At 51.0% G+C, this 271,528-nt stretch overlaps 73 protein-coding genes across 73 annotated transcripts; 40 read left to right on the forward strand and 33 right to left on the reverse strand.

Annotated features, from left to right (window-relative positions):
* Window positions 1-7,991: 7,991 nt before the first annotated feature.
* Window positions 7,992-10,112, forward strand: ALTATR162_LOCUS3610 (uncharacterized protein; the record flags this gene model as incomplete). Its single annotated transcript, XM_043311218.1, has 1 exon — window positions 7,992-10,112. One exon carries the CDS (start codon window positions 7,992-7,994, stop codon window positions 10,110-10,112), a length of 2,121 nt encoding a protein of 706 aa, XP_043167153.1.
* A 213-nt stretch (window positions 10,113-10,325) lies between these two features.
* On the reverse strand, window positions 10,326-11,767 carry ALTATR162_LOCUS3611 (uncharacterized protein; the record flags this gene model as incomplete). The annotated part of the gene is made up of 3 exons (XM_043311219.1): window positions 10,326-10,897; window positions 10,947-11,325; window positions 11,372-11,767. 3 exons carry the CDS (start codon window positions 11,765-11,767, stop codon window positions 10,326-10,328), a joined length of 1,347 nt encoding a protein of 448 aa, XP_043167154.1.
* Window positions 11,768-13,172: 1,405 nt separating this feature from the next.
* Window positions 13,173-14,727, reverse strand: ALTATR162_LOCUS3612 (uncharacterized protein; the record flags this gene model as incomplete). The annotated part of the gene is made up of 2 exons (XM_043311220.1): window positions 13,173-14,018; window positions 14,188-14,727. 2 exons carry the CDS (start codon window positions 14,725-14,727, stop codon window positions 13,173-13,175), a joined length of 1,386 nt encoding a protein of 461 aa, XP_043167155.1.
* Window positions 14,728-35,071: 20,344 nt separating this feature from the next.
* Window positions 35,072-37,790, reverse strand: ALTATR162_LOCUS3613 (uncharacterized protein; the record flags this gene model as incomplete). Its single annotated transcript, XM_043311221.1, has 6 exons — window positions 35,072-36,233; window positions 36,279-36,379; window positions 36,446-37,229; window positions 37,282-37,451; window positions 37,497-37,711; window positions 37,763-37,790. The coding sequence occupies 6 exons, from the start codon at window positions 37,788-37,790 to the stop codon at window positions 35,072-35,074; spliced, it is 2,460 nt and encodes an 819-aa protein (XP_043167156.1).
* An 11,993-nt stretch (window positions 37,791-49,783) lies between these two features.
* ALTATR162_LOCUS3614 (uncharacterized protein) lies at window positions 49,784-50,374 on the forward strand (the record flags this gene model as incomplete). The annotated part of the gene is made up of 2 exons (XM_043311222.1): window positions 49,784-50,124; window positions 50,248-50,374. The coding sequence occupies 2 exons, from the start codon at window positions 49,784-49,786 to the stop codon at window positions 50,372-50,374; spliced, it is 468 nt and encodes a 155-aa protein (XP_043167157.1).
* An 11,252-nt stretch (window positions 50,375-61,626) lies between these two features.
* ALTATR162_LOCUS3615 (uncharacterized protein) lies at window positions 61,627-62,096 on the forward strand (the record flags this gene model as incomplete). Its single annotated transcript, XM_043311223.1, has 2 exons — window positions 61,627-61,701; window positions 61,758-62,096. The coding sequence occupies 2 exons, from the start codon at window positions 61,627-61,629 to the stop codon at window positions 62,094-62,096; spliced, it is 414 nt and encodes a 137-aa protein (XP_043167158.1).
* A 620-nt stretch (window positions 62,097-62,716) lies between these two features.
* ALTATR162_LOCUS3616 (uncharacterized protein) lies at window positions 62,717-64,383 on the reverse strand (the record flags this gene model as incomplete). Its single annotated transcript, XM_043311224.1, has 3 exons — window positions 62,717-62,888; window positions 62,934-63,535; window positions 63,607-64,383. 3 exons carry the CDS (start codon window positions 64,381-64,383, stop codon window positions 62,717-62,719), a joined length of 1,551 nt encoding a protein of 516 aa, XP_043167159.1.
* Window positions 64,384-64,808: 425 nt separating this feature from the next.
* On the forward strand, window positions 64,809-65,248 carry ALTATR162_LOCUS3617 (uncharacterized protein; the record flags this gene model as incomplete). The annotated part of the gene is made up of 2 exons (XM_043311225.1): window positions 64,809-65,072; window positions 65,132-65,248. The coding sequence occupies 2 exons, from the start codon at window positions 64,809-64,811 to the stop codon at window positions 65,246-65,248; spliced, it is 381 nt and encodes a 126-aa protein (XP_043167160.1).
* A 1,432-nt stretch (window positions 65,249-66,680) lies between these two features.
* Window positions 66,681-68,272, forward strand: ALTATR162_LOCUS3618 (uncharacterized protein; the record flags this gene model as incomplete). The annotated part of the gene is made up of 10 exons (XM_043311226.1): window positions 66,681-66,833; window positions 66,880-66,929; window positions 66,977-67,078; window positions 67,126-67,155; window positions 67,220-67,286; window positions 67,339-67,379; window positions 67,429-67,638; window positions 67,695-68,031; window positions 68,097-68,179; window positions 68,236-68,272. The coding sequence occupies 10 exons, from the start codon at window positions 66,681-66,683 to the stop codon at window positions 68,270-68,272; spliced, it is 1,110 nt and encodes a 369-aa protein (XP_043167161.1).
* A 678-nt stretch (window positions 68,273-68,950) lies between these two features.
* ALTATR162_LOCUS3619 (uncharacterized protein) lies at window positions 68,951-69,163 on the forward strand (the record flags this gene model as incomplete). Its single annotated transcript, XM_043311227.1, has 1 exon — window positions 68,951-69,163. One exon carries the CDS (start codon window positions 68,951-68,953, stop codon window positions 69,161-69,163), a length of 213 nt encoding a protein of 70 aa, XP_043167162.1.
* Window positions 69,164-69,592: 429 nt separating this feature from the next.
* Window positions 69,593-76,414, reverse strand: ALTATR162_LOCUS3620 (uncharacterized protein; the record flags this gene model as incomplete). Its single annotated transcript, XM_043311228.1, has 5 exons — window positions 69,593-70,425; window positions 70,483-71,018; window positions 71,554-74,346; window positions 75,053-75,855; window positions 75,905-76,414. The coding sequence occupies 5 exons, from the start codon at window positions 76,412-76,414 to the stop codon at window positions 69,593-69,595; spliced, it is 5,475 nt and encodes a 1,824-aa protein (XP_043167163.1).
* A 365-nt stretch (window positions 76,415-76,779) lies between these two features.
* ALTATR162_LOCUS3621 (uncharacterized protein) lies at window positions 76,780-77,604 on the reverse strand (the record flags this gene model as incomplete). Its single annotated transcript, XM_043311229.1, has 2 exons — window positions 76,780-77,471; window positions 77,520-77,604. 2 exons carry the CDS (start codon window positions 77,602-77,604, stop codon window positions 76,780-76,782), a joined length of 777 nt encoding a protein of 258 aa, XP_043167164.1.
* Window positions 77,605-78,153: 549 nt separating this feature from the next.
* Window positions 78,154-79,404, forward strand: ALTATR162_LOCUS3622 (uncharacterized protein; the record flags this gene model as incomplete). The annotated part of the gene is made up of 1 exon (XM_043311230.1): window positions 78,154-79,404. The coding sequence occupies one exon, from the start codon at window positions 78,154-78,156 to the stop codon at window positions 79,402-79,404; it is 1,251 nt and encodes a 416-aa protein (XP_043167165.1).
* Window positions 79,405-80,497: 1,093 nt separating this feature from the next.
* On the forward strand, window positions 80,498-85,220 carry ALTATR162_LOCUS3623 (uncharacterized protein; the record flags this gene model as incomplete). Its single annotated transcript, XM_043311231.1, has 3 exons — window positions 80,498-80,522; window positions 80,876-81,413; window positions 81,458-85,220. 3 exons carry the CDS (start codon window positions 80,498-80,500, stop codon window positions 85,218-85,220), a joined length of 4,326 nt encoding a protein of 1,441 aa, XP_043167166.1.
* A 2,111-nt stretch (window positions 85,221-87,331) lies between these two features.
* On the forward strand, window positions 87,332-89,311 carry ALTATR162_LOCUS3624 (uncharacterized protein; the record flags this gene model as incomplete). Its single annotated transcript, XM_043311232.1, has 2 exons — window positions 87,332-87,660; window positions 87,715-89,311. The coding sequence occupies 2 exons, from the start codon at window positions 87,332-87,334 to the stop codon at window positions 89,309-89,311; spliced, it is 1,926 nt and encodes a 641-aa protein (XP_043167167.1).
* A 681-nt stretch (window positions 89,312-89,992) lies between these two features.
* Window positions 89,993-90,886, forward strand: ALTATR162_LOCUS3625 (uncharacterized protein; the record flags this gene model as incomplete). The annotated part of the gene is made up of 1 exon (XM_043311233.1): window positions 89,993-90,886. The coding sequence occupies one exon, from the start codon at window positions 89,993-89,995 to the stop codon at window positions 90,884-90,886; it is 894 nt and encodes a 297-aa protein (XP_043167168.1).
* A 1,035-nt stretch (window positions 90,887-91,921) lies between these two features.
* ALTATR162_LOCUS3626 (uncharacterized protein) lies at window positions 91,922-93,149 on the forward strand (the record flags this gene model as incomplete). The annotated part of the gene is made up of 2 exons (XM_043311234.1): window positions 91,922-92,215; window positions 92,448-93,149. 2 exons carry the CDS (start codon window positions 91,922-91,924, stop codon window positions 93,147-93,149), a joined length of 996 nt encoding a protein of 331 aa, XP_043167169.1.
* A 1,252-nt stretch (window positions 93,150-94,401) lies between these two features.
* ALTATR162_LOCUS3627 (uncharacterized protein) lies at window positions 94,402-97,806 on the reverse strand (the record flags this gene model as incomplete). Its single annotated transcript, XM_043311235.1, has 3 exons — window positions 94,402-94,756; window positions 94,814-97,597; window positions 97,646-97,806. 3 exons carry the CDS (start codon window positions 97,804-97,806, stop codon window positions 94,402-94,404), a joined length of 3,300 nt encoding a protein of 1,099 aa, XP_043167170.1.
* A 281-nt stretch (window positions 97,807-98,087) lies between these two features.
* Window positions 98,088-98,880, forward strand: ALTATR162_LOCUS3628 (uncharacterized protein; the record flags this gene model as incomplete). Its single annotated transcript, XM_043311236.1, has 2 exons — window positions 98,088-98,163; window positions 98,213-98,880. 2 exons carry the CDS (start codon window positions 98,088-98,090, stop codon window positions 98,878-98,880), a joined length of 744 nt encoding a protein of 247 aa, XP_043167171.1.
* A 310-nt stretch (window positions 98,881-99,190) lies between these two features.
* On the reverse strand, window positions 99,191-100,958 carry ALTATR162_LOCUS3629 (uncharacterized protein; the record flags this gene model as incomplete). The annotated part of the gene is made up of 2 exons (XM_043311237.1): window positions 99,191-100,796; window positions 100,861-100,958. The coding sequence occupies 2 exons, from the start codon at window positions 100,956-100,958 to the stop codon at window positions 99,191-99,193; spliced, it is 1,704 nt and encodes a 567-aa protein (XP_043167172.1).
* Window positions 100,959-101,424: 466 nt separating this feature from the next.
* On the reverse strand, window positions 101,425-102,953 carry ALTATR162_LOCUS3630 (uncharacterized protein; the record flags this gene model as incomplete). The annotated part of the gene is made up of 2 exons (XM_043311238.1): window positions 101,425-102,842; window positions 102,923-102,953. 2 exons carry the CDS (start codon window positions 102,951-102,953, stop codon window positions 101,425-101,427), a joined length of 1,449 nt encoding a protein of 482 aa, XP_043167173.1.
* Window positions 102,954-104,587: 1,634 nt separating this feature from the next.
* On the forward strand, window positions 104,588-105,583 carry ALTATR162_LOCUS3631 (uncharacterized protein; the record flags this gene model as incomplete). The annotated part of the gene is made up of 1 exon (XM_043311239.1): window positions 104,588-105,583. The coding sequence occupies one exon, from the start codon at window positions 104,588-104,590 to the stop codon at window positions 105,581-105,583; it is 996 nt and encodes a 331-aa protein (XP_043167174.1).
* A 2,994-nt stretch (window positions 105,584-108,577) lies between these two features.
* On the reverse strand, window positions 108,578-109,529 carry ALTATR162_LOCUS3632 (uncharacterized protein; the record flags this gene model as incomplete). The annotated part of the gene is made up of 2 exons (XM_043311240.1): window positions 108,578-108,897; window positions 108,977-109,529. The coding sequence occupies 2 exons, from the start codon at window positions 109,527-109,529 to the stop codon at window positions 108,578-108,580; spliced, it is 873 nt and encodes a 290-aa protein (XP_043167175.1).
* A 1,485-nt stretch (window positions 109,530-111,014) lies between these two features.
* ALTATR162_LOCUS3633 (uncharacterized protein) lies at window positions 111,015-113,282 on the reverse strand (the record flags this gene model as incomplete). The annotated part of the gene is made up of 7 exons (XM_043311241.1): window positions 111,015-111,579; window positions 111,664-112,077; window positions 112,172-112,506; window positions 112,571-112,683; window positions 112,734-112,887; window positions 112,944-113,150; window positions 113,199-113,282. The coding sequence occupies 7 exons, from the start codon at window positions 113,280-113,282 to the stop codon at window positions 111,015-111,017; spliced, it is 1,872 nt and encodes a 623-aa protein (XP_043167176.1).
* Window positions 113,283-113,584: 302 nt separating this feature from the next.
* On the forward strand, window positions 113,585-114,340 carry ALTATR162_LOCUS3634 (uncharacterized protein; the record flags this gene model as incomplete). Its single annotated transcript, XM_043311242.1, has 1 exon — window positions 113,585-114,340. One exon carries the CDS (start codon window positions 113,585-113,587, stop codon window positions 114,338-114,340), a length of 756 nt encoding a protein of 251 aa, XP_043167177.1.
* Window positions 114,341-114,563: 223 nt separating this feature from the next.
* Window positions 114,564-115,854, reverse strand: ALTATR162_LOCUS3635 (uncharacterized protein; the record flags this gene model as incomplete). The annotated part of the gene is made up of 4 exons (XM_043311243.1): window positions 114,564-114,745; window positions 114,798-115,185; window positions 115,247-115,478; window positions 115,688-115,854. 4 exons carry the CDS (start codon window positions 115,852-115,854, stop codon window positions 114,564-114,566), a joined length of 969 nt encoding a protein of 322 aa, XP_043167178.1.
* A 383-nt stretch (window positions 115,855-116,237) lies between these two features.
* On the forward strand, window positions 116,238-116,869 carry ALTATR162_LOCUS3636 (uncharacterized protein; the record flags this gene model as incomplete). Its single annotated transcript, XM_043311244.1, has 2 exons — window positions 116,238-116,546; window positions 116,603-116,869. The coding sequence occupies 2 exons, from the start codon at window positions 116,238-116,240 to the stop codon at window positions 116,867-116,869; spliced, it is 576 nt and encodes a 191-aa protein (XP_043167179.1).
* Window positions 116,870-120,565: 3,696 nt separating this feature from the next.
* Window positions 120,566-121,905, forward strand: ALTATR162_LOCUS3637 (uncharacterized protein; the record flags this gene model as incomplete). Its single annotated transcript, XM_043311245.1, has 2 exons — window positions 120,566-120,596; window positions 120,650-121,905. 2 exons carry the CDS (start codon window positions 120,566-120,568, stop codon window positions 121,903-121,905), a joined length of 1,287 nt encoding a protein of 428 aa, XP_043167180.1.
* A 412-nt stretch (window positions 121,906-122,317) lies between these two features.
* Window positions 122,318-124,509, reverse strand: ALTATR162_LOCUS3638 (uncharacterized protein; the record flags this gene model as incomplete). Its single annotated transcript, XM_043311246.1, has 2 exons — window positions 122,318-122,532; window positions 123,915-124,509. 2 exons carry the CDS (start codon window positions 124,507-124,509, stop codon window positions 122,318-122,320), a joined length of 810 nt encoding a protein of 269 aa, XP_043167181.1.
* Window positions 124,510-125,341: 832 nt separating this feature from the next.
* Window positions 125,342-126,493, reverse strand: ALTATR162_LOCUS3639 (uncharacterized protein; the record flags this gene model as incomplete). The annotated part of the gene is made up of 1 exon (XM_043311247.1): window positions 125,342-126,493. One exon carries the CDS (start codon window positions 126,491-126,493, stop codon window positions 125,342-125,344), a length of 1,152 nt encoding a protein of 383 aa, XP_043167182.1.
* Window positions 126,494-128,041: 1,548 nt separating this feature from the next.
* ALTATR162_LOCUS3640 (uncharacterized protein) lies at window positions 128,042-129,027 on the forward strand (the record flags this gene model as incomplete). The annotated part of the gene is made up of 2 exons (XM_043311248.1): window positions 128,042-128,078; window positions 128,192-129,027. 2 exons carry the CDS (start codon window positions 128,042-128,044, stop codon window positions 129,025-129,027), a joined length of 873 nt encoding a protein of 290 aa, XP_043167183.1.
* A 2,130-nt stretch (window positions 129,028-131,157) lies between these two features.
* Window positions 131,158-131,839, reverse strand: ALTATR162_LOCUS3641 (uncharacterized protein; the record flags this gene model as incomplete). Its single annotated transcript, XM_043311249.1, has 2 exons — window positions 131,158-131,748; window positions 131,807-131,839. The coding sequence occupies 2 exons, from the start codon at window positions 131,837-131,839 to the stop codon at window positions 131,158-131,160; spliced, it is 624 nt and encodes a 207-aa protein (XP_043167184.1).
* A 2,687-nt stretch (window positions 131,840-134,526) lies between these two features.
* ALTATR162_LOCUS3642 (uncharacterized protein) lies at window positions 134,527-136,104 on the reverse strand (the record flags this gene model as incomplete). Its single annotated transcript, XM_043311250.1, has 3 exons — window positions 134,527-134,704; window positions 134,764-135,829; window positions 135,897-136,104. The coding sequence occupies 3 exons, from the start codon at window positions 136,102-136,104 to the stop codon at window positions 134,527-134,529; spliced, it is 1,452 nt and encodes a 483-aa protein (XP_043167185.1).
* A 2,086-nt stretch (window positions 136,105-138,190) lies between these two features.
* On the reverse strand, window positions 138,191-139,179 carry ALTATR162_LOCUS3643 (uncharacterized protein; the record flags this gene model as incomplete). Its single annotated transcript, XM_043311251.1, has 2 exons — window positions 138,191-139,056; window positions 139,104-139,179. 2 exons carry the CDS (start codon window positions 139,177-139,179, stop codon window positions 138,191-138,193), a joined length of 942 nt encoding a protein of 313 aa, XP_043167186.1.
* A 3,707-nt stretch (window positions 139,180-142,886) lies between these two features.
* Window positions 142,887-144,068, forward strand: ALTATR162_LOCUS3644 (uncharacterized protein; the record flags this gene model as incomplete). The annotated part of the gene is made up of 1 exon (XM_043311252.1): window positions 142,887-144,068. One exon carries the CDS (start codon window positions 142,887-142,889, stop codon window positions 144,066-144,068), a length of 1,182 nt encoding a protein of 393 aa, XP_043167187.1.
* A 1,392-nt stretch (window positions 144,069-145,460) lies between these two features.
* On the forward strand, window positions 145,461-147,443 carry ALTATR162_LOCUS3645 (uncharacterized protein; the record flags this gene model as incomplete). Its single annotated transcript, XM_043311253.1, has 5 exons — window positions 145,461-145,485; window positions 145,541-145,738; window positions 145,790-146,911; window positions 146,961-147,071; window positions 147,121-147,443. The coding sequence occupies 5 exons, from the start codon at window positions 145,461-145,463 to the stop codon at window positions 147,441-147,443; spliced, it is 1,779 nt and encodes a 592-aa protein (XP_043167188.1).
* A 369-nt stretch (window positions 147,444-147,812) lies between these two features.
* On the forward strand, window positions 147,813-149,072 carry ALTATR162_LOCUS3646 (uncharacterized protein; the record flags this gene model as incomplete). Its single annotated transcript, XM_043311254.1, has 2 exons — window positions 147,813-148,234; window positions 148,901-149,072. The coding sequence occupies 2 exons, from the start codon at window positions 147,813-147,815 to the stop codon at window positions 149,070-149,072; spliced, it is 594 nt and encodes a 197-aa protein (XP_043167189.1).
* Window positions 149,073-149,425: 353 nt separating this feature from the next.
* On the forward strand, window positions 149,426-154,900 carry ALTATR162_LOCUS3647 (uncharacterized protein; the record flags this gene model as incomplete). Its single annotated transcript, XM_043311255.1, has 1 exon — window positions 149,426-154,900. The coding sequence occupies one exon, from the start codon at window positions 149,426-149,428 to the stop codon at window positions 154,898-154,900; it is 5,475 nt and encodes a 1,824-aa protein (XP_043167190.1).
* A 275-nt stretch (window positions 154,901-155,175) lies between these two features.
* ALTATR162_LOCUS3648 (uncharacterized protein) lies at window positions 155,176-156,570 on the forward strand (the record flags this gene model as incomplete). Its single annotated transcript, XM_043311256.1, has 2 exons — window positions 155,176-155,418; window positions 155,479-156,570. The coding sequence occupies 2 exons, from the start codon at window positions 155,176-155,178 to the stop codon at window positions 156,568-156,570; spliced, it is 1,335 nt and encodes a 444-aa protein (XP_043167191.1).
* A 785-nt stretch (window positions 156,571-157,355) lies between these two features.
* Window positions 157,356-158,672, forward strand: ALTATR162_LOCUS3649 (uncharacterized protein; the record flags this gene model as incomplete). Its single annotated transcript, XM_043311257.1, has 4 exons — window positions 157,356-157,625; window positions 157,683-157,741; window positions 157,795-158,419; window positions 158,466-158,672. 4 exons carry the CDS (start codon window positions 157,356-157,358, stop codon window positions 158,670-158,672), a joined length of 1,161 nt encoding a protein of 386 aa, XP_043167192.1.
* Window positions 158,673-158,796: 124 nt separating this feature from the next.
* Window positions 158,797-159,345, reverse strand: ALTATR162_LOCUS3650 (uncharacterized protein; the record flags this gene model as incomplete). The annotated part of the gene is made up of 2 exons (XM_043311258.1): window positions 158,797-159,264; window positions 159,313-159,345. The coding sequence occupies 2 exons, from the start codon at window positions 159,343-159,345 to the stop codon at window positions 158,797-158,799; spliced, it is 501 nt and encodes a 166-aa protein (XP_043167193.1).
* Window positions 159,346-159,536: 191 nt separating this feature from the next.
* Window positions 159,537-161,110, forward strand: ALTATR162_LOCUS3651 (uncharacterized protein; the record flags this gene model as incomplete). Its single annotated transcript, XM_043311259.1, has 2 exons — window positions 159,537-159,906; window positions 160,035-161,110. 2 exons carry the CDS (start codon window positions 159,537-159,539, stop codon window positions 161,108-161,110), a joined length of 1,446 nt encoding a protein of 481 aa, XP_043167194.1.
* A 1,838-nt stretch (window positions 161,111-162,948) lies between these two features.
* On the forward strand, window positions 162,949-163,437 carry ALTATR162_LOCUS3652 (uncharacterized protein; the record flags this gene model as incomplete). Its single annotated transcript, XM_043311260.1, has 1 exon — window positions 162,949-163,437. The coding sequence occupies one exon, from the start codon at window positions 162,949-162,951 to the stop codon at window positions 163,435-163,437; it is 489 nt and encodes a 162-aa protein (XP_043167195.1).
* A 1,073-nt stretch (window positions 163,438-164,510) lies between these two features.
* Window positions 164,511-165,937, reverse strand: ALTATR162_LOCUS3653 (uncharacterized protein; the record flags this gene model as incomplete). The annotated part of the gene is made up of 4 exons (XM_043311261.1): window positions 164,511-164,682; window positions 164,873-164,997; window positions 165,050-165,720; window positions 165,775-165,937. The coding sequence occupies 4 exons, from the start codon at window positions 165,935-165,937 to the stop codon at window positions 164,511-164,513; spliced, it is 1,131 nt and encodes a 376-aa protein (XP_043167196.1).
* Window positions 165,938-168,959: 3,022 nt separating this feature from the next.
* On the reverse strand, window positions 168,960-170,869 carry ALTATR162_LOCUS3654 (uncharacterized protein; the record flags this gene model as incomplete). The annotated part of the gene is made up of 2 exons (XM_043311262.1): window positions 168,960-169,881; window positions 169,956-170,869. The coding sequence occupies 2 exons, from the start codon at window positions 170,867-170,869 to the stop codon at window positions 168,960-168,962; spliced, it is 1,836 nt and encodes a 611-aa protein (XP_043167197.1).
* Window positions 170,870-172,081: 1,212 nt separating this feature from the next.
* ALTATR162_LOCUS3655 (uncharacterized protein) lies at window positions 172,082-173,326 on the reverse strand (the record flags this gene model as incomplete). The annotated part of the gene is made up of 1 exon (XM_043311263.1): window positions 172,082-173,326. The coding sequence occupies one exon, from the start codon at window positions 173,324-173,326 to the stop codon at window positions 172,082-172,084; it is 1,245 nt and encodes a 414-aa protein (XP_043167198.1).
* Window positions 173,327-175,667: 2,341 nt separating this feature from the next.
* Window positions 175,668-176,618, forward strand: ALTATR162_LOCUS3656 (uncharacterized protein; the record flags this gene model as incomplete). The annotated part of the gene is made up of 3 exons (XM_043311264.1): window positions 175,668-175,694; window positions 175,740-175,822; window positions 176,243-176,618. The coding sequence occupies 3 exons, from the start codon at window positions 175,668-175,670 to the stop codon at window positions 176,616-176,618; spliced, it is 486 nt and encodes a 161-aa protein (XP_043167199.1).
* A 236-nt stretch (window positions 176,619-176,854) lies between these two features.
* On the reverse strand, window positions 176,855-178,114 carry ALTATR162_LOCUS3657 (uncharacterized protein; the record flags this gene model as incomplete). Its single annotated transcript, XM_043311265.1, has 1 exon — window positions 176,855-178,114. The coding sequence occupies one exon, from the start codon at window positions 178,112-178,114 to the stop codon at window positions 176,855-176,857; it is 1,260 nt and encodes a 419-aa protein (XP_043167200.1).
* Window positions 178,115-179,085: 971 nt separating this feature from the next.
* ALTATR162_LOCUS3658 (uncharacterized protein) lies at window positions 179,086-179,583 on the reverse strand (the record flags this gene model as incomplete). The annotated part of the gene is made up of 1 exon (XM_043311266.1): window positions 179,086-179,583. One exon carries the CDS (start codon window positions 179,581-179,583, stop codon window positions 179,086-179,088), a length of 498 nt encoding a protein of 165 aa, XP_043167201.1.
* Window positions 179,584-180,320: 737 nt separating this feature from the next.
* ALTATR162_LOCUS3659 (uncharacterized protein) lies at window positions 180,321-181,915 on the forward strand (the record flags this gene model as incomplete). The annotated part of the gene is made up of 4 exons (XM_043311267.1): window positions 180,321-180,458; window positions 180,505-180,982; window positions 181,037-181,417; window positions 181,551-181,915. The coding sequence occupies 4 exons, from the start codon at window positions 180,321-180,323 to the stop codon at window positions 181,913-181,915; spliced, it is 1,362 nt and encodes a 453-aa protein (XP_043167202.1).
* Window positions 181,916-182,184: 269 nt separating this feature from the next.
* ALTATR162_LOCUS3660 (uncharacterized protein) lies at window positions 182,185-182,958 on the reverse strand (the record flags this gene model as incomplete). Its single annotated transcript, XM_043311268.1, has 1 exon — window positions 182,185-182,958. The coding sequence occupies one exon, from the start codon at window positions 182,956-182,958 to the stop codon at window positions 182,185-182,187; it is 774 nt and encodes a 257-aa protein (XP_043167203.1).
* Window positions 182,959-184,201: 1,243 nt separating this feature from the next.
* ALTATR162_LOCUS3661 (uncharacterized protein) lies at window positions 184,202-185,278 on the reverse strand (the record flags this gene model as incomplete). The annotated part of the gene is made up of 1 exon (XM_043311269.1): window positions 184,202-185,278. The coding sequence occupies one exon, from the start codon at window positions 185,276-185,278 to the stop codon at window positions 184,202-184,204; it is 1,077 nt and encodes a 358-aa protein (XP_043167204.1).
* Window positions 185,279-186,455: 1,177 nt separating this feature from the next.
* On the reverse strand, window positions 186,456-198,540 carry ALTATR162_LOCUS3662 (uncharacterized protein; the record flags this gene model as incomplete). The annotated part of the gene is made up of 4 exons (XM_043311270.1): window positions 186,456-186,550; window positions 186,611-190,948; window positions 191,003-198,443; window positions 198,496-198,540. The coding sequence occupies 4 exons, from the start codon at window positions 198,538-198,540 to the stop codon at window positions 186,456-186,458; spliced, it is 11,919 nt and encodes a 3,972-aa protein (XP_043167205.1).
* Window positions 198,541-201,049: 2,509 nt separating this feature from the next.
* ALTATR162_LOCUS3663 (uncharacterized protein) lies at window positions 201,050-201,805 on the reverse strand (the record flags this gene model as incomplete). Its single annotated transcript, XM_043311271.1, has 1 exon — window positions 201,050-201,805. One exon carries the CDS (start codon window positions 201,803-201,805, stop codon window positions 201,050-201,052), a length of 756 nt encoding a protein of 251 aa, XP_043167206.1.
* Window positions 201,806-206,362: 4,557 nt separating this feature from the next.
* ALTATR162_LOCUS3664 (uncharacterized protein) lies at window positions 206,363-207,397 on the reverse strand (the record flags this gene model as incomplete). Its single annotated transcript, XM_043311272.1, has 1 exon — window positions 206,363-207,397. The coding sequence occupies one exon, from the start codon at window positions 207,395-207,397 to the stop codon at window positions 206,363-206,365; it is 1,035 nt and encodes a 344-aa protein (XP_043167207.1).
* A 3,439-nt stretch (window positions 207,398-210,836) lies between these two features.
* ALTATR162_LOCUS3665 (uncharacterized protein) lies at window positions 210,837-213,137 on the forward strand (the record flags this gene model as incomplete). The annotated part of the gene is made up of 1 exon (XM_043311273.1): window positions 210,837-213,137. One exon carries the CDS (start codon window positions 210,837-210,839, stop codon window positions 213,135-213,137), a length of 2,301 nt encoding a protein of 766 aa, XP_043167208.1.
* A 1,842-nt stretch (window positions 213,138-214,979) lies between these two features.
* Window positions 214,980-218,019, forward strand: ALTATR162_LOCUS3666 (uncharacterized protein; the record flags this gene model as incomplete). The annotated part of the gene is made up of 4 exons (XM_043311274.1): window positions 214,980-215,061; window positions 215,109-217,526; window positions 217,579-217,687; window positions 217,752-218,019. The coding sequence occupies 4 exons, from the start codon at window positions 214,980-214,982 to the stop codon at window positions 218,017-218,019; spliced, it is 2,877 nt and encodes a 958-aa protein (XP_043167209.1).
* A 440-nt stretch (window positions 218,020-218,459) lies between these two features.
* On the reverse strand, window positions 218,460-218,711 carry ALTATR162_LOCUS3667 (uncharacterized protein; the record flags this gene model as incomplete). The annotated part of the gene is made up of 1 exon (XM_043311275.1): window positions 218,460-218,711. One exon carries the CDS (start codon window positions 218,709-218,711, stop codon window positions 218,460-218,462), a length of 252 nt encoding a protein of 83 aa, XP_043167210.1.
* Window positions 218,712-219,169: 458 nt separating this feature from the next.
* Window positions 219,170-224,653, forward strand: ALTATR162_LOCUS3668 (uncharacterized protein; the record flags this gene model as incomplete). Its single annotated transcript, XM_043311276.1, has 3 exons — window positions 219,170-221,222; window positions 223,009-223,857; window positions 223,911-224,653. The coding sequence occupies 3 exons, from the start codon at window positions 219,170-219,172 to the stop codon at window positions 224,651-224,653; spliced, it is 3,645 nt and encodes a 1,214-aa protein (XP_043167211.1).
* Window positions 224,654-229,031: 4,378 nt separating this feature from the next.
* ALTATR162_LOCUS3669 (uncharacterized protein) lies at window positions 229,032-229,428 on the forward strand (the record flags this gene model as incomplete). The annotated part of the gene is made up of 2 exons (XM_043311277.1): window positions 229,032-229,039; window positions 229,113-229,428. The coding sequence occupies 2 exons, from the start codon at window positions 229,032-229,034 to the stop codon at window positions 229,426-229,428; spliced, it is 324 nt and encodes a 107-aa protein (XP_043167212.1).
* Window positions 229,429-230,226: 798 nt separating this feature from the next.
* Window positions 230,227-230,979, forward strand: ALTATR162_LOCUS3670 (uncharacterized protein; the record flags this gene model as incomplete). Its single annotated transcript, XM_043311278.1, has 2 exons — window positions 230,227-230,298; window positions 230,356-230,979. The coding sequence occupies 2 exons, from the start codon at window positions 230,227-230,229 to the stop codon at window positions 230,977-230,979; spliced, it is 696 nt and encodes a 231-aa protein (XP_043167213.1).
* A 126-nt stretch (window positions 230,980-231,105) lies between these two features.
* ALTATR162_LOCUS3671 (uncharacterized protein) lies at window positions 231,106-232,858 on the reverse strand (the record flags this gene model as incomplete). Its single annotated transcript, XM_043311279.1, has 3 exons — window positions 231,106-231,648; window positions 231,696-232,562; window positions 232,616-232,858. 3 exons carry the CDS (start codon window positions 232,856-232,858, stop codon window positions 231,106-231,108), a joined length of 1,653 nt encoding a protein of 550 aa, XP_043167214.1.
* A 957-nt stretch (window positions 232,859-233,815) lies between these two features.
* Window positions 233,816-235,076, forward strand: ALTATR162_LOCUS3672 (uncharacterized protein; the record flags this gene model as incomplete). The annotated part of the gene is made up of 3 exons (XM_043311280.1): window positions 233,816-234,016; window positions 234,078-234,624; window positions 234,676-235,076. The coding sequence occupies 3 exons, from the start codon at window positions 233,816-233,818 to the stop codon at window positions 235,074-235,076; spliced, it is 1,149 nt and encodes a 382-aa protein (XP_043167215.1).
* Window positions 235,077-235,310: 234 nt separating this feature from the next.
* Window positions 235,311-237,912, reverse strand: ALTATR162_LOCUS3673 (uncharacterized protein; the record flags this gene model as incomplete). The annotated part of the gene is made up of 3 exons (XM_043311281.1): window positions 235,311-235,771; window positions 235,846-237,118; window positions 237,172-237,912. 3 exons carry the CDS (start codon window positions 237,910-237,912, stop codon window positions 235,311-235,313), a joined length of 2,475 nt encoding a protein of 824 aa, XP_043167216.1.
* Window positions 237,913-238,937: 1,025 nt separating this feature from the next.
* ALTATR162_LOCUS3674 (uncharacterized protein) lies at window positions 238,938-239,996 on the forward strand (the record flags this gene model as incomplete). The annotated part of the gene is made up of 2 exons (XM_043311282.1): window positions 238,938-239,005; window positions 239,054-239,996. 2 exons carry the CDS (start codon window positions 238,938-238,940, stop codon window positions 239,994-239,996), a joined length of 1,011 nt encoding a protein of 336 aa, XP_043167217.1.
* Window positions 239,997-240,974: 978 nt separating this feature from the next.
* ALTATR162_LOCUS3675 (uncharacterized protein) lies at window positions 240,975-242,353 on the forward strand (the record flags this gene model as incomplete). The annotated part of the gene is made up of 2 exons (XM_043311283.1): window positions 240,975-241,065; window positions 241,119-242,353. 2 exons carry the CDS (start codon window positions 240,975-240,977, stop codon window positions 242,351-242,353), a joined length of 1,326 nt encoding a protein of 441 aa, XP_043167218.1.
* A 987-nt stretch (window positions 242,354-243,340) lies between these two features.
* On the forward strand, window positions 243,341-245,707 carry ALTATR162_LOCUS3676 (uncharacterized protein; the record flags this gene model as incomplete). Its single annotated transcript, XM_043311284.1, has 1 exon — window positions 243,341-245,707. The coding sequence occupies one exon, from the start codon at window positions 243,341-243,343 to the stop codon at window positions 245,705-245,707; it is 2,367 nt and encodes a 788-aa protein (XP_043167219.1).
* Window positions 245,708-246,145: 438 nt separating this feature from the next.
* ALTATR162_LOCUS3677 (uncharacterized protein) lies at window positions 246,146-249,550 on the forward strand (the record flags this gene model as incomplete). The annotated part of the gene is made up of 6 exons (XM_043311285.1): window positions 246,146-246,417; window positions 246,469-247,519; window positions 247,570-248,242; window positions 248,305-248,820; window positions 248,887-249,135; window positions 249,189-249,550. 6 exons carry the CDS (start codon window positions 246,146-246,148, stop codon window positions 249,548-249,550), a joined length of 3,123 nt encoding a protein of 1,040 aa, XP_043167220.1.
* Window positions 249,551-250,789: 1,239 nt separating this feature from the next.
* ALTATR162_LOCUS3678 (uncharacterized protein) lies at window positions 250,790-252,163 on the forward strand (the record flags this gene model as incomplete). The annotated part of the gene is made up of 2 exons (XM_043311286.1): window positions 250,790-251,838; window positions 251,890-252,163. The coding sequence occupies 2 exons, from the start codon at window positions 250,790-250,792 to the stop codon at window positions 252,161-252,163; spliced, it is 1,323 nt and encodes a 440-aa protein (XP_043167221.1).
* A 1,178-nt stretch (window positions 252,164-253,341) lies between these two features.
* Window positions 253,342-254,132, reverse strand: ALTATR162_LOCUS3679 (uncharacterized protein; the record flags this gene model as incomplete). Its single annotated transcript, XM_043311287.1, has 3 exons — window positions 253,342-253,521; window positions 253,575-253,727; window positions 253,779-254,132. 3 exons carry the CDS (start codon window positions 254,130-254,132, stop codon window positions 253,342-253,344), a joined length of 687 nt encoding a protein of 228 aa, XP_043167222.1.
* A 1,033-nt stretch (window positions 254,133-255,165) lies between these two features.
* Window positions 255,166-256,768, reverse strand: ALTATR162_LOCUS3680 (uncharacterized protein; the record flags this gene model as incomplete). Its single annotated transcript, XM_043311288.1, has 2 exons — window positions 255,166-256,694; window positions 256,747-256,768. 2 exons carry the CDS (start codon window positions 256,766-256,768, stop codon window positions 255,166-255,168), a joined length of 1,551 nt encoding a protein of 516 aa, XP_043167223.1.
* Window positions 256,769-257,320: 552 nt separating this feature from the next.
* Window positions 257,321-259,296, forward strand: ALTATR162_LOCUS3681 (uncharacterized protein; the record flags this gene model as incomplete). The annotated part of the gene is made up of 4 exons (XM_043311289.1): window positions 257,321-257,381; window positions 257,441-257,509; window positions 257,569-258,902; window positions 258,964-259,296. The coding sequence occupies 4 exons, from the start codon at window positions 257,321-257,323 to the stop codon at window positions 259,294-259,296; spliced, it is 1,797 nt and encodes a 598-aa protein (XP_043167224.1).
* A 6,828-nt stretch (window positions 259,297-266,124) lies between these two features.
* Window positions 266,125-267,027, forward strand: ALTATR162_LOCUS3682 (uncharacterized protein; the record flags this gene model as incomplete). Its single annotated transcript, XM_043311290.1, has 2 exons — window positions 266,125-266,329; window positions 266,375-267,027. 2 exons carry the CDS (start codon window positions 266,125-266,127, stop codon window positions 267,025-267,027), a joined length of 858 nt encoding a protein of 285 aa, XP_043167225.1.
* Between the last annotated feature and the right edge of the window lie 4,501 nt (window positions 267,028-271,528).

Consider the following 271,528-nt stretch of genomic DNA (forward strand, 5'->3'; position numbering starts at 1 on the left):
AAGCAACACACGCCTGAAACTCCGACCCCGCAGCCGGGACTAAGCGGCGACGAGATCAGGGATGATGACTGGTACGACCGTCGAGGCATCCTCTGGGTCAAAACCTGGGTAGACAGGACAAAAGCCTACCTTGACAAGTGCATCGCCGACGCACTAGATCTGGCTGGCCTCCCTGAGGAGGCTACCTACCGCCTTGTGGCAGCGGTATTTAACGGAGACCCTCAGCGTGCCGCAGTGCCTCTGTACAAGGGCCGCTCTCTCCCTGATGGGGAGGAGAGTCTACTAGAATCCCACCTGGCAGACGATGAACTAGATCCTGAAGAACTGAAGCACGTCCTGAGCAAGCTACATCACAGATGGCTAGCCTTCAGCAAGCGGCAGACACGCATGGTCCGCCTGAACAGCGAATACGATCACGCGATAAAGATTGAGGAGGGGAAGAAGATCCTAAACCTCCTGATATATAACCTCTCTGGCAGGGAGCTGGAGATACTACGGGAATACCTCGCCGCGGCGCAGGAGAAGGGATGGATCAGACCTAGCAAGTCGCCGGTCGGAGCACCTATCCTCTTCGTCCTAAAGTTAGATGGCATAATGCGATTGTGCGTCGACTATCGTGGCCTTAACAAGGTCACGATTAAGGACTGGTACCCTATCCCGCTCGTTAGCGAGATGTTAGACTGGTTGTTGAAAGCTGCCATCTACACTAAGCTGGATCTTCGCGACGCCTATTATAGGCTCTGGATCTGGGAGGGGGATGAATGGAAGACAGCTTTTAAAACCCAATACGGGCATTACGAGTACAACGTAATGCCGTTCGGTCTGGCGAACGCCCTAGCAACGTTCCAGTCCTATGTCCACCGAGCCCTTGGAGGCCTGGTTGACCGTACCTGCGTGGTATACCTGGACGACATCCTTATCTACTCCGGAAATGAGGCGGAACACGACCGGCACGTCGAAGAGGTGCTGGATCGACTGGTCCAATGGGGGTTGTTTTGCAAGGCGAGCAAGTGCGCCTTCTCAACGAAGTCAGTGGAGTTCTTGGGCTTCATTGTCACCCCAGGCGGCGTCGTGATGGACCTAGCGAGAGTGCAGACAATACAAGAATGGCCAGAACTAACAGGATATAAAGACATCTAAGTCTTCCTGGGGTTCTGCAACTTCTACAGACGGTTTATCTATAATTACTCCGCTATTGTCCGCCCGCTGGTGGACCTCATGACACGCGCCTAATTACTGCCGACGCCCTGTACTAATCCCGAAGCGGGAGAAGTTCGGAAGAAAAAGGCGAAGAGTCGCAAAGGGCCAACCAAATGGTACCTCCCTTGGTTATGGCCCGAGGACGCCTAAGAGGCTTTCAGAACACTGCGACAGAAGTTCACGGAGGCCCTTGTACTCTAACACTTCGACCTAACTAAGCTAGTGATGGTGCTAACTGACGCATCTGACTTCGCTATAGCAGCGATCCTCCTCCAACCCACGGACACAGATGTCCCTACGGAGAAGCACTAGAAACCGGTGGCCTTCTGGAGCAAGAAGTTTACCGGCCCGTTACTGAGGTGGCACACCCACGACAAAGAACTATCTGCGATAGTTGAGTCGTTTAAGACGTGGCGGCACTACCTCGAACATGCCCTGTCTACGATCCGGGTACTCTCTGATCACAACAACCTGAGGTACTTTATGACTACGAAGGAACTCTCCCCTAAGCAAGCGCGCTGGGCGGAAGAACTGGCTAGGTTCGATTTCGAAATTGAATACAAACCTGGGGCCGACAACCCTGCGGACGGCCTATTAAGGAGACCTGACTACGCGCAAGGCCTCTGGGTTGGTGAGCAAAAAGCACTGCAAGATGCTATGCTGCTAACCCTCCAGCAAAAGCTTCGAATATGGACTATCTGGATGTCTATGGCTTCTAGTACTATTCTGGAAGTACGGGGCAGCGAACCCCCTGATGGAGGACCAGAGCGGTCCCGTTAACTATCCGGAACACTCGCTCCGGAGCTGGAATTCCCTGACACGTTGTTAGACCCCGGCGATGAGTCGCCCGTCCTACCTCGCACTTAACCTACAGGCAAAGAATGCTAGTGCGAGGAGGAAACCTACGAAGCTAGGGGAGAGAAATTTGATGTAGCCTAAGGCCTCCTCTAAAGCCTTGACAGCAAATACCTCTCGCTAAACAGCCTGGCGCATGAAGCCGCGCAAGGCGATGACGCCTTCGCACTGGAACCCCTAGACCTCCTACTCTAACACATTAGACTGGTTCAGGAACGTGATTGGGCCTATTACGGGAATGAAGCGCTGACGCGTCGAGCGGAGGGCGAGGCGAATAAGACAGCTAATATGTGGGAAGTTGACCCCACTGGCATCTTGCGCAGGAACGGGAAAGTGTGGATACCCGAAGACGCAGCACTCCGCGCGAACCTCCTTATAAGGAATCACGATGATCCTATGGGCGGACACTACGGCGTCGATAAGACGGTCGCTGTCCTTAAAATGAAGTACTGGTGGCCACATGCGAAGCGCGACGTTAGTGAATACATCCGGCGGTGCGCCGCCTGTTAGCTGAACAAGATCCGCAGGCATAAGCTATGGGGGCAACTTGTCCCTCTACTAGTGCTAGATACCGCATGGCGGCATTACTCCTTGGACTTCGTCACTGACCTGCTGAAGTCACAAGATGATTAAGGAAACACTTTTGATGCAATCCTTGTCTTGGTGGACAGGTTCTCGAAATACGTCCGTTACCTCCCCGTAGCAAAGACGATAACTGCCTAGGGCGTCGCCGACATCCTACTACGGCAATGTTTCCTGAAGATGGGTCCGCCCGACACACTGGTGTCGGACAGAGGCTCAGTCTTCACCAGCCAGTTCTGGTTAGACATATGCTTCTACCTGAAGATAGACTACCGCCTGAGCACTGCGTTCCACCCTTAGACAGACGGGCAGACTGAACGACAGAATTAGGAACTGGAAACCTACCTCCGCATCTACATGGGATACTGGCAGGACGACTGGGTCGGCCTGCTGCCCTACGCGGAGTACGCATACAACTCGAAGGAACACTCTGCACACGGGCAATCGCCCATAAGAGTAGCCTTCGGAACAAACCCTAAGGGGTTTGATGGAGTACCTGATGAGCATTGGTTGCGAAAACCACCTACATTATGGGCAGAAGGCGGGCTAACACTGGAACTGCGACGGCAGGTTAGCTACTGACTTACTGAGTGGGCGGACATAAGCAGCGCAGCTAAATCTAGTTTGGAAAAAGCCTAGCGTACGAACGCGAAATGGTACAACACGTCTAGACTACCGCTCTACTTCGCGGAAGGCGACTCAGTCTTGCTTCGATTAAAGAACATTACCACGAGCTGACCCTCTAAGAAGATGGATGCTAGGTACCTGGGACTATTCACGGTCACTAAGAAGATCGGTAAGCTGGCATACAGGCTCGACCTCCCTCCGTCGATGGCCCGTATACACCCCGTCTTCAACATCGCACTCCTAGAACCCTGGAACGAACCCTTTGAGTTTACTAAGTTTAAACTAGGACCGATCTAGATACTAGAAGATGTCTCCGCAGGAGACAGATACGAGGTAGAAGGCATCCTGGAACACAGGGAGACTACGGCAAGAGGCTGGGAATACAAGGTCAAGTGGCTGGGATGGCTAACCTAGGATTGCACCTGGGAACCGGAAGACCACTTGGACAACTGCGAGCAAATCCTCGCAGAATACATGGCCAACCCAAGGGACGTATCACGGGCACGCGGCGGGAGCCGTACGGCCTAAGGACGGCCCATGGCCACGCCAACAACTCGTCGCCAGACCTGAGGGTCTGAGAGAGGGAGGGGACGCAAGGGGAAGCTGTGAGCAACCCTATGTTATGCGCAAAGTAGAAAGCATTACTAGGACAACAAAACTAAGTTCTTAGAAGAAGATGTCATTCTACAAATACACTACGAACCGCAGAAGAACTACTAGAGACCTCAGTTACCCTCGGGGAAGTTACTAGCTCCTCCCATCAGGGTATTAGAGGAACGACGTTTGGAGTTGTAACGGCGCTTAGTCGGGGAGCTGCCGGCCTCACTCACATTCAGATATGGCGCCTGAACCTTATGACCGCCCGGAACCTCACGACCATAGTAGTACCAGCGCTTCTCTTGTTCTGACGCGGTACCATCCTTGGAGAATGAAGCCCTCTCAAGGCTAGCGTCCACCACAACATTAGAAGGCGCGTTTAAACCCTGAGAACCTAAGCTAGCAGTATAGCGCTCAAGGTTGAAGGTGCGGGAGACTTGACGCGCCTTGGCCTACTTAACGTCGGACATCTTGGAGCGGGTAATCTCACGCTTGACCTGGGCGGCATGTTCGGAGAACGCGGTACGGAGCTCCTTCGCGTAGTCGAAGGCCCGCTTCTAGTACTCGCGGATGTTCTCGTCGGCGTCGAACATCTCCTGCTCTTGTCCCTCCGAGTAGCTACCATCCCTTATGGCGTTGATGCTCTTGCGGGTAGCGTAATCGACGAGGTACATGGGCAGGTTGACGGCGCGGCGGAAGGGAGGATCAACCTGTAAGACATTAGCAAGGACTATTGCGATGGCAACTAGCACTTACAGGAGAACAACCCGACTTATGAGCCTTACGACAACTACTGCAGACACTATAGGAGCTGTTGCGCTTGCAGAACTCGTCCTCCATGAAGGCCCGGGCAATCCCTTCACAGTCCCGTCGCTGACCCGGGCTTGCTGACGGTAACCAGCGCCACAAGGCAAGACTGGCAGGCGAACCTCACTAGCTGAGGCTGGGCTTGCAGGTGCTGAGGCAGGTTATAGATGTGGGACGGGATGCTGCTCGAAGGGACGGCGCCGGAGATGGTGCTGGCGTGGATGGTCATTGTGGTGTTGATGCGGTAGACTGTTGTTGTCGTTGTGATGAAGGTTGGATGCAGAAAAGATTCCAAAACACTGCAACTTATACCCTATCACCTCGCGCTCTTACATGCCCGAGGGGTCTCCGTAGTCGCAGCGGTGCCTCACCGCTTGCCTCACTATGGGGTCGCAAACACAGCAAAATGCGCTCAACACCCTAACAACACTACGCAAACACTGAGCTACGTGCTGGACAGTTACAAGACAAACAGGCTAAACACCCCATTATTCACCGCGGTGAAGCTGGGAGATAGCTAGGTAATGTGGCTGCGGCTATGGCAACCCGAAGTGCGCGGAGCATAGTAAGATTTTTTCCTTATAGAGGTTTTTTACATGCCCCTAGCGTTTGGGTCGCGGGATGACAACGGGCAGTGATCGGACCAACGCCGACAGCGACACGGTGACGTGAAGCGCGGACGGGCTCTAAGCGTAAAAGTATTGCGCTGACATTGCAAAGACCGTTGTGAGAGTCGGGACGACTCTCAAGAAGGGGGGGGGCTATTGTCACGATGTTCTATCACCACAGGATTCCAGCCACAGACTGGTGAGCTACTGGGAACCCTTCGGGGCACCGTCGGATCACACCAGCCACAATCACGTGACGTAGGTATATATCATCCCTCTGAGAGGCTTGATAGCTCCTTAAGGATTCGTCTCAATACAAGCCTATACCGATATCTTAGTGCCTGTCCAACTACTCCTCACACCCGCTGTACAGACCCCCTGCGCCTCTACTCTATCCCCTTAAGCTACTACTAAAGCTTGTACAGATAACCTAGCGAGACCGCCTACGCCTATTACTGCCCTACATTCTAGAACCGCTAGCCTTAGCAAGAAAATACCTAACCTAAAGGAATTTAATAGAACTTAAGACGACCTTTAGCGCTTTGTCTAGCAGATCTATAGTAAGATAACTGCTAACGCTAACCGCTTCCCTCTAGCTATAAATTAGATAACTGTAAGGGGCTACGCCTAAGTACCACAAGAGGCTACGCCAAAGAATTTCCCGCTTATCTATCTTTGTATTAGCGTACGGAGGATAAATACCGTACAAGGAGGACGCTACTCTTCTTTTCCTTATCCTTCTTCTTCTGTACATAGGAGCAAATGCATACTCGTTAGCAGGCCTCTTTCCGCCCATAACAGTAGGTAAGTTACTCAAGAAAACTAGGTGTTTTCCTACCTTAACGTCCTCTACCCAGCTTAATTGCAGCCCTGTTTTCCCTTTATGTTACGATGTTCTATTACTACAGGATTCTAGCCACAGACTAGTAAGCTACCGGGAACCCTTCGGGGCACCGTCGGATCACACCAGCCACAATCACGTGACGTAGGTATATATCATCCCTCTAAGAGGCTTGATAGCTCCTTAAGGATTCGTCTTAATACAAGCCTATACCGATATCTTAGTGCCTACCCAACTACTCCTTACACTTTATAAATAAGCGCTAGAGGTAGGGCTTGTGATGGGCTGGAGCCCAGTTGGTGAGTCCTCGATGATATCTCGGTCACGTGCGCGAGGCGCACTGTCCACAGATTCCGGGTGCCCCCCCTGAGCACCCGGATTCTGCGTAAGCGAGCCCGGCAGAAGGTTATCCCGAGCCGCCGCCCCCTGAACGACCTTCAGAACCCTAGCTACCTGTAGTTCTCTTCTCTATCGAATACAACTCCAGTATACCTGTGCGATAGCTCCCCGAGCGTAGCCCCTTACATTGCTACTCTATTAGCACTAACACAAGCTAGGACTGTTATCTATTCCTTAGAGCTATCTTGCAGCGCAGCAGTAACCTCTTTTCTAGCCTATATTGCCTTAGAAAAGACTCTTTTGGAGCGTCCTGTAATGCTAATAAGGAACCCCTTTTCATCTATATTATACTCGTTGTAACACGGGATAACAGAGGCTGAACGAGGGGGACGATTATGGTCTCAACATGTTTGCTTTTCTCGTAATCGCCTTGGCCTCCAAACCTGCTTATAAGCTGCGCCCCGCGCGTTAGCAGAGGGGCAAGAATTATTCTCACGACCTCCCCACCTAGTGTAGTAATACAGAGCTTTCCCCCACTATTCTCTTGTAGTGTGAAGCAAATACTATTGCCTATAACTACCCCTCACACTCGTTCTCTAGCTCAACTTCGTACTCCAGCATCTTTTAATAGAGCAGATTAAAGTATAAGCTATACTTGTACTTTGAATTAGCTTTGTGGCGTACCTAGTCTATCCTAGTAGTCTATTTTAATGTAAGGTGGGTGTAAGGGGCTACGCTCAGGGAGCTATCGCACAGGTATACTGGAGTTGTATTCGATAGAGAGCTAAGCTCTAGGCTACGTAGCTATCTATATATACTTAGGTGTAGAGCTGGAAGAACTATTGGCCGATAACGTCCGAGCGCCTATCGGGCCGAAGAAGGAGAAAACCGAGGTCATAGACGAGGATAAGAGAGCAAAGGGCTCTAGCCCGTCACAGTGGGCATGATTTCTTTTTAGAAACCTTGAAACCCAGCAGTGCCCCACCTTCTTTTTCGCCACTATACCAGCGAAATTTTGTATTATCTCCCTTGTAGGGGGTAGCCCTCGCTTTGTTAGAGCTTCTATATATTTTACAAGCTCAGATTCTTGTTCCTGGTTGAGTTTTCGGCGTTGTTGAGCTTCCCCTGCATTTGAGCGCGTTACTCCTTGATGCTGGCGAGATAGCGTTGCGCGGCTAATATTGAACTGTTCTGCGACTTTTCTGTATGAAAAAGATGCACCAGGAGCGCGCGATTCGATTGCTTCAATCGCAGCTTGAATTGGGTCCATATTGGTGGAGTTATGGTGGGCTGGAGGGAGGGTGAATGGATTTGTGATTATGGTGGGGCGGCTCATCGGGTGAGCCGGCTCATCGGCTGATCATGCATAGTACCGTCGAGCTGAACGCGACGGGCCAAGGCAACTGCTAGTTCTCATCCATCACAAACACGAACGATCCAGACTCATCAATGGTCCTTAGAAGTCGCGAGCCGACCTTGTAAGAACGAGGACTTCCTTTGAAGTTTTGCAATCACAGTCGTGTGCCACCTTCAACATGTGTTGGAAAGTTCAAGCTGAAGCCGAGGCGTTGCCTTTCATCCCTGCTGCGAACAGAGTGGGTTCCGTTGCGACAGCCCCGCTTCCCAGATCCACCACCGCGGCAGCCCGGCCTACCATATCCAACACCGCGACGAACGCTGCCATTCCATTTCAGTCCTGCCGCCGCTGTTCAGACCGATTTGCCTTCATCTGCGAGGATGGCCGACGCGTCCATATCATCGTGGGACTGCCCAGGGCATTGCGGTCCAAGGGCTTATCCGCAAGCGCACGCCAACACGACGCGGGTTACAAGGCGATCTCATATGTCTGGGGACAAACAACCAAGCTACAAATGTATTGCGCCAAATGTAAATCCTCGTTCCTGACGCCGATGCAGGACGCCCAGAAGTTTCGCGAGATAATGAGCCTCGCCAGGACAGACGAGCACATCTGGCTAGACGCTATGTCAATCAACCAAGACGACGAAAACGACAAAAAGCAGCAAATATCACAAATGGGCCGACTATACGGCGAAGCCAATGCCGTTGCAGTGCTTTTCCCCAAGTCCGATGAGGGGGCGTTTGAGCTGCTCACATCCATGGCAAACAGGGCCGATGTCATAAATCTGCATAAAGAGGCTTTTATCAAGAACGAGGATTCTTTACCAGGAAATCAGCTATCAAAATGCTGCCAAGAACTCTACTCCCTCATCGAAGAATTTGAGCAAACCCTTCCGGCCTCGACATACTTTCGTCGTGCTTGGACGTTCCAAGAATGGGCAATGGCTGTTACGCTGGACGTTAGCCTTGAAGGCAGCTCGACTATTCTACACGACGTCAAATACTCCGTAATACATGCGGTGACTCTGTCTACCATATACAAGCACAGCCAAGGCGCATTCGCGGCTATAAAGCTTGGCTTCTCACGGGGCGAGTTACCGCGCAAGTTCAACTTGGTGAAGCGACTCTTTCCCGACGAGCTTGCATTTGTGTCGCCAGACGAGAAGCTTGAGGATGACTCCAGCCTTTCCTTCCAGACTCTCTTTCCGTCCCTTGGTGGGGACCGTGTCTTTGGGCTCAGGACAAATCCTGCTCAATCAATACCCGAAGTCTTGCAGAAGAAGACGCCTGTACATGAACAGTTTCAACTGCGCACACCACGACCAAACAACTCACCTGCTGCCTTCAAAAACCGCCTGAGTGTGATGTTGAATGCGTTTACGACGTCAACACGTGAGGCTTACTTTGAGGCTGATCGCGTTGCTTGCTGGGCGTCTATGTGCAACATCAGCTATGCATACGACAAGAACGATAGCTATGCTGTAGCATTGCAAAAGGTGCTGGCTCAGATCCGCTTCGCGTCAGAAAACAACGTGCGCCTGTTCACCTTCCAGGCAAATACCAACTCGCTGCTGAACTCCGTTGACCTGGATTTCTTGGAGTACGCTTCGTCGCACACTCAAAGCAACGCGCGGCACGGTGCTGATTTTACCGGAACGCCCCTGTTTTCTGGACGAGCTGACACTTTACGACACGTCAAAATCTGCTTGCGCCAGCCGAACACCCATGTTCAGCTCGCTGGCGACCCTGCGCTCGTGCAGCAAGTTGATGGCATAGTGTCGGTGGAAGCAGCACAGATGAACGATATTGAAAAAACCCTAGAACTGTGGGCCCCCACAATCACTGGATGGCACGATGGGATGACTGTCTATAATATCGTTGACAAAATCGGTGAGCTACTGAGGGACACCCCCACCACGGAGTTGGCGTCTAAAGCACTCATCCTCGTAACGATCAATACAACCTCCATTGACACCAATGAGCCGCGCAAATGCGCCCTGTGGACAATTATGCCTTATGACCGTGAGCACGGTCAAACTATGGTTGGCCGCGAGGTTGTCAATGGGCAGCTTGTGCTCATTGTGCGGCGCGAAGATTGCTGCGATATCGTCGGTTATCTCGCACTTACCGACCAACAGTCGGGCACACACTTAGCCTGGTGCCAGGATGATGGCACCTGGGCTAAGAAACTAGACGTCCCACAACGGGCTGATATCATCGATGCACGTATTGCCTATAACGATGTCTGGTGGGCGGGCAAATACGCAGTGGGTCAAGACGTGATAAGCGTTCGTTAACTCCAACGGCGTGACGATTGCGACTGTGGCCTTTAACCTGTTTCTATTCCTGATCTAGAGGACGTTCTGGATTTTAGGAGGATTAAGCAAATTCCAGTCGTGTTTAAGAAGGTATGATAAACACAAAACCGGAGGCAAAGCGGTCGTGAACCGCATAGCGCATCTTACTACCTTGCGCGTTATGTCGGGTATAGCGGGAATTGATGTGAGAGCTTATGCCTTCCTCACTATCCACACCTGCGCTAGGTATGCATATCTCGTCAACGCTCTCTGGTTGAATCCGTATTCCGCTTCTTTGCTCCGAACCTTCTTGCCTTCGAATGTCAGCTCGCCGCACTTATTACCCAAATCTTCGAACTCGAAACCCATCTCCTCTACAACATCGATAATCTCCGAAAGGCTCAGTTGCACAAAGGGCCCAGTACCGTAGAGAAGTGGACCGAAGTTAATCCACCTACCACCAGGCTTCAAAAGCCTTTGTATGGTATCAAAATACGCCATGAGGTTACGAGCTGTGTCGATGAAGAAATGAGTGATGATAATGTCAAAGTGGCCTGGTTGATCTTTGAATGCGGTGTTGAAATCACCCTCGACGAGGAGTACGTCAGGATTGGGCGCAACATCGGGTACCGCAACGCTTCGTATCATATCAGCTCTCGTGGCGTGGTGCGACATTCTGTCGATAAAAGGATGTATGGTAACCGCGTTCGCATCCTTTTGCGCTTCCATGTAATGATAGCCAACGTTCATGAACATTGACCATTCATTGATCGTCACCTCGAAGCCTGCGTTAACGTCAACAGTGGTTCTGCGAACTGTGCTGAGCATGCGTACCACCAAGATTAGCTACGTCATGACCTAGCCTACCGACACCAGAGCCTGGAAGTAGTACTTTGAGAGATGCGGTCTCTGATGACTGCACCTTGATGTCGCTCAAAGTGCTCAAGATGCATGGAAAAGCCTCGTTCCTCTCCTTCAGACCTTCGTCGGCCCAGTCTCGTACGTAATGCTTAAGCGTTTGCGCCCTGGCGTATGTGTCAGGTTGCCTCTTGTCTTTCTCGGCCTGCTTTATGTGTTCATCCAGCTCCGCATGATGGATACCATAGAACTTCATAGCGTGAACAGCCATGCTCTTAGAGACGGCTGCATTCACAAGGATAAGTTCCTCAACCTCATCAAGCCTCTTTGTGTAGCCAACTACCTTTTCTAACGTCTGTTCCAGTCAGCGATTATCGTGACGACATTCATGCTCAGCCGACCTTCTTCTGCTGCTTGCCGACGCTCTTGTACAAGCTTCGCCATCGGTCCAGCTCAGCCATGTGACTTTCGCGATATTTGGTATACGCCCACAACGCTTCGAGGAGCCTGTAACGCGGATGGCTCGTTCCCCATCTGCCGCTCTTCTTATCCATTCTTTTCAGTAGCTGTAGCTTCTCCCGTCGATGGCGAGACGCGTCATCAACATCGCTTGGGGGCATCGCACCCATCGTCAAGGGATCCTGCGCGACCTGCGCGTTGTCAATGGCGATGTTGACTTCACCGATGTTTGGTATGCTGTCCGCGGCATGGGCTTGGCTTTCTCCCGTTGCGGTTCCGATGTTGGCCAAAGCTACTGAGCTGAAACCTGCGAGGAAAAGCAGCAAACATGACTTCATCGTGTAGGCGCCTAGAGAACCAAGCTGTTCCGAAATGTAAGAGAGGCAATTCAGGCTTCGGTTGGTAAAGCATTTGAGAGCTGTGCGGAGGTCTTGTCGAAGAGAGATATGGATGAAGAGGCGTAAGCCTGCGCCTTTGAAACAAACCCTGCATCGAAGGTAGCTCTTAACTATGTGACTTATATTGTAGTCGATGAACATATAATGGATGCGTCAAGGCTCTTGGTGTACGGCGTCCTACTGCTGCAGCACGCCTGAACCACCACGAACTATGGGATAGTATAGCAGGGCTTCAACAGCTGTCTAAGCTAGTCGGCGAGCGGTTGTGAATAACTAGTGAGTATCTTAGCACCCACTGACCTATTTCCACATGGGAAGGCTTACACGGCCCCTTGGCAATGTGCTTCGGGCATTGGAATCTGTGTGTATTGTAAATAAAGAAGGGAACTTGGTTGCGCGATGCAACGGTGCCGTAGCCGGCGATTCGGCAAGAGTGATTCAGTAGACCGTTCTTGGCAGCTAGCTGTTTAAGAATGCCTGGCCGCACGTCCGCACAAAAACAACTGGCACGAACCAGGAACTCAAGCAACTCCGCACCTGCAACAACAACACGAATTGTCGAGAGCTAGATTGGGCTTTACCCTAGACGCGGGAACGGCCACTGTTTTGGATCCGGTGGCGGTTGGGGTTGTAGGTGTTGTGATCCCATGCCATTGGGACGCTTTGTTGTCTGTTGCTTATGGCCGGCGACCATGGTGTCCACCATGAAGCCTATACCAGTGGCAGCGTTTTCATGCCATTGCCGCTTCCATCTCACTGCCCGACCATGATCCCACGCAAGCGCTTGCTCAGCGGGTTCTACGCTCCATAAGCATTAGACCCGGATATAGTAGCTTTCAGCGTCGTTGGGTATTGCAGACCAGGGCTAACGTAATCCGCCTAAGACCACCATCAGGCGAGAGAATCGACAGCCGCGAATACAAAAGAACATACAGTGACCTGAAAAACTGTAAGTCTAATCATGTATAATATACCGGTTCCAGTCCTGCAGCCTGTACTTCTTCGCAACGAGCTCTTTGCAGTGCCTCTCAAAGGCCTTCACATGTTGTTGTGGTGGCTCATCGTAAACAGTACCGAGGGTGAGTCTCTTGTACGCGCAAGACTTGAAGGCATCGTGCAAATTATGTTCACTGTCTGGCGGCCGGAATTCCATGCGATTCCAATCGGACGTTCCCAGTATGTTGCTAACTGCTCTCGACCGTGAAAGTAGCGCCGCACTGGTATTCGAAAAGCAAACAGACATGAGATTGAGCTGACGTTAAATTACATCGGTATGTCCAGAGTGACGGGACGTAGCAGACGTAGGAGTATTGAGCGGCAGACTCCAAAACTAGTCTCAATACCTCTATCGATCCGTCCTCGATACAATCGCCAAAGTCTGCCTCATGAACCTCCTCTTCGCATCCCTCCTCTTCTCTACTAAGTCCCTACTTTGCGTCTGCAACTGCTCAATCTGCTTGTCGATGTCGTTGATTTGATCCGTGAGGTTCCGATCCTCAGTAAGTACTTGAGAGACTATCTCGGCGAGGTCTTCGAACTCTGCATCCTCGGCGGTGCGTTTTGTGCCTCGCAATTCTGGAGCATCGACGGCGTTGGAGGGATTATTCAGTTGCTCCGCGTGAGCAATTGACGGGTGCGGATGAGCGATTCTAGATGTGATGGGCGATGATAAAGGATTGGGTGTAACCTCAGCGAGTGTGAATTGGATATGACTTTCATCGGTGGTTGGGCTTACCTCTTCCGATGTAGTCTTAGGCTCAGTTTGCCGTTCGTACCCAACGAGGGGTGCTCTGACGGATGCAGCCCCCATCCGCTTAGCAATGTATTCAAGCGCGCTCCGCAAGCGCTCAGGATAAGCCTTCGTTTCTCTGAGCACACAATCCTTTGCTATTCCGACTGCAATGAAGTACCACTTTACCATAAGTGTGAGTCGGGCTTTCTCGTCTTGGCCGATGGTGTGAGTACCTTTTGGGAAGGTTTTGTCAAATGGGTGTAGGATACGCTGTTTAGCGACGTCTTCAGAGCGGATGGCTGTCTTTGAAGGTGCGCGCTTATCTTCGATATAGAATTCGATCTTGTGGAATTTGCGTAACTTTCGCATATACGCATAGATGTCGTTGCCGTGTTCTTTATGGTGGCCTATAAAGGGCTTTCTTGGCTGGGCATCGAGAAACAAGTCCTGGTTCACGAACTGAACATCGTCTGGGTCGGGTAGGTTTTTTCAGCAAGTAAAGCGCGCCATGTGAATCCAAGTAAATGTGCAGCTTGTCCAGATCAGAATGCTCATTGTCGCTCGTGCTGACGAACGGGCTTTTTACTGGGCTTTTTACTGGGGTAACAAGCTATCCGGTTATCCCTACCTCTATACCAGGATGGCCGCGGTGACCTGAACGTTGATCTTGCGCGCCCCTAGGTTCTTCAGGTTCTGGCCTTTCAGATTCCTTCTCAGCACGTTTCTCTGCATCAATTTTCTCCAGTGCGTTGTAGAGTCGCCGACAATACATGACATAGTCAATTTCGGGCTCGATTTTGCCCATGAAGTACCATTGAATGACGATATCGAAGTTGCTCTTCCCCGGCTCAGAGGTGTCGGCGCTGTACCTGAACGGCACATTGAGTGGCAATTTCACCACCTCGTCTAGCGTAAGAAGTTGTGCTGTGGATGCATTGAGCCGACGATTGGCTGGCTTGAAGCAATATTGCACCTTGCGTGGGCTGCCGCCGAAGCTTTTCATGAAGGCAAGGATGTCGCGTCCGTCGTAGGTACCAATCACAAGCGCTGTCGGCGGTGTTGCTGCAGGATGAAGTACCCAACTCATCAAATTGTGGGCCGGCAGTGCGGCGATCAGATCGTCTCCGCCATAATAGGCGATGCGCTGCTTAATGATGCTGAGCGCCATGACTGTAGGTCGTGCACGAAACAATGCAGCTGAGAAAGCACAGGAGGTGTGACCCTAAGTAGTCCAAGAGTAACGGGGAGAATCGATGCGTTGCCAACAGTAGTGCTGCTCCAATAGACGAAGTGCGAAAGTTGTATGGTATAATGATGAGGAAGAGTGAGGTTGTCAACAGTCTTTGCGCCTGAGCCGAACATCCAAAAGTCTGGGCGACCGAAAGCTCGGACCACCAACGGCCAATGCGAAAACTAGTGAAGGGGTAGGGCAACACCGCAGGGTTGACAGACTAAGAAGCAATGGGGCTCGCCTACGTAAACGACGAGTTTTCGAAATAGTTCTGCCCCATCGCGCCTGAGTTTCTACAGAAGAAGCCGTGGTAAAGACTAGGATAAATGGTGAAGAAGGGTGCATATGTGATATTGCGGGACACGCGACGCGACATGCGACGCGGCATACGACGCGATATGCCACGCGATACGCTACGCGATATAAGTGGCTAGAAATCAAACAACAGGGGGCCTTGGGAGCACGGAGCAACGTAAACCAGAAAGGCTTATCTGATTTAGCCATAACGGTCAGAGTGGGAGCGCGCTTGAAACCACTTAGCGAGCTGCTTGAGGCGCTACACGAGCTCAGAAGCTCCATTCAGATTACAACTTCTTCAACGTTAGCTGGTGCGTCCCTAGTATAGATTGTGCGCTGAAAAGATTTGAGGGCACAAAGGCTGATTGGCGTTAGCGAGACTCACTGACACACACTTCCATGGAACACGACGGATTGTAGATACGCGCCTCAGCGTCATCCGAATGAGGTATAAGGGTTTGTCGGTCAGCCTTCAAGCTTATTCTCATAGCCTTGATGTATTTCGAATGATCATCGGGGGCCAAAATAAGACTTACTGTCCCTTGCGGACCTCGAGGATCTTTATTTAGCTTGACAGAGGTAGGATTGTAGGGCGAAGGTTGTCATTCACAGGATCGTAGATGTCTATTGCCTAGTGTTTGGGCTGACTTTCCCGCTACTCCAACCTTGGAGGTATCGAACGATAGTTTCAAGTCATGTTTTAGCCGCTTATCGACGCTTTGGGAAGTGTGAATGAGTGGCACACGTTTAGGCGGCGAGTGTTCTAGATCGTAAAATGTCAGCGTAACAGCAAGCGGCTACTCTGGCAAGCTCTGAGGGTAATCCACGGCGCGATCGACCTTTGAACGTCGCTATACTTACATGCAATAAACGGAGTGATCGCTTACTTGACTGTCAATAGTCGCGGAAGTTTCGTCGGGTCTGTGTTTGAAACACAATAGAACTGATCCCTGTAAAGCTTGGATCAGCAGAAATCAAGTTGCAAAAACGAGGTCAATGCCTCCACGCTCTGCTTGAGCACAGTCCCGCAAAGAGATATACAGCCTCATGGATCGCTCACCTGGGTAGAGAGCAATAAGCGCTCTTGATCGATATTTCGGGTACGCTGCACTGCTATCAGTATGGTCACCTGTATCCCAACAACGGAAGCAAGACCGTAGTCCGGAGCACGACGCAGCGACGCACGACGGAGTCGTCGTGATTGGTATTTTGTTAAGGTTATAGACACAACGGGGTTAACTGAGGCCTGATCAGTATTTAGTACAAATAGTGGTGGCAAAGGTACTTACTCTTACCTCGTAGGGTGGCGGCCATGTAGATAAGCTCAGAGCAGAAGAAGCGACCGGAAAAGGGGCTTCAAGTGCCTGTTTAGCTATAGCGCTCGAGGAGGACTAGCCTGTTACAACTCTAATTGTGAACAAGTATAACAAGCGCACGGGGAAGACTAGGGACCATGGCGTTGACCTATGACTATAGTCAGTCGTAGAACATTGATACTGTGAAGCCCGCCTAGCATTCGGTCATGGAGCTTTTTCGTGCCACCGTTTGAGCTGACCTAAAGGACAGTTTTTTTCTTAAGAGCAGTCTTTTCTTTAGCAATGGGCGCTGAAGCATAGGTATAGAGCTGATAAAGGCAAACGAGCCGCTCGCTCTTTAGGATCGAGACTTACGTAGAGTAGACGATCATAGAGAATATCGTAAAGGTACGGGCAAGCTACCAACGACTCGAGCGACTCAAGTAATCTCCTCGATATTGTCAGTGATTTCTGGAGGAGATCTTTGTTCAAATGCACCACTAAGACTGTGCGACGCGTTAGCACTAATTGCAATAAGTAGGTTAAGAACGGGCTAGCAGTTTCGGAGTGTAAGTTAGCTACACAGTTGTTGCACAGGAAGTGTGGATGCTGGTTAGGAAAACCGGGTAGTTCACTAAAACTTAATTCCATAATTCGTATATGCGTATTAAGTTGCCCTAAGAGAGGTCAGCAAAGATCGTTGAGGTAACGTTATAGGGAACAGCAGTTACTAGAGATTGTACAAGCCCGTAGGATGATACCTCCTAGCTTGGCCATAATGATCCGCGCTCGCAGCCGACGCGACCGTGTGCATACCACGATTTTTAGATGTATAAACTATACAAGATAGCTGTCGAGGAAGATAGGCTTCGGCTCTCAAAGGGCCTCCATAAAGCTCTCATGCCTCGTAAAGCAGCCTAAGAAACACTACAGACCTAGGCCTCAAGAGCACAATTCGGCGCTAAGCGGCGCCGACCGTACTAGCATGTTAGTTCTATGCAAAATGAAGGCCACAGGATACTCACTGTCTAGACAGAGCAGGATGTAGATGCAGAGTTAAGCGCGGAACTACTAGAAATGCGGAACTAGACGCGGAACTAAACACGCGAGGCTTTCCCTAATATTAGCTAGCGCAGTACATGCCTTCTCGCTAGTGTCTTAACAAAAGACATAGTAGCCAACTAGCGCTACTAACACGTTGCAGCTCAGCCGTTCAGCACAAGAACGTTGTTTGTCTAGTTACTAGCCGTTACACCTAGCTTGAAATAGGAGGATAGGGACAGCAGTCGTAGTCCTCCAGGATGCAGCTAAGGTTAGTCGCCTGTTGCATCGCAGATCCCCGCCAGAAATAAGTCTTAAGTGTAGCGATGTATAATCACAGACGAGGTTTCCAAACATGTCGCACCGACACCTTTATAGTCACTGACCCACAGTACGCTTATGCTAATAGAAGGCTATCTGTAAAGCAAGTGCCAACAATCTGCACTACAGTGTCAGCCTACATTACAGTACTTACTATCCGCTGTGTCGAGAATTCAGCCTTGTTAAGTGATCAACTTTAAAAGTATGATGTATGTCCTTGGTGATAAGCAGGAGAATAGCATAATGCTAGCTGCTAGCATAACGACGATCGGGGTTGACTTTGACACATTTACCATCGCTGACATGGTAGCGTAAGGTGGTCAGAGATAGGCACGACGGTAATACTGCTGACCGTATTTATGGAGGTAAGCAATTGTTATCGAAACTATGGCTGTGGCAGTGCTGTTCGCTCCAAGTAGTCTCTGCTTATCACGCATCTTGATATGCCGAGATTCGTCTCGCTGACCCCGCAGCAAGCCGAACGGTTCGTGCGACTCCGGGTGTCTACGTTCCGAATGACAACTCTAATAACGACAATGAGCAGCAACATCACTGTGCCACATGTGAACGAGAACTACCAGGGTCGCAAAGGACGGCCTTGACGCTCTTCTCATCGTTCAATGTCAGTCACGCAGGTTAACAAGCTTAGCAAGACAGTGCGCGCCGCGGGACGAATCGTGTACGGTACCGGCCACGAAGTGTATCATGGAGCATGGAATCCACCAGTCATTACCAACCACGCCTAACGATGCCTGCGTTGACAGGTTAGCCATGTAGATAAAATGCTGGCGGTCATCGACGTAGTGTTAAGATGACCATAATCGATATGCTACCAACGGGTAATGTAATCGCAATAACGTTACCAGCGTAACACGCTATGATGCGCCACATGTGATGACCGCCAGCACCAGGTGCGAGGCGTGCCACAGTAGACAAGTACTGACCATGTAGTCTGACTAGGTAAGCGTCAACACCCTCGTGCTGCCTGTCATTGCACGATCGGAACGCTACAGGTCAAGCATTGAAGGAATCGATGAACTGCATCTGCACCTCGCTCGTACTTGGCTGTGCCTTGGGTATCGTATGCCCACTGTGTCGGTCTTAAGAAGACTTGACAAGGCTACACTCACGTAATGAAACGAAGGAGACTAAATCATACTTGAATGGGAACGTGGTTCTTTACATCGTAAGCACTATGGCGGAATTACAGGAGACCAAAGTCTTCGTCTGTTAGTTGGCTAGTTGGTTAATTCCTACTCGGTTTCAGCCGCAAAGTCCGCAGCTATGATTGATTGATTTGATTGATTTGATTTGATTAGATCCTACACGGTTGCAGCCGCGAAAAGCAGCTATGCCCGGCTGACAGGCTTGGCAGACAGCCGACGCGGTGCGGACGTTGATCCGCGCCGCCCCACTTCATTCCAAAGAACCATCTGTCCCCAGAGGCCTGCCGTTTCCCTCCCACCACTATCTACATTTGCCTGTCCGCTCATCTAGATAATGGCTCTACTAACTGAACACTGTACTTCTAGGCTCGTAGAGGCACGGTTGCCTCGTGTTCTGCGTCTGCAATACCTTCAGTCTCCCCCCAGCGCTCAGCTATCGTCTTCGCGCCTGCGATCCCCATTTTGCCCAAGGATCTGCGTCTGCTCTACATACTCGATGGCTTTGGTGGCTAGCTGTGGCGTGCCTAGGATGGTCCGGATGTTGTCTCGTCCGGACAGGTTGGCGAAGATACGGTCCCGGAGATGCCTGTGCTTGCTGCAGTGGAGAAGGATATGTGCGACCGTCTGTCGTCTCGCTCCGCAGTCGCAGCGCGGGCTGGTGACGTCTGGCACTCTTCGGGCGAAGAGAAAGTCGTTGAGTCCGATCTTCTCTGTCCGCAGCTGCACCAGCAGCGCGCTCTCCCGCTTAGTGAGCCCCTCGTGGAGCCGGAGTACTTTCTTGGTGGGCGTTGGAGTGTGTCTGTAGGTTGCTCGGCCCTTGGTGTCCTTGCGCCACTTTGCTATCCATGCCCGTTCGGCTTGTATGCTGCACCATCTTTTACAGTCGACCTTATAGTGAACAGCTGGGGAGGCGCGTCTGCCGGCAAGCTTCTGCGGCCGTCTTCTCTCCATCCGGTGGCTTCCTTGGCCGCTTTATCGACGGCCTCGTTCCCGGTATGCCGACGTGGGCCGGTATCCATCGGACGATCACTGTCCGTCCGTTGTCTTGGAGCTCCTGACCTGTCGCGCGATGTCCGCGAGGATGTAGGCGCCTGATCGTCCCTCCGCCTTGGCGATGGACCAGACGGCGGCCTGGTTGTCTGTGTATATGGCGACGTCTCGTCGCGCACCGTTTCGGCTCGCATACTCTTGAGCGATCTGCAGTGCTAAGCTGATGCCTTGTAGTTCTGCTGCATATACCGTCGACTCTATGTCTGAACCCATGTGTACGGATCGCGCCTGTTGTGTGAGCGGACACAGTGCCGCAGAGCCTATTTCGCCTTCGATGCCGCTGCCATCTGTGTAGATGCTAAGGCTGTCTTCCTTTACGTGTTCTTTGTCGTGTCGCGCCCGTGCTTCCTCAGCGGTCGCATCAATGTAGTGGTTGGGCCCTGTCTCCAGGGGCGTGAGGAAGCACGGAATCTGCTCTTGCCTGTCGAAGTCTTGGGTTCGCATGCTCGTTATGTCGTTGTAAACCTTCTGCCAGGAGCTGGTATGTCTGCGAGTCTTGTCTGGGACTGTCGGCTGTGCTGTGTTTGTCTGAAATCCTGAGGTGGCTGCGATGTTCTTGCTCGAGAGTAGGCGGACGACAGTGTATGAGTTGTGCTTCCATATTTGCTGCTCGATGGGAAGGAGAAATGTCTCTACGTCTAGTGCCGCTCTTGATGTAGCTTTGTATGCCCCGCTGATGACCCTGGCTGCTCTTGCTTGTATGCTCTGCAGTGTGTTGAGCATCCTCTTAGTGTAGAGTTTTCCTTTATGCTAGCGTTTGACCACACTGAGCATGCATACATCATCTGCGGGAGCACTGTGCCTTCGTATATTCGCCGCAGGTCGTGGAGGCTAGCGCCCCAGTTGGATCCTCCCAGACAGCTGAGCGCATTCACTGTCTTCGTCGCTTTCCGCCTGATCTCCTCGGTGTGTTGCTTCCAGTGCAGTTTCGCGTCCATCGTTAAGCCTAGGTATTTGCATGTTGTTTCGGGCCGTATCTCGCCCCACGCGGTATGAATTAAGGCCTCTGTGTTAATGCGCTTGCGTGATCTTGTAAAGTGGGTGAGTTGGAACTTGTTTGGGGCGAAGACCGATGCGTGTGTGCTGGCCCATCGTTGTGCTTTCTCAAGGATTTTGCCCAGTGTCTCACATGTCTGCTCTGTCGTCTGGCCCCACGCAAGGATGCCGACGTCGTCAATGTAGCCTGTGGACATGGCGTCTGGCGCTTGGTTGCATTCATCTATCAGATCGGCGTTGTAGAAGAGGTAGAGGATAGGCGATAGCGGCGAGCCCTGGGGTATACCCGTGTTGATCTGGTATGCTATCGACCGGAAGCCGTCGATTGCGATGCTGGTGTGTCTGTTGCTGAGGAAGCTTGCGATCCACTTTACTGTTTTCTCGTCTACTCGTCTCTTCCGCAGATCGTGAAGCAGGCGTGTGTGTGAGACGTTATCGAAGGCTCCGGAGACATCGAGCAGCAAGAGACTCGCCACCCGTCCAGTGTTGTGGCTCCATGCTTCGTATATCTTATGGGTCACGGCGTGAAGAGCGTGCTCAGTCGAGCGCATCTTCCTGCCGCCCATGTGTGTCGGCGGTAGGACGTGATAGGTCTCGGCTAGGTAGCTGAGTCGCCGTGCTATGACTGCGTCCATGATTTTGCCTGTGGTGTTCATCAATGCGATGGGCCTGTACGACTTCGGTGCCGTGTAGTCGTCTTTGCCCGGCTTGCGTAAGACGACCGTAGTCGACTCGCGAAAGTGGGCCGGGCAGTATCCTAGGTGCAGGCTCTGGTTGAAGATCCTCGTCAGGTGAGTTGCAAGCTGGGCTAATCCCGCCTGCAGGGCTTTGTTGATGATGCCATCCGGACCTGGTGCTTTGAGTGGTGATGCTGCCCGTATGGCATCTCTCACCTCTTTCTCTGTCACTGGCGGCATGTCCACCTGATTGTCGTAGTGTGCGTTTCTTATGTCCTCCAGATCTGCCCCCGGTGGTACTGGGAAGAAGGTATCTCGGAAGATGTCTGCTTTCTTCGCCGGATCTGTTACCTCCTGCTGTGTCTCTGGGTGTTGGATGGCAGGTGTGACCACGGGGCCGGGTTCTCTCGTCTTCGCCCATTTGACGAGTCTCCACAGTGCTTCTGGCGACTTCGCGGCCTGCTCTACCTGTTCTCTGTGAGCGTTTCTTAGTGCTTTCTTGATCGTTCTCGCTTTGTGGTTTCTTGCCGCACGATAGGCCTCCACGACTCGCCTGTGTGACGCTGGCTGTGTACTCTCTGAGTCTCTTTGCTTCTGCGAGCACTGCTCTGCACTCTTCCGACCAGCCTTCCCTGATGCGGTCTGACGGCCTAAGTATGGTATTGCTTTGTCAATGGCCCCTTGAATTGCCCCAACGATCTCTTGGACATACGTGTCAAGCGCTGTCTTATTTGCGGGTCTGCGAAGTGGCGGCAGGGCTTGTTTTAACGCTTTGTTATAGACGGCCTCATCTAATCGTTTCCAGTCTCGCTTTGGTGTTGCATCGAGTTGCTGTATCCTCATATCTATCACAGTGCTGATAGGCAGGTGGTCGGAGTCGTGATCGAGGTCCCGGTCGACCTGGCTTCGAACCACCTGATCGACCAACCCCACGGTCACCAGACAAAGATCAATGGTTGTGCGTGAGGTTCTTTCTTCGTACGTGATGGTTCCAGGTGGTAGTGTGCTACCCAGGTTGAAGTCCTCCATGATCGCCAGTAGGTCTGCAGACTCATGGTCGATGTGCCTCACGCCTGTGCCTCCCCACATGGGTGGTGCAAGTTAAAGTCGCCGAGCAGGATCTGCTCGCTGGATTGATTGTCGGCAGTATTGTGCGGACATCCACTAGTACGGTACTGTCGCCTCGCTGCGCCTCGCTGGGTTATAGACGTTGTGTATGATCACGTTTTGCTCCTCCTGTTGATCGTCGCCAAACTCTACTGTGAGCGAGCAAATGTCTCTGCTGTGCTCCTTAAACTGCCACTTCTTGTGGTCTAGTCTCTTGTTGATGAAAAGCATACCCGGGCGGGTCCTGCCTCGTTTCCTGCTGGGCAGCAAAGGTGGAAGACGCGTTTCGCTGGATGGTGTGTCGTCGCCGCGAAGGGGTTTCTCCATGGCTCCTGGATGGCCAGTATGTCGTACTCATGGATCCTGGGGTCCCGTAGCATGCTCGCCATCACCATGTTTCTTGATTTGTGCACGTTGTACTGTAGTATGCTTAGTGTGTTGTGCTTATTCATGCATCATCGTCGGAGTCGATCTCCATGTGGTGACTGCTGTTGTTCTGCATCGCCCGGGTGTTGAGTCTAGTCGATTCTAGAGCTCTCCTGCTAGGTATGATCTGTCGATGCGGTCTTTGGCTCGCGTTTGCTTGCGTTGATGGATTTTCCTGATCCAACGGGTCGATAGTGGTTCCAGCGTTGGTTCTCTTCTGTCCTCGTCCGGTTTGCGATCGGTTCCTGGTAGCTGCATCGGCTGCGTAGCTGCCACTGGTTGACTAGTCCTTCTCCTTTGAATCGTAGACGTCGGGATATCAGTCTGCACGTTTTGTCCGGCTGTTTGCGAAACGGGGTGGTAGCGCGGTCGCATCTCGTACGCGGTCCTTGCCTTGGCTATCTCGTCTTTCCTGGTCGGGCACTGGCGGCTCCACGCTTCGTGCTCGCCGCGGCAGGCGGCACATTTCCTGGTCACGGCTTGTCCGGCCCTCGATGGGCAGTCTCGGGTGTCGTGCTCCTGCGCACAGTGGCCACATGCTGTTGCTGCCTTGCACTTGGTTCCTATGTGGCCGTATCTTTGGCACTTGAAGCACTGCTTCACTCGGCACTGTCGCTCGTATCGCTCGCACTGGAAAACCTCACCTTGCCAGATCAGACCCTCGTCGATGATCTTGTTGGCGTCTTCTGGTTTGGTGAACTCGATGGTGATAGTTGTCGCCGTCTTGGTGGTAGCATCTCTAGTAAGCCAGCCTATGTGTCTTATCTCCGCCTGGGGTATGAACGGTCGGTTGTCCTGCAGTATCTGCGCTCTGATCTCGTCGAGCTTGCTCATGTCCATCGTGCTCGTGCGTATGCCGTGTGCGAGGACGCCGAACGTCGGGATCTGCACTGTAGTTCCACTGCCTATGCGGTGGGCCCAGTCGTCCGCGAACTGTCGTAGCGCCTCGACTTCCCTGCTGCTTGCTGTCTTGATGCTCAGGTCTCCGCTCTTCAGCTGGTTAGATGAGACGATCTTCACGTTGACTATGTTTTCATTGCCACTTTGCTCGATGGCACGCTGGACATGCATTTTGAGGTTGCTAGGATTCATAGTCCTCAGGCTCTGTACGGTAAGGGGTCTCTAATATTCATGATGACCTCACGCTGCGTCTGCGCAGATGGCTGTTTGACACTTTGTGCATTGTATGTACCTGCTAACGGACTCCCTGGCTGCCGCCGCAGCGTAGCTCATTGGTCCGTTCGCCTGCTCTTGTGGTCTCTTGTTCCTGATCTCTCGCGCAATCTCCAGCGTCGCTTTACCCACCTCTGTGGCGTCCTTGGCTGCCGCCCTCGCCTCTTCTGCCATGTTGCCATTTTGTTGTATCTTTGTTGCGGACTGTTGTACGAGTTCTACGGTGGACTTGAGTTCTTGTTTGATTTGGTCGAGGGTTCGCGCCGTGCTTTCTGCTGTCGCTCTTGCCTCGGTCCGCGCGACGTTGAGCGCGTCGCTGAGACCACCGAGGTCAGGGGAGTGCTGCGTCTTCAGTACGAACGTCAATGCGCCGCGAATGATGTCGCCAACGATGTCTGCCGGCAGAGGCTGCTGGCCTCCGTTGCGCTCGATCAAGGATAGCACCTCGCGAAGGAAAGCGCTGAGGTTGGTAGCATGCTCGTCTATTGGGATCGGCCAGGTCGACCTTCGGGGCCACGGTGTCGCCATGGCGCCTCAGCAGCAGTGGGCGCTACTTCTGAGTGCTGGCTAGTCGAAAGCCGTCTCTAGCGGACGTTTTGCGCGCGTTGTACTACGTTAATTCCAAAAAGTGAAATTCTCGCTGTTGTCGTGTTTTCAGTCCGCAGCTATGCCCGGTTGGCAGGCGTGGCAGACAGCCGACGCGGTGCGGACGTTAATCCGCGCCGCCCCACTTCATTCTAACGAACCAGCTGCCTGCCGTCTCCCTCTCACCACTATCTACATGTGCCTGCATGCTCATCTAGACAATGGCTCTACTAACTGAACACTGTACTTCTAGGCTCGTAGAGGCACGGTTGCCTCGTGCTTTGCGGCTGCAATACCTTCAGTCTCCCCCCAGCGCTCGACTGTCGTCTACACGTCTACGATCCCCATTTTGCCCAAGGATCTGCGTCTGCTCTACATACTCGACGGCTTTGGTGGCTAGCTGTGGCGTGCTTAGAATGGTCCGGAGGTTGTCCTGTCCGGAAAGGCTGCTGAAGACGCGATTCCGGAGATCCCGATACTTGCTGCAGTGGATAAGGATATGAGCGACGGTCTGTCGTCTCGCTCCGCAGCCGCAGCGGGGGCTGGTGAAGTCTGGGACTCTTCGGTTGAAGAGGAAGTAGGTACCTTCTTGGTAGGCGTTTGCGTGTGTCTGTAGGTTGCTCGGCCCTTGGTTTCTTTGCGCCAACTCGCTATCCATGCCTGTTCCGTTTGTGCTTTGCACCATCTTCTCACCGTTGATCTTATGGTGTATAGCTTTGGAGGCGCGCCTGCTGGCATGCGTCTGCGACCATCTTCCCTCCATCCGGTAGCTCTGCTGCGTATACTGTGGATGCTGTGTCTGGTCCCATGTGAACGCATTGTCAGCGCACAGGCCCTAAGAGCTGAGAGTGCCGTTGTGATCCGTGCGCAAGCTCGGCGCTCGCTCTTGCCGATGGCTCACGTGCGAAATCAAAAGATCAGCCTCGACTTAATTACTCTGCGTAAATGTAACCCTTCCACACAAGACAGCATACAAGACCAACACTGATGAACATCTCTAAATAATGACGAATCCTGTACGTGTGTCTTTGAATTCGCCTGAACATTCCGATTGTCAAAGTCATCTTCCTTTTGCTATTCTAGATGTTCCAAGGCGGTGCTTGGCCTTGCAAATATCTCTGACCGTTTGTCGCAGGCCAAGCGCTGGCGGGAACATGAACCTCATTACTAATAACGCCGTGCGATGACCTCGATATAAGCTGAGCTAGGATGCTACAAACAATACAACACATACACTCTCTTCTAACTATTCTGTCTACAATACCCGCACCCAGCCGTGCGATATCTTCTCTCTATCGAAGTCGGACTCTTCAAGTAATTTCCAGGTAGAAAGCTTCTCGATTGGTGTAGGGTGCTGAGGTCCCTGGGGGCACGGGGCAAGCTAGCACACACGACAGCTAAACGCTAGGGGGAGACAGAAGGTATTGCAGTCGCAACACACGAGGCAACGCGCTTCTACGAGCCTTGAAACAATGTTATACACACGAGGCTTCGAGTACTGCATACACACAGGTATAACAATTCGAGGAACACAAACACAGGCAAACACGTCACTTCCTAAGGCGAAATGCAAATAGTCGTAGATAGAAGCCAGACCACGCATGGGCGAGGGGACAGCTGTCCGCCAACCCTTTGCATCTAGGCATAGCTGCGGACTTTGCGGCTGAAACCGAGTAGGAATTAACCGACCAACCAACCAACCAACCAACCAACCAACCAACCAACCAACCAACCAACCAACCAACCAACCAACCAACCAACCGACCAACCATGGGCATCACGCGCACAGACACGGTATACACCCCCACCTGACGCGCCTTTGTATGCGCGTCAAAGTGCTTCAACCACTCGAGACCGAGCGCATTGTTTGTCCAGCCGTTCTCTGAGACTGAAATCTTCCAATTAATTGGTATATCTGCCTCTTCGTACCACGCAGAGATGTGGACGCGTCCTTTGTAGATAATAAATGGTGGGGTTGCGTACCCAGCAGCGCAGATGCTCTAGATGACAGTAACCCATTCGCGATCGCCTAGCTAGACGATATCAGGCCTCGTACGCCTCTCTGAGCCTGTAACAACCTTCATTGACCCAATAACGCCCATCTGAAAGCCAGTCTCGTTAAAATTGTGTACGTCGTCATGGACGCCGTACTTAGCTTTGGTGTCCTCCACCAGCTTGAACCACGCGCTAATTATCTCTGGATCCTCTTGGAGTATTCTCTGGCGATCCTTTGCTCGATTGAACGCCATCTTGAGCTGATCCGAACGCGTTACGAATCTCTCAGCCCAGTGCCGGCCAACTGGCTCACCACCGCGCACACCCAGCACTTTATTAGCCATATCTTCCACCTCGCATAGCCGGGGCGCAAATCCTCGCGAATCCAGGTCGAGAATAAATTGGTTGATCGTCTGCTCTTCATTCGCAGTAAGCTTCTGTCGGCCGTTGCGTCTTTTAAGGATGTGCGTAATTCCGTTGTATCGGCTAGTTAATGTTGAATGGGGTACGTTGAACGCCTTAGCAGCGCGTCGGAGGCTTTGAAATTGACGTGCAGTGTAGGCAGAAAGGGCAAGCTGGATTCTGCCCTCTCTGTTAGATAGTTGCGCGTTTTATTATTGAGACATATCGCGTTGATGATGGAGTTCGTGCTCTTGGCAGAAACTGACCAGGGTGATGGTTGACCAGGGTGATGGTGGAATACGTTATATATATACATCTGGTTTATCTCTTCTTCTACTTGTTATCTCGGGATGTTTCTTATAGTGGAGGAGCACTTGCACATAATACTCATCTTACGCATAGTGGCACTTAGTGGTAAGGAAAGACTAGTTGTATTTATTCTGTATAAGGAGTGATAAAAGTACATAAATGATGTTGCTTGTTGCTGTTTCTAGGCTCCTCCAAGGATATGAAGGAAGATACTTAGTCGTTCTTACATGTTTTTCAGGTGCTTGCCTCCTCTTCTTTATACGTGTTTTTGATCTTTTGTGGTGTGCCGGGAAGGAAACTACAAAAGGAATGTTCTTCTCTCTTAAGTCAATCGGTTATATAACGGGCGTTTCACTTGGTGCACTTCTTGTCCTTGTTGCATTTCCACCCCACGGGGCACTTATCTCCGCATTTTGAACAGTCTTTGTCCGTACCCCAGGCCGTGCTCTTGCATTCTCCGCCGCAGAGTTCCTTTCCAGGAGGGCACTTCGGTTTGCACTGCTTATCCTTGCATTCTTCTCCAACCTTGCACTTGTGTCCACATTTTGAGCAGTCCGTTTCCGTACCCCAGGCTGTGCTCTTGCATTCTCCGCCGCAGAGTTCCTTTCCAGGAGGACACTTTGGTTTGCACCGCTTATCCTTGCATTCTTCTCCAACCTTGCACTTTCAGTCCCATAGTGTTAGTATGTAATGGTTCCTATTCGGTATCATACACTTACCTCTACACAAATGCCACCACACGGTGTCTTCTTATGCCCAGGAGGGGCCGAGGGGCCGCATTCATAGCAAGGCCCTCCCTTCTTAGCAGCGAGCGAAGTGCAATCCTTTCCTGCATTTGGGAAATAATCTGCACACCATTTTGCACAAGCGCTGTTTCCATTCGTTTGTGGTTCGGGAAATGCAAAGACAGAGCAAGCTACATCCGGAGAAGGTCAGTAAGAATTGCAAAGAAACTTGCCGTTGCATCTGGAACACTAACCAAGAAGGAGTAGGGCGAACACACTAAGTCTGAGCATTCTGAATCGTGTTTGGTATAGATTGAGGTTTGGTATAAAGCTATCGTTCTGTATGCTCAGAGCCAGAACGCGAGAATCTCTATCCATTTATACCTACGCTCGCCATGCACGTTAGAAAGAGGAGTCGAGATCCAGAACGATCTTTGGGGTCTTGTCAATGAGCTGTCCTCAGCTGCAAAACTGCTTCGTGGTACCATATCACATCATATCTAACCCATCGGGTGTGGTATCCTCATTTCTCTGCGCTGGATCTGATTTGTCTGTGCTTGATTGGTAGGGACTTGACGCCCCCAATATTAGCGAAGAACCGTGCAGCGCATTAGGTTCTAGGCACAGTTGGAAACGTAATCAGAAATATCGAATTTGGTTCGCAAGAGATTGCCAAGAGCTTTCTATACTAGCCATATCAATAAGGGTTGGGATCTCTTAACACCGTAGCGCGCCACATGGGGGTAACGATATGGGCAGCGAAGGACGTCAAGGGTGGTCATACATGTGAAAAGATATCGAGGTGGCTATTTAGGTAGGATACCATCTCATCTCCGTTATGCTAACAACCCTCGTAGTTGTTTCACCCCTAACAAATTACTAAACTCGACATCCTTAGGGGGTCGTGTTAATAATGTTAGTGCTTCATAGACGTCCTCCTAACGTCTTCAGCTAGCTGTAGTTAGAGGATTGTATCCTCAGCATCCTTGGTAGTGGCTAGGGAAAGTAAGTGGCCACATTGTTAGCTTGCAACTCATCCCACACAGTGCAAAGTGGAAACAATATGTAAAGGGAGTGCAAGAGCGTAAAAGCTCACCGCTGAGTGCCTCTACTGTCCGAGTGTTAGTAGTAATAGTAGTGCAGGTGCAGCTGCCTCTTGCTTCTGTCCCAAACCTTGTCATCTGATCTTGCTCGTCATTAATAGGAAAGGCTGTCAAAACTCCATCAACCCTGACATTCCATCGATCTCACCATACGTTTCGCGATCAATCCAACCTCTGACATCTTCTGAAGTTCGAAATCGCGTCGGAATTCTCTCTTGTCGCAATTATTACCTCGCTGGGACGCGCTACGGCATCAAGGCTATCTGTGAGAGGGATGCTTTACATAGCGCTAATGCATTGAAGATCAGGTTCATAACAGTTCGTACGTTCGTAGTAAGGCTTGAGCTACGAGGCTGATCCTATTTTGAGGCTGACCTCCTAGTAGCAGCTGGGGCTGAAGAGAAGGCGATGACCTATGATGTTTGTGATATATTCGTTTAGCTAGCGCCTACCAGAATCACTGCACTTTCGGTTCCAGCTATTACATTCCGCGGATCTCATACCCCGCAGTGACCTCTGCCGCGTTGAACATTAGGTTCCGCTATTCAAGCTGTAACTCACTACGGCAAGTTCTTAGCGCTGAGTGACGAAGGAAACGAGTTAAACCGTCAACGCCTGCGAGCTATACAAATGGAAAAGCCCCACACATTACTAATCCTTAATATTAGCTGTTGAAAGCTAACTCTACGTCCCCATAACGTACTCCACAAGCGAGTGGCCAGGATTTGCTAAGACCCCACTAAACCTCTACTTCTATCGCGATGCCGCTAACGTACTCCACAAGCGAGTGACGCACCCAAGCGAGTGGCGCACTTTTGCCAAGACCTCACCAAAACCACAACTACACACGACTGTACAGCACCGTTAACAATAGTAATTAGAAATCGTAATACACTATTCTACTCAGAATCTACTTCTGCATCCTGCTTACATGTGCGCGAGTTGTGTCCTACCTCGCCGCAGCGTCCACAGCGTCTTTGAGACGATTCGCCTACTTCAACGCGCGCCTTCTTCTTTGCCTTCTTCCCATCGCTGCGCGCGCCAAACTCCTTTAGAGTCGTTAGTGGAAGACCTTTCTCTACTACAAGGGTCCCCTCCTTCTGTACTCGCTTTCTTTTATACGATTTACGTCGCGTAGCGGCCTCGTTAGCTGCTTCAAGCTCAGCGATACGCTTTTGCGACAACACTAAAGCATGCGCCATTATCTCTGCGCCTTTAGAAAGGCTTTTCACCGCCTCAACCATCGAAGTAGGCGAGCTATCTACATGCCTCTGAAACCTCTCGAGAACTAGCTTCGTTTGAAACCCTAGTTCTACGGTATTGCTTGGGGTTCGCGACTGCCAGGGACCGTCCTCGACGGTGGGTAACGGTGGAGTACGCAGGCGGACGTCGAGCATCGATATAACAGCCTCTGGATCGAATGGAACTAAGCCAGCGCCTCGAAAGCCTCCTAGGATATTGCTCTTTGTAATAGAGGCCTTGTAGGCGGCAATAAAGCACGGTAAGAACTCTGTTTTCGTGATGTGGGTGATCTTGTTGCGCATCAGCTTCTCGGCTTGGCACCCATACGCCTTCTTTAGCGGCGCAAAACAGCCAACGTCAAGCGGCTGCAGTAGGTGCGAGGAGTGTGGAGGCATGCAGAGGGTGATAATCTTCTTCTCCTCGCAGAGCTGGTGGAAATCGATCGAGCCGTGGCTCTCGTGACCGTCGAGAACTAGCAGGCGGTGGCTGCCAACAGCCCTCCCCTTTGTATACCTGTCAAAGTGCTCTAGCCACTCGATACCAAGCTTGTTTGTCGTCCAGCCGTTCTCAGAGACTGCAATTACCCAGTCTCAAGGCAGGCTCTCCTCCTTATACCAGACAGAGAGGTAGTGCTTGCCTTAGAAGATGATGAAGGGTGGAATCGCCCACCCCGTCGCGTTCATGCCCTAGATAGCTGTGACCCACTCCCGGTTGCCCTGCTGCACTGTCTTTGGCCGTCCTCGACGGTCTGCTGCTGTGACTACCGCGCCAGTCGATATCACGCCCATCATGAAGCCAGTCTCATCAAAGTTGTACGTGTCTTCGTCCTGGATGCCGTACTTAGCCTTCGTATTCTGTACTAGGCGGAACCAGCCTTGTATAACCTCAGGATCCTCGCAGAGGGCTCTACTATAGTCGTACTTTCGATTGAACTTGACTTTAAGCTCAGGGCGACGCTTTACGAAGTTTGCAGCCCACTTCTTGCCAACTGGCTTCTGATTGCGGATCTCAAGCAAAGAATTGGCCATCTCTTCAACGTCAGCAAGCCTAGACGGATATCCTTGCTCTACTAGCTTGAGAACATGCCTAACAATCGCTACCTCTTCAGATCCTCGAAGAGCCATTGAGTTAGGCGCGCGATCGCGTCGTTGAGGCGTCCCAGCGAGTCGCCTTCGTAGTGTTGCGTCAGAGACGCTATAGATAGCTCCAGCGCGTCGCGTCGTCAGTGTCGCGTCTCTTTGGATAGCCTGTATCGCAAGCTGTATATCCGCTTCGTTTGAGATCATTTTCACGCTGTTGCGTTGAGGCATTACGACTTGATTGAAGTTTGGTGAGGTCTTGGCAAAAGTGCGTCACTCGCTTGGGTGCGTCACTCACTTGTGAACCACGTTAGGCTTTAATTAATATATATAACGTGGTTCACAACCGAGTCGGCCACCCAACCGAGCCGGCCACTTTACCCCACTAAAATGCCTACGCAACAACAACGCGTCATGTCTCAACAACGCAACGTGCAAAAGACCTATACTGAAGGAGATATACATATTGCTATCTCTGATATCGCATCTAAGCAGATTCAAAGCGTAAGACGCGCTGCAGCAGTCTACCGAGTCCCTCGATCCACGCTCCAAGACCGACGCGCTGGGACACGCCCTCGACGCGACTGCGAGCCAAACACAAAGCGCCTTACAAAGCTAGAAGAGGAGGCGATTGTACAGCGTATACTTGAAGAGAGTCTACGTGGTATACCGCCCTCGAAGGCACACGTACGAGATATGGCTGATAGACTGCTGAGAGGGCGTGGTGGAAAGCCTACAGGCAAGAACTGGGTTGATAACTTCATTAAGCGTAGACCTGAGCTGCGAACGCGATGGAGCCGTCCGTACGATCACCCGCGAGCTGTCTGTGAGGACCCAGCGGTTATCAGGCCATGGTTCACTCTTGTTCAATCAATAAAGGCGAAGTATGGTATCACAGATGAGGATACCTGGAACTTTGATGAGTCTGGCTTTATAATGGGCAAGATATCCTCTCAGCTTGTTGTTATAGGCTTAGAGAAACCTGGGAAACAGAAGAAACTACAGCCTGGCGATCGCGAGTGGGTAACTCTAGGACAAGGCGTCTCTGCGATAGGGCGCGTTATCCCGCCCTTCCTCATCTTTGCAGGGAAGGTCCTCATTACCTCCTGGTTCGCAGATCTACCCCGCGATTAGATTATTACTGTCTCTCCTACTAGCTGGATCAACAACAACCTCGCGCTCGCGTGGCTTAAGCACTTCGATGCTCATACGAAGGCGTCCTCTACTAGGGCATATAGGCTGCTTATCATTGACGGCCATGAAAGCCACTGCTCAGTAGATTTCCAGGACTACTGCAAGGAGAACAAGATTATCGCTCTCTGCATGCCACCTCACTTATCGCACCTCCTGTAGCCTCTTAACGTTGTCCCCCACTCGCTGTTAAAGCACCACTACGGCAATAGGATCTCGCTCTTGGCACGCAGCCGCATCTACTATGTTAACAAGGAAACCTTCCTACTAGCCTTTAAAGAAGCTTACAAGAAGACGTTCACACCAGAGAACGTTCGCGCAGGCTTTCTAGGTGCTAGACTAGTCCCATATAACCCAGAGGCTGTGTTATCGAAGCTAGATATACAGCTGCGTACGCCGACGCCGCCTGCACCAGGCACAGTCGCCTAGGAGGCGCAAACACCGCGCAGCGCCCGCGAGATAGAGGCGCAATCTACGCTGATTCGAGATCGCATGCAACACTACCAAGGGTCACCAGCAAGCTCATTGGACGAGCAGGTTAAGCAGCTAAGTAAAGGCGCTTAGCAGATCGCTTATAATATGGTGTTAGTGCAGGAGGAAATAGGCCGCCTTCAAGACGCTGTTAATACGCTTACAAAGCGCAAGACTCGCAAAAGGCGGTACGTACGCGCAGAGGAGACTCTAACAGTTGGTGAGGTATCTGACTTAATTGCTAAAATGGAGGGTGGTAGGCGTGAGGACAGCGAGACGCCTGCGAAGAGGGTGCGCGCAGAGAGGCGCTGCGGCCGTTGCAGCGAGGTTGGGCATAACTCTCGCACCTGTAAAGTAGAAATAGAGGATGTAGATGATAGCGAAGCTTCTGAATAATACTACACTGTCGCGATAGTACAAATATATGTTGTGGTAATGTACTGCATTGCTGCTTAGGCGTTTTAGTAGGGTAAAGTGGCCGGCTCGGTTGGGTGGCCGACTCGGTTGTGAACCACATTATAGCTATTGATATCGTGTAGAAGGCGTGATGTTGCGGCTACGCCGTGACCTGAGAGCTGGTGCGCCTGCAACAGCACCTTGAGGCTCTCCATCACCTGTCGGCCTCGCGATAGATCTCTTTTTTATAGTAACTCTTATAGGAGCCTTGAGGCTGTGTTTCTTACGTTGTTGTGAGGTTTTAAGAGCTTGTTTGAGTCGTATTGCAGTCCTGCGAGCAGCTGCCCTAGAGGCCTGTTCAGCAGCTTTCTCAGCCTTCTCCTTCTCTCTCACCAACCTGGCTGCAGCCCTCGCCTGACGCCTCCTCTCCTTCTCCCTTGCCTTTGTCTGCCTTGCTTCCTCATGAAGCCTATTTGTCTCAGCTTTTTGGTGTTGTGCCTGCTCCTCCTCGCGCTCCTGGACCTGCTGGCGATCATGTGCCTCCTTTACCTTCCTTGGAGACTAGAATACAGCTCCACCGTGATACTCCTCAGGCTCCTTAAGTAGGAGGGGCTTGCCTCGCTTCCTGCGATAAAACCTACACCTGCCTCGAAGCGTAGTAGGTAAGTCACCATAGCCGAAGCACGTTGCAAGCAGATAAATTTGTAGTATTCAGCATGCAGAGGAAGAGGTCACGAAAGGATGAGCATACCTTGATGAGGCGAGGGCGACAGGGTAAGCCCAGACCAGCACGAAACATGTGAACCAATTAGAGCCAGAAGAATTGGAGTGAGGGCTGAATGGATTTAGCCATGTATCTCTAAGATTGCCAATCGAATTAACGGACACGGTTTAGGGGGTCTACCAGTTTTTTGTGTCAAGTTGTCGCTTTTTACGACCTTAACTGATTTCTCTAAGATATGCAAATCAGTAATACCCCTGTCGTTCAAAACGCTTGGACTCCCGGGAAATCCGCAAGACCATTGGGCTGTGGCTGCCTCGCACCAGAGACGCGAGCGCAAGGCGATATGCATACGCCGCATATACAGCCGCCCCGCATAAAGGAAGATAACGTTATCACAAATCGTCAGAAACCGGTGAAGCTAGTCATAGTGATTTGCATGATAACAAGGTTTTGGTTTTCCCCGTATCAATGTCGCGACAGGCCAGCTTCATAATCTAGATCATTGCTGCACTACCACTTGACGCGAAGTCCCTCAAAACTTTTCGGCATAGGTGGGAATTCGGCTGCAAGACCGTCCTCGCCGATGTACTGCTCTTTGAGCAAGAAGCAGGTTGCGCAAAGGCGTTCGCCGATTGCATGGCCGCTTATCCAGTTTCGTCCTTGAGCACTATAAAGCAGGGTAGCTATATCGATGAATATGTTGGGGTTTGGTTGGCTCTGAAGGGATGAAGTGCTAAAGAGATGCGGTTGTGCGTCGAAGAATTCTTCATCAATGTCCGACTCGTCTCCGTTATGATCGTCGTGACACGCGCCAGCGTAGTCCGGAAGTTCAGCTGGTATTTCGTTGTCTTTGTAGATGCTTTGGCATACACAATCAGAGTTGTGACCGGTTTTAACACACTCCGTGACGGCAATGCGTGCAGGTTCAATGAGACTGCATGCAAGCGGACCATAGTCATCTCTGCAGCGCGTACAGACCTGTTGGTGAAGATTCTGGTGGTTTGTACTGTAGAAGGCGGTATCAGTGGATGACAGTGCACTGATGAGATCATCTCGCGTCCAGCCAAGTTGCCGCATACACAAGTCCAACTCTTGTCGCATATAATCCTCCACTTTTTCGACAGCATCAAGCACTGCATGGCACCATGCTGCATAGAGATTGGGTTGTGCTTGCAGGAATTGTCTGTGTGGCATGTAGTCTTCGATCCAGTCAAACCCTTTCATCTGGAGGAACGATCCCACATGCACCACCATAGGTAGTAGTACCCGTCCGCTGACGCGAAGAGCTATCCAGTACCCCAGCGCGTCTACGTGTCTTTGGCTGATGTTCCTGTGTTTGCCCTTCGAAAGTTCGAGGATACGCTCCAGATATCTGCTATGACGCTCGTGGTTGAGAACGGACCTTACGGCGTGTTGTAAGGCGGACCAGATGTTGCGCGGGCTGCACTCGACATACTCTTCGTTCGCTGTCATGTGGAGAAGCCAAGTGATGCTGTTTTGTGATACCGGAACCTTTTCTCTCGCATAGGCTCTCTTCAACCAGTCATGAACATTCCAACCATCGCTCTCAGGACTAGCTAGGTCAATGCAGTCACAGAACATCCTGAGCATCGCTATTTTAGTCTCAGCATGCATGTCAGTCGAGCACGCAACAAAGAGTGAGATGGGAGACCTGACGACGTTAGCGCGCGTGTTCGTTCTGCGACGCAAAACTTACAAGATAGACTCGGAAGGCCCTTCGTAGACCAGAGCAGACTTATCTGCACCTGCTCGGATCAGCATAGCGCATAGGTCAACATGGCCCGCGGCGGCAGCAAACTAGTAAATCCGTGAGTGAGAATGCGGCTATATCGAGCGTATCAAGCCTGGAATCGGGTTTCTTACGTGTAGAGGTTTCCATCCTTTTGGACTTGTGTCCACCACACTTGCCAGTCTCTTAGTTAAGAGAGTTTCCACAGCACGAGTCTGCCCGGTCCGACAAAGTTCGAATATAAGGGAGTCATCAGGTACGGCGCAAGTCACTGTCAACCTGCAATTGAAAAGCCAACTCCGGCCAGCAGAAGCCGCAACGGCCTCCAGCCCATTTCGAACACCTAACCACTTTAACCACGCTGTAGGGTAGAAGACAAAAGAGGTGACTGTCTGAAGCTTCCCGGCCGCATCTTCGGGATCGTTGGCGAGGTATATGGTAGTCGTGCGTACCCACACGCATCCAAGCGCAGTTCGAAAGCTTGATGCGTGGTGACGGATGCGATATCGTAAATTCTCCGCATAAACAAAAGTCTTCGACCGTAGTTGTCCACATTCGTCAATCATGTAACCGTCTTGAGCGAAGATTTCCAAGGAAGTTGAATCGAATGTCGTTATTGCTGTTTGCGCAATCGCATGTAGCATAAGCTCTTGAACCTGGAACTTCGCCATCAATTGCTCAGGAACAGCTTTCTTGAAGTGCATCAGTGTATTCGTAGCCAATAAATCATTCGTCATCGGTATATGGTGGAGAGATCGTTGACCCACAAACTTGGAGGGACTACTATGTACTTGAGCCCAAGCAGGTGTCCCTGCCCCTGGCAACGCGTGTTGAAATTTTTCTGTGATATAGTTCTGATGCAAGCCTTCGAACACGTTCACGCTTGTTAAGAAGCTACTAGCATGCGCTTGTACAACACTGTAGAAGTAAGTATAAAATTAAGAATAAGCTTGCCTCGCTTCTCTTGTACCTTTCATGAACCATGGCGAGCGTCAACGTTGCTTTGGTCTCATTCAAAGAGTCACGAAACCTTTGGACATGCTTGCTATGAGTGGCGGCTTTGAAAGCTGTCCATACTCGTTTCTTCCGGGACAATGACTGGAAACCGATATTAAACTCTTCGACAATCGACATCAATTCCTAGGCCATCAGTGTGCAAACCGTAGCATGCCTCATGATACATACCGCAACTTTGACGCGACAATGGTGTACCCCTTCCGCTATACAATGGCCTGAGGTGTTCTCGTTGGATTCAACCCTCTTGAATACAGAGATGAGGTATTGCAAGTCTTCTTTGATTGCAGCGATCTCATGCGGAGCATCTTCAACGGATTCCCAAAACCTGTAAAGCTTGACGCAGGTTTCAGTGAGCTGGAAAGCAACGGAAATAATGGCGAGACCTAGGTTCAGTTAGCGGATGCAGTAACGAAAGGACTCGAAAGTAGTCGTACCATTTGCTGCAACGGAAAGAGGCTCCATGGTTTTGATGCACTTTGTCTCGTCCTAAGAGAGGTTTTGACGTAGACTTGTACCCCTATGAACCATACTGAGGTACAAATAAGGGCCAAAGTTCACCTACACCCAAGCTCATGTGGCTGCGCTAATGCAAGACTAATGGTCCTCTTGCAGGTTGCATCGTGTGCGCCACGGACGCCATGTTAATTGCTGCTTAGCGAGGTCGGTATCCTCTGCGCAGTTTCCAGGTGTGTCGCCTTGATGCCTTGAATGTCATGTTTTGTAGCTCCGGTTTGTTTTACGATGCTAATTCGATTGTTTTCAGAGAATGCATCTTTGCTGAATGTGGATGAACTGTTGGTGCTATTAAAACCCTCAAGGCTGAGGTGATCGGCAGCTTATTGCGGGATTAGCTTTAGCCCCTAAACCACCCAGGGACGGGTGAAGCCACGGAACAGTATTTGAAGACGCTTTGACATGTTTCAGGATGTTCTGGAGGAGGGGATCGACGAAAATGCAGTTTTACGCACGCGCACTTTCGCAAGTCGACGAGGGAGAAATGAGGCTCGGCATAAGCACTAAATCTTAGAGACGCTTCGAGCAGCGATCCTACCAGGCAGCCGCCTGCGTGGAAATCAGGGAGCTAGAAGCTCAAACAACGCTAATTGTAAAGAGGATAAGGGACCACAAGAGTTCTTCCCCTCATTCTATTATTGAGATGGTTTTACAGGTCAAAAAGGGGTCAACTTTGAAGGTCTACTCACATGCGTTGCTTGAAGCTAGGATAGCCAATCTTGAGGAGGCAAACCAGGCAGCGTCTGAACGTAAAAAGCGTAAGAAAAAGCGGATTCAGAAAGGAGGGAGTCTATCGCAGGTAGAGGCAGAGGATAGAGTAGCGCAGAAGGATGTTGAGGCCCAGTTTGAGGTAGAAAGTCGTGAGGAGAGGGTGCGAACAGGTGCTAGTAGAGGGGGTATTAGACACTGTAAGAGATGCGGCGAGACAGGGCACAATATGCGCACGTGTAAGAAAGGCGAAGTAGAATTAGGGGATTAATTTAACGTATTATGCACTGCAGTACGATGTTGTAGTGGTGAGTTATTAATATGTTGGGGTAGATAGCTGCATTTAGTGTGCAGCTCAGTTGCCGCCGCTTACGTTAACGTGAACGGCAAGCGAACCGGCCAGGCAAGCGAACCGACCACCCCACTAAGGTTGCGCACCTTTGTATATAGATAACCTAACGCCACAACAAGCTACTGTATTGTAAAAGACATCAAATTACTACTCAGTATCTACAGTATTTTCTTGCACGTGCGCGAGTTGTGCCCTACCTCCCTACAGCTTTTGCAGTGCCTTTTTCCGCCTCTGCCTGCACCTGTTCGAGACCTACCCTCGCGCGTTTCCCCCTCCAGTTGTGCCTCAACGTCCTTTTCAGCAACTAATTCATCTGCCTCCGCCTTTGATAGGCCTCCGCCCTTCTGTATCCGCTTCCTTTTGTGTTGTTTGCGCTCAGATGCAGCCTTGTTTGCCTTCTCAAGACGTGCGACCTGACCTGCCAGCAACGCCTGTGAATGCACCATCATCTGGGCGCTTTTCTTCAGCTGATCAAGCATCTCAATAATAGAAGCAGGCGAAGGGCTCTTGTGCTGTCGAATCCGATCGCGAATAAGCGTTGATTGAGCTTCTATCTCACGGGCGTTGCTTGGTGTTTTAGGATTCCATTTAACAGCCCCTAGTAAAGGTGGTGTCGGCGTTCGAGGCTCTACTTCAAGCTTCGATAACACAACCTCTGGGCTGTGTGGAACTAAACCAGTTGCTTGGAAGCTTGACTGGATATTCTTCTTTGAAAACGAGCTGCTAAATACCTCCTTAAAGGAGGCTAAAAATGCCTTCTTGTCGATATGGTCGATGTGACTGGTTGCCAAGCCTCTGATCTCTTTCCCATACGCCCGCTTCAACGGCGAAAAACACCCCACATCAAGCGGTTGCAGGATGCGCGACGAGTGTGGAAGCATGCAGAGGGTAATAATCTTGCTTTTCTCGCAAAGATCTTGGAACGCAAGCGACCTGTGGCTCTCGTGGCCATCAATAATAAGCAGCCGATGGCTACCCACCGTACAGGCCTCTGTATGCTGGACAAAGTGCTGTAGCCAGGCTAAACCAAGCTCATTTGTTGTCCAGCCGTTGTCGCTAACCCCAACACGCCAGTCTTTTGGTATATCATGGTACCAGGACCGGTCGTGGTTCTTTGCTTTGAAGATAAAGAAGGGCGGGATAGCCCAGCCCTTCGCGTTGACTCCTGCGATCAACGTAACCCACTCACGATTGCCAGTTTGAACGCCTATAGGCCGATTGCGTCTCTCTGAAGCAGTAACAACCTTCACGCTTCCTGCGACACCTATAGTGAAGCCAGTCTCGTCAAAGTTGTACTATCTTTCTAGGATGCCGTACTTCCTCTTTGTGTTCTGTACGAGGTCAAACCAGGGGCTAATAACCGCTGGATCGCTGCACAAGTCTCTCTGGCGATCGCGCTGTCGAGTTAATCGAGATTTGAGCTCAGGCTTGCGACGGACGAGATTGCTGGCCCATTTCTCGCCAACCTGGCCACCATCGCGTACAGCAAGCAGTTGATTAGCCATTTCGCGCACATAACCGAGCGTAGGCGCAAAACCTCGCACATCTAGCTTTCTTATGCATTGAACAAGCGTGTCCTCTTCGTACTTCGTAAGCCTTAATGAGTTGGCTTGGGAATCGCGTCGTGATGTCGTTCCGGCGTGTCGGTCATGGAGGGTGCTTCGACGAACGTTGTAGATTGCTGCAGCGCGTCGCTCACTTAAGGACGCGTCTTCTTTTATTGCTTGAGTAGCTAGGATGACTCTATCCTCATAAGGGAGTATTTCTCCGTTGTGTTGTTGAGACATTGCAGCTGAAAGTAGAGAGTTGCGCAATCTTGGTGGGGTGGCCGGTTCGCTTGCCGTTTACGTTACGCAATTTCTCAAGCGGAAGAGACAGAGCAGTACTCCGCACAGAGGCGCTGGGCAGAAGGACAAGACAGTGTGGAAGCACTCACGGCAACGGCTGCCATACGAGCCTACCAAGGACGATCATAGCCATGAGATCTTCTACTGTGCAGGTGACAACTGCGAGTGGAAAGGCTCATCAGGAAATGCTACTGCGCACCTCCGGAAACATGCTATCTTTGTTGGAAGATATTCAGCAGCCCCTTCTACTATTGCACAAGCCAACAGCCTGCAGCAAGGGCTTCACAAAATGGCTACGAAAAAGGCTGAGTTTAGGCATGATCAAACTGTAACGATCCTTCGCAATGCTGCTCAGAAGCAAGACTTCCGGAATGCCCTTGCTCGCTTCGTCACAGCATGCAGTCTATCACATAACCCAGTGGTTTCTAAGGAATTCCAGGAGCTTATTCTCACCGTTAACCCTGAAGCGGATCATGTATTACTGCGCTCGAGTAGCTCACTAGTGTCGCGCATCGTTCGGAACTTCCGCGCTTAGCAAGAGGAGGTTATCAGATATCTCTGCGACGATACAATCAGCTGCTTCCATATCAGCACTGATACATGGAAGGCAATGCATGGCCACAAACATTTCCAAGCTGTAAATGCCCAGTTCGTCGACCAGCATGGACAGCTTATTCAACTGCTTCTTGACCTTGTTGAAGTTGACGGCAAAGAGAGCAAGACTGGAGCTTATCTTTCTACCAGACTTGTCAACAATCAAGCGGCTTGCAAGCGCTTGATTGACAGCTTGATAACTATCAATCCCATCAAGTCAAGCTCGCCTATATTTATTTTTTTAGCAATCCAAGCTGAGGTGGCTTAGCTTGATTGTTCAGCTTGATAGGCTTGATTAAGGTAGCACGCGAGGTTGCTCGTTTTGCAGCAGGAGCGATCTCACGATAGGTTTTTGGTGTTGTAGTTGTCGCAGTACTAGTACGTAATCAGCCTAACTTCTGCAACACTATACTCCCTCCACCAGCCACCTAAACAACCCTCTATCGCGTCCTTGTTTTGCTCCCGTCGCCCTCATCATATTGCTATCGCTATGCCTCCTACGAAACGCGCCTCTGATGACCTTACTCGCCCGAAGAAACGCGTCAAATCCTCTACCGCCCGCGGCACTGTTAGCCAGCCTATAGCCGTCGATAGTCAGCTATCGCCATCGCCGTCGCGTCTGTCGCCTCGCAGAGCTCTCGTAGAGGCGTCCCAGGCTTCAACTTTTGAGTCGCAACTACGCGAGTCGCGGCCTGAAGACGCTATTATCGCGCCTACTGAGTGCAGCGAGAAGGTAACAGCAGCCTCGTCGCCAGCAGCCCTAGATAATAAGACCTTGCAAGAGGCGCTGGACGCAGGCCTTATAGATAACTTTGAGGGAGTTGATTGGGGGCGTTTACGCAAGTATATAAAGCCGCTCTCGTCGCCGAAGTCGCGCAAGAGCTGGATCTATCGCTATGGCTACCGCGTTGCGCTGCTAAAGGACCTAAGTAAGCTATACTTCGTGTGCTGTTACTGCTACGAGCATAAGTATATAGATACCGGCGTCGGGATATATGAGACGACGCTCTCAACGTCCTCAGCGCAGCGACACTTAGAGCTGCCTAAACGCAGCTATAGCCACAGCAAGTCGGCTGTCGCTGCAAAACCTACCTGGCTATAACACCTGCTTAAAGATAGTAATAACAGCGTGTCGTAGATAGTAGCTAATAAGCTCGCTAGCTTTAATACCTAACGCTTCTGGCTAGCAGCTGTTAGCTGGCTTGTTAAGAACAATTACCCTCTCTCTAAGTTTGAAACACTAGCTTTTTAACGCCTCCTTAAAGCTTCTAACCTACTAGTAGAACGAGCGCTTTAGACGTCTTATGTAAGCGTCTTGTAAGGAGTAGTTGGGCAGGCACTGAGATATCGGTATAGGCTTGTATTGAGACGAATCCTTGAGGAGCTATCAAGCCTCTCAGAGGGATGATATATACCTACGTCACGTGATTGTGGCTGGTGTGATCCGACGGTGCCCTGAAGGGTTCCTAGTAGCTTACTAGTCTGTGGCTGGAATCCTGTGGTAATAGAACATCGTAATAATAGCCCCCCTTCTTAAGAGTTATCCTAACTCTTATAATAGTCTTTGTAATGTTAGCGCAATACTTTTACGCTTAGAGCCCGTCCGCGCTTTACGTTACTGTGTCGCTGTCGGCGTTGGTCTGATTACTGCCCGTTGTTATCCTGCGACCTAAACGCTAGGGGCATGTGAAAAACTTCTATAAGGAAAAAATCTTACTATGCTCCGCGCACTTTGGGTTGCTATAGCCGCAGCCACATTACCTAGCTATCTCCTAGCTTTACCGCGGTGAATGATAGGGTGTTTAGCCTGTTTGTCTTGTAACTGTCTAGCACGTAGCTTAGTGTTTGCGTAGTATTATTAGGGTGTTAAGCGCATTTTGCTGTGTTTGCGACCCTATAGTAAGGTAAGCGGTAAGGCACCGCTGCGACTATAGAGACCCCTTAGGTATGTAAGAGCGCAAGGTAATAGGGTATAAGTTATAGTGTTTTAGAATCTTTTCTGCATCTAACCTTTATTATAACGATAACAACAGTCTACTGTATTAACACTATAATAACTATCTACGCCAGCACTATCTCTAGCGCCGTCCCTTTAAGCAGCATCCCGTCCTATATCTATAACCTGCCTTAGCACCTATAAGCCTAGCCTTAGCTAGTAAGGTTTGCCTACTAGTCTTGCCTTGTAGCGCTAGTTACTGTTAGTAAGCCTAGGGTTAGCGACGGGACTGTAAAAGGATTTGCTCGGGCCTTTATAGAGGACGAGTTCTGTAAGCGCAACAGCTCCTATAGTGTCTGTAGTAGTTATTGTAAGGCTTATAAGTTAGGTTATTCTCTTATAAGTGCTAGTTGCTATTGTAATAGTCCTTGCTAATGTCTTATAGGTTAATCCTCCCTTCCGCCGCGCTGTTAACCTGCTTATATACCTTGTTAATTACGCTACCTGCAAGAGCATTAACGCTATAAGTGTGAGGAGTAGTTGGACAGGCACTGAGATATCGGTATAGGCTTGTATTGAGACGAATCCTTGAGGAGCTATCAAGCCTCTCAGAGGGATGATATATACCTACGTCACGTGATTGTGGCTGGTGTGATCCGACGGTGCCCCGAAGGGTTCCCGGTGGCTCACCAGTCTGTGGCTGGAATCCTGTGGTGATGGAACATCGTGACAGCGGGGCTTACAGCAGTAGCAAGGTAAGATTTCTCGATCTTAAGCTAGGTAATCTGCTTCTAGTCGGCGGCGAGTTGCTCCTTCTAGTAGCGGATAATTCTATCGCGCTCGATAACAGAGGTCTAGAGCTCTTGCTTAGTAGTGCGCGCGTCGCTTAGGGAGCCCTTAAGGCTCTGCAGGTACTAGTAGTTATTGCGCAGGTACAGCAGCTAAGCATTAGGGTCTCTCTGCACCTTAGCTATAAGGGCTTTAGCTAAGTCTAGGGTTGCAGGAGGTTTAGGGCGATCTATAGCAGGCCTCGCGGGGACGGGCACCTATAGATAGGAGCTACGTAATGTTACGGGGTTAGCAGGCAGGGAAGGTAGGTGCACGTAATTAGTATATTTACTACGATATCGCTAATAGTACGGGGTCAGGCTAAGACAAGGACGTAGCTTAAGGAGCGTACGACAGGGCGCGTTCGCGCAGGAATTTCAGCGATCGCGCAGCTGCTCGCTTAGCAGCTTAGCGCGCTCTAATAGGCTATCTAGGTCAGCGCCGTAACAAAAGCAATATTATTACTCTCTGCATGCCTCTACACTTATTGCACATCCTACAGCTACTTAATGTAGGTTGTTTTGCCCCGCTAAAGCAGGCGTACAAGAAGGAACTTAGGGGCTTAGCAGACAGCTACATCTACTACATCGACAAGAAAGCCTTCCTAGCTGCCTTTAAGCTAATATTTAACAAGGCGTTCTTAAAGAACAATATCTTATTAAGCTTCTAAGCAACTAGCTTAGTCCTACATAACCTAGATGTAGTGTTATCTAGGCTTAAAGTACAGCCTCGTACGCTAACACTACCTGCACTAGGGCCTACCCCTTAGCAACCTAAAACACTAAGCAACGCCTAGGAGATAGAGGCTTAAACGACGCTAATTGTCAAGAGGATAACAGACTACAAGGAATTATTACCTAATTCTATTATTAAGATAGTGCTGCAGGTTAAAAAGGGATTAACTTTAAAGGTGCACTTACACACGTTGCTTGAGGCTAGAATAGCTAACCTTAAGGAGGCAAACTAGGCAGCATCTAAACGTAAAAAGCGTAAGAAAAAGCGAATCCAGAAGGGAGGGACCCTATCGCAGGCAGAGGCAGAGGATATAGTTAAGCAAAGGGATGTTAAGATCTAGTTAGAGGTAGAGAGGTGTCACGATGTTCTACGACCACAGGTTCCAGCCACAGCGTGGCGAGCCACCGGGGACCCTTCGGGACACCGTCGGCCCACACTAGCCACGATCACGTGACGTAGATATATATTATCCCTCCGAGAGGCTTGATAGCTCCTTAAGGATTCGTCTTAATACAAGCCTATACCGATATCTCAGTGCCTGCCCAACTACTCCTCACAAGAGGCGTCAGGAGAGGGTGCGCGCAGGTAGTAGTGCAGGAGGTATTCGACGCTGCAAGAACTGCGGCGAGGCAGGACATAACAAGCGCACATACAAGAAAGATGCAGTAGAAGTAGAGGATTAATTCTAGCTATTGTACGCCTTTATTGCATGTTGTAGTAGAGTGTTATTAATGTGCAAAGGTAGTTTTATGTAGAGGTGCGCCATTTTAGTAGTGTGCGCCATTCAGCGGTAGGCACGTTAAGCTATCAAATACTTGCAAGTATACTTGCTTGTTAGCAACTATGCTCGATTGCCATCTTGGATCAAAGACCTTCTGATTCCGGATTCTGGAGAGACTCTAGAGAAGATTCTCTTTGACCGTGACTGGACTCCTATCATGAAGCCCTTGTCATCCATATTGTACATAAATCTCGCGTCTGCTGTAGCCAAGGAGGAGGTTAGTGAAAGCTGGGTTACCCGCTACATCAACAGAAACCAGGTCTATCTCATCTCACAATAGCAACTGGAGTAGACCGCAACCGCCACCAGGCTCATTCAGAGGAGAAATACAAGCTTTATTTCAACCTCCTACATGGCAATATCAACCACTATAACGTTAAGGAGCGCTACACATACAATATAGATGAGAAGGGCTTCTTAATTGGCATCTCTAGCAGGTCAAAGAGAGTATTTAGAAGGGAAATGTGGGAGAGAAAGGAGGTTAGGGCGGCCCTTCAGGATAGCTCCCGGGAGTTGGTTACACTCCTAGCTTGTGTTTGTGCAGATAGATCAGCTTTACCACCAAGCCTTAGATACCAGGCTGCCTTAGGAGCCATGCAATCAAGCTGGGTTGAGGATGTTGAGGCAGGAGAGCACTCAGTCTTCATCACCTCATCCGCTTCTAGCTGGTCAAACAATAATATTGGCCTTGCCTGGCTTGAACAGGTGTCCAAGCGCTACACCAAGCCTAAAGCACGCTCATTTTACCGCTTACTCATCCTTGATGGCCATTGTTCTCACTTTACGAAGGATTTTATTAGATACTGTAATAAACACAAGATCCTCCTTGCTGTATTTCCCCCTCACTCAAATCAAACTCTTCGGCCACTTAATGTGGTGATGTTCAAGCCTTTCTCCTCCGATTACTCCAAGGAGCTTACCAAGTACCTCCACAAGAGCCAAGGCCTGCTTTCAACCAAGAAGGGAGACCTCTTCTCTTTGTTCTGGCCTGCCTAGCTCAACTCCTTCACCAAAGACACAATCTTAAAGACTTTTCAAGCAACTAGAATCTAGCAATAGACAGTGAAGTTATACCGTTGGTGGGTGTTCAAACTCGAACATGTTCAAAACGCGCACGGACACGGTAGCAGGCTACCCGCAGAGATTACTGCTACAATATCTCAATTGAAAAGGGGCCGCCCTTAATAGTCTAGATCAACATGCTTGAATATACTCGTAGCATACTAGTGTCACCTGTGTGTAATGTTCCACCCCATGCTACTAAAGGTAGGATGGTCTGTTGCGTGGGAAGGTTTGGTTAGAGAATCCACTCTTTCACTTGGGTACTTATATAGCTGTTCCATTTCTTAATTTTGCTATCCTCACAATCTTCTACTACTCCAACAAAACACTTCGTTTCAGAAGTTGATCGAGTATCGGCCACAGTCCAGCTCTTTTTCAACAGCCTCTTGATCTTCCATTGCTCTCCCCGTTTCCTTCTGCCGATCACAGCAGTCACCCTTTCTGCTTTCTGTCGCTCTATACATATCCGTTTTAACCCGACCACCTGAATGAGGATCGTGTATCGACCCGTGACTGTCAAGGAACCGTAGTCCTGACATATCTCGACACATTCCGTCAAATCTATCGTCGCAACCCAATACCAGAGGGTTCACAGATCCGGATAGAATAAAGTTAGTGATATGCTTATATTTACGCAGGTGTGTAGTAAAACTCAACCATAATTTGTTTCCTGCGACTGGGGCTTCTCCTTGCCAACTAGAGAATCAACACCGTAGGTGATATCAACATCTTCGTAAACGTCAGAGCCCTCAGACTCATTCAGAGAAGCGTAAAGCTCGTTTCCTGGTAGAGCCTCTTCTTTGCTGTCGTGGAACATTGACACAGCCATCATTGAATGTAGCAGCAACATGTTTGATCGAGGGTGTTGCAGAGGAGGGCCAAACGCCGTAGGTCATCCTGTGTCTGACTTGAGGTGACGCGCAATTTGTTGGAGGTGACAGCAACAATATGCCACAGCTCGTTCATGCTCGTTGACGTGGTGCCCATAGTAGAAGATAACATAAGCAACCGTGCTTCCTATACCAAGATTGGCGGGAAGTAACAACGTACTCAAGAAGCTGTATAATAGTGGAGTTTCTTCTAATAGGGAATCTTCGCGGTTTATATCCCTTCATGGTTCCCATTAGTAGAACTAATCATGAAGTACATCTCTGTCCTTTAGGCCACAGGAAGTCGCATCGTTCTTAACCGCAGTGACGAAAAAAATGTCCGTGATGCCTCTCACACTCTTAGGTCGAACGATGCTCACGTTATGTCGGCAGCTTCCGCAGCTTCTAGTGGCTGTTAGGGCATGTGTGCGCTTCTCTACCAGACTTTGTCACACGAGCCGGCACTCCCCTAACTCTAAACAAATTCTCACATGCCTCGTCTCGAATGTAGTTCTAGATGATCGCCATAGATAGAAGTCTAGACCACGCCACAGCCGCCGAAGGAATTTCGGCGATTAGGTGTTAGCTCACAAGCATACGAAAGCTTCGTTACCACTGCGGTGCAATGTCCTTGTAAATAATAAGCCAAAGCTCAGCTACTTCAAACAATATAAAGATGGCTCTAAGATCCCGTTTAATAACAATCGGGCAGAACTAGACTGTGTGTTCGTAACTGTCAAAATTACAAACGGGGACAGAAGCGCGTGGCCCACCATTAGCGGTAATGTCTGTAATAGTTTGTGCTCAACATCTTGTAAGCCGCCACGCGACAGTCTCCACCTACACTAGTTATGCCTAATACCATAGTACGAAGATCAAAGTGACCCCATAAGTTGGAAATACGGCGATAACGTCATGGTGTCCATTAGTGGACCATCCGGCGAGGCGTTCATAGTAGAGACGTCATCTCCCTTGTTATACAATGATTTCGCGTCAACAAGGTTGTTCACTGCCTACGACGCAATAGCACACAAACCCAACCCAACGCAAGATAACAGCATCTCCTCAGCTTAATTCCAGATTGTATCACAGGTGAGTCGGGGACAAGCTCACGCAGTCGTCGATATGAATACGCATTAGTGCCCCTGACCAGTTATTAGTCTTGCAAACGCAAAGGCGTGACGGATGCGCCATTATAGATGAGTTTTCAGGTTAGAGCCAGCGCACCTTTGATTCGTGGACGTCGGTGTCATTAACCAGGTCGAGTGCGACAAAGAACTGCTATAGGTGGTTTGCAAAACACCTGTCGCACTATCGGTATCTCAGTCTAGCAGGTATAGTTTTCGCGGCCAATGCAAGCTACATGTTTGTTAATCCCTTTGCACTTAGTCTCAACAAGCTTTCACGGTATAAGCTTTTCGTTTCCGATGTCATCTAGCTGACCTAATGCATCCATCTCTAAGATCCTTAGATATTTGTCTAGTAGCGGCCTAGCATGATGCTAGCATTGCATGCACTGTATCAATAGGCGCAATGTAGTAGAGGGTACGAGTAACAAGACGCCATCTCAACACACGGACTTTTTCGAAACATGTTTCTGAAAAAGTCTTACTAATATTTACGACTGTTTGTCTACAGTAGCGAGACCTCCCGGTCACATCTAGCGCAAAGGACGGTGCCTCCGCATCTCAAGTCATATCCAGACCTTGTATTTGTAGACGTATCTCGAAGCCAATCATAGCCGTCAGCACATATTCTTTCTTCTTTCGATTCTCCTTGCTATTGTGTTTAATTAGCAAACATGCTAGTTCAGCATTTAAAGCATTCGGCGTTTCTTCTGCCAGATACCCCCGGAAGCGCGTTGCTTTTGCTTCGTCAATAAGAAGTGTCTCCTCAAAGCCAGATCGGGCAATAATGGGTTCCGCGGGGAAATCTGTACGGCGATCTCTCTTTCTATGTTCCTGCGTAGGTAGCGGGGTGAAATATACCCAGGTGATGGAAGGGCTTTTCTCGTTAAAGCTTATAAAAATCGTGACGCGAATGTGAAGGGCTCTTTGTGCATGGACTTACGTCTAGTCTGAAATGCGATAGATATAAGAAGGGTACAAAGGTACCTTCATTGATCTTCATCAAACAACAGCTTCCTCACCTAGCAGTCAATCAATCCATCATCTACACAGTCGTTCCATCACATCCGCTTCTCTCACCAACAACCTCTGTACATACCAAAATGCGTTTTACTACCCTCGCTTTCCTCCTCATCACCGCCGGTGGTCTCACTAACGCCGCACCTCTCGAATCCCGCCAGGACAACTGTCCAGTCACTACTACTGGCGATTGGACTTGGAAGATCACCAAGTTCACTGGGCGTCGCCCCGAGGGGAACTACTACAGCGTGCTCTCCTTCCATATCACGGCCACTAACGAGGGCGGTTGGCTTGACTTCAATTGCTCGGCCAGTGCCGCTTGGCTTCAAGACGACGTGTTCTTGACATGTGGTCCTAACAGCGGTATAAGCTTTGCGTTCCAGAGCCGATATAACGGTCTAATCGTGAGGCACGGAAACACCCTGTAAGCTACTCCGATTTATCAGCCTGAGCACGTGACCCTTCTCGATGAGAATGATGTGCATTAACAATTTATGCGCGAAGGGAGGGGTTACGAGGGACAAGAGTGTGCTAACGATCCTTATAGCAATCCTAAGATCGGTACCGCTACTATTCCGACTGTTTGTCGCGCTAGTGGGGACGGCCCTAATGATCAGGTCTGTGAAGGTGTCGCGGACAGATATGTCTCGCTCGTCGACCTTCCCAACCTTTGAGAACATGTGATTAATAGAGAGTAAGCGGCTCCCAACTGTATGCAGTTAGCTTAGCTACAGTACTACCGTGTATGTGCGGGTATCGTGCCTAAACGGATGTTGTCGCACGGTTAGGTGCGGGTATTGTAGACAGAATAATTAGAAGAATGTTTGTGTTACAGTCACTAGCGATTGTATTGGATGTAGCATCCTAACAGACCTTATATGAAGGCCATCGCACGGCGTTATTAGTAACAAGGTTCCCGACAGCGCTTAGCCTGCGACACCATGTGACAATAAAATTGTGGAGCGCTCTTCCTACAGGATCTAGATTTTGCTGCTTTTTAGGCTTATCTGCTAAGCATTCAAGCCTATCAGGGGTCCAAAAGATGCCCAAGAAGGATAAGGCGGGATACCTAAACGCGGGCACCGAGCGCATACTCGGTCCGCACGTGTGCCTTCGCACTACTGTAATCAATCACTCACATCTGTCGCAATCGAGCTTGGTTATAACAGAAAAATTAAAGAGGACTAAGGCGATCGCATTGTACGAGATTGCGGGTAGCGAGGCGCGTCGTACTTTTATCTTTCTTACAGAAACCGACAGATTCTCCTATCACATCATACCTTGACCGTTTCCCCTATAGCGGCATGGCCGCTAAAGATCAGTCTCTTCCGCTGCAAATACTTTACTAGTATAGCTAGAGCAAACGTTATGATAACGCAACTAGCATAAGACGTTCTTACGCTTACGAAAGTGGTCTAAGCTCAGGCGCCTTTCGGACACGCAAGCCCAGCTATTGATACCCTAGCCTACTGTTCTGAACATATTGCAGAGCTCGATTACAGTCTAGCAGACGCACCCTACAGAGGCAGACGAACACTCTCTTCGTTGTTTCCAAAGCGCGGTGTGTTTTCAAGTCTACAAGCTAGTACGCTATGGCGGCAGTAGAAATAGCTGCGTGTTTTTACTTCTTGCTTCTTGCGCCTACCCTGCATGGAAGATTCACGAAAAGATCAACAACCGTAATCTCTACTCGATAACGAGGTCATTAAACTTCTTCTGCCTCGTCCTCCCCTGTGCATACCTGATCCTTTCGTTTTCCTCCTGCAACGCATCCTTCTCTTTCTCGACTCTTCCGATGTGATCAACAGCGGCCGCTATCACTACGGCTTTGCTTGGCTTATGCTGTCCTATGGCATCACTCTCGCCGCTTTGTGGCAAGGTCGACACCGCTTGTCGTAACCTCTCGAGCTCTAAGTTCAGGCCCTCGCGGTACTTACGTTCGACATAGTTGTGCGGCATTCGACTACGGCGTTGCTTGCACGACCTTCCCGAAGATGTTGAGAAGGGTTCAGCCTCGTCGCTGCAATGGAGGGGCGGGCGTCCCTGCTTGCGCCGTGGGCGTTTTGACGTAGGTTCCTATTTGTGCTCGATTGATAGCGGAAATGGTTGACGCTTCAAGACACGTGGCGAGACTGTTGCCTCCGTTGCATCGCTGCAGGGGGAAGGGATGCATAAGCAGTCATTGTCTGGTAAGATGCAGGCTAATTCACTCAGAGGATCGGTCGAGCGTCCGCAAGAGATCTGATCGAGCAGTCCGAACGGAGTGAGGTTGGGGGCTTGCTGTAAGGCACATTTGGCAGTCGCGGTAGTGTTTGGCGCAGTAATGCTGGTTGCCGGCAATGTTAGATCGAAGCAGCTCTGTGTCTTAGGTAGCAAGTCTAAAGCCACCTCGAGCGATGCCGTTGTCTTGCCAAAGAACGAGTCGGTGTCTAAGAAGTTGGACAGTGAGTGATCGTGAGGCGTGTTGGAAGCGTCTGGAAGGTGAGCGTACGTGCAGTAGGCTTCTTTAGAATCATTTGGACGAAACGGCTCTTGGGGATAGGCCAGACAGCTAGCACAGACTACACTAGGATGACCTAGGAAGTCCATTATGCGATCGTAGAGGTTGGCTGATGCTCGTGAGCTGTAGATATGGGAGAGTTTATAACTCCAGAAAGTGGCCCTTACGCTGCAGTCAGAGGAAGACGTATTGATTTGGAACCAAGAAATGAGCAGCGTATATATACCAACAAGCTTTTAGCTAGTTAGGGCCATGGTTTACAGGCGATTTTAACACAGTTATGAACGACTGCTTGCGACCGCGAGGAATCGCTTGCAACCAGGGACATGAAATCTATGCGTATGTGCGAGCAGGTGGGCCACCTCTGTGGCGAGGCGGCCAGCCTGTGCTGCTTGCGTTGCTAGGGCCCCGCAGCGACCGTTGCACCGGGTCGGCTGACGGTAATGATGTCGTCTTTCCGGCTGCATGTTATCGAGATGACGAGATAAGCGCGAGCAGATCGGGTTCGCCGTTAGTGGTTCAGCCTAGCCATGCTAATGCAAGCTTTAGCCTTTGTCAGCTCTAGCTTGAGGTGATCCCCAAGAAGGATTGAAGCTATCCTTCAACACGATTGGGATCTGAGAATCGACCCTAGCGTCAACCAAGTAACTTGCTTAGTTGATAGACACACTGCAAGTGCCTATTGTGTCGACTCTTCTCTAACTGCATTAGTCTAAGATTCAGCCACTCTGACCTGTTTATAGACAGACCGGTCCGACTACCGCCTTGAGAAATCCTTAGATCAGACCAAGGTCAAGTCGGACTAGACCATTCCAATCACTGCTGAAACGTGAGTAAGAATTGCGCTCATTTTCAGATGCTTCGCAGCTCATTACTCTCCTTTCTCTAGTCTAAGTCAAATCCCACAGATCCCAGCTTAAACAACTTCGATACCCCGATCTAGGGCGCGAATCTACTCGAAGGTATTTGACCATGCCGAATGTCCTTGTGCTCTCCCTCGAAGGTTTCTCCTTCTCCGCACGCCAACTTCACCCACATCTCCTCCCTAAACTTCTTTCCCGATCAATCGTCCACGAGTCCCTCACAATCAAGGACGCGCTCAACTATATCGACTCGGGATGGCCCAGCATCGTTCTAGTCTCCGACCCGGTGATCACAGCATATACGGAGGAGAGCCGAAAGCTACTGTCTGCAGTGACAGAGTTCACGAAACGCGGAGGCACAACGGTGCTGATGAGTCTGTTTGCCACGATTGTAGAAATTGATAAGCTGAATTATATGTTCAAGAGGTATTTTGATCTGCGTTGGAGGGCCGCTTGGAGGACGGGGGAGTCTACGAGATACGAGACGAGGTTGATGCCGATTGATCAGTGTATGATTCGGACTGAAAGTCTAGTGCCGGTCTTTTACGCGGCAGCTGTATATCTGGGACAGGTTCCTGTTGCTCAAACGGTCTATGCAGTAAGTTGTGCCTATCCTGAATGCAAGCCCACACTTTTCTGCGGAACATAGCCAGCGACGATACGTGAGCTGGGCTTGAGTTCTTCTGGGTATTGGCGGTCGTAGATGGTGTGTGGATAACTGGAACTCATACTTATACAATTACCGCTTCTAGGCGACTATAGAAGCTACAAATACCGCTTACGCAGCATATGCAAGAGTCGGTCTAGGAAAACTCGGCTACATCGGGGACATTGCGTTTGGTGAAGAGGCAGAAAAATTGATTCTTGCTATGTGCCATTTGGATCGACCAGAAGACTCGCTACGAGAAGGAGACGAGACCCGCTGAAGATATCGGTGCCTGCGAAAACATATGGACCCCCCCGGATCTGGGAGAGATCGTCAAGGTGACGTTCTGGGATTAGTATTAGAGTAGTATAGGGGTATATAGAGGTCAAGGATCGGGATTTTGAGCTGTAAATTACATCTTGTTCACTTGTAAACCTCTTGTTATGGGTCGAAAGCTTGAAGCAGGCCTTTTGCAGACTGTTCTCCTTGATCTTTCTTATCAACGTCCATTCAAATGGATCGCTAGGAACCGTAGTGTTGGCCGCAATACAGTGAAGCGTATTGAGCTCAGTCTTGACCTATACGGAAGCCCTTATCCTCCTAATTCAACCGTTCAAGGGAGGCCTCGATTGATGGTGAAGGCTCAGGAGAATGTATGAGGAGAGACGACGACTGCAAACCAGCGTACTAATGCTACAAGATAGGCCCTGCTAGAGTACCTCCGTGAGAAGCCGACGGCCTATTTGGACGAGATGGTTGAGTTCCTATTCGACGAGTACAACCTTGTTATCGCCGAGCGTACCGTCTTTGATTACCTCTGCCGGGCCCAATGGAGTCGAAAAGTAGCTTCAAAGCACACCAAGGACCGTAATGAGCTGCTACGAGAGGTTTTCTACCTATCAACGAGAGGATGGGATCCTATTCAGATTGTAGCACTTGATGAGAGTGCAGCAAATGAGCGAACTGCTGACAGGAAAAGAGCCTGGGCGCCCTTGGGAACTGCCGCAATTGCTCCATACTTTGGCAATCGAACAAGGAGAGTTTCGGTGATACTAGCAATGGACGTGAATGGTTACTTTGCGTGGGAAATACTGCAGGGAGGGCTAACAAAGCAGCTCTTTGAAGCGTTCATGGAGCACCAAGTTCTCCCTTTGTGCAACCCCTGGCCTGGCCCGCGATCGATTATTATTATGGACAACGCTTTAAGCCACCGGTCTCCTTGAGTACACGCTCTCTGTGATGCAGCAGGCGTTCGACTTGTCCTGTTGCCTCCTTACTTACCTGATTACAACCCTATTGAGCAGTCTTTTCGGGTGCTAAAGAGCTGGGTACGGAGGAACTACGGCATTATGGAGTCGTTTAAGAGCTTTGAGGAGTTTCTAGAGTACGGTATATACCGCTGCTGCGTTAATACTAACTTTTCTGGCATGTATAAGCGTTGTGGGTACCAAAAGGAGGGGGATGGGTAAGCCGGATGATTGCCTCCTAAAGTTTAAAAGTTCTGCCCTGCAGTGCTTAATTCTGTACCTTTACTACAGCAGATATTTGTGTTTAAGAGGTAGAGCTAATTAAATCGTACCTGCTAAGAAAGCTCCTGCTCTTAGAATTAAAAAAAAATTGCGTAGTCGTAAAGTTGTAGAGAAAAACGGAGGGGTATTTAGAGCAGCTGGGCCGAACGCTATCGTAGGCCTAAGCGTTAAGCTAGCTGTGACCTCGTCATTGCGACTCCGCGTCAAGACCCCTGAGAAACTCCGCAACCATCCAAGCCACCTAATTCACCCGCCTGACGGCCTATACCTCTACAACCACGTTGAACCCTGTATATCTAACAGCGCTATCTTTTTCGCTATACCTAAATCTACAACACTTTAACTTAGTTTTAATATATACAGCGTAATAGTAGAGCTGCAGTAAGGATTAAGAGAAGAGCGGCAAGGAGCCCCTGTGTCACGGCGCTGACCTAGATAGCCTATTAGAGCGCGCTAAGCTGCTAAGCGAGCAGCTGCGCGATCGCTGAAATTCCTGTGCGAACTCGCCCTGTCGTACGCTCCTTGAGCTACGTCCTTGTCTTAGCCTGACCCCGTACTGTTAGCGATATCGTAGTGAATATACTGATCACGTGCACCTATCTTCCCTGCCTGCCGACCCCGTAACACCCTGCATTAGGCTTCCTACAAGTTTACCTCTGCGACGGCATACATCTCTACAACTACATACAAATATATAATTCTAAGACAGGGATCTTGTTTAGCGTATGCTATATACTAATTCTAGAGGCAGAAACAAAAAGAAAGGCATAAAATAAGGGTTGCAAACTAACGCCTTGGCGGGTACTTCGACCCCTTAACAGTATCTAATCGCTTCTAAAGTCGGGATTCTTTACAAGGAATATGTTATCACTTAGCGCCTTAAATCTAGGACTAAAATCTCAAGATTTGCATAAGTAGAATGCGTAAAACTAACGCTATTTTGCGAGAAAAGCCCCTAAACTTTATGTTAAGTCTAAAATAAAGAGACTAGCTTCCTGGGCAAGCTGCTCTAACACCTCAGGCTCAAATACACTATAATCCTAGCCTCTAGCATCGTTTATATACGTCTCCTACAGCGGTTCCTTAACAAAGACCTCTAATTGCTGCCTTATTCGAAGGAGACACGCTAGGGGTTGCTGGAACTTGCGATTCCAGTCCCTCACAGTTAACCTACGGAGGTCGTTAACTGAGATCTTCTCCTCTACAGCTCGGTTTCCAATCAAAGCGATACGGTCTTTAATATCCTCCTTCTCCTCACAGTCGTACTACTACTGGAAGAAGGCCTGGGCAACGCGAAGAGGGAAATGAGAGCCTCCAAACGGTACGTATTTAGCTGGTGGAGCAGCGGCAGTAAGGTCTGCCTGGGCTTTAGCGCCGTAGAGTCTCGTAAGCTCTCTTAATGTTGAACTTACTTCACTTAGGATCTCCGTGTTGTTGTTATTATCTCTCCTTCTACTTCTTCGACGCTCTCTCTCTTGACGGAGGAGAGTCCTAAGGTTCTCTGACGGGTCTTGTGCTGTAGAAACACCTCTTCGAATCTCCCGATTCTATATATTAAGTACTCCTTTGGGTACTGGGTAATGGTTCTCTACTCTTCTAGGGCCTCTTTCATTGGGTTTAAGACTAGCAACCTAGTAAGTATAGGGATAATTCGAACAGCTCTAATGCTCACATCTCCACATCGCAATTACCTCTGTAACCTGCCCTTCTGTAGTAAGAAGCTTAGCTGCAGTAGTTGGTAATTAAAGCAGCTGACGCTTAGTTGGGTTGCGGCTAGTACTAAAGAGATTACCTTGACGCCCTACGCCGAAGCTGCGGTCTGCTGGCTCTACGTGCAGGTTAAAGTCAACCCATATCGCCTTTGGAGATCCCTTAGCTTGGTCTCTCTCCTCTCTCTTCTTGTGCAGAAGCTCTAGGAACTGGTTAAACGCATGGTTGTCTCCTTTGCTAAGAGATTGTACCTAGTACGATTGCTTTTGTTGCTTCTGGAAGTATATTGATGCGGTGAGTCTCGTAATTGTATACACTAGTGGTAGCTGCTCCGCGATTCGAGCTTCTGCCTAGCTTATAATGGTGGCTAAGGTAACCTTCTTAGAGTGCTGCGCTGAAGTCTCCTGGCGGCCGAGAGCCTCCCTTCTAGTAAATACACGCTAACGACTCATGTAATTCACTCTAGGAGCGTTCTGGGCGTCCTGTATAGCTGGGCTTGAGCGATCTCTGACAAAGATACCTCTAGAAAAGCTGCTAAGAGCTGAGTCTTCCCGGTTATCGTCGTCGTGGATCTCCTCATCAGCTACAGTATCGCTTCCGCTGTCTTTATCTACTAGCTGAGCTCTAGCACCTAGCTGGGAGAGGTTTGGATACGGCTGTGAAGGAGTAGAGGGCGTCGCTGAACGTTCACTGCTTATATCGGAGATCTCCATGATCCTACGACGTCTCTCATTACGCTTCTGACGTCTTTCCTGCTCCTCACGAGCTTTCTGGGTAAGCGTACGACGCCGCGACGACGTAGCGGGCATATTGACTATTATATATAAGCGTAATTCGTCTCCCTGATGATTCAAATTGATCCCACACCTTCACCGCTGCCGAGATTGACTTCGATTAACGCCTCGTCGCTGCTGTAGGGAGAGAAAGAGCAGGTAGAATGTGGATGGATACTGAGAAATGTGGGTGGGTACTGCAAAACAGTATATACCCAGCGATTTAGCTTTCCTCCCATGTCTCTGGCACATCTGGAGACTCCTACATGCCCTAGATTCACCCTAGTACGCTGCTTTAGGACCGATTATCTTATCAAGAACCCCTGTAAGCTTACACGCCGTCCTAAACCTTCACCACCCCGCCTCTACCTACCCCTACCCCTAAGGTATCTTACACCTGTTACAACCTCCTAAACGCCCACTAATACGCTCTACTACCTCCCAAAAGCTCACCACTACACTATATTTACCCATACGGGTCTCTAAAAAGTCTCCAAAACGTCTACTTGAAGCCCTACATGCTACTATACCCTAACCATGACCAATCGTGAACATTCACTCTGCTTTTTGGTAACAATTACTACTGGTAATCGACTGGGATATTCACGTGATTTAACAAGGGGGTCCATATGTTTCCGCAACGATAATATTTTGACTATCGTCAGGGGTTAATCCTTCACACCGCTACCACCTCAAACTATCAAGCACTCAATTGGGATTTCGAATGTCGCTGTAGTACACTCCCTTCAATGTTATCTTAACAAGCTGTTGCCGGATGGTGTATAGGATTTCAAGAGAAAGACAGAAAGTCCAAAAAGCAAGGAAGAGCAGCAAAAAGCAACAAATTAAGCCCAGCAAACTATGCCAATCACAAACAACGGGAAGTGCTCGCTTACATCTACCGCATTTGAACGATAATGATAACTAAGACGGTGGAATCGTTCGGGATGTTCTAGACTAGAGTTGTCAACAACTAAGTGATTGACAAGTTGATTAACGTGGTTCACCAGTGAGCGCCCCACGAAACACCAGCACAGCGCCTGCGCAACGGTGCAGCGCAACACCACAACAAATTATTATACTACAGGGAATAGTATAGTATTATTTAGAAGCGTCGCTATCAACTATATCCTCCATTTCTACCTTGCAGGTGCGGGAGTTATGCCCAGTTTCGCCGCAACGGCCGCGGCGTCTCTCTACGCGCACCCTCTTCGCAGACGTCTCGATAGCGTTTCCCGTCGCGTCGCCGCTGTATCGTCCGTCGGGGCACGCCGTAGATTAACTCAGCGCGTCGCAGAGTCTTTATCTGCTTATTTTGAATATCAGAGATAGCAAGCTGTATATCAGCTTCAGTAGAGGTTCTAAGAGCTTGGTGTTGTTGTGACATTACCGTGTCTGTGCTCGCACTGCGCATGCGCCGCAACGCGCGCCTCGGCATAATAACAGTACCTTTTCTACCCACTATATCTCAACGCGACGATGTCTGTAAAGAAGCTGTTGCAGAGGGACGTGCTAATCATCATTGCGATGGTTTTAAGTATACTAAGATAGCCAAAACACATGGTGTAACGCGCTCAACTTTAACGCGACAACTAAACGGGGAATGCGCGTCAAAAGAAGACCAGGCACTCAAGCAGCGATTGATGCACCCACGTGATGAGGCAGAGCTAGTGCACTACATTAGAGGACTTACAGAGTGACGCCTTATGCCTACAAGGCAAATGCTAAAGAATTTTGCAACACCAGTCATTGGAAGAGAGCCTAGCGATTCCGGGGTTACTAACTTCCTCAACCGCAATAAAGATACCCTCATCACGGCGTGGACCACCCCAATGGCGAAGGATCGTCACAAGGCCGATTTTGGTGAGAAGTACCGCTTATACTTCGAGCTTCTGCACCGTGAGCTCGCCCAGTATGACCCAGAGCCTGCTCACACGTACAATATAGATGACAAAGGCTTCGCTATTGGTGTCACAGGCAGAAGCAAAAGGATCTTTGATAAGGTACTATGTGGCAAGAAGCACTTTAAGCAGTCTTTGCACGATGGCAACAGGGAGGGGGTGACGCTTCTAGTATGCATATGCGCGAATGGATCTACTCTTCCTTCAGGTATCATCTACGCGGCCACCGGCCGGGCAGTTCAGGCGTCCTGGGTGGTTTCAATTGACAAGAAAGAGCACTAGGTGCACTTCACCACCTCCCCCAATGACTGGACGAACAACGATCTTAGGTTAACTTGGCTTGAACAGGTGTTTGACCCCTACATTAAGGGCAAAGCGCGGAGAAAGTGGCGGCTGTTGACAATAGATGGCCACGGCAGCCATGTAACAAGAGATTTCATCACATACTATGATAACAACAAGATACTTTTCCTTATACTTCCCCCACACGCCACCTATACGTTGCAGCCTTTAGATGTAGTCTGCTTTGAGCTCCTTGCTGGTAACTACACTAAGGAGCTCGATTTTCGCACTCAGAAATCTTAGGGATGGCTGCCAGTCAAGAAGGGAGACTTCTTCCCTCTTTTTTTTTGGAGGACCTCGACGTCTACCTTCACTGAAAAGTTGGTGCAGAAGGCCTTGCCGGTAGTGTCAATCCACATGGCGATGACACCTAGACTAGCGTAAGTGTTTGGCGAAATCCAGAGGTCAAAGTAGATAGAGATTCTACTGCGTGAGTGCTGGAGATCCTCTCTGAGCCGTTGCCTCTTCAACAGAAACGCATCCATAACCCAACTTCGAGTGGTTTCCGCTCCCTTTGGGAGGTGGTTGAGAAGCGCCGGATTCAAAAAGAAGAGTAATTCCCTGGAATACTGATTCTCTAATTGAAATTAATACGACACCTCTTACATCCCACACATTTTGACAGACGAGTGATACCTGGTCAAAGTGCGCGGCGATGTGCCGTAGTATGCAGCGGATATGGTCAAGGCAGCTGGGAGTCTGATGTTTTCTTTGATCTTCATTGTTTGCAAATCTAAAAGCTTAGCGTTCCGTACAATTCCAATCCAACTCTGCACCACTGACACACACGTCATGTAGTAATTGTCGGTCTACTGTCTGTGATGTCTTCACTGAATGGGGAGAGGAGATCGTGTAGCTAGCATTGCTTTCACCGTGCCTGGCTCGACACATTGCCACTACGTCACACGTAGTACGTACAGTGGTTCAAGATGTGCATTGCATACATGTAAATTTACCTCAACTGCCCTAAGTGGCTGACGAGCAAACTAAGCAAGCTTGCGTGTCCTCTCGCGGCCCTGTTTTCTAACTTGCTTAACTCGTCAAGTGATTGACCGACGTGCCTTCCTTGCACATACCCGCTACACATAGTCCGCATACTCAGCAGCGATTGAATCGAGCTTCGCAGAACAGCATGAGGTTGGAACTCTGACTGGCGAACAATCTGCCGTCTCGGAACCAGACAATACCGCGCAAAGCTCCTCACGCTTCCCTTGAAGCCTCAAAGAAGCCGGAAACGCGGGTAGCTACAATACGAAAGGTCTCGCTGCACCCAAAACGTGCCGTTGGAAGCCGCTCTTGGAACCGAATGGAGCTGGATCAAGGTCAATAGCGCAACTGATGCAGTGCGGATCTATGCATAGCTCGCTGCTCACGAACGGGCTGCTTTGAGCTTCGATAAGACCTGCACACCAGTAACCGCGTCGATGGTACTAGTTCGGTCTCTTCCTGTATGCTAGAATTGGTTTGGGTGTCTCTATGCTTACACATCAGCATTCGAGCCCATTTCAGCCATTCTGCTCACGCTGGGGATGCGAGACACAGGATACATAAGACAGACCATATGACACAGACCGGAACACATGATCGCCGAACAGTCACACGCGCGCTTCAACTGTTTCTAGCAACAGTTCTCTTCAGCTGAGTCCCACCGACCACCACGTCATGCAGATCAAGCCAGAGCAGCCCACGGAAGAAACGGTCCCAGACTGCGACATCTCTGATCTCGACCTAGAACAGGTAAGTAGCAGCTGTCCAAGCGCGAGTCAGTGGTCCTATCAACTTACAGCAACAAGACATGCGACACATCAGAGACAGACTCCGAGTCTGACGTCGAGCATGCGCTCTCCAGGTGTCTATCGTATTGCAGCAGGCAGAGTGACGAATCCGACAGCTCAGAGGACGCTTGGGACTCTGATGATCACTCGAACTTGGCATCTTCCTACAGCAAGGAGTCTGACGCATCTGATGTGTCTGAGGAGTCTAACAGCAGCAGCGGTATCATCGGTGCGGAAGAGGCTAGCCATACCTCAGATTCTGACGAACATGACGACGGCGTGTTGCTCTGGGACATGCAGCCTCAATGCACGTGGCAATGTGCTGTGCACGCGCCTGAGATGAGAGCGATGATCTAATGCATCTGAAGTCCCATATCGGCGATGAGCCGGAAATGGGAGATGCTGTAGCTACAAGTCATTCTAAGCATGATTCTTGAGCTGAAGGACGAAGCCAAGGTAGTGACGCGCTGGAGGACGGGAAGCAGGATCTATAGCATACACACGGTAGAATTATGTGAGTTCACTAGGCATATGTAAGGTAGACTTCACGCGCAGAAGAGCGAACTGGTTGAGTAGAAGCTTGTATTCGGAGTAGAGAAAATAGCAGACGCAGAGCCAGAAGAGGCAGAGTGTACGCGTACTTATATAGCCTGGAGAGAGAAGCTACGCAAAGGCGCAGTAGGCCATAGAAGGTCTAGTAGTTTGCGCCTTCGTAGTAAGAAGTAACCCTTCACTCCCTAGCTATAAATCTCATAGTAAGTAGTAGCTAAGGAGAGGCTATGTTCTTACACTGACTATCTATGGTCATATGAGACAAGCTTATAAACAGAAAGATCGTTTCCTCGTGGTAGAACCCGTCATCACCGCGGGTGTTAAGATATCACACAACCACGTCTCGCTTTGACAGTTTTTATAGCCCGTACGCCAACTGACAGGCATCAAATCATCTTCCTTCTGTAACTCTTGTCCCCGCGTCTTTATTCCTTCAAATCCTGCTCAATAACATGAAACTTGACAGCATCTATCGGCCGATGACTAGCAAAGAAATCATCATATAACAGATCGTATTCACTTAATTCATTCCCTTTCAAGTGCTTGAACCTTCGGAAAATTGACCCCAAGGTCACGTACATCTCACAAAGAGCAAGCCTATGCAATCAGCTTCGTTCCGAGGGATCAGTGCAGTGAACTTACGGCATCCCGACACACATCCTACCTCCCTTTCCAAACGGCACAAACGCCTTCCACATCTTTTGTTTGTCGCTGGTTAGCGCCCATCGCTCAGGAATGAACTCGTGTGCAAAGGGAAAGTAGTCTTCGTTCCGATGCAGGACCCAAGAGGACATAGAAACGGTGGAGCCGGCGGGGATGATGTAGCCCTCAAACTGGGCGCCGCCTTCCGGGACAATGCGCGGGAGGCGGGAAATGACGCCGAAGGAGAGGCGGAGAGATTCGTTTACGACGCCAGACAGATATGGCAGGCGTTCCAAAACGGCAAGTTCCATCTTGGCGCTTGGATCTGGAAATGCATTCTCTAATTCTGCCGTGAGCTTTGCGTAGATGTTGGGATTCTTGATCACCTCGTATACTCCTGTCGTCAACCCATTGCCCGTTGTATCTGCTGCTGCTGCTAAGATACCGTAGGTTTCGTATTTGATCTGATCTGGAGTTGGTGGGACCCAGCCTTCTTCGGGGTTTGGCGTCAGCAGTTCGTGGAAGATTGTTTTGCAGGTGTCCTTGCTGACTCGGCCGGCGTCGAGATCGGCTTTGGTGACGAGGATCTGTTGTTTGGCTTGCTATGATTCCTGTCAGAAAATGGATCTCTAGGAGAGATCCGGGAGGAGTGCGGCTTGGGGGAAAGACATACTTCTTGCAGGTCCAGGATGTGCGCAAGAGGCGGACTCATCTTTTTCAACATCCATTGGGGAAGACGGTTCATGATGCTCAGCTCCGGCCACTGCTGGAAAACCCACAGTGCAGGGCCAATGCCTCTGACCAGCTCGAAGAAATTGGTGCCTAGATCCGGGGCATCGAGAAGAGCATAGGACGTGTTGAACATATACTGGGTAATAACATCAACCGACAAAGCGCGGCATCCGTGATGAATATCCAGCATTTCGCCCGCCTTTGAATTCCTCGTTATCAGATCACATAGCTTGTCGGCCTTCTCTTGCACAATGTTCTGCAATGACAGCACCGCGGCCCGCGAAAAGAATTTGTTCAATGGCCCGCGACGGAGACGGTGCAGCTCGTTGGGGCAGGAGGTGAAGGAGGCATATTCCATGCCGAATGCATCGTAGAATCTTGGATCCTTTGTGTATCTCGACCGCACATAGTATATCGCCTCGTAGTTCTCGGGGTTGCTCAAGGAGACTTCGTTGGGGGTGATGCGCACGATAGGGCCGTACTTCTCGTGCAGGAGGCCGACCTGCTTGTAGAAGCGACTGCCATCTTTGAAGCTGTAGGAAGTCTGGTAGAGGAAGGTGAGAGCTGCGAGCTTGGGGCCTGGGATTTGCGCGAGGGGGTGAAAGAAGAGGCGGTAGACGACGATGTAAGCGACGAAGGAGGTGATGAGCCCTGCGATGTAGATCGCTGCCTTGGAGCCGCTAGGATAGCTCTCGAGTCCAAGCTCCAACCCCACCATCGTGATGGACCTCGGGATACTATTTGATCCCTTGGGGTCCAGTGCCCGACGCTGTTCCACAGCGCTGGGTCAGCAAAGGCGTCTTAGTTGGTGGGTATATGTACAAAGGGGGTCTACGAACACACCCTTTGTATCTGTCACGTTGCATAAAGCGGTGGAATGGCTGGGCGCAGCTTTTTAATTTCTAGGATGCAGCTAAGCCTACCACCATGTTGAACCTGGCTTACTCGGCCAATCACTATTAAGCTCGGGCGACTATAACGTTAGTTCGTGTTGAGGATGCAGCTCGGCTTACAGAGGTGGCTTTCAAAAGTAATTGCTAGCGCGGTTGGTATTCGGCCCGATATTTCTTGGCATCCTTAGAGTTTTTTTGAAGCTGGAGATAGCAGTAAACTCGCTTTCTTTGGTGTTTCTTTACTGTTACAATGGCTCCTCGTTATACAGATATCTCTACACGTGCCGCTATTCTCACTTTAAAGTCCCGCTTTGTGGGTAGATCAACGAGTCAGATTAGTGAGATCCTAGGCATCTCCCCACGCACTATCAACTCTATCTATAGCCGTGCCTGCCAGCGAGGCTTTGAGCCAAATGGACCAACCTTAAAGATTCTTCCTGAATATGTTGAGGATGCTCCTCGCTCAGGCCGCCCACGCAAGCAAGAGGCTATCCATGAAGCTACTGTTGAGAAAGTACGCCGTGACCGTTATGGACGAGAGAAGAGCTGTGCTGACATAGCTGGTGATCTTAGTCTCTACGGTCACGACGTCTCTTCTACCACGGTGTGGAGAGTCCTCAAGGCAGCAGGATACAAGAAGACCAAGCCGACGAGGAAGCCTGGGTTGACGAAGAAGATGAGACAAGATAGACTTGACTGGTGTCTCGCTCATCAGCACTGGACTCTTGAGGACTAGAAGAACGTTATCTGGTCGGACGAGACCTCTGTTGTGCTGAACCACCGCCGTGGTGGGTATCGAGTGTGGAGAAAGGCAGATGAGGCTTTTACAAGATCTGTGATACGAGAGAGGTGGAAGGGATACTCTGAGTTCATGTTCTAGGGCTGCTTTACGTATGATTACAAAGGTCCCTCCCATGTATGGAGGCCAGAGACAGCTCAGGAGAAGAGAGATGCAGCTCTTAAGATTGATGAGATAAATAAGATTCTAGAGCCTATCATGAGAGAGGAGTGGGAGCTTACTACGGGCATGAAGAGGATAGGCTTAAGAAATAAGCCTGGTAGAGCTCCTCAATGGAGATGGACTAAGGAGAACGGGAAGCTCACTCGTGGTAGTGATAAAGGTGGTATTAATTGGTGGCGGTATCAAACTGGGGTCCTTTTCCCAAAGCTTATCCCCTTCGCTAAGAAGTGTATGAGAGAGAGAGACCAGGTACTCTTGTTCAAGAAGATAAGGCTCCCTCTCATGCTCACCATGCCCAGAATCTCGTCTACCAACGAGAGGGTGTAGAGAAGCTCTTCTGGTGTGGTAACTCACCTGATCTTAACGCTATTGAGCCAGCGTGGTCATGGTTGAAGAGAAGAACTACTAAGAAAGGCGCTCTGATGAATAGAGGAGAGGCTACAAAAGCATGGCAGCAGGCCTGGAGTGATCTTCCACAGTCACAGATCCAGGCATGGATAGAGAGGATTCCTATCCATGTTCAAAAGATCATTGAACTTGATGGTGGGAATGAGTATAAGGAAGGCAGAGGTCTGCCAAGAGAACGTTGAGACTGATCTATCTCTGTTTCGGTAGTATTTCGGCTAAATTCAAGACACCCCTGTCAGCAATTACTTTTGAAAGCCACCTCTGTACTATACGTACTAATGCATACCCCTCAGGTCGCCAGGTCGCTCGCGACAACGACCTCTTCAACCTAGATTGTCTTGATCACTAGGACTGATTTTAAAAAAACCCGAAAGCAAAGGTAAAATCGCCTGAATTCCTTATTGTACCACATGGAAAGTTGGCATTAAAATCACCGAGGTTAGGAATGCCAAAACATGAGGAGCCGCGCCAAGCCATGCCACCGATTTTGGCACGTGCCAAAGCAGGTTTCTCCACCCTGGTGGGGTAGGCAAGGATAGATGCGGCAAGCTGGCTCGCTGGCCGAGCTGTCACAACCGGGCAACCCCCATGGCATCTTCCGCGCTCCCGCAGTCTTTAGCATTCTGGTGGATGTAACCCCACTGTAGCACGGGTGAATCTTTGGCATACGACCGAAGGACACCGGAGATCGCAATATTGCGGTGCATCGTCTCAGAAACTCGCTAAGTATTCGTATACCCTTCTGGTCGAAATATGAGCCTCAAAATCAAAGAAGGGGCGTCTCCGACAGCAGAGGATCCCCCAACGCCGCCCGCAAACCCTACCCCGACAACTGCCGTGGAAGACATAGCTGCCGCGGTTGACGAAACTGCCGGGACGACCTCAGCGGGAGGGACCATCTCCATCGTGAGTATTCATTTGTCAGAAGTTGTCAAGCTGACCAGGGATCAAGGACCCATTGGAAGAGGATGCTGAGACAGACTCCGCGTATGGAGAGGATAAGTAAGGCTACACCCTTTGCGGAACGGACAAAACGTTGATGATCGCAGTGCGAGCTCTACGTCCTCGATCGCAAGTAATATCCGGAAGTACCGTGAGTTGCATGGACGGACGTATCATAACTTCAACACGGAAAGCTCCTCAGAGTACTGGTGAGTCAAGTCTGCAATGGACAAAACATGCGGCTGACTTTTGTCAGGGGCCCAAATGATGAAAAGATGAATGAGCAGTTGGATATTGGGCATGCGCCTTCCGTTCCCCGGATCAAAAAAAAATGGCTAATGAGCTCGTAGACATCATATGCTAACGCTCATGCTGGGTGGAAAGCTCTTCCTTGCACCAATCGGTCCAAATCCACAGGTAAATTTGCGTCGTCAGACAATAGAGACACGAAAGCTAATAAGGTATTTAGAAAGTATTGGATGTCGGGACTGGAACTGGAATATGGGCGATGTATCTAGTCCGCCCTCCGCATCTATCAACATCTATTGACAGCAACCAGTGACTTCGCAGACCAATTCCCATCAGCAGAGGTGATCGGTGTAGATATCTCCCCCAATCAGCCCAGTTTCACCCCTCCAAATCTCAAGTTCGAGCTCGACGACGTTCAGCTTGAGTGGACTTACCAACCAAACAGTTTCGATTACATCCACGTGCGCTGCATGCTTGGCGCAATTCAAGACTGGGCACACCTCTACCGTGAGATCTACAAGTAAGTTTGCCCTCAGAAGATCCAAAACCACGCGTGTGCTCATGGAAAGTATCTAGATGCACCAAACCCGGGGGATATATCGAGCATCTCGAAATTTCAATTATGTTCAAATCCGAAGACGGCACCGTGACGGAAGACCACTTTATGGCGCAATGGTCTAAGACACTCCTTTATGCGGCCGAGCAGATCGGCAAAACCTTCGCCATCTACGACTTCAATCGTGAGATGATCACGCAGGCAGGCTTCGTCGATGTCGTGGAGAAGAAGTTCAAGGTCCCCGTTGGCACATGGCCGAGGGATCCGAAGATGAAGGAGTTGGGCCAGTGGAATATGCTGTTTTGTCTTGAGGGACTGGAGAGCTGGAGTTTGTATTTACTGAGTATGATTTTGAAGGTATGTGGTGTCCGAAATTTTGAAAGGAAGATGTTATAATGGGACGGTGGGCTAACGAGAAGCAGTGGTCGTACGAGGAAATCCAGGTGTATATCGCGACGATGCGCAGCCAGCTTTTGAACCGGAAGAATCACGCCTATTATGATATGTACGTTCTGTCCTTGTAGCTCCTCCCCATGCTGCGGACTCACTAACGCGTAGCAGCAATGTTGTCTATGGACGGAAACCGGGGGAGCCTTGAGATATGACTGGCGATTGAAGACAAGTCGTTGCTTCATGAATAGTGGCCTGGTGTCGCGCAAAGTGAGTTGTCTGGTGTTTTGGTGTTCGGCGATCGTTACGCGACTCCCATCGTTACGCGCACAGGCACATTACCTGCGCATTTCGTTTGCCAGCTACGTTATCGCTTGTGATCATTCAGCATTTGGTAGGCTAGTAATGGCAAAGACAAGTGGTTAACCTACCTGCCCAATTTGTGGCTGGCCTTGGAAGTCGGAAATAGCACACGTGCCAGCCAAGTAGCAGCCATATCGGCCCCAGCTCTTGGCAAAACACGGCATGAAGCGAATTTACCACGCGCCCCCGCCCCCTGCCTAACCGAAAGCGTCAGCAATACATTCCAGCCGATGCACGCATCAACGCTATATGCAGTAAACAAGTCTGGGCGCAAGGATCAGAGGGCATGAATTTATGTTGGTCTTGCAGCCCCGTCTAGGCATGCAGGGACTATTTAAAAAGCTTCTGTGTAATTGATGTGCAGTCCCTTACACTGGTTCACATCGCAAAGGCAAAAGTCACCAAATTACATTGATCTTGACGAGCACACGCACATTGTTCCTGATCCATTACCCTACCAAAAGCGCAGAAGCTCACACTCAAAGCTCGCATCTCTCAGTCAGGGGACGAAGCACAAAGCGCCATGTCCATCCCTGGCCCATCCAAATCCGCAGCTGTCTTTGCGAATATTCTCAACCTTGTCCTGGCCCTGACTCAAATCGGCATTCTCGTCGTGCTCGCCCTCATATTCAAGGAGCTGAAGAAGATTATCACGGGCAACAACAGCATCAATGTAAACACGTATACGAATGGTGGCTATTCTTCGGATCCGTGGTATGTGAAAGTTGTGGAGTAGATTTGGGGTCTTCTGTTTGGTGAGAATATAGGGTAGAATACAAACAAGTAGGATTATTGATAAGGAAATTGGCGTGTACGAGACCTTGCAGGATGAAGTCTGCTTGTTTATAGTCAGGTACGGCTAGTTTCGCGAGTGTCGTCTTATTATAGCCATTTTCTCGGGACAGCTTACCTAGTTGTAGATATTACAGATTCGATATTAAGAGATTGTAAGGACATAGCCTCTCCTTAGCTACTACTTACTACGAGGTTTATAGCTAAGGAGTAAAAGGCTACGTCTTACTACGAAGGCGCAAACTACTAGACCTTCGAAGGCCTAAACTATTAGACCTTCGGAGGCCTAGTACGCCTTCGCTTCGCTTCTCTCTCTAGGCTATATAAGTACACATACGTCCTGCCTCTACTCTAAATACAAGCTTCTACTTAACTAGTTGGCAACTGGTATAGGGCGAATGCGGAGCTGGTCTCCAGCGTTGCCGTTCGGAGAAGTGTCGCAAGATGGTGCATCTGAAAAAGGGTTGACCGGGACGGTAGCAACACGGCCTCTTTCACCTCGTGGGACGGGATACATCTCTTGGTTGTTCCCTAGCTCCGAATCGTCTGCCATGCGGTGGTGGTGAACCCCGGCATGGCCGAGCTTGCTATTGCACTCATCGCAGCGACGTTTACGACAGCAGCAGCAGAGATGGCGAGACAGCCACGATGGCGGCATCTTGGCATCCTCGCCATGAATGAAGCGACCAGGGTGGACAATATTCCACACGAGAATGGCCAACCACATTGGTGTCGACTCCAGGACGTATAGGAGAGGCTCATTACTCGGAAGGGGGTTGCTTGCGCCCAGACCGGCAGAGAACTCGGCGAGGCGATAGATGATGCGAATGGTGATAGTCAGCAAGCATCCGTAGAGCGCCCAAATCAACCACTTCCAGCCATCAATCTTGTTCGCAGTCAAGCGTCCAACTTGTTCTTCCTGAAGCTGATCCCGATGGAACTTGATAACCAAGCCCAAGAACACAACAATAAAGGCCTCCTGCATGCCAATACCACCCATGTATATGTTCAAGCCCTTCTTTTGTGACTCAGCGCTTGAGCCTGGACCGGCCATTCCACCCCCGACAAGCTGAATGACAAAAGAGATGATATCGAGGGTGACAAAGATGAGAGCAAGGATGGAAGGCGAAAGAAACCAGACTTTGCGAGTGGGCGAGTAGAAGTGAACGATGCGGGCGAACACCATGTATGCGAAGGCGTTGACCCCTGCGAAGACGATGTTAGAGGGTTATAAGAGATTTTTTTTTCCAGCGTGACACTCACAGATGGGAGCTACTAATACCAAGATCTGAGAAACAGTTGCAATGCCGGAGGATTGCTGGTCCTTTGAACCAAGAGCGCGGAAAGCATAGGCACCTGTCTCCCAAAGAGAGGCCATGATAATGACCCAGCAGAAACCGTTGCGGTACAGAACTGCTTGGGCCAGGTGTGCAATTGTGAGGATGCCGAACAGAATCGAGAAAGCTACTGCGGCGGCGAATTTTGGGAAGTACAACCACAGCGCATTACAAGCCTCCGCAGGAACGTAGCCGTCGAGGCCGGGAGTTGCGTATGAGCTAAAGCCAGGTGTGCAGGTCAAGGGTGGGAGGTCAAGTGAGAGAGATGGTATGGACGGCTTTGCGATTGATATCGTAGGGAGGTTTAATGAGAGAGGTGGAATACTTGGCTCGAATTTGTCATCGCGGCGAGATGGCGGAGCCGTAGGGGAAGGCGGCGGGGTGATGGCAACTCGAGCGGAGAGAACTAGAGAGGGGACGGAGGTGGGTAAAGCGGCGGAGAGAAGGGGCAGCAGCAAGGCGCTGAAGAACGGAAGTGAGAATCGCATTGCATGAATGGCACAGCAAACAAATGTGAATATGTGTATGTGTGGTATGTGAGTGGTGAGCCGATGTGGAATTCGATCCATCTATATGAAGAGAAAAAGAGATTGCTGTTGATAGAAACGTGAGCAGTACTGTTGTAGGTGTCGTGGACAGTGAGGCTGAGTGCCAGGATACGACAGAATGCAAACTGAGTCTCCTGGAGCGGCGTACGCATCGCATGAAGCTTTTTGCCTATACCAGTCCTTAACGGTTCGAAAGTAGCCTTAGTGGTGAGCAACCCGCGTGAGAAGGATGCGTTTGCAGTCGCGAAGGTTGACGCAGCACCATATAGGTAAACCTTGCGAGCCAAGACGCGGGTAATCATCACTCGCTGAAACTTTTAGAGCTGCGCGCCTTACAAGCGCAAGGTACAGGCGGCTGCAGCCGAGACAGCTCTTCGCGGACAGCAGGTGTGCAGGGATCACGATCCTTTGGCCCCCATCACGCACACAATCACTACCATGCAGCGTACTTCACTGCGAAACCAGCCGACTCAACGACGTCCCAATCCTCACCGCGCTCCTCATCACCGAAGATGCGCAGGGCTATAACCCTCATTCGGTACGAGCCCTCATCGAGCACCGTACCGTCCGCCATCAACCCATTGAAGTATGCGCGCACTTCCGTCCTCGCGACGTAGGTTTGTGGGAACCCAGCCAACGCTCCCAGTACCTTGTCGCCTTGTAGTACCTCTACACGCAACAACGGGGAGCCAATCGAAGGATAAATGTACACGTTCGGCGTGGCCATCATGTCACCGCGGTCAGTCATCGGCGGGTTCTTGGGGTTCGGTCGTGGGATAATATACGATGCATTCGCGGGAGCAGGTGTGTATCCCTGCGCTAGGTATACGGTCTCAGGTGTGAAGACGGGTGCGGCGCGCATGCTGCCTTCGACGCCGAGGTATGGAAGAACAAGCTTGTCGCTCAAGGTAACGAAGCCGCTGTACACGGGCAGTAGGGTGGCATTGAGGCCCACTGGCGCTGTAAATTCAACAGTCACGTTGACAGATTGTTTAGCAGGAACATTGATGCGGTAGGAGGAGAAGGAAACGGTTGCCCACGACTCTACGATGGCATTGGGGAATACGCCTACTCGCAAGACATGAGCTTTAGGATCCATCGTATACATCGTGACGGCTTTGCGATGGCCCAGATCGAGGACTTCGTCAGTAGAGCCAGTGTTCGTGACGCTGAAGGTGTGGGTGCCAACGAAGTGTTCCGTGTCATTGAGCATCAGACTGTCGACATCGATCTCCAGGGCGGTATGCGCCGCGTTCCAGGCTTGCACGATTCCGGCGCCTTGCTGTGCTACAGGAGCGAGAATGTCGGGATGCGCAGTCTTTCCATCGTGCCAGGCGAGCGGCTTGGAGGTGTGCGTGAGGATTCTGCGGAGGCGCTTTGGTTCCAGTTTGCCATATACTTCACCGAGTAATGCGTAGACACCTGCAACCAGCGGTGTCGCCATGCTCGTGCCAGTCATGACACGGTAACTACCCAAAGCCGTCGGGTAGGTGCTCAGGATGTTCTCTCCGGGGGATACGACCTGTGGTGTCATACTCAGCTCCCAGCTTGGGCCCCAGCTGGTCAGCTCTCCTGCGACATAGCCGCCACGCTCGTTGTTCTCAAACATCTCGAGGTGTGTCTGAGAGTCGTTGGCAGGTATCGTCACAGAAACGGTAGCACCCTGTGAAAGGAGAGAAAGCCAGTGCTCAGCGGCGTATGGTACGGCTTTAACCACTCCCTCGATGCCTTCTGCGTAGACATAAGGCTCATCGCGCATTGTCAGGTTGTTACGCTCATAGTATACCATGAATCGCGCGCCCTTGGCTGCGAGGTTGGCACCCTGGTCTTGCGGGTAGCAATGTGTTACTCGTGAGTCCTTGAACTCCAAGAGCACGATGCGCTGGCTCAGATCTGGCGTGTCATCGGGCAATGGCTTGCAGGCATCGTCCACATCAGCAGCAGACCACAGCGGAAGTGTCGTATCGACAGCGAATTTGGGAACACCCATCAAGAAGCCAAAGTCAGTCGTATTATTGGTGGTAGCGTTGGAACCGGTCTTATATGAGCCTCGCTCGAGGAACGTAGGGAATTGCGTATTGGATACCGCTCCTGTGCCCGTGATACTGCCTCCCGTTGCTGGCGTGGAGGCGTAGAAAAGTCCCTGGCCGCCGTCGTTACCCTCAGATACCACGACGGGGATACCAGAGTCAACAATGCGAGAGATAATGGTGGCGCGCACGTCCTGCGCCCAGCCTGAGGCGTCGCCATTCGAGTACGAAATGATATCCGCTCTATCCTCGACAGCACGAGCGAACGCCATGAGCTCAATCTCATTCGTAGATGTCGATGCGCAACCCCACATCCGGTATGCACCAAGCTTTGCTCCAGGGGCAGAACCTGTGAAACCGTACTTGTTGCCCTCAAGCTGAGCGGCAATGGTGCCTGCAACGTGGGTGCCATGACCAGCGCAGTTGTCCATGGGATCTTTATCGGGCTTCAACGGGAACGTTCCGGGGTTGTAGTCATCGCCCGTAAAGTCATATCCAACTTCAACGAGACAGCCTGGGCCGAAACAGCCGCCAAGCGCTGGATGGGTGTAGTCGACGCCGCTGTCAATAATAGCGATACGGAAGCCTTTGCCCGTCACACCCTCTGCATGTAGCTTGTCAACCTGCGTCATGACATGGGGAGAGAAGGTGTCCTCCGATGTAGTCTGGCGCTTGACGTGTGTCTGTTGTGCAGGTATTGCAACACGTTCCTCGCTCGAACGTGTCGTGATGCGGGATGGCCATATGTTCTCGACCTGTGGTTGTGCCTTCATCCGGCGCAAGAAGTCCCAATCACTTGAGTTTGAACTTGAGCTCTTGAGCTGGAATGAGACGCCTTTGAAGAAGCGAAAGCTAAGATCCATGCGAGGTTCGACCTGTACTCCATTGGCCGCAAGGGACGCATAGAAGCTCTCCGGTGTTTCATCGTCGTTTGCGAATTCGACAATGTAGGCGCCGGGGAGAATGCCGCTTGCCGCTGGCATGTCGTCCGCCACTCGTTGTACAATTGCATTCACGTGAAGTAGGGGATGTACCGGGGTTGAGATGGCGACTTGCGCACCCAGAACAAGGGCCGCAACGGCACAAGAGAGCTTTCCCATCGCTAGGAACATGAACGAGTGTGTGAAGACGCGCGTGCGGAATTGCAGCCATGATGTCCATGGTACTTGTACGAACACCAAGCCCGTAGCGTGGGCGCGGATGCCGTGGAAGCTTTCGACACATGTCGATTATCATACTGCTCAATTCGTATAGAACGGTCGGGTTGCCCCATGTGCTCCGTGTGTGTGTACAGAATAGAAACACCAGCATGGAGATCGTGGATAGTTTCCACTTTCCAATATTAATCCTCGGCCCCTTTGCCAGTTCGGGACTACGACCGGGGAATTAGTGCTGCACGCGGACCGAGCCCTCAACGTTGTGAGTTCGCAGGAACATGCACAATCTCCAGACTGGCATCGTATTCCGGGCAGGCTATCTATTGCGCATGCTCAATACAATTGCTTGTGATGAAAGAAGGATCAGGTACGGTTAGCACTGTCACCTCCATGGATCCCCTTGTAAATTTTGAGCCGTCTATCATACAGCGCATGCGGGATCAAGGTAATGGCGATGGGTGCATTTGCTTGTCGTGAGAAGTTCAAGATGTTGAGAGGATGTGAGATCTGTATGGAGGAACGGTTGTTGGGTGTTTGCAAAGTGCCGGCGGTTGAACGCCAAGCACAACAAAGCCCCGCTGTTTGAGCGGCGGCCCCAAAACACCGTTAAGATCACCTATTCGGCCTACGACATCGTCACGTTCGCAGCCTTCCTGAACAAAAAGCTGATCATCGCTCTACCAGGCACACTTGTGCTCGCAGTCCCGTCGCTACCCACCGTCACCATCGCCGCACTCATGTCATGAGTATTGTCTGTGTACCATGCCCTCACATCCGGATACCCAGTCAGCGCAACACCCACAATTTGTGAACTCGTAGCAGAATTAATGACCACGATCGCGACACTTCCGTCCGTGTTGACAAAGGCGCCAGACTTGAGATTCGACCCGCCACTAGCATCCACTCTCACGGCGCCCGGTCTTACGATGCGAAACTGCGCGAAAGCCCAAAGACGCTTGCTGACTTGATAGTTCTGGCCATCGACCAGGATAAGTTTCTCGTTGTTGTTATTGTTCGTTGCGCGGTCTTGGACAGCTTCCCAGAAGATATAGGCGGACAAGTTGGAGTTGACGATGCCATTAAAAACGGTGTTCGCCCACGTGAAGCCATCACCAGATCCGCCGTTGGAATACCATGCCGTGCTCCAGCCACCGTTCAGGTCGGAGTATTCGGTTTGCCAGACGCGTGCAGCAGTGCGCATCGTCCCGCTAATGCGCGAAGTATATTCATGCGAGGTGATAGCATAGAGAAGGCCTTCAGCGCCAGCAGATGCGATTTGCTGTGCATGTTGCGTTGCGACGTTCCACCCTGTCGCTTCGCAGCAGTTGATACCCACAGAGGTCAGATTCGCACGGTCGAGTGTAGGACGAAGAATCTTGATGAATTCAGCGGCCTGAGTACCAGAGGACTGCATCGAGGCGTACGAAGTGGATAGGTCGGGCTCGTTGAGGAAGCCAAGGTGTGTGATCTTAACGCCAGCCAACGCGTAAAAGTTTATGTAGGCGACAAGGTAATTCGCGTAGGCTTGCTTCCAGTCTCCCGAGCGACAACTGGTACCAGAAACCTAGATCAGATCAAAAAATGCAATTGAACGATACGAGTGAGAGACGTACACCACAGAGTTGACCACCATTGATATCTTGATTGTTTGTTTTCATGCATCCAGGAGCACTCCATGCATTCGCATAGAAGGTGTTGACCCCATAATCTTGCGCTCTTTGGCTAAGGAATAGCTGCCCGCTATCTTTACCGTCCCAGACATACCCACTGTAATTGATAGTGACTTCCGCAGGTGTACTTGGGCACTTTGGCAGAATTGTGTTCATGTAATCATTGTTACTATTTGGCGTGGAGCCAACACCGTTGCGCACGATCGAGAAGCCAGCACCGGTAGTCAAGTTGAAGAGTAGGTCAAGAACCTCGCGCTGTTTAGGCTGCTGAAGATTGACAATCAGGTTCGCGCGCTGGAATGCACCCGAAATACCGAAGCCATCGATCGTTTGGTATCTTTTTGTGAAGTCGATTGTGACTTTTTGCTGCGCTTGACGACGTTCCAAAGAAGCTGCTGAAGCAAAAAGAGATAGGGCTCCGAAGAAGACAAGCGGTGATATCATGATGTACATGATGAGGACGATGAGGACGATGAGGACGATGGTGAGGGTAGCGACGGGAAGTATGAAAACATCTTGATGATGTATACATTTGGGAAGAGCATGTGGGACTTGCACAGGCTGATCATCGTATCGTTCAGATTGCAGCAGGCGCAAACCATACCCTACGTCCTATGGTAGTGTGCAGATCGTATATTGATGCGTCGTTTCCGAATTAGAACACTATATGCACGCCATAGCGGAAATTCCAAGGAGTATTACCCCACGATTCCCTTGTACCGAAAGGGCTGGAAGTAGATTTAACCGGTACGTCGGTCCCCACAAGTATCCATGCGAAAGTCAACGACAGATCGTTAACCGACGTGAAGTGACAAACTTCATGGAAGTTTCACTCCGGAGAATTCGGCGCAGATCTCTATCAGCTCATCCTGCGCCTTCTCATCCTCTGTTGCTTTGTGGGGGGTTCCCTCTCGCTTGCTTGGATGGAAATAGCTTCCGCTCTTCTTAGCCTTCTCTTCCTCTCCTTCGGCAAGCATAACGTAGCTCTCGACAGCCGCATCAACGCTGCCAGATGCCGAACTGCCACCCATTTTTGTAGCCACCCAGCCCGGGTCCAACGCGTTGCTCTTCACCTCAGGCCATCTGCGGGCGAAAGCCTTGGCGAGCAGGACGTTATACAGCTTGCTCGCGCAGTAGGCGGCGTTTGCGGTGTATTCACTCTCAGCGCGTTTGGTCCAGAGAACGTCATCCAAGCTGGGAGAGCCCATCTGATGCATCTCGGAAGACATAAAGACCAAACGCTTGGGGCGATCGATCAACGCAGTGAGTACATACGGTGCAACCGTATTGACAGCCGCAAGCGCCGGGATGCCTTCGCTTGTCTTGCGGAAAGGGCCCTGATATAGACCGGCGTTGTGAACCACACAGTCGAATGCACCAAGCTTGTTCACTTCGTCTGCCATGCTCTTGGTTTCGGAAAGGCTGGACAGGTCGCCCATGACAACCTTTTCAGCGCCAGGACATGCGGATTCGGCATCTTTCGCACGTTGCGCGTTGCGCGCATGGAGGACTTGTTGTGTCAGCAAGTTGACAGGTCCTGATTAGAGCTGTTACATACTGACAGAGTGTCCGTTTGCGACAAGCTTTTTGGCAGCGGCTAAACCGAGACCATCAGAAGAGCCCGTGATGAGGATTCGCGCCATTGAGGAGACCGTGTAAGTAGACCAGTCTTCGGATGATAATATGGAGGCCGATTTTGCTTTGACGTGGAAGACTGGTTATTGTAATGGGCTTTATGGCATATCAGCATCGTCACCAACTGCGATGACCTCGGAAGGTACGGAGGTCCGTACCTCAATACGTGGGCAGTGGTGGGGCAAAGCGAGATGGCTCCTGCGACTCCAAACCACCGATCCAACTGCCTCTTTCCAGGCAGCACTCTTTCTTCTATTCTATTCTATTGGAACACGAACATCGCATTAAATACCATGCCGGTGCGCTGCATTAGCCAGTGCCTATTTGCGATAAACTCGTTGAGCTAAGCAGGCATCATTTGGATGCGTGTGCCATCATGCTCGGGTTTGACGCATCTCGGGCCAGACACGCTCGGGTCAGGCGTCCTCTCCAGCCAACCAAGCCAGTGATATGGACGCCTTGAATGCAAGACCACCACAATCTTGAAGTATATAACCAACATCAATCACCTCCACGATATGCCCCGAACACTCATAAGCAATCACTTTGTCAGAAAAATGTCTTTCACTAAAGCTCCCCAGCTCAAAGTCCTCATCAACGGCGCTGGCATCGCAGGATCAACTCTTGCCTATTGGCTAGCCAGGACACGTCTCAACGCGTCCATCACTGTCCTTGAGCGCTCCCCATTTCCTCGGCCAACTGGCCAGTCCATCGAGATTCGCGGTGCAGCCATCTCCATTGTTGAAAAGATGGGGCTGTTGCCACGTGTGCTCGCACGCAACACCACAGAAGAGGGCACGCGCTTAGTTAACGCCTCCAACAAGATTGTCGCCGAGTTCGGGAAAGGCGAAAATAGTTTCACATCCGAGTATGAGATTCTGCGAGCCGATCTATGTGGATTGTTTCTGGATGCGACAAAGAGCATGGCGAACGTAAAGTACGTGTACGGCGACTACGTTACATCAGTGGAACAAACAGACAAGACAGTTAGTGTGACCTTTGATAGTGGAAAGAAAGACAGCTTCGACCTTGTTGTTGGTGCAGATGGCTCAACTTCACGGATCCGATCTCTGATCTTGGACGAAGAAGCGCGGAAGGGCAGCTACAACTTCATCGGCCAATACATCGCATACTTCAGCATTCCACGAGAAGAATCGGACACGAAACATTGGTACTGGTACAATGCGCCCAAAGGCTTAGGCCTCATGACACGACCGCATCGTAATGGAAAGACCATTGGATGTTATATGTGCATCACCACGCCAGCACATGGACATCGCGATCCCCTCGCCGAACAAGCGATGGAAGGTGGACCTGAAAAGCAGAAACAGTTACTACATGCATACTTCAAAAATGCAGGATGGCAAGCTAAGAGGATGTTAGCCGGAGTGGGTGGATGCGACGATTTCTACATGAGCCGTGCAGCGTACGTCAAGCTTCCTACATGGACGAATAACCGCGCTGTGCTTCTCGGTGATGCAGCGCACGCGACATTCGGCGTCGGAACCACACTCGCAGTCGAGGGCGCATACTTCTTAGCAGGTGAGCTTGGCAAGATGCAAAGCAGCGACGACGTTCCGGCAGCGCTTAAGAGCTTCGAAGAGGCTTTCCGCAAGATCCAAGGAAAAGACGAGGATCTGCCGCCTGGCTTTCCTCAGATCGCTTTCCCACAAACAGCCTGGGGAATCAAAGTGCGCGACTCGCTTGCGTGGACTATTTGGAAGACAAAAGCGTACAAGCTGCTGCCAAACGATCGTGACCAGCCGGACGAGTCGACGCTGCCGGCGTACGAGTGGGTTACTGTATGAGAACTCTATGATTGTCGCTGTTTGAGTTTCTCTACATCACGTCAACAACACTAAGCTCGGTTGCTTTATACTCACTACACTGTTCTTAGTAGGGTGCGCCGCTCGCTTGCCATATACGTTATACAACCGATTCTTTCGAGATCATGCCTAGCTCGCTGCTCTATCTCTTGGTAGCCTTAGGTTCCAAGTCTCAGGCTGTGCGTACCCTGCTTCTGGCCCGTGCTGTATTGCGGCCGGCAGCCGCTCACGTGCAAGCAACGACTAATGTCGAGGTACTAACGCCAATGTGCCACAATTCATAGAGGCATACACATAGCTATTCATTGTTCCCTACGCGAACGCTCGTTGGGAACAGCGAACGATTGTATCGGACGGCCCATCAATCCCTCGTGTGTCTACTCCGTTCTGGACCGATGCACCATGAGATGGCTGCCACAACACTTGGCGGACCAGCCATCAACCCAGCCTTGTTGGTAGGCTCATAGTTCCAGAAGTATTGCATCAGCTCTGCATGAGCATCGCCCTGTGCCGATCCATCAATCTTCAGCCGCAGCTAACTTCCGTTCTTACAATCCTCAGCCGCAGCCAACTCCCTCTCGATAATTCTCAGCCGTAATCACCTTGCTATCTTAGCGTTGATTTGAAACTACAGCTTTGTCAAATCCCACTCCAGGCTGTCGCGTTTCGTCCGTAGAGGCTGTGGCCATTCAATTCTACTAGGACAACTACTCCTACGCTGTGGATGGCCCTGTAATTATATGTTAACCTCTTCTAACGACACAGCCTTTATACTTCCAGTCCCTTTTTTACGATACTTTGCGCAAACATCACGGGCGTCGAGCGATAAGGCTCCAAAAGCATACTTCGAACGCGAGCCTTGAGTGATCTCTTGGCCCCAAATCACTTTAGCTTGACGCCACCACTTGCGCCTCGGGAGGCTACCATATATAACTCCGTTGCCCGCTTTTCATTTCTTTGCTCCTATTTCGTTTCGTTGTCCTTCCCTCCAAGGCTGAGGATTGCTGATCCGTCCACGCTGCCCCCAGCCTTGTCCACTTCGACCTTCCGTCCTTCGGTTCATGCTGCTACCAAAATGGCTTCCACAACCTCTTTGCAAGGTATATGTGGGGATCCGCGATGCGACGATAGGAACGATCAAAAAAGACAACTGTTCTTTTGTGCGGACTGCAAGAGCTGTCTATGCGATAGATGCTGGCCTCTCCAACCTACACATGTATACTCGGAGCACGAGCCGCTAAAATACCAAGCGTATTTACAATGCATACGCCTCAAAACGATCTTGAACACGCCAACATCAGAGGAAGATCTTGAAGAGCTCCATAGCCAAGATAGAAACACAACGTGGTTCGGTGAGTCTTTAAAACTCTTGAAAACTGCATAACATGACTCCCAATCTCTTATCCTAATCACACGAATGCAAGAAATGACAAAAGTGCTGACCGCTTCCCAGGGATTGACAGGTATCAGGACGAACGACCATTCCTGCAGGACTTTGACACCTTCAAACAACTAATAAAAAACTCCCCGAACCCAGATCAGATAAGGTACCCACAACTCGTGTCCTTTATTGGCGAGACCAGTGCCGGCAAGAGCACGTTGATCAAGATGTTGATCGAGTACGACCAGGCCAAATACGAAGCCAACAAGTCCAACTTCCGAGCACCCGTCCCAGGAAGTCCGCTCCACGATTCCACACCTACATCCGCAGACGTTCATTTATACGTTGACCCTGCTACATGGGAAGAAGAAAGGCCAATATTTTACGCGGACTGTGAGGGCCTCAATGCAGGAGAACGCATTCCTATTGGAGCTCATTCCCGGAGACAGATGAAAATGGACAGTTCCCGGAAACTGGGTCTGCGGGCACGTTCACTAGAATGGGCAACGTCAGACCAGACACGGACCCGTCAATATGCTGTCACCCAGCTCTATCCTCGCCTCCTTTACACCTTCTCCGATGTGGTAGTTTTCGTATTGAACAATCCAAAGTGAGTCTGCCGTAAGCTAAGAGACGCCATGGCTGACAACTTAGGACATTCGAACATGGAGTGCTCCCGAAACTGCTCGACTGGGCGTCGTCCTCGCTCGAAGCTAGTACCAATCAAGGTACACTACCTCACGCAATTATCGCCCTCAATTTTACAAACATACGTATCAAATCCCGTCTCTGGACGGTTCAAGATGCAACAAACGATCTGCTGGAGGTTAATGACCACTTGATAAACCCATCATACAGCAGCTCTCAAGTGACGAAGCTCGTGGAGAAATGGAGGAAAAGGAACAGATCCATAAAGAGTCTTCGCGATCTTCTTCATTGCTACTACGCTTCGTTCCAGGTGGTCCGTCTTCCGGAAGCCAAAGACCTCCCTCGTCTTTCAAGACAAGTATCACAACTCCACGACACCATTGTAGAAACATGCAAGAAATCGTATCTGAACAAGCAGAAAGTCGGTCTGTTGTCCTCAGCCGAAGATCTGAGCTTCTACATCCAACAAGCGTTCACACATTTCTCGAAAAATCTGGACCACCCATTCGACTTCAAGAGTTGTTCCTTGATTCGGAATCCAATACCCCAGAACTTGGGTGGCCACATTCTCCGCGTTGCTATTCTGATGCAGCGTCAGTATCCAAACAAACCAGGAGACTGGATATTCGAAAATCTGAGTTTCATGGTGGCTTCTTGCTTTCTCTATGATTGTACAACTTACAGAAAAGGGAAACCACACGACCTGTTCGCAGATTATCAGCCGAACTTCCAAGATGCCCTCGTTGAGTTTTGCTCCTCGCATTGGCCTTGCGAGTTCTCACACCCTAAAAAGGGGCGGTGTGTCAATGTAAGCAAGCGTCATGAAAAGGGTCACCAGAACGAGCGAGGCAAGGTAACGGATGGTCGCTACATTTCCAGCTTTACTGCGGACGATTACAAGAAGACCTGGTTGAACTCGCTCAAGACCAGATTGCGAGATGCACAGGAGGATCTACAGCATGAGGAAGACGGCTCCGAGGCGACTGGTCCATTGGGCCCTATTCGGAGAGTACATGCCCGTAACATATCGAGTTTCTACCGTCACGTCGGCGGCGCACCAAAGTTCAATAGTCACGTTACGTGTCTATGTTGTCTCATGCGGCCTCCTGAACAAGTGCTTCGATGTGGTCACGTGCTCTGCACTGAGTGTGTCAAAGCATTTGGCACGGTCAAGAATTGCACAATAGAGATGAAGGAATGCCCCTTACATATCGAAGATTGCAATTGGAGGAGCCCTTGGCGAATTCGGATGAAGCCTGATTTTGCAGGTGTCCGTATCCTTTCTCTTGATGGGGGAGGTATTCGTGGTGTTGCAGAGCTTGAGGTTCTCAATCAGATCCAAAAGAAGCTGGGCGTTCAGATTCCAATCAGTGCTTTCTTTGATCTGATTGTTGGAACAAGTACTGGAGGAATCATTGCGTTGGCTCTTGCTGTAAAGCAATGGTCCGTCATCAAATGCATTGATGAATTCAAGCGCCTCTGCAAGACGGCGTTCTCGCCTCGGGAATTCCATGGCATCGCCCCTCTTCAATACATCGCCACTGCTAGTCACGGAAGCACTTGGAAGACTACGCCGCTTCATGAGGCCTTGTTCGAGTCACTTGGAGACGAATACCTATTTGGCGGGCCCCAGCGCTCGGATAATGTAGCCCGGGTAGCCGTGACCACAACCGACGAAGTAGCCACCAAAGGGATTGTTATCGCGAATTACTGCCGAAAAAATCCCAAGGACGACAATAAGACCTATAAATTTCTTAGGCCTAGCGAGCCGTATGCCGAGATGAGGATATGGCATGCTGGTGCAGCAACTGCTGCCGCTACGCCATTCTTCAAGCCATTCGTTCATCCAGTCACCGAAGAAACATATCTCAATGGGGCGTTTCACAATAACAATCCAGCATGGGTGGGAAATCGAGAGCGGCAATTACTGTGGCCAGATGTACAAGACAATCATCCAGACTTACTGCTATCGATCGGCACATCACAGCACCAGCAGGCTGTGGCCGACAAGTTCCGCTCTGAGAGGTTCGAGACGCAGCGCAAGATGCCCTCGCCTATCAGTCACGGCAAAGCCAAACTAAAGGCGACCAGCAAGGTCAAGCATTTTGCTGGAATGTTTCAATATGGAAAGGCAGCGATTAACAAGTTGGAAGATTCAATAAACTGCGAGCGTCAGTGGGAACAATTCTTGGACGGAACGGAGCGAGGTGCCGCTCACCGTGAGGATTCGCGCCGCTATATTCGTGTAAACCCAGATATCGGTCGAACCCCGCCACATCTTGATGCTGTAGGCGAGGTCGAACGACTTCAGTCAGATGTTGCCCGATATTTGAAGGAGCCTGAGGCTATGACTAAGCTTGAGGACATTGTCTTCCGCTTAGTTGCAAGCAGCTTCTATTTCGAGCGGACACACGCGACAAGAGATATGTCCCGAGGAACCGCGAAGGTGAGAGGGAAGCTACAATGTCGCTTCGAAGAATCTTCAGAGTGGGCAAAAGAGATGGGTTTATTCTTTAAAAAGCATCAAAGGGCGGACTTTCAGCCTCATTTTGATACTTGGGACGGCGTTCAACAGCATAGCAGGGACAAGATTAACCTCGACTCTTCGCGCATTGAAAGAATGGCCAGCCATGGTGAACTTGACGCTCAAGAAATTGAGCTGACGGTAGCAACATCCGGGAGAGATGCAGAGATCAGGCTTCATCTCCACACTTCATCTGGCAGGACCAAAGGCTATCCGATCAGCGGCTTCCCTCGCGACTTTTTCAAGGAGATTGATCGTGTCGAAGTAGACACCGAAGAGATAGAAGAACCGCCTAAGGACAGGGTATTAAGATCTATAAATCTCCCAGGCATTCCAACGATCAACGTGCTTAGTGGGAAGGGAACGGCAATGCTAAGACCTGGAGCGTCGGGGAGCATCTCGGAGCAGAATCTCAGCACACAACCACATGGTTTGAACGAAGACGCTCGGCGCAAATCAGACTTTGCGGCTCGAGCTACGCCAGAAAAGGCCTCTCGGGCACTGAGCCTAAAGGCGAAATTCTCAAAACTCAGTCTGCACAACGAGGCAAAGTCGCCACAACAGCCAGAGAGGCGATCTCGCTCAATGGAGATACCATCCAGGGGCATACGGCGTGACAGTTGTCTTGTTACCCATGAATATGAGCAACAAGAATCGCGCAGTTCATCGCGGCATCGCACGAGTCTCGGCACGGACTCGCCGCCTGAACAGCCGCAAAGAGAACGCGAAATGGCTAGTCTTCCTATGACGTCGTACGAAGCAGCTCAGCAAAAAGGGGACCAGCACACACCATATATAGCTCCAGACACGAATCCGTGCTCTTTCTCGCCCAATCCTATCCCACGAATGAGCATGCCACAGTCGAGCCCGACACCTTTGCCATCAGGCTTCACCAGTACCGCGGCCCCCTCAAGTACCTACGAGTTCTACTGCACCGAAAACGTCTACTTGTCGCCCCATACCACGGCCACCCAACCGCGGACTCAGCATACTACTTCCACCTTCGACGATACCCTTCGCGCTCCTGCTCAGCCAGGGCATATAGCTACTCGATCCCCACCTTTGAACAACCCTTGCTATGAGCGGCCGCCGTATGAAGCTAATGAGAAGGTGGATTTGGAACTAGAGTTTGCAGTGCAGATTAGTCTTGCGGATCAAGACGAAGAACAGCGAGAGGAGCAGAGAAGATTAACGAGAGCGTTAGAGGAGAGTCGAAGAGATGCGTATTGGTATCAAGCGTTTTAGTGTTAAGGCAATAAGAGTAGGAGCAGGAAGGTAAGTAAAGAAGACAACGAGCAAACTATGTATGTTAGGCAATGGTGCACACGGTCTTGTAGTTCAAGGTGCCGTTCTATTTCATGAATCCTTCCAGTATCAAGATCCGCCGTGCTAGGTTTTGATACAAGCAAGTTGTCTTGCATCATGGCATGACTGAATATTCACGTCATCTAGTCTCGCCCGAGGCTGTGACTTGAATGGCACTGTTCGAGGTTAGCAGCGGAAAGCTGAAAACAGATCCTAATGTTCCTGTCCCCCGCCCTACCAGTGATTATCAATCCTCCAGTCCATCAGTGGTGCTCTCCTCGTCACTCCAGTATCAATCTCATTATCCACGACACGTCCACGCATTCCCAAGATGCCCATCTATTCACTAAAATACATGGGGAAGAAGGTCAAGAGACACCCACCTGAAGCCGTCGCCTTGGCGATATGATTGAGGAAGTATGGAGTCGACTCATATGACAATAAAGCCTGTTATGCTAACTTGTGTCATAGAAGTCCATGGCGATGAGAAGAAGAAGACAGCTAAGAGATCAACTTCCATCTCGAAACTGACAGCGAGAACGAAGACGATGACGATGACACTCCTGATGAATCTTACGTACCGCCCGGGCATGATAAGGATAACGCAAGCACCGTCATGTCGGTTGACAAGCATGGCTTTGAGCAAGAATTAGAGGAACCTATTAACAAAGAAGGACTGTTGATTACGTCTTGCGTTGGCAAGAAAAACTAGGAATTGGTTAAGGAAGAGGTCAAGGAGTACGCAGAGTATGCAGAGGCCAGCAAATACGCGGAAAACCAATTAGGAGCTATCCTCACAGAGCTTGTACGTTACGCCTTCCAGGCTTCTCCCTTGGGGTAATACACAATACTGATATGTGTACAGAAGGCTGAAGTAGATGTCACCGTGAAGGATACAAGGGCTGCAACTGTTGACTGTGACCTACAAGGCCCGGACTTCTTTCTTCGACAAGTCTCCACAAATGCGGGTCATGGAGTCGAGTCAGATGGTTCGACGGCCTAAGTACGGTATATTTGCGGACGTAGATTCCAAACCCAACTCGCCAGACGTCAGAACGCGCTCGCGCGAGGACGGACCGCGGATACGAAAGACTCCGAGTAGATAGATGCTGGGCGACTGGCGACGCCGGATGATGGAAAGGCCTCTATCCGTGATCATAATCAGTCTAAGTTTAGATCCGGAAGCGGCAAGCGGCTTCGTGTTCTCGACTTTTGACTTACTCATCAGGAAAGAAGGTCTCGGTACTATTCAGAAATGGCTAACCCTCGATCGACCTCGGATCGGCCCTTCCCATAGCCTCACTCTGTACGTATACCTATACGGCCCTGGAGGGCAACTTTGAACGTTGCGTGATATGTCTACTGTATACTAATCACACCAACGGCTATCTACGGGAGGATAATCATATTTGTAGACTATGCTCTCGAATCGAAGCCCTTCCATTTCGACAATCGAGTCATGTCCTTTTGATACAAGCGGCTTGTCTTGATGGGCGAGATTCACTTGTTAAAGAAGAGCCAAGATTTTAGCAACGAGCTGTCTCATGCCTGTGTGTGCAACTAGAAATGACGTGGACAGACTACAAATTCCGACTACAAGCTGTCGGCACGGGAGTTGCGGCTTGTCCTCAGCCTCGACCATATCTAAATGGGACCTGTATGTCAAATAGTACTATCAGCTGTGGATCGACATAGTAGCTGCCGACCTACGATAGGCGAGCTTGTAAAGGACCCTTGTTGTATGGAAAGAGATGCTATCATAGTTCCCGGTATGACCTAGCTCAACTCGAATTTCTGGGTCTAAATTACGTGGGGTATAGTTTCTCTTGTTATGTCGATACTCTTGACAAGGAACAGACGGAAGGATTGATTTCCGTTTCCGAGTCAGAGAAGGGAACGTACTTTATACATCAAGTGCAACCGCGCTGCTTCTTTGTTCTACAGGCTTCAAGTCTTCTTAATACACTTACTCGAATCATAATCGAAACATCGATCCTTCATAACAACATTCTCCGACTGTTCCCTACAATCGGAATTCATCTATTATCACGATGGAATCATCTTATCACGTGGAAGATGTTAGTGAAGCAGTGCTTAACAAATACGCGGAGGAGCGGAACAAACGCCTCAAGCAGCCTGGCGTTATTCAATATGTCGATATTCGTTCGAAGGGTCTCGAAACCCTTGGTAAGGACCCTTGGGTGGACTATGAAGATCCGCGAGTTAAAAACCCTCCTCTCCAAGACGGCGATCACATCAAATACCTCATCACTGGTGCTGGTATCAATGGTGTTGTCTTTGCAGGACGACTGGTTGAGGCTGGTGCCAGTAGCAATGAAGTTGTGTGTGTTGATATTGCAGGAGGTTTTGGTGGCACATGGTATGTGCATCTTGGTTATTCTCGATCAAAAGTGTTTACTAACAGATTTCAAAGGTACTATAATCGCTACCCAGGAGTCATGTGTGATGTCGAAGGCTATTGCTATATCCCATTTCTCGAGGAAACGGGCTATCAACCTCGGCATAAATATTCATACGGTCATGAGATCAGACGCCAGATTGAGCGAAGTGCCGATCACTTCGGTATTCGAGGTCAATTTTGCACCAGCATCGATTCAGAGGTTTGGGATGAGGAGAAGAAAGTTTGGGTCGTCACCATGACCCGTACTGTTGGCGAGCCATCGACATCAACAACATTCACTATATACTCGGAATTCGTCCTGATGTCCAGCGCTCCTTTCATATTGCCAAAGATTCCGCAACTTCCGGGGTGGGAAGAGCTTTCCCGGAAGAAACATGTGTTCCATTCCTCTCGATGGGACTATGAGTATACTGGTGGTACTCCCGAGAAACCTGATCTCACAAAACTCCAAGGAAAGCGTGTCGCGATTATTGGTACTGGGGCGACTGCTATCCAGATTGTACCCGAGCTGGCCAGGTGGGCTGAACATGTATATGTCGTTCAAAGGACACCAACGCATGTAGGACCTCGCAACCAAGCCGAGACCGACCCCGAGCATTGGGCCGATATCACGAGCAAGAAAGGATGGCAGAAGAAGCGAAGATTGGCATTTGATGCATACGTTAGTAACAGCAAGGGATACGGCCTCGATCTGGTAAATGACGACTGGACGCATACCCCGGCCGGGTCTGGCTTCCTCGGCTCCAATTCGAAGATTGTCGCTCCTGACAAGGTCGAAGAGCACATTAAGGAACTCCATGCGCTAGACTTTCCGCGTACCGAATTACTGAGAAAGCACGTCGATGAGATTGTCAGAGACAAAAGTACTGCTGAAAAGTTGAAAGCATGGTATGGAAGCTGGTGTAAGCGCCCTTCCTTCCACGACGAATACCTCAAGACCTTCAACAAACCAAACGTCACGCTAGTTGATACGGATGGGAAAGGCCTCGATCGGTACACGGAAAATGGTATCGAGTACAACGGCATTGAATATAAGATTGATGTTCTTATCCTCGCCACCGGGTTTACGCTTGACCCCGCCCTAGACCCCTCAGAGAAGATGCGCGCTAGTATTCAGGGACGCGATGGCATTACGATGAAAGACTATTGGCATTCCCCGGACGCTGGGACACTCTTGGGCGTCGCAATGCCTGGCTTCCCTAACCTTTTTGGCTTTTTCAATCGTGGCTCATCAGCTACGTGGAATCATACGTCTAGTGTGGACACAGAGGCTACGCTCGTCACGAGTATTGTAACGCAGGCGCAAAAGCAGGCGGGACAAAGTCAACGAATCATCATCGAAGCGTCGGAGGAGGGTGAGAAAGAGTATGGTCTTGAAGTTGCTAAGAGAGCAGCTTGGTACAGCGTCATGCCCACATGCACGCCCGGCTACTTCAACGGCGAAGGCGCCGCTTCCTTCCAAAAGCAGGAACAGAAGACCAAGGAACAGCTTCTCCAAGAAGGGAAGAAAGTGTCATGGGGCAGCGGGCCGGTAGACTATAGAGAAATGGCTGAGGATTACGCTGCCAACAAGAACCTTAGAGGGTTTACGGTCGAGATCGTTGCATAGCAGGCATGAATGACATAGTGTCAAGCAAGGCTGTAATGGATGCGGAGGTCGTAGATAAGGTGCCTGGCTTTCTCGGGCTAGTATGGTCAAACCAATATCATCCGTATTATCTGGTTCGTGGTTTATCGTGTGAGTTGTCCGGCGGGCGCCGAGGCGCACCAGGATGACGAAGAGAGTGAAAGTGGCAGGACAAGCGCTTGCTCGGTAGGGTAAAGTGTCGCCCCGCCATTTCGTGTACCCTGCATTTGCGTTTGCTCGACGTCAACGATCCAGTTTGCAAACCGCATTCAAGCTTGCGTCCCACTCTCTTTGCGCCGGACTCTCTTTCTTGCGGCCACTTCCGGCCTTGCTTTCCCATACCCACTTCTCACGCGCTTCTTTGACTTGAATATTCTACTCATCAGTACCCCGCACCTGAGATATTGTCATCATCATCATCATCATCATCATCATCACCATCACACAGCGCAACCACCGTTCGAGTTCGTCGGTGCGGCGGTGACCAAGATCTGATCATCACGTGCGTCAGTGTTCTTGGTGTTGTCCGATCCAACGCTCGGAAGTTGGTCGCGCGCCAGCCCAGGCACGGCTTGTAGTCTGACATTCAACCTGGTCCCCGCTTACAGTCTCCACTGTTCCACCCACCCTTCACACGATCAGCGCTGCGCTCACGTTTCCACCATGGAAAACAACCTTTCCGCCGCCCGAGCATCTCGGCGCTACCTCGACGAGCGACTTCGCAACGACTGGGAGTATCCCGACGTGCCCGCAGTATGGTCAGCCTCAGACGAAGAAGTGCGCGACGCTGCCGATTTTCGCGAACGCTACTACGGCGAGTCTGAATCTGGCGACTCGGATCAAGAAGATGAGGGCGCCGGCCCGTATAGATTCGACAATCCAGAGAGCATCGGCGATGCAGTAGCAAACACCAGAGAGGCCCGCAGAAGGCGTCGCAAAGAGAGACTGGAGCGCGAGATGAAAGATAACGAGGGATTGAGAATCTGGGTCGAACGACGAGATGTGTGGACGGGCGCAGCGAGCGTCAAGAAGTACGGCACGAACAGACAAAGGCACGCGAATCGACCAACTTCTGCAGCGGGCTACTCTTCCGAAGAGCACGCCGTCACGCCCACCGGCTCTGAATCGCACTCAATCACAAGTGCAACGCCAGACACGTTTGACCTGGTCCCCGTTGCTGCGCGAATCCTCGCCGACAACCCAATCCGGGCTTCGATTGCCCCCAAAGCATACAAGGATATCTTCCAGAAGATCGTAGTTTCGTCGCGCACGCCCTCTGTTCCCATCAATCTCGCAGACATGACCAAGGCGTTGGTACAGGGCTGGAAGGACACAGACGAATGGCCTCCAAGGGTTGGAGCGCCCGATCCTCTTGCCGGTAAGAAGCGTTCCGTCACTGGAACTGCGTCCAACGGACATCAAGGAGGCTTCATTGCGCGACATCCTCATCTAGAGAAGAGCGTAGACGGTATGAAACGGATTCTACATCTCAATGGACATCACGAGCACGGGCATGATCATGACAAGGAGCACGTGCATGGTGGAAAAGAGGGCTGAACCAACGTTTGGATTGAGTCAGTGCTTGTTCTTCACAACGCTGATGCATATCATTCCAGGCAATTCCCTCTTCTGCGGCCACCCCGGAATTAACGAAGCCGTACCTACGCCTATGGATCGCATGAACCTGTTGCGTCCTTCAACGCCCTCCATCGATGCGGCCAGAAGCAATCTATGGTCGACGGGATAGGAATCTGATGCTTATGCATGGTCCCGATGAGGCTAGGGCATTCCAGGCGTCCAGACTGTAGCAGAGCTGAGGCTGGCGTCAGCATCTTCACTCCATGATAGGGAATTCAAGGTTAAAGAATGGGCCGAGCTGCGAACGGTGAAGGCTACCGCTCTCGATAAGCTCGCATGTAACTAGGACTTCTTGTTCGCTGCGAGAGACCGGAGATTTGTCATTGCTAGATACCCCTCAGACATAATCCAAGCTTTCACTATCTATTGCTTATATTAAACCGGCAGAATCGCCTGACCGTTCAATGTTTGCCTTGCAGCTTGAATATCGGGAGCACTAAAAAACGCGGTACCCGCTCGCGGGATCGACGTCAATGATTCGGCCGATAGCGTGACATCGGGCTGTCGGCCGTCAACGCGAGCGAACCCACGACTAGGTAGTCATTTTACGCCCCCCTCGTGCGGGGTTGTCGAAGCCCTATGTCCAACGCTGAGTGGATCGTGCCCTGGACAGCAACGACAGTCTAATACGTATCGATTGCAGCGCTCCATCTATCTCGCGCTCTCGGGGTTGTCGGCGACCGAATTTGGACTGCCACTACCCACCATGTAGGCAGGTGAGACTGTTGGGGTGTTTATGCAGTACGTAAACGCTGGGATGCGCGAACGCTGGCGGGTGATGATCCTCTGTGCGAAAGTACACCGGTGTATGGGAGGGTTAGGAAGAGACTAATTCCGCGAGCGCATAAGTGTTTGGGATAGCCTCCTCTTTTCTTGATTCCTCTGCCTTATCCCTCTTACGACCGACTTCTTCTTCCTCGCTGTTAATAAAGATCCATACAATTCTCAACCATTATGCCAGGCACACTTCAGGCACCACAGCCCAATGGCGACGTACCTTCGCGCCGTGGAGTCTACCTCCTCACACACCCTCGCTCGGCATCCAATCTCTTCCAGACCATGATGGCCAAGCAGCCTGAGTACCAGAACTCTGGCTACAAACTTTTTGAGGCTGGTTTCGCTACCTTGACAGAACTTGAGAAGGGGAAGCTGAGCGAGTGGCCGGAGGAAGAGCGAGAGAAGTTGTATGAGAGTTTCTGTACGGCGTTTGGCAAGTTGGAGGATGAGTTGGACGATTGTGCGAAGAATGTAAGTTACGCATCTCTACTTAAGGAAGGGACAAAGCAGAGAAGAGAAAAGAAGACGGATGAGGTCGGAGGTAGTGGGGAATCGGAGATATAAACTGCGCCACAACCGCACGTTGTCGCGATCCTGCTGCGGGATGGCGTGCTCGGGTCGGCCCATCTATGGAACTTGCAATATCACCAACTCCCCAACCCCAAAATAGAAAAAACATCTGACTAACAATCAACAAAAAAAGGGTAAACAAGCCTTCGTAAAAGAGCACACCATCTTCCTCTCCGCCCCCGACAAAATCTTCTCCTCCGTCTATCCAGAGGATAACCCGCCTTCTCTAACCGTCCACCAACGCGGTAGTGACCCTCACAATGGCATCCACACAAACCCCACATCTGTCCCGGACTCCGTCCTCCTCTCCCTCCAACCCATCTTCCAGATCCGCCACCCCATCCTAATGTTCCCCTCGATGCTCCGCGCGCAAAAAGATTGGAAGTCCGACGCCCGCCCCCGCTCTCTCTACTGCCAGACCACCCTCACACTCAAGCACTCCCGCGCCCTGTACGACTGGTACGCCAAGCACGGATCCAAAGCTGGCATTACCCCTCGCGTCATCGACGCCGACGACATCATGTCTAACCCTGCTGCCGTCAGGCAGTTGTGCGAGCAGACGGGGTTGAGTGCAGATGCTGTGCAGTATGAGTGGGAAGAGAGAAAAGTTGAAGATCCGCTCATGGCGAGGTTCCTAAGCACAATTAATGCTAGTAAGGGGATTAAACCGGGGTTGGGCGCCAAGGGCAAGACTTTGGAGGTGGAGAAGGCCAAGTGGGTGGAAGAGTTTGGGGAAGAGGATGCGGAGGATCTCGCGAGGTTTGTGAGGGATGCGACCGAGGACTATAAGTACCTACATAGCCGGAGGACTGTGGGTGATGGCGTGGAGGCGTAAATTTGTGGTAGGCTTGGTGGCTTGTATGTTATGGGGTTGTGAGTGATGTAATAGCTGCTTATATGTTGTTCGTTCTTCCGAGTCGGAATTGTTATTGCGGATACTGTACCAGACTGAGGGATCGCCGATCGAATCAATACTTGGACGTTTGATATGATACAGGCGGGGCGTTGGACACGCAAGGCTCGAGTGTGCTTTTAGACCTATTCGCAGTATACGTATGAACTTTCGAACTGACCATACTGTTACAAGATACAGAGTCACGCCCTCTTCCTTCCCAAACTCTCCATCCAACTACCATGCCCCACCCCCTCGCCCACTTAATCCCTAAAACAACTCCAGTCGTACTCGCCATTGTAGCACAGCGCATACGCCCCGCCACCATACTGATTCACGCACGCCCTCGGCGTATCTATACTACGCGGCGTGGCTTCACCCGCAGTATACGCACACCTCCAGGCGTTGCACCCGCCTCCTGCAAGTGACACGTAGCCGACCCAGTTGCCCCCATACTGGTCCCTGCAGGCGCGGTTCATGTCGATGCCGCCGAGGCGGCCAGCGGCTGCGAGTGTGGGGATGATGAGGGCGGCGTAGATGCTTAAATGCATGGTTGGTGGCTTGGCTATGGTGTGTGTGTGTGTGTGTGTGTGTGTGTGTGTGTGTGTGTGTGTGTGTGTGTGTGTGTGTGTGTGTGTGTGTGTGCGAGGAGGGCGAGTAGAGGATTGTACGAGTTGTTTACGTACTTGGTGAGGACAGGTACGAGTAAGTAGGTAGATAGGGATGTTGAGTGTTGGTAGAGCACGAGGTGAGACGGGTGATGAAAAAAAAAGGACTCGGAACTTGGATTTTATAGTCATACGGGCTAGGTGCGCTTGTCTTGTTTGATTAATTATAAGCTCGCTAAACTGCACCGTACAGAAGCATACATGATCTAGTGTCTGTTATAAACCTGGGGGCTTTAGTGAGTTGCTCGAGTCTAGTACAATATTACGCCCCGCATACACGACCTCGTATGTAGAGCTTATTAGCACATTAGCCTATAGATGTTTGATCTGGCCGAAGAATTCGCTTGGGGTTAATATACAGATTTACGTATAGTTAAACTAAGTACACTGGCTTTGTAGATACGCCGGGAAGTACACCATTTCCTCCTATCAACCAGTCCACCTCACGATGAACCTATCCATGTTGTACAATGCTCATATCCCTATACGCTTGAATCCCTCCTTACCATCTTACCATCGTCCGCAGCTCACTTCTTCTTCCCTTTAGGCGCCGCCTTAGCCTTGCCCTTACCCTTCGGCTTCACTTCCTCCTCTTCATCCTCGTCATTATCATCCTCCTCCTCTTCCTCCTTCTTCTTCTTCCCTCCCTTCTTAGCTGCGGCTTTCTTGGGCGCAGCCTTCTTCTTCGGCTGCTTCACGTACTTGTCCTTCGATAGGTCTACATCGTCGTCCTCTTCATCTTTGACTTCCTCCACAACCTCGCCATCATCCGATTCATCAATCGCTTCCTCAAGATCCGGTTTCTCTTTGGCTTGTTTGCCTTTCGGCTGTGTAACAGATGATGCTTTCATGAAGGGAAGGGGATGGGACTGTTGATTGTAGCTGTAGATTTTGTTAGTACTGGGCCCTATTATAAGGAGGAGTAGAGTAATGGCTTACAGTCGTGTAAAGGTAGATTTAGTCTGCGACTCAATCTTAACTTTCTCTTGATCCATCGGCCCAACACCCAACTCCATGATCGCATCAAAGTCATCTTTTGTAAGATAATAACTATCCATCAGTTCGATCACAGCCGGAACAGCATCTTTACCCTCCTTCTGCAGCTTGTGTACCAAGTCGTGCCAGAGAAGAGGTACATATTGCTGCCGAACCTCGTGGCGGTCACCAGAAGAACGTAACCGCATATGGGCTTGAATCTCCTTGATCATGCGACTAAGCTTGTTGGTCGTGCTGTTCTTTCCTAGCCACGATGTGAAGCGCGTCCCATTTCCGGCTGTGCTACCAGAAACGAAGCTGGCGGGTCGGACGAAGCTGAAGACGGCGTGTGCAGGCATCAGACTCCACTGTTGTTGAGAGCCGTGAATCATGCGATCGACGAGATCACCGTCGCTGATACTGTCGGCTGCTTGCGATACCAACTCAAGATTCTTCAAGTTCTTCTCCTTGCCGGAATAAGGCCCAGACAAGATAGGGTTTGTGCCGAGGTAGTTCTCCTGCAGCATCAACGGACTAAACTCGTGGTCGTTAAAGTAGAGTTCAATCTTCTCATTGAGCGTGGCTTTGCTGCTCGACGCAAACATGCCACCACCAAGGATTTTCTGTGTAATGTCCCACGGCTTCAAGATGACATGCTTCTCCCAGTTCTTTGACATCGTCTTGCCCTTGTCGAAATCCATGGCGTCCTGGTCGAGTTTGGCGGTGGAGATCATGTTAACGACTTGACGAATGTCAGAGTGGCTGCCTTCGATAAGTGCGTTGACAACTGTCGGAGGCAGCTTCAAGCCTTCTCGGAAAGCAATAGTCATGACGCGTGAGCGTACCTGGTCGACAGTGGGACGTCTGAAGGGCAAGTCATAGGTAACGTAGTCGAACGGCTTCATCTTCGGCAGCTTCCTGTCGTTACAGATGAGAATCATGGGTACCTCTGTCTTCTTGCATACTGCTGCGAGTGCACCGACACCACCGCGGTCACCCGCAGACATGCCGTCGACTTCGTCCATGATGAGAACGAGCTTCTTCTTTGAACCCTCGACCTGCTTTCCATCTCCAGCAAAGTACCCGTGGAGTGAGTTGGTGCTGAGGACGCCGCGTAGACCATCTTCGATTAGCTTCTTACTTCGGGTATCACTGGCGTTCCTCTCCACAATGTCGTAGCCTTCGAGCTTTGCGACAAGATGCGCTGCGGTAGTCTTGCCTATACCAGGTGGTCCATGCAGGATGATGGCGCGGAACACTCCACTACCATCTTTACCAGCCAACTTGAAACCAGTCTTGAGATTCTTCGGGAAGGCTTGCAGCCAGCGTTGTATCTTCTCGACTGTTGCTTTGTTGCCGCATATCTGACCAAGCGATGTGGGCGCATACTTGGTGGTCCATAATCGCGAGTCAACAGCAGGGCCTGCACTGGGAGCAGTAGCGGGAACTGCTGAACCCATCTTCTTACTGGCTGCCGCAGCTGCCGCCGCCTGCTCTTTTTGACGCTTCTTCTCCTCCTGTTCAAGCTCGGCAGCTTGCTTCTCAATCTTTTCCTGCTCCTTGCGTTGCTTCTCAGCATACTCGGCTTGGGCCTTACTGTCCCCCTTGTTGCCGGCTGCTGTCAGTTTCTCAATGAGCTGTGTCAGTCCATCTTCATCGATGGTCTTGATGTTCATATCTCGGATCTTCTGCAGTTTGCTAGGGCCAGCATCTGTGCCTAGTACAACATAGCTGGTCTTCTTACTTGGAGCGCCAGTGACCTTTCCGCCGTGTCGTTTGACCAGCTCTTGGCCTTCTGTCCGACCCCATCTTTGTAGTACACCAGTAAAGACGAATGTGAGACCAGCAAGACATGTATCCGAGCCCTGTGGCATGTCACCGGATGAACCTCCAGTAGGCGCGGCGTCGCCACGACCTGCGTTTGCTTGCCAGTTGAACTTGGCGTTGTCATCCTTGAGTGGAGGTGTGGGCGCACGCACTGTAGGAATGCTGTCGTAAATGGCCTGGATATCTGCGCTGTCTTCGACATCTTCCTTCTTCGCCTTTTTTTTTGCTGGCGATTTCGCTGGAGCGGCTTTCTTCTGTGCTTTCTTCTTTGGCTTCTCGTCCTCCTCTTCTTCCTCTTCATCTGATATGGGTGACTTCCGCTTCTTGCCTGCAGTCGATGTCTTCTTTGGCTTACTCTTAAGCGCTTGCTCATCTTCGTCAGGCTCAACAAAGTCGTCTTCTGCATCTATATCCTTCATGTCGACATCTTCGTCTTCTGGATCGAAATCGTCTTCGTCTTTGATTGTCTTTTGCTGCTTAGCGGGCGCTTTCGGTGTTCCGCGATGTGGCAGCTGTATAGGGGTATCGTCATCGCTCTCCGGCTCTTCCTTGTAATCGTCCTTGCCCTTGCCCTTGATGTTGTCTTCGAAGATGTCGTCTGCGTCGTCTAGGTCATCGTCCGGGAACTCATCTTCGTCGTCCCGCTCGGCATAGGATGTGACGGGCTTCTTTGCGCGACCAGATGTTTTCGCATTGGATGCCGGAGTAGCCGTCTTTGGCGCTTTTCCGTTTGCCTTTGCAGGCGCCTTCTTTGGTGTTGTAGCAGGCTTGTCCGCAGCTTTCTTGACTGGTTCGGTTCGCTTGGGCTTATTCGAGCTGCCAAAGAAGTCGGATGTGGTGGTTTCTTCGAGTACTGGTTCTGGTGTGGGTTCGCGCTTGACTTTCTTCGTGGCTGGCTTCTTTGGTGTCGCTTTCTTCGGCCTATGTATTGTCAGCTTTGATGTCACCAAGAGAATGAGAATCATTTACTTTGCCTCTTCCTCATCATCGTCAGAGTCTTCTACGACTCGACTTGCGCGTCCCTTCTTCTTGGGTGCGGCCTTCTTCGGCGCAGGCTCCTCCTTCTTCTGCGAGCCCTGACTACCCTTTGGGGGACCGCCGCCAAAGAAGCTACGGATGTCGGCAGGCATCTTGATGATACAAAACGCGTCCAATTAGTAACTTGGATTGTGTCGCGTTCGTATACAAGTGTCGAGCCTGACAATGGGTGGGAATGAGGTTTGGATAGGTTGATGAACGCCAGGCGCCGTTGACGTGCACGACGCGACTTCGCGCGGTCATTAGGCACTTAGGCAGGCGCATGAACGCCACGTCCCGCATGCGCCACAGCAGCCACAGCCAGATCTTGGCATCAGAACTTCAACACCAAAGTTACCAAGCAGTTGCAAGACCGACATCACATCACAACGCCATGCCGCCACCAAGGATACCACAAAGCCTACTGGCTCAATTCGGCCGATTGAACATCACTACATCGCGGCCAACACGTGCGACGCCCAGATCTCACTCACAGCAACTTGAACTAATACCATACAGTACTCCAACAAACATGCCTCCCTAAACCCCAATCCACAATCCTCCCCTCTGTTCGCCTCTTCTCTTCCACTCCCACTCGTTTCAACTACCTCGCTCCCAAAGCTGGAGAATCCCGCAAATCAAGAAAAGGCCGCTGTCGCGTCCCCACCGGCGGCTCCATGCGCGGCACAACCGTCGTCTGGGGCGACTACGGCATACGCATGCGCGACCACGACCGACGCATATCTGCCCAACAACTCCGCATCGCCGAAGAAACCATCCGCAAAAGGCTGCGTGGCATGAAATTCCGACTCTACATGCGCATCGCAGCCAACATTGGTGTGTATACGTCTGGCAACGACGTGCGTATGGGAAAGGGCAAAGGAAGTTTTGATCGCTGGACGGCGAGGGTAGCGGTTAGCAAGATTATTTTTGAGATTCAGGGCGACTTGCACGAGCAGGTTGTTCGGGATGCGTTTAGGCTTGCGGGCAACAAACTTCCTGGTTTGTATGAATTCGTGAAGAAGGGCGATGCGCCTGTCATGGGTCTCACAAAGGTCGGGTTGAACGGAATCACAGAGGAGGATCTCAGGAGGCCGAGGAGGAAGGAGCCGCTTGAACAGACGGCGGCGAGGTTGCCTGATGCTTCTTCATCTGCGCCGGCAAATGGACCGAGGGTGGAGATGTAGATGGAGGATACAGAGGGCATGTATTAAACTGTACAATCATGAGATTACAAATCGGACAGGATGATGAATCTCGAGCTCAGAGTTCTTTTACGAGCATTCCATATGCATTGCTTATTTACTGAGCCTAAAGGGTAAGGTATAGCCTCTTTACTATGTGTTATACTGTGTAGTGGTAATTTGCTTGTGCATCGACTTCAGTCACTTCATCCCGGATGTCGACTTCAAAAAATGTACAATCTGATAATTGATGGGTATGTAGTCTCCTCCTAAACAGCCCGCCCCTTGCAGGCTCCGCTCCATTTGTACTCCCTCACGCCTTGTAAAGCGTATCCAAAAACCCCTTTGCCAAATCCACAACAACACTCTTGTTAGGCAAGCTTCCTGCTACACCATACAACGCCGCGGTATCGCCCTTGACGGCGCCCTTTGCGCCTTTTCCTTCGGCAATACGCTTCCGCTCCGCATCCCTAACCTCCTCTGTAACCTCCACAAGATCCTCAATCAATTTATCAACAACGGCAACAATCGGCAGCGTGACAGCCACATGAATAGCTGGCGGACTCTGCAGGGCATTCAAATGCCACCCCTTTGCACTCATCCCATCCGCAATATCATAGATATCCAACGTGTTAGACAAGAACGCAACGACGGAGACTTTAGGCTGCCCAATTATTTTCAAATCGGGGGATAACTGAGGGTTCTCCCGTATAGCAGTTTCAATCTTCTTCATGCCACCAACGATCTTGTGGCACGCGTCTAGATACCCGTTGGCACCTTGCTTGACGAGACTGGCCCAACATCCTGCAATCAGCGCACCTGGGCGGGAGCCGGCGATAGAAGGGGATGCGTAGACGCCGCCGGACCAGTCGGGTGAGATGAAGTATTGGTACTTGCGGTAGACATCCGATCGATAAAGCACCGTTGAGTTTCCTTTGGGCGCGAAACCGTATTTGTGCGTGTCGCAAGATATGCTGGTTACGCCGGGTAGACGGAAGTCAAAGGGCTCAAAGTCGAAGCCCGCTTTGGGTAGCATAGGTATGATGAAGGATCCTAGGCAGCAGTCTACGTGGAGGGGAATCTTCTTCTTGACGGCGAGCTTGCTAAGGCCGGAGATGTCATCAATGATGCCGTGGGGGAAGTTGGGCGCAGAACCGACAAGCAAGACGGTGTTTGGGTTGATAAGGCGGGAGACGGAGGGGAGGTGGACCTTGTAGCTCGGTGCCTTGCAGGCTACGAGGTGCATCTTGATCTTGAAGTATTCGCATGCTTTGCGGAACGCTGTGTGTGCGGTTTCGGGGAGGATCATCTCGGGTTGTGTGACGCCACGCTCGTGATACGCTTTGTTGCGGGCGGATAGACAGGCCATAAGGATGGATTCTGTGCCGCCGGATGTCGTTACACCAGCTGCGTCTTCGGGTGCGTTGAAGAGGGAGAGCACCATGGCTACGATCTCAGCCTCCATCTTCCTCACACCAGGGAATACATCAGGATGGATAGGGTTCGCCACAGTGAACTTGCCAAACGCCTCCGTTTGTAGTCTGATCAACTCGTCCCCACCATGGTAGACCGCACCACTGACTCGGCCATCTTCCCATCGGGTATGTTCCATGTCGGCCAGTTCACCCAGCTTCTTGCGCACCTCTTCCTCACTCCATCCTTCGCTGGGTAGACTGGTGATGCGCTCGACGCCGGGCCCGCTCGGAACAAGCTTGCGTTCGAGTTTCAGGAGCGATTCAGACACTTGTGCCTGTACTTTGTCGCGCACACCGGGAAGTCGAAGGAAGATGCCGTAGAGGTAGCGCCGGATACTGATGTAGGCATCGCTGATGGAGCCGAAGATACCGCGACCTTTGAGTTGGTAGAAGGTGATGCGTGCCCAGCGGAGAAGGAAGAGAACAAAGATGATATTGCGCAGACTAGATACATCATATTAGTATGCCACGCATTCAGTCATCGCCATCACAAGGGAGGGTCGCATACACATCGATGTTCAGGGCCACGAGCTGGCCGTTAGCGGAGCTCTTCCGCGCATTGAAGGTATCGCGTAGACTGACGGGCAGTCGCGAGGAGCCAGGCATCGTGGGCTAATTGTGATCAGAGTCTCACGTCGACGCTCAGAACATAATAGTAGGAATGCGAAGTCTAGGTCGCCGGGTTGGCGCACTGATTAAGCATTGCGAGAGGGTTTGCCATGTACGTCAAGCGCCGTCTATCACATGTCGCATGCTCTCGGAACGCCGAGGAAGCCGCCTCCGATGCATTAGCGGGGCAATGCCGCTTTGGGAAGCAACACCTACATAACAGTAACTTGGAAGTGTGATGAAAGCGATAATAGGTGGACTATAACTTGTGGCAAACATGATTCGACGTTTGTTAATCTATCACGGTGGAGGAGTGATGATGCCGAGGCAGGGCAACATGACGCGGCCGAACAACTGGACGCCATGATCTTAATGCAGATGTATTCCCAAACATCCTGTATTCGCTGTATGCAGTTGTAGCAATTAGTAAAACGCTCTCTCCATTCTTCAATCTATTGACCAACTACATCTGTGCATGCCAGCGATAATGCGCACCCATGGCAAAGGTTGGCATTTTTGCTCCACAAGCCTCGCACCGGAACGAATCATCATCAACCACATCTTCATCCTCAGATTCCCAGACATCGGTAACGAGGGACTCTACACCTTGCGACGATGTGGGGATATCCTCAGAGCCATGTCTTTCCAGAACTTGTTGCCCTTGTGCAAGTTCTCGTTTCCGTTCTTTCAGCCAAGGCTCCTCCGCCATGTATTCGTCTTCTTGTGTTTGATCCGGCTCTTCCATCATCAAAACCCTTTGCTCAAACATCACAGGCTGTTCCATCGCCCATTCTCCTTGTTCAGCTTGATTTTGAGCCGGTTCTTCTTCTTCTACCCTCCACTGCCTAAGCACCTCATCCTGCCTTTTAAACATCTTGCCAATATCTCTCCCAACGCCGCCCTTCTCACTCGCCGCATCTGCCATGTTCGTCGCAGCGACGTTAACCAGACTTAGATTCCAACCTCGTTTCTCCGGGTGGAGTTTGCGAAACAAAGGGAGTAATGTCTCGTGGATCAGCTTATCAACAATCGTACCCATATCTTCCTTGAAGCTAAACACGAATGTGGGCATGGATGCAGATTTGGAGATCCGAGCAAAGGACCTATTACGGCTACCATCCGGATTCTGAGGCGGGCGCGGCCGGGTTGATAAGCGGATTGTCTTGGGGTGAGCAAGCCAGCGCTTCATGGGTTGTGAGGTTTCAGACCCTGTATGTTGATCGTTGACATCATCATCTTCTTCTACTAGGTCTGCGTGCATCCGCTCAAGCAATCTCCTTGCGAGCATCCGCAGCTCCTTGATCACCGCTTCCAAAGTATCCAAGCGCATGTAACTATCCTCGATACTAATCTGCCGAGGAATCTCGCGAGCCTGGCCGACTTCTGTATCGTCACATCCGTTTAGTAGACCCCATACTTTGGTTCCCGTACCATGCGGTACACCCGGACCGCCGAGTATTCGCTCGAGCTTCTCTGGACCGATGCCGGGATACTTTCTTACATCGCGTACGAGAACTACTTCTTTGGTACCACCGTACACAAGCCCAGCATCAAAGTCCGCTGGCCTTTGTAGTACGTGAGCACGAAGTTTCTGTGCTGTTTTGAACCCTATGCCGGGTATCTTGCCAACTTCGTGGTCATCGATAAAAGCAGTTACATTGTCGACACTCTCATCGTCTCCGTCACAGGTATACCGTGGGATCAATGTAGTTTGGGCATTGGGCTTATATGTGTTGCCAACGAGCTTTGCCAGGAGTTTGTTAGTAGAAATGCCTACAGTGGCCGTGTACCCCTTCTCTTCCTCGAGTTTGGTTCGTAGGTAGTGTGCAAGATGACTTCCTAGGGCCAATCGGAGATGTAGCAGATCAGGTGAGGTGGTTCCTGTAAGCAATTAGTTCTACAAGCTTTCGGCTATGCATAGCATCTCCTAGCGCATACGATGTGATCTCGTATAGTCGAACTGTATACTATTGGTGGCAGATCCATAAGCATGGTCGCTGGTCTCAGTAGCCGCAAGGAGTCAGCAAGGGAACCGTCAGCCTTGCGGCTTGCGATCCAGACAGCTCTGCTACGCCACATCGTATACGCCATACGGCCGCCGTATGCAGCTTACCTAAGTTTTGAGTCGCCGTTTTGGGATATAGATGACCCGTCAGCCGCGTCGCATCAAACAGAAATCCTGCGGTGGGGTTATCCTTGGCAAGACAAAAGAAGGCGTTGGTAAGATGGTTGGAGTTGAGGATGCTGACATTGTAATCGATAATGTCGGTGACATCTAAAAACACCTGGTCCGCGACTTAGCATGACTCGTCGTATAGAGACGGTGAGAGATTTAGAAATTAAGGCAAGAAAAACGACATGGACAAACGTGGCGGTGTTGAGACACGAGGGACACGGAAGACGAACCTCATCAAAGCCTAGTCTTTCACAACGCGAGTTCCATGAAAAGGATCGCAGGAAAGCATACAGTTCTTTGGAAGCATTCCGGAAGCGGGTGAGATCTTCGCCGAGGACAATGACTACATCTGGACAGACTTTCTTCGCTTCGTGGATCAGCTGCAATTTGTGCAGGCCCTGCAAGTGTCAATAAGGCGGGTGATGGCAAGACAGGCGCATGGAAGGTCTAGGATGGCGTACCCGTCGGCGGGCCTCATAGTTGCATGTGACGACTATCTGTTTCTGCTGCACAGCCAATGGCAAGCTTCGTAACGCTGGGTTCTCATGTTCAAATACGCTGGCGTAGAAGCAGTCCTGTGGAGATGGGCAAACGGAATACGTTAGTCAATTGCGCAAACTTGGCCGCACGCGGTTAACAAGTACGTACGTAGTCCTAGAAGGATACGAGAGTTGAGTTAGCATGTGTGGAGGAGGGCCGTAACATTCCGACAGCACCGATGTTGGTGAGGCCGAGTTTAGGGCGACCAAGGCGTGAAGGCTGAGCCTGGTGCTTACGAACAAAGTGGACTATGACGGAGTCGAGCTGTCGTTTCAGTTTCTTCATGGGAACAGAGGGCAGAAGAAGCGCCGATGGACGTGAAGCAGCAGCAGCAGAGATGTTTCAGCAGCGTGCAGTGGAGATGCAGCAGGTGGAAATGCAGCCGAGTGATGAAGCGCGCGTGAAGCCCCGACGTGTGTGGACGGCTTCGAAACGCCCACACATGTGCCAAGCGGCAACAAGGAGGCTGCCCAATCACGACATGCACTCTCGTGCTGCAGATCGTGCGCGCTAGCCGTGGGAACCCGGAACCCTGCTCGTCCACGCCTTTGCCACCCTGCATCTATCTTTGGATCGGCCTAGTGTGTATTTTGGGAGCAGCCCCAGCCAGGCGCTTCGTGTTCAAGTGCACCTCCGCGCGTTGGGATGCGCGCCGCTGCGGATCCACCACGACGGACGGTTGGTGGCATGCAGCACCCAAGTTTGGTTAATAGGGACAGGCCCCTCATCGAACTCGGCGTGTTTTGCCTTTGTTGCGTATTCACTGATAGTAAATAAGTCGACCCGGCTCCCCCTCGCCCACAGCACTGGCAGTATCAGCAGCATCATCTGCCTTCCCAACCGGCACACGCCTATACCACGCCACACGCCCATACACACGCGCCTCCCCACGCGTCACCCTATACACATGATGCTGTCCACTCTGCAGCCATCACACCCTTCGATGACGCCGTCGTACTCGCAATCATCTGCCATGTCCAGTATGACTGCACAGCTGCCTATAATACCCCCGCGCCAGGCCCCGCCACGGCCCAAACTCTCCATCAACACTGAGCAACCACGCATTCTGGGCAAAGGAGCCAGTCTTCGTCTCGAGACTCTCAGTGCAGTATCGCCAACCGTCCGCAACACCTTTTCCAACGCCTATGAACGCCCAGCCACTGCCCCCGCCCTCCAACGCCCGCAGAGACCCCAGCTCTCGATTGAGAGTGACCAACCCGCCTTCACCAGCGCCTCTATCAGTGCATCCACACCGAGCTCAGCATCCACCCTCTCATCGACACTCACATCCGCCTCCAACGACTCGGCCACCATCTCAATACCCTACAAGCAGCCCCACAACCTCGCCTCAATCCTCTCCAACAGCCCCGCCCGCTCAATAATACCACGCAAGATGGCCTCGAACCGGCCCATGTTCCCCGCTGAGAAGCGCGTCTCCTTCCGCACACCACTGGAAGAGGAAATCACAACCACCAAATACACCCTCGCCCATTCCGACCTCGACTCGTCCAGCTCAACTCTCTCCTCCCTCACATCCACCACGTCCAACTCAACTACAACAAGCGACTCTGACGCTTCAGCCTCATCCACAGCCTCAAAACCAACTTTGAGTCTAAAGGCTAGCACGATTTCCAACACCAGCATATCGCCTCTTCAACTCTCCCTCAAGTCTCTCAACAGTTCATCGTCTGCCGAGAACTCACCGCGACCCAAATCCCCCCGCACAGGCGAGAAGAGGGATTCCTCGTCTTCAGAAGACGACAGCGATTCTGCTCCCGAAACACCCGTCGCTGGACGACGGAAGCGGACGAGGGACTGGCGGTGGACGCTTGGTCCGCTGCCATCTGACAACAAATCGTCGCTATCGTCTGTGAGCGACGCCACGATTAGTGAGGATAGTAGTTGATGGGTTGGACGCATGATTACGAACTGTACAGAGCGGGAACGAAGATGACGGGGCGTTACATTTACATGGGCATAGGCATTTCTCGGTGTTTTTGTTCGATTTCTATGATACCACTTGCATACCATTACCATTGTCCTGGGCGACAATATTTGCATAGCATCGATATACTATTATCACCACCACCACCACCACCATTACTACTATACTACGCAATACATACATATTATTACTCACACTCTTCTTCGTCAACGGAGTCGTAGTGATATTACATTCTTATCTCGCATATCAACATGGCACTCTGTACTAAACACTACAAATTGCACTTTGCTCATATACAAGTCGTATGATGTAGATGTGGACATCGCTTCTGCGATCATCGCCGTGACTTGACCATGTGACAGGATCGTCTGTCGATCAAAACCCACAGCCACATACCACACATGACAAAGACTTATGGACGTTGCTGATCTTGCAGCGTTGTGCAGGTGCACGCGAGAAAGCCCACTAACGCGCATGTATATCAAGCATTGGAGCGGGATAGCCCAAACGCCTCTGCCACGCTCTTGCTTCGCCTCCCGTCCAATCACGCCGCATCGACTATGACATCATCATCATCACCGCCAAACTCCCATGTACTCCCAAAAACGTTTGGTTGCAATTTAGCCAGAGTCCATGCCGTAAAAGGATACAAGATCCGAACACGAGCCCAAGTAAGATCAACCAGTAACCAGGATGAACACGATGATGCTGCAGGGTATGACGTGGCGGGGAGCGAGAGAAAAACCACCGAGATCTCGAGATACGAAAGGGTAAGCAACCGTATCGGGCAGTCAGCAACAGTACGGTGGTTCTTTTTATTGCCGGCTCACGTACCCCCTACCTCGGTAGCAGTATCAATGGGTGGGTAACCGAAAGCTGCAACACACCCAAGGTCCATTTCTTCAAGCAATAGCGACCGGGTCAGCACGAGGATGGGTGCGCAACAACAAAGTGGGACTCCGGGAAGTTGGAAACGTTGTAACAGAAGCAACTTTCCCCCAAACAGATGTTTGTCGCATGTGTTTTTTGTTTTGGTTTCACGTTTCACCTCATCTTTCAACCCCCGACTGTGTTTTGTCCGCGACTCGAAGCATCTTCGTAGCGAGAAAGCAAGCCACAGTAGTGATTTAAACTGTTTTTGGCAAAAACATGAGGGTCTGACACCTGTCACATTAAATTGTTGTTACAAAAATACAACAAACTGCTCCAAGGTCCAAACAATATCCTTCTCCACAACAGACACCAGGAAACGACTTTATCCATGGAATTCGTGTTCGTGTTCGTGTGTCTCCATCTTTTCCAACTCTAGCGCAACTTCATTCCTGCCCAAAAAAAAAAAAAATAGCCCGTGGAAAACACATTTCCCTTCATATGTTCGTACCTGCAGCGCTTGCTCCAGCACCCTTACCGATATCACTATCCGGCAAAAGCTCGAGCCCGCTAGCAAACGCGAACTACAGAAAACTCATGCGCGTGCATAGCGTCGTCATCGTACATGAGGCGCATTTGCGGCAAATTGCACCTGGGGGGCATTGCGCTGATGCGATCAGCAAGTCAAGTCGAAAGAAATGGGGTTTTCTCGGGAGTGCTAATGATGCAGTTTGCCGGGAACAGTTTGGGCAAGGGTTCACTAATTTGACGTTCTGGACTTTCTTTCCTTTCTTTTGTAGTTTGATTGCTAAGAATAGGGAAGACACTAGCAGCCCGTTTATTATTATTTTTTTCTTTCTCTTCTTCTGGTCATCGCGATGCACATGGTGCTGGAGAATGGCAAGTTTGTCTACCTTTATTTCCTTTTCTTGCTTTTTTTTCTACCGGAAATTAGGGTCAGATGTAGTAGCACGAGCGAAAGATAGGCGCAACATAGCTCACAGACTCTGGACCATTCACCTCTCATCCCTTTCAAAGTATCATCCCGCGGGACATGAATTCTTCGTCAACATCGATAGCGGGTTGTCATTTGCTTTTGGATGGTTCTACACACTAATCCTACCCTAGCGAAATGAGGATCTTCAGGTACCACAACCACGCGAACACGGTCTGGAGCGGGCTGGTTCATAGGTGCCTCAGTAGTGTGTAAGACTAGAGGGACGGAGCGGAGTAGGAGTGACCAGCGGGGCGGAAAGCACGGAACCTCGGAGATGAGGGTGTGATGGCGTTGATGGTTCACGCTGTTGGGTATGCGGGTGCGAGGATCAAGGTTTAAAATGGTCGGAGATAAGACATTGTCAACAGTCAGTTCCAATAGAGGTAAGCGAATGTTAGGATAAGACCTGTTTCGGTATACGGGGATGCGATGCGATGCGATAGTTTGAGTAATGGTAAGGGAAGTTAGTGAACGTCGATTCTACAGTGTCAAGAAGCGTTGATGAAGCGAGTAGTGAGGACTTCGAAATGATCGGCTTACATAGCGTCCTCGATAAAGCGTACCAGTAATGCATGCCGTGTTACATTATTCACATGGCGGTTTTTCCCATCCCAGCACTGCTAACACAAAAAGACCAAAGATTACAAGTACCACTACTGCTGACACCCCCAGCCGCAGGTGGAATGGTTGAGCATAAGTTATCGTTGTCGGCGCTGAAAATAAGCAGTTAGGGGTATGAACCTTGGTACTGGGATATTCCAGGCACGATGAGCGCCGGTCCGGTCTTGTAAACTTCAGGAACGCCAAGTCAGCAAGACTGCAGAAAACAACCTGGTCGCTTAGTAGATTTTCGGGGCGGGAGGTTATAGAATCCATTGGGCATATAGCTACGGACAAGGATAAGCTACTACGAAGTACCCATGTGCTTTTCAGACCTCAGTATCTCCCATGTGTCCTTTCCCGTTACCCAAAGATACCCAATACTGAGTAGCGATGTAGACTCGTCAAGATCAAAGTCTGACTTTCATCCCTGCCCCACGCCTCCAGATGACCGTCCCCATTCTCCTAAGAACTAACAAGACCAGTTTCTAATACCCCTCCCCAGCCCCTGGTGTCCAATCAAACTTATGCATCACCATAGCCCAAAGTAAGACACCCAGCAACGGCCCAAACACAAACACCATACCCAGCACAAATACGATGCTATGCCTCTTCTTCCTATTACCCCAGGACCTCCTTACCCAACCTCTCTTAGCAATATGTACTGCTGCGGCAGCTCCAGTAGTAGCTTCAGCCTTGGCCCTAGTGACCTTCTCAGCCCTGCGCTCCGCTTTCTCGTCTTCGGAGACGAGAGAACGCGGGCGGCCGAGGGGATGCTTGTGCGTGAAGCGTTTGGAGTAAAGACCGTCTGTTGCGGTTAGAAGATAGCAAAAGTCAGCATACATATACATTATGCCACGACCGTTTCCACACATCTCAAAACTTACCCATGCGAGCGTCTTTCTGGTTCTTAATAGCAGCAGTAGTACCGGTGTCCTGGGCTCTTGCATTCCTCTTCTTAGCCTCGACGTGCTTGCGCCACGCGACATACCGCCTGTCTAAATGACCAGTCCGGCTCCACTGGGCGATTTCATTGATTCGCTCATTGAGAGCATCGCCAGTGAGTATGGTGGTGAGCTCAAAGTAGAGTTTTGTGTCGATTTTTCTAACGTCGACGTTGGATTTGCGGAGGTTGGTAATGATATCTATCCAGGAGTTGAGGGAATTGGGTGGGTCGCCAGATACGTTCGCTGGGTTGCGAATCAATAACCACGTCTGTGCCATGTCTACAAACCTTTTCAGCGAAACTGGGGTTTGTTGGGGGCCGTTGGCTGCAGTGTGTTCGTACAAGATGAGGGAGTCGTTGCGCGTGGCTAGGCCTTGGGGGTACCAGTTTCCAGTACGCTGGCGGGCGGAGGGGGAACTGCGAAGGGAGTGTAAGATGGCCATAAGAGAGAGGTCAAGGGAAGTGTATGTGTGTGAGCTGTCCGGAGAGATCATCTTAGCGGAGGGTATGGAAGGTGTGTGGCAGAGCGAATCTTCAGTTACAGATGCGAGGCGCGTAAGCACGTTGCGGGTGCCGAGTACTAACATTGCAAAATCAGCATCAGTGACTTGACTCCAAGGTTCGTCAGTTGTAGCGAGCGTCTCAATACTCACGATAAGGAACCGCATCACTAATTCGACACAAATTCAACCCCCGATACTCGGCAACAACATCAAACATTGGTTTCTCGTTTGGAGCTGGTACCACGAGGCAGCCCTCTCCACCAGTAGTCAACCCACACGTCTTGGGGTTATCTCTTCGTGGAGAAGATGAACCAGACACGTACGCGTCGTGCTTAATCGGACGCACAGTATACACAGACGAGGTCTCGGATTCGTAGCCCCCGTTGCTTCCGGGCTCGAGACGGTAATCGCGACGCGGCGTGGCAGTATAGGTCTTTTGTGGGATAGATATCCTAGTGGCGGAGGTTGGTGGGGATGGGAAGGGGGGAATTGGTGTAGATATGGAGGGGACTGCTGTGGACGTAGCGGTCGGTAGAAGGGAAACATCTGGTCTGGTGGTAGAATCTGATGATGCAGACGATGTCGAAGACCTCTTAGACATGAAGGTATCAGCAATTGGTGCACGTGTACCGTAGTTACTGCCACCTTGTCTTTTATAGTCCGCTGTGACATTGATAGTAGGGGCTTGTTGTTGTGTACATGTCGATGAGCCGTTTGAGACGAAGGTGTTCTGCCGGGAAAGATTCAATGGGTGTAACAGTGTGACATGGTGAGCAGTTCTGCGTACCTTGATGTTCCGTCCTTGGAGACTATCGCTTCGACATCGTGACATCGTTGCCATTGCGGATGAATGGCTCATCAATGATGTGACGGATGGGGGAGGAAGGGAGGGAAGGTACTCAGTCCACCAAAACAAGATGGACAAGGGATAACGAAATCCAGGCAAGACGGAGGCCACACACGTAGAAGCGAGCTTGGGGGAGATGAGGGTATATATGAATTTGGCTTGTCGGCCATTGCGTTGTGGCATTACACCTTCACGAAAGCCAGACCCTCGCTATCAGACCCCTTCACACATTCCCATCCTCGTTGACAGTCGTATTAGGGCAAGGGATCGACGTCTTTGATATGTGTAGTGGTTGTTGTGGATCACGACCCTGGATTCGTCATGATATCGCCCAACAACCACTGCCTGTACGACCCCTCACGTTGATCCTGCCGAACACAGCTTTGTATCCAGTATTTTCAAGCACATGTCCCTGAATGTTGTTTGTTTGTTGGTATTTGGATATCTAGATATGTGTGCAGGTCGTAATATGGTCGGTTTACAGGCTGCGACTGTCTTCAAGTTCAAGGACGGCCGAACGTGGGAGAACGGATCGCTCACTCACCTAGGACCTGAGAGACATCCACCACCTCCCCCGCCCGCCATCTCCGACTACCGTTTTATTTCCATTCCACCTCAACAATCCTCAACTATCCCTCATTCAGCGCCTTAGCATCCTCCACAACAACTCTCGCAATCTTCTTCAGAGCTGACTTGAAATCCGCCTCCCTGAACTTCTCCCACCGATCCAGCCCTTCACTCGCATCAATCGACAGCGTCTCGTACCCCTGCTTAATAACCTGCCCAACTTCCTGCGGGCTAAGATGCTTCCTCCCCTTTTCATTGAGTAGGGATTGGTAATGACTCGACACATTGATAAGTGTCTGCATGCTGTCCGATTGACCCTTGAGCCCAAAGGCATCTCTAAACTTGATGAGTGTATCCCCGCTTTCGACGAGCTTGTAAAAGAGGTCATCGTAGGCCGCGGGGTCCGGTAAAAAGTTTTCTCCACTGGAAAGTGCAAACGCTAGCAGATTGACCAGAATATTGATCATACCGCTTGATTTGTAGTTTGACTTGATGTCGCTTTCGTAGGTAGTAAGGAAGCGGACAAAGGAGAGTAAGGTGCGCCAGAGTTCGGACCAGTGGTATGTGATGCGCGTTTTGGTTCGACCGAGGTGGGAGAGTAGACGTAGCAAGACACCGAGACAGAGGCTTGTAAAAAGGTGTTAGCTGAGCAATCTTCGTAGTTTTGAGACATATCCACCACGATCTGCCAGCTTGTGGACGTAGACTTACATGTAAAAGTCGACGTCTAACCGCCGACGCAAGTTGTGGCTGATGGCGTCGGACATCATGTCTAGGATGACAGCCGCAGGGACACGTTCGCCCCTCACTACAGGCAGATAAGGTTGTCTCTGGCGACACAAGCGTACCGAAAGCTTCGACTCGTCACTGCATAACCGTTTGGCGAGAATCTGGTCCTCGACGAGAATTTGCAGCACAAAGAGGCTAAGGTATGTGTACAGTGCAGCCCTCGCCGACCGATGCGCATGCTGGAACATGTAGGAGGTCAAGGAAAGGTATGCGCTGAGGGAGGATGGCTGCTCGCTCTTGTCCGCTGAGACAGATTTGACCAGATTGAAGCAGAAGACTTTGTTGGCGTTCGCGAAGTCGTATGTGGAGAGTAGAACGCCGACTTCTGGCCCGGGTCTGGAAATGCATGTTAGCTGTGAGAATTGTACAAAGACACTGCTCGAAGGCAATACCCACGTCCTCAGGTTGAATAGTAAAAGCAAGCACTTACAGCCCAGCAAAAAGGCTCTTCGCCTCTTCAGGAGCCGGTACAGGTGTCGTCGGCCTGGAATTCGGCGCAAGAGCACCCAGCCCTATATAACTCAACGTACTCCCCAGCGACCATCCCTCGGGCATATCGTCCTGCACAGCTACATAAGCGTCCCTCAGCTTCGTACACGTATCCCCAAAGCAAGCCACCATATCCTGTATAATGGCATCATTGACAAAGTCGTCCAGCCGCAGTCTATACGGATTCTGAAACTCGAACTTATTGTAGTTGGTAAGGAGGCCAAGGAGGTAGAGCGCGGGGAGTACTTGGGTGCTCGAGTCGCAGTCTTGGATGTACTACAAATTGTAAGTACAAGTTGACCGTGATGCGCAGTTGAAGGGTTCGCTAGGGTTGGTGTACCTTCATGAGCGAGGGGAAGAGGTCGCGGTGTGTAAAGTAACTCGGAAGCGCTGTCTGAAAGCCAGCGGCGGTTATAGAAAGAGTTGCCCGGACGGCCCTCAGGCGCAAAGGAACTGATTTCAGTCAGCACAGGCTCTCCTAAATAGCGTCTCTCTACACATACTATCTCTCCCGCCCCGTATAGCCGTATCCAGCGTCGCCACAAAATCCGTCATAACAGCATCCGCATCGTTCAGACCAGTGAGGACAGATATGATATCGGAGCTAGGATTCGTGTATTTCTTGGTAAGAGCGGCATCGAGGAAGACTGTCAAGGTCTAAGCGGTAAGCGCATGGAGATGGATGTGTGCGTGGGCGGTGGGCAAATGGGTACCTCGAGGGCGATTTCGTCGGCGGGCGCTTTGGCTTGCTTGACGCGGTCGATGGCCTGGCGGAAGAGTTGCTGCGAATGCGCTTGTTGGTGGAGCATCTCTTCTGGCGCTATCGAGGCCAGTATGCGTTTCAGGCCGCTGGAATCAGGTCGGTGGAGGAAGAATTCTTGCCAGAAACCGGCTGATAGCTCGACATCTTCGTCGTCTTCCTGGGCTTGATTAGTAGCGGATGGCGCAAGTGGACCAAGAGGACACACCTTGAACAACGTTTCGTAGAGGTGGATGATTTTGGGTTGGAATACCTCGGGCCGCGAGTCCTGGGTCAGAGGCGACGGCTCCATGGTATGGGTATGTCCGACTTTGGAGATTATGGTGGTGGGAAATGCAGGGTCTAGCTTCAGATGAAGGCAGTTGCAGTCGCGTCGCGCAACATGGGGGAACTAGCGGGCCGTTGGGCGATCAGACGCCGATAAGCCCCACCATTCGCACGTGTAAGAGTAGATTTACGAGGAATGTTCGTATAATATAGATAGTTCCTGGAGATATCGTCATCGCAAACCGCCAAGTCATCTTCCCAAGTCAGGCACGTCAACCAGAAAGCGCGTGTGCGTGGTGAAGACCTCTCCGCGCCCGCACCAGCACCATGCCACCACCACCCCTCCTAATCGGCATATCAGGCCCCTCCTCCTCCGGAAAAACAACTCTCTCCCGCCTCCTCCGCGACATATTCCCCCCTTCGAAGCTCTTCATCCTCCATCTCGATGACTTCTACCTCACCGACGCCGAAATCCCACTCAGGAATGGAGTCCAAGATTGGGACTGTATAGAATCGCTCAATCTACCTGCCTTGAAAACAGCACTACAACACATCAAACAGCACGGCACCAGCCCAGATTGGTTAGTCAGCCAGGAAGACCAGAATAGCGTTGGCGAACACGGTGTACCAGAGGCTGAGATCAAAAGATTGAGGGATGATGTATCGACGTGGCTGGATAGTAGTAGTAGTAGTACAGAGTGGAAGGACCGACGCATTTGCATCGTTGATGGCTTCCTCCTCTTCTCGGAAGATATGAAGGAGATTCGTGACTTGTTTGACGTCAGACTTTTTCTACGCACAAGCTACGAGACTGCGAAGCGGAGGCGAGAGGCGAGGAGTGGGTATGTGACGCTGGAGGGCTTCTGGAAGGATCCGCCGGGGTATGTAGATGATATTGTGTGGCCGAATTATGTAAAAGATCATAAATTTCTGTTCAAAGATGGGGATGTGGATGGAGAGTTGGATGAGAAGGTTTGTGAGAGTGTGGGGATATGTGGTATGCCGAGGGAAGCGGAGGGGGATATGACGGAGTGCTTGCGCTGGGCTACTGGAGTATTGGAGGACGTGATCAAGGGAACATGAAGGCGGCTTCGAAGTTTGTATTATTATGCTTGTATCCGTATCACTTTGGAGCTCCGTTCATCCAAGATACAATGTACCTTGATTCCGAACTAAAATGTTGATACCCGTCAACGCCAATGCGCCGTAAGACAATGCCTCCAAACCTACCAACCATGCAGAAGTGATGATACACAAATGTCAAAGCGAAACGGTCGACCCGTCAAAACTGAAATCACCCATCCTCCTACGAGCTGGACTTGACCTTGTCGATATAGGCCTGCCCTGGGCTCTCGTAGGTAGGTACAAAGAATGTGTTGATCTGAGCTTCCTTGGAGAGCCAGGTCGTCATCTGGCTGAGCTCCTCGCGCAAGCGCGTGACAGCCTGGTGGTCCATGTTGGTCTGCGCGATGAGCTCGGGCATGGTGACTGGGAAATTCACGTCAGTCATGTTCGAATCTAACAAGTCGCAAACACGTACCTAGAAGACGCAAAAGGTGCTCGCCGCCATAGATGTCAGCCAGCGGCTTTCCCGCAAGTTCATCAGTCGGTTGTTGAATGCGCGACCAAATCTCGTAAAACTGCTCTCGCTCGAAGCGGTACAGAAGAAGGCGGCCGACACTTTTATTGAAGTACTCTTTTAGTCCTGCTATAACTTCCTCGAGAATGTCGCGCTCGATACTAGTGCGGTTGCTGTTGTCGTTGACATGCTTCATGTACTCATCTAGTATGACGCCTGCAGGGTAAGCTGAAGGCAGCTGTACTAGCTGCAAGTTCTTGGTGATGTTCTCCCAATCGTCGACTAGGAGGCTCTTCAGCCTGTCTGGCATGTAAATCCTCACAGCCAGCTTGTTCTGGAACGCTTCTTCCTGGGAAGTGTGAGAAAATGGGTTACGAAGCTTTCGTGGGTTCAGACGCTGGGATACATACCTTCTCTAGGTCGTTGTCACGCACCCTCTTCTGACCACGCGGTGCAGCAGTGACGGAAGTTTGGCGCTCTTCGCTACCACGTGCCGAACCTTGCGCCTTCTTCTTCGCAGGTGCGGGTTGGGCTCTTGCGGCACGTTGGGCAGCCAGCATCTCGTGCCTGAGGTTGTTGGCCAACTCCCGGTTCTCGGGAGACAGCTTGCGAAGCCGGTCTTCAGGAACCCAGTCGTCCCAGCTACGAGGCGTTAGCAATCGATTTCGATGTTAAGCCACGAGATGCTGCATGTTTAGAGCGGGAGTTTGACGTGTTACGCAGTGAAACGACGGTGGTATAGCGGACAGATGAGGAATTTGAAGTGTATATGCAGACAAACGTGACTTCTGCAGTGCAAGGCAGAGAGACGAGCAAGCAGAGGCAAACTCAAACAAATCAAAGATACGTACGTGTTCTTCCAGCCCTTGTAGTGCACCCTATATTCGAAGCCGTTCTTTTTGTCTTCCTCTACTGGTCGCGCTTCAAGTATCTTGGCCTCGTACAGCAACTCATGATGAAAACAAAAGACCTTCTCGTCTTTCTTAAAAGCAGCCTCCGGAGCTGCTGCAGGTGCCATGATTGCGATGAAATGCGATGGATGTGATGTTGATGGGTTTGGTACTTAGAAAGGAAGCGGTAAGGGTGCTGGAGATTGCACGATCCACGTAGCGCGTTCTTGTGAGAGCGATTCGACCAGACGAAGAGACTCAGCGGCGCAAACTGGAGTTTTGTCGCCTAATTACCGCAAGCAAGTCGATGAGCCTGGTAAAAGATGGTTCAGTCGACGTTTGCTTGGAGTCGCCGAATGCACGTCTCACGGGAGTTTTCTGGGCACGGGCCAGGCACGCGTCGCGCTTTCCGATGAGCCTCCCTCCGTGGGCGATCCCACCACGATCACTGCCTTACCAGTCACCTGGATGAGCTCTACTCGGTCTGAATCTGGCGCCCACTATCACAATCATGCCGTCCCAAGAGGCCAAGATCCTAGGTGACTTCCTCCTCGCCTCTGCTCCCTTGCGCGACTTCATCACCCTACGCGACTTCACCGACATCTTCCCCCGCGCCCATCGGTCCAACCCCGCTGTACAGGAGATATATCGCGAGCTCCAGAGGATACGCGACAAGGATGTCGAGCTCGTTCGTCAAGACATCATCGACGAGGTCAAACGGTCAAAGCAGCTAAGGCGCGAGTATGCACGGGAACGACGCCAAGTAGACGATGCCACTGTCGCCGGACTAGATCCGAATACGCTTCAAATGGAAGAAGAGGTATCTCATTAATCAACTCAAAAGACTGCTACGGGTCGTGCTAACATGATGACTAGCTCTCCGGCCAGAGTCGTAAGAAGCCGCACACTCTACGCACCGTCCACTCCGACATCGAAGAAGCATGCCAAAGCCTTGAGGCTCAGATCGCAGAAATGGAGCAAGAGAACAGAAGAGCCTTGGCAGAAGTCCAAGACGTTGTGGGCGCGCTCAGTGAACTGCGGCATGGCCGGTTCGCCCCTTCATCCAGCGGTGAGGGGATTGGGGAGGAGGTCATGGCTACGCTCAAGCGGCTCGAGACCGTATGCGATAAACCGGGAGGATGAAGATGGGACGCTCCTGCAGATCGTTTGCACGTACAACACGTTGTACAAACACGAACAACCGGCTAGTGGTCGAGCAGTTCAGTCCTTGACTTGGACGACGGACTCTGCATACGTAGACTGACGCACCAGCGCTTCTATGGCTCAAGCGGTAGATTATCCTGCCATAGTATGCTTGCGCGTTGCTTGTGCTCTTCAGGCAAGCAGTATCCTGTAAGAGGTACTCGTCAGCTTTGTCACTATGCCGAGTAGACATGGTTCCCCAGTCGGCGAGTGGAATGCCTCTAGTCGGGAGATGGAAGCCGAAAAGTCTTCTGTGACTTTGGGTTATACATTCGCTCGTAGAGAATCGCAGCACGTTGCAGAACGTCCAGTCCGGACACACGCCCTGATTGTCCTCACTACGCGATCGCAAGATTGGACATTTTAAACGATAACTCTGACTTCTTTAATAAGAGCGATAGGCACAAGTTGGACAATTCGTATCTCATAGTATGCACTAGACATGACGTTCCTGGAATAAAAGGCTGACTTCTGGCTTTCCGGGAAAGAGTATCGAATCTTGGGTCGTAAGAGTGATCCAATCGAAATATCAGAATAGGACGAAGAACAAGAACAAGAACAAGACGTGGTCGCAATGTTATATGCACTTCCGCTCTCATAAATCAAGAATTCGTATCCTTTCGTTCTATGTGGCAATGTTTGAAAGACTTCTCGCTGGCTTCCCTTATAACGACTTCCTCCCACGTTCATCCACACCCGTTGCTTTCTTGTCACTAAGCCCTACAATCCTCCACACTCATATCCCCGCATCCCCTTTCCGAACGCTCTTATCCCTATATCCCCTCGCTTTTATTCTTGTTTTCCGTCTTTGTTTCACAAGCCCTAAATCCTATCAACCTTCCGCACCACATCCTTTACTCTTGCAGCCTGCGCGGTAGTCGCTCAGCCCCATTGTCCCGCTTTTACCATCTAGGAAACCCGACATTCTGCTGCTCGACGAAAATAGAGATTCTCAGTCGTCCAACGGTAGGTTACTCGCAGCTATGTCCTCTCGATGCGCACTAGCACTGTAAATCGTTGTTAATGCGGGATGGCGTGCGCAGTTCTTTTGCTTGTTGGGCAAAGAAGGGTTTTCGTGTGATTTTTTTGTTGTTGTTGTTTGGTAATTGACGAGACGAGACTAGTGGTTGACTTGAAGTTGCGAGTGACGGACGCGGTGGTGGGTACCAGAACCAACAGAGTGCCAGGGTAAACAAGACCAGAATAACAATCACCGCAGCGATCAAGTCCATGGTGTATGTGCGTGCGGTCTAGGGAACGAAATTTGGTGGGTTGCGGACATGGCGGTCATATATCCGGGGCCTTCTCGCGGCATTGTCCAGTTTGAGAGAGGCAGTTGGTGCTAATTACTGAAGTTATGCTCGTCCTCGTTAGTTGTCCTTTGTCTTCAGTTTTCGGCCGTACTAAGTCTGTTGCGTGGATTACTCGGTATCGTGGGTGGTACGTATAGCAATTCGCACCTTTGACCGGAAGAAGCTTAACGTGGGATCCCGTGGACAGTAGGTCGATTTGTGCAGTGTGGGGTCTGAGGTGTTATTGTGATTATGGTCGATTACAGATATTTGAGGGATCCATTTCGTATTGAGAGAGGTAGTTTTCTTCAGACCATGTGCTCTGGTTGTGGTTTTTGACAAGAGGGAGAGGGAAGCGGTGGTAGTGATGGTGGTTGCGGCGGTGATGGGCTCCAGAATGCACAGAGTAGCAGCGTGAACATGATCAAGATGATAACTATAAGCGTAAAGCAGTCCATATCTATGGAGTATAGACAAAAAGGAGGGCAAGCCTGGCGATGAGCTGGAACATTCCAATATTGAATTATTTTCTTGTCGTGGCACTCCCTTACTCTTTATAAGAGGCGGTTTTAGATAATAAACAAAAATCATTTCGGTTGTTGTCGGTCGTATTTCAAAGTCTCCTTTGTATAAATATCTTGGTTATGGCTGAGTATCTTGGTGTTGGCTTGGTTCAAACTTGGTAATCTTTGGTAAATTCGCGCCTTTGACCAGATTCGGTTAGGCAGGGGTATTCTAAATGGACTCTCCATGCATGCCAGCTTACATGTCACAACAGCAATCTTCGTCTAGGGGTTAGCAAGTTGTTTGACCCAGATGATAGTAAGGCTGGTATCAGACGGAGTATTTGAGGATGTTGCGGCTTGAGGTTTGATGCGTTCTAGTGACATGGTTTGTTTCCGGTAGTAGACAGCTATGGCGTGTATCCTGCATGTCAGCTGGCTTCTCGATACTGAGCGATCGCACGTAGGAAACAATGTTGGTGCAAAATCTTATGAGAGTACTTTGCTAGGAAATTAGGAACTGGCGACGAAGTTATGGTGTTGAATCAGAACTGCTATGGCGTGGGTAGTGCAGTGTTCATGCTATCAGCGTACGCTTCAACATGACGTATGATTGTATTCGAGCTCTGGAACGTGGAAAGAAGTAGAGATAGCTACTGACAAAGTATGGGGAGAAAAGGTCATTTTCGAAAAACAAAGCAAGTCTAGTGTCGTACGAGCTTCGGGCTCTCCGACATGACCATTGTAGATCGATGCTGGTATGCAGCCGAGGCAAATAACAATACAAGGGCTACATGGATGCAGATTGAGGGGGGCACGGAACAAAACGGGAGGTTCATCGTCCAGGACTCCAAGAAGTTGGATGCAAGGGAATAAGCCGTAGAAACAGCCCTCATTTCCCCAGATTGACCCCTGGGATGCCCAAGCCTGGAGGTGATCGGACGGGAACTACGGTAGGTTCGGCCAACGAAAACAAAAGTCGTTTGACGCCACTGCAGCATTTTGGATCGCTGCAGGATGATGGGACATGGTTGCGCGTCAGTTAAGACACTCACGGAGGAGCTGCCCTTCTTGGCCTTTAGGCGCACTCGGATCACGGAGAGACGGATTATTGCGGTAAGAAGGTTTGTCCGAGATGAACGAGGATCGATTTCATCAGGAGAGAGTAAAGGGTAGAGCACCTCGAACGAAGATGGAGTGAGGGCAGCTTGGGTCGAGACTTCTGTTCCTGAGCTACGTGGAATAACCACAATTACGTCGAAGTGGAGGGTGAATGCATGTCATCTGGAGAGGGCTCGGAGGGCTTGGCGCCCGGGTTGCAGGGGAAGGAGCAAGCGAGTAGTTCAGCGCTAGTGGGCTCATGTGGGCGCAAGACATCTGGCATGTGAAGGTGCAACTTCTCACGCGCAGCAAGACGCATGCAACCACTTCAATTCTCTCCCTAGAGTCTCTCGCTCTGCAGTATATCACCTGAGTGCAGGGTCATCGCTGCCTGGGGATGCGACTGCTCATAGCCACCATCTTCCCCGACCACCCATCCCGGGTTGCGCAGCCAGCGGCCTTGTGCGAATGGTCGTTCCTCACGTCATATCGCGCGCGACTCTCCCAACAGCTTTCAACATCACCAATCTCGACGCATCCAGACGCATAAGCGCCATAGAGGCTTGTCGCCTGCCTAGATCTCGACGTTATCGAGTCCGGCCAAGCCGATAAACGGTAGACAGTAGCCTGTCTCTCGGCCTTATCCACCACCACCGCAACGACTCAAGCTGGAGACCTTGTCGCATCAGTCGTTCGCGGGGCTCGCGGGTGCTACGGCCAGAGGCCTCCCACGTCCCGTCATGAACGACAAAGATCCCCCGCCATTTGGCTGTACGCTCCATGACAGTTCCTCACAAGCTAGGTAACCTCACTGACAAGCGTAGACACCTTCTCAAACGACTTCTTCGACAACGCACCCTCGGCATATGACAACAATGGCCAGTCCATACTCAGCGACATGGAGAACCAGCAGCTCGACAACTTCTTCTCTTCGACCAATCCCTTTGACATTCTCGACTCGCAAGCCCTGCCACCCGCGCTCGACACCAAAGCGAGCGCACACGACTACAACAACTGGGAAGACTTTATAGCCCCACCGACAGTCCATCGGGTTACTAGTACTATACCAGACCAAGCCCGGCTCCAGAACAACTTTCACCAAGATCAGCAGTACGGACATGCAAACTTCCTGGGCAATACCGAGGATGAGCTCCAGGCAGCCACCGCTCTCTTCAACCAGGCACAGCCGTCGTATACGAATGGCCGCTCGCATAGCTTTCACGACCTGCCTATTGCTTCCAACGGCTTCGCTGCAAATAGTGCCCACAATCTGAATCTCGGTACGCTGCCCGTAGGGCCGCAACACGGGCTTTTACACGAGCGCTTGAGTTCGCTGGTTCCCAACCACAACACGCCAGGAATGGACACACATTTTGCACCGCAATGGGCAACGAGCAAAGCGCCACAGCATCAACAGACGGAATTCGGCCCGCCGCTACAAAAGCTAGACTTGAAGAGGTCGTATGCCTTTGGCACAGACAACTCCTTCGGTAGCCCATCCGGTTACTCGGGACCGAACGGCCATCCGAGCGAACAAGATGCAGCAAGGGCATCGATACATGATCTGGAAGAAACCTCACACCACATACTACGAGCCGTAGCAGGTATCGAAGGGCCAAGTACAAGTCCTGCCGCATATACACACGCGCCACACGACGACGACGACGACGACGAGCCCTCCGATGATCCGCCATCCGAAGACGAAGACGAAGACCGGCCGACGAAGAAGCGAAAAAAGAGCCAGGCCCGGAGCAGTAGGGACACACCGAAGAAGGCCGCGCGAAATGGCAAAGCCCGGAAAGTGTCTGTAGCGGAAGATATTACGAAGAAGAAGCGGGCTCCTGCTGCGACACAGAAGACACATCGCGAGAACCTCACCGAGGAACAGAAGCGAAGCAATCACATCCTGTCAGAGCAGAAGCGGAGGGATTTGATTAAGCAGGGGTATAAGGATCTGAATGAGGTTGTGCCTGCTGTCAGGGGCGGTGGGTTAAGCAAGAGTCAGGTCCTTGTCGAGGCTGCGGCGTTTTTGGAGAAGTTGATTGAGGACAATAATAATTACCGCCGGGTAGTGGGCTGATTATGGAGAAACTACGAAACAACGCGTGTATGCTACGAGCTTGCCACGACCCACTCCCCATCCACCATACGAGGCGTAGTATCCCCAGCATGAAGGCTCAACTGACATTGCGACGGAGCGGAAAAGGGCAACACCAGTAAGACGACCAGTCTGGCGAGATGGGCTCGCTGGTCAGATTTCATGTTATGCATGCATCTACGAATTACGATGACAACTTCGTAATCGCACCATCTACATCTGAAGAGAAACAAAAACGGAGTTACGGAGGCTACGATACCCCATACCAGTATAATATTCTTGTCTATACTTTATAAATAAACTTATTTCCAACGATTCACACTTGAGCTTGTATTCCCGTGTGTGGTTCCATCATCCCTCTACCTTTCGGGTCCAAGGGCTATGTTGATGCCTTTCACGCTGTAGCAGCCGGTCCTCCCGTCTCAACAACCTTGTCCTTTGGTATATTGATCCTCATGGCCTCATCCCTTACTTTCGCCGGCCCACGTTCATGTCCCTTTGGCACACCAGCAATCCTTGTGTTTCTCTTTCCCCTCGCACCACCCGGTCCCATACTCTTCTTCTTCTTTTTGGGGACGTAATCACATCGCCCGTGGTCGTTGCAGAAACCTGTTTTACACACGTTGTTGCTGCGGCAGGGAGTGCCGAGACAGGTGTCTGTGGGTGAGCACGCAACGCAGGAACCCCAGGAACAGTATTGGTCGGCGGAACAGTGGAGCGGGGAGTGGCAGGGAGAAGGGCGAGAGTTAGCAGGGAGACATATATTTCGGGGTGGTTGTTGGGAGGAGGCGGAGGGGGATGATTGTTGTTCCAGTAGTCGGGCGATGTTGAAAAGATGCGGTAATGAATCTGTATAGCACTGTCCGTTTGGATCATTAGGCTTGATTTCCCTCCCACGCGGTATCGGTAGTTCCGTCTCGTCACCCTCAATCGTTCTCTTCCTTCTCTTGGCTCCTCCGTTGTCCTCTGGCTGTATCGTCCTCCGCGCAGAGCACGCCTTGCACTCACCCCCTTCACAGCGTAGATGCGGCAAGCAAACCGCTTTACTATTACACTTCTCCCCTACTCCACCCGGCTGGCCCTCGGGATGAACCTGGCAAACACTATTCTTACACAAGAGATCTGGGGAGCAGGAATCCGCTGAATCGCACAAGTGACCGGGACAGCCGAATGTGCAATCGCTTTGCTCAATGATGTAAGGGTTTAGCGGGATGGAGGTCGTGTTTGAGAGGCCTATGGGTTTCAACCGCCATTCTTGCGTGTTGCTGCCGGTGAGCATGGCTTGCAATTGTTGTGCTGTTTTTTCATCGGCCGAGGGCGGGATGATGGAGACGGGTGGGGGGAGGTACATAGACCAGTTCAACGGGCTGCGGGCTGTGAAGGAGCGTTTTAGGACGTCGCGAAGGGCGGTCCACGTGGTGTATGTGGGATGAAGGGGGTTAATGCGAGCGGTTTTGCCTTCGGAAAGTGTGGTTAGGTGTGAGTATAGCTGGGTACGTTTCTCCGTTAGTAACGTGACATATGTTTATCAGTAATTAGAGAGGGTTGGGAGGATGAAGAAGTGAGGTAAAAAGAAAAACGTACCCAAGGTATTCCCCGATAATTGAGCGCATTCCCCTGATCAAAAACCGCCTCTTTCTTATAAAACAAGCCAAATTCATCATTATGCACATACGCCCATTCTTCCACCAACAACAATTTCCCCCCCTTTCCTTTTTTCCCTTTCCCCATTGCCCTCCCCATCAACGTATTCCCCGGTAAAAACATGTCCGCCCATGGCGTCCCAGCCGTTCTATCCGCTCTCTTATCAAAATACCCATGGATGCCAATAACATCAATAGCCTTACACTCAAACACGCTATCCGGGAAATTTTCATTTCCGTCGACAGATTGAGGGCCCGAGACGCCGCCACTTATGACAGCAATGTTGGACGCATCGAGCCCGATAGTGAATTTCAAATACGAAGCTATATCGCAGAGCCAAGACTCACCAGATGGAATGGGCGATATACCGGAAAAGGGCTGGTTTTGCAGGTCGACACCTAAAATGACTTCTGACAGTTCGCTCCACGAACGACCGTCAAAGTTCTTGGATGGATAGTGTTTGAAGAAGACTTCAAGCCGCGTCTTGTACAGATTCCGGTACTCTTCGCTGCTGTAAAAATCGAGAAACGCGCCGTCGAGCTTTTGACAGTACGCATCGCAAGGTACACCATTTGAGCCGCGGAGCGCATGCGCGTCATGGGGTGCGATGATGACTTTCAACTGACCTTTGGATAGGTGGTGGATAGCGGCCAGGGTATCGTCGAACTGGTCGAGGAGAGACTTGTCGAAGCCGCCCAGCTCACCTTCCGGATCGAGGTGTTGCTGGTCTGGACGGATGAATAGGCGGATTACTCTTGCTCCGCTTTTGACGATTTCCCGGATGCTGTCATCGCGGTGTTGGGGGGTGAAGAACTGGAGTTGAGGATAGTTGACACCGCCAAAGGAATGGTGGTCGGTTGTGATTCTGAGGGAGGCAGCTACGGGTGGAGTCCAGGAGGTTAGGTGCACTAGCACTGCTAGAAGTGATGGGAGGAGCATCATCTTGGTAAGGTTAACATGAAGGGTGAACCATTCGCAAACGGTCGCACTACAACGCGGTATAAGTTACCCGAATTCATCTGGACACGTGTAGGGGTCGCGGTATAGACAGATCTCTGTAACGGAAACTAGTTGTTAACGCTTGCAGGATCGAGGCTGTTCATATACATATATTAATTGCGGTGGTTCGTGTAGCCAATCAGTGTTGCTTAAACTCAGCATACGCGGGGTCGCTAACCTGGACGGAGGAATGATGGTATCTATCAGGACACTTCTGACGGAAGTTGATAATGGATTATATTGCGCTATTGTGGTGCTCGTGGTGTCTTTGGGCTACACGTGAAGGAACGTCAAGAAGATGCGCAAGGATCTGACGACAAATCCCCCTTGCCGTCCCCCGTTGTATGTGGCGTAGAGTCCAAGCAATACCGCAAGTCCAATGACGTATTAACCGCTTACTGGATTTAAAGCAGTCAGTAGACTCTACTGTCTTGTGACTGTTTTCTCTAAGCACTCTAGACCCGATATCACCCCGGCCGTATATTCTGATCATAGCCAACGTACTTTGCACAAGTAGGCTCTGATCCTTGATCCACTGGACACACTTGGATGCTATCTGCTGGTACAAACGTTCCAGGGCCATCAAGGCACGAGTGGAGCGTAGTAAAGCGACTCATAACATCAGGGTTCCGTGGCTCTTACGGGAGGTCGCGTCCTCCTCTTTTGTAGTTGAGTTGTTTGGTGCGACCGCTGGTAGAGCTTTGAAACTCTCCATTAGCGATTGATGTTGATACGTTTGTCGAAGTTCATGATCTTCGAGCAGCCTCCAGCCATCTCATCCAAAAGGCGACAATAATACCAACGAAGCGCCAATCGCCAACACTCCAATCATAGCCGGCACAACTCCACCCCTCCTCAACTCACTCGCAGCACTCGGCAACGGCGCACCCTTCAGTTCCATACCCGTCGGCCTCGCTACAACATCTACCGCGTCAAAATACGCATACTTGACCCTCTCCCCATCCTGCAAATTCTCATTCGTAAGCACACTCGCCTCGTTCGGGAAATCCATGATAGGAACCGCAGGATAAAACCCCTTGTTCTTGATAATGTACTGAGCCAACGCATACAGGGCATAGTTCTCCGCATTATTCGCCGCATCGTACGACATTTGTGTGGAGAGGACGGCAAGCAACTTCGAGCGCGTGGCCCCATAGGCATATTTGAGGGTTTGAAAGTCGGTAGGGGTTTCGGGTTGTTCGTTGAGGACGCCCGCGAGGACGGAAGTGTTCATTGCGCCTTCTGATGTGACAAGGAGCCATTCGGAAGTGGAGTTGGGGGGTGCTGGGGTGGGGCGTTCGACGACTGCGGTGCCGACGGAGGAGAAGTGCATGACCATTCTTGCCCAAAGAGAGGCGCGGTTGTAGTATTCCATTAGCCGATCTTTTTCCATCTGATTGTCTGCTTTCTTGTTTATGCGGCCTGTGAGGGAATCCATACGGAAGTAGTCCGGGCAGAAGACTATGTGCGGTTCGTTGCCGATGTTGTAGGCAGCGTGGTCGCCTTCGCGTTTGTTTCCCTTGTCGCAGAGGTTCATAGGGTCGTCGCAGCGTATGTGGACGTCGGAATTTACAGCGCCGATTCCTCCTTCCAAGACCCCGTAGTTTGCGGCTCGTTGGAGGTTCGTGGCTATCATGTCGGTGTAGTTGGCGATGATCGAGGGCTGAAAGAACTCCCGTGCGGGCTGCGATGTGGGGTCGAAGGGAGTCGCGGCGGCGAATAGACTTGTCATTTCTGAGAAGCCGTCGCGGATGTCTTCGATGTCGGAGAAGTCGCAGCCCTCGCCGCCGGTAAGAGCTGTCGCGTATGTAGGCCTTGCATCGCCTTTGTCGTCGCCGATAACGCCATCTGGGGCTGCAAATGCGCGTGTTGCGAGGGCACCGAGGAGTATAGGAGGGAGGTGGAAGAGCGTGTGGCGCGTGAGCATGTCGATGAAAGCCGCCGGTGACAGTTCGGTCGATCGAAATGTTAACGCGAGATGTTGGGAATTGCGAGCATGGAGGTCGTGCCGATCTTGTTCGAAGCTGGAGGGGAACGGTGTTACGGTTACAGTAAACCGCGTTCGTCCTACGGAAACTGGGCGAAACGGGGTGTTCAAGCTTCAAGGATACCGTAGAAGATGGGCGTGACGATTAGTTGAAAAAGGAAAGCGCATGAAGGGGTGCCGGCCGCCGGCAAGCATTGCAAGGCTGATCCCCAGTTTTGTGACCGTGCTAAGACGCGCCGTAACGGTTAGATCTTCCGACACGAGGTTTGAGACGGTAGCGTTGATATAGGACCGACGCCGAATCATGGTGTTGAGCATCGATCTGGAGGTTGACAACCATGGCGATTCTGATCTTCGCCAGAGACAAGTCTGACTTGAACTGCATGCTCACCAGCGCTTGCATGGTAGAAAGCTCCTCTTGGATTGATTGTGTTCATTCGCCAAGGTCGCGTCGCAAGTCGCTGGATAGGGCAAGTATCGACTGGCATGTGAAACGCGAAGCATAACGCCAAGACCTACCCGTGACCATTCCCCGCTGTGAAAGTTATACTACAATTCTATACTGTGGGTGGCAAGCTGCAACCGACGCAAGTGATGCAGCCGCTTTCAACTGCGATAGAAACTCGACTGTTTTGCCCTCTGACAACGGGATCTAGGAGACGGGTGCGGATGGGAAGACGAACAAGCTTCTGTCATGAGTCAGTGCGGTCGGCAGCATTAGCGGCGTCCGCTTCATTCTGGTATCATGGCGTGCATAGCAGATGGGAATAACATGCAATGTGGAAATCCGTCGTCTTTTCAGGGTTGACGGAGTACGGATGTTACTTCGTTTCGCGTAGACACCACTGCTATTGCGACAGTCTGGGTCAAAATTGCGTCCGATAGAGTGTGGCTACTCTCGTGGAGTTGGTCTCGTCATCACATGTGCTCGATGCACAAATACCGCCATGTAGATAAAGTTGCAGTAGCTTGCACATATCAAGACACTGCGGCGGTCAGCGGTCTACGAGCAGGATAAAGCACACCGACAAACCACCATACTGAGGGTACCATTTCAGTGCCAAAGAAGCGGTCGGCGAGGTGTGGAGAAGGTGTTCGTTTGGCACGCACCACCCCGCTTCTGGAGAAGCCGTCGCATGCAACTTACCGCTCCAATCAATCGACGGCTTTAACAACGATTCGGGCCGTGGAGTGTCGAAGTGACGCGACAAAAGTAAGTTGGCAAGTAGTTCTGTCCATGGTGGATGAGTTGGTGTGCAAAGTGGGTGGGATTTGAGAGGGTATCGCCGCAGAGCCGCAACTGAGCAGATAGTTTCACTCAATTTGGCTCCCTACATAGACGCCATGACCTGAGATATAAGGACGCCATACCCTTTGACTAAATGAGTCAAGCAAGTCAAGTCCAAGTCTCGATACTAGACAGACGAATCCCACATAGACGATACGCTAAGCCCTACCCTTCTTGCTAGCATCGTCACCACCGACACCATGCCGGGCGAAGATACTACGCCCTCCCGAACACCCAGTGAGTTTTGATTCGCTTGTATCGCCTTGCATCCACTCGTTCGCAAGGCTGAACATGCATTCTCTCCAATGATTGCGAGCAGGCTGAGGCTGATGATGCGTGCGCCACAGCAGCTAACCCCGCCAGTCGCGCAGGCATGTCGCTGGCCGCCCTCGGACTCGATAATCGTGTGCTAAACCGCCCTCTTGACGACTGGGTACGGCAACCCGACGTATCTGCTCGATTGGTTCACTTTGACGAGAATTTTCTGCGGGAACTAGAGCAGATCGATACCGAGAGCCTGTTGGACGCGGCGAGTACGATCAAGAGCGGGTCGATGGCTCCTGCGCTCCTCCACCAGTCCAACGGTTCGACCCACAACCCACCCTCACTACGCTCTTGCTACACCGAAGCAACGCCCACCGAGACAAGCATAAGCACCGGACTTGTCAGCCACTTCTCTGGCGTCCCGCTGCTCGAAGACAACAATGGCATACTAGAGATACCCCGCGCGCAGTTCAGAACACCAGTCTACGAATGTGCTTTCTGGTTCCTGAACTGCGGTTACATCTCGCAGAACAAAGAGGAGTGGGAGACACATTGCTCGTCGCACTTCCGCGGCGAGGAACCACCTCAGACGGTTCAATGCCCGTTGTGTGATTGGGAAGTGACATGTGATTTGGGCCGACATGCGTGGGGTATGCGCATGCATCATTTGGCATACGAACATACCATGCGGGGCCAGACGCTGCGGACATCGAGGCCAGACTTCAGGCTCTTCGAATACCTGTGGCGGATGCGGTTGATCGATGCTGAGGACTTGAAGGAGTTGAAAGGCGGAAATCACAACTTGACTCATCCTCCTGGGAACTTTGTTGAGATGAACGGTCGCAGGCGTGAGAGGGGTGACAGGACACACCGGACACAGCATGCGAGAGCACCGAGACCGCTCGAACCGCGCCGACACTGATGTTGCTTCCGGGTATCTGGCATACCATACGCTACCTCTTGCCGAGTCTCTATATTCTTCAGGACACCATCTCTTCCCCCCATATCTCTTCTCTTTCTGTATCACTCTACCAGCGTTCGATTCTTTGTCCACAGAATGGCATACCCAGGACACAAAAGCATAGCTATGGCGTTTTGGACTAGGAGAATATTTTTCTCATCTCTTTCCTTGGGGACCTTTGCAGCCAGCACGAAATTGTTAGTGCATGTAATGAAGCATTGATGGTATATTGGCGATGATAGAAAATTTGGTAATGGAATGGTGGAACTTAGTGGCTCAGGGTATGATGTTATGGTATATATAGCCTACCCAACCTTCCTCACTACCCTAAACCAGCCCCCAATGCAGTCGCCTTGTCTAGTTCCACTCCAAACACCCAACAAGTGAACCTGATTCGTTATGATCAAAACAAGATTTACCTCATCGTCATCTCAGCTGCAAACAAACGGCTCACGCCTCGTAACCGAAACGCGTCTGCCTGATTCTCAGATTCCCGATGTGGGCTAGTGGCTTCTGTAAGAGGAAGGAACAACCTGAACTGTGCAGGTACGTGAAAATCACTGGAACGGTGGAGTAAGATCCAAAGCAAAGCCTGAATCATGCTGTTCATATTGTGTTCCAATTATTGAATTGTTGCTGGTTGCGACACCCAAGAGCACCCTGGAAAGACAGACCACTCACAACGCAATCCAATCGCTTCAAACATCTGGGTTCTGGTAGGCATCACGCGCACAGACACGGTACGTTAGCGTCGTAATGCACATGTAACAATTAATAGTCTTTCTATTGCGATACGGTTAAGTCGTCAAGCATCGTTTTACTTCTTATCACAGCTTTCTAGTCTTACCAATACTTGAAAGTCGTAGTATAAATCTACACAAAAGCCAAGAAGTTCATCGGTAGATAGTTAGGCAGGTGGGTTCACGTTGATAGTGACACGAAATCATGGATATGTATATACTTGCGTGCTGTGGTCCAGCTCTGTGATTGTTCTATGGCGAAGCTGCAGTCCCTTCTTCACTACGAGCCATTATTCGGATCCACTCTGAAGGTAACGCAGTTACCCACTACTCGTCCACCCTGCTTATCGTCTCTTCCATTCGTGTCGCAATCATCGATGATCTTCCTGAACGATGCTTTACTATCATTAACATCAATTTCCCACTGGCAGCCCATATGCATCTTCATGCTCATCTCGACCGCGAGCGGCACGACCTCATGGAGTCTGTCGCAACAGTCGAAGGCCGTTCTTATGACGCCTGATAACTATGAGGGCGAGAGGGGTTCGCCTTTGTAAGATTCGCAAAAGCTATCTGTAGGGTTGATTAGGTCGACTCGAAGTGCGCGCATCCCGCTGTCGTAGCACTCGGTCTCGTCCTTGGACCAAGCTGGCGTATTCCATGTGTGTGGCCGTTGTGGGATGACGGGTGTTGGTGTAGGTGTTTGTGTCCAAGTGGTTGAAGTCAACGTCGTTGTCACCACTGCTGTTAATGTTCTGGTCCTGGTTGTTGATGGAATGAGAGGACAGGTTTCTGTTGGATCCACTTCCGAAGGCTCTTGTGGAGGAAGCCCTGGAGGAACTACTAAGCCTCCGGGTCTTGGTGGTCTCGCACCGGGTGGGGGACAATTTGGTGCAGGATAAGCACAAGGGGTCGTCACGGGTTTTGGTGGTCCCCAGTTGATTGCTAAGGGGGGAAGGCCAAGAGGAGGAGGGCCCGGTGGGCAAAATAATGGAAAAAGACAAGGAAGGTAACCACCGCTGCCCAAGCCTGTAGGATTTGCACCACCTCCGGTCGTCGTGGCAGTCGGTGGATATGTGGTCCTGATTGTACCAGACTCTGTCCATGTCACTGGTGGCCATGTTATCGTGCTTTGAATTGATACATTCGAAGTTCTCCTGAGGTCATTGCCATTGCATGATTCAGTTGTGCAGCGCGAGGACGCACTGACAATGATGGTGGATGGCTCCCACTCGCTCACAGTAATAGGAGGAAAAGTGAGGGTTGTTTGGATGGTACCACTCCGCGTTACTGTGATGTGGGGATAGCCAATCGTAGTCGTGTACGATGGCCAAGGTGGGAGCACAAACGTTCACTGGGAGAGACATTGAACTTCAGGGTTTAGGTCTTCCCAAATCTCAGGTGATAGCCAGATGAGCGAAGAGTTAGAACTCTGATCATCGTTCTCACCTTGGCGCAGTGGCATACCACTAGGAATTGTGAAAGGCTGCGTGAAGATGGTTCCGCGTGGAATAATAGTCTCCTTTGCCAGGGGTTGATTTGAAGGAATGATTTTACCTGATGTGTCCTGGAAGGGCTGATTCGGAGTGAATCCTGCCGGCAGTGGGATGTCCATTGGTGTCGGTACGTTTGGCTGTATCGTGATGGGATTACCCACAGTTCCTCCTGTGCCACAACACGTGGACGTAATTAGTTGAAAGAAGCTGCACTGCTGGCATTCATCGGCACCCGGTCCTAAGGGTACGTTCTGCATGCCGTTATTCGAAAGCTGTGGAACGTCCGTCGCGGCTGCTGCATTTGTGATACATGTCTGGTCACGAGGCACAGTAGTGTGGGCCATTGGGATAACAGCCGCGGTTTCTGGAGACTTGAAGTCGTTTGCAGGACCAAAGCCGACGCCAGTCTCGTTGTCGAAATCGACGGACCAAATAATTATGCCATTCTACAGGAGAGTAAGGATTAGCGTAAACCATCCGGATCGTTTGCAAAGAACTACTCACTAAGCATCGGTCATTTGTGTATGGATCCTTCATTGCGAATGTCTCGGCGTTATCATACCCAACCTAGCTGTCGCACGCATACTTGAAGTATTTGACCATGACGGTAGAGTTGAGATAGGGCGTGATACCATCATCCTTGATCATTTGTCGGATCTCACGATTCGAAAGTATTCCAGCAAATTGTGTGCACTTCCCTGGTGCGCCCGCTGCACCTGCTACCCTGTACCGTGCGTGTCACAGCTACTATCAAATCTGTAAGGTAAGGTATACGCGAAACTCTCGTCTGTGCATGTGGACTATCCCAAAAGTTGTGATCCTTGCGCATTTGCTCTGCGCGAAGCCATCGCGTCTGCAGTTGCTCGTTGAGACTTCCAGAACGCCTCTGCGGATTCTCCCATTTCCCCTTCCAGAAAATGTGGATACATTAACCATCAAGTGGTCTGATGAGGCCATAATAGATGCGTGTTTAAAAAGCAGATCATGTATACCGGCTGTATAGTACGACACCGGGGAACTAGGGCCTACATCCGCTCCTGGTGGTGGTGGCCGGCTGTTGAAACCAACCATTTTGCGATACCGGATTAAAACATCTCTGTGTTGGCATAGGTATTTGTGTACTTGGATGAAAAAATCTTTGATAGTGACTGGACTTCCATCGGTGTTTTCGATAGTGTGAAGCTCGTATGGATAGTCTTCGGGGGCTAGGTGAAAGTGCATGGCGCTGCTTATATTTTCACTGCCAATTTCGATGCGACTTCCTGGCGGTACGGTAAGAGGTTCCATGGCTAGTGGGTGAGACAGAAAGGGGTGACGCCGTTCAGTGCCGTCCTCGTGGAGTCCAGTTTCGATGTAAATATCCTCAACGGAGCCAAGGATGCTCCAACGCAGTCTCGCAACGGTTTCTTGTTTAATGCGGTCAAGTGGTACGCCGATAAAGACAGGCAGGGAGCCAGACATAGTGAGGGCACGACTTCGGTCCCTCGGGTATGACGGTTCGTAAAGCGTTGTTCCTGCGCAAGCGAGGTCGATGTTTTCCTTAATCACCAGATATCAGGCAGCTAATAGCGGAGATTGATATACGTTTCTTCGTCCAGTATGCAAGCGCTTTCCCGCGCACGATTAAGCAGCCTGAACATCGATGGAGGTATCTTGGCACCCCAGATAAAAACTTGATACACTCGCGCGCAGCCTTCGCACGGTGATCGGCCAATGAATTTGGGATGAGTAGAAAACCAAGTGTGACGTCCAACTGATTTGATCAGGTGGTGGTACAGATAAGTATAGGTGTCAGGGCTGTAGCTTTGGTGACTACTGTAGCTCTTCTGGATTTTGTGGCTCTACCTCTGCACATTGTAAACCTCGTTGCAACAAACTTAGGGTCCTTAAAATTAACACTTGCCCCCAAACACATCGAATTGCCAGACTGGTAACTGCTATAGCGCGACCATTTCGCCTGACGGTACGTGAAAGCAAAATTCAGATTTTAGGAAGCACACGAGCAGCAATTAATCTAACTCTTTCAGGCACTTGTGGTGGTTCAAAACACTACGAATGCAAAGGCTCTCCGTTTGGAAACTGCTGTAGCAATTCTGGGTACGTCTGCTGTCGGTCGTTCACAGATTCGTTCTATATTAATTTCCGTCTCCCTTAGATATTGTGGTGTTACAAGCTCTCATTGTGGTACAGGATGCCAGTCAGACTTCGGTGACTGCTTCATCCCGGTGGGGTCTGGCGAACTTCCTTCTTCTGGTAAAGTCTCGTTGGACGGCATCTGCGGAGGTAGTGCTGGCCTGACATGCGGAGGAAGCAACTTTGGAAATTCCTGTAGTAGCGGCGGATATTCTGGTAGCTCAGTGAATCACTGTGCTAAAGGCTGGTTCGAAACGAGTTTCCTCCTGTTTGCGGATGACCCTATATTGACAATCTTGCAGTCAGAACTCATTCTCTAGCGCATGTCTTACGTCCAACGTGGCATCACTAAACGGTGACTGCGATTCCAGCAAAGTTGGATACACCTGTGCAAGTGGTCCATGTGACGGCCAATGCTGTTCGTCCGGTGGCTTTTGTGGCACGACTGACACACATTGCAAACCCGGATGTTAAGCGTTCCATCGCCACATGGATTCACAAATACTCACACTCCTACAGCCAAAAAGGTTATGTGACATGCAGATAACAACAAATCGCTCTATCTGTAATAGGCTAGAAGCATCGTTGTAGTGTTGCTCCTCGGTGAAACCTTCGGTACGTCGTTAGGGAGAGTAGGGACCTTCGAAGCCCCTGGAAGCTTCGCGACTATAGCGGGGTAGATATAAATTCGGACTCACTCCTAGATAGCTTGACTCTCCATCGAATACAATCTTGTTACCAGGTATCGGCAACCTTTGCACAGCACCTAACACTCTCTTCATTTCACGCGAAGTACACCAACTGTACGGTATTGTCAATATACCAAAACAATAGCATTTTCCAAAGGCTTTTGATTCTTTGCCCTAGTACTAATGTTTCTTGTCTAACTCTTAAAGTAGACTGCTAAAGTATGCGATGTATTGGCCAATAAAGCCATGGGTATCCTTCCGCGTTTCTTCGTCGCATTTAGGAACGAGCCACATAGACTGTGTGCATCCTTGTCCTTTAATCTGCGCCAGCTCTTACCAGCCGATTCCCATTTCCCCAATCATCGTACTTGCATGCCCAGCCATAACCGTGTGTGTACGCACCTAGTACACGTAAAAGGTCATGTTCTCACTGTCCTGCTCACGAAGCTGCTTGTTCTTGCGCGTGAAGATAATCTTCGCAACCCACGCCGTCAGCGCAGTCGCAATAGAGAAAGCAGCGGAAGAGCTAAGCGCGATAATGTAGCGTGGACCATCAGACTCGGGCCATAGATATGGTGTCCTGATGTTACTGTTAGCGATTGCTTTTGCGAGATATTGAAGAGAGATAGGAGGACTTACCAAATGAAAGAAGCATTCATAACCGTCGTAACAATACCAATAGCCACAGCCTTCTTCTCGGGTGTTTGACCACATGTTGAACCACACCAGCCCAGAATCAAGGAGTTGACACCATAAGTACCGATTGTAAAGATGATCATGGCGACGTAGCGACCCGCGGTACCGATCTCAGCACAAGCCAATCCGAAGCCGAACGTTGCAACGGCTTTCGAGATGGTAATGTGCCAAGTACGTTCGTTGAACTTTCCAGAAGACCAGGATACTGCGATAGTAACTACACCAGCGATGAGGTACGGTGGGCAAGTTAAAACAAGAGTGATAGTCCGGTTGAAACCAAGAGTCTTGACAACAGTAGGGAAGAAATTCTTGAACCCGTTGGCAGCAAGATGCATGTGTGCCATGAAAGCGAAGATCCAGACCATGGGGTCCTTTCCAGCTTGACGGAAACCAGCCCACACAGAGGTCTCTCCCTTGTTGCCAACGGTATCGAGGGCCATGCGGTTGGTAGCTAGATCGCGCTCTTCTTGTGTCAACCACCATGTGTTGTGCGGGAAGTCGGGAAGAAGGAAGAAGCCGACGATAGCGATGACGAATGTGACGGCGCCCTGGAGGATGAAGAGCCAGCGCCATCCGGTGATACCAGCGACGTCGCCGAGGCCGTGGAAGATACCTGCGGCGATCAGGCCAGCGAAGGCGGTGGCGAGGATGTTTCCAGTGTAGAGAATGGCGATACGAGTAGCGACTTCTTTGCGGGTGTAAAACATGGAGAGCAGGTAGACCGCGCCGGGGTAGTAGGGCGCTTCTGTGACACCGAGGAAGAAACGGGTAAGAAGAAGGCCGGTGAAATCTTTCGAGAGGGCTGTGAAAGCTGAAACGATGGCCCAAAGCATCATGCAGATGCCCATATACCGCGATGGGCGTGTTCGGTTGAGGAACATGTTACTGGGGATTTGGCCGAGCAGGTATCCTACAAAGAGAATGCTCACGCATGTTTGGTACTGGGTGCTGGTGAGGTTCAGATCGTCCTCAAGATCATCAAGACGGGCTAGTGCGATGGCATTGCGGTCTAAACAAAAATATCTGTTAGTATATACTCATCATGAGAAGTCGTTCTCGAGACAATAGGGACTTACCAAGGTAGTTGAGCCAGTACATGCTCCATAACATGGGCATGATCCATCTGTCGAGCTTCTTGACAAGCGCAATCTCTCGGGGATCAGTCTTCTCGTAGGCTCCGGAGTAATCCACCTTGCCGACAATAGGCACAGGCTTCCTGAGCTCCTCATCACGAGTCTGAGTCTGCTCGAGCTGGACGATCTCATTCTTCTTGGAGTCGAACATGATGTAGGATATTTGGAGGTTGTATGGAGATCAAGAGCAGATATGAAGAGTGTGGGGAAGAAGCCCGTTGGATCACCGAAGCGCGAGCTGGTTGATCTGGGGAAGCAACAATCCGGGGACGTGGAGTAGGACTCTTATACACCTCAGGCGCCTCCCCCAGAATGTAGCAGGTGTTGTGGATCAATATCGCCCCAGATCATCTCTAGTCACCATCTTCCGAAATCACACGACAATTGTCTAGGTACCTCCGCGCATGCATGTCTTCCAAGACATCTAAGTGCGCTTCTTCCGGCCGCCTTGGACAGTGGCGAGGCTTGATGGTGCTGGGGGCTATGCGGTTGCGGGGTCTCCGATGGCAAGTATGCCCGCTCGTTTGGTCTTGGAAACTGACTATCAGTGTGCATCCTACCAAATAGCGAGTATGCAAACATGCGGCATACAAGCCCAGAGCCTCTACCATAGGTGCTGGGCATGCTTAGTGCCCAGGTGGCCTTGGCGCCTCAACTGAGTTCTAGCAAGGACTGGTGTGTCGGAGCCGGTGTTCGGTGGTCTCTTGTTCGGTCTAGTGCTGTCCGTATCGTGAACTCTCCAGTCCAGCGTAGTGTAGCCGCCTCCATAGCGTCGACAAAACATTACAGAGAGAAGTAGCGCGCTCTTTCGCATAGTACTGGGAGGCATCCACCATGCGATCTCTTCCCCTCGCTCCTCCAATTCTTTTGTCCATCCTGGCTGACGTCGCGATAAGAACATGCAAAACAGTACTCATCCCAGGAAGGTAACCCGCAGAATACCAAGGCTCTTTCCTGACAACAACGTCGCATTGATGCTCCGAGATCATTACTCATGACTGGTTCCGGTGAGAAGCCCAGCCCTGACCCTGGAATTTTCATCGTCTTGTCGCAGAACAAAGGCGTATTGGCAAGTTGGCAAGCCACCAAAATCTTGGTGTTGCGCCATGTCAAGTGTTTTCATAGCTTGTTAATCCAGGCTAGCGTTGCACTTGGGACCTAGGCCAAGTAGGCCGAGACAGGTCCAAGATCTCAACCTGGGTTGCATTGCGGGGAAGGAAAGAGACGGCGCGCACGCTTGTGGCACGGATGGGGTGATAGACGTACTTTTCCAGTGCGTGGTTTATGGGTCGCGCTTAGAGCATCGTGCGTCTGGATGACAGAACTCCGTGGAGATTTTGTAACATGTGGTTTAGCGTAAGGTTTCGTCTCGAGGCCGTTGCTGAGAAGAAGGAGCTAAAAGTCTTTCCGCTGTAAAATCAACCAATCAGGGCAGAGCCAAGTCCGCCCGCCGGGCCTTCATCGTCTTGGTTCCTCAATGATTGCGGCGACAGTACCAACGCTTTCTTGGTTTCTCCACGGGACATACCGGGTACGTTCTTCGCCAAGTGTTGATTTTAAACGGAGATGCGCCGCATTGGTGGTTCTTGGAAAGCTGCCGTCTAAGCGGTGCCTCAGGTATAGCAGCGGTGCATCTTCCGGTCCAATGCTACCGAGTGGAACTGTAGTGGGTTTTGTTTAGACCACGTGCTTAAGAGAAATTATCGGGTCGTCCTCGTGGTTTTCGCGGCCGTGTCAACCTGGTGGGCGGGTGTGAACGCGAAGGTAGGTCTACGGAGCGTGTAACGTCCACTACCCCATGGGGGCGGAGCAAGACCGTCACCCAGCTTGTTGGAAAAATTCGCCTGCTTTGTCGATCACTCCTGTGGATGCGGCTTTCCATCAACGGGTAGCATCATCAACCCAACGTGGACGTCGAAAGGCCGCTGCTTGCGACAACGGTTTCTGCAACGGCAGGGAGCACTTTATATATCGACAACGTTACAGCCACGGAAAAGTATCCGTATTTCAGGGCCTCAGATGAAAAGCCGACGCGTAACGCGTGTACCAAAGAGTGGGGAAACTTTGAACGTCAAAGCCTTTCACTCCGCTCACACAGTATCCCACCTAAACTTGCAAGTAAGAAAGTCCAGGCATTACAAAACTACGACCATGATATCTACGAACGAAAAGTGCACCTTAAACAAAACTGCCTACTTCTCTCCGCAAGCCAAACCGCTAATCCCCTTCTCTAGGCATCAAACCCACGCCTTCAACTCTCTCTCAGTCCAATCCCACAACTCTTTCGCCAGCGCTCGATCCTTTCCTAACTTCGTACTCGGCGTCGTTTTGATACCCACGGGTTCATAATACGCTCCGTTAACCAGGTTTTCCTTCGTCGTGGTGGCTGCCCACGTCTGATTGTACGCACCCTGCTCCGTATCCAGCCAGTTTCCACCAGAAATGATGTTCACGACTTGACGATCGATGAAATTTATGTTCACGAAAAGATCCGTCTTGATGAAGCCCGGATGCACCGCGACGAATGTGATGCTTGGATGATGAGCAGCCAGCTCAGTAGTATAAAGAAGATTGACTAGCTTGGATTGCCCGTAGCAGGCCCATTTATTGGGGACGAAGAATGATCCGTACTTTGCGCCCTTGGTCTTCAGCTTGGCGAACTCGATGCCAGTGGAAGGCACACTTTGTCTGTATGCTACAGAAGAGAGGTTGACGATACGTACATCGGCGTTGGACTGCGACGCAGTTTCGAGCATAAGAGGTAAGAGTAGTTTCATGAGCAACGCATGGCCGAGGTGGTTCGTCGCGAACTGCAATTCGTAACCGTCCTTGCTCATATCATTAGGCGTGGCTATGATACCCGCATTACACATCAGAACGTCGAGACGATCGGTGGACGATAGAATCTGCTTGGCGGCAGACTGAACGGATGCGAGACTGGCGAGGTCGCACTCGACGAATGTAACTTTGGTGGATGGCGAGGCTTGCGCAACCTTGGAGATGAGGTCATTGGCACGAGCCTTGTTGCGACCGCTGAAGAAAATGTGTGCAGGGCTATGAGATGCTAGGAAAGATAACGATGATGCTCCAAGACCGTTGGTGCCTGTGAAGGTTAGTGGGCGCCAATCGGAATTGAAGTATGTCACATACCACCAGTAATCAGGAACACTCGACCAGCTTGGTTTGGGATATCGGATGCGGGCTTGAATGTGATGTTGGCGGCCATTGTAACGAGAGGAGCTATTTAAATGTCTTGTATGATGGCAGGTTCGACTTGTTGTGGTGAGCTGTTGGTAAGCTTGAGGTGCTGAGCGTTAACCGTCGCAGCATGCCATTCATATACTGCATCTCTGGCACCTCCGTGTCTGTGACGACTGGCCTGACATGAGGTACACAGATGATAGTCGGCGCAACCTCAATAGCGTTCCGGATCCCTATGCAAGGGTGTAGTTTCAACATCATAGCGCTACGGCCGTTGCTGTTCGCGGAGCGCCACCACGAGCAGCCACCGCTGGAACATTGCGCCGACTCACATAAATATCGACTCCTATCCCCGCGCATTAACTACGACAAATTTCGAGTTCATCTGCATTCGTCACTGCTGCGCCCCTAAAAAATCGGCATCGCCGTCTCCGTCTTCCATCATCGTCATCTCTTCGTTTGGTGTTCGTCGCAGGAAAGGCCGACGACAGCAACTAGGATTGAAGCAGCCATGGTTGGCTGTTCTCCCTCGGCTGCAACACATGCCCATCTAATGCGTTGTGCTGCAAAAAGTAAATATCCTACTCTAGGAAAGATCATGTTGCGAGGTATGCACCGCGAACAAGACAGGAACAATTGTTAGCCCAATGGTGAGCATACTCCAGTTCTGCAAGCCACTCAGACAGAAACAACGAATCATAGCAAGACGATTGTTCACGCTTCGATATCCACACACAACTCGGTCATAATCCGGTATCTATAACTATTCACTTCCGTGCCGACAACGTCTGTTCCAAGGGGCATATAGATGTGTTCAGGTGCATTCGGGTCCTGAAAACACACCGACAGCCGCTACAATTGTCCATCTTCGTCATCCTGGTGCGCCTCGGCGCCCGATCAAGTTCCCTTCGCCAACACTGCCGTCTTTGGCGAACCTTCAATCCGCCGCGGCATAGTCCGACGGAAGTAAAAACGCCTCTAGGATCGACCTTCTCTTGTAGGTGCTCAAGCCTTCTACGGTTGTCCGCCCCATAAGATATGAAGATGTCTTCCCCTAGTCTGCTGTAGCCTACGTACTTAAGATGATGATAGACGGATAAACTTTCAGAAGCATCCTCTAAGCGTGCGAACACGCGGTCGTAGAAGCTGCCAACCATTACGTCATCTTCCGCACGAAGCCAAGCGGCACTCAGGAATGTTACTAAAACACCAGTCAACACCCCTAGTACATTCATGATCTTCCGGACGCAGACTTACTAAGCAGCAGCCCTCGTGTGCTCTGTAAGCCGAGAGAATTGCCTCCTCGATCGGCCATATCGCTGATGGCGCGCGATGAGATTGGGTAAGTGATAAGTTGTGGATTAAGGCCTGGTACGGATTTCATGCTTTCCACTTCCTCACGAAATATCTGTAACGACCTTGAAAGCCATTCACGAGATGGAAAGGTAGTCGTAGTCTGGAACAAATGTCTATGTTTGGTGAGTAAGATTGCGAAAACGGGGCAGTCAAAGCATCCTAGGTCCTTACCTTGTAGGCGGTGGAGTAGTTGCTATCTCGCCTGAACCAGAGGCATTGGTCAGGGTAATGATTCGTCCGATTGACGACACGGCGGGGATGCGATCAACGGATGCAAAGACGGAAGGGTTTTCGATGAGGTCAAGATACCTTAGCGTTCCAGCTGGAGAAAAGGCGTCTCTAGCTTGAATGTAGCCATATTAAAAGTCGGCAGACAACTTGGTGTTGTTATCTTGTCTAGTATACAGATCGTATAGCTTATTGACCACATACTTTGTGGACGTGTCGTTCCAGGTCCAGCGGTCGACAAACATAGGACCTTGTGGAAACGTTCGAACGGTGAAGGACGTGATCATGCCAATATTTCCACCCCCTGCGCCACGAAGAGCCCAATACAGGTCGGGATGTTGGTGCACGTTCACGGTCGTAAAGGTAGCCTAAGCGTCGTTTAGACGCGTCTAGTAGCGAGCTGTACGCTTGCCTCGTTTCACTTCTATCTTAGAAGATAAACATATGTGTTTTAAGAAGGAAAACCCGTGTAAAACTTATGCTATGCAAGATCCTAACTCTATAAATAGGTAGGGAGCATTTCTCAGAATTTATAATGTCTAGCACGGCTTGTAGAGCTAACTAAGTAGCCTAGATTGTTTATCGCGTTCGAAAGATTAGGTACGTCGAGAAAAGACGAAGGTGCCGCGTCTTCCAAGGACTCTGGGGGAAGCCATTCGCCTCTTAAGCGAAGTTGTTTCTCTAACGTTATGAGCTCTTGTTGCAGTTCCATTAGGCGGGCTATTGTTCTCTTATCCGCAGCTACAAGACTCATTACAGTCGTTGCTTTACCTTCTAAGGATGGGTAATATAATGGGTTTAGTACGAATATCTGACGCCCGCTTCTTAAATCTTCTAAAAATCTCTGTACGACAGCTTGAAGTGCGATGACTGCCTCTGTGAGATTGGGCGCTGGTCCGTCGTTGCTATTAGTAGTAGCTGTGTTGTTGTATGTGGCGACGAATGAGGTATATTGTCGCAGGCTGCGTGTTAGGATGATGATGATGAGCGTGGCTAAGAATGGGTCTGCGAACTCGGTGTTGCCTTGGCATGTACTTTGTCGAACGCGGTGTCACTTACAGCATGCAGCCGACGCGACCGATATTTATTCATAGTCGCCACCATCAGCGTTTCACGTACTAAGGGTTTTCTTTTCTGTAAATTTCCACTAAATGTGAGAATACCGTGTGCAAAGGATCGCAGCTTCGAATAGCGTTGGCGTCCCTGATAGTTAGGTGAAAACGCCTGAGTGCAGCCACGCGGGGTGGCTTCGTGTGTGAGGTAATTTGCTACGTCACAACCTCATCGCTAGTGCATGCTTACGAGAACGATTGTACCACCCCGCCATTCCCTCTTTCGATACATAGTGTGGCCAAGCCATTCCAAAGCCACTTGAGAGCTCTCATGATATTAGAAATAGCCTTATTCACGTCAACCCGACTACGTTCAGCGTACAATTTAAGTAAGCCTTCCCTCTCAAAGCTTTCTGAACACTTCCAGAGACCGGAAACCCCATGCCAATTCGCGATTGTTTGGTAAGACACCATGCTCTTCGCCTCACTTGGCTTTGCTGGATATCAGCACTACTGCTCATTTCGGCACCGGTAAGGTAAGCTGGACGCAGGTCTGCCTGCACCTCTTCGGTTTCGGAGACGCAGCGCTTACAACGTACGGCTGTCGGCAATGGCTCATCATGACTACGTATCTTGGTACGCAGGTCCGAGACATAAAACTCGATTTATCCTCGTATGTTGTCGTTCTGAACACTTTCCACCCCTCCCTAACGTTACTATAGTTGCATCGAGCAAGATGTCATTATGTAACGCCTTCTATTGTTATCCCATGTTCGTTACCTTGTCACTTCTTCTTTGTGCATCAAGTGCCCGGAGCACAAATGTACGCGATTCGAACTCGCATCCCTTTCCCCCGGTAAATAGTACACTGTTATCCATCTCATGGACTAGATGTCCTTCTGAACTTGGACTTCCATCCAGCCTAGAATGCGCCAAGTTTTCTGTTCCCATTGATTGGGATACCCCCTATGGTGAACACTTCGATCTTGGGCTCGTCAAGCTACCCGCAATACCTTCAAATACCACGTCCAAAGTCGGCTCTTTATTCATAAATCCCGGCGGACCTGGCGTGCCGGCATCAACGATTGTATCATCCATGGCGCAAGGTGCATTCCAGAATCAAACGCTCCAGCTTCGAGCCGCTTTCGACATCATCGGCTTGGACCCGCGTGGTACCGGCATGAGTCACCAGATAATTTGCAGCAAAGACATCTACGCTGAGCGTGTATCATGGTTTCCTCAAACTGAAGAAGAATACGATGCACTCGTGGACAAGAACAAAAGGCTGGGAGAGTCTTGCCGTGAGTTAACAGGACCACTTCTTGAGCATGTCGATACTATCAGCGCGGCGAAAGACCACGAAGCTGTGCGCGTCGCTCTTGGCAATGAGCCCATGAATTTCCTTGGGCTTTCCTATGGCTCTCAACTGGGGGCACAGTACATCAGCCTCTTTCCAGAGAACTTCCGTACACTGGCTCTTGATGCCATCGTACAGCATTCGCAATCTGAAGCAGCGAATATCCATATCGACACATCCTCTTACGAACTAGTGCTCAAACACTTCTTCGACTGGGCTGCTACGGATGCGTCTTCAGCGCTTCATGGACAAGATGTGAGAGCGCTGTGGTTGGACTTACTTACCGAGGCAGCTGAAACACCGATCCCTGCGTTGTCTTGTAATGGCACCGACTGTCTCACGGACGTAAATGCCGAGGAAATACTTTTCAACGCTCAAGGCTTTCTCAATTTCCCAGGAGCAGGGGTGGGCCTGGGTGTATCATGGCAGCTGCTTGCCTCGGCTCTGTTCGATGCCTCATATGGCGACGCATCCACCCTGTCGACGCCGTACTCAAACCCCGAAGTTTTCTCTCGCCTGGCAATTCACTGCTTAGACTGGAACCGTTCTGAGTCGTTATCAGACATCAAAGCGAAATTGGCAATGGCGACTGCATACACCCCTCTCGTCCGAGGCGCAAGTCATAGATGGAGGGCACAACACGCATGCATGGGTTGGCCGGTTGCGGTCAAGAACCCGCCTAGGAAGCTAAATATCAAATCTGATACGACTGTACTCATGGCAAGTAGCACTGGGGATTCTTCAACGGGCCTACCTTGGGCGATAGGCATGCTAGAAGAGATCGAGAACGCAGTCTTGATAGTCCGTAATGGCGATGGACATGGAAGTCTACCTCTGGGTGGGGAGACAAGCGACCTCATTGGCAGGTATTTGATTACTGGGAAAGCGCCTGCGGAAAGGTTCTTGACGACAAGCTCGTGATAGAAGCAGTGCAGATAGGGCTAAGTGATATCACCCGAAAACTCGCTACAATATATCAATGGCACGTGAAGAGTGCGAATACCACTAGCACGAGAACATGCAAAACAAGCATACGTCAACGCAGCTCAAAGTGTGATTCAAAGAGGTGAACAAGAACAATAAGTCAGGGTATCTAGAACACCAATCCCCACCAAGCCTCCTCCGCTTTCATATCTACAAAAGGAGCGAAGCGACGGCACTAACACCGGCGAGCGCACCACCAACATTGGAGCCAGAAGCGGCGCCAGTAAACTCGGGGTAGGGCGCACCAGTACCGCTAGAGGCGGCGGTGCCAGAAACAAACACTTCTAGAGTGTACAAGGTAGTGCCTATTCATAGGATAGGCTAGTGAGGTAGGAAAATCAGCTGTAATTCGGAAGAGACAAGCTTCATCTTATGCATGTAAGAAAACGGCAGTGTCTGCCACGAGGTCTAGCAGTTGCGTCCGCCCTTGTTCCGGGAATGTCGAGCTGAACATGTAGGCTACATGGGTCAATAGCCGACTGTAACCTCAACTACGGCGCATTGAGCGAGCATTCTTGTGCCGCTATCGCTGATATGGGCGGCAGAGCTGATAGGGCTAGTGTCCATGCACACACGGAAGGTACCAAAACCGATGCGGACTTGCCTCCGCACGAGTAGGACCGAGATGGAAGCCGCGCATTTCAAATGTATGAACAGCGAACGAAAAGAAGTCCCAAGTGACAGGTATCGGATTCGCTTCTACTTTGCTAGCAGGACACCATACCAGGGCGTCGGATCATACTTGCGTGGTTCCGGATGATCGACCTCTCTTCGACTCGCAACCGTTGACATCCCCAGATACAATGATCGGCAAGTCGCAAAAGCTTGATTAGCCGCCTCTTTGCTTGTTCCGTCAAGCCCGACCAAGCAATGCGGGGTACATGGGCGCTAAGCCATATAGCGCCCTCCCTAGCCATGACCACGAGTCCCATGGCCATGGAACGGCAGGGTGTGATAGGTATCCGAGAACGTGGCGTAAGTGACAGCTAGGAGAATTGGAAAAGTACCGCGGCGATGGAGCGAAAGTTACTGCGGAGGTGGAGTAGGAAGACGAATCCCGTCGACTGTATCGCTGGCGGAAAGTGTGGCCAGACCACGGTTCGTGGAGCTATCGAACGATTGTAAGGGAGCTATACAAGCCATCGGGAATGCTAGGAAGAATACCCCGCAAACTGAATCGCGGCGTGGATGTGCGATTGCTGGGATTCTGTGAAGTGCGGTCGGTTTGCATCCATGCATAAGAGCCCCGCTGAGCCTCCAAAATAAAAAGTGATCAGGTCCGTTTGTGTTCTTGGAAAGACCAAATCATACACAGGCATGAAAAACACGATGCGAGACCAAAGTGACGGTTCCGGTAAGTGGCCTTACAAGCCACATGCTCCCATGCGTATACTAATTGGGTACTATAGATGTCTCAGATCACTCACTGTCGACATCGAAACCAGCGTTCAACCATATCGAAAATATCCATACAAACGAACAAGTACCCGGTCACAGCAACTACTACGAGAAAAATGGCCTGAGGACGGCTGGAGATGGCGTCGACCACGAGGAGGATGTTCCAATGAACTTCGCGAGAATCATGGCATTAGTTGCCATGGCTTTTCGTACGTGAAACCCATATCCTACACTCCAGACTCGACTAACACTGCCAATAGTCTGGACAGGTAGTCAAATTCCTGTCTACCTCTTCGGCGGAGTCCCACCATACATCTACGCCGACATAGGCGGAACAGACCGCTGGATCTGGTTTATCCTCGCCAACCTACTATCCCTAGCTGCAATCTGTCCGTTCGTCGGGTCCATCTCCGATATCGTGGGCCGACGATGGGTTGCCATGATCGGTGCATGCTTCCTCATTCTAGGCATGATTGTGTGTTCAACAGCGCATACGATGAACGTCTTCATCTGCGGCATGGTGTTTTCCGGCGTGGGTGCGGGCATCAATGAATTGACAGCTTTGGCTGTTACATCGGAGCTTGCGCCTACGAGCCAGAGGGGTAAGTATGTTGCCATACTCGTCTTTACCATTATCCCCTTCTGCCCGTCAGTTTTATGGGCTCAGCTCATCGCTTCGCAATCACCGGGTGCATGGCGATGGATCGGATTGTGGTGTGGGCTGTGGGCTTTCATCGGCCTCGCCTTGACGGCAGTCTTCTACCACCCGCCTCCACGTGTCAACAGCGCGGGTATGAGCCGCAGGGAGACTCTTGCGCAGATCGACTACGTTGGCGGTTTCCTCTCCGTCGCTGGCATGATCTTGTTCATGATGGGTATGCAATGGGGTGGCTACCAGTACAAGTGGTCAAGTGCACACGTACTCGCACCATTGATCCTGGGCGTCGCCTTCCTTGTCGCCTTCGTATTATGGGAGGCTTACGGAGCAAAACACCCCATGTTCCCGAAGCGACTTCGCCAAGAGCCTCGCATTCTTGGTCTGACGCTCGTCATCACGTTTATCTCGGGAGCGAACTTCTTCTCTATCCTCATGTTCTGGCCTACACAGGCTTTTAACGTTTACGGACATGACCCAGTGGGTGTTGGTATCCGAGGTATTCCAGTCGGTTTCTCGATTCTGGCTGGTGCTTGTATCGTTCTGTGGCTGCTGTCGATGCTTCGTGGCCACAACAAGGAGCTCCTGATCGCTTCGTCGATCTTGATGACTGCGGGGTGTGGCGCTCTTGCAGTTGGTCGCGTCGACAACTTGTATCAGTTATGGGGATTGCTAGTCATGGCTGGTCTCGGTATCGGCGGTATTGTCGTACCGGCATCTATCATCTGTAAGTCTTACGTCGCATTGATCAGTGGACGGTTCACTAACGTCGATAGCCACTATCATCTGCCCAGATGACCTTATCGCAACCGTTGCAGCTCTTACCCTCGCCATTCGCGTCATCGGTGGCTCGATCGGATACTGCGTATACTACAACGTCTTCATCTGTAAGTCTTCGTCACGCAGTATAAGCCATAGCACTCCTAACGTTCGTAGCCAAATTCGTCCCAGCCGCAACTCACTTCATCGGCGGCGCAATGGTGACCAAGCTCAACATCACATCCCCAGAGATAATTGGAGAAGCGATTGCTATCACCGGCGCCTCACTGCTACCGGCTCTGCAGGAACTCCCAGGCATCAAGGATGTGCCTGGTGCGTACGAATTGGTTGTTTATGCTGGGCAACTCGCGTACGCTGAGGCGTACAAGTACGTGTATTACGTGAGTATCGCGTTTGGCGGCGTTAGTATCATCGCAGCGTGCTTCTTGGGTGATATCTCCAAGTACATGGACGATCATGTCGCTGTGGTGATGCACTAAGCCGCTGCAGGGAGTTAAGACATGTCTGTCTTCGGCGTTGATGGCGTGAGTCTGTAGCCAGTTCTCAAGATGATAGTTAAAGCTTAATTAGACGCTTGCGCATTGTCGAAACTCGGCGTCCTGCATGACACTTGGTGTTCGTACCGTCTTCTACCTGCACCTAGACTCGGCCGCGTCGCGGCACTGTACGGCTACAACCACAAGCGTGCCAAGTACGATGTGCGTCATAGCTGTCGACCAACTCTTGGGAAATAGCAATTTTCCTCTTCGCCGCATCTTCTTGGATGCCTTGCTCGACGTGATTCGGTTGCGGTCCTTCTATATATATCCTGTCAGCTGGTACCACTCAGAAGGCATCCAAGTCCCAACATGCTTCGTGCACTTTCCCACGAGCCGAACGATGTCGAGTGGATAGCAGCGAATCACGAACAGATTGTCACTAGCAATGGTCCATTACAACCGGAGACGTCTAACAACAAACGAAAGCGGCAAGCTTCTTGCTTCTGCGCGCCGCAAATGTTCGGGGGTGGCATATACCTGCCGGACCCTTCAACGTATGATCCCATCGAGATCTTGCTCAACACTCATGACCGAAGCGAGAGGGATGAACTTGTCAAAAAATGGCGAGACAACAAACTGAGCGAGTTGAACTTTGTTGGTGTTGTAGTGAGTACTGCATCCATCTGTGACTCTGCACCGTTGACCATCGTCGAGTCCGCTCTGCTGGCCGGTGTTCTCACATCGACAGGTAGCTGGCCCAATATTCTCACGGCTGGCAAGCCGTCTCCCTGGTACGTCCGAACATCTTGGTATTGTGGTATCATCATCTCGCTTCTTTCCATCATCAGCGCGGCCGACCAAACGGTGCGTTTACACCGGCTTTCGTCTCACCGCGATGGCCTCACTAACCTTCACAAACTTCTCTGTAAGGGAAGTACCTGGAAATCAACGGGTAGACGTGCGCCAAGCTACCTCCAGATCTTGACCTGGCAGATGCCAGTTATGTTTCTCATCACGGGGACAATTTGTATGGTTGTGGGTATGTTTCTGCTGGTGTGGAGTGCAACGGCACACTTGAGCGATCTGAGGAGCTGGGATGAACAGAATAAAGTATTATCTCAAGCGACGTGGTTTCTGAGGGTCCCGACACTAATCTGATGATAGGTTGCGGTTATATTCACGGCTTTTGCGAGCCTCTCGATCATCTTGTTTTTTGTTGGACAAGTTTCCCTGTATTCTCCAATCAGGGAGTAGAGATGGGGAATCTGTTGGAGGCATTTTTTCATCGTGTAGCATTGCGCATGGCCGCATGCTTTTCTCGAATCTGTTTGACTTGTATTAAGTTTCGGGTTATATATCTTAGAGGCACCGTTGGCTCGCGCATTCACGCAAGCCGGGCGTTGGGCTTGCAACAAATCCAGATGCACAGCCAATGATGGCTACGATAACCACGTTAGGTGCAAGGGCGATGATGGAGAAGATGTCGAGAATTCGAGTGTCGACGCTGATAGCGAGGGCAAACGCCAAGCCATGATTGGCGCCATCCTTGTTTGGCACAAGGGTACTTCCGTCAAACCTCGAGATTTGCCCGCAACTTTCCCCCCTCTCATCGTGTCATGCATTACATGAGCTCGCGTACAATTCGTGTCATATTCGTTATATGCTGCCGTAGATGACCGCTTGCTGCCTGTGTCATCAGGCTGCCATGTCCACCAAACACGTCTCCACGCTGTCAAAACGGGGCACGGCGCGTCGTTGCCTAGTTCACCCCTTTTTCGCGTCAATATACCACAACGCTGCGGCTTGCATTTCATCATGACACAGGCTGCCGCCGTCTATTATGCAAGAACATTCTGCCGAAAATGAGAATATATAATGTACGGCTATTTTGGTTTTCCTGTTTATTTGGTCATATCATGCAACGAACTTCCTTCATCGCAACGAACACGCTCTCTACCTTCTCACAAGTTCCATCTCCGACTATGCCATCGCAGGAGCAGACATCCACATTGATGGAACTCCCTCCAGTTCCAGTCAGCCATGACAACTGGATTGCACACGCTGCTGCCCATCCGGAAGCATCGCTGCGCGACTTGATCACACCATACAAGGAATATGATTCTAAACTACGCGAGGTGTTCGCGCAGCAACCCGATCATCCGGCCATTGCGACTCCTAACGTCCTTCCCATATTCGTAGGTCGCGAACATGAACTTAAGATACGCGCTCGCAACCTTGCCGATGAATCCAAGGTTGAGCGCCAACGGTATCTTATGCCCCTCAACAAGGCAGACCGCAAGTCGACTGGCTCTCCAGCAGTCGTGCAATCACTCAGCGAGTTCCAGACTAACTTCCAGCTATTTTCCGAGTCATCTCTCGTTGACATGGATTGGTCCAATGTGGTAGTCGCGGGTAGCGCCGTCGTGACCTCGTTGCTACCTGTCCCTGAGAAATACAATGGCTCGAAGCGCGCGCTGCGCGAGTATTATCACCAACAATTAGCGCCAGCTTCCGATGTCGACCTCTTTCTCTACAACCTCACCGAGGAACAAGCCGTTGAGAAGATCAAGCAGATTGAACAACGCATCAAAGACTCAATCCTGACCGAGACAACTACTGTCCGGACCAAGAACGCTATCACTATCGCTTCGCAGTATCCGACTCGACACGTTCAGATCGTCTTGCGGGTCTACAGATCCATCTCCGAGATCCTTACAGGCTTCGATGTTGACTGCTCCTGTGCTGCATACGATGGCAAGCAAGTCTACGCTAGCCCCCGCGCGCTCGCTGCATACATGACCCAGATCAATACCATTGACTTAACGCGCCGCTCACCCTCGTACGAGAATCGCTTGTCCAAGTATGCACGCCGGGGATTCGAAGTGTACTGGCCGCTCCTTGATCGCTCGCGTATTGATCCGACGCTGTTCGAACGCTCATTCGGTCGTACCCTCGGACTGGCCAGGCTACTGGTGCTTGAGAAATTGCCAAAAAGCACCGATCGTGACGCCTATGTTGATCAGCGTCGTGCTGAACGTGGCAGACCAGCCATCAATCGATGGGCTACACAAAAGCTCCATGGTGACATCAAGCAACAGCATGATGAAGATGTTGCTGAATGGGTCGAAACCGACGAGATTAGTGATTACCATACTTTCACCATCCCATACGGGCCAAAGTTTCACGCCCGGAAAATCGAGAGGCTGTTGTACGCGAAGGACTTGTTACTAAACGCTGAATGGAACAGACCCAAGGAGCGGGAAACTACGTTGCATCGACACCCTGCTTTCTTTGGAAATGCGACCGACGTAATAGGAGACTGTTGTGGCTACTGTCCTAAGCCCACGACACCCGAGGACGAAGAGATTGCGGAAGTAGAGGGCAAGGTCTACGTGTCAGGCACTTTGTCTTTCATCAAAGACAATCCTGGGCGGCAAGCAATTGGTTCTTTCCATCCTCTCACCGATGACGACTGGACCGAGATGGCATACGTTGGTAACACGGCACGACTATGTCAGGCTATCGTCGAGGGAGATCTCGAGCATGTGCAGGATTGGCTGAGCCAAGAGGATGCTGATCCCAATCGACGAGACTACACCGGGCGCACCCCACTCCATCTGGCGGTCACAACCTCAACCCCGCAGATCGTTCAAGCTCTGATCGATGCAGGAGCTCGTATTGTTGCTCGCCTCTTCGATGGGAAGACTGCTCTCCATCTTGCTGCTATGCGCGGTGAAGTAGAGATGGTCAGAGCTCTGCTTATCAAGAGTGAGGCGAATGAAGAGATAGAAGCAGAGAAAGCCGCTCTCAAGAAGAAGACCCAGAATGACCAGAAAGCTTCAAGTGGCACGCATACCGCCGACCCCGATGAGCAAATGAACGAAGACAACAGTGAAGACGAGGACATTGATATCCTTGACGATGAGTCTGAGAACGCCGATGCGACTACTGAAGGCTCTGTGATCAAGATTGATAGCAAGAAGTCACAGGATCATGAGAACCTCCCAGACGATGCGAATGATGATGAGCCTGATGTATACGACGTCAACGTGCTTGCGTGGGACGCGCCCGTGTCTGCGCTCCATCTAGCCATTGCGAATGGCCACACAGACGTTGTGAAAACCCTCGTCCAAGAGTTTGGGGCCGATGTACTACTGCCGATCAAGCTTGTCCATGACTACAACAAGTCTCCGTGCGCAGCAATTCTACCGTTGGTCCTCGCCTTGCAGCTCTCGCCCGATAAAGCCAAGGAAATGACTAGAATGCTTATCAGTCTCGGAGCATCACCGGCTCAGGGCGATCTGGACCAAGTTACGGCGTTGCACTACTTTGCTGCGCATGGTGCCGACCTGCTCAACATCATGATATCGGCGAATCGACCTGCAGCACAACAAGCTATTAGTCACATTTCCTTGAGTGGCTCTCGTTACGATCCGTCCGCAACCAGTGTTTTGCAGGTAGCGATCGAAAGTGGTGATGCCGCTGGTGTAGACGCCCTTTTGGAGCTTGGGGCGAAGCCTGAGATTGACTTTGCTGCCTACATTGCTTCTGCGAAAAGCAAATGGTCTTATCTCGGCAATGATGCTGAAAGCAACCAGAGGAAGTTCAGACAAAGCATCGAACAGCCTGTATTTGCTGCAGTCCGTGCTGATGCACCATCAATCGTATTGACACTTCTTGATGCCGGAGCAGATATCAACAGTCTCACCCCAAAAGCCTGGAGCGCGGTGGAAAAAAAGAACAATTACCACGACGATGATACAGGCACTCTCTTGGATATTGTTCGTATCACCTTAAGGAAGCTGCGTACGTTCGTTGATCTGGGTAAAGTTGATGGTCAAGACGGATATCTGTACTCTACAGGCTGGGTGGGCCGATCTCGTTATTACTACGGCAATCGCAATCGCTTCGCACCAGTACCTTTGAAAGAAGACGCTGAATATTTCCGAGAATTCGAACCGGATACCTACAGTCACTGGATGGTAAGAAACCAGATCGAAACCGCCAAGAAGACTTACGAACAAGACCTGAAGGGTCACGAAGAGTGGAAGGCGTCTGAGGAAGAACCCAAGGGTACAGATGAGAAGAAGGCAGCTATACAATCTCTGCTGACCGAGCTTGAGACGTTAGAAGCTGAGCTGATGAAACGAAACGCGAAGACCTTCAAAGAACTCCATCCGGATCTCGAACTTAAAGTACCTGGACCGAGCCAGTACGACTATGGTAATAGTTACAACCAGGACCCTCCAAAACCGTGGAATCCGTTACTTACCTTCCGGCTTTCTGATTTGACCGACGAACGACGAGTCGCTTACCTCAGGCTGTTTCAAGCATGTTGGGTTGCCGACCTTCCGACCATCAAGGAGCTTACCTTGACGATCTGGGGGGAGAACCAGAGTCCTCTACAAGTCGCAGTCCAGGACTCACAAGAATTCTCGCCATTCTCTATCGCGGTTCTGCGAAAGCATTATGGAATCGCTCGAGCCATCCTAGAAATCGCACATGCGCAATATGCACCCGAAGAGAAGCCAATGGTCAAACACAGTCTACAGCCACGAGATGAAGACAATGATAGCTGTGATGGCGAGGACGATTTCCAGATCTATGCTGAGATTGTGGACGATCATTTCACTATCGAGAACATTGGAGAGGTGCAGAACCAGGTCAAAAGTAATGTCACACCACTCCAACTGATATCGTGGAACTGCCCGGTGTTTGATTTTCTCAACCATGATGATACATCAACGTCAGCATGGCTTCCGCCCTCAGAACTCTCCAATGGTCTTCGTAGCCAACGTTATTCGGGCAGGCCTCGGACGAACGTTCGTACAAATGGCGTACCGGATTCGGCTCAGCAAGATATTCCCAAAGCCGAGAAACCAAGCAATATCTTTCAATTCGCGATATACCTCGACGATGCCAACTTACTACAGTTTCTGATTGCCAGAGCCGAGGAGTACACGCAACACAGCATCGAGGCTGATGAGGATACCGCTCCTAGGTTCTTCCATTTCGATGAAGTCGACTTCCTCTACGCGATCCGCCTTGGCCGGACCCGCCTGCTGGAGATCATCATCAAGAACACTGGAGCTGGCATCCCTTTGGACGATCTTGTCGAGAAGAGCGGTATCGAGATACCTGTGAAACCGAAGTACTATCAGGGACTATCGGTTCACGGGAGGAAGCGAGCGGATTGGGCAAATGAAGGGAGAGAGGTCCAGTCGAAAGCAGTTGGGGCGCAGCACCCGCCCTTACTTTATGCTGCTTGGTACGGAAGCTTGGAGAGCGTTGAGTGGTTTTCAAGCGACACGGCTCTGTGCTGTTATTCAGACTTTGCGGACAGCCATCGAGACGATATTCGCATTCAGAACTTGGCAAAGACTGAACGTGGCTTGCAGTCATCCATAACCAAGTGGCTCGACCTACGTTCACATCTGCTGCTCCATTCAGTGGTTCTCGGCAAGACGAACGAACAATCTTTGAATCTCCTCCGGCATCTATGTGAGATCCACCCCAAGGCCCTCGAGCATCGTTCTGCAAATGGCATGACACCCTTACAGCTTGCTTTTGCTTTGCATCGTATCGAGATGGTGAGGGTCCTGCTGGAAGCTGGTGCTGATCAAACCACACGCGATAACACCGGAGCAAATATTGTCCACTCGATCTTCAACAACATCAATCGACAGAACAAAGGTGTGGAACAGACCCGGGAGTTACTCGGGCTTATAGATGCTCGTCTTCTCTCCAGCTTGTTCACCGAGCGCACAACGGATATGCCTGGCGCAGCTACGCCTCTTGCGCGCTGGCTTCACGTTGCCTCCATTGGAAGCTCAGTCGTGCCTTACAACGAAGAAGTCCTCAAGCTCATACTCGAGTTCAGTAAGGGTGAAGACCTCAGCATCGTGAATGGCGAAGGCGATACACCCATCCACGCCATCGTAAGACGCGGTGCCGACGCGCTCCTCCGCATCATGCTACAATGTTGTCCTGGCCTTCTTTTCCGTGAGAATGCATCAGGACGTACGCCGTTCGAAATGGCCGAGGACACATACCTAGCTAAGCTAGTTTTCAGCAACCTTCCGTCTCTGTCGGCTTCGGGCCATTTGCACTCCCACAGGGGACATTATCGTCGCGCTCGCGGGCAAACGAGGAGCAGCATGCTTGTACGAGACCCAAAGACTTTCGTCGAAGAGCCCGACGACACTCGCTCAGGTAAGGAGAAGGTGTGGGAGGTCTGCAAAGAGTTTGCAAAAAAAAGTGAAGGACAGAAGAGACAGCTCGTTAGTCTGGTCGAAGCAAATGAGGTCGCTAAAAGACTGGCGTTGCGAGAACGGAGTAGTTCTGCAATGGATGAGGAAGATGACGAGGACGAGGACGAGGACGAGGAGGACGAAGAGCGTGTTGCAGGCGACGAGGTTAACGCCTGGTTTCAAGAGGCGATCTATGCAGATCGCTAGTGCTTGTCAGCCGGTTGCATGTCGTATTGGCACGTGCGGCTAGATTTACCTGATACTGAAAACCTGGGGTAAAGCGTCGATGTTAGCGAGCCCCTATTTGAACACTGCGATAAGAGCCTTTTCCGGCTACTAGAGGATCCGTGCTCCGAATGCGAACGCGGTGAAGAACTCTTACACGGTATTAAAGGTGGATATTAGAAGCAGATAGTCACAATGGATTGTTAAACTTGTTATTCGCTCTTCGTACCAAGCTTTCCGAATCTGGCATTTGAAAAATGGATTTCCTAAAGCGCTTTACGAAACGGTCATCTTCAGCAAACGATACACCAGATCCGTATGCCGACGATGACGTCTATCCGGTGCATGTGCTAGACGACACGAAGACATTCCGCAGCATCCTGATCACATGGACGCTCTGTTTCAACGATGTCCTTGACGCAGACAAACTTGAATCCTCGCTAGCAAAGCTCTTGGAAACTGGAGATTGGAGAAAGCTAGGAGGCCGCTTGAGACTCAAGGTAAGCGATATCTCATGTTTCTTTCGTTGACTGCGATCAGCGTGCTGATACCATGAGTAGGCCGATGGCGCACTAGAAATTCACGTCCCCCGTGCCTTCACATCATCCCGCCCTGCCTTCTCCTATACCCACAACACCATCGCCGCCCCAATCTCCGCCAACGAACTAGCCGGGAAACTCCCGAAATCACCTAACGGAACCATCACAACCAACCCCGGACCTACAGACTTCAACGACTTGGCCACTTCACCCTCCGCACCCACAACAATCGAGGATCTCCTTTCTGGTGATGTGCCCCAGATATCCGTCCACATAACTTCCTTCACCGACGCAACGCTCGTAGGCTTATCATGGCCGCACACCCTAATGGATGTTATGGGCCAAGCTGCTTTTGTTCAAGCGTGGTCGAGCGTATTAGCCGGTCGGGAGGCCGAAGTGCCGCCTGTACTGGGTGCGCAGGAAGATGCATTGACGGCGTTGACTGATAGCGCTACTAGCATGTCGGAAGAATACATGCTAAAGTCCAAACAGCTGAAAGGACTCAGCTTCGTCAAGTTTGGGGCGAGGTTCGCGTGGGATATGTTGACGGGGCCGAAGCCGGTAACGCAGACGATTCATCTGCCCAAGGAGGTTGTGGGGAAGTTGAGGGCGCAAGCAGAGAAAGATCTCGCCTCTGCGAACAATGGTAACGAAGAGGACGTACCGTTTATAAGTGACGGCGACATCCTCACAGCATTTACCCTCCGCTGCATCTCAATCTCCCTCCCTGCCCCGCGTCCCTTGACCGCCCTCCACGCAATGAACGCTCGATTCCGCCTCCCATCCCTAATCAATGCGAAAGGTGCATATCTATCCAATATGCTAGTCCCTGGCTTCACCTTTTTGGATCCTGAAATGTCCACGGGACCACTTGGGCAGATTGCCCTACATAACAGACAGCGTCTACTGGAGCAAGCAACGGAAGCCCAAGTCCTAGCCAGTCTGCGTGAACAACGTGTATCCGGTGATCCGTCGACGTTACTTTATAGCGACGCGGATGCGCTATTAGTGCCGTTTACGGACTGGACGAAGGCGAAATTCTTTTCTGCAGTGGACTTCAGTGCGGCGATTTTGAAAGCGGGGGTGGTGGGAACGGGAGGAGGGTGGGAATGACGGGAAGAGGTTCAATCCGCCTGGCACACCAGTGTTCCATCATGCGTCGAGTAGAAGACCGAATCCTACAGCGAGGTTGCTAGTACATATTTTGGGGAGGGATTATACTGGAGGATATTGGCTTACGTTGACTATGTCTCCGGGGGCTTGGGAGAAGATTGGGGAGGGTTTGAAGGGGTTGAGTTGATGTTAATAGATGGGGAAGAGGATGCGGTCATGTGGAGTGGTGCGTGTTCTTCGATCGTTCTTGTTTCGTGGTTCACATGTTCCTATGGGTTTGTATTGTTGTATACTAGTAAGCCATCGAGCTATTCGTTGCCGTCGTATTATCAAGTGTCCATGACGTGACTCCTTGAACATTACTATCCGCATCACTAAAACCAAATGGATCGACATGTTCCAATCGCACTCAACACCAGATCCAGGAAATCATGATACCCCGTAGCCTACCACTGGCATCTCATGTGGTGATAAATGTCCGCTGCTCGATATCCAATTATTTCTACGCGCTAGCTTCCGAAGCATCTTCCGATTCGGAACATGTACCCCGCGCGCGAGGGGCTAGCATCCGCTGCCAGCCCCTCAATAATGACGCTCTCGTCCCAACTCCCGCAAGTACCGGAGGTGAGGGTCGTCATACGTTGGGTCAAGGCCCAGTAAAGTCTGGCTTACTACTCCTCCCTTATGCGCTTTCTTTTTCATAACATACGCACGCATAGCTCTTCTGTCGCAACAGACTCCTCACGCTTCTAGCTTCCACGCGACACGTGCGATAACATCTGAACATGCCCGGTGACAAGATGAAGGCGGTGCATTACGAAGGACCATTCAAGGTCTCAGTCAAGGATGTCGAACTTCCCAAGATCCAGCACCCCGACGATGTGATTGTAAAGGTCACGACAGCAGCGATATGCGGTTCAGACTTACACATGTACCAAGGCCGCACGGCAGCGGAAGCCGGTCTTGTGTTCGGTCATGAGAATATGGGTACTATCATTGAGGTCGGATCGGGCGTGACGCTATTGGAGAAGGGCGACAGAATTGTGTTGCCATTTGTGAGTATATTCGAAAGCGATGCACAAGAGCGTTAGGTCTGATATCGTCGTTCTCAGAATGTCGCCGATGGTAGGTGTCGCAACTGCGAAGAAGGCAAGACAGCTTTCTGTACTGGGTAAGTCGAGCCTCCAGCAGGGAGGTGATTCAAAAATCCTAATGACTGAATAGAGTGAACCCGGGCTTCGCTGGCGGAGCCTACGGCTATGTAGCTATGGGGCCCTACCAAGGTGGTCAAGCACAGTACCTCCGGGTTCCGTTCGCCGACTTCAACGCGCTGAAATTGCCCAAAGGTACCGAGCACGAAGCCGACTTCATACTACTAGCAGACATTTTCCCGACAGGATGGCATGGACTGGTGCTCGCCGGGTTCCAGTCTGGCGAAAGCGTCGCGGTGTTCGGCGCGGGTCCTGTCGGCTTGATGGCAGCGTATAGCGGGATCCTTCGAGGCGCCAGCAAGGTCTTTGTGGTCGATACAGTGCCTGAGCGGCTGCAAGCTGCGGAAAAGATTGGCTGCATACCCATCGACTTCAGAAAGAGCGATCCCGTTGAACTGATCATCAAGCTCAATGGGGGTATGGTAGATCGCGCGGTCGACGCGGTCGGTTATCAAGCCGTGGATGCGTCAGGCAGCAAAGAGAAGCCGAATGTTGTCCTAGACCAGTTGATCATGGTGACTCGGCCGACTGGAGGTTTGGGTATTCCGGGATTGTACGTGCCAGCCGACCCAGGAGCGCCAGATGAGCAGAGCAAGAAGGGTCAGATTCTGATCTCATTCGGCAAGCTATTCGAAAAGGTACGTCCATGTCTTGTAATTGTGAATCCATCACTAAGGACCTCAGGGGTTGCATCTCGGCACGGGGCAGTGTAATGTGAAGGCGTATAATAGGTATCTGCGCGACATGATCGTATCGGGCAAAGCCAAGCCGAGCTTTGTTGTGTCGCACGAAATCAATATCGACGATGCGCCGACGGCATACGAGAAGTTTGATAAGAGGATCGAGGGGTATACGAAGGTGCTGATCCATCCGAACGGAGCTCTGAACTAATTGAACGCATAAGTATTTATGCTAAATCAATTTAATGGGAAACTCACGTCCGAGCATCATGTGTCGCATTGACATGCTATGCCATACGACCGGGTTTGCGCCTAACTGAACTTCTCGCCACATGCTAGTATCGCTGCACCGCAAAGGCTCCGTCGTCAACCAAGTATGCCTTGACGATCTTGACTTCCTCCACAGGGCGATCTTCCTTGTCAGTCTTGACTAATCCCAGCTTCTTCACGATCTGCATCCCGCTCTTGACCCTTCCAAAGATGGTATGCTTGCCATCCAACCACGGTGTGGGCGCCAATGTAATAAAAAACTGCGAGCCATTGGTATTGGGGCCGGAGTTCGCCATGCTCAGAATGCCTGCACCGGTGTGCTTGAGCTGGGGAGTGATCTCGTCTTCAAACTTCTCGCCATAGATGGATTCACCGCCCCGACCAGTACCCGTGGGATCGCCACCTTGTATCATGAAGTTTGGTATTATGCGGTGGAAAACCAGGCCGTTAAAGTAGTTGCGCTGCGCGAGCGTTGAGAAGTTTTTGCATGTTTTCGGCGCATGGTCGTGGTAGAGTTCGACGACGATGGTGCCCTGCTCTAGTTAGGAAGTTTCATCTGTGGTACAAGAAAGGGGACATACAATAGTGGTGTCGAGTGCGACGTCGGTAGCCATGGTGAATGTACGAGAGAGTGTATGAGGACTGTGATGGCAGCTCCCCGCCAGCTACGAATTCCATGTGAACCTTGGAGCACGGCCCGCCTCACCAGCCACGCACGCCTGCGCCGCAATTACTAGCTCCGAGTGATGAATCACAGCCAACGAACTATTCTGACGTTTGGCAACCACAACCCCAACAACAGAAGATGGATCTCTCAACCTGGGCACTGCCACAGCTATCAAAGCTTCTGCCTCTTGACGAGGAGTCATTGAAGCAGATAATATCCTATACGGAATCGCTATCACACAACGAGTCAGCGGATCATCTACAGAACCTACTGGGGGACAGCCCACAAGCAATCGAGTTTATCACCTCGTTCAACAACCGGAGAAAACCAAAAGCCTCCGGTATCTCTTCCCAGTCGCTGCCATCAAATAATGTATCAGAAGTACCAAGAGCCAAGCCAAAGAAGACGAAGCCAGGTTTGAACAAACTTCCGCCACCACGGCAGCCAGACAACTATGGAAATGTTTCTGGCGCATACATCAAACCAGATGAAGAAGACTATATGGCTGGTAGCTCAAGATCCAAAGCAGCTAAATTCGGCTTGTCGGAACAGCCTGATGGGTTACAATTACCAACATTCAATACGTCATCGGGGACTTCGACCCCAAATCTCGTGGTGTCTCACCCACTCCGCCAGCGGCGAAGAAACTTCCGGGTCAGTTGATCTCTGACACGAAACCAAAAGCGAAAGCGAAGGTCAATGTCACTGGTGGAACGCCCATGCACGGTGCCTCTACAGCGCTCAATGATCTAGAGTCTGCGATCAGAGCGCTCGAGATCCAGACGAACCCTACACTTGCCTCGCAAGACAACAGCAAGCGAAAGTGTAACTGTATGGCCACTAGACATCCACTGCTCGAAGCTGCGCCAAATTGCCTAAACTGCGGCAAAATCATCTGCGTAAAAGAAGGCATCGGCCCATGCACATTCTGCAACTCGGCCTTGTTCAGCGCACAAGACATCCAATCCATGGTACGCGTCCTCCGCGAAGAGCGCGGGAAAGAAAAAATGGCCGCCAACAACGCCAACCAAAAGCGCGCCGACGTCTCCCTCGCTCCACGCCCATTCTCAACCCCCCGTGCAACAACACCCGTATCCTCAAACCCTGCTTCAGACGTCGAATCTGAGAACGAGAAGCTCGCAAAAGCAAAACAGCACAGAGACAAACTTCTTGCGTTCCAAGCCCAAAACGCCAAACGAACCCAAGTTCACGATGAAGCTGCCGACTTTGAGACTACGACGGCCGGACTGAGCATGTGGGCTAGTCCCCAGGAACGTGCTATGCAACTCAAGCGGCAGCAAAAGGCACTGCGAGAACAGGATTGGAATGCGCGCCCTGAGTACGAGAAACGGAAGGTTGTTGCCAGTATCGATCTCTCTGGGAAGAAGCTCGTCAAGCGTATGGCTGCTACCGAGAGGCCGGCCACACCGGAGAGCGAAGACGAACCACCTGAGTCTATGCAACGACCCCAAGAGGGGAATACGCTATCGAGTGGAAGTGGGGCTTTCAGCAAGAACCCGCTGTTGGGCGGCTTGATAAGGCCGACGATCAAGGTTGAAGAAAGTAAGGGGAAAGAGAGTGGAGGGGAAAGGAGGCAGACCTGGCGACGCGTTCAAGATGATAATGATGACAATGAGCAGTGGATCTTGGATGGTGGCGTCTATGGTTCAAGAGCGGACAACGTGAGCTTGGAGATGGACGGTTTGAGATGAGCGTTTCTATTATTACTTCTAATGACAACTGCATTATATCGAAAACGCTATACTAAAACAGGAAGTAATACCTTAGAAGCGTTCTCTACCCCGTGACGTATAGTGCGCGTGGCACTTCTAGTGTTGACAGCCAATTGCGGAAACGACGCGCCAGCGACTGACAACTGGTTACATTTCCTGCATTCAGTACCTTTTGTATCGCATAGTTCCTCATCCTTGTGGGAGAACATATCTCTTGCGCTCTTCGGGTAGAGCTTCTTGATCTCACGCGTTGTCTAGTGCATGCCACACTCTGATTTCTAACTCGAAGCCCTGTCGGTTCATTTTCCTCACTGCGTACGCTAAAGAACTGGATTCACGGCAACTCAAAATCATGAAACAGTCTGTAACCCCACTCTTTTGTCATGGTGTTCAGAACTGCAATCTGGGGGCTCCTCTTATGTATCTAAGTCGATCCGAATTAGAAATGATCGCGGAGTCTAATGCCCACCACCAGTCTTTGAGGACGACCTGTCCGACTTCCCAACTCTTTACATCATACCCATGCCTATCTACATCCAATGCAATGCGAAGTCCCTCCGACTCGTCATCAAGATCCTGAAACAGCCGCACCATAGCCATGGAGCCTCTGGCGATTGGTGGTCTAAGTTGTTCTGGCTGATTGAAAAGACAAATGAGTTTCGTCCTGACTGATGGCCAAGGGAGAACATCTATTGCTGGACAGTGTGGTAGCAAGAGCTGTGCTTCCGTTGGACGCAGGTTCTCGGGTAAGTCTGCCAGTGGGACTGAGATTTTTGATACGTCTGTCACACGGCTCAAAGTGAGGTCTAGCAGTTCGTCCGCAAGACCAAGCATATTTGCGATCCGAAGTGTGACCTCCATAGTTTTGAGGGCGGGAATCTCGATGACATGCTCTGATGGGAAGGTGAACTGGGAAACTTCAAGGTCTTGGAGTTCTGTTGATAACTGGGAATTGAACGTTGACGCAACACTTTGAGCACTATTCTCTGAAAATCAAGTCAGTAAGCACAATAATAGGAGGGAGTATGACTTCAGATTCACCATGGCATACCATAAGGTAGAGTGGTGTCAATTCCAAACTGATCCCCCACATATGACGACGAGATTTCTGACGTATTACAAGCCAAATTATGCGACGCAAGACACATACAGGGCGTACTAGCTGTCCCAGTCTTGAAACCTTGATACAGATCATAACAAGGGTTGTTGGGCGTGTCGGGGCCGTATGGTCCCGGAAGCGGAGGATGCGTCGGGTGCTGAAGCTGTATCTCCTCATCAAGAGCATACGTTACATTCGTACCGCGGGCGTGAAGTCTTGTCTCCAGAGATTGCAAACGCTCCCGCTTACGCTGACCTAGGCAGAGTAAGTACTAGATAGGAAGTGATAGAGGTGGACTTTGTACGGTATCTCCGTTGGGCGAGCACATTGAGAACTCGCTTACGATCCGGACCATGCGGAACGGAGATTTCTTGAGACGACATTATGCTTCTCGTTATCTGTAAAGATAAAATTCAGATGCGTGTAGGAGGATGACCACATGGTGCGGTGAAGAGGCTGGGGTTTAAGCGTTGGCCCCATGCTTATCAAGCGCGCCTTTCCTTTTTCGTCTTGAGCATAACGTTATGGTGGCGCCTGGACCCTAGTTGGCGACGAATCTTGGCATACATGCCTTATGTGCCTCATGTAAGGCAGTCTAGAAGAACAAACTATAGAAGCAGATTGGTGAGCTTAGAATCTATCTGCCATCGCAACTTCCTGTCTACACTACATCTTCACCTAAACATCCTGTACACACCGACTCATCATCAGCAAAAAGATGTCACCTACCGCGCCTTCCCACCAAGGAGTCCATCCTTCAACTTCAGGCAACATCATTCGAGCTGCTCTTGCCTTCGAATCCGTTGTCACAGTCGGTGTTGGCTCCTACTTCATGTTCTTTCCACGCCACTATTTGCTCCGCACGATGGGTGCTGCTGCTAGTCAAGTTACGACAACAGCACTACAAATGACTCAGCAATATGGCGCTGCAAACATCCTCGTTGGTGTCGGAGTTGGTCTCTTCATGTCCAACACCCAAATCGCGATCGAATCCCGTCAAATCTTGTATCGCACCGTACTGGTCTTTGAGCTCTCGTATATACCACTACTGGTATGGCAAGCGTTCATGATGGATGGGGGCATGCCACAAAACTCGTTACTGGTTACAGCAGGGCAATTTGTGCCATTCGTGGTATGGAGAATTTTTACACTTTGTTGTAAGCCTGTGTGGTTTGGACGGTATCAAGAGAGGAAGAAGGTGGAGTAGGGAAGCCGACTCAAAAGGTCTTTGGAAGCGTGCGCGAAGGGGCCTATTAATGAGGTGTTGTTGCTGAGGACTGGAGACGTGTGGTAGATGGTGAAAGATGAAGCAGTTGTTGATGAATATGAAGCTATCTTTGATGGGAATGATTGAGAACTTGTTTGTGTAGAAGACTAGATCCACACCGGCTGTCATTATAACGGTAATAGCCAGGCAAAGAGTACGGTCAAGTTTCCTAGTAGCACAGTCCATATCTTCTCAAACCTAGACAAGTACCGTATATGTACCGCTCTTTCTAGATAGTATTCTGGTTCTGGAGGAGTATGAGACGATCATAAGTTGGCTCGAATTGCTGTGTTTGATAAGATAATGAATGCAAGATAGTTTGATTCACCTTGGTGTGATGCGTTGTGTTGTGGCCATCGTCAGTATACACTTGGTTATGTCGCCAGTTCCGGGGCACACGCTGCTCATTATTCCTTCGCTGTCATTATAATTGTGGCTTGAGTACTATATCAGACAAGACCGAGAATTACCAAACTTTGAGACCGGTATCTGGGTCTTACATTGACGTTACGCAACGCAGCAGAAGCGTACTGAGATTGATGGAGACGATAAGACTTGAATACGAGCCGTACTTGACTACGACTAAACCAATATGATAGAACGTGACGGAACATGATCCGAAACAGTCAATCCATGAACAGGGGAGTCCCACACCGTAACGATTCCGATCCGCACATACGTGTTCGTCGTTTGTTCGACCTTTTCGATGCACACGTCCAAAGTTGGTGTGATCATTAACGCACTGCAGGACACAGAATGAACAAAGTCGAAACGGACAGTAGCCAAAGCCAGTGTGCCGTTTCCGAGTCGGATCATGTAACGTGAATCTCGGCCCATGGCAACTTCGTCTTCAGTCGGAACATCTGTGACGAGTGTTATTGGCCCTGTAATACGGGCGAAGTCCGCCGTAAGTGCGCCAAATGGGTCCAAGCCGCTGCAAATAACGCAATATTCTTCGAGACGGGCACAGTACCCACTTTTTGACACCTTATATGAGTACCGTACGTCTCCTTTTATAGATGCCCAAGACCACGACGGAGCAATCCATTCCTGTCGTCTCCTCGGTGCTCGAGGATGTCCTTCCATTCTTTGACGCGAACCCATTCCCATTTCCAAGCACCACAGAAGACCTTCCAGGAAGTGCTGCTTCCATAGTCCAGCGTAATATATATCCCCAGTGGATTGCTGAACTTTTTGGACGACACCGGATATCGCTGGAAAGGTGTCTGTCTCATAGGTCACTTCGCGTGCGCTATATGACTTCGTAAAGCCGGCCCAGTCACTGCGATGAAAATTTTCGCACATTGGTTGCCTTAAAGTTTCTACTATCAATTCAATGTGTTTTGCATGGCGGGGTCGCGCTGAGCTTGCGAACCTCTCTTCAGTTTCATCATTCTGAGCGCATCCCCAGGTCATCTGGTCTTCATTGAAGCTTAGGACACGATGAGAGAGAAGGCTTTCCTGAGCAGCCCATCCACGACGATCCAAAGCCTGCAAACACTAAACAAGGTCAACCGTTAATCAATACTAGAGTTTATAATGTTCAACTAACCTCGCCCTCCGCCATGGAAAGCTTTTGAATGTATAGCTCGAACGAGCCCTCTTCATCTTCAAGATTTATACAAATTGGGCGATCTCTACTGCGAAGACCAAGGAACCCTTCCTCACAGTGCTTTGCTCGTGAAGCAGCTACAGTCAGATACGCATTGGAGTACACATCTGCCATACGTGCAGCTTCATGTTCCCAGTCTGCCTTGGAGTCTTGCAATATGCATAGGCAATCAATCCAAACGTATCTGATGCCTATGTACCGCACGATCATGATAACGTCTTGCAAAGTCTGCGGTAATTTGTCAAATCTGATGGCGGACTCATGTGCTTGCAAGTTGATTGTAGTCGTTTTCAAGGGTAAGCTAGTACCCCAGCAGTAACTCAAGGCAACATAGAGGCCCGTTTGACCCTTGGTAGTCTGGAGAAGCTTGCATTTTCCATCCTGGAATTGCTCTCTCCATATCGGTTGTTTTCCCAACATCTGTTCTGGTCCGGGAAGTGTGCTCACGTCCAATACCCTTGTCGGTAGTGGAACAAGTCTTGTTGACAGATGAGTACACTCAGAATGGCTTGTGTTGCATTTTTTTAGCCAGGATAGCATAAGGTCCAATATTTTAGGGTGCAGTGTCTCTTGGAAAACGACATGAGTGAGGTGGACCTTCAACGGGCTGTCTATATCGCCCAGTCAGTTCCAGTAGTCTTGTGTTTTAGTGTAATGAAAATTACCGAAAGTTTTCCGGAGGTCTAGGTCCAACCAATTGGTCTTTCGCTGACGTGGGGTGCCTAGACTGATGCGGAAGCACTTGAATATATCGTTCTTCCTGGGTAGCTGTAGCCAGACCATGAGATTTCGCGAGATGGAAGTCTTAGCCTCTTCCCATTCGACCATGTTGCCGTCCACGACGATCCACCGTTCTTCTTTGATCTTTCTCAGGATAATAGCGCAGAGTCGGCATGTCTTAGCGCGAGACACAAGTTCTGAAACAGTGCATCGACGCCTGTTCCAAGGAACATCGTGTAGGAACGTTGATGAAATCCGTCCAGCCGCATTAAATTTGAAACCGTCGTTCACAACCACCTCATGTTCACCGGCGATGAGTTTGCGAAATGGAATAGATCTGCAAACGGTGCATAAGGACATAGTTGCGGATGCAATGCGTGTAGTGTATGGTGTTCCTTCCATAGTTCAGCTCTTCACAAGCTGTAGGTTCAGCTTTGCAATAACGTGACTTTCACGCTAGCCTCATATAGCATCCAACACTGTCCAATGACAGACGTGATTAGTAGGATGGTATCGAACATGTTGGCACTCAGAGCAACAAGTCCAAATAGGATACGTCTTCTTCGTGGCTTGAGAGGCACTGTAATAGTTAACATGTAATGCTTCTGCAACGATGGTGGTACCAGCGACCGAAGCGGATTGAGCCAGAACGATTTCGGTTCACTCATGTATGACACGATCGTTGGTGTTATCCTGGAAGCTCGACATTGCGGTGCGAGATGAAGAAGTCAAACGAAGAGAATGTGGAGGAAAGTCAAGAGAAGACGAGGAAAAACGAAGCAAAACGAAAAAGTAAGGTTAATGTCCCAAAGGAAAGGCCTGGAGCAGTACATATCAAGACGCGACAAGAAATGATCCGTTACTGCCATACTCGAGGCCCCGAAGTGAGAATAGGGGAAGAACCACGGCAATGTGTAGAAGGAAGCAAAGGTTACGGTTCATCTGACACCAACGCTGCCCAAGCGACGCGGAGCTGCATTAATCGTGTAGATAGTGGGCATCAACACGTGATGAATCTAGAGGTTCGTCCAAGAGCCATCCGCTTACCCACCAATCCCACGGGGGGTTGAGATGATAAACGATGTGGTGGCTGCTTCGTATGACATCATCACGCTAGCGCGCAACTCGAGTGGCACGGGCTCCAGGAATGGGTGACAAAGCCGCAAAACACTGTTGCCTGAGATTGCCATTTGCTTCCACACCAACCGCGAGGCGACTTTGCTAATTTTTTATATCCATCCCGAACACAATGCATCTAGTAAAATCAGGCTGCACCATCGCAGCAACTATACTATCGAGATCTCCGCCTCGAATCACAGATTGAAGTATCTCAACAACTCTTAGTCTGACTATCAACAACAAATCACAATGGACACACTTTACACGGTGCGCCCCTCTCCAGGCGAAGGTCTAGGCTGCTTTGCGACCACAACCATCTCACCCGGTACTCTCATCCTTGGCGAAACACCCTTATTCAGCGTCGCAGAACCGCGAACAAACAGGGCCGTCACAACGGCATTTGCAAATCTGGGAAGCGCACAACAAACCCAATATCTTACGCTCTACGCCCAGAAAGACTATGCCCAGAGTAGTGTAGATGCAAGAGTGATTGACATTTTCAATTCAAACGCCTGGCAAACCGGAAGCCGCACATCCATCTGCCCACTGGCTGCACGCTTCAACCATTCCTGCATCCCCAATGCAAGTTTCGCGTGGAACGCACGACTTGAGAAGATCACCGTCCATGCCATTGTCGAAATTCCAGTTGGTGCGCAAATCAAACTAAGCTACGAGCGACCCTACCAGACCACCAGTTCGCGACGTGCGAAACTAGCTGCATACGGATTTACATGTTCGTGTATAGCGTGCAGTAGCTCCACCCCCGACAGCGATATGCGCAGGACACGCATGGTAGTACTGGACGCGCGTATCCGGACTGGACGGCGCCAGTTGTGGAGATCACCTGTGCCGAAGGCCGCGCTTGAACTGGTCAGACTGCTCAAAGAGGAAGGGTTGGTGGGGGAGGCGCTGGGACTTGCGTATCATGATGCTGCTGTTGGGTGGAAGAGACATGGGAGATTGGACTTGGCTGTCGGGTGTGCGGCTAAGGAGCTGGAGACTGCGGTGGTGTGTTTTGGGGTTGATTCGCCAGCGGTGGACGTGAGCACTGCGTTTTTGTTGGGGTTGAAGGTTGAGGCTGGGAAAATGCGTAAGTGCGCTGTTGTTGGTACGTAGATTCGTAGAGATATCGGGTAGACGATCAAGATACCCTGATCTGATATTGAAGAACGCTTCGAACGTGCCGATGCTTGCAGGAATCATCGCTTGTGTCCCCATCTCACGGGCCGGTTATGATGTTTACAATGTGCAAGGTCTGCAAACAAGTTCTTGTCTACAGCCAACAATGTCCCATCACTTCAAACGTTCAATCTAAGCACACAACAAAGCCCTTCCCTGTCACTCCCAATTCCCCTTCAAGGATAAAATCATATCTCGAGGAGAGAAAAAGAGCCTCCATGTCACACAAGTAAATCGTTGTCCAACCTTGCACTTCTACAGCAAGCAACCAAAAGCCTAATCCCCCGCCTCGTTCACCCATCGAACAAAACATCCATCCTACACCCTTTCCTTCACGAGCACGACAGCGTCTGAAATTCGCATCTTACCTCGACTTACCACATACCACATACTCCCAACATACAGTCAGACATGCCACACATGTCCGAATGGCTGTGTCCGCACTGCTCCAACATCAACCGCGGCGAAGGTATCCATGGGGAAGCATGTGCGAAATGTGGGAGGTAACGACGCTGTTGATAGAGCGATGCTCAGCCAAGAAAAAAAATGGAACGTGGAGCATGTGTCTGTATTCCAAAGCAACAAGGTTGAAGAGGATAGTCGGTACATTGAAGCATAGCCAACTTAACCTCTGTCATGAAATAGATGGGACTGTCTACGACGAAGAATCGGGCGACACTAGATGTCATATTGGAAGCGGTAGAAAAGTAGATTGCAATTCGTATCTACCGAACCACCAGCCTTGAATGACAGACTGTGATTTTTGTAACTCCATCGCTATGCAGTCATTACACATAAAAGCTCTCTCTATCTCTCTCGTGAGACTACTGTGCTATCTCATCCTAAGACGTTTCCCAGCAGGCTCAACGTCGACCTCTTGACGAGCACTACTCGACGAGGAACCCGCCCAGAACGTTCCATTCCCAACAGACTGTACAGTACCACCATCGGCAGGACTAACTGTCCCATTCCCCAATACACCAACATCATCAATCTTCGTCGATACCGTCCGGTTAGATTTCCGCGGCGCCTCAATAGAAAAGGAGAAGACCTCTCGCTCTGGCCTACGCAACTTGTCGCTGATCACCGGCTTGTCTTCGTCTTTGATCCATTGTTGTGTCCTCCTCTTCTCGTTCTTTTCACCTTTCTCACCCTTGTCCTTGTTCCCATCCTTGTCTTCTTGCTCAACAATCTCCTCACTGTAATTCCACATCAGCCCCACCTCGCCCCTCACGAGCGCCGTCGACCAGAGGCTGATTAGTACACCGGGCACCAGCCAGAGAAGGGCAGGCTGCGCATGATTCATAAGATGGAGCGCGCACAACGTAGCGATCAAACCGCCCACATAGCCCACTAGCGCGGCGTTGAAGTACGTCTTTGGGAACGTGAACGGCGGCTCTTCCTTCTTTGTTCCGCCTTGTGCAGTCTTCGTACTAGGGACAGAGGCACTCCACAACGGCCTTCCTATAAACGAATGTGTCCAAAAACGATCACTCCACCGGCCAGCAACAGGATACCATTCCGCTTTTACAACCTCGTCTTCTCCCCCCTCAGTCGTTGCTGGGACGCGTTTCTGGCGGCGGAGATAGAACAGGTAGAGATCGAAGCGCAGCGCCAGACCAATCATCAAGCCTGGTATAACGATATCGCCCAGGCCGAGCATAGCAGCGGAGCTTTTGCCCGCGGAGCCAGGTTTGGGAAACATGAGTTTGATGGGGACGTCGAGGGAGGACGCTACAGTCACCATCATCGGTCTAGACAAGGTAGAGCATGTTAGCGAAGCTTTCAGCAGAGTGAACGAGGGAGCGAGACATGGGGGGAGACATACGTAAAGAAGACCATGTAGATATCATAAAAGAAAAGCCCCACCAATATCGCACTACCCGTCGCAAATGTCGTGGGGGAAATAACCTGGATAGACCCATACGCGAAGCTAAACCCAAGCAGATTCGTCAGATACCAGGTTTTGTCTATCAGGTTGAAGTAGACGAGTGTGGAGAGTGCCGTTACAACACCAACCATAGTGTGAGGTCCAATTTTGAGCTTGCCAACAAGGGCGCGGTGCATGTGCAGTTTCAGCGTCCATTTGTTACTCGGCATGGCGCGGTCAGCCCATAGCCATTCTTTTGCGCTGGTGGAGAGGGGTATGCGTGCGAGGAAGCCTGGGAGGGGGGTTGTGAGGGGCTGGCTGGAACCGATGTTGCCTGCGACTGGTATGGCTTTTGCTTCCGTAGCATCGACGTGGTAGAGCGCGCCTCCGAGGGCGTGTCGACGGGGGAAAATAATTGAGTGGCCGATATCCAAAACGTCTGATACCAGCGTTGTCACCGCAACGACACCGAAGATGGCGAAGTAGGCGTTGAGGGCTTTACTCAGGATGGTGGGGTCCTTGAGCCATTTGAGGAGGAAGTACAGCGTCGCCAGAGAAATGCCGGCGAAAAGAGGAAAGAGGATAATGTGTCTGGGGGAGAGACCCTCCATTTCGTTTTCGGGTTCTTCTTCGTCATCCTCGCTGTCCGTGTCGTCATCTTCAGCCTCGCGCTTTCTTCCGTGTCCTCGCTTCTTTGTGGCTTTCGCGGCGGTCGATGGGCGTGTGAGAGAGGCGTGGGCGGCGGCGTAGATGGGGAAGAGGCTCGCAAGGATCATGTGTAAGTACACAGGTAGTAACGGCTGCACTTTCGAAAAGGCATAGGCAGCGTTTCCGAGCGCGAGGGCAATGAGGCTGGGCTCAGAGTCTGCCATGTTGAACAGACTGTGAGTTGTATATTGCCCCGTGGCTGCGCAGCTGGTGGGGGGCTTGTATGGAATTCTTGTCGCGTCGTGGCAGAGGTCGTGAGTGTGGGGAGGCGCTGGTGAATCCAAGGTCCAAACTCTCTACGCACAACGTGGCCTATAGTTTCACCCAACCACAAAGGCGGGGAACATCAGTAAAGGCGAAAAATAGACAGAAAGCGCCCCGCACAAATCCATAAACGCCAGATCCGTTGCGCTTTCAAACAACAACGCGTGTAATGTCTGCTGAAGCGGCGCGGTCAGTCGCGTTGCTTACCTGTACCCCAAGATTCGTCAAGCAAACCAATCAAACATGACGTCGCCTCTCGAATCACAGATCGACACCCATGCGTCCCAGCCCGTCTCCAGATCGACACACGCCGCCTGCACGAGCGGGACCTTGCATGTTCCCCCCCTTCCCTTCACCGCTCTGAAGGCTGCTAATCAATCTAATATCCGTGCTCGCACTGCCGTGTCTCATGATTCAGATCCTTTCCTGCTCAACCCAGGTACTCGGTATGTAGGCTTGAAACGTTGATATTAGCATCACCACGCAGGTGGAGAACAAAGTGCGGAGAAAAGCAACATGATGGATGCAGGATGCGCCAAATAGTTTTGTGTATTGCTAACTACCATGTGTTTCGCGTATTGTTGTGTGCAAATGTATGCTGCGTGTTCTTATTCTCAAGCTATACCAAAATCCGCTGCTGCCTGCTGTGCTTGCATTCTGCCCCCTCGCTACATGTGTCCCTATAGCTGCTCGCTGAACTGGGATATACAGTCTCTCCCCAGAACGTCTCCGCCACTGGATTAAAAATGAATGGAATTCGTGTGTCGCGTACACTCGTCATGTGCTTGAAGGCGCCCGAAAGTGAAAATGCATGTGGGTAGAAAGGAAAAAAGACCAGAAAAGCAATGCCAAAGCAAGCCACAACCGCGGACATAAGAAAAGGCTTAGCAGTCTTGTATGAAACGCCCAGGACCCAGATTACAAGAGGGATATTTATAGGAGCAAAACGACAAGGAAGAAGCAAGTTGGAAAAGAGAAAGCCGTTGGGATGCGGTGCAGACCGGCTGGACCACAGTCTTTTCCGGCAGGAGTAACAACAACACCCCCGAACGCGTACGCTAGTAAGACAAGGAGATTGGAAAACAAGTGGTGATGATGGTGTTGGTGATGAATCAGCAAGGTGTAAGTCTGCTGGAGACGTTCAGGTCACGGAGCATGTCAAAGGACATGCCGTCGACATTGACGCGATGCTGTGACTCAACGTACACATCGTGCACATTGGAAAACGCATTGCCCTCCCAAGGCGATACAGCAGTAAGCCTCTTGTTGTGTGGATGCGGGGGCGTGACAGCTGCGATGACACGCTCCTTCATCTGGGGAGTAATGGCAACAGGGCGTTTGCAGTCAAAGTAGCTTGACGAAGAGACCGAAGACGAGGTATACGAAGGCGCTGACGTGGATGTGAGCTGAGGTTGAGAGGGGCAAGACGAAGAGGGGTAGTCGTGTTCGTTATCGTCGTCGTCATCATCGTCTTGCTCATCAGGTGAGGAGCGTGGTAGTGCTGACGGGTCAGGAAACTTGAAGGCTTTAGCCGTAGTGGGCTCTGACTCTTCCTCTAGCGGCGTCGACGAAAATAGAAACGACGAGTTGTTGTGCGAGGTTTCGTAATAGCCTAGGATGGAAGGCGTGTATTTGCTTCCCTTGGAGTTTGGTTCCGTTGTGGGTAAGGTGTATTCTGGGAGGGGAAGCGTTTCGTCGTCCGTGTCGTCGTCGGTAGAGCTCCATGCTGAGAATTGACTCTTCATCGGCGGTCGCACTGGGGGTATCTCAATTGCCTTTGGTCCCTCGGCCTGTCGCCGTGCAGCCGGGTTTGGTGACGAAGGCGTTCGCATGGGAAACGATAGATCCGGACATGACCGGGGAGAGAGGGATGAAGTGGGGCGGTGATTAGATTCGTACGTTGGTATCGACTTGAGTTGGTTCTTGATGAAAGCGGCAAGGTTGGCGGAATAGTCGCCTAGCGTGGGTGAGAGATTCCGAGGTTCGCCGTCGTTCACATGTGGGACCACTGTGCAAGTGCTGTGATCCGTAGCATCGGAAGGCACCCGGGAGTGGAGGGAGTATTTTGGGTCAAACGGTGACGATTCATCTTGAGGGGTGGGCAGGGCTGCGAGTCCTTGCAGGAATTTGATGTGATCTTGAGGGTTGAAAAGGCGGTTGACTTCATCGTCGACCGACTGGTTGCGCCGGGCTCGGCGTTTGCGTACTGCTGCTCTGCCCTCTGCCAGAATGAGGAGTGCTTCTGGCGTTGAGCAGCCCAAAGCCTCAGCAATAGGGAATGAGTTACTTCTTTGTCTCTGCATGCTGTGTCGTGGGCTCGCCCTGCGAGGGGATGGCGAAGACTGTCGGTTTTCCATAGTAAGTATTAGTCCGGATAGAGCGGGTATAGGTCCTAGTTCATGGCCACTGGTTCACGGAACAAGTCGATGGAGGGAGTGTAGGACTCTATATACACAGTGCAGACGCAAGGAGTTCCGGATGTTGTAACAATGATGGGTCGTCGAAGCAAAAGGAAAAGAGAGGTGCCGCGTGTAAAACAGATGGCAAGGCTACTTTGAAGCCAGAAAAACGGTCGACAGATCAGGTCAGGATGGCCTTAGTGGCCCATCTCGCTTCCCACTCCCCAGGCAGCCCTAGCTCGACAGGAGATGCTATGGGTCCCAAGCCGAAAAGCACGAGTTGGCAGGCAGCTGGACGGGCACATGACGTTTACAGCCTTGGACCACCGACATGGGTGAGTCTTGCACGGCCTTGGAAAAGCGCAGAAAGAAGGATGAACTATGCTGCACCCCTGGATGGCGTGCACCCATCTGCCGGATCCCGCTGGCGTTTCGCACAATCGCCCAATCAGCGAATAGAGGACGGCAGGCCTGTCATGCGCCGTCTGCTACCGTCGTGGCAACAGCACCGGATTCTCCGTTTTGCCATGGGGCCACGGGGGGTTCGCGTTGGAGCGCTTGATGGTGAGATTTTACACAGCCTCTCAGCGACGTTGGAGGCCATGTCCAGCAGCGCCGCGGCAGCCTGCGTGAACCATCGTACCCACTTCAAACGAAACTTGTTGCGTGAAGTGGTGGTGATCATGATCGACGCTACCCTTGCTTTTTGCCTTCTTTGAAATGTTTCTCTAATGCCTGATCAGCCCTGCCAGTAACGCGTTGGGCACGACGATCTATTCTGACTGGACGCCAGCCAGCATAGCTAAGATTCAAGTGCGATCGATCAGCGCTGACCGCGCAAGCGGAGAATTCTAACATTTGTGCGGGTACCGTTGCCTTGCAAACATCTTCTCGTCGTGATGTATGAATTGCGTATCCCAAAATCGATGCATATACGGGGTGTAGTTCATAATTGTCCGACGTGTGTCAATACCCCCGTGCTAAAGCAGGTACGCCGAAAAAAGAACACGGTCGGCCCGACTTGCGCGGACGCGACACTGGTCCGAGGCTGAGCAAAGCATTCGCATCTCGAAACTCGTGATAGAGGTGTATTTCTTCCAGGGACTTGAGGAGTCATACCTCCGAGCTGGTGCCTGTTGTCGGATATCCGGTGCCGCGTGGGCATCGATAGGTCCGACTGTGGCGTACGGGTGGCCGTAGTACAATGAAGGCTGAGGTGGCGGCCTACATTCCGATGGGCACCCTCTGAAACCCGTCACACACTGGACAATTCCCTGTGTACCGCATTCTGCGACTTACCGGTAACCTTAACGAACCCTCACAGAACTCTCGCGCTCGATCGGGACACCCCTCATTTAGTTTTCTCGCCGCCTTGTAAGGCTTCGTCTGCCCAGATCTCCGTGCTACCCCCGTCAAAGCGTTGTCGCTTCCAACTTGGGCAGTCACGCAATGTCAGGTTGTTTACAGCTTTGGTCACCCGGGCATCAACACCGCAACATTTTTTTCCATGATTGACATCATCTGATATTTAATGGGGTCGCGGATATGGCAATTTGATGTGCACGGTAGCTCCTCTTGACATCTGAGACACCCGGGCCAGCAACCGAACTCTGTCGCCGTCGCTACCGCAAAGGGGGGCCAGCAACCCAACTCGTCCATGCTCAAGGTTGGCATCCCAACGGCGGCTTCCCGGATTGCTTCACTTTCCAAGCGGCAGCCCTCTTGCGTTTACTGTGTCTCCCATGTGTTTCACCACCATCGACGGCAGTAGCTCCGCATAAGAGATGCCATCACGATACGGAGCTGCATCTTCGATTGACCACCACCACCACCACCACCACCTCCACCACCCTACAATCTATTCTGAGACCTATTCGCCCATTTGACTTTGCATCGCCCTACCCCATCCCGAAATACACTCGACTACATCCTAGGGCAACATCAGAAGTCCTCCGCCGGTTCTTTTTCCCATTCGGCACGTTCCGAATAACCCATGCTACTCGGCAAATATATTGCGGTGTTACCTCTGCTTTTTCTCCTTGCACGGTGCTGCGCGAAGCGATCACGGCTACTACCATGGAGTATCGACGATACTCTCCTGGTGCTTGCTCTGGTACTGCCTGGTCCTTATAGCGAGTGCGAAAGCGAGGTCTAATCATGCGGATCAGCTCCTCCTATACATCGTTATGACAATATTCACAGTTTGCGAGTTGCTCTGATCTACAATCGTACATCACTTTGCTAACGCGACGAAGCGACGGCTGCTAGTCTCGTCCGTCAGCATGTGGTGTCAGCTACCATGGCAGACCTCAAGCAAACGTTGATAGTAGGGCGATGATTCTTTCTTCCAGAAAAGAGCTTACGCATGCAGATACTATGGCTCTTCCGGCTTCCCATGGCCATCAGCATCGCCTTGACTCGATGCGCAATCCTCATCTTCTTCATCCGAACCTTGTACACCAAGACATACAGCTGGCTTAGACACTGTGGTACTGTCAAACCTTGGATATCCAGACACTTCTGGTATATGCTTGTTTATTAATCTGACTCAGCACACTTCTGCGTCTTTACGGCAATCGCCTTAGGTCTTGCCTCTGTCATCGTCATAATGGTCCATTGCCGGCCGCTCAAGTATAATTACATGACACCTTTGGAGAATACAAGACATTGCTTCCAGCTGAAACCCTGTGTGGTGTGCACAGCAGTGCTAGGAGTGGTTTTGGATGCGCTGATCTGGTGTCTCCCGCACTATGTGGTCTGGCACTTGAAGCTGCGACTATCCCACAAGCTGGCGGTCTCCGTTATGTTTGCTTTCGGGCTATTGTGGGATTGAAGCACCTATAGTCCTTTCTTATTCGAAGCTAACACGGGTAGCAACATCTTCATCGGTGGTTTCCGCGTCGACTCACTAGCTGATGTCGCATATCAAGGCGACGTAACATACGGTATAGGCACCACCTTGATGTGGGCTATCGCCCAGATAAGCACTGGAATTATTGTAGCTTGCTGTCCTCATCTGCGCCCCCTGTTCGAATGCATGTTGCCGCACCGGCTCACCCACCTCACCACTGGCAGATCTAAACCCACTTCCAAAGTCTCTCAGGCCTCGCAGAGCCCTCGATTAGTCCTTCTTTCTCCCAGAGACCAGAGCAGAGCCGGTTCTATTACGGTCACCACGGCGATCGCTGTTGAGCGCGACGGATATATGCCACCCCAGCCACCACCAATAGTAAGCATTCACGATGGTTAGGTCGACGCTGAAGCTCCGACCTTTGATGTCGAACCAGGCCCTGGAAGACGTTTGAGACTTGTAGCATACTTCTGTGGAGGATCATCGCGTGACTGTAGTTGTCTTTGCTGAGCCAAGTCCGGTGTGCAGGTGTCGTCTCTGGACATAATATACACAGTTGGAAACTTCTCCCCTTTCTATTGGTACACCTAGACTACTACATCCGGAAGTACCACAGAGCATACAATATGACTTAGTTACTCTTCATCTGACACGATATAACTGGACCAACCAGCCGCTACTAACTGAATAATCCGCTTGCCTCGCATAGATTTGACTTCCTCAAATCTCTCCTTGAAGTGTGTACCAGTTTCAGGACCAAGCTGGGTTCTACCGTTATCCCCAGCCGCGAATAGAACCCTTTTAGTCTCTTCTCCTATTCCACACACTTCGGCAGCCACCAGAACATGCCCATGACCAATCGCCACATCACAAACCCTCGCCCCTTTCCCCTCTATCCTCACATCCAAGCACTTCAAAAACTCATCCTGTTCCTCATCAACACCAATACCCGTTGCTAACCCATCCGCTCCTATGCTTCCATTAAGCACGTCCAGTTCCCCCTCCGACCCAGGGCACGCCTGACCCCAAAGAAAAAATTCCCCATCCGAGCTTACCGCCGCGCTCATATAACCGCCTGATGCAATCTTTGTGACGTATGATTCCTCTAGATAAGACAGGGGTGCGATGTCTGTCTCTGAACTGGCATTATATGGCCGGCCCAAGCAACGTGGGTACCTTGGGTCCCTGGTTGAGGTCCAAACGTGCATACCGTCGTCTACAGCAGTTGTTGTAGTAGCGTTTATGACACATTGTGGCGGGGAATGAGACTCGTATGGGAGGGGTGTTACTTCTGGCGCTGGCGAACTGGGAGCGAGGCCAGAAGAAAAATATCGCTGGAACTGTCTGAAGTCTGCAAAGTGCACAACCGACTCCTCGACCGTAGAGCGTGATTTCATGTAAAGCAACACGACCCCTTCACTATCGATCTTCACATCAGTGATGATCGATGTAGTGTCGTTTTCGCTCAATGAGTAAGCCTGTACGTCTGGTACACCATCCTCAACTTCCATGTCGGTACCAAACAACACAACCCTCTGGTCTGCGCACTCTGCATCCCTGTCACCGCTCTTGACAATGTACCCCCTCAAGCCATCATGCATTGCACTACCAAAGAACACAACCTCCCCGAGACCGCTTACCCGTTTCAGATGACCATCCTCGGTCAACCATTTCTTCTGAGCAGCCGTAAGGCCTGTGCCGACATACTTTAGAACCCATGGCCACGGTTCCTCACCACCACCTCGTCCACCACCATCTTCATCCCCGTTATTACTGTATGCGATAACAGCGTCGCACCATGCCGCCCAAAGCACTCTGATGGAGGGTGCCTGGAGTATGGGTACAGGCACAGGGCGGTCAGTATCGTGTTTCAGACCAAAGGCGTAGAGTCGCATAATGATCGCGATCTGCGATGCGCAAGATAACGCAAGTCGACAAGGTAAAGACGTTGAGACGGGGGAACCAATGAGCGGCGTCAAGCCCCTCCCGCGACGACCCGTGGTGCGTAGGGTAGATCACTGGGAACAAGGTCGCGACATGTGGGCTTGGCGTGACTAGTGGACGGAGGTGGAGGAAGAGCGCCGTGCCCGCGGGCAAGAGTTGTTGTTTGACAGTTTTAGCGCGGGCGCGTAGGGAGTACGCGGCCTCTTCGACCGTCCCCCACAAATCTTCTCCTTTGGCTCCACACACGGTACGCTTCAGTCATGAATTCAACACAACCTTGTTCGTTGTAACTTTGCGGGACGGGAACCGTTGCGTGATTTCGAAACAGCTTCTCCATTCAGTGGTTTTCTCGCCATGACGGTATGACGTCGTGAGGAGATTACGATGACATGAATCGAGCAGGGCCTCAGGGCGTTAGGCAAGAAACGATCTAGGACGCCCATGTCAAGCATACAAGCAAGATACGCGAAATCACCTGCGCATTGAAATCCTTCAGCTATATCGGCTCCCTTAGTACCCGTTCCACTTCTGGTCTCTTCCTCGCTTCCTTGGAAAATGGGGCAACTTCCTTGATCGATAGGGCGAACGAACCATCCCTTGACCCCATTAAACAAGAACCCAATGCCACTTCACCATGCCCAGACGGTGGAAAAAGGAGAAAAGCGAGCCCTTTGGCACGAACCCAGCGTATCTCGACTGCCACCAAGAAGCGAAGGTACCTGCATTGCAGCGCGTCAGTTTCCGCAATTAGCAATCCATTCGCATAGTCAATAGCTTTGGTGGGGGGGAAGGGTGAAATCTCTGTTATTCTTTGGTTCTCGTCCATTTGCTTTTTTCAAATTTCCGCGGAACCGTCAACTGTCGCCTCTCTTCTCGCGCGTCTTACTCCAATTGACGAACCTATCATCATTAACACATCTCATCACGTACCTTCAACGGGCCCCAACTCGGCGAAACCGAGCGCTTCCAACACCCACGGCGCAATAATAGCGAGTACGCCCAGGGCAATGACGGTGCTCATTACAGGATGTTTGATGACGAAGCCTTGGATGCTTTGCGCAGCTTCCCACGCCCGCTGATATGCGCTGCGGATGGTGGGACCGAGCCGTTCATGCGACGCCTGCAGTGCGGATGCGAGTTTCTCTAGGACATATTCGGCGATGTTGGAGCGCCAGCCCGATGCACCGACGACGGAGTCCAGGTGCATGTGTAGGGCTGGGCCGGTGAGGGACGTGGTTAGGAGGGTTGCGACAACATTGTCGGCGGTCTCAGCGGCAAGGCATGGGTTGGATACACCGGCGGAGAGTAGGGCGGCTTTCTCGTCGGGATAGGTGTCGTCTGTGGACTCCGCAGTACCGCAAGGAAGGCATGCGAGAATTGCTTGGAGATGTGCCATTGCCATGTTGCTAGATGGTTGCATTGCCTGTGTGGTGATTGTGGGTGTGCTGCTAATAAGTGTTTAGATTTAGCGCTTGTGGCATTGCTGCGCCGCATGGGCGATGATGGTGAAGATGGTGCAGGACAGCCTCGTCCAACCGTTTTCTAAACGCCGCAAAGATGCGCTACAGCTGAGGCTGGGGAGAGTAGGCTGCAAGGCTGCTGACGAGGCGTACTGTGTCTTGAGAAATGTGAGTGATCGTACTCAAAGAATCGACCTCGAATGCCATGCAGCTGGAATGTGCCCGACATTTTGCGCAGTCGCTCAGAAATGCTTCACAACCAGATTTTGTAGGGCATGATCACAAAATGCACTGCTTCATCCATCGTGCGGTGATCAACAACAGGTAGGAGAGTCTAAGACAATTCGTTGTGTTATGTCTCACAGGCGATTCAAACTCTCAAGGTAAAGGTGGCATTGAACGAGAGCAAAGTCCTCTTTCAAGGTCGGTGTACATATGCGTGGTGTTTGTTCCATCAAGCAGTCGCCATGTCGCCTGAACTCCTCTTACCTTCACCTGACACCACTCAGCTGCCGCTGCCTTTTCTTCATCTAGCAGTAGCTCAGCACGGTACACCAATATAAAGTACGTTGGAACTGCTAATACAGTTCAACAGTCTTTGGATCACCAACTGTCACTTCAAGTCAATCATTCTCTACTGGCTTGGAAGAGTTCGAACTATACTAATCACTATTGCTCTCCTCAACTACCGTACGAGATGGGTGGTCATGCCTTCAAAGGACTATACTGTCCGCGCATTTCTCCAGCTGTCTATAACAAGGTTAAAGCACAGACGACCGCTGCGTTGCAGACCATCTTCGCGCAAGTGGTGGTACCAACCGAGATGCCTTGCAAGGTATGACTAGGAATCGTGTACATCATTCTCTTGTTGACAACAGCAGGATGACTACGGCGATGTCGACTTCTTAGTATGCGGCCCTCTGCACTCAAGAGGCAGCACTACACTCGACGACTTCCCCTGGCAAAGCACAATTTGTCTCATCAAAGATGTTCTGGACACCACCCACGGGCGCCAGGGCTATCTTACACAAGATTGCATGTATTTTGCCATCGACGCCCCCCATGGCGAAGAAAATTACTTCATCCAAATCGACGTCAAGGTCTGCTTCAGGCCTGAGCTATTTCACTGGTGCCACTTCGAGCTCAACTATGCAAGCAACAGCAAGATGATCGGCAGTATGATTAAGCCACTGGGACTTACAATCGATTCCGAAGGTATACACATCCGCGTCGAAGAAATCGAAGAGACGAACTTTCCTGGTAGTATGGTCTGGATTAGCAAGGATCCAAAGGATGCGCTGCGAATCTTGGGCTTGGACCGGAGGATATTGAACGCTGGCTTCAAGATCAGGGATGAGAGTGAGTTTTACAAGTCTTAATTTGATGCGTAGCACAAGCTAAACAGGGTCTTAGTCTACGAATACATCGCCAGCTCGTGGCTCTTCCACCCAGGTCACTTCGCTGCACGACTAGCCGAGGAAAAGTACAACGAACGACTTGAAGATCGCGCGCCGTACTGGACACATTTCATTAAAGAATGGGTACCCAAGCATTACATTGGCTACTGTCCCATTCATCACACTACCGAGACTGAACAACACGACGGCAAAACCAACGTGTATACCGACGAAGATCTCCAAGCATGGTACAGGCGTACCCGGGCAACTGTCCGCGACAAAGTCTTCACCATGTTGCCTCACATCGCAACCGAATACTACAACAAACGCGCCGCTTGGGCAAAAGAACGTGAAGAGCAGAGACTACGGGATGTGATCGCCAATGCCATCCCATCTGGTACGAACGGATGGACCAGTGATGTCCCGCGCCCAACTATGGTCGTTAAGCAACCACAGTTTATGACCCCCGAACTCGAACCTACGTTTGTCGGCGACATGACACCACCTGTCACTCCACCATTAACACCCAGCCCATCCATCACCACTTCGCCAATCCCATCGTTCTTCCCTCTCCCCCTTATTCTCACAACCCCCAAATCCACCCCTCTACATCGATGCCCTTCCTCGTGTACCCCCCGTACCATTCGCTCCTCAACCCCCACCACCCAACATGTCTCCCACCGCCAAGCTTCTCTGTCTCTTCCGCTGGACGCTCTTCGATCCCGAAACCGGTACCCCTCTCCTTGCTACCATGCCGCGCGAAAAAGATTTTCAGATGCAGTGGATGGATGTGCAGTATGCTGGTGCGACAGACGATGAGCTAATACAGTGGGCTAGGGAGGCCTGGTGGTACATTTGGATGAGGCAGGCGGCTGTGAACTATGTGGGGCTGTGAAAGAGGAGGTTTGTGAGGGAGGATGATAAGAAGGCAAAGGCAGCGCAGAGCTTGGAAGACGATGTCGGAAGTAGTGAGAAGGTGCTAGGTACGGGAGTAGTGTTCGATCGAGATGGGGAGAAGATGGGCAAGATTAAGAGCAGATTGGCGAGGCTAAATGAAGGTTTGACGCCTTTGGCATAGGTGTGCTGGAGCATTGCCAAAAGTGGATATGGGAGTTCCTCTCTTTGCGTTATTATGCAACAGCATATTAGTAGGCATGTTTCCCTTCAAGGGTTTTCTTCTCTCTCTCTCTGTATTACTGTTGAAGTCTTCCCACCACTTTGTTGTAAAAGCGCTTCCCGCCGCTGTCTTATCCTCGTTTCTTCCGCTTCCAGCCACTCCACTTCTCTTCTCCTCTGCGCTTCCACGTGTGGCGATACGTGCGAAATCTGCGAAGTCGTATCGTTCGTTCCTGTCGCCGGTGCCGTCTCCTCCATCCCCCGATTCTCTCTATCATTCACCGCAACTACACCATACTCGTTCGTTGACCCATATTCCTCCACTCTAGCATACGGTAATTCGCCTGGTCGATCCTCGGCCTTGAGCTCATGCGCCCCTCCGATTGCATACTTGTACGAGTGCGAGCGATCAAGTTCTTGAGTAACGCCGCTACCAGACATCTCTTGGTATTGGGTTTGGTATGCGCCAGTCGTGGGGGCAGTTTGTTGCTTACCAAGGACCATTTTGTCGCCATCGCCATCTCGCCTGGCTACTTCGTCATCGGCGAGGGTACTAATCGTGGGTCGTGTTCTCCGCTTTTTGCGGCGCCAGAAGTACCAGCCGCCTATCATGAAGGCGAAGATGAGGACACCACCTATTGCTATACCGGCGATCGCGCCGCTTCCTAGACTTGAATTGGAAGTATTGGACGAGGTAGCACGAGGTGGCGCTGTCGAAATAGATTCGGAGGTTTGCGGTGCTGAGCCTTGAGCTCTTACATCAGTGTAGAACAAGATTGATGGAGGAGCTATCGCCGGCTCGCCCTGTATGCCAGTTGTCATTCCCGGGGGTTGAAGAGATAAAATAAGATTATCTGTCGTTATTGCTGGCTGTCCTGTTTGGACCGAATAGTCCCCAACGACAATAAGAACCGATGGCGTCAGTTGTACCGTAACAGTGGTGAGCGGTCTATTGTCGAGGAATAGAGTTTCTTGATATCTTCCATCACTTAGAGAGGTCTGAATCCGGATCGGTACCGTAGCCCATGATACTGGAGATGTAGAAAAGCTAGGTGAATCTGCCAACGTTACTGATACACCTGGTGAAGGGACAGGAGATGCCGGTGTTGCTGATGGAGGTACTGCAGATGGTGGTACTACAGATGGTGGTAGGACCAATGTCTGAATTGCATCTGGTGCAAGCGCTGTCGCTGAAGGTTGATCTGTAACACACACATATCTCGACAGTACAGAATCCCAAGATATTGGACCAGGACACGCTGTTGTCATTCTTAAGATCTATGCAGGGTCTCCAGAGTCACAATGCCTAGACGCTGATCCAGTGAGTGATTCCCAGTGATACGGGCAAGTGTAAAAGAAAAGAGCTAAAGAATCGCGACAACGATATGAGGGGAAGGCATGGAACTAAAACTACACGGTGGTCGCTTGGTTTTCATCCTGCTACTACCACACTCTGCCCAAACGAACTCGCTGGACCTTGTCAGGTCCGTCCAATGCCGACGAAACCCCTGATCTCGGACCCCACTTGTGCGACATAAACTTCAAATCAGTGTGCGTTGAAATGTTGGAGGCGCATGCAATTGGGGGCCAACGCCGCCACCACCACTCAGCCTGGCGAATAGCGCGGGACATGGCTGCACACCAGCATTGAATACGACTCTGAACATTAGTAGCAAGACTGCATCCTGCATACAGCCGGCATACCGTGCCGCGATAAATAAAGAAATCCTCAGCCTTCTCGAACACGGTGCCATTCGTGAGTGCAAATCCTGGTATATGGCTAAGCCGACTAAAGCGCATCCCGTTAGATGCCTCTTACACCTCGCGAACACCCGCGCCCCGCAGTCTCGCATCCTGATCCCCTGGATCTAGCGCCATACAACGCAAGCCTCTAATAAATGAGGCGACTGTGCATTCAAAACGTCGACTACTAGACGTCGAGACCTCCTCGTACCTAGGTATCATCGCAAAAGTCCACCGCTTTGCCCCAACTCTCGCTCACAACAGTTTTCTTCATATCCCCTTATCAGAACCGGAGTGAGTGCGACTTCTCCTTTCACTCCTATCATGTCTTCCCCCCTCCTTGCATAGCAAGCATTTCCCGTCGTTTCCGTATCCTCTCCTCCTCCATCTCTAGCCATTCCATTTCTCTTCTTCTTTGCGCCTCAACGTTCTGTGACGTCGCATTGCTTGTCGTTTCCGTCGTCTCGGCAGCAGGCTCCAGATCCTGATGACGCACTGGTAATGTCCGTCCCGTCTCGCCATTTGGTAGCCCCCCAGGCCGAGTATTGGGATTGAGCGCATGAGCTGGTTCATAGTGATATCCTCGACCGTTCGGTAATTCACTAGGCTCCGAGTCGGCTTTGAGCTTATGAGTCCCAATCATTGCGACCATGGCAGAATGTGTGGGATCCAGCTCTTGCGCCTGTGTTTGGTGATTCCCTGGCATTTCTTGCGGAGGATGCTTTGTATCAATTTCTGATATCTCTCCGTCTCTTCTGGCTGGTCTGTCATCCCTGGAACTTGAACCCGCTGCCCTTGTGCATTTGTGACGCCGCCAGAAGAACCATCCTCCGATGATAAGTGCGAGGACTAGTACACCTCCTATAGCTATGCCAGCGATTGCGCCGCTACTTAGACTTGAGTTATTGTCTTTGCCGTTGCCATTGCCATTGGCCGCGGTTGTTGTAGCTGCTTGCTGACCTGTCGTTGGGCTACTTTGTTGCTGCGCCGATGTCTGGGACGTGGTCACTAGAGCTCTGCTCGCTGAACTGGAGGCTGCAGCGAGAGAAGAAAGAGTGGAAGTTGCCGATATGTCTAGAATTCCATATATGAATAGAGCTTGTGTTGTCGTTGGGTACACGATTGTCATGGAGACTGCGACTTCTCCGGAAGTCTGCAGTGGCGCTCCTGGAGCCGCCAACTCGGGGAGTCGAGTGTTCCACGTGAACCCGTGTGTGAGGTAGTAAACCGTGGCAGGCACACGGGTTGGATCTTCTAGGAACTCTAGAGTCGCCGTTTGCCAGCTGCGGTCAAGGAAAAGGTCGACTGTAGTTGTGTGCCATGTCGAGACTACCCATGGTATAGATGAGGTATATCTATCCCCTACCTGTGGCTTTCTTTTATGCTTGCGTGGTTCCATTTTGTAAAAACCTTGCCTTCAAAAGAGCGCTGAAAAGAATGTGTATGGGAGCAATCTGCTCAGTGTGAAGGTTCAACGAGATCAGGAAATCGTGCGAGCGATAGGTGGAGAAACCGCTTCCAAAGTTGTGTTGAGCTTACGGGCGTTTTGACATGATTTTCATCAGACGTGGCCCTGTGGTTGGGTGAGGCCGCAGGTACAGCCTCGACGAGGCTGGGGGGAATTGTTATGCGGCACAGTCGTTATCAAGGGTACATGCAGGTTACGTGCTGAATGCAGTTAGGCCGTCTCTCTTCTAAGCTGCCAACAACATATAGAACCTCAGCACATTAAGTTATTCGCCAGACGGCGTCTTGGCCTTGAATATTTTGTATCTAAACGACCATTGATGCGATGATGTTAGGAGTAGGACCGTAACTTCGTGCATGTATCTGGGTAGAAAGACAGACGACTTTACCTGGCAGTCCTTCCAAGGCAAACGCATCATCTCGCCCATTGCAACGAAGGCGGGGTGCCTAAGTACATCGCCACGGAGCATCTTTTCCTGCAACAGGCCAGAGATACAGAGGTACCCACCGATCTACACGTCGAGCGACAGGCTTCGGCCCTTCCATCCAGGTCGCGTGACTACCCATGCGTTTGCGGCACAGTCAAGCGAGCAAGGCTGTAGATGAAGGCCAAAAAGTTCCATTCTTCACAACATCACAGCCACTCGAATACACAGATATAAGTTAAAAAAACACTCATGAACTATCTGTCTACTCCCAAACTCTGGCACTGAACGAAAAAAAAGGACTTTCGGAGAAAAAACCACACATCATCCATCATCCCCACCTGATAACAAGCAGTGTCGCCTCAAAGAGGAAAGAAAACACGGGCCTGCACTCCCAGTTCTCTCTCTCCCATCCGCTCGACCTAGCTCGCACCAGACCTCTGTCATCATCATCTCATGAACCCATGAAACCGCTGAGATCCTCCAATTGCAATACTCGTACAATCACTTCTCCAATCTACCTAATGCTCCTTCCCTTTCGCCTCCCATCCCCACCTAAGGGTATAATCCATACCCCATACATACACCTCCCTGCGCCTGGCAATGCAAAGAGAGATCGTAATATGTAATTCGAAAAGTCGCTATTCGTGAGTAGGGCCATCGTGCTAGCGAGCGAAGGTGCTTTTACGCGAAGCCAAAGTACTCGCCACCAGCCGTCATAGCGGTGTACAGGGCCTTGCGAAGATCCTCATACGTTTCATACTCAGGAAGATCAAGTTCTGTTTCATTGTTAGCATTTGTTCTCATCAATAAAGGTTAGATGGTTAGGATAAACTTACGGTTGAAGCAAGTATGACTGGACGGTAAACGATCCTTGTTGCCGTAATCGCGATGGATGTTGAACTTGGAGAAGCCGTTCATACCCTCGAGCTCCTTGAAACCGTTGAGCGGCACCTTACTGGTACCAGTAACGAATTGCAGCAATTTGGCCTGCTCTTCCTTCTCGAATGTTCGGACAGCGCGCCAGAACCATTGGATCTGTGGTGAGGCAGCCGTATAATTGTGGTACTCGGTGTTGTTCTTCCAGTCGTCCACGTTGATGTCAGGCAGGCCAGAGATGAGAAGTTCAAGTTCTTGTTCGCTAAAGATGGAGACAAGCTCAGCCGGGACGATGTCGTGGAAGCCCTTGAGGAAGTTCTCGAGCTGCTCTTGAACGGCGCCTACGAGACGGTGCTCTGTAATAAGGCGTACATACTCGTGCTTGTTGTCTTCGGTGACCGGAATGTTACGACCATCCTCGATGAGGTCGACGGTCTGCATCTCGCCAAAGGCTTCGACCTCCACAGAGAACGTCTCTGTGATAATATCCGTAATTTCGTTGTGGATCATCCATTCCAGGGATTTGTAGTACTCCAGATCAAGCGTTTCCATGTCCTTGAGGCTCACCTGCTTGCCCATGATTTGCTTGTAGACCGCTCTGCTGAAATGGCAGTCCAGAACGCGGCCTTCATACAGCGCTTTACCGATGATGCGACCAATAAACTTGAAGAACATCAAGTGCTCAGGGTTAATAGAACTGAGACGATTGGGGTGGAACGTCGTACGATCGGAAGCAACAGGTACGAAAAGAGCGTAGTCAGCGTTGAACATCTGGCGTGAGATGGATTGGAACCATTCTCGAGTAACACCACCAGCGTCAACACCTTCTTCACCATGGAAGCGGATGCTGAGCTTGCCAAACTTCATCTCATCAGCCGACTTGAAGTACAGCGACTTGAAAGAGTCTAGGAAGACCTGATCTCGGCGAACAGAGAGCTGCAGAGGTGGGTGTGCTTGTCGGTCTCCGCCTCGGGAATGAAGCTTTCGGTTGAAGTAATTGCGCTTGTTGTCGAACTCCAACACCTTCGAATTCTTCACTAGAAGAGAGAATGTGCCGCTCATCAACTTGGGGTTCTGGCGCACAAGGTCATTGAGGATCTTGCGGTGCTCTTCAGTGAAGTTGAAGAACAGGTTCTCCATCCTGCTCTCAGGTGGTGGGCTAGACAGGGCGAACTCCTTGGGAAGCATCTTGGACAACGGCATCTCTTTGAGTGTGGTGTTCTTGCACACAACCATAAGACTCTCAATGAGCGGAAGCAGCGTAGTGGCAATGTTGAGCATGTTGCCGCGCTGTCGAATGACGGTGAGGCACTCACTAAGCTTCTCCCAAAGGGGTGCGAAAGCTCTGTCCTCATACAGGGTCAAGAGTATGTCTTCCTTCTGAGCCGGTTCAAGTGCCTCTGCGGCAGATTCAGGCTTGTCCCTGCTGTCGCGCGATGGGTCGAAGAGATAGTCAAGTGCCGTCAGGGCCCTCAGCAGCTTAGTTTGATCGGAACTTGCTGGGGAGAACTTGGCAAGTGCGATGCCTTGGACGTCAGTAGGCGAGCTTGCCTTTGAGACTTGAACCGTCAAGCTGGCAAGGTCCTGTAGTGTTGAGCTAGCAAGATCCTTGGCAATACCAAGCAATTCTTGACCGAAGATCTCTTTGGCACCTGGGATGGGTGATAGGTTGCTGATGACTGACAGAGTTTCCTGGAAGACCTTGCTGTTGCATTCTCGAGCAGCCAGAATCTTAGCGACAAGTCGAAGGTTGGCTTCAGGCACATCAGGTGGCGTGAGCGAGCGGTGCTTCTTCGCTTTTTCGTCTTCGGCCTTTGACTCGTCAGTCTTGGAAGTGCTACCCTCGCCCTCAGCAGTAGCAGCTTCAGGCTGAGCAGCGTCTTCCGGAGCAGTCGTCATTTCTGTATCTTGGCCTTCGGGATGAGCCTCCGTTGTTGCGGCATCGGCAGGCTGGCTTTCAGTGGTCTGGCCTTCTGCAGAGGTCTCAGCCTCTTTCTTCGCCTCTTCAGCGGCCTTCTCCTTCTCCTTCTTGAGAACCTGCAATGGAGCCGTGATAACCTTCAGCAGTGTCGTCAATTGCTCCATGATGGTAGAGCTCTCAACAATGAGCTTACGGTCGAGCAAGGTAAGTAGAGCGTTGACTGGATACCTATTCGCCTTCGTCTCCTTGGCCTTGCCCTTCCGGTTGGCACGGTTCTTGAAGCCAACACCAGTTTCGTGCTCAGTCAGGAAGAATTGCCAAACAGCTGGGTTCTTCTCAGTCAACTGGGTCAGCGTGTTGAGACATTGCTGAACGACCATGAGTGGAGAAACATCCGCGTTGATTGATAGGGCGCCGTTCTTGCGAGAGATCTTTGGAGTCTTGTCCGCGGGTTGCTGAGGCTGCTTTGCCCGAATCGACAGTTGGGCAAAGCTCTTCTCAACAGCGTTGACATCGGCGCTGCCGTCTTGAAGAATGGAAAGCAGGATGCTGATAACCTCCGCGCGGTTTTGACGGTTCTCACAAACATAGCGTAGGATGGCGCTCAGACTACCCTTGGCGCTTCCCTGTTGTGGGATGAACATGAGTCTAAGGAGCGTCGCAACGCCGGCCTTGTCGAGCATTTGTACGCAAGGACGGGTCTTCTTCTTCTGTGACGGGTCGTCTGGCTGGGCGCGACGGTCACCACGTCTATAGCCAAAGTCGTTGAACTGATGTAATCGGCGATCACCTCCCATTGCTCGCGCTTCCGCGGATAGCTCGGGTGGAAGTTGGCGCAAGATGTCTTCGTCTGTGTCCATGAGCACAGCAGCTCGTAGATTGGGGTCCAGCGACGCGAAGAAACTCGCAGGGTCCATTTCCTCCGCTTGTGGAGGAGCAGCACCAGCGCTAGCTTGATTGCGACGACGGTTCTCTTCGCGTTCCCGGCGTCGACGCTCTTGTGCTTCTTGCGCAAGCAGCTCTTCCCGAATTTCTGCAGGGAGCGCTGCTAAGAAATCTGCGTTGATGTCTGTAGGTAGCTCGCCTGCTGGTCCGGCCTCCTCGGGTGCAGCTGGAGCTTGTCCTTGTACCGGGGCCTGTGGCTGCTGCTGCTGCTGTTGCTGCTGTTGTTGTTGTTGTTGTTCTTGTCGTCGTGCTTGAGCGCGTTGTTCTGCTCTACGCTCAGCCACCTGTTGCATCAAGACCTCCTCACGTAGATCCTCGGGAAGAGCGTCCAGATACTCGGTATCGATACCCAAGTCCGTGATGTCGTACTCATGACCTCTGATCATTGTCGTGATACGTGGTGGAGGTGGCCCAGCAGGTTCCGCAGGCGCCGCCTCGGCAGCTGCGGGTTCCACTGAGGACTGTCCGACCTCGACGCCCTCCATTGCCTGTGCTTCGGGTGCAGTCTCAGGCTTCGTCTTTGGCTCACCTTCAGCAGGTTGCTCTTGAGCTCGGCTCGCAGCTTCAGCAGCTTCACGTTCCTGTCGCTCACGGTCTTCCTTCTCTTGTGCCTCGCGCTTCTCGCGCTCTTCACGCTCCTTCTGTTCTTTTTGTTCTTGTTCTTCCTTGAGCTTGCGGGCGATTTCGGCCTGGCGCTCTTCTAGGCGCTTCTTCGCTGCTTCCATGGCAGGCGGAACCATGACTTTCAGAATGGAGTTGATAACCCGGTTGCTCTTCTCGATTGCAGCAGGGCCATACAGAATGCGTGCTTCTTCCTGCCAGCGCTGGCTTGTGTACGCCTTGACGAATGATACCGCAGAGTGCGGATCTTCGCGAGCAGTGCGCGATGTGTACGACTCTCGCATACGAGCGATATCACGGCGCATGCCACTATCGAACGGTGGCATACCCATAGAGTTGCTGAAAGAAAGATGTAGCGCGCCTCCATGCTGATGTAATGTCGGGCCGCCCGCGCCGGAGCTCATCGCGTTCAACAGGTTGCTGATGAATGAGACAGGGCTGTCGTTTTGGCTAAAGACACGGGGGCCGCGACCTTCAATAGCGTGAACCCAATCGCTGTTGCCTTCGTTGCGCGGTAAACCATCTCGTCCAGCAGAGCGGCCGCCCCGCTGAAGCAGAGGGTTGATACCATCGTCAGTAACACGGGGACCGGCACCTGGGCGATGTGAGCGGTAAGCTGGTACAAGAATACGATCACCTGGACCGGCGGGGAACATCCATGGGCTGAGGCGGTGGGTATGTCGAACAGTAGGCGGTTGAGGGTCTTCCCAGCCACCACCCCATCCAATCTCCGGCATGGCGTCGTCGTCATCCTCCATTCCAGGATCGTAGTGAATGTCCTCGTCATACTCCTCTTCCTCCTCATCCATATCTAATTGGGTTAGCGGGGGTTCCAAGCGTTGTTCTATCCTATGAAGCAACGGACCTTCTTCTGCCATCTCATCATCTAGGAAATCTTCGAGATCTCCACCTTGTTGACGCATTTGTTCAAGGAGCTGAGGAGGATCAAGAACGAAGCCGAGCGCACCCGGAGGCATGTTAGCCTCACCGTTAGGGCCGCCAGGGAAGTCGTCCTGGTCATCGCTCCAATCATCTTCTTGGTCTTCGGCGAGGCTAGCGTTTTCGTCATCGCCTGTTACTTCCTCCATGGCGTCCATGGCCTCTTCCAAGTCGTCCATGCCGTCGTCGTCGCCGTCATCATCCATGTCGTCCATGTCATCATCGTCCTCATCCTCATCGTCCTCGTCATCGTCTTCGGAATCATCATCGGAGCCCATGGCATTGCCATCGTCGTCGAGTTCGATCTCAACATCGACATCACCGGGAAGGCCTTCGATTGGGCCCATGCCGTCAATGTCCATCTCCAGGATCTCTTCATCATCATCAGAGACGACATCATCGTCACCAATATCACCTTCGTCGTACTCCATGTCGTCCGCGTAAGGATCGTCGTACATCATCTCTTCACCCTCTTCGTCTTCGGAGTCTTCGTCAGACTCTGACTCGTGAGCCTCGAACATGCCTAGTGTAGAGTTGCGGAACAAATCAGGCGTCTCTTCGCGCTCGTTGCCGATAAGGTCGTCATCGGATGCTGTCGAGATCTCGTACTCATCGGCGGAGTCTGGAGCTGAAGATGTATCGTAGTGCATACTCAGGTCCATGGCCACGTAACAGAGCCACTTCAAAGGCTTCAGGATGTATTTGACCACGCGTTTAGCATTCGGAAAGTTGAGATCAATGTCTGAAATCGCCGTTGTCAGGATAGTGACAAAGTTCTTCTCATACATGATCTTGGCCATTTGCTTCAAGTTGGGTGTCAGGTCGGCGTTCTGGGTAAGCATCTCGCCATTCGGTCGCTGCGATACCATCCTGGAGAATATGTCGGCGATACTCAATAGACGAGAATACTTCATATCGAGTGGTTCATCAGAAGCGTTTGCATCTTTGAATGCCTTCAGGGCATGCTCAAGGACGAACTTGCGTACGAAAAGCAAGTCTGGCTCAGTCTCAACGTATGGCGATATTGGTACATCGGTCTTTGGCAGAGTGAACTCTCCCGTCTTGTTGCAAAGTGAGACGATGACGTCGATTGCGCAGTTTGATGTCGCCAGCTTCTTCTTGAAGGCGAGGTCACCCTCGTGGTTCAAGCTGCCAATGGGAACAACGTTGTTGAGAAGGTAGTTCAGGACACCCGAGCGAGGTTTCGATGGTGTCACGGTATAAGGGTCTGCCTTCCTGGAGAAATTGATGAACTCGATCTTGGTGCGGTTGTAACTCTGCAGAAGCTCGGCGAGACACTTCAAGATGAAGCAACGGTAGATGTAGATCGGATGTGCTTCAGCCTTGAACACGGGCTTTTCAGGTTTCGCAGGCTCTGCGGGCGTGGCCGCTGGAGCAGCAGGCGCGGTGGCAGCATCTGAGTTCGACTCCTTACTTGTCTGCCCTTCAGGTGCATTCTCAGCAGGCTTAGCGGGCTCGGGCTTGTCTTCAGCTTCCTTGTAAGCTAACAGTTCGCAAAGAAGGTAGTGAATGACGCCGTCGGGGTTTTCAACCACGGGGACCTTCAGGTCGGAGGTCTTTGTCCGCTCAAGGAACGGCTGTTTGGGCGCTTCACTGGATTCCTTTGGCTTGTCGGCTTCAGCAGTGGTCTCTGAGGATTCCACGATGCTTGTTCCTTCCGTTAGAGATGGCTCAGTCTTCTTGAGGACCAGGGCTTGCGGTCGCTGATTAGGGTCGAAGCCCTTCAACTGAAGCTTCTCGTTGGTGACTTCGACGAAAATCTCAGGTGCACGAATGGCTAGCGCGTACATCTGGCGAGTATAGCCAGTAGTGTCCGTCTGTCTTCGATCCCGCGACTCAAACATTTGCTGGATCTCGGTACGCATGATCTGCCGAATCATTTCGTCGTCTTCGATCATGTGGCGAAGAACAATCATGAAAGCGCTACGCAAGCCCTCATTGGTGATGCCAGCAAGCTGTTTGACCATAAGGAACAGCCGCTGGATGTTGCGCTTCTCTGCTAGACGGGTGGCGATCTTGCGCGTGCGAGTAAGCATGGCTAGTACCCTCGTCACAGACAGAGCCAACGACTCATCTTTTCCGATGCGAGGTAGCATCTCGATGATTGCGTTGAACAGCAGATCCTTCTCTTCAATACTGACAATAGGTTGTGGTAGCTCGTCAACTGTGGTCTCTTCCGTGGATTCTTCTGTTGGCGGAGTCCACTGGATTTGATGTGGTAGTTGATCCTCAGCTAGTAGTCGTTCGACAATAAGTAAGACTTGGCCGATCCAAGGTGATGAGTCCTCCGGAGATTGATCTGGGAAGATCTTGATGAAGCCCAACAACGTAGTGAAGTGCTCCTTTAGTTGTTCAACAATGACTTCGTAAAAGTCCTTTTCTTGAAGGATCAAAGCCAAAAGATGTGCTGAAGCTGCGATCTTCTTACTCTGGGTTCGGAAGTCGTCATCACTCTGCAGCGACATGAGAGACTGCACGAGCATCGTTCCAATCTCACCACGCATCTCGGGTGGATCTGGTGCTTTTAAAACGGCGGCCGAGATGAGATCAGCAAGCTCGAAGGTGACGTCTTCGTGTGAGTTTAATACATCAAGAGATCGCTCAACGAGTTGCTCACGGAGCTTGGATCGTTGCTCATCCAACTGGTCTAGAGCAACGAGCTGTGTCGAATTGCCGTTAGCCATCCGTTTCTGGTATGCAAGAGCATCCTGTGGAGCAGCGGGTGTTTGACTTGGCTGCTCGCCCGGTACTAGTGCAGCGGACGCAGTCGCCTCCGGCTCTGCAATTGAAGTGTCGGCGTCTTCCATCTGAACAGACTGTGTCTCCGGCTGCTCAGACCCATCCTCATCTCGCGTTACTTCGCTGGATGTCATACTAGCGTCGTCTGGATGCTCGGGAACCACTACTTCAGCTCGGCTAGGTGACGCAGATGGTGGGCCTCGTGCTTGAATCTCGTACTGCGGAATAGGGTTTCTTGAAACCCCTGGACGAGCTTGATTCTTGCAGTACTCGTTCGCCATGTTAAAGTTGTCACAGCAGCGATACAGAGCTTCCTCAGCAAGGCTCTCCTCATATCCGTTCTCCTTCAGACGTGGCAAGTGGTCTCCATTTCGAGCTGACCAAGGCTTGATGATGGGTTTGCTACGCTTTGGAATTTTGTCTATACTCTTGTAAGCTCCGTGCTCACCTTCGCATTCGAGAACGGATTTCAGTATGTTGACAGATGTCTTTACGATCGACGGGGTGGCCTTGTCAATGAGGTCCGAGTTCCAGATCTTCTCGACGGGTACGATGACGGCGTAGCGTAGCTCGACGAGGAATTGAGCAGTCAAAAAGTAATCAGACCGCTCCCGATCACGATCTGGCCGGGTTTGCATCGATGACGTCTGCGGCGACTCTGAGATTACCTTGAAATTGATGATCTGGGAGAAAAAGGCTAAGATAATCTTGATGCCACCGAGAGACAGATTAAGCAGTCGCTTCGATTCCTCGCTGGTGTCTTCCCCCTGCTTCTTAGTGATCTCAAGCGCCGACTCGTAAAACTGGTTGAGAATGTTTGCTAGAACATCGAACCCACCCAGATTGCGGAATGACACGAGCAATAGTGTCAGCGCTTGTGATCGATCCAGGTTTGGTTCGACGATGAGCTGCGACAAGGAAGTGAGAATGACAATCCAGTACGCATAGCGATCTTCGACGATCTCTGAATCTTTTGGACCCTCGTATTCGAGCTGATCGATGACGGCTTGGGCAAGTTGGTCAGACACAACCGTAGCACATTGCCTCTGGTACGCCTCCAGACTGCGGCGGAACAAGAGCAGTTTACCAAGCGACTGGAAGAACGGCGCAACTTCGGTAGGTATCCTGCTAAGTAGATTGCGGAGCGTTTGCGTGTTCTTGAACTGTGCACTGTTCTGGCTCGAGACGGTGTTCTCAGAAGTTGTGCCTGAAGCAGTAGCATCTCCGTTACCTGGTGATTCAGTAGCACTATTTCCAATGCGGAACACGTTGTCGGCTTCATCGTTTCCAAAACCGGAGCTAGTGACACGAGTCTCCTTCTCCCATTCTGTAGGCATGTTACGCTGTAGCAACAACTCTTCCCAAACACAGCTTCGATGCAGCTTTCCGAGGCTATCCACGAGTCGTGCGTACATGTCGGCAAGGTTAACTTGGCTGGACACGTTGTGAGCCGAGCGAGTAGTGTACATCTGGCTCTGGAACGTTAGGGTCATGGCTCCAACGAGAGTATGGGCAGAAACTAGTGCTTTGACGTATTGTGTGCCCCGCTGCAAGGGCTCGATACTCTGGGAAGTACCAGCGCTTGTGAAAGGAGCGAAGAAAGCCTGCTTGCCGGTATGGTCGAGCAGAGGCTGCAAGCGCTCCAGAGCCGCTTGTGTACGCTTAATCAGAGATGGCACTGCGATATGCGGCTTCTGCTCGACGAGTACCTGGACGACATGACCGAACTGCTCGCACATACTGCGGTACTCGCTTGCCTTTGGGTCTAAGCAGGCAAGACTAGAAATGTCTAGGATAGAATCTACACCATCAAGCTCGACATATGCAGCGCACATGGCGTGGTTTGAGAAGAATCCAGAGAGGAAGCGGCAGAGTACGCGAATGTATTGGCCGGTAGTAGGGCCCTTGGTGCTGTCCTCAGTCTCGGTGACTTGATCATAAGCGACTGGTTCGTTAGCAGTATCATCAGCATCCTTCATCTCCACATCAGTGCTTGTAGACGCCGATGCTTGAGCTGCGTTCTGCTGCAAGCGTAATCCAGAAAGGGCTTGGCGGCCGCCAGCGACGGTAAGCTTACCCGCAGCGTCCTCGGACCAAAGCTTGGCTCCTACACCCTCCTTTTCAGCCTTCTCGGCGCAAAGCTGAACCACGCGCGCGATCAGCTCGCTGAGACATGAAAGAACGCGTGCCTTGAGAGGTGGGTGATGACGCACTAGCTCATCGAAAGAGTTTCCGATCAAGGTAGGCATCTCGGTATCAGCGTCAAGTGCTTTGATATGAGCAGGACTCTCGAAGATCTCAAAGAATCGCTGGAGAGCGGTGGACGACTGGAATAGCTTCATGCCGGCTTCAGCCAAGCAAATACCATCGAAAGCAGGCGGCAGAGTGGAAATGGCTTCGGCCACAGGCAAGATACCCTCGGCGAGTGGCTTTCCGCCTTCTCGTGGAGAGTATGTCGATGGTGTTGAAGCACTGATGTCAGCGTTGGCTGCAGCAATCGACTCTGAAGCGGGCTCTCCAGCCACTGTCTCCAAGAACGCATCGCTAAGACCCGCCTCGGCAATGACCTGGTAGCTAGTAGGCTCATTGTTGATGAAGCTGGTCAGGATCGTGACAGCCATACTCCAAACAGTTGAACCGAACGTCTTGGCATTGGATAGCACAGTGCGCAAGCTGCTAAGCAGTTGTTGTGAGTCAAGCAAGTTTCGCATCAGGCGATCGAAGTTTCCGCCTGTATGCGACATCATGTGGTTGAGGAACTTGAAAAGCCAGCGTAGACTCTGCTGATGGTAGAACGGAATTTGATAATCAGTAAGCTGCGTCTTGTACTCCTTGGGCATGCCCTTGTCCTCCTCTGCGAGCTTCTTAGAGGTATCGACCTCGTATTGCATCAGATCAGCGATGATTTCGAGTCCCTTTGCGGCCACAAGGGCTGAGAAGGCATCGCGCAAATTGTACACGAAGGTGTCAAGGAAGTTGAGAATCTTAGGGTGATTGCGTTCTGCCTTTGCCGTACGCAGCTTAAGGACATCAACAAGAATCTCCAGGAGGCCAGCGGCCACCATCTGCTCACCAGTGCGCGTTTGAGAAGTAGGTAGGGTGTTCAAGAGGGAGAACAAAGCATCGCGCCATTCATCTTCTTCGATATCGTTAGGGTTACCAGCTTCCTCGCCAAGTCCAGCGACGAGCTTACGCACAACGTAGAACAGTACACCGTGGTTAACGTTGACACTGAGGGCGGTACAGACGTCAGGCGCTTTCGACTTGTGCTTCGCAAGAGCCTCGAGGGCGCTCATTGTATAGGTCTGCAGTTCCATCGAAATACCAGTCTCGCCATTGCCTGGCGGATGAACCAGCTCAGAGAGTTGGTAGGCAAGTTGTAACCGGCGTGGCTCGTCTGCGTCTTGTTGGCCCAGCTTTGCCATGAACTCCTTTTCAATATGTACGTAGCCAATGTTCGCGATGGATAGAAGGCGGATGGCGACTGCGCTATCGCGCCCTGTGTGTCCCTCGTGAAACATCTTTGCGGTACGAAGTTTGTGGAGAAATTCGTAGTGGACTGTTTCCGGTAAACTTGCGAGTCCTTCCTTGATCAAGTCGTGTACGTCGCTCTTAGACACCTTCTCGGCTGACAGCTCGAAAGTCTTGGGCCCATTCGTCCTGCTACCGGGTTGTCCAGGTGTGAAAGCTGGTGTGCTCGGCGAATCGGTGGTGGGCGCAGGCTGGGTTTGTCTCGGCGTTCGATTGGGACCCATGCTCGAAGTCCTTCGTACTGGAGTTGGTGTCGTGGGCGCGGGTGCTTCTGTAGATGCCGGTTTACCGCTCTCTGCTTCCGATGTGGGAGTGGGCTCGTAGTACGAAATAAGGACGCCTCCGAACTCCTGCTTCATCGACGCTTCGGACAGAGAGTACATGGCAACCAAGTCAGACGAACTGACTCGATCAGTGCTGCCAGCACGATCCTTGCCCTTGCCTGCTGGTGTGCCGAACACAGGTGCTGGCGTAGCGGGGCCTTTTGCGAATGGGCTAGCCAGCTTCTGAACCTTATCGAGGTTGATGTTGTAGTGACTGGAGAGAAGAGACGGGTGTAGTGTGGCCGGGGCCAGGCGCATGCGCGCGGCAGCATAGCGCTGAGCGAGGCGATGACCTAGGCGAAGCGTAGCCTTGAGAAGGGATGTAGAAGTCGTGTTTAGCAGCTTGTCCAGGCGCTCACTGCTGGAGTACAGACTACGGTTGCCGCAGTTCTCCAATAGCATGCGCGTGAAGTTGAGAATCTGCTCGATCAGCTCGCGATCGCCATCCCGTGATACGTGCAGGGTATCCAGGACGGCATCGGTCGTGGTTTGCTCCGAGCTGGTGCTTCCTTCCTCGACATCGCCCTTGAGTAGTAGTCGGCGCTGGAAGGGCTGTGTCTGTGGTCCGTCTACCAGGTCATACTCCTTGTTGAATAGCTCGAGGATGTGGTCGAAGCGGTTCAGGGCGGGGATCCAGTGATATGCGTCACCGCGGGGAAAGGGCCAGTGCCTAGGGAAGGAGGCGAGATGTGCGGGCAGTTGGAACAGCGGTATTGACTCGGTCGCCTTCACAAAGTCTGCTATCATCGGCGACTACAGTGTTGTATTAGCAGTGACGAGGTGTGCGAGAAGGAGTGTAACCTACCAGAGTCGACTCATGTCGCGATGTAGCCTGTTTCTTGATCTTCATGTTTGCGCCGGGCGCTCGGAAGACGAAACTTGCTCACATGCAAGCTCAATGAAGCTGGTCTCTAGCGAGTAGTGGTTGTGTCTAGACGGTCGGATAGCACGGCGAGATGTCCGTGGCGTAGGAGGCTGTCTGGAGGCAGGCTGCGGTTGCCTTTACCGGAAGCGCAGAAACCCAAAGTGGCTACGTCTTTAGTGGAGCGAAAAGCGGGGTCTTGGTGATGTATGCTGGCGTCGTATCCACACACAAAAGCGGCCGTAGCGAAATGTGTGTAATGCGTGTGAGCGGGCGGGTTGGCGGAGAAGAGGCGTGGGTAGGTCGCTGTTAGATACCACGGTGCAGGCGCGGATCTTGGACAGCTAGTGGACGTCTTTTTGGCAGGGTGTAAGTGCCAAAGTTCGATAAGTGGAAGCCTCTATGTCGGTGGTAGAGCGGGTGAGTGAGGTGAAGTTGCTGTTGGAGCTGTAGCTACGAGCACTGCAAGTCGCAGTTTCCGCAATGATGGAGTCATGGTCCGTGCCCGCTGATCCGAGCTTAGAGCGTCACGAAAGCGACGCGCTGTCGCCAGTGTCTCTACGGATGACATGACGAGGTTAGGTGCGCTGGAGCATATCACGACATCCACGGGGCGGCAACATGGACTTGACAACTCTTTCCAAGTCAACTTGAGATAGTATGCATCATGCCGTACCATGACAGGGAACTGCATCCACTTCTCAGAGCCCTGGAGAGGTTATAAACGATATTATACATTACTATATACCAGGTCATAATTCATGAACAAAGCTTTGGCAAAACCTTCTGCGCCATGTCCAAATCATCCGCCACCGGTTCCAAGCCACGACTTCACTTCCCAACCTTACCGCCCAAACCACCCACCTGTACCACTCGCATTCCCCTCCCTCTCCTCTCTCCTCTCCCCACCCTCACCCCTCCCTGCCTTCCCATCATCAACCAACCGAACAGTCTCCTCCAGAACCAAAAGATCTCTCTCAATCATCTCCGCCCAATTTTGAATATCCCCCACCTCATTCAACTTCTTCGTGCCCCCCTGCAACAACTTATCCCACTCCGCCGTTTGTTTCGCCAGCGCCGCCGTCTGCTTCGCTAGCTCTTTCTCCTGCTTTGCTATAGCGGCAGAATTGGCGTGTAAGTCCGCTGTTCGTGTGCGCATCTCATTGTCTACAGAGGCGCCGACACTGGTGAGGGATGCGGTTACAGCGGCGCGGGCTTCGGTTTGACGGCGGAGGGCTTCTTCTGGAGATGGGGGTGGGGACGGCATTCTGGTGGTGATATTTCCCAGATGGATGTTATTGATACGTTTGTTTCGTTGGTGAGTGTTGTAGATTGGTCTCGATATGCTCGAGGTAGGAAATAGCCCATGCAGTCTCCTAGTTAGAACGGTTACTTCCCCAGCGAATGATAATCCATGAGCTACTGCGTAACTCCACCGTAGTCAGGCATGCCCAGCCACCACCTCGCTCCAGTTCGGTTCTTTATCTCCATGTTGCGAAACGTAGTGTAACATAGTGATTGGCTCTATCGACGCCTCCAGATGCCGCTTCTGGTTCACTGCGTGGTGGTGTAATGGGGTATGATGTGAATGGTCGGAGAAAGTGCCCAATCTATGGTTACGTCTCTCATCAGGGCACTTCCTTACTCTGGCTGCATTTGTCTGCATCCCGAACACGTGTACAAGGCTAGCAGGAACGTCGTACGGCGTGACCACGGAATTCTACGACTGGATAGCGGGGCAGCAGTGGCTGTCGGTGATTTGGTTTGATGAGGCACTGGGAACTGCCGCCTGGAGCTAGAATTATTTTGTGTTTCTGATGAGAGTAACGAATATGATTGCTGATGCACCTTTATATCTGACATGGGATGCGCGAGAACTTAGCCTTGGAGCTGTGAGCTTCCCCCACTAAAGCCTGACAGAGCACGGCGAGCGGAGGTAAATAGACGTTCTTAGAAGAATTAATGTAGAGATTACACGGCATGAACATGCCTCTGTTTTCTCTGAAATATTATCACACCAGACTGCGAGCAAAGCCCGAAGTGGTTGCAGCGATTTATCCAAAGCGGGGCAGGCAGTGAGGGGCCGTCGGGGCAATCGGGGCAGTCGACGGGGCCACGATCAACACCTTATCAGAAGTTGTCTATATAGGAAATAGTCTAGTTGATGCACCACCCAAACCTTTCTGAACGAGTTGACCTGTCACCATAACTTAATTCACATTGGCCTATTGCCACTCCTCCCCGCCCCTTCCTGATCTCTGCAAATGATTCCGACGTTTTTGTTGTGGTCACTGTTCATAGGCACACATCACTCAATGCAAACGGTTAAACAAGTACAAGCGTCTTGGGCCCAAGTCGATAAATTCGTAAGATATAAAACCACATAACCAAAGAATATGAAAGAAAGTAGAGAAAAAAGTCGTGAAATCCCACGCGACCGGATAGAACAAAGTGATCCAGCCACATAAGTATCCAGATATCGCGCCTGTATATCAGCTTATGCCACAATCTCCTTGGCAACACGCTTAGCAACATCAGCAACAGCCGCAGCCGCCTTCTCAGCCTCTCGCTTCGCGTTCCTGGCCTTGATCTTCGCCTGTGCACCCTTGATCTGCTGAACCAAGAACTGCACGCCCTCATCCGCCCTGACACCATAAGTCAAGTGAGCGGGCAAGACGCTCAGCGTACCGAGGCAAACGGCATCACCAGGCTGGCAGATGATCTTGACCTTCTCCTTGGGAAAGTTGGGGATCTGGTTCCTGTCCTGAAGCTTCTGGGTGTCGCCGTAGGTCACAACACCGGCGATCTGGTCCATGACGGCAGCGTCGAGCTCTTCAATGGCGCGGTGGTTGACGGCTGCTCCCTGGCTGTATCCGGATGAGACGATAACGGAGTCTGGGCACTTTTGAGCCATGCTGTTGAGCGTGTCTTTGAGGAGGTTCTTGGAGCGGGTGTCAGTGCCGCCGGGGAGCACGTTGGTACCGATTGAAGCGGCGTAAGGGATTCCCTCCGTGGCGACTGCATCGCGACCAAACTCTTTCTTGAGACCGTCAGAGGTGGGAGGTCCAACTACGGTTCCCATGTTGCCGATCTCGGTGGAGCCACGGGCGAAGGCGAAGAGGATGTCTCTGCATCCACCTTGGCTGAACTCACTCGAGCTGGAACCGGTGCCACCGAGCAGCTGGCGACTTTCCAAAGGAGCGGCAGCGGCGAAGCCAGCAAAGACAGCAATGAGGATCGATTGGGCGTGCATGATGATGATGGTTGGTTGCTTTGTTGGAAATGTGGTAAAATCTAAGTCTGATATTGACAAGAGGGTGAAGAAGAAGTGAAGAAGTGAAGAAGAAGTGAAGAAGTGAAGAAGACAGTAGCGAATGTAAGCACCGGGCCTGTAGTGTTGGTGGCAGTGTTGACTGATGGTGTTCAACTGAAGCTGGCGTCCTACCTTCTTATAATGCTATGTTGTTCGGCCAGACTTAAGAACCATGCTCGTCTAACGATGACGATGGTTAGGTATGCGAGCAAGGGCATTGCCCAAGGCGCCGCCAAGCTATCAATGGACCCAGCTACGAGGCGGAAACAACCGTCAACTGAGATAGCAGCCGAGGAAGGTATTCGTCAACTAGACACCAGATTGGTCAATTTTGGATCGATATATTGCAAGGAGGAGAGACCCCAGTTATGCAATTACTACCAAGTGCTGCCAAGTAGGTGATGTTCCCTCAAGAGTCATGGCGAAGATGGGGTTCGGAAGAATACTGGTTCCATGTTGTGCCTCTGCGCCTCAAACATGCTGCGCTGTCAACCACTTAGGACCTCAAAGTGATCCGACTACCGAAAAAACACTTTCACTCTCAATGCGCTTGGACGTTTCTTCTTAGTCACCCCGGCTGATCTTGGAACAGGGCAGCGACTCGCGCGAGGATGTACCTAGAACACTCGCAACGTGCTTGCCGTGCCTCGGTACGTTGTAGACAATAGTGTGCATCATTGGCCATAGCGACGTCCGTCTCCGAGCTGTCAGTGTAAGAAGTTAAGGTGACAAGAGAACGGCGGTCTCGAAATAGCGGAATGACTTCATCGCAAGCAATGCGCGATCATACGAGTTCAGAATCCGAGAAAAAGGACCATGTTGAACAATACCGCGTTGATCTGTATGTCAAAGGTTATGCTCGTCTCTGAGAACGATTCCGAGCGGAAATAAGCTTTCGCATATTCACAACGTGGTATAGGGTTGATCGACGCCGCGGGAGTGTCCCGTTATGGACCGGGGGCTATTTTAGTTTGGAATACGAGCGCCTGACGCTCTTAGCTGTTTCAGCACCGGGCATGACACAAAAAGCAAGTGCACCAGAGATGGCCAAACACTGGCAACATCCACTTTGCATGTTCACCGTTGTGAGTGGAATTTTCCGTGCCTGGGAACCATGCCATGTTGTCTTTGACCGTCACGTCTGGCGATTAGGGAAATCTGTTCACAAAGGTACTTCGATAGATGAATGTGTATGGAGTACGTGATGTTGTCAATTCGAGCAAGTACGGCGAACTTCGCCTACGCCGACGGCGGTTCATCACCAGCGCGCTGCAGACATTGTCAGTACAATTTGTCCCCAATGTACTACTAATCACCCTAGCAGCCTCGATGCACGAGCCTGTCTCTCGTACCATTCTGCACATTCGAATGATCGAGAAGCCTGAGAAGTAAACAGAAAAGGTAAAGCTTCAATCATGGCAGGATTGTTGTCGATGTTCTTGGGATCGACCCATGATCGCTCTGTAACCTGAAACAGCCGCATCACCCGGCACGGCGGGATGACTCGCATGGGGAGGCGCGGTCGTTTCGAAGCTTAGCCTGGTACCTGCCGACGAGTCGTTCTATGCCTGAGGTTTTGTCAATATGACCCGAACAGGAAAGGTCATTGATTGTGACGAACATGTCGATGCTCGTGTTCGCTTTTCAAGACTGATTTTTGCCTAATGCGGAACCCATATTGATGTTGCCCTTTGAGCCAAACCTTCCAACCCATATATCAATCTTCCTAAGATCTTAAATATACAGTCTTCGTTGATGCCGGGTGGGTTGCGCGTAGTTGCGAGAGTGTGTCGCGTTATTGGAAGAAAGGAGATCTAGGGTGCCGAAGACGGGATTCTCAGGGTCCTGACGTCAACTCAACAGGTGGTCAAAGCGCCCCATCTGGCAAACTCTACGAGATGCGCAGCAACGACAAGGCACACACTGTGCATATCTTCACAGTATTTTGTGTGGCCCTTAAAAATACAGATAGGCGACATCGAAATCGGGATGATACGAACCAGAGCAGCTTGGAAAGCAGGGATGGTTTCCGTCGGGAACCAGACCCTCCCAAGCCTTGCGATAACGGTAGCGCATGATTGGGCTGAACAGAATAACGACCATGGCACAGCATAGTCTCAAAGACATAACCATCGAGCAAGAAACACATACAAACCAATAGTGGGACCTGGAAAGGAAGAATTCAACAATCGCAAAGATGCACGATCCCATCGCTGACGCAAAAGCCCAAGAAGCAACCCACCAATACACCTTCCGACCCGCAACCCCCGCCGACATACCTGCTCTCCAAACAATGATCGGTTCCTCACTCCGCAGTTTAGGAAAAGGTCACTACACGCAAGCCGAGCTGGACGGCTCAATAGGTTACCTCTTCGGCCCCGATTCCGTCTTAATCCACGACCAGTACGTACCTAGCCTAAGTCCATAAGGCGTCCATCATCAATGAGCGGAACTCCGTACCAAACAACACCCAACGGCTATAGTTAACCACAATCAATGCAGAACGTACTACATTCTCCACCCCGCCTCCTCCCCAACCACAATATGTGCTTGCGGCGGGTGGTCCTTCCGCAAAACGCTCTACGGTGGGGACTCCGCACCCTCTCCCCTGCGTATGCCAGAGAAGCGCGATCCAGCTGTTGACCGCGCGTCTATCCGTGCTATTTTCACGTCTCCAGAGTATGCGCGACGGGGTCTGGGCACTATGATGATGCGGTACTGTGAGGCGCGAGCTCGGGAGGGGAAGAAAGATGAGACGGATGGGTTCAAGAGGCTGGAAATGGGGGCGACGTTGAGTGGGGTGGCGTTGTATGAGAGGTGTGGGTATGTGAAGAGTGGAAGGGTGGATGTAGTAAGGTGTCCTAATGGGGAAGGAATTAAGATTTTGCACATGACCAAGGATTTGGGGGAGTGCGTTTGAAGGTGAGGCTGAATGGGGGAGGGATAAATCAGCTGGGAAGTATTTGGGGGAAGATTGTGGTAGGCGGCGCGAAGATTACCCTTTGGGACTCAATTGTGCACGATTGTGAGATGCGGTGATGTGTTGGCAAGGGAGCATGGTCGCCGCCGGGTTTGGTCTAGTGGATTATAGTGGCCTCGCGGTAAGGCACCCGATCTGGAGAATATACTGGTTGTGGCGTTATGATGCGGTCTTGGCTGGGGAGTACGATGTAGCGAGAAGAGAGAAACTTGTATCTTGTTCTTGGTGGACTATATATGAAGTATGCGAGGTCGCTAAAAGTCAATCGCTAGAACTCTCTTTTTCCCGCAAAGGCCTTGTTCCCTATTACAAACCCGAGTCTACCTTCGTACCGTCAGCCTCACGCTACAATCAAAGACACACCAGCAGCATGTCAGACCCCAAAGCCCCCAAAGCGGCCGCATTGTCCACGGCTGTTGTTATCATCACTGTACCATCAGGCACATAATGTCGCCGTTACGATTCATTCGGCAAGGCTAGTTTGCGTCATCAATGAACTAGATGCCTGGAATATAGACGTGTTCATGGGGGTAGAAGAGTACGGTGTATTGAAAGCCCAACGTATGCAGAGCTCGGGGAGGGTTGGACGTTTCCAAAGAAGCGGTGGCGTCTAGACTTCCTCAGATCCGCCATGATGACAGCGACGGCCAGTAACTCGTGGTGGAATCATCATCTCAGGGACGACCACGTGGTACTTGGCGCGGTACCCTCCGCTGTCTTACAACAACGCAAACAGTGAAGAGAACTAGGAGCACCGGGACGGGAGACCGAAGCTAGGCGGAGATGCTTGCAAGATAGGGCAGCAATGATGAAAGCAGTCGTGGGATCTCGTAACGGGGCCGACATCTGGCAATTGGACATATCGGTCACGGTATCCCTTGATGGATAGTTGACAAGCAAGGTTGTTAACGCAGCTTTTTTGGAGGAGAGTAGCTAGGAATTGAGATCTCAAGAACGCACCAAGAAAATGAAACCGAAAGCATCCAGCTCCAATACGAGAAACCAGCCTTCCCCCTTCCCAGTAAGCCCCCATTTTGTGATGATTCGCAAAGCAAAGAACAATCAACGCAAGCAGTGCACATGAACTCAAGGTGCGTATGCCAGAGATCCCTCCGATTTGGGCGGAAGCCATCGTCGCAAGTTATAAACAGCCATGGTATCGAAAAGTGGTGGGGAGGCTTTGGGTTGTGTAGAAGTGCTCATTCACCAAGGCTTTGTGCATGTGTCGTGTCGTCTATATGTCGTAACGCAAAATTAAAAGCGCGAGAAACTCCGGGAAAGCCCATACATGGAGGTGACAACGGCAAACCGTGCCCTGTATTTTGCCCAGAAAGAAGATCGACTTGGCCACAGATAAGTCGGTGACAGTTGTAGTAGCTAATGGTCACATTGGAAGGGCGCGATCCAAATCGTTGCGTGACCGGACGTCTTCCAAAGTTGAAAGCTGACCTGCAGACCGTGGCGTAGAAGCGGAAGTGCTATAGTCGGAGGGGCTTTTTGCGCATGGGAGGAACTTATTATGACTCCAGGAAGGCGTCAATGTCCTTCGCCAATTCCCTGCTCCAGAGATACTCATGGTCTGGTTCGATATCGTAGTCGACGGGAAGATAGACATCTTCCATGGTAGGAATCTTGCAGACTTGGTTGATAGGATACTGCTCAATGACAGGGAGCTGGTTCCACATAAGACCTGGAGGGCCCTCCTCACGGGGAAGAGGAAGGAAGCGACCAACACCAGTCTTGGCCCGGTCATCTCCTTCCCACTTCATCTCCGCCATGGAAGGCCAGGGTGCGATCTCATCCTTGCCGTTCACCCAGTCGTTGCACCAGATGGTTTGCTCGCCAAGAGCCCGACCGAAGTTTCCGACATCTTCAAAGTTGCCTTCGATACCGCACCTAGTAAGAACCTTTTGGATATCGGCGGGGATGGGAGAAGACATGGCTAGGGCGTCTTCCCTGTTCTTGACCTTGTTCGCAAGCTTATTGGACTGGGATGCTAACATTGCCTCTTTGTGAGCAACGTAGTCACTGAGCTTCCACTTGGCAATGTCGGAGTTCTTGAACAGGCGACGCATCGCGTTGCGCACCATGAGGAACTCCTGCTGCACCTGTGCATCCGGAGACATCCAGGTACGCGACTGTCGGAAGCCTCCACCACTTTGGCCGTTGTACGGGGCTCCTAGCTGACGATTGCTACGGAAGTCACGGCCAGGAGGACTGTAAGCGCTGGGCTTGTTGTGCTGTTTCTGCATGCGCTGGAAGGGATTGTTATAACGTTCTACACTGTTCTTGCGAAGATCAACACCACCGCCAGTGATGGACAGGCCATTAAAGTTGAGACTCTCTGGACTAATGGGGCTGTTGGGAGTCGGGAGACCGTCGCCACTAGAGCGAACATCGGAGCTCTCGTCATCATGAAGGGTATCACCACTGGTGTCGGTTTTCGGTGATGTGGCTTCAACGTTCGCGACGATAGGTGCATAGACTTTGCTGGGGGTCGCGACGGAGGCGCCAGTTCCGGCTTTGATAGAATCGACCATCGAAGGTGACATCGAGCGATGCCTAATATGTGTGTGTGTGTGTGTGTGAAGGAAGAGAAGATGGAAGCGTAGACTGTGCAATACGTGTACACTCTTGAAGGTGAGGGCTAATGTTGTTCAGCTTTGCGTGCGTATGTAATTTATAAGAGACTTGTTGATGTGGTGGAGAAGGGTAGTGCGCTAAGAATGTGATTCTCAAGTCTGATATACCCAAGAGCTGACAGCAGTAAGAGTCCAAGCGGTAGTGAGGCACTAGAATTGTCTAGGTATTCCGGCTATGCGCTCATATCTATTAGCAATGATTCACTACCAGTGCGCTGGGACGGGTTATAGTAACTGCGTCACTGCCAGCCCCATCGCAATCGATAGGAATTTGCTGCCCAAACATGTGGTTCGCGGGGTGAGATAGATAGTGCGGGTGTTGCCGCCATTCTTAAGAGAACCAATGGAATACGCCCTTATTCGACACCGCCTCGCGAGAACACTGCGCGGAAATGTAATGTGTTTTGGTCACGTACCTGAGAATTTGGGCTTCCCAAGTGCGGGGTTTACAGAATACCCAGGAAGATAGTGAGGCGTCCGGAAAATTGAAATCAAGCGGTCGGAGTCTAGAGTTCAAAGTGAGCGAAGATAATACATCCAACTGTTCTTATGAGCAGGCTTACGAAGGGTTGGGTGGTCGATATGTGTGGAGTATCTGGTACTGTCTTGGCTAGAGGAGGTTCTGCGACATGAAGTTGTGTTATTGTAGAACTGAGAGCTGCCTAGTAAATGTCTTAGTTGTCATAGGACCTACCTAGCGATGATAGAAGGGTGAGAAGAAGAGCATACGTTCTGTACGATTGAAGCTATTGTACTCTCAATGGCAGCCTGTGATATTGGTCACCGGGACTCAGGTGCGTCTTCACCTGCTTGACCAGCGGTGAATTGAGCGGTGCGTTGACGAGGGTGCGTTGCGATATTGTAATAGCGGTGATGCTTGAGAGCATGCGATGCCTTCTGCTGCGCGCTCTCCAAACTGAACAGAAAGTAGAATGACGGGAGAGGACGATTCGAGCGACTTCTGGAAAGGTGCGGTCTGTTTAAAAGCGGGAAAATCTGATCTGTATTGCATTTCGTTAATAAAGTTACGTCACATTCGAAAGTGCAAAGGTCGAGCAACTGAGAGGTTCCGGAACGAGTATGGTGCGAAAGTAGTGGACGAGTGGGCAAAGCGGGGGTGCATGAACAAGAGGTTATCGTCGTTTAGTGGGGTGAAACGAGGTTATCGTCACAGATCACGACCTGCGCGGGCGAGCTGCAAAGGCGACGCGCAAGCCCATGGCGAACAGACCAAGGACGTGTTAGACGCTCGCGTTCATCTCACCACTCCTCGCACCAAAGCAATATCCGAGCACAGGAAATGAATGACGAGAACGAGCGACAGGAAGCGACCAGTGCTGTAGAGGAGAAAGCAAGCAGATAGGCATCAAAGAAGATACAGAAGGGGATGGGTGGAGAGATGATGATTGACGAGAGTTGAGAGCTAGAAGATGTCCTACAAAGATCCTTTTGTATCTTGATCCGCCGGAGTTGCAAGGAAAGTGCGTTCGAGATACAACAAGTGCGTCTAGCGGGAGGAAGTAACTGCCCTGGAGGGTTGTAAGCCACGATGGTCTTACCACGACGCATGCATCGGAGGCATATGCAAAGAAGAGTCGCGCTTCAAAACAAGAAATCGAGGAACAGCGCTACGAAAAGCATCAAATGTGAGGAGTCCAGCGATGCTTGGACATCGGTCAAGATGATACGCCCCGTGGATGCTGGAAGTTCAGACTACACTTTCGATAACGGATGTTTAGTCTACCGAGCATTGCCGTCTGACTTCACAGCAAGACCTATGGCGTCGTAGAGCCGACCTCGAGAGTGTAAGTCTGCACTTCTGAAAATCAGATAGTCGTCTTGCCAGCTTCAACACAACAGCTCCACGCCGAGCGACGATAGAAATGACAGAAACATGATAGGACATAGGGATAGCTGGCTGTATCGGCAAAATCGTAATGTCTATGGAAGTCTGCTGCCCTGAGCCCTAAGAGAGTGTAACACGAAAGACGTATTCGTAAGCGGGAGTGTTCGTGTCAATATATGAAAGCACGCGTCACTGGAGATGCCGGAGAGCGAGCAACCACCGTTAGCGTTGACGCAGGACGAGAGAATGTTTCGAAACAGAATGGAGATGAAGTTGGGACGACAGCGACACGTGTTTGAGCCTCGAAAGGAAAGGAAGCTTGATTGGTCAGGAGCGATCGACGCATGGGCCGCGTACCCCACACCAGCGCTACGCCGCAGCCACGCATACGAGACTTGGCGCGTTGATGCAAACCCATGGTTCAGCCGTTTTCACGATCAGGCATAACAGCGCCTGGCTTGAACAATGGTGCTATTTTGGAATTCACTGAATTTGCAGAGTCTGGCGATACTGCTGGCGGAATTTCATGGTGTGAAGTTGGTTCTGTTGATAGTTGCAGCAGACCGAGCTGGGTATGACGTCTTCGCTAGCCGCAGAAAACAGGGCATGAAGGGCGCCACAGGCCTTTCGGACAGCCGTGCGGCGAGAAGTTGCTACATAACGGCGGCGTCGCGCATCTCCCGGAGCTTTGAGCACCTCCTCTGCCATCATCGACCGACGTTCAGAGGTCGTGTTCCCTTGCGCTCGACAACCTTACGATCCTGCGACGATCCAGATGTCACGAGGTAGTGCATCCGCCTGCCTCGCCCGACTGCGGAAAAATCGCATGCCAATGGGCGCAAGCCGTGGAACAAAGGACACCCGGCTCAACTTGCAACAACCACTCGAGGACAAACCGGCCCAGAATAACAGACGCTGTCAATCCGTTTTGTTCTAGCGTCTTGTTTTGAGCCTTCTACAGCTGACCGGGCTGACTGGTCGGGAGTGGCTTGCTCCACTTCTGCGGGCGCCTATTCGGGCCACCACCTTTCCTAGAATCGCTGTGTTCTAACTTGAGCCTCACGATCTTGTATGCCCTGCTGAAACTATCTGGTCGTGCAGGCCTCTTCTCGAGGTATCATTGGTACCTTGTGGAGAGGCCTGCAACTGGTCCTCGCTTCCTCGCGGTACGTGAAATCCACTCATTTTATCTTAGTCGCTGTGAAGTAGATATTCACAGCGTCTTTCCCCACTCAAGTCTTCCTCACCTTGCCTGCTTCACTACCACCTTTTCTTATTGCATTGTACGGAGCGTTGGTTTTCCTATTGTTGTCTATTGTCTTCACACTGCAATACTTCCACCTAATATTCCTTCCTACGTTGCGACCTATCTCTGGTAGATATCCAAGATCTAGCTGGCCTACTTCTACGACCGCGCATCTTTACAACTGCCATCGATTTGCGCCTGAACCTCAGACTCTAATATACCGGCCAGACCACGTTTCACAGCCGTACACCTTCGCCATGGCTTCCTCCGCGAGCCAACAGCAACTCTTCCCACCTGTGCCTCCATCTATGTCCGCTGGCGATAGTCATGAGATGCGAGACTACTACCCACCGCAAGATGTACCACGACCTACAATAAACCAGACACCAAACTTCAAACCATACCTCGGCCTTCGAGCTAGGCTCTCACAGATATGGATCAATCGCTGGACGATTCTACTGCTTCTAGTCCTTGTGCGACTACTCATCGCCATCGCAAGTACTGATTCAAGCCTCGTTTCCGCCCGTCGGGAAGCCCTCAGTGCTTGCACCCAGGTCGAGAAGATCGGCAGCTCCATGGCCTCCATGCCCCACTACATGTCCAAAGGCGTCAACGAAATGACTGCATTCGGAATCGAGAAGGCAGTCAGTGGCCTCATGACGATGCTCGAAATGAGTGTCACTGGTGTCGAAGAGATCATCCTCTTCGTCATTCACATGATGACGAGTACCTACCTCTGCCTGATCACCCTCGCTGTCAGCGGCAGCCTTCACGCCGCTGTGGAAATCGGCGAAGCTGTTAACAAAAAACTGGACGAGACCATCGATTCTGTTACTGAAGAGATGGGCGACGCCGTCAAGTCCGTTTCTGACGGTATCAACTCCATCATTGACAAGATAAACTTCAACATTCCGGGATTCGACAAGCCAACCATCAACTTGGATGACCAGATCAAAAAGCTCAAATCACTCGAAATACCTCCTGAGATGTCAGAGGGTCTCCAGAAGCTCAACTCGTCCATCCCGACTTTCGAAGAGGTGCAAAACTTTACGGATTCCATCATCCGCCTGCCTTTTGAGGAAGTGAAGAAGTTGATTCGTGGTATGAACACATTCGAGTTCGACCGCTCAGTTCTTCCCGTTCCGCAGAAAGAAGCACTTACCTTCTGCTCTGACGGCAACTCCATCAACTCCTTCTTCGATGATCTGATCGAACTGGCCTACAACGCACGCAAGATTGCTCTCGGTGTGCTCATTGTCGCTGCTGTCCTCGTTTGCGTCCCAATGGCATGGATGGAGATGCGCCGTTACCGGAAGATGCAAGAGCGTGCTGCTCTCTTCGCGGAGGGCCACGAAGCCATGGACGTCGTCTATCTCACGTCCCGCCCAACATCTTCTGGCATCGGCCTGTGGTTCGGCAGGCGCTTCGGCTCAGCTCGTCGACAAGCTGTCATGCGCTGGGCCTGGGCCTACGCCACCTCCATCCCCATGATGTTCTTGATCTCTCTAGGTATCGCTGGTCTTTTCGCCTGCTTTTGTCAATATCTCTTGCTCAAGGCCATCGAAGACAAGACCCCAGAGCTCACGGATCAAGTCGCTGACTTTGCCGGGAAAGTCGTCACATCGCTCAACAATGCCTCTATGGCATGGTCTAGCGGTGTCAATGGTGCCTTCGGTGACTTGGACAGTAACATTAACGATGATATCGTCCGCTGGGTGAACACCAGTACGACGGCAGTCAACGACACACTTAACGCGTTCGTGGATCAGATGAGCACCACGCTCAACGACACGTTCGGTGGCACTGTACTTTACGACCCGATCAAGGAAGTTCTCAACTGCCTGATCGGCCTGAAGATCGCCAGCTTCCAAAGTGGTCTCACTTGGGTTCAGGAGCACGCGCACGTCCAGTTCCCTAGCGTCGGCAACGACACATTCTCTCTTGGTGCCCTTGCTGAGCAAGGCGACTCAGACTCTGCCAGTCAACTGCTCGCTGACCCGAACGGAAAAGCAAAGGACGAGATTACCGAAGCCGTCGAACGCGTCATTGACAAGTTGATGAGCGGCATTCAAACCGAAGCGCTCATCTCCACCGCCTTGATCCTTATTTGGCTCTTCATCGCCCTCGGCGGCCTTGTCTACGCTTCGACCCATCTCTTCCGCCGTGATGATCCAGAACTCGGACACAACCCCTACGTCGTCAATCCCGCCCTCGACCATGAGCCCAAGCCCAGTGCCGACTACCCCACTACCGCGCCGCCGCGATACGTGCCCAACGACTACAACGTCAATAAAGCAGCGCCTTACACGCTCGCACCCCGACCCTTCTCAACATTCGAACATGGTGATGAAATCACGCCAGCAACAGAGAAGGTCGGCCAAGTTGGTGCACGCGCGGTGACTGATTCTGCACGCCCGGGGCACCTACGCACAAGCAGCCATGGCCAGCTCGCTGATCCCTCGCCAGCCGATGACCGCACCAGCCCGTTCTCAGACCCAAATCAATACGCTCAGTCGCCCTATCCGCAGGAAAAACAGCAGCGGAATCCGTTCATCTAAGATTCGATCCATATTTGTCGAAAAATATCTGTAAGCCAGTTCGTAAACCACCTGACCTTTCGGCTTGCCTTCTGCGTCAACCGGTCAACGAACTGGTCTTGCTACTAGACAATTATACTGAACCTGACCGACCTGCGATGAGCCGTAATTGCTCAGACCGAACCTTGTGTTTGAAGTTTTCTTTTCCCTTTTCTTTCATGATGATGCGATAACACGCTCTCTGAAGAAGGGAATCTGGCACATGTTTTTACCGCGTTGATGAAGCTTGCTTCTCCGCTTTTGCATGTGTCGGTGTTTTGATTTTTTACATTTTTCTTTTCAATATACCCCACCGATGTAAAGAATCTCTTTGTGTTTATTTGTCTTGTGTCACTGCTCTCTCTTGCGGGCTGCGCGTTGGATTGATATCCCCTCATCGCGAGAAGTTTGACAGTGAAGCTCTGCAGCGGAACAAACATCAATCTTGCATGACGTCTCCTCGTTACCTTGAGATGTCATGTGCGTTTTGTTTCTGCAGATGTCTTTCCATCAAATGATGAGGTTTGTGTATATCTCCTTGAGTATGTCTGTTCCCGAGGTCCCTTACGCCTGATCCTCTGTCCTGCCCTCCTATCCTCTGTTTCCCTTGCTTTTCATTCCACACCTCGACGCTGTATCGCCGCCGCACCCCGCCTCGCCGTTGGCTTGCCCGCTTGGCGCGCTTGCATAGGCGACCTCTTGGTGTGCATAATGATTATAGTTTAAGGCTGCAATGGGGGATAGCGTTGTGTTTGCTCGACATGAACCGGCAATATGTTGGATATGACTCGCTCATTCGCCACGCCTCTCCTACTCCCGCTAACCCACCGGCCCTCTTCTCACTTCTGGCTTTGTATGCTTTGCACCCGTTGCTTGTGGCTGGTGGCAAGGAGATGACGGAGAGGTTGATGTGCTGATTGGTAACAAGCGTTGTGCTTTCCTCCTGTTTTCCTTTCCTTCCAATGCTTTTCGAGAGGACCGCGTTGGGAGGATGAATGGAAAACATGTTGACGTTGAAAGCCGACATTTTTGTGTTTGTTTGTACGGGTGGAAGCATCCTCGTCCCTCTGGATGAAGGGTTGGTTTCTGCTGTGTTCTTTCTTTTAAGAACCGCCGCTTGAGTTGATCCTGTGAGGCGCTTTGCGCCCGGGACCTGTTATTTTACATTTGTTTTCTGGGAAGGTGGTAGTGCTGGATGGCCCAAGGAACCCCACTCGAGTGGTGTGTCAGTGGGTGTGAAAATGAGGGAGAGTGGTCCTGCCGCATGATGGACCATCGGTAGAAATTTCAAATATCCCTCCCTTATCCTGTACTGCACAGTCATGTTTGAAGTTTATCTCTCACTCGCTCATCCAGCAACACCCACTCTCATTCTGTTACTCGCTCGGATTGCCTATTAATCGGGCGAGCACCTTAGGTAGATTAGATAGATTATCAATGCACAGCATCTGATCTCAAGATCCTCCGGAATGTGATTAATCGTGTGTCTGACAATAGTGAAAATGGCCTAGTGCTGGAGAGTGGGAGTTCCAGTGCTGGGTATGTTACTGAAAAACGTGATCTCTATATCATGTTTCAAGTACATAGAATTGGATGGTTCAATGGAACAGTCATTCTCATGTTCCTTTAGAATGTAGGGGATTGTGTGGCCGGACTGATGTGGCTGCACGTGGCTGGACCCTGGCCAAAGCTCCGCGGCAATGACGATGGCCTGCCGAGCTTCAGGCGCAACTCAGCACCCATGGAGCTTTCCTTGCGCACAGCAGCCGTCGCATAGCGACTTGATCATGGCCAAATGATTTGCAAGTCGACCGAATAGTCACAATGCTGTCCGCATTCACCGCCCGACCCATCGTCGAGCTCAAGCAGCGCGACAAGTCTAAGATCGAGTCCATCCTCGCATATGGTACAGCACCCGACTGTAGAGTCCTCCAAGCTTACTAACAACACCAGGCGACCGCGTACTCGTAGGCTTGAACACTGGTTCCCTGCGTATCTACCGTGTAAACGACCAGATTGAGGATGTAGAAGCCGACCGCAAGCAGAACGGCGACCAGAACGGTGAAAGCGAACCTGCGCCTCCAAAAGCCAGACCCGCCGACCTCCTACGCGAAGAGGAGAAGTTCTCACGACGGCCGATACAGCAGTTGGCGATTATCAAGGAAGCGAATATTCTTGTCTCGCTCTCGGACAACTATGTCTCGATCCACGACATACAAACATACCAATTGCAGGAGAAGCTAGAGAAGACACGGGGTGCGACTACGTTTGCGGCGGCAAGCAACATCGTCAAGGATCCTTCGACTGGCATACCATCTATCGTGAGCCATCTGGCAGTGGCGGTGAAGCGGAAGATCATACTGTGGACATGGCAGGATATGGAGTTGACGGGCGACGCGGTGGAGATGTCGCTCATTGCTTCCGTCAAGAGCCTGACATGGGCGACAGGGACGAAGATTGTCGCTGGCATGGATCCAGGCTTCGTCATGGTCAACATAGAGACACAGGAGGTTCAGGATATAATCAAGCCGGGCGCGTTGGCAGAGAATGGAGGTCAGGGCGGAGCACGCTTCGGCGCCGTCTCATCATCAGGCATGGGATACATGGGCATGGGTAGCTGGGTGCCCAAACCTCTCGCGACACGACTCGGAGAGGGCGAGATGCTGCTGGCCAAGGATGTGAACAGCCTGTTCATCGATACGGACGGAAATGCCCTCGAGAAGCGACAAGTACCCTGGCAATCTGCCCCGGAGACCATCGCCTATTCGTATCCGTATATGCTCACGCTGCTGCCACCTTCAAAGGGTAGTCTGGAAGTCAGAAATCCAGACACTCTGAGCTTGTTGCAGATGATCTCACTACCAAACGTTAGCTTCCTCCATGTACCACAGCCGAACATTAGCTTGGCCCACGCCGGGAAGGGCTTCTTAGTCGCGAGCGATCGATCAATATGGCGGATGGGAGCACAGAGCTACGAGACACAGATCGATGAGCTGGTCGCCAATGGGCGCTACGATGAGTCGCTGAGTCTTCTTCATATGCTGGAAGATACTCTGCTTCTTGATAAGGAGGAGAGGGTACGTGAGATACAGATACTAAAGGCTCAAGCCTTGTTCGACCAAAAGAAGTACCGTGAGGCAATGGAATTGTTCGTTGATGCAAAGGCTCCGCCTGAGCGTGTCATCGCAATGTACCCCAGGTCCATCGCTGGTAACCTAGCTCCAGAAGAGAGCGTAAAGGGCGATGGAAGCGTAGCGGATGATGAAGAGACGAACGGCGAGAAGCCAGCGAAAGAACAGGAAGAAAGCACACCTGCGCCTGTGGCGGCCATTGGACGATCAATGATGGGTCGTTTCGGCGTCGGAGGACACAAGAAGGTCGATTCAGACGCAGCCTCTATCCGTACCAACTCTGCTAAAGACGACACTATGGAAACAGCCAGCATTCGTAAGCGCCCAACCGACCCCTCCCAACCAGAAAAAACCGCCGCTGCAGAAAAGGAATTCAAAGATTCGGTCCGCGCTCTCCAATCTTTCCTAACCCAATGCCGCGTCCAAATCAAACGCTACATCGACACCGACGGCAATCTCAAGGAACCTCTCCCTACACCCAGCGGCAGCCAACTCGAAGCTGAAAAACCACCTTTCCACATCTTCATCGAAGAGTCTTCACTCCAGTCTCCCGTGGATTGGAAAGCCAAGCTTCTCGACGTCGCACAACTCGTCGACACGACGCTCTTCCGCGCATACATGATTGCGAATCCCAGTGTCGCAGGCTCCTTGTTCCGCCTCCCTAATTTCTGCGAACCAGACGTTGTGCAGGAGAAGCTGTACGAAACAGGTCGGTATGCTGATCTGATTGATTTCTTACACGGCAAGAAACTACATCGCCAGGCTCTGGAGTTGCTGGAGAAGTTTGGTAAGAATGAGGCGGATGAAGAGGTCAGTCCTGCGTTGCAAGGGCCGCAAAGGACAGTGGGGTATCTACAGGCGCTGCCGCCGGAGCTTATTGATCTCATCCTCGAGTATGCTGAGTGGCCGTTACGCGAGGATCCGAAGTTGGGCATGGAAGTCTTCCTTGCTGATACGGAGAATGCGGAGACGCTGCCTCGGGACCGTGTTCTCGACTTTTTGCAGAACATTGATATTAAACTTGCGGTTCGGTACTTGGAGCACATCATTGAGGAGCTCAATGATCTCAACGTGGATTTCCACCAGAGGCTTGTCGATCTGCTACTTGAGAGACTCAAGAGTGGGGACTTCAAGGATGAGGAGGAGAAGGCGGATTGGAAGGAACGATTAGAGGTTTTCTTGAAGAAGGGGAATGCGCAGTATAATCGGTATAGGGTGTTTCAGCAGTTGCCTGGGAACGGTAAGTATATCTTCGAAGGAACGGGTTGGAGATTTACTAACAAGGATAACAGATCCAGATTACTACGAAGCGAGAGCTATTGTGTTGAGCAAAATGGGATCGCATAAGCAAGCGCTGGCAATCTACGTCTTCCAGCTAAAGGACTACCATAAAGCCGAGGAGTAAGTCGCTACTCTAATCCTACTTCCTTTCTCACCAAACAACCACTAATGACACCATCCACAGATACTGCAACCAAGTGTACACCGCACCCCCAACGATCCCCACCTCACCCAACTTATCCCAATCGCAATCCCCCCCAGCGACAAGAGGCTCAATCGAAGACACCGAGTTATCCATCTACCACGTCCTCCTATCCCTCTACCTGCAACCCCCACCCCCGCACCAACCCAACTGGCCCCCCGCTCTCGATTTGCTGAGCAAACACGGTGCCCGTCTCCCCGCCGCTACGACGCTCGATCTCATCCCCCGTCTCTCCCAGTCAAAGACCTAGAATCCTACTTCTTCGGCCGTATCCGCAACGCCAACTCGCTCCTCAACGAAGAGCGCATCGTTGCGCAGCTGCGGGGCGTGGAGAAGGTTGCAGTTGAGAGCGCGGTGTTGTTGGGCCAAGATAATAAGAGGGATATGTATGGTAGGAAGGTGCCCGGGGGGTTGAATCGCAGAGTGGTTATCGATGAGGATAGGCATTGTGCGGTGTGTCATAAGAGGTTCGGGGAGTGCGATTAGGGTCTTTCCGGATAATAGCGTGGTGCATAGTGGATGTATGAGGGGAGTGTGGGTGTGGGGTCGGGGCTGGGAATAACGGGGAGGAGGGGGTGAGTGGGAGTGGTGGGAGTGGGTGGGGTAGGCGGCTGAAGGTGTAGTCGGGAGGGACTGTGTTGATACCCGCTGTAGAAATCCATCCGTGTAGGTGGTTACGTTGCGCCGTGCTCAATCTTCATCGACGACTTCTTCTCCGTATGTCGCCTCGTCTTTCGCATCGTCGGCTGCTTTGTCGTCGGCCATTTTTTGCGTTAGGAACTCATTGACGTCTTTTTGCATTGTTTTGAGCGACGAGGAGAGCGAGGTGAGGTATGCGACACGGTCGGTTGTTGAGGGCGGTGATGCTAGTGCAGGGAGTTCGGAGGTGAAGGTCTGGGACGAGGAGGTTGGGGACGTGTATGTTGCTGCTAGAGAGGGCATTTTGGGTGATGGTGTGCGGGTATTGTTTTTTGGTATGCTCCAGATGCGAGTGGTATTGAATTGGTAGTGTTGGTTGTCGGAATGATAGAGATTGGACTGTAGATTGAAGTTAGCAGTAGGCGGGGTTAAGCGGCTCAATGCCGGGGCGGAGACAGCACGGCCACTATGTGTCGATCAATCAACGGTGCATCTCACCATAGCAGTCGGACGGACGTCAGCTCTTCCTGCGACTTCACCCAATGCTTGGTTAACGCTGTATCTGCTACGCTTCTTCATGCAGGCCATGAGGGAACACGACTAGAACCACTTTTTCTTCACTTTTCGCGTATACCCGTATATTCACTTCTCTACAGCCACCGCACTGCCACCTACTCTGTACCCTGTCCCTGCAGCAGCCACACTGTCGCAAAAGCAACGGACGTGGTATCGCGAACTCGCCTGCAGTGCGACGGCCCACGATGCCTCCCTCTTCACCCCCTCCACCCACGCCCTCGATTCAACGCCCATCGCTCGACGACTCCGACTCAGACGGCTCACAGGTGACGCTGCAACAACAACGACGCTCTCCTCTGCCCGGCTCAATACTCTCGCCCTCGTTCGCAAAGTCGCCGACATCATCAGACTCGCGTGCTGCTTCGGCGCAAAACTACTCACGTCCAGGCATTGTGCGCGATGCCGTACAAAGCCAGGGTCACATTGGCGCGCATCTAGGACACCGCCCACGCCAACGCTCCCAGGGTTACTTTGAGCCCAGTTTGAGCTCTATGAAGGAGGGCTCTATAAGGGATCGAGATAATACCATGGCTTCGCAGAGTCATCTTACTGCCTCGCAGATTGCAGCGCAGGCCGCATATGCTTCGAATTCCCAGCACAATCGCAAGCGCTCTACCACGATACCCGCACCGAGCGAAGCTGCGCCTGCCGGACGAGGCCAGCCTATGAGTCCTCCGCCAGTGCCCACACAGGCGCAGGTCACGTTTAGGACCAACGGGATGACATATTCGAATGGGGTTGTGGGAGATAGGATGGCTGCGACGAGTGCTGCGAACGCGGCTTTCCCACGGAGTCCGCTGAACTCTCCTGGAATTCAAGGACAGCAACAGCAACAACAACCACACGCATCGCCCAAGCCAGCGTCGTCGACGCCCGAACCGCCGCAACTGCAGAAGCCGAAGGAGGGAAAAAGCAGGATAGGTGGGAAGCTGTTCTCGTCTAAACCGAAGAACATCAAGATTGATAATCGGCTGGGCGGTAAAGAGCAAGCTTTGCCGTCGCCAGGGAAGATTGGCATTGGCATTCACAGCTCGCAGGCGCTGAATCGCATGATGATGGCAGGGTCGACGACGAGCTTGGTGGATTCTGGGACCAACAGCAGTAATGCTTCGTTGTACTCGTCGGCCAATGCGTCAACCTCTACACTAGTTCCCCCACGGAACGATTCTCTACCAGAGAGGAAGGAGGAGAAGCACAAGCATCACTTTTTATCGCGGCAAAAGCACAAGTTGAAGGATCAGGATGGATTTGCTCTTCCTTTATCATCGGCCAGCAGTAATTCGAAACCGACAAATCCAAGCGCTCCCGAGCCGCTCTATTCCTTCGCCGCACCGTCATCACCCGGGCATTCGAGTTCGTTTGCGAACTCAGTGACTGGCTTGGATCTCAGACACGGTGGACGGCATCTACGACGAGCAAAAAAGGAAGAAAAGGCCGCCGCTTTCCTAGATGCCCAACTGGAACCTCCATACCGAGAACGAAATCAATCCTTCAGTACCGAAAGATCAGAATGGCCATCGCTATCCAGCAGTATAACGACAACCCCCAACATGGCAGCACCGGGTCAAACAATATCCCACACAACAGAGATGCTGCATCTAGGAAGCTCATTCGGCATCAACGGCCTGTCACCCGACGACGCATGGCCACTGCTGAAAGCGAGGGTACTCCTCATTTTCGAGGGTGAGGATCCCCGCCCCCCGGTTGAAGACTTCAACGCCCTAGTCACCGTGCACATCAAACGCTGCATCCACAAGCGCTCCCCCATCATCCTCATCGAAGACCTGAACGAGCTCCTTCAAACGGGTTTCGGCTCTTTGGATCAAACACTGCGTCATGTACCTGACGACCGCCTCATCCCGCATCTTGTAGAAATGTGGCTCGTGGTGTTTACTACCATTCTGCCCTTTCTGCAAGCTGTATTCTTACCGCTGGACTTGGAATTCAGGGGCAGCGGCATCATGACGAGTGCGCAAGCAGCAGAGTTCTGGGGCGTCATGCTGCCGGATGAAATGAATACCAAGAGTCCTGAACACCGTAACATACCCATCTTGGGCGAGTTGGAAGTGCGGAGGATTACCCTGCTTATGTTCCGCGATATTGTCATACTACCCCGGTACGAAGCGCTCATGGCGATTTTCTCGAGATTGAGTCTGGAGAATTTGAATGCGGGGTTGGAATCTCCGAGTCCGATTCCTGACGGCGTTATGGGACAGCAGCAGCAGCAACAGCGACCAGGTACAGCGAGTAGCGCAAATGAGATGCACATGGGCAGTCTCAACTCGACGTCCCAGAGTTCTGGAGGGTACCTAGAGTCGACGACGAGTATTTCGTCTTCTACTTTTGCTGCTAGCACACGGTCAAGAGCTACTTCGAACACGTCGGCTGGTTCCTTCTCTTCAAACCCCTCCCAACACCCTCATTCTCACGCCCTCAACCCCCTCCACCCAACTATATCACATCTCCACCCTCCTCCAACCTCATATCCCAACACTTCCAACGCCCCATCCTCCCTCCGCCAAACGCCCATGGATAGCACCAAAGTCACCGAAACAGTCGGCCGCATGCTGCAGTGCGTTTCGGTACTGGTGTCACTGCAGAGTAGCGATGACGCGCAGGAGAAGATTGGGAGGCTTAATAAAGAATTGAAGTATAACTGGTTGGGAAGGGGCAGGACGGGCAGGCAGAGGCAGGGATTTGTGGGACCGAGGAGCAGGGGTTTGGATTTAAGAAGCGGGGGTGTTAGTGTTCCGGGGGTGGGGGCATAGGGTGAGGAAGAATGGATAGGATACGTAAGAGAGGTGGTTGTCTTTACTACTATTGTTGAATGTCGTTGATGTGGTGGTGGAGTGACATACCCAAGTACACTAGCTATCAACTAACGAATTGCACTTCTCTCTACAATATAGCTTATTACAAGTCTTATTGCTATGTCCGCTCACTCATATACCTGTCTCTTACTCTCGAGGTTTCTGTATGCTCTTTGCACAGTCTTGTTAGTTCCACATCTCTCACATCCGCAGATCATCTCGTCGATATGTTTTCTCACTATGTCCGAAGTTCGAATGATTAGAAAGAGGCATTGTGTTTACGCGTCGCCTGCATAATCGGCCTCGACCAGAATCCCGCATTCCTTGGCTACCTGAGTAGCTTCAAGTCAGTGAGAGTTCGTCGGGGATGCGGTGCCCTTGGTGGAGTTCCCCTAACGAGTCAAACCGTGCCACGTACGTTCCAGTTGCACAAAGTCGGTTCCGACAGACAAGAGGAACGACCACTGTGCTTCAGCTGCGAGGTTGTCGGGAAGGCTAAGCCTGGATGATTTTAGTGCAAGGGATGATGAGCACGTAAATGGATGGGTTGGGATAATGGGCTTCCACTACTTTCATGCACAAGACTGCTTTTTCGATTGCCGATCTACGCAAGGTATCCAACGATGCGAGGGTATCGGTTGCGGACCGCTCCACTAGGTCGTACACGTGCAGTCGATCCCGAATAACGTCTGGTCTAGCCTTCCAAGGTATTTGATCTCTTCTATGGAACGAAAAAGCCATGATCCCACTAGTCGTCGTACTCACATGCACATGTACGTGATGTCGCAGAAAAACTAAAATATGCATGTAAAAACAAATTCCTAGACTACCTAGGTGCTGAACTACGTATAAAGAACAGTCACTCAGCCGGTCATGTAATATTCCATCCACACTTCGACCAAGGGTCTTTCCTGTTCTGAGTTGGAACGATGCTCAGCCCTGCAATCTTACTTCTGGCTGCCTCATTGGCTTTGCCAATTGACGCCCATCGAGCACACCGACGAACGGCGGACACAGTTCGAAAATTGACTCTCCCATGGGGAACATGGGAAGGACAAACCTATGGCGAAGATGGCGAGGTAAGTCGGGGGCCGCTATAACACTGTGGAATTCAGTGAGTTATTTCAACTAACAACTTGTTGGAACATTAAAGACAACCCTTTTTAAAAACGTCCGCTTCGGCCAAGCTCCTGTGGAGGAGTTGCGTTTTGCAGCACCGAAATACCCCGAAGCTATCGAAGATCCCACTCAAGTTCAGAATAGCAGCTACGGCCCGAGTTGTATCCAGGCAATTCCCAAAGCTGATGTCACCTTCGAACCGCCTGGTAATGAGAGCGTCCAGGCCGAGGACTGCCTCTTCCTCGATGTCTACGTTCCCTCGTGGGCTCTTGAACAAGATCCAAACGAGGAGCCTCTTCCCGTTGTTGTATGGATTTACGGAGGAGCATACGTCTTCGGGTCAAAGGACCTTGATTTCAAGTTGGAAGGTGGCACCTTCCATGCTTACGACGGCCAAGGCATCCGTGAACAGACAGACAATGGTGTCATCTGGGTGACGGGAAACTACAGAATGGGAGCTTTCGGCTTCTTGGCTGGCTCAACTATGGAAGAAGAAGCACAGCCCAACGCGGGTTTGCACGATCAACGCCTTCTTCTAGACTGGGTCCAGCGGTACATTGGGCTAGTAGGTGGAGACAAGAAAAGCGTGAGCGCATGGGGTCTGTCCGCGGGCGCAGGATCCATCCTTCACCACCTGACAGCGTATGGCGGGAGTAAAACAGACGAAGCACCGCTGTTCGAAAGGGCAGCTATGTGGAGTCCTGCGTTTCAATGGGGCTACGATCGGGCTGGGGCCTTGGAAGAAACGTTCCACAACTTCACAACCAAGGCTAAGTGTTCTTCTTCAAATGCTCTCAAATGTCTCAAGGAGGCCAGCACGCACGATTTGAGCAGAGCCAATCAAGAAGTGGTTAGCGCAGCTATCGGGCTGGGTATGTTTCCTTTTGGACCAGCCGTGGATGGAGATCTTGTGCCAGAGCTCCCGGCTGCCCTTTTAAGCGAAGGTATGTGCTACTCATAGATGCTGCTTTGCCAACCGAATGTTAATCTTGAATAGGAAGGCACAACAACTGCAGCTCTATCATAGTATCCCACGATCATGACGAAGTCAGCATGTTCCTTGCAGACTGGGTCGACACGAAGGAAGACTTCACCCAATTCCTAGGCTATGCCTTCCCTGGCGACGCGCTTGCCTCTATACGGCAGAAAATAGAGACTCAATATCCAGCTAAGCTCTTCGACTTCCAACAGAAGCAGCGCATGAGGCATGTCTTACGCGACTCGACTTTCGTCTGCAACAAGCGTCAGATCTACAACGCCTTCCACACCGACTCCAGCGTCTACACTGCAAAATTCGAAATGCCTCCTGCCCAACACGGCTTCGACATGTTCGCCATCATCTGGCACTACGGTGTCGCTGTAAGCGACTTGATTAAGTACGCCGCACCCAAGGTCCCTGGCGCTTTTCTCGATCTTTACGATCAGATCTGGCCCGGATTCGCCCCGACATATCAGAGGTACTATGCGGGACATGTGCTGACTGGCGATCCCAACTCCTTACAATCCTATAGAGCTCTTACATGGGAGCGCACCGTGGATGACGGCAACACGCTAACGAACTCAATGATGATGGGAAGATTGTTTGCTTCTAACCCTCCTTTCTTTAAGTCGAGCCAGGATCCGCAGAGCTCAACGGAGAATTGCGCTTTCTGGGATGAGGTTGCCAAGGACATCTCCAAGCTACTTGGGAAGAAGGCCACGCCCATAGTTAGCTTTAGAGAACAGCTTGAGCTACGCTGAAGAATGGAATCGCATAGTACACATGTTGGTGTAAAATGTAGGGCTGGCTTTGGATAAAATAAACACGCCAACCTGGTGGATCCACAATAGCTAGTAACGAATGATGAATGAATATGAAAAGTTGAGAACGACATTGCATTGAGCTAGCACTATGATTATCATCGCAAACCTGCTAGACGAATGCCAGGGCCATCCACCATGCCACCCCCCTTTCACAAACTTCCCCACGGCCCTCAAGCCTTCAGATACCACAAGTGATCTCTCTTTTTCATATATATATATGTCCTCCTCTGCTCGACCTGTTTCCTAGTCTTCTTTACTGGGCCCTCTAATTGTGCCTCCGCAGTCGGTTGCAACATTGTCAAAGAACGCCGAATCGCTGTACCGTTGCATCCTCTGATACACTCTGGATAATGGGGAGGTAGTGGTGGTGGTGCTAACGAGGATGTCAGGTGTGATGATGATGTAGTTCTCGAACCACTTGAACTGGCCCGATTCTGCAATTTCAAGTTCTGCGAATGTCGTTCATAGCTCTTGCAAAAGTCTCCGAAGAGCTGAGCTTCAGATATATAATCTTAGCCATCAAGTGGAGTGTTAGATGTTGGAGCACCAGGCCAACCCGTAGAAACAGGCATCTGCGCAATACCGTCATCTGCATATGACCATGTTGCTAACCGTTATGAAACTAAAATGCTTTTTCTCATCAACCAGACTTCGAACATCAAAAGAAAACACATCGACGGGATGATTGGCGGATGTGCTATATATAGGACTCACAAGACTGCACAGTAATGCGAGCTGAATCCAGGCGTTATCATAAGCAAATTCCTGTATCGTTGAACCATTTGATGATGATGCGGGGGAATTGGAGACATGGGATATAGTGCAATCGGACCCAAACATTCGTATACTATAGGTTAGGTTCTCTCTGACTTGCTTTATCGGATATTCACTAATTCAAGAGTCCATAGGAATATGTCTGCTGGCTGCGGAAAGACAGTTCTAAATCAAGCCCAATTTTCTTGGAATTATTCAACGCCTTTCGTCCTGCAATCTTCGTGCTCGTATCGTCCCTTGCTCCTATGACTCAGGTGATCTTGTTCGTATAGTCTGCTTATTCACTGCGGGGGTGAGCCGGGATCCGGTCATGGCACTGGACTAGGGTGAGCATGTGCGCAAGTGGACCAACATGCTTGATTGAATTGTACATCTTGCAAATCAGAGTGAGTGTGGACCTAGTCGGCATAACCAACTGAACCCTAGCAAGGAAGCGAAGCCATGAGCGGACCTTCATGTACTAACAAACGTGTAGACTTGTATGGATAAGCTAACAGACTTCAAGATCCCAAAAGAATGATAATCAGGCATGCGAAGTTAGACAGGCCTGGAACGAACGCAAACAGCCCCTAGCGCACACTCAACACCAGATCCATGACTCCCCCATCTTTATTCTTCGCACAAGCCACTGTCACACAGAACAGGTGCTTACTCGCATTCACACTATACACCTCAAACATCCCACTCTCCAGCACTCTTGCAAAGTCGACTAGAATGCGCTCAATTGGTCCCCGCGACTCCTTGCGAAACGTGAGAAAGTCACTCCGAGAATCCAAGTTGTGCCAGATGATGGAGATGTCGAAGCCCTCATGCGGAGTGAAGCTGGCATTTGGTGATTCTGACTTAGGGGCAGTGGGGCCATTGGGGGTAGGTAACTCTATAATTACCATTAGTGTCATGTTCACATAAGTCGGGAAGGCAAGATGACGAGTGGCTCTGGTAGGTAACAACAGTTGGCATGTGGAGGTTTGGGTGCACATACCTGCTGCACCCGCAGTATTATTGGCACTCTGCATCCTGGGAGTTGTAGACACCAATGGTAGAGTAGCGATAGCCAGCTGAGGCTGATTCGTAGCAGCGTGGTAATGTGTTACCTTCCTTGCGGCAATTGACTTCGTATTTAGCAAGCGCGCGAACTGTCCCGTTATCAGCGCTCTGGTCCTCTATAAGGGTAGGCGTGGCGATAATGATTTTGGGAAGAGTTGCAAAGGCAGCTAGATTGGAGAGGAGCATGTTGCCTAGAGGTAGCGGGTGACACTATATACGGACGAATGAGGAGCTGCAGACTATAGGCAGATGATGGCTAAACTAACGAGAGAACCAACAGGCTCCTTTGATATTCGAAGCATGCCCCCCGAGGACCAAAACATATCCACGCATGGTTACGGATTCCACGCCAAACTTCAAAAACTTCGGTCATGTCGTCGATGCTGGTGTAGCTTTTGCATACTCATCTACGTCATAACGTAAGAGGGAATCCTTCAGGAGCGACCATCGCACGTAGACCTTCAAAGAGCCACAGTAGTTTGAAAACCAACAGCATGCTAGCTGGATGTGAGTGCTGCGGCACGTAGCGACTTATGCCAGGCCAAGGGACGAGTTTGTTTATATCCAAGGACATTTCCTACTGGTGGTAACTACATGACATGCAAGCACAACGTCGCATACATGGTGGTAAAGGCTTGCATATGCTTGTATAGTCTTGCCTCCTGTGAAAGACCAATCACGTCTGCTCTTGACCTGATTTAAGCTGTTGGATACTAGGATACGATTGATGCGCGAAGCTTGCTGTATGAGAGTGACAAAGTCACCTCAGAGCCACGGAAGTCCAGATAAAGTGAAGCGAATCCAGTGTATACACCATTGTTGTCTGTTGCACGCTGACAAGAACCAAAGTGTTACAATTTGAGTCAGGTGATATCTGGGGGTCAGCGTAAGCACTTTGAAGGATTGTACGGCACAGTCAAAGGATTGCGGCACAGCACCGTCCAACGTTGCCCACTTATCCCCCGAGACCCCACCCTAGATCACCGTCGCGTGCACCGTAGGGGGGCGATAGCACTGTCAACACACGGCAAAAAAAAAGGCAATTTACAGGATACTTTGAGGCGCTTTCAGTGTTCCCACACTGCTAGAAGCGAGCGTCAATTAGGCAGGTCGATTTTGCCATCAGATGTACCTTCTTCGATCGCCTCTCCACACCTGCCATAGGAAGGTAGCTTCCGACGCAGCTACACGCTACAGTACCCATTCTAGTACAGCGTCTCCTTGAACCAATCTCTATACTCCGTTAACTTCTTACCCTAGCTAAAAAAGTTAACTTGGTTTACTTATACCTGGGCCTGCATCGAAGCTACAGGTTGGCATTCTGCTTGTCCTTGCAAAGGACAATGTAGTGTGTATGGTAGTCTGCTCTTTGCAATTTCGGTTTGGTCAAAGCAAGACCAACGTTACTTAGAGAAGCAAAAACCGCTGGGATCCGATGTTGAATCAAACTGAAGCTACAGAGGTATTTTTTATATCTTTCCGATGCTTCGTATCACCCAGACCAAACCTCCTCGCATCATCACGCGTGCACATGTCGTATGACTGCACCACCAACTAATCTCCTATCCGTCAGCAGGATCAATCATCTTCAAATTGTTAGATATCGCATCTTCCTGCTGTTCATTTACCAGACCATCGCGTCTATTGCGTCGCATTGGCTACATTTCTCACATAGACGGTGTAGTATACGAAGCTAGGATTTGCTTTCCAGCGTTGACAATTTGCCCACCGCTCTCATCGTAATACCAGAGCATCGGCTGCCAATGCTGGATCAATAACATAGATGGTATCCTATGGATGAGTTTAACATGAAGTACCTCGTATCTGTATGCTGGTGGTTCAGCCTCAATCTGCCAGACGAACACTGGTTAGCTGCCAAGTCTGGAACGCATAGTAGCTCAACACTCCAATTGGTAAAGGCAGTGCAATGTACCGAATGATTGTATTATCATTCAAGACTGCATCTTTCTCGAAATATGCCAAGTCTATCTGGGGGTGACGCAAGGTTCGCTGATATAAATCTGTCTTCGAAAGATTGACAACACGTGGACGCGACGATACATCAGCCATGCGCTAGCTAGCGCCGGTTATACCCGCTTTCTGTTCGTTGTCCTCGAAATTTGACTGGTCCATCCATTACGTAGTTTGGAGTGAATGCGGGTGTGAGGCTTACCTAACCTGGGCAGTCAGGCACGGCTTACCCGATTAGGGCAACTATCGCATTCATAGCTTGCGGAGATGGACCACGAATAAAATCATCGTGGTCATTTATAACAGGTCTCCGTACATCTTTGGCACCAAATTTCGACTCACATCTACTCAACAATATCACAATTATATCCAATAGTAAGCTCAATACTTCTTCCCTAGTCCCGCTTCCAACGCATTACAACGTTGCTAATCCGCATCACCCATACAGTGTCTGGGAACCTAGTTCCCCTCACCGTCATCAAAGGCGCAGGCCACGAGTTTATTCCACTCCCACAAGGCGACAATGCAACTGTAGCCGACTTCCACACGTAAACCTCCCTTCATCATCCCCAAGGTTGTCCCCATCCTTCTAACATTTATCCAGTATCCGCACACAAACCACCGCATCACCCGCACATCTAACATCTGGCTTCTACAAGATCGAAGCTGGACCATCCAAACCCGCTTCATACGACTTCGAAGAGACAAAGTATGTGCTCAGCGGTCAAATCGACGTCCTAGACGAGGCAACTGGCATTACACATCACCTAGTCGCCGGCGACTTTGCGTTCTTCCATGTAGGATCCAAGGTCCAGTTTTCGACCAAGTCAAGTGGTATAGCGTTCTACGCTGTTACAAGGCCGGTCAGGGTAGCGCATCCGAATCTGAGAGGGAGGGAGGAGAAGACATCGAAGTTGTAAGAGCGTGTTCGCGATTGGCAAACGAAACGATGTCGACGGGAAGAGAATAAAGAAGTTAAAACGTTGAGTTACGTTATTTGTCGTTGAAGAAAGATCGAATGCCATCTGACGGCTCACTGGTAACTCTGTACATGAGCATTTATTGCATGATCTTTCGATGATGATGAATCGGATCGTTGCAGTGAGGGTGCATGCTCAACTAGTCGCGCAGCAGTTTAGTGCTGGCCAAATCTCATCCCTCAGGCTAGCGCGTCGGCTAGCTATATTAGGTATCGCGCAGCTCTCAAGCCTACCGAAAGGAACCCTCAATATAGACATGTTAACTTGACTTCTCCTAGGAAACCGTAAAGACTTATTAGTGTAAGGGGCTACGCCTAAGTACCACAAGAGGCTACGCCGAAGAACTTCCCGCTTATCTATCTTTGTATTAGTGTACGGAGGATAAATACCGTACAAGGAGGACGCTACTCTTCTTTTCCTTATCCTTCTTCTTCTGTACATAGGAGCAAATGCATACTCGTTAGCAGGCCTCTTTCCGTCCATAACAATTAGCGTATTATCATCAATAAAACGCATATGTTGGAAAAGCAATGCTTGCTGGGCTTGAGAATGATGGCAAGGTTATTGAGTTGTAAGCCGGACGTCATCAACGTCATAGGCCATTTGTAAGCTATATGTTAAACAACAGCGATCATCTCGACTCCTTCGCTAACACGAAACCGTATAGCATCGAATATACTGCATGCTCTCACAATAACAAAGATTCGGCTCTACCTATCAAGTCATCTATCTACGACCATGCCAACAGCAGTAATCACGGGCGCAAACTCCGGCATCGGAAACGCCCTCGCCAAAATCCTCATCAGAGAAGTAAGAAACGTCGCATTCTCCGCTTTTTCTTGAAAACATGCTAAAACATCAACTCAGGGCTACGAAGTAATAGCAGCAGACAAAACCCTTGGCTCAACAATCCAATCCCTAGGCTGCCAAGCCTACCAACTTGACATCTCCTCCGGAGATTCAATCACCTCTTTCGTCAACTCCATATCCCAGCAAACATCCATCGACCTCCTCCTGCACGTCGCCGGCGTCATGTCTCCACCCTCCGAAGACACCCTCACCACAGTCTCGTTATCCGCACTGCAAAACACTTTCTCCGTGAACACATTCGGTCCGATTTTACTAACGCAAGCCCTGCTTCCTAATATCCTCAAATCATTGTCGCCGAAGATAGCAGTGGTATCGAGTCGTGTGGGTAGCATGGCCGATAACACGTCTGGAGGCCAATACGCGTATCGAGCGAGTAAGGCAGCTGTGAATTCTTTATTTAAGAGTGCGAGTGTGGATTTGAAGGACAAGGGTGTGGCGGTGCTTGTCTTGCATCCGGGGATTGTGAAGACGGCGTTAGATGCTAGGCATAAGGAAGAGGAGGTGCCAGGTGCGGTGGAGCCAGAGGAGGCGGCTGAGGGATTGTGGGATGTGTTGAGTAGGAAGGGCTTGGAGAGTACAGGTATGTTCTTTCATAGGAATGGGGAGGAACTTCCTTGGTAGAAGGGATGTTTGCGTTGATCTGATTGGCAATATGTATACGTGTTGATTGGTTGGGAAATCGATCTATCGAAGACACCACGAGTCTATCAAACCGAGCTCCATAACCGCTCGCCTCCAAAAGTCTATCTAATGCGCAAACCGGAAGTCTAATCTCTTGTTCCCTTCTTCCTTCGTCGTCTCAAGATACGTTTCCTTCTCCTCCTTCGTCATGCTTTCCCAAATCCTATCCCTCTTCTTGTTAACAGTAGCGTAGTAAACCTTCGCTCCAATGAACAAGAGAAAGTTGTATGCGCAAATCGCGATCAGAACCTTATTTCCCCTACGATAAAGCGGCTTGTCGTCGTTTCTGTAAATGTTTTGACTGATGATACTACTCGCCTGGACAGTCATGTTGTATAGCGCACTAGCCACGGTACGAGTCCGGACTGCGCCGGCGTTGCGCGATGTAATGGCGACAAGGATAGCGTGAATGTATGGGTGTCCGACAAGAAGGGTCGAAAGGACCCAGCGTGACCACGGAGACGCGGTTGCGGAGAGAAGTTCAAGGGCGATGACTAGTGGAAGAGCCCAGACCTGAGAGAGAAGGCCGACGAGGAAGCGTTGATTGAAGCGCTCGGATATGTACGTCCATAGCAGGAGTTGTAGGATGAAGAGTACGTATGCCGGGATCTATAAACGTTAATTTCATGAAGGGTTTTCTCATTTGTGATACTTACGGTAAGTAGGTTGGTCTCGAATGTACCGAAGCCGAGCGACCGAAGCTGGAGCGTGAGATACGCAGTCGAAGGTGAGGATGGGATCGTCCAAGACAACCCGATCAAGTAGATTGGCCACATATGGTAGTCCTTGATGCATTCCCACAACATGCGGAGGCTCAGACCCTGTCTGTTGTGCATGTCACCCTTACTGGGGTCATCTCTCAAGATGCGGTTGACCATGATTTTCTCCTCCCTCTCATTGAACCACCCATCTTTTCCACGGAAAGGGTTCCAGGTCTTGCTTGCAGTCTGCGTCGGACTTGGCGGCAAGTAGAACCATGATGCTATACCGATCAAGCCTGTCAACATGCCTTCTAGAGCGAACAGCCAACGCCATCCTTCCATGCCATTGTGCCCACGTAGGCGCAGAATTCCAAAGGCAAGAAAGGCGGAGACGATTGACGTGGACTGGTAGCTTACCCAAAACCAACTCAACCGCCCAGGTAGTTCCCACCCAGTGTAGAAGTAGCTGAGGTAAAGGATGTTGTCAGGAATAAAGCCGCCCTCAATCAACCCTAGCAGTGCGCGGCAAGCAAAAAACGAGCTACGACCGCTGAGGAAAGCTTGTAAACTAGCCACGAGACTCCAGCTTACCATCTGAATAGGAATCCAATTGTCGGGCCCAAGTTTCTTGCTAATGAGCTGAGACGGAAGCTCCGCACATAAGAAGCAGAGGTAGAAGATGGTCTGACCATAGTTGTAGTCATTGGTATTGATGTTGAGGTCGTCAAGCATGTTATCACTGAGAGCTTGGGAGATATTGCCTCGATCGAGTTGCAATGCGAAGAACATCAAGCAAGCCCAGGTACAAATGCGTTTATCGATCTGTGGGAGTTCAGCTTGAATGTCATAAGCTTTCTAGGCACGGTGCCACATACCTTCCGCACGAGACGCTTCTCCTCTGTCTTTTCCCATACAAAGTCCGGATCATAGCGATGGATACCTTCGTAAGACTCTACAGGTCTGTAGTGATCCTTCCCAAGGCCGGTAGAGACGAAAGTCGTGCCATCTTTTCCTTTGGTACCGGAGCTGTTGACTGAAGTGTCGCTGTCGTTGGCGGTTCCAGTAGTATCGTATAGCACTTTACCATTGACAGGGTAGTCGTCAGTGGCGTTACCCATATTCGGAGGTGACTTGTTCTGCGATGGCCGCTAAAATGCTAAGCTATTGGAGATCTTGGGAGTGTCTTGGAGGATGTCCCTCCGTTATATCAGTGAGGGCTCCCTCGCCTGTCGACTCGTACAATAGCCACCCCATGTACAAAGCTTCTGGACTCGCGCCTTCTCGGAGAAGAAATTTCGCAATTTTGCTAGCGTTTTGACGTACGATAACCGTATATCCACAAACTATCAATCCATATTCGCCATCACTACGCACCCGAATCACATTCGGGTCTCTTTGCTACTCACTGTGGTATCGACGACGACATGGACCCTCCCATAATTGACGAGCACGCAAACTGTGGCTGGTATGTTGCGGCGGGGCACAGCAGTTATCTTCAGTATATCCGAGGTTGATTCGCTGTCGTCTGTCTTGATGAGGGATTGCGTGATTGGCTGGGGTGTTGGCGACATGGATAAGGAACGCCATATCTACCACTACCCCAGTGAGCCACGCGGATATTATTCTGACGCCAGAATAGTCGGATATTCGACATCGCGTGTGATGTTTCGGTTGTATGAAGCCTTGCACGGGTAGACAGTCTTTCCTGTTCGCGGATAGTGTGGGGCGAGAAGTAGGTATGAAGCAATAGAGTGCATGCTTGATGCAATCTGATCGCTTCCTGATTGATCAGACACATCCCAGCAGTCGTTCTTTCCGGATCGCCGAGACGTATTGCTTAACCGCGACAGTCGATAACAGCGGCAACATGCCACTAAGTTTGCGAGAGCGGGGTTGCGCATATCCGATGTCTGGGCCTGACGTCGAAGAACTGCTATTCGCGGTTATAACAATGCGATGTCGGGGATATAAGGTTGCGCAGTGGGTGATATAAGGTTGCGCAGTAGGTGATAAAGCAGCCTTCCAAACTGACACTCCCACAAATATTGCCTCAAGTAATTTGATCTGATAGCAAGATGGCTCCAGCACTCATCGAAGAAGTCACCGAAAAGTCTACTGTCGGCTACAAATCTGGAGTCGGTCAGTATAAAGAAGCTGCCTTTGGTGGCCCGAAAGTATTCCAAAAGGAGCTCGAGCTGCGTGGCACGGACAAGCACGCGCCTGCCAAATACCCACACTACCTCCCGACTTGGGACAATGAGAAGGGACAGAAGCGAGTATGACCGTACTTTCAATGATACCGTAGCTGATTGGAGACTCAGATATCCACCATGGGAGCCATTCGAGCACACTGAGCATGGAAAAGATGCCGATCCCTCTTTTCCCAACCTGTTGAAGGATGCGACGGTCGCCGATATTACAGCAAACATCGGTGCTGAAGTTCATGGTGTCGAGCTAAGCAAGTTGACCGATGCCGGCAAGGATGAACTCGCACTCTTTGTCGCCCAGAAGAAAGTCGTAGCGTTCCGCGACCAGGACTTTGCAGACGTCCCGATTAAAGACGCACTCGCCTTCGGTGGATACTTCGGTCGACACCATATACACCCTACATCTGGGGCTCCTGAGGGCTATCCCGAGGTTCACCTCGTTCACCGAGGTACTGATGACACTACCGCGCGGGACTTCTTCGAAGAGCGGACGAACTCGATTACCTGGCATTCAGATGTGACGTATGAGAAACAGCCGCCTGGAACTACCTTCTTGTACCTTCTAGATGGGCCAGCTGCGGGAGGCGATACTTTGTTCGCAAACCAGGCGGCAGCGTACAACAGACTCTCGCCAGAGTTCAGGAAGCGACTCCACGGCCTTAGAGTCGTTCACTCAGGTAAGCTTTAACCTCGATATCGCGATGCGAAAAATGCTAACACTGTCTTAGCTGTCGAGCAGGCCGACAATAGCAAGAACAGAGGTGGCGTCGTCCGTCGTGATCCGGTGACCTCAATCCATCCGCTCGTGCGAACACATCCTGCGACAGGCGAGAAGGCGCTCTTCGTGAATCCCCAATTTAGTCGACGCATCGTAGGCTTCAAGAAGGAGGAGTCGGACTTCCTGCTCAACTTCTTATACGATCATATTGCAAAGGGTCAGGACTTTCAGGCACGCGTCAAGTGGGCGCCTGGTACCGTTGTGGTTTGGGATAATCGCGTTACAGCGCACAGTGCGTTGCTCGACTGGGATGATGGCGCGCGCAGGCATTTGGCGAGAATTACGCCGCAGGCCGAGGCTCCTTATGAGACCGAATTTGAAGAGCGGAAGGCTGCTGGCTTTGAGTATTAGTAGAGTTAGCGTGCGATAATGTTCAAAGTTCTTGCTATACTCAGGAGATTCAGTATTGTCGAAAGTGAGTCATAGGACAGTTGATGTGTCCTGGAGGCACACACGTCATTCTTCGGCACTCTCAGAGAACCATGGCCATTTCGTCTTCGGTCAGGACACGGTAAACTGAATAGCAGACAGTCTGCATTCATAGCGCATCTTTCACCAAGTCGATACCAACGCCTACACGCCAAGCTAAATGTCTGCTTTCTCTGCCTCGAGTTCCAGGTTTCTCATTAGTAGTCCTTCCCTAGAAAGGAACCCTACATCTGCCCTTACCACCATCACGTCAGTGGGGTCCTCATCTTCCGCTTTAGCCTTCCCCTCACGGTCCAGCGTTTCGGCCATAAGACTGGTATCTCCATCAAAGCCCTCTCTAAGCTTGATCTCGCAGCTAGTACAGAGCCTTAGACCACATCCGTCGATCTCCGCCTCGGGATCATCGGTCGAGAACAGCGAGATCTGGCGCGTGCAGCAGGTGAACCTGGCGGGTGAGAAGCACATCGAACACCAACGCTGGAGTTGTTGTTGGATTTCGGCCGATTCTTCAGCGGCTTCTAGAAGGTCGGCGAATGTCTCTTCGAAACTTGAGATCGTGTCATCGGGAAAGATGTGCTGAATGTCATGGTTTTCGCAAGCCACGATCTGTGCCCTGCCTGGCAGAATTGTTAGCAAAACTGATACCTAAAGTGTCCCAGTATTTATGGAAAGCAAGTAGAATGCGACTTACCAATCGTGCAACTCTGGCACATGGTCGTTCCGCCCCTCTGGTTCTCCGCATGACCACCGCCAACTTCAGTATAGCCATGTTCACCGTACCAACGAATCACATGAACCTCCCTCTCGAAGTGTCCGACGAAACCGAACACAGGGATGTCACAAAAGTTGCAGTCGGAAGTGTTCTCGACGGCGCCGAACTGGATGGGATGGGCAAAGCTGGTCTTGACCTTTGTCAGCCTACCTTTGTGGCCAGTGTTATCTTCCATTTCAATCTCGGGGGTTGGAGAGCGTGACCCCATCTGCACATCTTCTCCGTACAAATCGTCCAGATCTTCCTTGGTGAAATAATCATGGTCCGGCACAGCGACTTCAGGTGCATCTCCTTCGGTCGGTCCCTTCACTTTGACCTTTTTCTCTTTGGCGACCTTCGGGATCTCGTAGAAGGTGCAGCCAATATTGTGCTTTTTGCAGTATTTGCATGGAGGCCTATCTGTCTTCTTCTTCAAGCTGCAGCGCTTTTTCTCTCGACGACAGTTCGTGCATTGTATGTAGGGTCGATCCTCGGTATAGATCACCTCGTCGATGATGATCCTTTCTGCGCGGTAGCCTACCGGCGGAAGCGCTTCGCAAATATGCTCATCTTCCGCGCAATGATCGCAAATGGCTTGACCAGGCTCGTCTTCAAAGGAGCAGTAATCATTGCCGTCATCGACACATTGTTTGCAGCGGCCTTTCTCGGTAGGTGGGATGATAGGTTCGCAGTCTTGGTCTTGGTCGCAGCAGTGCTGACAAGGGTATGTACCGCCTGCTACTAAAGAGCAATCTGTTCCGTGGATGCGACATGATATGCAGCCTCGCGCTACTGGATGGCCTGTCAGATCCTCAACCTCGGAGCGAGGATCTTGGATTGGGAGCTGCATGTTGCGATCGGGTGTATTGCGGCGGAAAAACGCACGATACTCTTGTAGTTCGCGCTCAGTTTCGGAATCAACGTCTGACCAGTCTCCTGGCCAGTTCTCCTCATCATCGGTGATATTCTTTACATTGCCGAACCTCTCGATGCGAAGTTTGACGATGCACTTCATGACCATTTCTCTAGGTGTGCGCTGCTTGTCTTTCCTGAACTGTTGTGCAGCTTTGGCGGCTTTCGCTGCCTTTGCCAGTTTGAGCTTCTGCACGTTGTTTTTGGGCTCACTTGCGGGATCGAAGTTGCCAGACTCATCCTGGTCGACATATGTGTACGTAGTCCTTCGGTCGATGCCTTGACGTAACTTATAGGCCGGCTTGTGACGTAAGTATGTGATTACGATAAGAGTTATACACCGATCACACTTACCTGAGTATCGGCGGGAATGCCGATCCCGCTGTCTGATGGCGCTAGAGATGCTCTGGGGGACGTACTCTCTCTATCAGAGTCTCCAAATACGAACCCAAGATTGAGTGGCTGCTCAGATGGGCAGTCCTCCCTCTCTTGCTGTTCGAGATTATGACTGGACATACGATTGCCAATGCTTCGTCTGGGATTGTCGGTCTCAGGTAAGTCGTCAACCTGATCCCCAAGGCGATCTGCAGGACGTTCCTCGAAGAGATCGTCGTACTGGTGTCCTTCGGCCTCATCCGCTGGTCCCCCAAAGAGCGACTGACATGGCTTCTTGCTTCTCGGACTTGCTTCATCGTCTCCATCATCAGCCCTCGGCGATTTATTTGTTTTCGGTGGAGACTTCCGGGCCTGGTGAGCGAGCCAGGAGCGATCGAATGCTTCGGGTGCATCGTCGTCATCGGAAAAGCCTTTCTCGAGCATGTTGAAGTTCATGTTTTGGAGACTTAAGTTCTGGTCATCCTTACTGTGGTCTTGACTGGTCTCTTCGCTGTGGTGAACGCCATCACTCCTTTCATGCATGTCGATATCAAGGTCATATTCGGCGCTGTTACGGATGCTTTTCGTTGAGGTGTCATGCTCTTGGTAACCATGAGAATTTCGATGGTTCTCGGCCGCATTCTTGTCGGCATCGATTCCATGAGTGAGATTGAAATCAAATTCGACTTCAGGCCTGGGTGGCATAATTTCGTCGGCCATGTCGAGTTTGTCCCTTCTGAATGACGGGACGTGACTATTTAATGCGAACGAAGCAGAAGCGAAGCAGAAAGGCAGCAAAGAGGTGTGAATAAGAAACAATATGTAGTGATAGTTATAAATGGTAGCGTAACATGAACCCACTAAGCGACCTAGTGGCAAGGTGAGTTTTGGAGAGTTGTGGCGCGAAGAGTATCTCAGGCCGAGGTGAGAGAACCGCAAGAATTTGGCAACCTTTGCCGAATGCGCGACTATGGCAACCTACAGAAGTCCGCTACGGGAGTAGACCACATGATATCAATTTGGCTATAAAAAAAAGTGTTGAGAATGGCTTCGAAGACCGGGATATCTAGAGGGTTGTCTAGTGCAGTGACTCCCGTCTAATGGAATATGTCGTAAGGTGATATGGCAGACCTGACTGCCCGTGAGCGATATGCGGAAAGTAAAGATTTCTAGTTGTGAGTGGAAGGGCGGGCTCAGGGTGTTTGACAGAAGAGATCGGGAATGTCGTCAACGTCGATTTAACGAACGAAGAAACGGTCGGGCGGCAGCTCTGGAGACAAGAAAACCTAGAGCAGGATTTGGATAGAACGACGGAGTATGTTGAGAGCGATACCAATGCATCGTCCTTCAAAGACGTGAAATGTGTCACAGATTAGCTGGACGAAGCGTGTTCCAAAGCCTTAGGTTGTTTCCACAACCTACGTGGATAGATCGCCTTCTGAAGCCAAAACCAGCCTGGCTCTACTTCCTCATGGCTTTCATCCGAGCATCGAATTGCTACGGTTCCAAACGTCTGATCGTTATCTTTAGTTTAGAAGTGCCAGATTGAAGACCGGGCTGGGTATGTTGGACGCGCATCAGCCGTTGACTGAGCCAGATAAGGGTGCAAGTTTAGTCATCACGACGCTAACACGGGCCCAATCAGCGAAAATAATCCGCGCTCTTTGTTGGAGCTCTACCTTTCCCTGCATCGCTCCTTCATCCATGAAGCTCGACGGCGCTTCATACCGCCCTTTGTGGGCACCATGGCGCGATCGGTGAGACTGTTTCTTATCCGGCATGGAGAAACAGTCGACAATGTCGCCCAGCTCTAGTAAGCATATCAGCAGCAGTCGACACCGTTCCTTACTAACAGTTCCAGTGCCGGTAGCAGAGATTCAGCGCTCACCAACCACGGCTACCAACAGGCCACCCGCCTGGGTCTGCACTTCAAGTCCCTTGGCTTGACATTCACCCACCTGTTCTCATCGCATCTACAGCGGGCTGTGAAAACGGCCGGCAAGATCCGAGAGGCTCAGTTGATACCGACAAGCGATGACAATACTGTGAAGCCGGTACCCGATGTCATGCAGCTACCGGTACTGATGGAACAAGACTTTGGGTCCATGGAAGGGAAGAAATTCTTTGATCGGCCAAAGAACAAGGATACAACGGACTTTGTGCATGTGGAGTCGAAAGACACTATGGCACGTCGAGCTGATTCATTTCTTGATGAGCATCTCGTGCCGCTCCTCGTTGACGCGTCGAAAGATGCGGATCCCGTGGTTGCGATAGTCTCGCACGGCATCTTTCTCTCCACCCTTTGGAAGCGCCTGCTTTTGCGCCTTCCGCACAACAGCGTTGCGTTCTGTCCGGAGCTTCAGGCTACGGCGCGACCATCGGTCGAGCATCTGGGTGGTTGGTCCAACACTGGCTACCTTGAGTTGCACATGACGAGAGTAGGACATGGTGATCCAAGTATCACTGCGGACATACCTGTGGTTTCTACTTCAGAACCTTCTTCGTCGCCTGTAGAGATGCCGGCTACCGACGAAGGTCTGGACGAGGTCAAGGTACCACAAGCCGCAACTGAATATGGTCCTGCACGCCAGCAGGTTTCAGAAGTGCCTATCCGGGCAGCTGTTGTAGCCTCGCCGGCCATTACACCGCGCATCGCTATAGGATGGTCATGTACCATCCTTGCGATCAATGGTAAGGACCATCTCCGCAGCCTCAAACGCACCCGCGGTGGTGTCGGAAGCTCCCGCCACGATCCATCGCAAACAAGCATCAAGGTTTTCTTCAAACGTTGCAAAACTGTATGAAGTCATCAATAGTAAGTCTACATATTTTCTTTTCAATCCCTAATGCAATGATGAAAAAACCTTTTAATCACAGACCTGATCGGAATTTAATGTCGACCAAAAATTGTACCAACTGCTGTCTGATTTGCATCGAACTCATTATGTTCCTATCCTACCTTCCTTTGGGAGCTTCGCTAACAAAAGAAGTTATAGGTCTTGTGCGGTGTGTTCACTTAGCACCATGCGCTCCATGCTAGACATTAATCAATATAATTTATTCCACTGCATATGTTCCATCTGCCCTGACTCCATCGTTCCGTAAACTCCGAGCTCACACCGTCGATTTGACGCCTATGCTTCCAAGGTACTTCAAGCCAAGGTAATGTGGTCCACGGTCTGTCGCTTTCCGCTCGCTGCGCTGGCGGTGAGATGTCCACGTCTCGGCTTGATAAATGCTGATCAGTGCCACGGCGATTTGCAGGTTCTGATGGTACAACGCGTCGCGCGGGTATCACGAAGCCTTGTCGCGCTGGCTACCAAGTTTTGACGTGGTGAAGGCCTGTGCAATGCCCGCCTTCCTTGCCCAACGTCTCTGTCGCATCACTCACCGCAACATTGTAGCATCTCGACCACCATTGCATGCACATAGAATTGGTAAACCGGAAAGTTTCATATCGTCGCCGTTGGCACGGTGCATAGGTTGTACGTGTGCGCTTCGCTACACCGAACGTTGTTTTGCGGCAAGCATGCTTTTTCGCAGGATTGACCGCCGGTGGCTGGCGACCAGCCACCCTGGTTTCTGGGAACGGTCGATATCAGCCCCCCAGTATTAATACATATGAACATAGGGCTAGTGCTGCGTGGGAATAGTTCTTCCAACGCCTTGTGTTTGTTCATCTGCAATCTTTTGTTCCTGTCCTCTCGGATCTTCTTCAGATCTGTGTTTGGCCAATAGCAGCACGTCATTCTTTGCGTAATCACAACATACATTCGTTCATCATGAAAAGAAGTTCAACCATAATCGTGCTGAGTGCACTGTCGATGGGTGTACTCGGTGGTGTAGTTCCAGGACCATATTATCTCAACAGCAGTAAGTAGATGGTGGGGATGGCTTGGGTGGCTGCGATATACTGACCCTAATAGCTGCACATGCCGGAACACCACGACCACACGTACATGCTCCTGGGCTACCAACACCGCCGCCTGTCTTATCTTCATCAAGTCCGGAGCCCAGCACAGCAATCGTTGCCCCCTACTCGACCCCATCATGGAACACATCAATTGCCACAGCCTCTCCCTCGTCATCAAATACATATGCAGTATCAAGCTCCTCGCCAGAAGCATCAACAGTGGCATTGTCGGTATCAAGTTCGTTCAATCTTACCGCACAGAATGCGACTTCCATCTATTACTCGCCGCTATCAAGCTCAACAGCCGTCACCCAGCCTTTGTCAATTCCGACTTCAGGGGATCCTTCCATGGTTGTGGTAGTCGTTTCCGAAACGGTGTATGCCACAGCGCAACAAAGTTCGTCTCCTGCTTCGAATGCAACTCTTCCTACGGTATCGACATCGGATTGCTCCACTATTCTTACAGCATCAGTAACTCAGAGCTCTTTCAACGCTGTGCCTTCGTCTGCCGTCGTTACCAGCATCCCTCCTAGCCCACCCATGGCTGCACTTGGCAACGCTGATGAACTGGCCGGTTCTACCATAGATCTTGGACTTCTCTCGTCCATCCTTCTCCCGGATACCACCATAGATCTTGAAGTTCTGTCTTCCATCCTCCTCCCCGATACCACCCCACGACCTATTGCGACCGTGACAACTACAACCACTGTTGTGCTGTCGCTCCCTACTCTTCCACTTCCGTCTCCCTCAGACATCGAATCGAGTGCATCGAAGACAACGACAACCACCATTGTTGCACTCCCAACTATGTCCTCATCTACACCAGCAGCTTCGCCGCCTTCGACATCAACAAGCGATTCGGTTGTGCCGTCATCGTCGGCCGTAGATTCAGCATCTACCATTCTCTCCACAGTCACAGTCACGTCCTCAACACCATCATCTTCGTCCAACACCGAATCCACCCCATCAAACACCGACTTTCCCACCGCCCCGCCATTCTCATACAACCCCTCCGCCTCCCGTGGCTCCGCTTCCCCTATTTCGCGGCCCACACCTGAACCCTCCAGCGCGAACGTCGCCGGCTCGACGCTCAGCACTACTGCAACACCCACCTCAACATTTATCTCCCAATACACTGGTATACCGCCTGCGCCTAGCGCAGCGGGAGCCTCTGGTCTCTTGAGTAAGAGAAATAAGGAGAAGGTATGGTGGGTTGCTTTCTTTGTTCCTTTCTTGCTCATGGCATAACCTTTGTAACCATTTTCGTCCTCTATGAGCGAGACATTGTTACGAGAGAAGACGATGACCTTTACGATTCTTATGTTTATTATTATGAGAGTATTAGTTTAATGTTTATATGATTAATCATAGTTCGCGGTTGCGGATGTTAAGAGGAGGATATACCAGGTATGCGATACATCACGGCGTTTTGGAAAGAGTTTGGGTTTGCAGATATGGTTTCGGCTTACAGATGGATTCAGATGATGTTGGCACGGTGCATATTACACTACAAATGAGGGAGATCAAGGGAACTCGATGATGAGCCCTGGTCGGCTTCGGGACATAATCGGACATTATATAATGTACAATGAATGGTGTAACTTCAATACACATACCCTCTACTAATTCGCGACGTCATTGCGTTGACAATTAGCGCAAAGACGCGGCAAAGCTCGCGGATCTGATCCCTAGTTTCCGAAGGAACACAAACAGTACATCAAACTATGTCGGAAAGGTTCAATGACTGAGATGATCCGGGGTTGAGGTGCGGAGAGCGTTGTTCGTTGAAGATCAGAAGCGGGGGAGAAGCGCCTTGGCTAGCGCAAGCCACCATTTCTTCCGTCAATCAAACCTCAGACTCCACACACTCTCCATGACATTCTTTACTTCGATTCTACGCGTCAAGTCGACAAATCACGCGCAATCAAGGAAAGCACGATTATAGCAAGCCTTCCGATCTGCACCGGGGCTGTATTCAAATGCTCAGCACGAGTTGCACGCATCTCAACACCCTCGGCGTCACCTCGCTTAGGAAACATGCATCGATCGTCGCCCGTTGAACCGATACCTCAATATACGATGAGCTTCTCGGGGGCAAATTGTCCGCGGTACATCATGGAGTCTGTATGCGCCCCTTTCAACGGCCCGTAGACCCTGAGGAGAACCTATAAGACTCATGGTACATTGTCTAGAACCCAGTATCCGGGCGAGACTGCACTTCCAATTCATATCAATATGCGGCAGTCCTTCTTCGGCTCAGCCTCTCTACTTGTTGGGTGCGCTCTACTTCTTCCCAGTAGCGCACTCGATTTGGTTCGCAGACAACAGGCAGCCAATGCAACCTACAAGGATGCTTCCGCTCCAGTCGAGGACAGAGTGGCAGACCTTCTTTCCCGTATGACCATCGAGGAAAAGACTGCTCAGCTCATCCAAGGAGATATCTCGAATTGGATCAATGTCACCACCAATGTTGTCAACGAGACTGGTCTCGAATGGAACTTCCGTGTCCGCGCAGGCCAGTTTTATGTCGGCTATCCGATACCTGCAGAGTGGATCAGCAATGGCGTCAAAATCGGTCAGGACTACCTTTTGCATAACACGACATTGGGTATCCCGGCATTGGTTCAGACCGAAGCTATTCATGGTTTACTCGTGGGTAATGCGACCATCTACAACAGTCCGATTGGGCAAGCATGCTCGTGGGATCCGCAGCTCATACACGACATGGCCGTTGCGATTGCGAAAGAATCAGCACCTCTCGGTATCAACCAACTGTTCGCACCAGTCGCAGATCTAGCGCGTGAGCTGCGTTTTGGAAGAGTGGAAGAGACGTACGGCGAAGATGGATTCCTGGCCGGCGAGATGACATATGAGTATGTCAAAGGAGTACAAAGTCTGAACGTTAGCGCCACAGTCAAGCACTTCGCCGGCTTCAGCAACCCAGAGCAGGGCCTAAACACCGGACCAGTTCATGGAGGTGAACGTGAGCTACGAACCACATGGCTACCGTCCTTCCATCGTTCTATCATTGATGCCGGTGCTTGGAATATCATGGGTGCTTATCACTCTTACGACGGAATACCTTCGATCGCCGATGGCCATATGCAAGAAACCATTCTACGCGAGGAGTGGGGCTACAAGTACTGGCTGACTTCGGATGCGGGAGCCACTGACAGGCTTTGCTGCAGCTTCAAGTTGTGCCAATGTAAGACAGAAGACACGCCAATCGACAGTGAAGCAGTGACACTCATGGCCCTACCAAATGGTAACGATGTGGAGATGGGTGGAGGCTCATACAACTATGCCAACATCCCTCGCTTGGTCGAAGAAGGCAAGCTGGATATTGAGATTGTCGACAGAGCCGTAAGCCGTCAGCTTCGAGCGAAGTTCGAAATGGGTCTATTCGAAAACCCATACCAAGGTCTCTCCACGAACGCGACTGAGTCCATTATCCACCCTGAAGAACATGTCCAGCTTGCCAGGACGCTTGAGGCTGAATCCATCGTCTTGCTCGAGAACAAGAACAGCACCCTGCCACTCTCCAAGTCTGCTAACATTGCCGTCATTGGGCCCATGGCGAACATTACAAACCTGGGCGATTACGTGGTCTACCGCTCTCAGTACAACCCCACCAATGTCACTCCATTGCAGGGCATCCAGGGTGCTGCCAGTGGCACAGTAACGTACGCTCAAGGATGCGAACGCTGGTCAAATGACCAGTCCGGCTTCCCCGATGCGGTGGCTGCGGCTGAGGCTGCTGATGTTGCAGTAGTAGTTGTCGGCACCTGGTCGCGTGATCAGCAGGAGCTTTGGCAAGGTCTGAACGCCACTACTGGTGAGCATGTAGATGTCGCATCACTCAACCTTGTCGGCGCTATGGGCGAGCTCGTTCAAGCCATCATCGAGACCGGCAAACCTACCATCGTCGTGTACTCCTCTGGAAAGCCCGTCACAGAGCCCTGGATTTCCGACAACGCAGCCGCCCTCCTCCAGCAGTTTTACCCTGGTGAGCAGGGTGGCAACGGATTGGCCGACGTCCTCTTTGGGGATGTTACCCCCTCCGGCAAGCTTTCTGTCTCTTTCCCCTACGATGTCGGTACACTACCGATCTACTACGACTACCTGAACTCTGGTCGCTCTACCGACGCCGGGGCGATTCTACCAAACGGCACCCTACAGTTCGGCCACCAGTACGTTCTCAACAACCCTCAGCCATTATACGAGTTTGGTTACGGTCTCTCCTACGCCAACTTCACGTACTCCAACGTTACCCTTTCGAAGACCGAGGTCAGCGCGAGCGATAAGATTACCGCGACTGTAAGTGTGACCAACGAGTCACCTGTGGACGGCAAGGAAGTAGTGCAGGTTTACGTACAAGACGTCTTCGCCAGTGTCGTTGTGCCCAACAAGGAGCTCAAGGGCTTCAAGAAGGTTATGATCAAGGCTGGAGAGACGGTGGATGTTAGTGTAGATTTAGATGTCTCCAAGTGGGGCTTGTGGGACAGGAAGATGCAATATGTGGTTGAGAAGGGAGACTTCATTGTGCATGTCGGTTCGAGTTCCATGGATTTGAGGGGTAATGGAACGGTTACGGTGGTTTGAGGTTGCGCAAGCTGTCTCGAACAACGCCCTTGGGAAATCGGCGTCGTGGAATAGTCAACCCACTCACACTTCCACTCGAAACAGCTGTAATTAGGTCATCACGATAACGAGTGTAAACACGAGAAGATGAAACAACAGCTTGACTTCATCCTGCGTTCACGTGATCGCGCGCAACGCTAATGCCCGACAAGGCACGCCAAGCGATACCCGTGCCGCAGCCACAGGCGTTACCTAGGGACTTCAGCTATCCATCCAGTGCTCCTCGTCATCTCTACCGCCTACCCACCATTCTTTTGAGGACTTACATTCTCTGCTTTGGATGGGCTTCCTTGTACGATAGACGAATCTTTACAACATATGCTGCGCCTTGCGTTATCACAAGGCTGACACCCTACTACTACTGCGTGTGATTAGCCCAATTGACCTCAATATTTGAGTATGGGGGATACTTTTCTCAGGCAAGACAAGATTCGCATGTTGGAGGCAGAACGGGCACATCAGGTTGTGTCTGCCAGTGTCACACAACATCCGTTAGAGGTGGACGGGGATGTCAGCGACTCCAGCTACTTCTCTGACAACGACGATGTCCACCATGATCTGAACACGGATCTTATCCGCATTCGACGTACCACCAAGGATCTCAACATCGTGAATCGATATAGGCCACATTGGACATGCAAGGAAGCATTTCGTGAGTCCTATCAAAACTGGTAAGTTTATTCGTTGACCGCCTCGAAATATCAGCCTCTGACCAGCCACAGGAGAGACGGCATTCTGAGATCTTTCGACCTTGCTCAATCCCGATTTCGTCCCACGTATACCGAGAAACTCGATGGGGGAAAAGGGGTCATACTCATCGAGGCGCGTCATCCAGACACTGGAAAGTTGCTTGGCTTTATTCAATTCAGATGTGATAAGGAAGGATATTGTGTAGGAGGTCTGAAGATAGTCAACTTCAAAGCCACTCTCAGGTACTGCGATTTGGGTACTGGGGCAACAACTAAGGCCCACGACAATGGACAGACCGGACAACATGGCGATGGCATGAAGCTCTCTGCCCTTGTTTATCGACGCAACAACTACAACGCTCACTATGAAAGTGGTGGATTCAAATGGAGATTCTTATACAAGAAAGGTAGCCTAGCCTGCTCTCTCAGTCGCATCAATGAGAAGAGATTGGAAAATTTAAAGAAGAAGGCTTGGGGTCAGCCCAGGACTCACATCTCGCATCCCTGGGAGGATGTTTGCTTGACCGTTGCTGCTCCGGGGCGTACTCGCGACATCTGTGGATCCCCGACGCAGGGCAAACGACTTAGTATTGCCGAGTACAAGGATTGGATCACTGTTACGCTCGACATCAATCCACCAAAAGATATCATTCGCACCATTCATGGTGACCTTATTCGCGATCCTGAATACCAAGGACGCATGTACCTACGTGGTCTTCTACTACCGCGCGGTGGAACGAACAGAGAAAAATACGTATACGGATACAACTTCGCCGAAGGAAGTACAAGCTCCGATCGCGATGCGCTTTCGGGCGTAGGAGAAGAAAGTGAAGGCATTTCCGCCATCTGGTCAGCTGCGATACGAGCAGATGCGTCTAGTGATTCCGAACTAGTGTCGGACTACACTTATCTGCTTCTAAGCTCCATCAACAAGAAGGGTGACGTAATGATGCAAATTCACGAGGGGGAGGATGAGCTTATGCCTGGCGATATTGCCAGGAGGGTTTGGGCGAAGATGCTGACGCTCAACAAGGATGATGAAGGTCGAACAGCCTTTTACTATTCGGCTAGTGAGGGAAAGGATGTAAGTGGATAAGCTCCATTGAAACACGCATTACTTACTTTGCATCCTAGGAAGTGCATATCATCGAGAAGAGTTTGCGCAAGAATCCTGTTCCCATCGACCCCGAGTTATGGAGGATCTTGAGGAAGTACTTCCTTTGCAAAACACCTAGAGATGAACTGCTCCATCGTTTCAAATCTGCGCGAGTTGTAAAACTACCTAACAGCAGCTTTGCGTTACATATGAACAGGATGTTGAAGTGCTTGTTGTCGTCCTCTCCAGCGACCCGGGACATGAAACTTTTCTTTGTGAACGGCGAGCACTTGGACATTGACGCCGGATTCTTTGCAGATGCGTGGAAAATTCACAGCAAGTGGCTTACTTGGGAAGGCGCGCACGAGCAAACGTTTTGCGAAGAAGACCAATCAGCAAACCAAGAGGTATTCTCCTGCGATCACGCAGTCCTGCAGCTATGGGATATTATGATCTCTCGGCTCATAGCCACTGGTCATCATCCTCAAGTTGTCACTGAAGAACGCTGGCTCAAGAGTATGGCAAGGAATCGCTTGTCGCAGATGCCTAGGTCTGTTAAATGCTTTCCAACACAGAAAAAGGGCGAGCTTTCGGTCACTTGGGAGTCGACAGACTCACACAGGCACAAGGACAAGACGGTCAAGATTGTTCTGTCTCGGGTTGGAGTTAGGCATAAACTACCGTTGCATGCTACTCTTATACACCATGAAGGTAAGTATCTTGAGGAGTATCTTGAGGAAATTGAGCGTTGTCATCAAACTGACAGCTAACAGAAGAGTCTTGCGCCTGCCCATATCAGATATCGCAAGCTGTCAGCGGTGGTGTCACATTCTCAGGTCTTGACACCAACCTTGGATACCTCCCTCAAGTATCAAGAGACGTTGAAGGGTCTTTCATTGCTATATCTCCAAAGCCTATGAAGCCTCTTCACGAAGATGCTGTTCATTTACAATCTCTCGCTCCTCAGCTGCGCGTACAGGAGCTGCCAAACTGGCGATCGCCTGAGTTGATGTTAATCGAACAGCAGCATAAGGAGCGATGGGCCACTGCCCGGCAAGAACAAGGCAATCAATCTTGGCATCCTCTACTGGGAAGCCATGCACTTCAGGACTACCAAATGCAGCTCATGTTGCTCGAGCAGCAGAATAAAAGGCGGTTGCCCATGGCTCGGCAGGAACAAGACAACCAATCTGGACATCCTCAGCAAGACGCTACCGGCGATCCAGGCTCTGGGGCCGACATGTCACCTGGAGGTAACAGAGCCGAAGCGGACACCGAGCCTACACTATGTAAGTTACACTATTTCGCCGTTTTGCTTCCATCTAATCCAGATAATACCCTACTAACACAATCAGCTTCAGTCGAGACCGGTTCTCACTCTGCTGCTGTGGATCTAATTGGACCGCGTAGTAATTACGGACCTCCCCGTGTCAGCGGCGACGATGAGATGGAAGACAGTGGATCTCTGTATCGACCACCAAGTAGCAGTCCACCTCCGTCAGCCGCGGTAGCTCCGCTAGCGCCGCCAAGTCCGAAGCCATCCACAGTGCGCAGCAAGATAGTATGTGTGGACCTGACAACCCGGTCCGAAGAAGATACTTACTGTCAGTATATCCTATTGCTAAGATGGCGTCTTTTAAAACTGACCTTTTGCAAGTTCTCGGCACTAAGATCAAGCACAAGGCGCTTGACTGGGCTGGCAGCTTTCCTGGGAGTCACGACTTCTACCGGACTCGCAATGAACCAGATCAGGAGATATATATACTGAAACCGAAAATTAACGCTAGAAAATTACGTCGCAAGAGGGTGCAATCCGGATCCAAAGACCGGGGTAGTTCGAAGAAACCGCGTGCCAGCACAGCGGCTGACCGGGCGGCTTCATCAGTATACATCGTCCTTTCAAGCCCAGAACCCGAGAGCGATCAAGATACACAAAACGTTCTTGATAGTCGCTCCGCGGGCAGTGGACTGGCGAGCATGACCCCACGGCCAGAAAAAGGTATTAAATATCGCTACTGAACTGGCAGTGCGGTCGTGACGGTTATATAGCTTACAAAGCAACCACCAAAGAACCAGATGGAGCATTTCAGTGGGTACTGATTGGACGGCTTTCACACTAAGTTGACCAATGTGCCGTGTCCACGCGATGGAGACTCGAGGCGTCGTCCTGCAGGGCTATCGGAAGACGCCGTCAGATCTAGTGTCCTGACACGGCATCGATTGTGTATTCGCGTATGCGCCTAGATTTCTAGTAAGGTTCTCTGTGATGTTCTAATGGATGTACTCAAGTGCCCCTGGTCTCCTTGTGCATGGCTTGTAGGTCTCTGATACGCTGGAGTGCTTTGTCACTGGCCAGGATACTCATAGCCTTCCCAAGATATATGTATGTATCATGCATATGGAGGGCATTAAGTATAACGGCTGGAACTGTATCTTGCAGAAAGGCTAAGCTGTCACGCTGTTCGCAAGGATGCGATAGTATCGATAATCCTGTTCGTATTGCAAGAACGCTTACTGCTAGCATAACCTTCACCGCGCATTCCTAGTTTGTGAGAGACGCAAAGGCACCTCCGACAACGCTGCGAGTAACATGATTACGATGCTAAAGCTTTCTTGATAAGCCAGTGCAAGCTCATGATGGTCTTCCCAACTTGATGTAGCCTCGCATAGCTACTACATATACATCTCGGGCTCATCAACATAGGCTGTATATTACCTGTCTCAATAATTGTCTCCTCCAAACTCCCAATATGCTCCATATGTCAAAATGATGTTGTTTCATACTCCAGATTCGCTCATCGCGCTGCATGGCTGAATCAGGTTAGCACACCACGGCCACTAGCTCGCTTAGAAGCGGCGAAATTTTAGGCGGTCACGATAGTCGGAACCGTCGGTGACGGCTGCGCAACCCTTCAGACGTCGATATCAGCAGATAGGCGGTCGACTATTTACATGTCATGTCCAATTGGAGCCATGGCAGCCGGCGGAGAAGGTATCGGAAAGGCGATGGAGCTTGCCCGTCGCAAAGTCTTGCTCGATAAGGAAACAACCTCCACGAATGCCCCGCGCCTAGTCTACAGCGACCACGACGATGTGGCCGAGAACGGCCCACTATTTCTATTAGCCGTTTGTGATGCAAGTGATAGGTGCAGTAAGTGATGATATAAATACGCAGTTCGACGGTCTTGCACGATTATCGCTGTGGTAAATTTCTCTCACTCTATGCTCTGCAACGATAAACCAGTTATCCTGAACAACATGGCATCGAGCAAGCCCTCATACCTCGTCGTTGGCGCCGGCGTCTTCGGAATTTCGACTGCTTACCACCTTATCAAGAAGTACCCGGACCGACAAGTCACAGTCGTCGACCAAGATGCTTGGGACGCTGATAACCGCGTAGCAGCTTCGTGGGACTGGAACAAGGTTGTACGCGCCGACTACGACGATGTCATCTACTGCAGACTTGCACTGGAGGCGCAAGATATCTTCAAGGAGGACCCATTATGGCAACCATACTTCCACGAGACTGGTATTTTCTGGGTCTGCCGCTCAGATTACGCACAAGACGTCATCGACAACTACAAGAAGCTTGGACGCGAGGCGGACTTGAAATCAGTTACCGTTGAAGAGGCGAAGAAGTTGTTCGGCGGACTTTTCGAGGATGCGAACTACGACGGCGCGAAGAGCGTACTTGTTAACAAGACGAGTGGTTGGGCACAGGCTGGCGATGCGCTACGAGCAGTTACCAAGTGGTCGATCGCAAAGGGCGTCAAGTACGTCACAGAGAAAGTTGAAAGCCTAGAGTTCGACAACGCGGGAACGTGTATTGGTGTCAACACCGAGCAAGGCAACACCATCAAAGCCTCACATACAATCCTTTCAACCGGCGCTTACACCGCGAAGCTCCTCGAGCAGGCTGCTAAGAAAAGCGGGAATCCAGACCTCCGTTCTGGATCAAGAATTGTTGCTGGTGGTATCACGACCGGTATGACGACTCTCGACGAGAAGTCATACGAAAGGTTCAAGGATATGCCCGTTGGTGTCCAGGGCTACACTGCCGCATACGGACCCTTCATTGGCAGCTTACCGCCTACAAAGGATCGCGAGCTCAAGTGGTGGGGAGAGAAGATCTTCAAGAACACACATGAAGTACTCCCCGGTCGCTTCGTTTCTGCGCCGCCATCTGGAAAGGACTACAACCAATGGGATGTTCCTGGCCCATTGAAGCTGGACATTTCTCACGCCAATGATGTGTTCTACGGCAAGAAGGGTGCGAACTGGAAGATGGATAAGCACCGCATCTGCTGGTAAGTTTGATGCTCACATACCGGTATTCGATCAGTACTAACATGGCTCAGGGACGCATTCACAACTTCATCTGACTTCATCATCTCGCCCCATGCCGGCGCCAAGGGTCTCTTCGTAGCAACATGTGGTTCTTTCCACGGCTACAAGTTCTTCCCCGTGCTCGGCAAGTATGTCGTACAGATGCTCGAAGATGAGCTAGAACCAGAACTCAAGGAGAAGTGGGCTTGGGATCGTGAGAGGCCAGCGCCTAGCCTCAACCCTGACTGGCCTAGGTTTGAGATGGCGGACCTGCTGGATCAGTGGGAACCAAAGGCCAAGTTGTAAGATGTGTTATGAAAGATTGATGAAGTTAATGAGTAGTTGTTGCATATTTGCAAGGCGTCTGGGTTGGCATTTCTTATCTCGTAGATAGTAGATGCTATGAACAATATTTCTTCATGTTTAAACTGCTTTCTTTCTACCTGCTCGAAGCCTCCTCTTCCAACTCCTTCCCAATCTCATCGACCCACTCTTGCATGATATCTAAGTACTCCGTAACCCCCTTCATGCAACTTTTAAAGTGGCACATATGCTTCTTCTCAAGCGTCCTAAACTTGTTTCTGCCCCAAGATGGTTCCAAGGTCGTTTTGTGGCCCAAGTATGTATGCTTCAAGTTTTGTAGTGCACTCATCACATCTTCGGTGAGTTCGGCAATCTTGTCGGTTTCGGTAGCCACTTGATGAAAGGGTGCGTAGTGGACTGAGGATTCGGTATAGCTTCCAGGTATGGGAATCAGAGGGGACATATCTGGACGCGAAGGATGTGGGAGTGAAAGGAAGATGTCAGTAAAAGGAAGGAATTGGAAAGAAGAACATAACTAGGAAAAGGTATATGCACCCTAAGATGCGATTGTGCATTCGTTGGTGGCTTCTTCTTGATTTGTCATAGTCCACGAGCTCGAGTGCAAGCAAGACCATCAGCTTGCGAACTAGAATATGTAAGCAAACACATGCCGTACTTACAACATAGCACGACACCACGTCTCTTTACTTCCCATACCCAATGAACACTATCACGTTCACTGACAACGACGCAATTGAGGAGCTCTCCAAAGCTATCCTTGCTTTCAAACACCATTATCTAGCCGCTGAAGCTCATCGTAGCATGGTCACAACATCTAAAAAGGCAAAGTATCGAAGACTAAGCCCATTCAACAAAGGATACTATAGGGTGGTTGCGAAGCACATGCCAGACATATTAGATTGGACGCACCAAATCAATTTTAACTAGGACATCGGGGACATTGGGGCATTGGGGAGCAAACACTACCTGATGTGAGTTGGTGGGTGTTAGGGAGCGCACGTGAAGATCACCGATAGGATAACAATCCAGCGAAGGCAAAGAAGCTTTCTTGTGTTGTGTGGCATACATATGTTCGTCTAATCCATATTTACATCGAAGTTTGGCACCTCCAATAGGCGCTAGCCAATTTTTGCTTCCTCATCTTCAAGTGCAAGATGCGTTTAAGCAGTGAGCTTGCTCTTGATGAAGGTGAGAGCCTGGTTGCCGTAGATGTTGACGTACTGCTGGTGGTGGTTGGCATCATTTCCATTGCAGCAGTATGGGTCCTGGGAGTCGCAGTAGCTCTTGATAATGCTGGTGCTGGCAGGTGCGCAGGTGAAGCCAGCAGGGCGGGCGGCAAACTGAATTAGCTGTTAGTAGGTGTATTGATGGACGAGAGAATAGGTAAACTTACGCCTTGAGCCTGGCAGGTACCAACGTTGTAGGGAAGACCGTTGCGGTTGTGTGGGTCTCCCATGAAGATCGCAGCCTTGACGGCTGCGAGGGCGTTGCCGGTCAAAGTGGCACCGGCACCGCCACAGATGGCGTTGTCCATGATTTGACCTCCCTGTCAACAGTTAGTATTCGGCACTTTTGAAATTCATAAGATCATTCGTACTTGAGAGTATCCAATCAGGACAATCTGGGTGCTAGGGCACTTCTGGTTGTAGGCAGTGACGGCCTTGACAACAGCTGCAGTTCCTTGGGAAGCAGAGTTGTCGTAGGATACGCCACCGCAGGACGAGCCGCCACCGCACGCTGGGTATACAATAGCCTCAGAGCCTGCACCCGGGTAGGCGGACTTGACAGAGTTTACGAGCCCAGCAGCGGTACCGTAGCCATTGCTTTGAGGGACAGTAGTCTCACGAGCTCCGAAGATGTAGACCTTAGGGCAGCTTTGGCGTTCGGTGAGCTCGACAGGGCTGGCGGCGGCGAGACCAGCAAAGAGAGCTGCGGCTGCGGAGAACTTCATGTTGACGTTGAGGAAGTGGATACTGTGCTTCGGATTGAGTTGGGATGTCAAGGAAGTGTGGTGATCAAGTCTGGGCAGCGGATGGATGTGTTTATAAAGAAAGTTTTACATGGCCATCGTAGCTGTCTTTTAGGCAAAATCAGTTGCCTCAACTATACATCACGTCGTATTGGTGGGGTAGAAGGTAGTGCTTTGCGTTGTTTTGGTGCACAGATGGTCCTTTCATCCGTTGTCGCAATTTATCTGAGCTGTCCTGTGATGAAGGTCGGACAGGGGTTATTGCCGTAGCTCACATCTGTTTCATGCAGGACCAAGCCTCGGTCGTCTGGGGTACATATGAATCCTGGTGTCTTCGGGAGAAAAGCGACCAAGCGAGCAAATAGAGGGCTGCAATGTATGGGGCTTTCGGCACATCGCGCGATGGGTAGATGGATGGCGTCGCGGCCGCGTGGTCAGATGATGTACCGCTGTGGAGCCGAACCGTCCTGGCTAAATGGGAGTTCTCGAAAAGCTGATAATCCGGGGTAAAATGCTTATTTTCGTGAGCCTCAGCGCTAAAACATTGTACCTGATGATGGATGAAGCATAGCCTCCGGATGTGCGTGAGGAGCGTACATCGAGTATAGGGTCAAGAGAATCGATAGTGCCTAGAGGCTACGTGGCCCTCACCGCTCCTTCATGGTTCTTACGATGCTCATACAATGACTCAACATTGCCGGAAGCAGATGATATCGTTCTAGTATGGCCAGGAGGCGACTTCAAGGGCGGTCCGGTGGAGCAAAGCGGTCAGAGGCTCTCCTAATAATGAAACAGATACAGGGCGGGTCTGTCCAACCGCCATGTTTCAAACACCAGCTGGCCCACCCCTAATCAATGCAGGAGCAGCTCGGAAAGAACGCGTTCGACATATGCATAAGAGACATTTGAATAGAGAGACCTTATGATATGACCGGGAATATGTACGGTGGTATTATGCAGGTGCGGCGGAAAATACTGTTACGTGGTATAGTGGGTTTACGGGCTCTAGTCTACTTCAGCTCACACCAGAGCACACCCTCGCTTTCAGTAATACATTGCTCATTTCGGAGTGCTCTCCCCACTCATCGCCGTACTTGATCAAACCTGGGAATGCACAGAATAGAAACGTGCGATCAACGTTCATATCAGTATCATCTTCCATGGCGGGATCAATGTCATTGACAGCTTCCATTGTTCGATCATCGAATCGCATATTGCCATCTTGGCAACGAAAGAAGAGTAACTGGTAGCGCGCCTTTTGCAAAGCGAGAGTTCGCTGCAGACCCACGGCATCCTTCAATATCCCGGCCAGCGTTGACTGTGCGTTCGGCGCAAGGCTCACAGAAGTCAACGTGAAAAGTACGTGGGTGATCTCTCCGGTGAGTCGGTGTAGCGACGCTTCGTTTTCTTTTTTGATCTCTCCATTTGCTTCGCTGCGCTCAAGCAGTTGTATGGTAGCACGCACCCATTCTCGGTATGTAGTACCAAGGTGTTGTGTGTGCTCAGCAATCGGTCGCAATGCCGCCAGTGGGCCTATGCTAGGTAGCCCAAAGACGATAGAACTATCGAGGATTCGTATGAGCGATGTTGAGACGATAGCCTGATACAGCGCAAGCTTATCCGTGGATTGAATGCTAGCCATGTAACGAGGGTTCAAGGCGCGGAGAGCTTCTGCAGTCTCCTTCGGAAGATTGCTAAGGTTCAGTTTTGATCGCCTGAAGTTCGAGACGGTCCATTCGCGCACGCGGTTTGCAAGCTGTGAGAATGACTCTGCGAGCTCGCTATCCGTGATTTGCGAATCCACACGCGTGAGCGAAGATATGCTAGACTTCAGCGCCAGAAGCTGCTGAAGTCTCTCTTGTGATTCCTTCTCGGCGGCATGGAGGCGCAGCCGCAGTTCGTCCGCTTGCCCGTTTGATTGCGGTCGCTTGAGGCTGCGTGGGTGCAATTCGTTGTGCGATGCGAGTTGTTCCTCGAGTTGCGCAAGTCGGTAACGTAGTTCGGAGTTCTGACGCACAATTTCTTCCTCTCTTTGTTGTGCAGCTCCTGGCACCTCACTCACTTCTCCATGGTCGTTCGATCCGGCGACTGGGGCTCGGTCTGCATTCGAGCCTGTCTCGACAAGTCGCTGCCTCAGTTCCTCAATCGCATCCTGATCCGCTTGTCTGGATTGCCTCACTTTCGACAGCTCTTCTCTGGCCAATTCATGCTCCTCTCTTGCAATCGCCAGAGCTCTTTCGAGGTCTGCGACCCTATGTGCCATTCGCGTGTCTAGAGCATCGTCGCCTGGTGGCGGCATCTCTGATCTGACAAATTCATTGCTGGGCCCTGAAGGTGCAGTATCTCTCGAGAGATCTACCGCACCTCCACTTTTGCGCTTCAGCATATCATTGAAGGGATATCTGCGTCGGTGTACTTCGTCTTTCCTCGCATTGGGAGCAGCGACGGCGGCCTTTGGTGGAGTGACGACGGTATTCGATGGAGTCTTCGTCGATCTCGAGATTAATCTGTTGCCGCGCTTCACACCGAGGCGGTGAGTAGATTCTGGAGGTATTAATGAATACTAGAACCGTGGGCTTGGAAGGCTTAAACTTACCAGAACTCTTTCGTTCCGTCATAGCTGGGACCGGGCGCGTTCCGATCTAGGGTCGCATCGGAACGAACTTCAAGACCAGCTTCACCAGGACCAAGTTTCAACACCTCATTCGAGGAACGTCACCATCGGATGGCTTCATGTGGGACGACACGAGTATGCCTGGCAGGGCGAAATCCTGCAGCCTTGCGCGAGCTGACGATCGTCAACCAGGGCCTGCGGCTGGGCGTCTTCTACAGCGATGGGTAGCGCGCCATTCCAGGCTTCGACATCAGACTGCGCTTTTCGCCGGTGCCTGAATCATTCAATGTTTTTCAGGCAAACACATTTATGACCTCACGTCTTCCCCACGCCAACCTACACGCTCATGATATCTCCGTGCATTTTGGTAGGATTCAGCCCCGCGGTCCGACCCACGCGACAACTACGCGATCTACCAGAGCCATCAACATAAGCACCGCGGTTTACACCACGAAGGCCGACTATGAACCATACGTTTCCGAACCGAGGGAGTAGTATCCCGTATACATTCAATCCTGGAAGTAATGCGACTGTCGACATAGGCAGCGTACCCGAAATGGGTAGTACTACGAAGGACAGGTTGGTTGTTGGAGTTGATTTTGGAACCACCTACAGCGGTTGGTAGCAACTATTCTACGATATGCGACCGATACGATTGGACGCTGAAGCTCGATAGGTGTGGCTGCTGTATACAGTGCGACCCCTGACGACATCGACATCATCAAGACCTGGCCAGGAGGGAACGGTATGTTCTGCTTGAGGTATATCGACACCGCGCCTCTCCATACTAAGATATACGCGTAGGTATCACGTCCGACAAAGTACCCACAGAAATTGGTTACAGCGAACCACCCTCCCGCAACGGCTCGACCTCCTCGCTCGACGCGCCGACGAAACCCACGCAGAACATAAAATGGGGGTTCCAATTCAAACCAGAGGAGACGCGTCTCCGATGTATAAAGCTGTTCCTCGATAGGAACCAGAAGCTGCCACACTTCGTATCCCCACTCGAAACCGCCGCGCAATTGCGCAAATTTGAAAAGACGGTCATGGAAGCAGTTTCAGACTATCTTTCGCAGATATACAAACATACAATGGAGACATTGACACGGAGATACGGAGAGACCTTCATAAGCCTGACCAAGGTTGAATTCGTCTTGACAGTACCTGCCGTATGGTCAGACTCAGCGAAGGATGCGACGCTGAAAGCTGCGGAAAAGGCTGGCATGGGCAACAGACACGAGCTGAAGCTCATATCAGAGCCTGAGGCTGCGGCGGTATACACACTCAAGGCGATACAGCCGAATCATCTGAAGATTGGGGATAACTTCATTGTATGCGATGCCGGTGGTGGTACTGTCGATCTGATAGCCTACAAGATCACCCAACTCCATCCTCTCCGTGTGGAAGAGTCAGCAGTTGGGACTGGTGGGCTCTGTGGCTCAACATTTATCAATTACCGATTCGAAGACCATGTCAAGCAGCGCATTGGCACCGAACGCTACAACTGGATGCGCGAGAAGAAGGTGAAGACTTGGAATATGGGCTTGAAATACTTCGAGGAATTCGTGAAGCGCAACTTTAATGAGGAGGAGCATAACGAAGTCAACATACCTTTCCCGGGCTTACCGGACGATGAAGAAGCAGGGTTGGACTCCGGTTTCCTGGTCATGAGCGCCGAACAGGTCAAAGAGCTCTTCGATCCAGTTGTTCAAGAAGTCATAGATCTGGTAGAGGGTCAGGTTCACAGTATAAGAGCCAAGGGAGGCTTGGTGTGCGGAATCGTCTTGGTTGGAGGCTTCGGGCAGAGCAATTATCTCTACGGTCGGATGAAGTCGCACTTCAACAACGCACCCCCACCTCCTTACACGGAAAGACCCACGCATGCCGTCGCATTGAACGCTTCGCAGGCGGTTGAGATATACCACCCAATACATGCATGGACAGCGGTAGTGAGAGGCGCAGTTCTTCGCGGACTAGAAGGCAACATGGTTATTAGCAGAAGAAGTCGATGGCATTACGGAACAAGCTATGCGACAGTCTTCGATGAGGCAATACATCCCATATCGGATCGATATTGGAGTCCGCTCTGGGAGCGATGGATGGTCTCCGACCGCATGCAATGGCATATTGCAAAGGTACGTGTCTCCCTTCTACCACGTCCACCTCCATCACACGAGATACTAACACCCCACATAGGGCGCACAAGTCTCAGAGAACCGACCCATATCCTTCCACTATACGCGCAACTTCCGCCCAGGTCAATCCCTAATTGTAGAGGACGACCTTATTGCCTGCGACTCCGACGCAGCGCCTGACTCCTTCAAGAAGGGACTTATCAACGTTTGCACACTAACTACCGATTTGAACACGGTGCCCAAGAGCTTGTTTACGCGGTTGACGACGACGAAAGGAGTGGAGTTTGATAACCTAGATTTTACACTAGATATGCGGTGTGAGAGTGCGGGACTGGTGTTTGAGTTGAAGGTCGATGGAGTGAGATATGGAGGGGTTAGTGCCAAGTTCCATTGAAGAGATGGGGAAGAGTCCTGGAGAGGAGTAGGGTGTATATGCAAGATAGACTTGGATAGCAATCGAAACGAACGTGACGTATCCGACCACGCAAAGAACATGTTGAACACGTGCCGGAACCATGAAGAGCGTCTCGCGTGAGGTTCTACTCCGCGAGAGAACTCTGGTACCATTTATCGCATATTTCGTATCAAAGAGTCCTTATGGCGGATGATGGAGGTCATAAAACTGGTGTTCCTTTTGTGAACACCTCATATACATCGTATCCTGTTTGAGTACGGGGTACAATTGTATCTTGGTAGGATACAGATTGGGCGGAGGTGATGCGGGCATATGCAGTTTCACAGTTGCCGTGTTTCGTTGCTAATGTACGTTGTCAAGAGAGAAAACGCCTCATGTTTTTCGCAAGATGACAATAGGAACTCGCAGTTCGTCTAGCATTACGGCGTCTGGAAACGAAAAGTGTGATTTTGGGTCGCCTTGATGGTAGCCTTGGTGGGCCGTAAGGGTTACCCTGAGGTAGCGCCAGCCAGGAAGTAGTATAGGAAATGAATGACGATAGGTGATTTATGACAATTGTATCGTCGGCATAGTTGCTGTGCAGTTAAACAAGTGCTTTGGGCTGCGTGTGTTCGAAGCTTGAAGGTGTGTCGAAGCCATGATTAGGTTTGCGTACGTACTCTACCCGAAAACAGTAGGGAGTGTGCAATTCATCTAGGTTCTCACGTACACGGACCAAGACCTATTCTGGATAGAATACCGATACTATTCTCTGAGAATGAATTCAGCGCATGCGCATGATACCTAGCTCAACATGCTTCGGATGATGAACTATCCATGTGGTGCTCGTGGGGCAAGCGCGATATATGTCCAGGGGGTGGGGAGGCCTGGAAACCTAGTTTTGTACTGTAAAATTGTAGGCGTAAGAGATTGTTTAGTAACAGATTAGAAATCTACAAATCGATCAGCATGCTAGGGTAGTCGTGTACCCTTGTAAAATGCACGTTTATACTCCAAGCCCAAAACACGTAGACGATTTTGGGTTAAGATACCTCCACGTAGACTATCTTGATTGCACAATGTTTACTTTTTGTCACCACAGCACACCGGGTGAAGAGTCTCCGAGGACGTGTACAATTGCAAACTTTGCAGCAATCGGAGATCCTAGTGCGGAACTGAAGACCCGATGATGTGTAGTTTTAGCGATCCGCTTAGTTTTCAAGGGGTGCGCTTGCTAGTGGAACCCCGCATTGGGGTTCCATGCGTGAAGATCGTTGGTAGCGACTTTGTATCAACGATCGCTCGGGATATATCCCGCCTGTAAGATCTCGAAGGTGGTGGATGGAGATTGCCGTGAGGACTGGATGAGATTGGTGGCGTGATAAATTTGCAAGTATTACTAGGTTTACATGGCGTTTGGAAACAAGACAAAGACATGCCCATGCGAAGAGAGTGGTCGCCTGTGGGGCCTTTTAGGCGCACATATCGAAGGGGTTTCGCTACTAGATCTGTCTTTACGTAGTGGAGCTGTACGATACTGGATGTGGTAATTTGGGCGAATCATGGCTTACGGATGCTCGCCCGTCCACAACTGCCGTAAATCGGATCGGAAGCTCTACCGGTGGCACGGGCAAATCTCCCGAGCAAGGCCGATGGGGAAATGGTTCTTCTGATTCCCTCGAATCATCCTGTACAGGCTCAGCATTGGTATGTTTCCCTCACAGATGTTGCTCGAAGATGCAAGCGATCAATGATTCAGGGTCTCTAAAGATCCTGCCGAGTCAAGCACAGTGCATGGCTAGTCAACGGGACTTGCCTTTTCGCACATCCACCGCCACTTTCCGCTAATGATGAAGGGTTGTGAAACCAGCGTATCATGACGAAGGACCGATACATACAATTCGGCTCTTCGGTTCGAGATACACAAGTTTTGCGTAGAGAACCATACTATGTATAACCTAGATACAACTATGCCGTGTTTGTCGGTGGAGGAAATTTCAATTTTTCCTGTATCATTACTCCGATGTCTCCGCGTCAACTGTCACCGGAAACTTATGACGTAGCAGGTAGGACGATTAGTTGGGGGAAGAATTGTACTTCGGACACCCACCAGCTACACTCGTCAGCAAGTGAGGCTGCTTGTCCACTAAAGCAACGACATCAGCATACCGGCTTTTTATCTGAATCGACTTTAGTATACCGGTGTTCTATCTATATCAAGAAAAGTGTCCCCGATGGAGTCGAACCTTAACTATAAGGCGATTTGATGTAGACTTAGTCAAGGCGTGATCGGCCATGACAGCTGTACGGAGTTTTCTCCGCAACACTCTGGTTGATCAACAAACGAAGGTTTGATGGTTCGGCTGTTAATAGCGGACGCTGGAGGCTTTTGCCAACGTCGAACCGCGTCTAGAAGTGCGCGATCGGCGTCACACTCATGATTCTCAGGCGAGCAATTGCGCGGCTGTCAACGTGTCACGCCGACTCTCCTGAAGATCTTCGACTGAGTTTACCAAAGCGGACACTAGTCAACGTGATGTTGATCCCCAGCGTTCTGGAATAGGGATCCGCCAAGTCGGGCGGGCAGTGTGGCAACAAGACTGCACGTCCTCAACGCGCTAGAAAATGTAGTGACTGCCAAGCTAGGATGGGTCCGGTGTTGAGTGTGGTGTGAGGGCCTTGGCAAAATCGAAATATCGAAAAACATCTATCCCAACAACGCGTTGGTTTGGTCCAAAGGGGTATGGTTGATGACTGTTTCTCAGGCGAAATCACATCTGGGACTCCTCGGGCAGCTATGCTCATTGTCATGAGCACCCTAAACTTCCGTAGCCTACTCTAAGTTTGATCAAATTGCCGTTACTCTAAGTAAAGCTTCTGTTCTCGACGCTCAGGACTCCTGGGTGTGGCTGTATGACTAGCGTATCCCCGAATATTTTCCCGTAACTAACTCTTGAGAGTGCGAGTGCGAGACCACACAGCTGGGAATCATCGTGTAAGCGCTTTCAAAGCAACTCACCAGTGTATGATGTGGTTGCATAAGAGCGGTGATATTGGATGTGTGCAAGGGTGGATGACTGTAGTATGCAGAAGAACTGCCGTGGTCTTGACAGTTCCTTACGCGGATGGTCGCTAGCGTCGAATTGAGCCATGAAGGAAGAATCCGCGTAGGGTGTCCGTGTGTGTGTATGTGTGCTGCGATGTGACATATTCAGATTGGTAAACCTATCGTGCCGTTGTAACAGCTGTTCCGGTTGCGAAATTTCACCTGGACAACTCGCCATGGCTCTGTGGTCCACCTAGTACTTGTGACTTGGTATCTACACCAGAAGCAGTCCAACAGGTTGCGCCACCGTGTCCCAGTGGCGTATAATACAGGAGCCTTTGCGGGGGTTGTGATGCAATCATAGTCATACACCCTTCTCCAAGAGTCCCGAAGATACCGTAGTACAACAATTGTCGGTGTTCGGAGGCACGTGGGGTTGTGGAAGCGACATTCATAACACAAGCCAACGTGGGGGCACTGCGTAGTCGCACTGTTGTAGGGAGAAGGTACTAAAGCTGCGTAACGTCGATATGGCTTGGAGATATTGGTGCTCCTGCAAGATAGCGAGCTTGATATTGTCGACCATGTCCGTTGCCACCTGCTTCGAGGGGTTAGCAGTCGTCTTGTGAGTGAAGACGGTGTATCGTAGCTTGTAGGCAAGGCGGAGGTGTATCTTGATATCGCGCCGCCGGCGGATGTCATCACGGCCAATCAGTGCATGTGCAGATGCTGTGAGGGTCGAGGTGAAGGTCGCGCAGGGTCATTGGTGCGCTTGCTATCTTTGCAAAATTCCTACGCTACAATTGGTAGGCACGAACAGCAGCGTCCCAGGGTGGAAGTTGCGACTAAGCGAGCCAAAACTAGCGAGGTAAGGCACGGTGCAAGCCTCGCACGAGCGTTCACGGACGGATGAAGCGCCGTTCGCCTGTCTTACTGCGCAAACACCAACTAATGATCACCATCTTATCCCCGACTCCAGGAGTCCAGGACAGCCGGCGCTCCGCCGTATCGATCGGTTGATGTCCGGTACGTTTCAGATACACTGCCGCCGTGTACAATTTAGCCAAAATACATGACTGAACTTGGCGCACGACCATTGCAACTCCGCGTGCTCAAGCCTAAGGACTGGAAATCGGAGAGCATTAGTACCGATAACCTGGTCAAAAGGCGTCAAGTTGACATTAACCTCCAATGACGTGCGAAGCTAACACAGGCTGTCGGCACCGGCAGGACGCAGTGCTGACCATGAACACGATGGGCAAGCGGACACATGGAAGAAATAAAAATGGAGAAACGTGGGATAGCTTTCCCTGCTTCTTGGACAACAGAGGCTCACTGGGAAAAACAAATATCCCCAACGCCTCACCATCCATGCGCCACTGCGGACCGGTGGGGGACGACGCTGCGCAGATGGCGTCGGGAAATAGCAAGTTTGCTGGGGACTGTCTGACCACAGAAAATTCGAGACGAATTAGTAGGCCCTAAGCACTTTTGTATCAGATCGGTCTTCCACGTGTAATCGCCCGTCTTGGACAGCGCCCGCACTATTGGAGTGCAAGTCATGCAGCGACCATAGCCAGAGCGCTGGGTCAGGCCTCATGCGCATTAACCGACCACCGGCGGCCATCACGTACTGCAATCCATCTTGGCCAGTGACATACTCGCTTGACCACGCTTGTGCAACGCAACTGTGGAATCGCTGATTATCCTCAATCACGATGACGCGAGTGGAGATTAGTCGAGCCCTCCTCAGGGCCCTGCTAGCGAAATGAACTGTGTGGAGAAGGACGCGCTTTTGCAGCCAATTTGTCGCAGGATAGCATACCATGACAGCGCCAGCAGTTCACGTCGGCGTTATCCCTGTACCACACTTCGAGACCTCTCCAACGACCGTGAGCATTGGGGGATCATCACAGCGGGCATTCGCTACCGGGCATGTCACGTCACGACCTCTGCGTATTGGGCCCTCATCTGCGCAAACCAAACCCTACCAGTCTCCAGTCTGCGTCAGCTCTCTCGCTCAGGCAGTTCGGCCCTGTCTCCATCGAGGCCTTTATCGCCGTCCTCGTCATCTTAGATCCGGACACTGTTGAGTCCTACCCTGGTCCGACCATGCTTCCCCGGCGACGTTCGTACGCACAGAGCCATGCTAAATTAACCTCACAGCTTGCATACTCCTGCAGTATACTACCTTGTATAGGCCCTTACATATGGACCAGAAATCGGGATCAGGCATACATGACAACCGTCTTCACCAATCGCAGGCTATCAATACAGTGGCTTGACTAGATTTCCAAGCAAGAGCGAGGCAAGTGGATCGCGCCGCCGCTGACGCTAGACGGCTACCGCTGGCTGTCATCGCATCACACCGTCGAGACGTGACAGGCAGAGAATCCCAAACAGCGACTGTGCGAAGGGCCCGAGCCATCAAGTCATGACGCTCGGACTTACTGGCCTGCACACCCATCCATCCCGCACATCACTTGGTCCAAGCGGGCCCACCAACAGCAACCTGGTCGCTTGGCCTCTAGAAGATGATCTTGTGCTTGTGAGGAAGGAGCATTGATGAACCCTGTGCAATCCTTAGGTGCCAGAGGCGCTCCAGCGCAGCAATCCTGTTGCGTAGTAGCGCGGATATACTTCGCCACTTTTAATCATCCACTCATTCAACCAAACAGCGTCGTGTAAATTTCTATATTCAGTCCCTACTTCTTTTCGTATGTATGCACGCTTTTGCTTTTGGCGCCTGTTGTTCTCAAGATTGCAATGCGCCCCCGCTAACGAACAGCCGTGGTAAGGACTAGCTGACATTAGCTGTCACTGTCGGTGCGCAACTGCTTCACCATCGCCTCTGCTACTTGGTTATTTACCTGGGTCTTGACTATCATTACCTGTTGGCCCCTGCTGTCAGTGCGCCTCCGAAGCATTGATTAGATCGAGAATCCCATGGTACGGTAGATCAGCAAGTGTCCCGTCGACTGCTCCCGCGAGCAAGATCTTGTAGCGCCGGCTCCAGCGTTTGAGAAGTCGCCCTGTTTGACATCCCAGGTATGTACACTGTTTAGCTTCCTGTTTATCATGGGCCTTTGTGGGGCCTTGTTGAACTTTAAACATTATATGCTTATACCCTCAGGTCCTTCAATGCGCTACGCATTACCGTGTGTTGATATTCGGGTCTTGCGACAACAGTGTGCCTCACATGGCTGTGGGTACAGAACGCCGCGCGAAGAAGACGGCATCTAGGTTAGAGCAATCATTACTTTTGCAGCCCGTTCAAGACGCCATGTCCTTCACTCCCCCGAACCATAACTCTGGGTTTGGTCGTTCCCACGCCGCCGACACAGCTTCCACACCAAGCCCCACAGATCGACTCGAGTCCGTTCATGATTCTTCTACTGGTCAAGAATCCACTACTCAACCTCACCATCATTCGAATAAGAAAAGACGCTCCTCCAAGAGCAGCAAACCGGGAGAGCTCCGCAAGTCCTCATCCACTCCACACATGCGCCATTTAGCACTTGGAAACCCTGGCGACCTGTCGCCAACAAGTAACAAGCCGCGGAATAAGTTGGGATACCATAGAACTTCGGTCGCATGTGGTAAGTTAACAAGCGGAATGTCATAATGATGTGTTTCTAGACCACTGACTGGTGAGGGTAGGACACTGCAGACGCAGAAAGATACGATGTCTCTTAGCTCCAGACGACCCTGCAGGGCGTTGCTCCAACTGCATTCGGCTGAAAAAAGAATGCAATTTCTACCCAGTTGAGCATAACCCTGATATGCCGCAAGCCCCAACTATCTCGTCGAAGTCGGGTAGTGCAGTACAACCAGCTACACCAGTGGCTACTTCTCCTCGGCATAGCGATGCTATGGGCGAGTTCCGCACACCGTTCTCTGGTCCTGCGTCAAACGGACAGCCTCCAAGCTTTGGGTATCATGGCGATCACGAAAGTGATCCCCACCATGCGTCTGTCTCTAGTGGTCGTAGGTATTGTGCCATCTCAGGTTTGCAAACGCTGACGAACGAAGTTCCAGTACAGCACCCTCCCTATCCATACCCTCCTCCTATAGAAACCCAGTGGCCACCAGCGAACGGATTTTTACCTTCATCTACCGTAGCCGAGAGCCCCTCATGGCGCAACTCGCCTTCGACAGTAAACTCGGCATACGGCAGTGAGTCAAACGTTTCAGGTGGTCATACACCAGCCGCAATGAGTACGAGCTCGACTATGTCTTACGGTCACCAAGACTCCCACTGGGGTCAGCAACCACCATTTCAAGCACCAACGCGCTCGATGTCATACGGCAACATTGAAGGACTTCCTCAGCAATATTCTGGTCAAGGCCTTGGCATCCAGCATGAAAACTACCGACGAACTTCGCCATATCCATATCCGACTACCATAGACACGAACCCTTCCACCATTCACGCGACCACAGTAGGCGGATCTACGTCGGCGCCGCTATCTGCACCCGTCGTTCCTAATCACTCATATTATCCAGCCCCCTGGTCATCATACGATGCAATGCCGAATCACGGTCCACCAATGCCTTCATCTGGACGATCTATGAGTGCGCAGTGGTATGCAGAGCCGGGACACCTAGATCGGGTACAAGAGGAGGTTACTCCACCAATGGCATACCACCATCAGGGCTTACCACAGTTTTACTCTGGAGCATAGGTGGATTACAGCAGCAAGTGTATTTGCAAGCCACAACACCGCCTCTTGTGACAATATAACTTCTGAAGGGTCTTGAGAAGCTGGACTTTCAAAATTCACATATCCGTCATGGCGGCACATGGAACGGATTCTCGACTGCTTCGGCAATTTTTGTTGCGAACTTTCATCATCGAAAATAATCATTCTTGGAGTTACTGGGCGCAACACGACTGGAATTACGATACACGGTTCGGAGGCTATGCTTTTCCCTTTCCCGTGGACCAATACGTGGCCTTGGGCGTTATCGGCATTGCGGTTGTTTCTATTTCTACAACCACTCCATAAGAGGTGGCTTTCTTCATGTCCATTCAAGTTTTGCCTTGGAAGCCTTGATCTTCCAATTTCGGCGGTTTTGTTTTACACTCCCAATCGGCATTTAACACCGTCTATCACATGTACAAACAGCACCGATTGGACCACATCTAGAGGAAGGCGACATGTAGCTTCTGATTATGCCTCAAGCACATGTGCCGAATTTGATACCCACATACCAACTTATCGCTACTTGACCACATGAGCACCTCGGTACGTTTGTGACACCAGTTTCCTGTCGTTCACAGTGTGGCATCCCCACAAGGATGCGTTACCCGCAAGGTTTCACGGAGAACGCGGAGTGACTAACGCGAAACCTTGTCAAAATTTACACTGGGTACTCTGCAAGGTACGATTAGGTTGAGAACAAGGTACTTCCTTACTACAGTGGTTTTCATGCTCCAGATGCTCAAGGCCATCATTTTGGCCTTGAACATCAGACATGCGCCCAACGCTGAGTAAAGGTAGGCACTCTTGAATCACGTCATGGTTGGAACACTGGCATACGCCCCCTCATCCACATTCATACAGTCATGACGGAAGTTCGATGGTCCGTAATCTCCGGTACAATCTGTCTCATTTACACTTTCTACGTTAGTACCAGCAATGCAAAGATGAAAGTTTTTTGTGTCAATCGTATTATGCATGCAGATTACGGACCGGCTAATAGCGAATGACATTACACTGAAGCCATACGGTACACGCGATCACAAACCAATACAATTGAAGTATCATCGTATCCCCGTACCTGCATCGACGACCTATAAAACCGGTTGTTATTACCTCGGTCCTCTATCCTAGCGACGCCATGTATGATCTCAGAAGTTACCAGCTGTCAACGAAGCCTCCCATGACGTTTGAGCTATTGTGCAAGCGACGCTGGTACCCTAGGAGCCGGAATAACTTTCTCTTCCCAGCCCAAACCTGCGGACATTGCGCAAACGCCCGGGCCTCCTGACCAGACTTCTTGAGACTATCGTACGCGACTGCAGTACCCGAGCCTCGGTCATTCAAGGTGGCTTCTGATCCACTTTTTCTAGTCGCTTCTCCAGAACACATGAAGCTTGGGCTCTGAGTAGTCATCCTCCAATTCCGGGCCTTGAGACATGGTTGCGGAATGAACGGAAATTGCTTTTAGCCTTCTCCCAGTTTTCCTCTATACGACTTTTTCCCCGCTACCACACAGCCGGGAAGGAGGCCCGTCGACGTTTACTCCGGAATGGCCCTTGGTCCTTTCCGACCATCTTTTTGCTGATCCCTCTAGGCTGAATCATGGACCATCAAAGCCTCGGTTGTTAGTCCTCTCGGCGTTCTTACTCTAAATGTGGAAGTGTGCCTGTGCGAACTAAATCGGACAAAGAGGACGAGGTGGACACTGGACTCAACGCATGGGTGCGATGCAAAGAGGTGCATTTTCTGCTTATTCCCAGCAGCGGCTACTGCAGCTGGGCTCGAGGGTCTACGTGGAGAAACGACGTGCGTAAAAATCGCTAGTCCACAGCGAACACGTTAGTCGTACCAAGCGTGGTTACGTACACCAGCTGGTGTTCAACATGTTCGCAAGTTTCAGCGAGACTGGCGAACCATTTGGCAGCTGCAAAGCTCATGCGTCCAGATTTCCAACGTTACACAGATGTACGCGCACGTCACTGCAGCCCTATGCGCGAACCACGTACTTGCTGGACGATGCTACACCATTCTGCTGACACGACTTCAGGATTCCTGGTAGGATTTGAAGGCGTATCTAGGCGTCCAATCGCATATTTCTCACATGCAGAGCAATGCATCACAACAGGTATGTTCTGCCGCGTGCTGGCGGGTTGTCTTCCGTCACTAGTACAGTATCCACCCTGATCCTCATCATTTTCGGTCTGTCCGCACACGCACACCACCATGTTGTCATCACGATTACCACTTTCTTAGCGTCGTAAAAGCCGGCCGTTACCGCATGACAGTTATCGGCATCCAACCCCTGCAATGGAAGGTTGCAATGAGTGTCGCAATCATTCTCGCACTTCTGCAGGGCAAAGCCCATGCATGCCAAGGTGAAAGCACTACCTTCCACATCCCTCAACTTACGCATACCCAGCAGTAGGAGCCTCTGGCCTGTTACTCATGGAAAATTCACGCGTTTAAAGCCGCGGAAATGGACCCTGTCAGATCCGCCTATCCGTGCTTCCTGTCAGTCATTGAGTGCGCACCGTACCTCCCGTTCCGCTTGGTCTTTATGCCGTTTCGATGATCCAAGCCTGCTTTGCGAACATCAAGCATCAACAGCGCTGCAATCACCCTTGCCATGTATGCCCTAAATTTTCAGAGACATAGACAACGAGTCGGAAAGCATGCAGCCACCACATTCTCCATCTCTAACCAATAGCCATTCCCTCGCATCGCTGACCCAACCTTCACAACTGTCAAACAATCTAAACTGCATACCAACAAAGCGGCGTGACTTGCACGCAATGCGCCTATTCTGCACCGCGCCGCAAGGCCATACCTGCAGCATCGCATTAGCCGTTCATCGTCCACGTCGACTCTACATCCTTCCATCCGATCCGGGCAGGAATTCCGAACTACGCCCCAATCGCACATGAAATAGAACAACAACATACACGACATGCATTAGGCAAGCTGTCAAGACTGCTGCTTTGGATCCGCTACAGACGCATCATGCGCGATCGGATCTTTACAACTTTTTGCTTGTATGTATGTTATCACGTACAGGCATGCACTCCAGATTCTTGGCTTCACGCATGGCGTATTGCGCAAACTTACTTCCGCGCGCCATAGGATCGAGGCTTTTGGCTTTTGGAGAGCTAGACAGTTTGCGGAGTACCTGCATGCTGGCCACATTTGTATGGATAGGCGATGACGTGCATGCGCCGTTTGTTGTGAAGGCGTGGCTGAACCATAGTGTAGGTAAGGTAGGGAGTATGCAAGACATTTGACAGGCGACAGCTTTTGCCAGTATTAGCGAATGCTGTGGACGTAAAACAGTATATGCGGCGGGGATCTATTCTGTGTCGCCCAGCGCTACGACGGAATGAAACAAACGACTATGAAGGTTTGGACACTATCCCTTCGGCAGACGATCGCGCAATTATTCTCCTATCCTTAACCCCTTGCACCTCCGACAACATCAGTGAAGAATCACCCTAGCGCATATGGTTCTACAGACTAGACGTCAAAAAGAAGGTCCGAATAGCACGATACACTAGCAGACTTCTGACAGCGCTTGATGTGGGTTGGAGACTACTACTCTTCCACCGGCTGCACTCGTAGCCGGTGCCTACATTTGAGCTAACAGCTTACACTTGCTGATCTCTACAGATTCGTAAAGGCTTGTTCGGATGTTGAAACGGAGCCATGAAAGAAAATGGTAGCTTACTTGCGTGTCTGCTAACGAGTCTTCGTGACCAAGACCTTTCAAGCGCTTGATGATGCGTGCTATTGAGGTGACTTGCATTTTTTTCCTTTCGATAATGGTATTAGGGAATACGGGCACAGCATCGTACGCGAGCATAGAATTACCCATCGAGGATCTATTCTTGTCACGTGAGGTTGCGGGATCGAAAGATCTTGTTGCAAGCAGGATACGTGTACAATCAACAAATTAGTGCACACTGAGGTGCATGGCTAAGATGATATCTATCATTGGTCTTAGTACCTGCCTAGGAGCTTCTATCGCATTTCCTAGCTCATATCCTTCCGCTATATTGTCGTCTCAAGGTACTCGCAAGTGTGTACTTTCGTCAGCCCACTGCTTTCATGTACCAGCGTCCTAAACCATCCAAACATAGACATGAAGCGAGGGGTACGGAAGAGATAACAGACCAGGAGAAGAACATGTTTATTGATGCTGGAGGCTTACTCATGCTTTACCACAGAAGTTGAAGAGAATAGGGAAAGACGTTTTTCGCGTCGGACTTCAACAGATTTTGCGTTTCGCCATCTAGTCAACTTGGTAAACTACCAGCGCATGTTACTACTTTGTTTAGGTACTCGCACACCGTCTACCGAGTTAATATAGTGTATTACCCGCTTGGTTTTGTTGGCTGCATATTGCAGTAGCTTTTCTACGTCTTCTGCACGAGGTATGCGATACAACATAGCTGATTCAATGCAGAACCCAAAAGGCCACACATAATAT

This window comes from Alternaria atra (assembly GCF_907166805.1).
Source record: "Alternaria atra isolate CS162 genome assembly, contig: 23, whole genome shotgun sequence".
In the NCBI taxonomy this organism is placed as follows: Eukaryota; Fungi; Ascomycota; class Dothideomycetes; order Pleosporales; family Pleosporaceae; genus Alternaria; species Alternaria atra.